Here is a 245,087-nt window from a genome sequence, read left to right as displayed (position 1 = left end):
TGTGTCACAAGCATCATCTCATTTAATCCTTAGAAAAACAGTGAGGTGGATACTGTTTTATATCTGCCCATCCAAGTTCATAAGCTACTAAGTGACAAAATCTGGAACTCAAAGACAAGTCTATTTGGTTACAAAGCCAACTTAAATGCAGGTCATTCCTCGCTCAAGAAGGGAGAGAACAATTGCCGGTACTGCTAAGAAGATAAGTGGACTCACCTCACCAACCCTTGTGCTTTCAGGGACAACCAACAGCTCAGATTCATCTGGAAGGCACCCATCTAGCAATTCTATCCTTCCCCCAACACATACAAGTTTTGACTGGTCAACCCAGCTCAACCACAATGGAGGATGGATAAAAGGAGCTTCCTTGGACTCTGTAGAAGATCCCTATAACTGATTCAACGTCTTCAAAGAAGAATGTACACACAAAATGGAGTTTCTCCGCGTCGAGCTCTCTGCTCCGCGGGAAGCCTGCTTCTCCCTCTCCCACTCCCCCTGCTTGTGTTCCCTCTCTCGGTGTCTCTCTGTCAAATAAATAAAATCTTTAAAAAAATAAAATAAAATAAATGAATTGGAATGTGGACTCTAGATAAAAGTACTGTATCAATGTTAAATCTCCTGAATTTGATAACTCTACTGTGGTTATGTAAGAGAATATCCTTTCTCTTAGAAAATATACATTGAAGTATCAAGGGTTTATAATAAGACCTATTCATTAAGGAAAATTATGAAATTTCAGAAATAGAGAAGTAAAACAGCATTATTTAACTATCTTTAACAGTTTAGAATCATCATGAACATCCTAGAACAGTGTGATAATGAGTATAGGTTTGAACTAGTTTACAAGGTATTTAAAACAAAACTTTGGTTTAATTCTTCAGTCAAGTTTGGTTTTCACTCAAGATTTGGGTTTGACTCAGCGGTCATCATTTAGAAGTTAGTTCTGCCACAGCGTTTACAGCTCAGGAGAAATCCTTATCCAGTCAGCCAGTGGGGCCGAGGGACTGTGCTTGGGAGTTGGGCCCAGATTGGAAAGAAGAGAGCAGAGGCAGGGCCAAGAGAGGAGCTGCTATCACATGCCTCAGAGATAAAATGACTGTGGGGTTGGGGGGACCTGACTGGCTCAGTCAGTAGAGCATGCAACTCTTGATCTCTGGGTTAAGTTCAAGCCCCACATTAGGTGTAATCTCTACAGATTACTTAAAAAAAAAAAAATCTTCTTTAAAAAATCGCTTTGGGGTTGGTCTGGTGCTGGATGGATGAGATGAGGCCATGTTAAGTACAGGGCTTCTTGGGGCGCCCTTGACCCCTAGCTTAGTGAGCAACCCTAGGGATGATGGAAAGGAGGCAGAGCTGTACCTGGGAGCCTAGAGCCCATTCTCACTCTAGTCTTTTGTCTACAGTCACACCCTTATACAGCTCTTCTGTTGCCCCATACTTTCACTTCTTAAGGAATCAGAATTAGTATTTGAAGGGGACCTTGTTACTCCAATCCCCTCATTAAAAAGAGAAGAAAGCTGAAGCCCAGAGACAACATAATGACCTGTCATGCTTGTGCGGCAAATTAGCAAAGCCAACATGAACACCTGAAGTTACAGCTCCAAATTCTTTGCTTTTCACACATGGATCGTCTTGTTATTCTTCATCAAAACTCCATTCTCCCCCTTGTTAGGGATGAGAAAAGGGAGGATCAGAGAGTGAGTGGCTTGACACAAAGACAGAGCTGGGAGGGGAAACGTGGCCAACATCCAGGTGGGGTTATGAAAGCTGTTTTGAAGTCACTTCCCTGTGAGTCAGGGTTGGCTTGAGTGGGTAGATTAACTTGCTTCTCCAGCCCCCAGGGTTCCAAATTAGCCCAATCTAGGTTTCCCTGTCAGACTTCCAGCTCTTCCACTCTGCTGAGATACCCTGGGCTCAGTCCCTTCTGCTCAGTTCTCCATCCCCAAACAAAGGAAACGTAGAGGGCACGCCCATTTCCCAGTGAAGCCTGGAGACCAGGAAAGGAGGGTGGAAATTTCAGAGAGAGGCTCTCCGAGGAATGGCAAGGATCTTCTAAGGTAAAGGCAAAGATTCAGGGATATTCTGCTACATGGGGGAAGGTAGATGGGAGATGGGAGCTGGGTTTAAGAAGGGGAAATAACCAGGGTGTGATGTGGGGACACCTGCCGCATGTTACATGGCCGTCCAGAGCCATGTACATTCTCAGCTCAGGCTCCCCAAGAGGTGGGATGGACCAACCACCTCATGACACAACCCCCACTGAAAGGCCTTCAGAAGAGGACTCTATCGGTAATAGGGCAGGATGTCATCTAGTCACCTAGGGAAGAGGAGGTGAAGTTCCTTTAGATAAAGTTGCATTTCTGTGCTCAAGGCTAGAGGCCCTCCCTTGTAACCCTGTCAAACTCTGATTCTGAAGATAGGTAGAACAGAAGGAAGGGGCTTTGCTCCTCCCTGGGCAGCTGAGTAGAAGCCCTCAGAAACCCAGTCTCCTCAGCTGTTTCCAGACACAGTCCACTGCCACCCCTATTCCTTAAATTAGATGTGGGTTCACCCCGGTCTTATTCTTTCATTTAAGCATTTACAGACACTTCTTGTGTGCTGGGCCTGTGCAAGATGTTGGGATACAGTGGTGAACAACGCAGGCACTATCCCTGCCCTCCAGGAGCAGAGGCAGTTAGCAAGGAATGAGAGTGAAGAGTGTTAGAGGAGAAGCGATGGGCAGGGTGGATCCTACTTCATCTGGGAGTGCCTGACCTGCCTGGTAAGCAGGGGGTTAGCCTGGAGAGATGAGAAGTTTGGAGAGGCAGAGGGGTTGGTCCTGTCTTGATCCAAAGACCAGGATGCCACTTAGATTTCGGAACACTGATTTTTTTCACCCTGCTATCGTTTTTATTGTTGTTTACTTACAGCTTTATTGAGGTAAAATTTACAAACTATAAAGTTCACCCACTGTAAGTATAGTTTAATGATTCTTTGGAATAAATTTGTACAGTTGTGCAAATACAATCCAGCATCCATCGCCCCAAAAGGCTTTTGTGCCCTTCTGCAATCAATCCTGCTTCCACTCCCAGCCCTAGCCAACCACTTATCTGCTGTCTCCCTAGTTTGCCTTTCCTAGAAACTCTGTATTTCTAGACTAGTACAATATGTAGTCTTTTACATGGTCACACTTTGATTTAGCTCCTTTCATTTTAAATGAACTTTTTAGATACGTCCGTATTGTTGCATGTTTGCTTCTTTTTATTGTTGAGGAGTCTGATACATTAAGAAATACATATTTGGTCTCTGTCCCCAGCTCCTGGCACACAGCTCCTAAAACCCCTGGAATCTCCACAGTGATAAGAGTGCATTTCATATACTAATAAGATGACTGGTGTGGCTGGGTACCCCTACATAGCTTCAGAATGGCACCAGGTTGCCAGAAAGGCCTAATCAGGTCTTGGAACGTTCAGCCCCACTTGGAGGAGAGAAGGTCTGGAGGTTAAGTTAATCACCAATGGCCAATGATTTAATCAATGGTGTCTGCATAATTGCATAATTATGCATAAACTGCATAATTTTAATGATCCCATTAAAAGCCCTACATTATGGGGTTCAGAGAACTTCCAGGTTGGTGAACACACTGAAGCACTGGGAGAGCTCCTTGTAATTCCATATGAATTTGAGGATTAGCTTTTTCATTTCTGCAAAAAAGACCACTGGAATTTTGATACAGATTGCACTGAATCTGTAGATTGTAGTATTGCCATATTAACGATATTAAGTCGTCCAATCCACAAATATGTATGTCTTTCCGTTTATTTAGGTCTTTAGTTTCAACTGTGTACAAAACTTTCACTTCCTTGGTTAAGTTTATTCCTAGGTATTTTATTCTTTTGAGTGCTACTATAAATAGAATTGCTTTCTTAATTTCCTTTTTGGATTGTTCATTGCTGGTGTCATTCTGGTTTTCATTTGCATTTCCCTGATGACTAATAATGTTGAGCATCTTTTCATGTGCTTAGTAGCCATTCGTATAGCTCTTTTGGCAGAATGTAATCTTTCATTCTTTTTTTTTCCCTCTAGACCTGTTTATTCTATTCTAATGTTTTGTTATAACTGAAATACAGTTGACACACAATGTTACATTAGCTTCCGATGTACAACATAGTGATTCGACAACTCTATAATTATACTATGCTTACTACAAGCATAGCTACCATCCTAATCTTTCACTCTTTTTTCTTTTTTAAGAGAGAAGAAGGGGAGGGAGTGGAGAGAGAGAGGGAGGAAGAGAAAGAATATATATATTTTTTTAAGATTTTATTATTTATTTATTTGACAGAGAGAGATACAGCGAGAAAGGGAACACAAGCACAGGGAGTGGGAGAGGGAGAAGCAGACTTCCCGTGGAGCAGGGAGCCAGATGCGGGACTCGATCCCAGGACCCTGGGATCATGACCTGAGCTGAAGGCAGACACTTAACGACTGAGCCACCCAGGCGCCCAGGAGAGAAAGAATCTTAAGCAGGCTCCATACCCAGCACAGAGCCTGATGTAGGGCTCCATCTCACGACCCTGAGATTATGACCTGAGCTGAAATCAAGAGTTGAATGCTTGGTATGTGCTGTGGTGAGTGCTGTGTATTGTGTAAGACCGATGAATCACACAGACCTGTATCCCTGAAACAAATAATACATTGTATGTTAATTTAAAAAAATTAATTTTAAAATTAAAAACAAAGAGTTGAATGCTTAACCGACTGAGCCACCCAAGCGGCCCTAATCTTGCATTCTTAATCTCCAACTCTGCATCTCCATGAGTGGAGACGGGGAGTCCCTTTGTCTCTCAGATACCCTTCTTCTTCACTTCTTCCCATTCGCTTTATTTTCAAAAAGTGGAGGCAGCACAGGTCATGGAGTTAAGAACACAGGGACTGGAACCAGATGACTGTGTCCCACTCTGCCACTCACTAACTACATGACCTTGGACATAATTTAACTCAACCTTAACTTCTCTTTCACCTCCTTCAAGTTTAACATAGGATGTTTTGTTAAATAAAGTGTTTGTTCTATTTGTAACATAAAATAAGTGCCTACCCCCAGCCAAGCATTGTCCTAGACCCTACATTACAGTCAGGAACAAAAGACACAAAACTGCCATCCCAGCGGGCTTCCAGGCTAGTGGATCACTCCAAGGAATGTGAAATTCCTATTACAATTAATACTTGAGAGAGGACCACATATGACAATCTGTTGCACAGAAGTCTGACCTGGCCAGAGAGCCCAGAGAAAGCTTTTCTAAAAACAATGATGCTTGAACTGAGCAAAGAGGTGTTAACTAGGCAAAGAATAGGAGCATCCCAACACCTGGGAGGTGGGGGAGAGTACAGTTGAGGAGGTAGGTGAAAAGCAGTTTGGAAGAAGCTCAGAGAATGAAGGAGGAGTGCAACCGAAGATGAAACTAGAAGAGAGGCCAGCAAGCACAGAACAGGCTAAGCTTCAAGGCCTTGCTGAGAACTTGAAATTTTATTCTGAAGATTATGAAAAGCCACTCAGGTGTTTCAGGCAGGAGGATGACAATTCAGATTTTTGAAATTTGTTTCATATTTGAGAAGAGCGTGTGGGGCTGAGTCTTGAAGCACTGGAACACTTAACTTCCAAGTAGAACACTGTTTATCAAGCCATGAAAAAGAGGGCTTCTAGAAGAGATGATCCCATACAAGTCAAATGCTGCTGAAAATTACTGAAGTTAGATGAGGACTAAAAAATCTACTGGATTCAGAAATAAGAGGTTCCTGGTAACATATGAGGAGCCCCCAAACACCACTGCTCAGCCTCCAGAGCCTGTCTGCCATCTCCAGCGCCCATGGCCGCTGCCTCAGGACTGCCCCTCTGGCAGATCAGAGCAGGTCTTTCTCATTAAGTTTCTCAGGAGGATTCCCTGGCAGCTCTCCTGGCTGGCTGCACTAGCTGTGTCATGGGGTGAGGCCAGTTCAACCATGTCTGCCCACCTCATCTAACCATCTCACCCATCTTGCTGTTTGGGAGCCAGATGTACCTACTGGGTGCCAGCATAAGGGCAGCCTTTTGCCATGGCTAAGCACTACTCTGAAGTCAGACACCAATTCCTATCACTGCTCTACCACATATCAAGATCTTGGTAAAAGATACTTACATGGCTGGAGCTGTTTTCCAACCTGTAAAACACTGAGATTAAATGTGAGACTGAAGCATGTGCCAAGTACTCCACAAACAGTATTGGCTATCATAGGTTCATATTCATTCATTCATTCATATTCATTCAATAATTGCTTATGATGCCAGGCAATGGGGGCTATCGTTGTCAACAAGAGAGACAGCATCCATGTCAACAAGGAGTGCCTAATTTAGTGAGGAACCCAGTCAAGTAAAACTTTGATGCTTTGATTAGAAAGGCACAGGGCACTGGGAGGACTGGGTGGTGGGGGGACTAAAAATCATACCCAATCCAGTCTTGGTAAGGGAGGGTTTGGTTTTCTTTTTGGCAAGATCACCTGTTACAGCATGAAGAGGGAGTTGGTGCCACTGACAAGAGAAGGTTTAGGGCGCCTGGGTGGCTCAGTTGGTTAAGCAACTGCCTTCGGCTCAGGTCATGATCCTGGAGTCCTGGGATCGAGTCCCGCATCGGGCTCCCCCTGCTCGGCAGGGAGTCTGCTTCTCCCTCTGACCCTCCCCCCTCTCATGTACTCTCTCTCATTCTCGCTCTCTCAAATAAATAAATAAATCTTTAAAAAAAAAAAAAAAAGAGAAGGTTTAGTTCTTGTGCTTAAAGATAATATAACTTGGTTGAGAAAGCAAGCAGAGGAAAACAACGAGAACAAAAATGCACAGAAATACCAGGCAACCATCATACTGCAAAAAGTTTCTGCTTATCAATTCCCAGGTTCCAAATATTCCCACCTTAGAGAGGGCCAAAAGCCAGGCCCTAGGGCCACCGTAGTAATCTACCTCTCTCAAAGCAGTGAGCAGCCCAGGATCCCTACTGCTTCATAGAGCTTTCTGAGGCTGAAAGCCCTTTCACCCAGAATAGAACACAAGGCCTGCCCAGCAGAGGCCTGGGGTTCCTGCAAATTCTGTAGCTAGAGAGAAGGCTGCTGGAGCTCCCTGGCTTCTCTCAGGCCTTCCCCCTCTGCTAGGTTCAGCTATAAATAGCTTGCTGGTTTACAGCAGGGGATCTCCCAGCCCTGCAAGAAGCAAGCTCCGCCTTCTCACCCTGTGCTGCCCTCAGCCTGGAGCAGAAGTGGGTGGTGGCTGGCAGGGGGAAGGAGAGGAAGAGAGGGCAGGAACCAGCACCACAGAGAAGCTGGCCTCTGGACTACATTACCCACAATCCTAGACAGTGGTTGGGAAGAGGAGGCTGCTGGGGGCCTGCAGCCTTACATGGGAAAACAAGGCCAGAGGCATCTAAGGCCCTGGGTATGCAGCTCAGGCCCTGAAACCCAGTTTGTTCTTGTTTTTTGGGTTTTTTCCCCCAAAATCTAAGCCCTAAACCCTCGTCCTGGACCTTAGAGATCCTCTCCTCTCCATGCATCCAGTTCACAGGCACTCAGCCTACCTGGAGTCAGGGAGACCAACAAAGCTCACTATCCTTTAGCCTTATTCAGTGTGTGTGTGTGTGTGTGTGTGTGTGTGTTCAAGCATGAGCGAGCATAAGCGTGTGTGTGTGTGTGTGAGAGAGAGAGAGTGAGCGAGCACACACGCACTCATATACACATGGGAACAACCAAGAAACTGGAAGCCTGTGACGGATCAAGCCCAAAGGCTGCTTGGCGCTAGAAGTCCCTTCTGGGGCATATTCCCTGACTCAGTCTCAAGCTCTGAAATTTTCTTTCCCTGCCTCACCTGAGGCAGAACAATCATGGGCTCACCGGTCCGTCCAGAAGAAAGCCTGTATGCTGATGACATGTTGCACTTCTGGAAGAGCTGGGGGATGGGAGTTCAGGAGCTGCTGCTGGTTTGGTCTGCTGAGGTCTGGTCCCTCTCTCTGACCTTTGCTCATCACCAGGCAGACAGATCAGGGTAACCACGTGGCTGGGCCAGGTTTAAGTCCCTGGAGGTGCTGCAGGGAAGGCCTGTAAGGACTTGCTGGTTCCTGCAGTGGATAAACCAGAGTTGTCAGGCTGAACAACGGGGGCCATCCAGGGTGGTGGGGGCACTGCTCCAGACCTCAGCCCCACTGCAGGTGTACACCTGCCCCAGCTCTGGCTCCCCCCACACCATCCCTCCAAACTTCCCTGCAGAGTCAAACTATTTATGTAGAATTCTGGGGCTCAAGAAACTCCACACCACACGGAGCACAGCGTGTTCGGAGCCAGACCTAAACTCAGGGACCCTTACCCATGGTGAAACGGCACTGGGGTCTAAAACGGAGTCCTTTCCCTCTTTCTCCTCACCCAGATAGAACTCTCACTGCGCTAGGCACCAGGAATGCAAAGATGAGTGAGATCAAATAGCAGCCTCAATAAATAAACGGTGGACAATACTGTGTTACTACACATAACCTGCCTCGGAGTTGGGGGTGGGAAGGATTTCCAGATGGCCAACATGTCTCCACCAAATAAAGGATGCGTAGCAGTTCCACCAGAATGGTGTGGGAAGGGCATTCCAGGCAGAGCGACAGCTCGAGCAAAGGCAGGAAGATACGCAAGAAATAGCAAGGAGGGAGGAAAGGACAAACACCCAACAGCCGCTTGCAAGAGCAAGCGGAGCAGCGAGGGAGGAGCCGCGGGCCCTCACGCCAGGGTGAGGAGTTTGAGCTTCAGGCCCTGGGCTGGGAGCCGCGGAGGTTCTCCAGCAAGGTGTGCTGCGTTCAGAAGTGGGGGAGAACAGAGGAGCAAAACAATGAAGCCGGTGGGGCTGGTGGGAACCTCAGCCCTCCTGGGGACGGGGGACGGCACGCTGCCTACAGGCAGGCTCCCAAGTCCGCCCGTCCGCGTTTACCTCAGCCAGGCCCGGCAGCGAGGAGGCCAGGCCGCGCGTTCCCAGCGCCGCCGGCCGCCCCCTCCTTGGCAGCGGGTCCCCTGGCCGCCGGCTCCCGCCCACAGCCGCCCGCGGGCCGTCTGCCAGACGCGCCGGGAAGGAAGCGCCTTGTTTGGGCCTCGCGCAGGGAGGAAGCGCCTTGTAGGGCGCGGGGAGGAAGCGCCAAACATGGCGAGGGGCGGCCGGGGGGCGGGCTGGGGGCGGGCCGTGCGCCCGGAATGGAGGCGCTTCCGGCGCCGCGCCGCGCCGCCCCCACCGCGCGCCGGGCCTGCCGGCGCCTCCCCGGCCGCGGCCCGAGCCCCCAGCGGTGCCCTCCTCCTCCACCCCCTCCGCGGGCGCGGGCCACGGGAATGGGGGAGCCGCGGGGGACTCTCGGGGGCCGGCGCGGCGGGGGAATCCAGCCCGGCTTAGACGCTCGGCCGAGATGAGTTGGACTCTCAGTTGCGCCGAGCACTCGCTCTGTGACCTTGGGTAAAGCGGCTTCGTCTCTGACCCTCAGTTTCCTCTACCAAAATGCGAGGACTCCCGTTAAGCACCTCCTCGAGCGAGCACGGCCCTCACTGGCAGTTCTGTCCCCCTAACAGTTGAAGGGGTGGGGGAGGGGGGCCGGTTTTTCCAGTCACCTGCTGCCTGTGTCCCTTAAGCCTCTCCCCAGCCAGCTCCTGGGGACCTGGATGAAGGGTTGTATGGGAGGTGCCGGCATTGGAAGAGATCTTTCCAGAAGAAAATAGGGCAACTTTAAGGTCTAGTTTTCCCTTTGAGTCTGTGAGGTTCACACAGGGTTCCAATCCCAGCTTCTCCCCTTACCAACCGGTTGATGCTGGGAAGGTACTTACCTTCCCTGAATCTTAATTTCCTCATGGGTAAAATTGAGATAATCATTCCTGATTTGTGATAATCAAATGCAGCGGAGTCTGTGTGTGTGTGTAAAGTGCCTGACATGGAGTAGATGCTTAATTGATGTCACTTTCTCTGTGCACTTTCCCAACAGGGAGGTGGGAGAAGAAAAGAAGAAGGGCGTGGCTGCCTGGGTGGCTCAGTTGGTTAAGCGACTGCTGTCCGCTCAGGTCATGATCCTGGAGTCTCAGGATCAAGTCCCGCATCGGGCTCCCTGCTCAGCAAGGAGTCTGCTTCTCCCTCTGACCCTACCCCTTCTCATGCGTGCTCTCTCTCTCATTCTCTGTCTCTCAAATAAATAAATCTCAAAAGAAAGAAAGAAAGAAAGAAAGAAAATAGGAAGGGCTTGAGTAGTTGGCCATTCTTTTGTCCCTCCTTTGGCATCTCTGGGGCCTTATTGCCAAGATTTGATACCTTTACCAGCGGGATGTGTATGTGTGTATGTGTGGCCCTAATGCTCCGTTTTCTCAGTTCAGCCACCATCCAGATGACCTGTCCTCCCCACTGCTGCTCTGCTCTACCTACCCCGGAACATAGGTGACCTGGACTGTCCGGCAAGGGCAAAAAGAACTTATAGGAAGTTGAAGTTCCCATCACAGCCAGAATCTGGTATCTAGGACGCCATCCCCTCCTATGCCTACTGTCAGTACCACACCCACACATTTCAATGAGAGATGGGTATCAATCTCATAAATATATTTCCCAATCCTCCCTTATTGCCCCTGCCCTGCCCTCGTCAGTTCTGCCTTTCCTGCAGTCCCACTTAAATCTAACCTGAATCTTCCTGCCTCTCAGTCCAAGTCCCATCCTGCTGAGCTGCAGTTAGCAGCCCCTAAGAGGTTCCAGGCAAGTTTGTGGACACACACAATAGATGTGTGTCACCCACGGCCTTGTTTCCTTTCATCCTTGTTGGGCAAGGAGGCTGTCGTTGGCATGGTAACCTTTCCTATAAAAGTTGCAGCCCTCAAGGATGTTTTCAGTTCCAGCAGGGACATAGCTCCTTCCCTGCACTGTAGATCATTGGGTGATATGCAGCTGTGTCATTCTGGCTTCCCCCAGAATGGGGACATGGTGCTGGTGGCACAAAAGAAGGTCTGGTTCATGGAGGGCAGCAAAGGGCTTAAGGGAGATGCTGACTGGATCTCTGAGGAACAGGTTCCTTCTGCCCTACGTGTTGATCCTCCACTGCCCAGAGAAACCAGTTCTGAGGCCCAGAATATTTAGGGAGCCTCTCCAGATCTCATGGTGAATGATAAACACATATCTTCACGAAAACCAGGCACCCAAAAAATGGCATGACGCCCAGTGCTTAATTCTGTAGAATAAGCTGATAAACCATAAAGCCTCCAGAATCCAGTGATTTCCTTTCTCCTCAGTCCCTCTGTGGAACACATGAATATTTATTAACCATATCCTGTGTTGTAATTTCCCATACATTATTTCAACTGATTCTTCCCAAGTCCCTATGAGAGAGGTATTAGGACACTCACTTCACAAATGGGAAAATTAAAATTTGGGCAAAGATCTTATGCAACTTGACCAAAAATCACACGGTCATGGAGTGGTGGCATCAGGACTTGAACCCAGGGTCTTCAGACTCCCAATCTCACACTCTTTATACTAGGTCGTGTGTTCCTTTTATTTGCTACCTTGCTACTGAGAAAGAAATCCTCCCCCGCCCCCCCGCCCCGGGTCCCAAGCCACTGTCCTTCTAGGAGGTGCTCAGGAACAAAATGGGCATTGGCCTCAGTCTCCACGGTCGCGGGGTCCCGTATGGGCCTGTGTGGCAATGCAGCAGCCGCGTCCTCAAACTGGAGGCTTCCCTCTGCCAGATGCCTTGTCTCCGTCATGGAGTTTCCCCGGCAGAGGGCAAGCTGAGGGAAAGTGGTTCCCAGCTGCCAGCTTCGTCTAGGCAAAATTGCATTAGAGCCAGCCCCGGCTTCCCTCAGTCCCTCCAGAGTGAGCACATTCAGCTCCCCCGCAAAAAGGAGGGGGAGAGAGACACCGAGAAAAAAAGGAAACTTCCATTTGTTTCCCTGGCTGGGAAGCACTGGGCTTCAAGCTGTCACTCATCCTGTAGGTGGGGAAGATTAATACTGATCCTCTTGAGATTATAGAAGTCTCTAAAATGAACCCTTGGGCAAGAGCTTTGCCAGAGAGACATTAGTGGGAAAGCCCTGGATTTGACTGTGGTGGGAGGGGAGGAGAGGCAGGTCTCAGGCCGGAGAGAGACTCCTGGATCATTTTTCTTTCTGCATGTCTTCTGTCCAAAAAGATGGGAAGAGTCCTGGTAACCGGAACAGGGTGAGGAAGAAAGCAGTAGGAGAAGGGCACTATCAGGTAGTGACCTCAAGCAAAACAAAGGAAGTATTAATAGTATTAATGGTTAATATTTATACATAAATATGGTGTCAGCCAGGCTTCGTTTATTATCTTATTGAATCGTTTCCCTCAGGTAGATCCTGCTGTTATCCCTGTTTTAGAGATAAGGAAACTGAAGTTGGTGGGCTCCTCCATAACAAGAGCTCCCAGTTAATGGGGGTGGGCCAGGCACTCTGTAGACATTATCTCATATAATCTTCACCACCAACCAATGAGATGGAACCATTATGCCCATTTTCTACAGGTGAAAACTGAGGCTCACAAAGTAGGGTACTCGTCTGTGATCACTAAGTACTGGGAGTGGCAGAGTGAAGGATTAGAATTTGACTCTGTGGCTCCAGAGTACATGGGCTTAACTACTTGGCCTTGCCTCCACCACGGCTTCTCCACGTCCTCAGGGGCTCCTGCTCACATAGGCTGAGACCACGAATATCTGCCCACACCTACATTTCTGTAGTGCTCACCACACAGGTGAGAACCTGGCCAGGGGTGTTCCTTCGATTTAGTTCAGACTTGCCACCAGACTATTTCTAGGGTCTCGACAGATGGGCCTGGGTCACGTGGGCCCAGTGTCTTGGGGCTCTGGTCGTCTCCAATCCAGATTCCCAAGGCAAGAGAAAACCTTGAGAAGGTTTCACTACCCGCCCCCCACCACATGCCTTGACATTTCCCTAAGAGACGCAAAAATGTATAAACCCAACCGCCCTCGGGAGGTCTCCTTAACGCCCAAGGGAGGTGCTTTTTGGAGAAGAGGCTAGAGAACCCAGCAATCAATCAGGGAGACCACAGAGTGGCAGCCTCCCCCGCTGGGCGGGCTCCCAGTGGCCTCTCCCAGAGGCTCCTCTGCCTTGTTACACGAACAGACTCCACCGCTCCCACCCCTGCTGCAGGGCTGTGGGGGTGGGAAACACTTGGAACCCTGAGTCAGAGGAAAGGTTCCATTTCACTTTCCCTGGAATAGCAAGTCAAGGATGTAGCAGTCAGCCTATGTAGAGAGAAAGGGGAACCAGAAAGTGAAAGAGGATAGTGCTCCTTTCTTTCTTTCCCTACCATCTCTTTGATGTTTAAAAACATTTTATTTATGTATTTTCTATTCCATTCATGTATTTTTTATGCATGTTCATTGCAGAAAGTACATGTGATGATAATAAGATTTATTAGTGTGAATGTTCCTCCATTTTTTCTCTCATTTTACCTATCCATCAAAAGTTTTCCAGCTTAGGGCGCCTGGGTGGCTCAGATGGTTAAGCGTCTGCCTTCGGCTCAGGTCATGATCCCAGGGTCCTGGGATCGAGTCCCACATCGGGCTCCCTGCTCCTTGGGAGCCTGCTTCTCCCTCTGCCTCTCTCTCTCTCTCTCTGTCTCTCATGAATAAATAAATAAAATCTTAAAAAAAAAAAAAAAAGTTTTCCAGCTTAGAATCCAATCCCACTTTCCAGTTTAAAGAGTTTGGTCTTGGAGCGCCTGGGTGGCTCAGTCTGTTAAGCCACTCAGTCTTGCCTTCGGCTTGGGTCATGATCCCCGGGTCCTGGGATCAAGTCCCACATCGGGCTCCCTGCTCAGTGGGGAGCCTGCTTCTCCCTCTGCCCTTTCCACTGTTCCTGTGCTCGCTCGCTCTCAAGTGAATAAATAAAATCTAAAAAAAAAAAAAAAAAAAAAAGAGTTTGGTCTTTGCCAGCCCTGTTCCTGGATCTTTTTTAATGTAGAATCAGAAATGCTGGGGAAGGGGGAGGGGGGTGCAGCTGGTTAGAGAGAGAGAATGAAATGTAGAGCCCTAGAGGCTGGGAGAGGGAAAAATTGGGGCAGAGAGGCTAAATTGATCTATATAATAAAGAACAAGGAAAGGGAAGGAGAAGGGAAAGAGATGGGCTGGAAAAGGAGAAGTAGGAGGAATTTTGTGAAGTATCACTATGGGGCATTAAATGGATCCCCTATAATTCCTCAAGTAGAGATTGGAATAAAATTTTTATTTTCTGGCTCCAGGATTATAATTCTCTATTTGTGACTCCACCTAGAGCCTTGACCATGTAGGGACCCAAAATTTATTAGGGTTCCATATAGGAAAGTACAAAATATCATTATTTGATAAAAGAAAGAAAACAGGCAAGTATTTATCCTGCCCTTTTTTTTTTAACAAGTATGATTTTTTTTTTAATTAAGTAAACTCTACTCCTAACGTGGGGCTCGAACTCATATAACCCCAAGATCAAGAGTCACATGCTCTACTGACTGAGCCAGCCAGGCACCCCTTAACAAATGTCATTTAGTCTAAATTCTTTATTGTTAGATTCTGGCTAATAAATGAAATGGAATGACAGAATTATAAAATCACCATTTTGTAACCTCTATGAGATAATGGATTTGGACAAGGATCTCAATCATTAGGGATTCTATTGGGTGAAAGACCAAAGGAACTTTCTAATCCCATTAATACTTGAAAGCACCAATTAATTTTAACATCACAAAAAGAGACCACCCAAGAGAAGTGAAAACATGTCCACATAGAAATCTATACATATGTTCATAGCAGCAGCATTATTTGTAATAGCTAAAAGTGGAACAATCCAAATGTCCATCAACTGATGAATGGGTAAACAAAAAGGTGGTATATCCATACAATGGAATATTATTCAGCCTCAAAATGGAATGAAGTCCTGATGCATACTGGAACACGGATGAACCTTATAAACATTATGCTAAGTGAATAGAGCCAGATAGAAAAGGCTACATATTATATGATTCCATTTATATGAAATGTCCAGAACAGGCAAATCCACAGAAAGAGAAAAGCGGTTACCTGGTTTGTGGGACATGTGGGTGGCTCAGTCGGGAGAGCATGCACCTCTTGATCTTGGGGTCGTGAGTTCGAGCCCTACAGTGGGTGTAGAGATTACTTAAAAAAATAAAATCCCGGGGCGTCTGGGTGGCTCAATCGGTTAAGTGTCTGCCTTTGGCTCAGGTCATGATCCCAGGGTCCTGGGATTGAGTCCTACATCGGGCTCCCTGCTCAGCATGGAGTCTGCTTCTCCCTCTCACTCTTCCTCTTTCCCCAGCTCTCTCTCTTACAAATAAATAAAATCTTTAAAAATAAATAAATAAATAAAATCTCAAAAGATATATATGAGGCTTTGATTACCCATTAAATTGGAGCATATTTACAAGTTCTAACTGATTTGAAGGAAAATGGGCTGAAATCGAATAGTTGGGCTTGAGATGACTCATACTTTATTAAAAGCTGAAATTAAAGAGCATGTGTAGAATCTCAAGTGACGAGCTCAAATTATTGTTATTATTACTGTTATTATTGCAATAACTAAATTGCAAGTGGAACAAGGGCAACCAGGACCCTCCCAGGGAGGCAGGAAGTAGTATGGCCTTTGAAACACCCCAGAAACACTGTCATACTAAGTTGTTGGTCTTCCCCCTAAAAACACTTGAGTCCTTGTTGCCTCTAGGAAAAGTACAGGCTTCCAAATCTGGTCCCAACCTGCCTTTCCAGCCATGTTCCCTGCCCTTCCTCTCCTTGCGTCCTGGCCACACTACCATTAATTCATTGGTTTCTGAACACACTGACCTCCTTGCCTTTAAATCCTTGCCTGCAAATCCTTCTGTGAACTCCCAGTCTTTCTTCCATACCCTTTTCCTACATCTTCTCCTTGACAGAATTAGTCATTCCCTGTTCCATACGCACCCCTAATATTTCACACTGTAAGGTACTTATTTATGTCAAAATCTTTCTCACACCCAATTCTGTGCTGCCCCAGACTCTATCTCGTTTATCTCTGCATGCTCAAGGTCTAACATAAAGCAGATATTTTAAAAATGCTTTTTAGAGAGTGCCTGGGTGGCTCAGTTGGTTAAACAACTGCCTTTTGCTCAGGAGATGATCCCAGAGTCCCAGGATCGAGTCCCGCATCAGGCTCCCCTGAGTCTGCTTCTCCCTCGGACCATTTTCCCTCTCGTGCTCTCTCTCTCAAATAAATAAAATCTTTAAAAAAAATGTTTTTTGGATAAGAGACTGGGGCTGAAGGAACAGCATACACTTTGGATGGCCCAGTGCTGAGTGTGGCCCCATGAAAGTTACCCAGACTTGTGCTCTTCCTTTTATGTGCCTAATAAGTGGGGACCCCACAAAGTAAACAGTCTATCCAAGAATAACCAACAAGACCCCCTGGTTAATATCAACTCAGCAATAAGCAGAAGAAAGAAATTATTTTTTTAAGATTTTATTTATTTATTTGACAGAGAGAGAGAGAGTGAGAGAGGGAACACAAGCAGGGGGAGCGGGAGAGGGAGAAACAGGCTCCCCGCCGAGCAGGGAGCCCAATGCGGGGCTCGATCCCAGGACCCTGGGACCATGACCCGAGCCGAAGGCAGACGCTCAACGACTGAGCCACCCAGGCACCCCCAGAAGAAAGAAATTTAAGAGAAAGGCTTGGAGCCTAGTGGCATGTTTGAATTGTATATTGGAAATGGGGATAGAGATAATTCAATGATGGGTCAAGATCTTAAGAGTTCTCTAAGACATAGTTGAGGAAGCTCAGCAAGTTAACAAAATTACAATCCTTCCTGATTTTTAGAAAAACCTACAGCCCTCAAATTTAGAAGCCAGCAGCAGTTCTCCGGTGCTTCTATCCTGCTAGCCCCAGCGGCAAAGAACCTAGAACCCCGAGTCTCTAGAAAATCTTTCTTTATTCTTAAGCACTCTTCTGTAAAACCTTACAACTGAAGGGGCAGATCCCTGCAGGGAGAGAGAATACTCTATCAGGGGGCCTTCATGAATACCCCCACATCACACCAGATTCTAGAAATTATTTGCTTAGTCTTGTTTTTTTCTTATACTTTCATAAATAGAATGGTTTTCTTTTTCTTTACTTTTTTAAAAAGATTTTATTTTTAAGTGATCTCTACACCCAAAGTAGGGCTCAAAGTCACAACCCTGAGATCAAAAGTCACATGCCTTACTGACTGAACCAGCCAAGCACCCTCTTAATTACCCCCCTTTTTAAAAGACACAGTATATGGGCTCCCTGCTCAGCAGGAGAGGTTAATACTCCCAAGGTACTGCTGGCCTTATCACTGATTTGAGAAGGTTTACAAGTCAAGTGGACCTGAGAGTACTAAATAGGTGGTTCTGAGAACACAGTTGGAGATGTTGGCGTTGAGATGAGTGAAAATTGGTTGTGATAAGGCAGCCAGAGGAGATTCACTGTCTCTGAGAAGCCAGTTTGGGAAAACTCATAGTTGACTCTAAAGAGATTCAGAGTTGGGGCACCTGCATGACTCAGTCAGTTAAGCGTGTGACTCTTGATTTCAGCTCAGGTCATGATCTCAGGGTCGTGAGATAGAGCCCTGCATGGAGCCGCACATAGAGCCTGCTTGTCCCTCTCCCTCTGCTCCTCCCCTCACCCACTCACTCGCTCTACGATAAATAAATAAATACAATCTTTAAAAAAATAGATTCAAAGGTGAGTGGCAGACTGGGATGGATTTTTCTCTCTTTCTCCCAGACCCCCTCCAAATCCCCTGGATCAACTCACCCACAGTAGATGCTCCACTCATTTGTTGAATAAAGGAGAACAGTTTAGTTCTCAGGAGTCTGGTTATTGGATCTGAAAATGTTCTGGTGTGAGAAGTTGGTTCTGAGGAGAAATGAGTTTGGGAAAGTGCTGAAATCATTTTCTCTGAGGAAGACACCCATTACTGGTTGTGTGGAAACTTGACTTCTGGATTTGTTTGGAAAGTGAGGAGGCACTCTAACCCAGGTGGGCAGACTGATTTACGTGGGTCACAGGGATAGGAGAAGACACTTCAGGATAGACTCATTTCCACCCATTTTCCTCCCCAGATTTTTAAAGTCCCTTCCTTCAAAATGAATCCCTAAGCAAGAGTCAGGAGGACCTCCACCCCTCCTACCCTAGGGCCAGCTCTTCAGCCTCCAGCTTGCAAATCAGCACCACAATCTTAGAGGGCTATGTCCTCTGAGCAGAGGGTCTGGTTAGAGCACAGGCCAGGGCAGCTAGCAGGAGAGAGAACCCAAGAGGTTCACCCTCAAGGATGAAGGACATAGGGGCACCTCGGTGGCTCAGTCGTTAAGTGTCTGCCTTCAGCTCAGGTCATGGTCCCAGGGTCCTGGGATCTTGCCCCACATCAGGCTCCCTGCAGGAAGCCTGCTTCTCCCTCTGCCACTCCCCCTGCTTGTGTTCCCTCTCTCGCTGTGTCTCTCTCTGTCAAATAAATAAATAAAGTCTTAAAAAAAAAAAAAGAAAAGGGGCGCCTGGGTGGCTCAGTTGGTTAAGCGACTGCCTTCAGCTCGGGTCATGATCCTGAAGTCCCAGGATCGAGTCCCATGTCGGGCTCCCTGCTCGGTGGGGAGTCTGCTTCTCCCTCTGACCCTTTCCCCTCTCATGTTCTCTCTCACTCTCTCTCTCTCCAATAAATAAATAAAATCTTTAAGGAAAAAAAAAAAAGAAAGAAAAGGATGGAGGACATATCTGTAGGGTAGAATTAACATTGCGTAGCCCACCTAGAGAATGGGCACTCAAAGACCAGGGAAGGAAAAGATTTTTAAAATCTAGATTTATTGGGGCGCCTGGGTGGCTCAGTTGGTTGAGCGACTGCCTTCGGCTCAGGTCATGATCCTGGCTGGAGTCCCGGGATCGAGTCCCACATCGGGCTCCCCGCTCGGCGGGGAGTCTGCTTCTCCCTCTGACCCTCCTCCCTCTCGTGCTCTCTGTATCTCATTCTCTCTGTCTCAAATAAATAAATAAAATCTTTAAAAAATAAATAAATAAATAAAATAAAATAAAATAAAATCTAGATTTATTGAAGTACAGGAATTTAAAAATAGCTTTATTGAGGTATAATTTATATACCATGAAATTCATCCATTTGTACAACTCAGTGACTTTTAGTAAATTTACAGTTGTTCGAACACCGAATCCAGTTTTAGGACACTCCCACCATCCTCAAAATAGCAAGCTGATTTGCAGTCAATACCTACACTTACCCCAGTCTCTACTAATCTGCTGTCTCTATAGATTTGTTTTTTCTGGACACTTCATAAAAATGCAGGCATACAGTGTGCACAAAACTTCTTAATCATAATGTTTCTGAGGTTTATCTATGTTGGAGCACACATTGTATTCTGTTCCTTGTTGCAGAATAGTTTTTCATTGTTTGAATACATAGTATTTCATTGTTTGAATACATAGTATTTCATTGTTTGAATACATAGTATTTCATTGTTTGAATACACCACATCTTGTTTATCCATTCACTGGCTGAATAGACATCTGGATCGTTTCCACTTTGGGCTATTCTGAATAATGCTGCCATGAACATTTATATTCATATCTTTGTACAAACGTGTTTTCATTTCTCCTGGGTACATACCCAGGAATGGAATTGCTGGATCATATGGTGATGTGTGTTTAACTCTCTAAGAAACAGCTAAACTATTTCCCAAAGTGGTACATTTTTACATGTCCACCAGCAAGGTAGGAGGGTTCCAATTCTTCCATATCCTCACCAACACTTGTTATTGTCTGTCTGGAAAGGAGTAAAGTCATCTCTCCTCACCCCAACCCGACCTACACCCAGGCAGGCAAGTGCCGGGTTATCACAGTTGAGAACACAGAGCCTCAGCTGCCCTTTCCACTCGCAGGCTGCCCTGCAGTTCCAGGCTCCCTGCACCAAAGAACAGAGAGAGAAGTTGTAGTTACAACATTACCTCAGAACTGGGGTGTCTGGGTGGCTCAGCTGGTTAAGCATCTGCCTTTGGCTCAGGTCATGATCCCAGGGTCCTGCAATAGAGTCCCGCATCGGGCTCCCTGCTAGGCGGGGAGCCTGCATCTCTCTCTCCCTCTGCCTCTCCCCCTGCTCGTGCTTTCTCTCTCCCTCTCTCTCAAATAAATAAGTAAAATCTTTTAAAAAACATTACCTCAGAACTGAGAGTTGGGAATTCGGTAGGATAAGGTTTTTGACAACTAGTGAGTGAGTGGGGCCTGTGTTCCAGAAAACCTATCCAGGGAAGAGCCCACAGGTGATAGTAATAAGGTGGACAGATAACCTCTCAAGACCTGTATCCCAAGGCAGCCTCCCACACCATTTGAGCTTAGCCCCTTCCTCTGTTTGAGGTTGAAGTGCCTCATCAGTATATAGCCCACCCACGGCCAGGTGCCTTAGAAAAGTATCACCAAGGACTCACGTACATTTGCCAAGCTGAATAAATAACAATAGCATACCTTGCTTAACCTTAGATGTCTCATTACCAGGAAGGTATAAACAAGTGGGAAGGCGTTTGAAATAGGGCAATAAAAATGATGAAGGGGCTGGCTCTGTTTACATGAGGAAAAATTAAATGAAGCAGATCTTTTAGGAGGCTGGTCCCTAACTATGTGAGTTTGGGGGAAGATGGGTGATTATTGTTTCCAGCAAGAGGGAGGTGAGTAAATGGGGACATGGTGGGAAAAAGGAGCCAGAATGGGGAGCTTTGGAGTAAATGGGAACACATCCACACAAAGACTTACACTCAGATGTTCACAACAGCTTTATTTATAATAGCCCCAAAGGGAACCAGCCCCAATGTCCATCCACAGGTAAAAGGGTGAGGAAATTGTGCTATAGTCATAGAGTGAAATACTCCTTAGAAATAAAAAGGAGTGAACTATGTATACAAGCAACAACATGGATGCATCTCAAGATAATGATGCTAAGTTAAAAACCAGACCAAAAGGTGTACATACTGAATTATTAAATTTATATGAAACTCCAGAAAGTGCAGACCGATCTATATAGCGAGAGGAAGCAGATCAGTGGTTGCCCCAGGGACAGGGATGGAAGAAGGGAAGATTTCCAAGGGGCACAAGGAAACTTTTGGCAGTGATGGATATGTTCATTATCTTAATCGTGGTTACAGTTTCACCTGTGAACACATATATCGAGATTCATCAAATTGTACAGTTTATTCTACACTAGTTGTACCTCACTAAAGCTATAATAATAATAATAAACAACCTAAGCACTGAGGAGAATGGGCTTGTTGGAGAGAGCTCCCGAAAAGAGAGATGAAATAGATTTTCTTGCAAATGAGCCAAGCTGCCAATTTGACCTAAGATAACTTCTTCTTTTTTTTTTTTTTAAGGTTTTATTTATTTATTTGACAGAGAGAGAGACAGCCAAAGAAGAAACACAAGCAGGGAGAGTGGGAGAGGGAGAAGCAGCCTTCCTGCCCAGCAAGGAGCCTGATGCGGGGCTCGATCCCAGGACCCTGGGATCATGACCCGAGCCGAAGGCAGACGCTTAATAACTGAGCCACCCAGGGGCCCCAACCTAAGAGAACTTCTCCAGTAAGCTTTGCCTCAAAAGGCTTTCCTAAGTTCTAGTAATGGGAAAAGGGATCTGGGAAGAAAAATCACTACAGTGGAGGTCTAGATTTGCTATTTGGGCACAAAAGTCTTATTAGCACCTGGAGGCTTACGGGTAAAATGTTGAAACCTTATTTGCTCAACGCCTGATTCTTTTAGTCTTGGCCTCATTTCCCTTAGGACCACTGAGATCTCACTCTGCTCAGTCTTCCCCTCTCAAACTACACCAAGTGTGGCTGAACCAGGAAAACAGCGGGGATGGGGAGAGCAGAGGATATTGCAGGAACTACCTCTGACCCTATAATACCCATTCCTTTTTTTTTTTTTTAAGATTTTATTTATTTATTTATTTGTCAGAATGAGAGAGAGAGAGAGCACAAGCAGGGGGAGCGGCAGGCAGAGGGAGAAGCAGGCTCCTTGCTCAGCAGGGCAAGAAGCCTGATATGGGACTCGATCTCAGGGCCCTGGGATCATGACCTGAGCCGAAGGCAGATGCTTAACTGACTGAGCCACCCAAGCACCCCTATAGTACCCCTTCCTGACTCCATTTCTTCCTGGGGTTGGAGGTTCCAAGAAGAGGGAGCTAGAAGGAAGCACACCTAAAACCCAGCCTGACAACCAGGCTAAGCTATGTCTTTCTGAGTGCTTAGAATCTTTCCAAAAAGATGAGGCTCAACATTCCTGAGATTCAAAAGAGTATCTCTCAGGTACTAGGAAGAAGGGTCGAGGGTCCTTAAAACCTGGTTCTTTTTTTTTCTTCAGAATCTAAACCTAGCCTTGGCTGGCCAAGTTTCCCTGCCCCCTCTCTTCTTCCACCCCACTCCTCTCCGTCCTCCACATCCCTGAAGCCCTAGACAATGTCGCCAGGAACAGTCAATTGTTCAACACTATCTGGGTCCTTTCCTAAACCTCAGCCTTGATGATGATAGAGCTTTTATCAGCACTGCCCTATGCCCTTGGTTTCAGATTTCCCTCACAGGAGCAGGAGTTAAAATGAATACTTTCCTTTTTTTTTTTTTAATACTATAGGACTGTAAAATGGGGCAATTTTTGAGTCTTGCTCTATTTCAGCTATGCAGAGAAACTTGAGTTTCTAGTGGCAAAATCCAAAGGAACCCTGGCGACAGGACTAATAAAAATTAGCTAGCAATCTTTGCAGAATTTCTCAACAAGCCTTCTGCATCAGAATTGCCTGGTGTGGTCGTTATCAAGACCAGATTCCAGGCCCCCATCCCAGACCTCAAGAATAAGATGCCCTAGGAAGGGGACCTGGGAATCTGATTCTGATGCATTGTAATAATAACATAGGAGATTTTCTGCTTTAAAGGAACAGAGTCTTTTTGCTCCTTCTTTCCTATTTTATTCTTGCCATGTTCTCCCTCCCCTTGGGCTGCTCCCCCCCTCCCCACCGCCTTGGTAGTCTGTGGTGAGAAATTATTAAGACTGTGTAACAGGCATGGACTTGTGTTCCTGGGCCCAGAGTGAGATGGGGAGGGGTAGGTGGGGCTGGGAAAAGGTGTGTCAATACAAATATTGTCTCATCAGGACCTGGCAATTTTGCCAGGAGGCTCACGGAGATGTGCCCTTAGCTAGAAAAGGTGGCTTGGTTCCCCGTGCTCCGGGCTGAGGAGTCTGGTATCATGGGAAAGGCCAGAGATCAACAGTGTTGGTGGTTGAGGGCTAGAATGGAAAAGAAAGAATTGGGCTAATGCCAGGAGATGGCTGGAATTGCACACGTTCCAGGAGCAGTGTTGATGGGTAACCTGGGAGACCCTCAGAGGGAGAAGGAGTGGAGCAGGTTAGACCTCAACCCCACTCAAGGCCTGATAGCCATACTGGGTATAGAAGATACTTCCCTGTCCTTGACGGGAGGATCAGAAGTTGAGAGGGAAGCCAAGGCTTGGGAAGTCCAGGACATCAAATCTATTGTACCCAAATACCCAATGGACAGTAGTGTCTGACCAGTTCATAAAAGGCTCAAGTCAGGGCTGAAGGTAGTGCTTGCATTCAATAGTCTATCCATTCACTCTCCCAGGCAAAGAGTCACCAACACCCTCCCTGGCTCATATACAAAGCAAGTCAATTGAGCTGACTCCTACTTACCCTTCCCAACTCAGTTTTTCCACTTTTCCTAAGCTCCTGGGTGGGTTGGGTATCCTTCCCCGTGCTCTCATACAGTCCCATGCTTGTCCACATTATATAACATAACACCATGTTACAATTTTTGGCTTACATCTCTGTCTCCTCAACCGACAATCTGCATTGCTGTGACCAGCTCAAGGCCTCTCACAGAGTAGACAGATGCTAATAGGCCCCTAAGAATTGCTCCAGCCGTGAGTGTGCACCATTAGAGAGCTGGGGCCAGGGAACCTAGCACTTCAGGCCTCCTACACAATGGGACAGACTTGGTCTGGAAGGGAAACTTAAATACCAGGCCAGCCTCCTGCCCACTCTGCCCTGTATTCCTGGAAGCTGCCAAGGATCCCAGCTCCAGCTGGCAAGTAATGAGATTTCTTCCTGGAAGGATTCTTGGCTTGAGAACTGGCCCTCACCTCTTCTAGGCTTCTTAGATGCCCTCAGGTTTCTGGGGACATGGAGGATGGGCAGGAGAGGCTGAGTCAGCTCCAGCCTTGTTACTACTTCCCAAAGCCCTGTGGCCACCCTTTATCTCCCCCAAGTGTATATAGCAGGGATTCCCAAGAACATAGCTTTCCCCAACCCTGGGTAGAGAATGCGGGGCAGGGCCAGCCAAACATTTGGGGCCATGAGAATAGCACTGCCTCCGGGCACTCATGTTCCACTTCTACCTGTGGCCTTCTTTAGCTTTAATTAACCAAGAGAAGGCTGCAGTCCGCCAGATTGAGGCCCAGTATCAAGAAGAGACCCACACACAGTTCTCAAAAGAATTCACTCCAGTGACACACAGCAGACACGACTCCGAGTGGAATTTCCCTGTCTTGGGGGTGCCTGGATGGCTCAGTCAGTAGAGCATGTGACTCTTGGATCTCCCGGTTGTGAGTTTGAGCCCCATGTTGGGTGCAGAGATTACTTAAAAATAAAATCTTAAAAAAAAAAGAATTTCGCTGTCTCTGTAAAAGCCCCTCAAAGCCCTCAATAAAGATGGCAAAAGGTGGGGGTGCTGGGTGGCACAGTGGTTAAGCGTCTGACTCCTTGGTTTCAGCTTAGGTCCTGATCTCCCATGGTGAGATGGAGCCCCAACTCAAACCCTGCCTCCAACCACATGTGGAGTCTGCTGAAGACCCTCTTTCCCTGCCCCTCCCCCCATGCTCTCTCTCTCCCTCTCTCAATAAATAAATCTTAAAAAAAAAGAAAAAAAGAGGGGCGCCTGGGTGGCTCAGTTGTTAAGAGTCTGCCTTCGGCTCAGGTCATGATCCCAGGGTCCTGGAATCGAGCCCCGCATCGAGCCCCGCATCGAGCCCCGCATCGGGCTCCCTGCTCTGCAGGAAGCCTGCTTCTCCCTCTCCCACTCCCCCTGCTTGTGTTCCTGCTCTCGCTGTCTCTCTGTCAAATAAATAAATAAAATCTTTAAAAAAAAAAAAAAAGAAAAGAAAAAAAGAGATGGCAAAAGGGCCCCCACCTCCAGCCCAGGAAACACGCACCCAACTGCAGCTATTTTATTTTCCTTTTAATTTTTCTGAAGGATATACACCACATATCCCATGGGCAATAAAGCGCATTCAATGTGTTTATAAGCCAAACAGTCACTTTGTTTAAGCAAACACAAATACAAAGTAAAATAAAACCACAAAATAATGAACTGCATGTTCATAACATACAAAAATCGCCGCCTACTCAGTAGGTAACTACAACATTCCAACTCCTGAATATATTTATAAATTTACATTTTCAGTTAAAAAAATAGACTTTTGAGAGTTCAGATTTTGTTTTAGATTTTGTTTTCTTACATTCTGGAGAACCGAGGCTTAGCTCAGCCCTCTTCCTTATTTTGCTCCCAAAGCCTCCCCCGAGTCATCACTCCCTGCCCCCCTTAAGGCTAGAGGTGAGCACATCCCTCACAATTGCACATGTCAAGCTGTCAGCAAGGCGCATCACACAAAAGGCACCGAGACGTGAAACTTTTTAAACCAAAAGGACAAAAAAAAAAACACTTTCAAAAAAAAAAAGAAGAAAAACCAAACCATATTTTGTCACATGTGAGAGTACAGTCGGGCAATATTTACAAAAAGGTTAACGGAACATCACTCTGACACATGCTCTGATCAATACCAAGGACTGCAGTTTCAAAAAAAGCTTCAAACGTAATCGTCACAGCATCATCACAAAATAAAGGATCACCGTTGGTTCGCTTGGCTTTTCTTTTTTTTTTTTCCCCCCCAAAGTGAGGACCTAATTCCAAATAATACAATAGAATATGCAAATTATCTTCACATCAAGAGTACCCCAAGAAAAACAAAATCCATGGCACAGACACTGTACAAGGGTGCAGGGCTGGGCTCTGAGGGGCCCCAACCCCATTTTTGCCAACTTGATTTTCTAGCATTGAAGGGAGCAGGGGGTCAGGCATACGATGGAGATGATACTGAAATGATATATCCAAAATCCATGCAAATCAAGTTCTTTGGATAGAGGTGAAGAACTTGGACATGGCTGTTTCAGGCAGCTGAAGTCAAAGGGAGTAGGAACTGGGGAGGAAGGGCAAGTGGGCAGAAAGGATTGCAGGCCAACAGACCTCCCCCTCCGACGCTGGGTGGAGTAGAGGGGGAGGATTTGGCTCTGAGAACCTCCATCTCACCTAAGAGGAACCCCTTCTGTGGCCATCTCCTCCTCCTGTCCCTTAAGTCTCTTGTGTTTCTTTCTCCCTTTTCCCTTGTTTCCCCTTTCCCTTTAGCAAATTTCAATTGTCCTGGGAGAAAAGGTTGTTGTCATGTCCGAAAGCCCTGTGGAGGCGCTGAAGGAGTTGGTGACAGCTGAGGAAGGGAAGCTGCTGACTTGGGCCGGGAAAGCAGGGGGAACGGAGGAGTATGTGGTGGCCACTGAGGGTGAGGGGAAGCCACTGTGCACAGGGGATGGGTAGGTTGAGGACCCGGGAGAGGAGTAGGAGGTGGGCACAGGTGATGGATATGAGGTGGTGGCTGGGGAGGGATAAGAGGTAGTAACTGGGGACGTGTAGGAGGTAGCCACCTGGGACGGGTAGGAAGAGAGGGAGGTGGCGGCAGAAGAGGCCACAACACCTTTGTCTGCTTTTTTGTCCTTCTGCCTTAAGTGGATCTTGGTATGCCTCTTGCGCTCATCGCTCCTGGCAAACTTTCTCCCACAGATGTCGCAGGCGAAGGGCTTCTCGCCTGTGTGGGTGCGGATGTGGGTGGTGAGATGGTCACTGCGGCTGAAGTTGCGCATGCAGATGCGACACTGGAAGGGCTTCTGGCCGGTATGGATGCGAATGTGGCGGGTGAGCTCATCTGAGCGGGAGAAGCGGCGGTCACAGGACTCCACCGGGCATGCGTAGGGGCGTTCGTGAGGGGGCGTCTTGCTGGGCCGGTTGGGGTACTTGCGCATGCGGCTGGGTTTGATGAGCTGGGACTGGTAGGTGGAGTTGAGGGCCTTCAAGTCCTGGGAGCCCGACTGCGTGGCAAAGGCCTTGATGGTGGACAGTGGAGTGAGGGAAGGCTGCTGGGTTCGGCTCTCCAGGCCTTGGAAGGGCTTCTGGTCTGGGGTGCCCAGGCCCAGGTCCCCCTGCTGTTGCGGAAACAGATAGTCAGGGATCATGGGGACCTGGAAGCCACCCTTAGCAGCAGGGTAGGCGGGAGGAGGGTACTGGAGCGCGGCGCCCGCGGAGCCTGGAAAGGCCTGGCTTTGTGGCTCGGGGAAGATGTCCGCGTTAGGTGTGGGGAACGTCGGTGCCGCTGAGTAAATGGGGCTGCTGTCATTGGACTGGACCGCGCAGCTCAGGGGTGGGCTCTGAGAGGCGGAGGAGGAGGAGGAGGCTGCCGGAGATGGTGCTGAAGATGAGGTGGCCGGTGGGTTGGTCATGCTCACGAGGCCGCTGACCAGGCTGAAGAGGGGCTCAGGCCACAAGGTGTTGCCACTGTTGGGTGCTGGCTCCAGAGAGAAGCGGCCAGTGTAGGTGATGGGGGGCAGCCGGGTGGTTTGGCTGGGGTAACTTGTCTCCACCAGAACCTTCTCGTTATTCAGAGCGATATCAGGAAAAGACTCTGGCAGGAGAGAGAGAGAAGGGGGAGGCCTGGTTACTGGAGAGCAATCCCTGGGGGGCGAGAAGCGCCCGAGCTGCCAGGCAAGAGGTCGGGCTGGCTACCATTGACTCCTGAGCTGGTTAATAATTGATAGCAGCAGATTGCAATGTTCCTGGACCGGCTCCAGCGGCAGAGCCCATTTCAACAACAGCTGACGCAAACACGGAGAATCCCCCTCCACTGCAGCTCACGGCGCTCCGCAGCGGCGGCTGCGCCACGGAGGGATTCCCGCCAGCACCCCTTCCGCCGCGGCTAGTGCGCGCCCCCTGCCCCCGGCTGCCAGGACATCCCTGGGCACGGATCACGGCCCTTCCTTGGGGACAGGCGGCTGGCAACGCAAGCCTGTCTGGAGAAAGGGGGGCGCAGCCCTGCTCTTCAAAACAAGCCCTCCCCCCTCTCCACCCACCCACGCAGCCCGAGCTCTCCATCCAAAACAGAAGCTAGCTCCTCTGCGCACCGCTAGGGACGAGGAGGGTGAGGGTGAGGGTGGATGTCCCCAGGTATCCCTCTAACACATGACCCTGAGGAAGCGAAGGGAAACCCCACTTGCATCCCTGAGGTCCAGCAACACTGCTGCTGCGGTCAAGGGGGCGCTGCAAGGCGGTGGGGAAGGACGGGTCGCCAGGATGGTGGCGAAGGGGCTAATCCTCGGCGTAGGCCACCGCTTACCTGCGGTCAGGTGCTCGTAGGGCTGCTCGCCCGCCTCCCCCTGAGGGTTGAAGGCGCCGCTGCTGCTACCGCTGCTGCCGCCCCCTCCACCTCCACTGCCCCCGCTGCTGCTGCTGCTGTTACCGCCGCTGCCCTCCGAGGCCCCGGCGGCACCGAGGAACTGGGGAGCCCCGTTGCTCAGCAGCATCATCTCCTCCAGCTTAGGATAGTTGTCCATGGTGGGCGAGTGAGGAAAGGAGCCGAACGGGTCGGAGATCTGCAGCGGGGACATCAGCTGCATCTCGGCCTTGGTTGCGGCCATCCCGGACGGGCGGGCTGGAGAGCTGGCGCTGGGGCGGGTGGGCGCAGCCCGGAGCCGTGGCTGCGGGGGACACACTCTCGGGGGGCTGGCCGGTCACATGCGGGACGCGGGGGACACTGTGGCGACAGCTGGTGGGGCCTCCAGGCTCGCCCTCGCCGCCGGCCGGTGTGGACGCGGCGCTGCTACCGAGGCTGGGGCAGGGGCCGGTCCTGCGGCGGCGGAAGCTGGCGGCGACGGTAGCTGGCGGCGGCGGCGGCGGCTCCCCAAGTTCTGCGCGCTGGGATCTCTCGCGACTCCCCGGATCCGCCTCTATTTGAAGGGTCTGGAACGCCACGGGCCCGCCTCCGTCGTGACGTACATGGCCATATATGGGAAGCAGGAAGCCCTAATATGGCAAGACCGGCCAGGAGGACCCGGAATGACGTGAAGCCCCCTATCCGAGAGCGGTGGGCACCGCGGCCCCTCACCTCGGCCCCCGCGCCGACTCCTGTAACTGGGCGCCCAGGCCTCGAGAAAGCTTAGGACCCAGGCCTCAGCTGAGGACTCCTGGACTCAGGCTGCTCCGGCGTTCCCAGCTTTGCCCCCGCCTCTTCCCTCCGCCTTCTTCCCTCCTCCCGGAGCCGGAAGCGGCCGGGCCATATCGAGCCGTTCCAAATAAGGCGCTGCCCAAATAAGGGTTGTTCCGGCGGGGGATCCTTCCTGCTCCTTATATGGCGTTTCCGGGTCGTTGCTTGCCGCTCCCTGGCTCCCTCCCTCCTCCCTGGTTCCAAGCCGGGAGCCCGAACGTGCGCAAGAGCTGGGGACGCCCAGGTGGAGGTCTCGGGGCGCGTAGAGCTAGGTGCACCGCGGCTCAGGCGGCTCCCCAGCGGGGACTGGACTGGGGAAGCCCGGGCCCGGGGCGGGGGCGAGGGAGAGTCGGGCCGGGGCTCTGCCACCGTCATCCAGGGCCCTCCCGCCCACCTCTGGGACCGTGGGAGCGGGGCGGGAGCTAAGGGGAGGAGTGACTGGGCTGGCCGGGGCAGAGGCCGCCCAGGAGAGGCGGAGCGTTGACCCCCCGGGCCTTGACCAGTGGCACGATGCCTTTCCAGGTGTCATCGGGGAAACTGAGGCTAGGAATTAATCGCCAGATGATCCCCGAAGTCCCTTTGCGTTGTGGTGGGCCACCTGCTTCTCAACCAGGAGCTGGCGGTCCTTGTGGTGGGAGACTTTCCCACCTTTATCCAGAACAAATGGATGTGGGGCGGGCAGTGCGACAATCGGAAAAGGGGGCTTTCCTGTGGGCTGGCCGGGGACCCCTAGGCTGGCACAGAGAGGACCTGCTTAGCGGCCCGGTGCTGCCCCCTGGAGGTCCCCCCTCCAGCTCGGTTCCTCGGGCCCCGGGCCGAGTGGGCTCTTCCGCCGCCTTCCTGCTCCCCCTCCCTGTTCCTGTGCTGGGCGCGGAGCCAGGCCGGGGGAGCCTTAGACGCAGTGAGCACGAACTGAGCAGGCGCCGCAGCCTGGGCTCTCCCTGCAGTACCCGGGGAGCCGCCACCGCCGAGGCGCCCAGACTCCGGGCCGTATAACACTCCCCTCCCGGAGCCAGTCTAAGGGCGGTGGAGACGGGGCGGGGGGAGTAGGCGGGAACGGTTTCTGCAGGTCTCCCGGGAGCCGGACTTGACGGGGAAGCCCTCTCGGTCCCATCACCACTCCCCGCATTCAAGTGCGCACCCCAAAGAAAACAGGGATTCCAAGAGGGGAAGGTTCCTGCTGTAGCTCCGAATCGAGGGGAGGTGCTGTTTTTCTGAATTTAAAAAGAAAGCAGAAAGTAGGTGTGTGAAAGGAGGGTGCTGAGGGGGCGGGGCTGGGGTCGCTGAACCCAAACAGGTAGGAGTCAGGGGGCTTAAACTGGGGGAGGGGGCATAACTTTCCGGGGCTTCATCCGTCTGTATCCCTTACACACACACACACACACACACAGGCACACACACACATTTTCTTATAAAAATCTATTTAAGGAATCCGGCAATGAACCCTGTCTCTTGTACTCTTAAGTCTGAGCTCCCCAACCCAAAAGCTTAGGGCGGGGTGGGGGGCCCACTCCCACCGCCTACCGGTGTTTTTCCTTAGGGGCATGAGTGATGCACCTCTTTGAGGCCTCCTGCCAGTCAGGGTCAGATGGTCTTGTGTCGGAATGCCCATTTTGCCACTCCCTGGTGGGCTATCTTAGCCAGGCTTTTCCTGTCTCTCTTTCTTCAACTGTAAAATAGAGCTAATGTTAATGATAACCCACGTGGAGGGATTGTTGTGACAACACTGAAACTTACAGGGACTGAGTCTCTGAAGTCCCAAAGCATACTGCCTGCCTTGCAATTGCCATTCAATAAACAGTGACTATTGTTATTTTCAGGGGCTTTTGACCCTCAGGATCACCCACAATTCACCCACCCATCTTCAGCCTCCAAGCAAACTCCAGTCACCCTTTTCTGAAAAATTGTTCAGAGAGGGAGAAACACAGGGGGCATTGTCCAGAAGAGCTAATCTGAATCTTTCTTGCTGCAGTAGAACATCATTTCCCAGAGCAGAATTTTTCAACCTTGCTGGTATAACAGAGTCACCTGTAGAACTCTGAAAAAAAAGAAAAAAAAAATTTTTTTTTTTAAGATTTTATTTATTTATTTGTCAGAGAGAGAGAAAGATCACAAGCAGGAGGAGTGGCAGGCAGAGCCTGCCAACTGCTTAACCAACTGAGCCACCCAGGCGTCCCAAAAAGAAAAATATTTTAACCCTAGACCAACTGGAGTCACAATTTTTCTGAGCTTGTGAGTGCCAGAACTGAGTGGGTTCCTTGTCCTAGGATTCTCCTTCTGTCCCTGGGGAGGTGTCACACCCCCAGAGCACATCTCCCAATCCCAGCCAGAGCAAACCAATTCCCCTATGATTCTAATGTGCCAAATGACCTAAGGTATCTTCAGGTCCTTGCTGAAGGTGGACACTGGAAATCCTTATTGTCTGTATCTTTGGTTTGCATATGTAATAGCAATTCCCCTTTCTTTTCATAATAGATCCTAGTTAGTAATTTCCTTTGGGGAACCAATCCAGTCCATGTGGTTGGAGGAAGATAACCCTATCGCAGATCTAGGAGTGGGTATGTCACACACACCTAGCCATCCATCTAGGATGCTCCAGTCTCGAGCATTCCATGTCCCTAGCCACAACGATTGAGTCAGGATGGGCACATGACCCAAACCAGGCCAGTGTGAAGCACTTCTGGGATTTTTTCTGCAACTCTTAAAAAAGTTCTCTCCCTGGTGGTACTAAACCAATGGAATGTAAGCCTGGAGGCTATCTTGCCATGAGGACTGGAAAGCCTATCTGAAAATGAAGCCAACGCAGAGGGAAACAGAGGTATCTACATGCAGAGACTGAGTCTTTGATACAACCTGGGCTTTTTAGTTATGAAGGCCAGTGCATTCCTTTTTGATTTAATAAAATAGGCTCATTTCACTTTCTGTTACTCACAACCCAGCAGTTTCTGATTAATACACCCATTATCCACAACAACAAAGAATTTTTCTGAAGACTGTATGGGCAAGGCCTGGAAAGGTCTACGGTAGAGGCCCCTGCCTCTAAGGGGCTTACAGTTGGGTGGAAGAAAGACTGGATCCCACGTTGCAAGAGAATTAAGAATAGGAAGCAGCCCCGTTAGCCACCAAATGTCAGTTATGCTGAAGAACACAGAAGATAAAAGGAGGGAGAGATTCCAGGGAGGGGGTCAGGGATGACGAAGAGAGTTTGGAGGAGAGAGAACATGAGAAGGACCAAACTCTGTGGTGAGGAAGCGAGGCAGTTGCAGGCCAGGGCTGAGAGTAGGTGGGCCAGGACAGTCCTTGTGTGCTCGGTCTGAAAAAAATGGGCAGGAGCAGAGAGGGTTCCAACTGGGAGATAGTAGGAGGTAAGGTTGAGTAAAACATTCATTTTTTTAAAAAAGGGCTTATTGTCCACTTCTTGTATCAAAGGCAGTGCTAAGTCTTGGGGATTTTGCAATGAAGAAGGCAGATGTAGTTTTGCCCTCTTGGAAATTGCCATTCAGTGGGGATAGACCAAGCTGCTACTCGGTGGGATACTTGTGTCCAAGTAAACAGCTACATAAATTAAAAGGATGATTTCTGATTATGGTAAGTATAACATACTGGAGAGGTGAGGGAAGGCATCTCAGAGGAGGTGACATTTATGCAGAGACATGAAGGATGACAGGAAACCAACTCTGCATAGAGGAGTGTGGTGGGGAGGGCCTTCTAGGCAAAGGGGACAGCTGGGCAAAGGCCTCAGGAGGGAGAAGGCCGTGATCAGTCTAGGCCCTCCGGCTAAGGTGTGGGCTGTGAGATGGGATAAACTGCATCCCTCCACCCTCATCTTCCTCGTTCTGCCTTCTACAGCTCCTACAGAGGAGGAGCTTCTCAGCTCCACTCTGCCTTCATGGTTGTATGGCCCTGGAAGGCAGCTTCCACAGGAACAGTGAGAGGAGCTGGCTCAAAGCCCCTACACACCGCCCAGACTGTAGCCCTCTCTGTGACTGGAAAACCAGCGAGAAGAAGGGCCTGAAAGCCTCCTCCCTGGATAGGATTATGCTCAGGGCCTGCCTTCTCAGCGATAGTGCTGGAAGCAAGTCGGTTATCCCTCTGGTTTGTCTTTTGGCCAAAGGCACATTCCTGTTTGCTGTGACTGGGGGCACTGAAAGGGGAGGAGACAGAAGGAAAAGAACCCTCCCATGGAGCCAAATCTCAGTTGGGGGTTTGAGTACCTAATTTGTGACCAACAACCCTGATGGGACAACCAGCCTGGAGCCTGAAGGAAAGACTTTAAGGAAGGTTGGGGGTAAGGAAGACTCAGAACCACTCCTGCACCCTGACCCGGGTATCTACAGGACTTGAAGGAGCATTAGGGATGAGTCTGGGACTCTCACACCTCGCCCCCTGGGTGCTGGTGCCCAAAGCCCTCGGAAAGATGAGAGGGCTCTCAGAGGGTGTGCCCGTCTGAGCTGCCATCTACACTCTGACTTTCCTTGCAAATAGGAGAGGAGTAGAGGGCAGAGTTGAGAGCAGAACGGAGCTTGTCCATGGCAGCTGAGGCTCCAGGTGAAAGCCAGTGGGAACCATCATGTCTCAGAAACTCGACCCATGGCTGAGCAGGCTGCCCCTCTCAGAGGAAAACAAGCCCCTTTTTCCATTGCCACTTCCTCCTCCCCAGCCCCGGGCTACGTCAGCACCCACATGTGCTGCTCAGATCGTGGTTTGCCACAGTGGTGGCCCAGCCTGGGGCTCAGGAAGTGACTCTCCCTTCAGTTCTATACGGGGTGCCTGTCACTCTTTCCGATAGCTGATGGCCTCTGCCGGAAATATGGAGGGCCTGGCCTTCAATAGGTCTGGGGACAGCTCTGCTCCCACCCTGTGACGGGTCATGAGGGGTGAGGAGAAACCTGAAGAGGCCAGGTCTGGTGGGGGTGGGTGGGAGAAGGAGGCAGAAGGTGCACTGACAGAAGAGGAGGCTTGAAGGCCTGAAGAAGGACCAGGGAAGATGAAAGAGAAAATCACCCCGCAGTTTTGGGGTGTGAAGCCATCTCATGTGCTCCAGTTACAGGTGGGGAAACTGGGTGCCAGAGAAGAACCCTGAGTCCTAGGACAGGTGGAGAAGCGTAATTCTGAGACAGGCCCATGCAGAGTGATGCTGAGGCCTGAGGCAGAGGGGGCCCCCTGGCTCTGAAGAGGGAACCTGGCATGCTCCGATGGGATCCAGGAGCTGCAGGAAGAGATCGTGGAGGATTTGGCCAAGGTTGGGGGACCTGCCCAAGAGAGTCGGTGTCTGGGTTGCTGTCCTCAGAGTCTGCCTAAGGGGTCACGCATCAGACACAGTTAGGTTGGGCCTGAAGTGGCAAACCAACCCTGAGGCATAATAACTTGGGTAGGTGGCACAGAGCATCTATAAAGGGCAGAGGGAGTGGGTAAACCCTCAGGTGGGGTTCTCCGGTTCCTTTCTGCCCCAGAGTTAATGAGCAGATGCTGGAAGAAGCTGCTGTCCTTGGACATCAGCCCCTTTACGCTGTGCTGTGTGGCCCCTGTCCCAGGCCCGGGGCTGCCAGGACCCTAGGCTTAGAGGACAATCTGGCCTGTGGTGGCTTCTTTGCTCCCCCACCCCCAGCTGAGTGTGCAGCAAAGCTGGCTGCAGAAATCTCTGGAAACTCGTCGGGCAGGCAGAGGGAGGGGAGCGTTACATAAGAGCCCACTGATGTGCAGGAAGCCTGGAGCAGCCTTTAGATGAGAGAGGCAGCGTTCCCATCCAGCCTAGAAAAGCGGGAATAGCAACGGCCCGTTATTTCTGGCCCTCACCACCACCCAGCCCAGCTCCGGGGCTGCTCGGCTTCATGGTGGGTGAGCTTGCACTCCGCAGACCTGGTGGGAGGGGGAGGGAAGGAGGGGACAGGCAGCCCCTGGGGTTACCCCGCTGTGGCACTGGCCTTACCCACCCACCCCAAAACACCAGGATGCAGCAGTCAGTGGTGGGTGCTTGTTTCTTCTGATTTTCCTTAATCTCTAAATGCATTCTCTACCCCACCCCACCCCCAAGACACATTTACAACGTGACAGGCTCTGTGCTAAACATCGGACAGGCATTTGTCTTCGCAATGCCTTGTGAGGTAGGTACCATTCTCACCCCCATTTCGTGAATGAGGAAGGGGGCTCAGAGAGGGCGGGTGACTCGATTAAGGTCGGAGAGCTGGGCAGTAGGGGAGCCAGGGGTCCAATCGGAGAGTCTGGCTTCAGAAACTCCGGCTGAAACCTAGCTCATGGCAAGAACCACATGTTCTCTGGGAGCCCAGAATGAACTGGGCAAAGCTTTCACCCTCCAGGGGTTCTGGAGTCAAGTGGAATAGGGCAGAGAGACATGTGAACAGGTCATTTCAACACTTATCAAACATCTGCTCCTCTAGGTCTGGTGGGGGAGACAGACAAATAAACAGGCAATCACAACAGTGTGAAATGTGCTATCGTGGGGAAAGCACAGTGATTGTGGGAGCCACTCATAGAGCTCCCACCCGCTGAAATTCTTCGGGGCAGTCAGAGAGCCAACTGGCCATTTTGCAGGAGGCGGGGTGCGGGGTGCTGGTGCAAGCCAGCCAGGGAACCATGCAGTCAGTTGTCCAGGAGAGAGAGGGAGGTCTGGATGCTTCAGCACAGGGTATATTACACACTCCCTCCAGGGGCCTCCCAGTCAGAGGCAGAGAACAAGAACAAGAACACCAGACACCCAAATTTACTGACGGGCAGCTCAGCCCAAAGGTGCATCCCTGTCCCTTGGTACAGTGGCAGTAGGGCAGTCAGAAAGGCTGGGTGGAAGGGTCTTAGGTCTGTTTTCCTTATCTAACCAGCCCCTTATCTACTCCACCCATATGGGAATTCGGTTTAGGGCAAAGTTAAAATGAGTGACAGAAGAGGAAGCTGGAATACAGAACCAGGAAGAAGAGCTTCCCTCCAGATTATCATACTGATAAGAAGAGATAAGAGGTAGGAAGAGTTAGCTCCGATCCTTAGGAATGGGGGCACCTGGGTGGTTTCAGCTCAGGTTGCGATCTCAGGGTGGTGAGATGGAGCCCCATGTTGAGCTCACTCAGCGGGGAGTCTGCTTGAACATTGTCTCCCTCTGCTCTACCCATCCCCCCCTCCATCTCTCTCTCTCTCTCTCTCTCTCTCAAATAAATAAATAAATAAATCTTTATCCTTAGGAATGTCCCAGAGGGGTGTTCCTTGTACACCAGGCAGAAGCAGCACTTCTGTTCCTGTCAGCAAAGGAAGGGATCTTTGGAACTTCTAGGACTCGATTTCCCTCTGGTCAAGCCTCAGAGAGAGCCATCATGGCAGAATGACTGAGTCTTCAAGCTGATATTGGGCTCAGTGTCTTTTTTTAAAAAAATATTGTGATGAAATATACATACCATAATATTTACCATTTTAACCATTTTTTTAACCTTTTTTTTTTTTTTTTTTTAAAGTACACTCTGTGCTCAACATGGGGCTTGAACTGAGGACCTGGAGATCAAGAGGCGCATGCTCTGCTGATGAGGCAGCTAGGCACCCCACCATTTTAATTATTTTTTTTAAAAGATTTTATTTATTTATTTGACAGAGAGACACAGTGAGAGAGGGAACACAAGCAGGGGGAGTGGGAGAGGGAGGAGCAGGCCCCCCACTGAGCAGGGAGCCTGATGTGGGGCTTGATCCCAGGACCCCGGGATCATGACCTGAGCTGAAGGCAGACGCTTAATGACTGAGCCACCCAGGCGCCCCTATTTTAATCATTTTAACTATACAATTCAGTGGCATTAAGTATATTCACAATGTTGTGCAACCATCACTACCATCCATCAGCAGAACTTTTTCATCATCCCAAACAGATACTCGGTATCCATGAAACAAGGATCCTCCATCCTGACCCCTTGCACCTGCCCCTAGTAACCTCTAGTATAGTTTCTGTCTCGATGAATTTGTCTATTCTAGGTACCTCATCTAGTGGAATCATAATATTTGTCCTTTTTTGACTGCCTTATCACTTACCATAATGTTTTCAAGGTTCATCCATGTTGTAGCATGTGTCAGAATTTCATTTCTTCCTGAGGCTGAATAATATTGCATGGTATGGATACACCACATTCTGTTCATCCTTTCATCTGTTGATGGACACCTGGACTGTTTCCACCTTTTGACTATTGTGACTGATGCTGCTATGAATATCAGTGGGCAAGTATCTGCGGACTCTGTTTTGTTTTTTTTTAAAGACCCCTTTTTTATTTTTATTTTATTTATTTGTCAGAGAGAGTGAGAGAGAGAGCACAAGCAGGGGGAGCAGCAGAGGGAGAAGCAGGGTTTCCGCCAAGGAAGGAGACCGTTGTGGGACTCGATCCCAGGATCCTGCAATCATGACCTGAGCCAAAGGCAGACGCTTAACCGACTGAGCCACCCAGGCGTCCAAGGATTCTTTTTATTCATCATCCATCAGCTATCGCAAGAAGGATTAAAGTTAGATTTAAGAAGGACTTCCCGATTCTGTACTACCAGTGACCAAAGCAGCAGCATCTCCCTCTTTTCACGGTTTTAATAACCACAGTCTCCTCCACCTCCCCTAATCCCAGCCCTAGACTGGGGTAATGCCCCGAATGGCTGCGCTTGTATGGGAAAGAGGCTTAATAGGGGTCACTCTGGGGTCATAGCTATGGATGGTTTATTTTTAGGAGCTGGGTGGTGAGGGTTTCATTGTCTTCCCTTGGGCTCTGGGTATGTTTGCCACCCCCCCCCCCCCCCCCACCCAGCTTTCTCCTTTCCCTGGCAAATCCAGGCTGTCTCCCTTTTTCTCTCCCGGGCTAAATTGGGAGTGTGAAGCTGCTCTTCTTCCCAATTTAGCTTTTGAATTAAAGTGAGAACTGAATGTGGCTGGAATGCTGACTCCCGTCTGTGTGTGTGTGTGAGAAAGGAGAGCAAGTGAGCATGAGCGCATGCGAGGTGCGGGGGTCAGAGCAAGGGCGGCTCCTCGGGGCTGCCGCTGTTCAGGGCAGGCGCCCATCCTCAGGTGCAGGCGAAGAGCTCCGCAGAGAGACACCGAGGCTTGAAAGCTGGTGCTTTCTCGGGAGTGGAAGAATGCTACGGGGACATCCTTCGAACATTCCACAGAAATGTGCCAAGGGCTTATTGTGTGCTAGATGCTGGGGAAATAGTGGTGAACCAGGTAGACGCGTCACCTGTGCTCTGGCTTTCAGTCTGGTGGGGAACTAGGCAATGACCAAATGGGGGAAGGTGTCGGGAGGAAGAGCAGGATGCCCCAGGGACCTGGATGGGATGCGGTGGGGACGTGGCATCTAAGCCGAAACTTGAAGTGCATGCAGGAGCTGACCGAGTGGAGCAGAGCAAGAGGGCCTGGGCAGAAGGCACCGTGCACACAGAGATCTGAGTGTGCCTGGGTTCTGCCGAGGAGGGCGCTGCCACTGCCTGAATTGGGCTCAAAAGGGCTCAAGAGTTTCCACCTTCTCCTCTTCTCTCCTCCCCGTCTTCCAGGGAGAATAAAACCAGATGGCAGTGACTTGGGCCAGAGAAGCCTGGGAGCATGAGTCCCTGCTGCTCATGCTCTAAACAGTCAACCTGGGGGACAGGGAACGTGCAGGTCTCCGTCTGAGTCGCCACTCAGGTCCAAGATGGACGTGGAACAGAGGAAATGGGATCACTTTGTCTTGAGGCAAAAGTATCAAGAAGGGTCTCTGCTTGGTTTAGCTTACCGGATTCTTCTCAGGTTGGAGGTTGCTGGCTGAGTCTCTGGGGGACCTTCCCTCTTCCTACTTGATGGGAATGAGTCATGATTCTGGCTGAGATGGGAACAGGTTGAAACCTTGGCAAAGACAGACCCTCTGTTGGCAGAGACAGGAGAGAGCTCTCTGGGGGGCCATGAATTTCTCTGTCACCTCTCGAGTTCCCCAATGACAGGCACAGCTAAGGGATGCTAGTGTAAAACTTGCCATCAATATTTCAAGCGAACAGCATTATTTATTGATCACTCATCTGGCTGGGACAAAAGGAGAGGGTAATTCATTAGGGATGCAGAGTTGGTGGGGTCATTTTGGGAAAGAGGTCAGGGAAAGGTAGGTCACTAAGGAGCCCCAACCTTGGCTCTTGCAAAAGTACCTTGGGATCGCAGCATTTGGAAATTAGGGTCTTTTTTCTCCTTTTTTAATCCTACAGTGCCCCAGATGAAATTAAGGGAAGGGGCAGGGAACAGGAAAACCTGGGGCAGGCCTGGGACTGCCACTGTGGCCATCAGGGAAATCATATCCAGAGACTCCTGCAGCCAAGTGAGCTTCCCTCCCTCTGGGCCTAGCCTGCCCCTCCCAAGTTCCCTACCCCTTGCTACCTCTTGGGTCCCCCTCCTCACCTGACCTTGAAATTAGCTCCAGCAGCCCCTCTAGATGTCATTTCGGAAACCCATGTTGGGTCCCTGGGGCTGAAGGGCCCTTCTAGAGTCAGCTTGGCAACTCCCTTGATCCCAGGAGGGTGCCTGATCTTCACCCAAGGAGAGTAGCTGCCCTTTGGGTCTGACCATCCCCTGGGGAGTGTGCAGGGGTGGGCACACAGGCTGGGCTTAGGAAGTGATGGCTTGAGAATCCATAGCTGCTTCATGCACCTGCAATGATGTTTTCTTTTCTTTTTTTTAAATATATATATATTTTGAAGATTTTATTTATTTATTTATTTTATTTGTCAGAGAGAAAGAGAGACAGCACAAGCAGGGGGAGCGGCAGGCAGAGGGAGAAGCAGGCTCCCTTCTGAGCAAGGAGCCCGACGCGGGACTTGATCCCAAGACCCTGGGATCATGACCTGAGCCGAAGGCAGATGCTTAACCGACTGAGCCACCCAGGTGTCCCTGCAAGGATGTTTTCTTCATGAACCTCCAACTCCAGGGAGTGGGGGCATGAGGCCCCTTAGGCGGACTGATTGCGTGAAGATTCTCCCCTGCAGGGGTGGGGAATCCCACACTGAGAGTGGGCTGCGCCACCTAGTGGGCTTTTCGCTCCTTGCAGGCATCCCTCCGACCCTTCCCGGCCTCCAGCCTAGATAGGGGACAAGTTCTCAGGCAGAACCCAAATGGCTCTAATACTTGAGGTGCCCTCCTCCACCAGGAAGGCCTGACTCAGCACAGAGAGGAAAAACTAGAGAAATCTGGGAGGGAGATGGCCACGAACTGGCTGAAATTCAAGGCAGTGAGGAAGCCAGCTGTGGCTCTAGCCTGCCTCTCCCTACTACTGTCTCTCCCTATTCTCATGGAAGCCACTGATATGGGGACCATGATCCAGAGCCCTCAGAAACCCTCCCTCCTCTGCTAGCCCTCTTTCCTCCAGGCTGAGCAAGACTGGCCTCAGCTCTGCTGATCAAGGAAGAGCTGGTACAGGCTGGAGCTGCTGGCTTCCCTCTGACGTCACAGCCTGGAAATCCCATTTTAAGCAGGTTCTCAGGGTGTGGGACACACACGAGAAAGGGAGGGGGAGCCAGCTGCAGCAGCTCCAGTCCTGAGAACATTCTATCCAGGGACCTCAAGTGTCCCCAAGACGGCTTGAGCATGGGACACAGGGCTAGACCTCAGCTCCCACTTAAAAGCTAATATCCTTTGATGCCCACTGGGGACCCAGGCAGTGATCAAGCATCCTCCACGTTAGCTCTAGCCTCTGTTCGGACATCTCTTCCCCACTGCCCTGGCCTAGAGGCCTACTGAGGCAGATGGGAGAGGGCAGGTGGTCCCAAGGAATGAGATAGAGCAAGATGTCACCTAGCCCCAATGTGTCCCACCAGCCCCTCCCAGGAGGCTTGCCCTCCATCTCATTGTCACCCTCCACCTCTCCTCTCCTCCCCTGCACCACAGGGGCCTGAGCTGAGTTCTAGGAGACTGACTCAATGTTTCCATGGCAACGGACCAGGGAGCTTGGAAATCTGAGCATGTTCCTGTTGACACAGAGAAACCCAGATGTGCACGGAGAGCCTGGCATGGGGAAACTGGCAGTGACCTCCTTAGCCACCGGTCACTGCGGGGGTGTGTATCTGTGTGCGTGTGCACGCACGTGTGCGTTTGTGGGGATTTAGGTTAGAGAGGGTCTAACCTGGTTTCCTGACCATATGGTAGCTGCTAGCATGAGACTGCAGCATCTTGCTCTCTGGAGATCTTTCTAGAATGAGGGAGTCTCTCCCCTGAATTCTACCCTGACACATCCTCTCCTTTCGGAGAGAGGAAGGGGCCAGTTTGCTCAGAGGCCAGTGGTGAAAGGAATGACCTTCCGAGGTCTGTCGACCGGGGGATTCCAGGGAAGATGAAAAGGACGTTTCTCGCCTCACCTCCACTGTGACCACAGTTCAAGTTCTTGGCCAGTTGGGCGCAAGTGTGGCAGGAGGACATACCTCTGTGATGCCAGGGAAGGGACAGGGAAGTCTGCAGACTTTCTGCAGACCTGGGGCCAGGCCCCCACATACCCTGTGCCCCAGCCCATGCTCTGCCTCCTCCATTTTCCTTCCACAAGGCTGTGCTGTTTCTCTTCTCCCTTCTCCCTTCCTCCTCCTTGCCTCACCGCCCCCCCCCCCCCCCCCCCCCCGCCTTTGCCTTTGTTTTTCTCTTCCCATTCTGCCTCCGCCCCTCTGCCATCCTTTCCCTTCTGCGCACTGCCTTGCAGGTCTCATTCCCAGCGGCTTGTGCCCCTTGGCCCCCAGTGGCCTTGACTCTACCTCCCAAGGACTCAGACCCCATAGGCTGCAACCTCCCTCCCTCTCTCCTCCAACCCAGCCCAACAGCCCAGGGCTCAAGCCTTCCCTCCCGGCGCCACAGGGACTGCCTCTGTGGCCCCAGCCTTTGGTCCTTCCGTCCCAGGGTCAGGCATGCACCATGAGGCTGGTTCCCCATCACCACCTCTTCCCTCAGCCTACCTGTCTCCTCCTTTCAGAGTCTCTGGCTCACAGCTCCCCTCCAACATTCTTTGGCCTTTCTAGACACTGTGGCCATCCAATCTCCCCGCCCTGCCCAGCGGCCCCCAAATCCTATCTTCTCTTCCCTGGGAACCTCTTGGGGGTCTTTGTCCTTAGAGCTTACACTGGCACATTCTATCAGGTATCAGAAGGTCCACTGGGGGAGGAAGTCTCTGGGCAGGATTCTGAGGGACAAGACAACCTTGAGGTTAGGGTCCCTAGCCCTTAAGTCCTGGTCTCTCCTACTCTCCTGGCTGTATCTTTTTTTTTTTTTTTTTTAAGATTTATTTATTTATTTGAGAGAGGGAGAGCACGTGTGCAAGTAGGGGAAGTAGGAGGGGCAGAGGAGAGAGAGAGAGAATCCTGAAGCCGACTCCCCACTGAGCATGGCTTGCTCCCAGGATCCTGAGATTAGGGCCTGAGCTGAAATCAAGAGTCGGCCGCTTCACCAACGGAGCCCCCCGGGCGCCCCTCCCCTGGCTGTGTCTTGAACCTCCAAACCATTTTCCCCGACTGAACCAGCTGAAGCCCATCTCGTATCTTGGAGATCAGAACTCCTGGGGCTCGCAGTCCAACCTCTTCCCCCCTCCCTCCTATAGCTGGGCCCTGCTTTTCACTTGAGCTCCTTCTCACATGTGGCGTGGGGGGCCAAGAACAAAGCACAGAGGCCGAAACACATGAGGCGCCAGAATTTGGTTTATTGGCTCATCTGGTGCCAAAGGTCCAACGGGCACCCTCTTTCCACAGAATTGGAAGCCCTTTGGCTCCTAAATTTCTTTTCTTCTTCACACACTCCTCCTGGCCCTGACTGAAGCCACAGCAGAAGCTGGGGTAGAGTGTGGGGCAAAGCCTGGGCTCATAAGAGCCTGCTCACATGGGGCCCAGTTTGCTTGGCACAGGAAGAGGGCTCTGGGGGAAAGGAAGATGAGCCCCCAGGTGAGGAGGAAAGGAGCTGGCTCAGCAGGGGCCTCTGCAGTGGGCCCTGAGGGGTGGAGGAGCCCAGCACAGGGGCAGGGCAGGAATGGGAGGAGGCGGAAGGGTATCAAGGGCAGAGGAGGAGGTAAGAGGCCCTCAGAATCCCATCCTCTCAGGGCGGGCTGGGGTCCTCTGAGGGTCCGAGAGTAGGAAGGAGGGCTGAAAGCAGTGAAGGGCCAGCCGGGGCTTGCGGTGGGGGGTGGTTGCTGCTGGCAGGAAAGTCCTTTACCCCCAATCCCCCCCGCCCTAGACCCAGAAATACACACACACGCGCGCACACACACACACACCCCTGGAGCCCCACTTCTTTTTAGTGGGGCATGTAGCACACAGCCCTACCCAGTGCCCCCAACTGCAGCTCTGGCCTGGCCATCCTGGTGCTTTAAATGCACATTAAGGCCCTGCCCTCCATTCACAGGTGTGGCCTGGAGCCCTCGGCCAGGTTCTCTGAAGCCTTCCCCACTCCCTCCTGGTCTCCCAGGTGCCTTCGGGCCCATCTCTGGTCATTCTGGACTGTGCCTGCCCCCCACCCCGCACCCCAGACAGAGCAGTGGGGGCATGTTAGGATGGCCATGGTCTTCAGCAAGGCACTGGGTGGGTGGGGGCAGGACTGGAGCAGGGAGAAGAGCAATTTGGGCTCTAAGGAGCCCCCACCTCCTTGGGTGGCTCAGTCCTCAGCAACCCCTCCAGCCTCTACCCTCCACCCCCACAGCAGGGCCTCCTTCCTCTTTTCCAAGACCTTCCAGAGGAGTGGTCACTGGGCAGGCAGCCATCGGAGGGGCCCTGGGGCCTGAGACACTTGGGCTACTGGCACAGTGTGGAGCGGGGGCTCTGCAGCCTGGGGAGGGCGGGTCAGGACCTCAAGCCAAGTCAGCCCCGCCAGAGGTCTTCTTCTTGGGCCGGGTCTTCAGTGTCTTGGAAGCCAGCGGCTGTAGGAAGGAGGGAGGAAGTCAGAGGGATCAGCCGAGGCTCACATCCCCTCCCCCTGTCCCCAAGCTCTGGCCTGGGCTCTCACCTCAGCTTTGGGCACTTTTTTGACCAGTTTGACCCGCTTAGGGGCCTTGTCTCCCATATCATCTTCAGAGGCCTCTGTCCGGGGATCTGCCTGGTTCATGCTAGACCTTAAACTCTGGGCAGGGTCATCTCCTGGCGGGGGAGCAAAGGAGAACAGAGGTCTGGCGCCTCTCCCGCCTGGCCTCCATGTCCTCGTGGTACCCCCCACCCCCGCCCTGCCCGCCCTCCCTGTGCCCAGCCCAGGGCCCTGCCTGTACCCAAGTCCTCAATGGTGTCCAGGAGGCTGCCGGGGCTGGCGCGGAGCCGGCTGTCAGGGCCTTGCAGGGGCAGTGCGTCCTCGTCCCGGATCAGGGTCAGGTCCTGCATGCTGAAGCTCCGGAGCTTCTCTGAGAGCACCCCCTGGCCCTAGGGTCACCACCACGCACCGGGAGAACCGGAGGAAGGGGCGGGGTGGAGATAGAGGTCACCAGGGAGCACGTGCCGCTTTCCCCACATTGTCCTCACCCTGTCCCACAGCAGCATTGACAGGCTGGGGCTGCACCTGCCGTTTGCACAGAGGAGGAAACTGGCCCGGAGAGTGGGAATCACATAGCTGGGGGCTGCACCCCTGGGTTGCACAAGCCCCAAACCATCACAGCCCCAAGGACAGGGTAGACGCCAAGGGGCCTGGCCAGGGGCATGAAACGAGCAAGGTGGGGTCCTGGGAGCCCGGGTCTGCCCCCCATCTCACCTTGGCAGCAGCTGTGACCGCAGCATTGGCGGCCAGGTTCAGGCCCCTCTTGCCCACCCTCATCATGGTCTCATAGCTCTTGTCTCGGGCCTGTGTGATGTACTCGTCGATCTCCTGAGGGGTCGGAGGGGAAGGAGCAGGAGGTGAGGGGTGGGCCCCGCGGGCCAGGCCTTGCCCTGCCCTTGTTCACACCTGGACAAAGGCACGGCCTGCTCCAGGAGGCCAGGGCCCTGCCAGATCTCTTCAGGTTCTGGGCACCCACAGGGAGAGCCAAGAATGCACACGGCTGCAGGCCCTGGGCTGCCTCGGCCTGGGGCAGGCAAGGAAGTCAGCTGAGAGTGGGGGCAAACCTTCTCCTTGTTGGACAGTGTCGGGTGCACGAACTTGCGGTAGAGCACGCTGGAGCCCTTGGTGTAAGGGGACAGAAGCCATATCACAAAGGCGATCTTGAGCTCAAAGTAGAAGGGGAACCTGTTGGTGGGACAGAGGCGAGTGGCAGAGCCTGGGATAGGGAGTCAGGGGGTGAGCTGACCCCCGGCAAGACCCTGGCTGGCCCCCCTACCCCTTAGTGCACTGGGGTCCCCACGTGGCTCGGGCGACTGGGCATTTCTCATCTGCAGGAGAATGGGAGGCTCAGCTGAGACTGCAAGTGGGACGGGTAAGAAATGCCCCCAGCAGGAATCCCCCTCGGCAGTGGCTCTCTGCACACTTCATTCTTCGAGTTCCAGGCCTCTCACTCTGACAGAAGATTCCTACTCCTCTGTCCTGGGTCCACTCCTGGGTCCTCACCCCCTTCTCTCCTGCCCTCCCCCCATGAGGAAGACTCCCATCCCTTGCTGTCATGACATGCCTCTTGCTTTTAAGCGTTGCTCTCCATTCCCCGGCTCCTTCTCCTCAGGCCACAGACTCCTTCACATCTCCTACATCCTCACAAAGCTTTTTCCTTTGTTTGTGTCGAGAAGCATCTATGCTCGCTGTCCTCAATTTCTAACCTATTATTCTTTCCTAATCTGACCCCACTCAACTTCTGCTAAAACTGTTTTTCTCAAAGGCCACTGGCCTTTACAATCTACAAAGGCAATCATCTTTTGTCCTCTACCTCTCCATAAAACTCTCTTCTCTTCGTCTTACAATGTTCTATGCTGTGTTAGTCCTCTCTTCCAAGAGGCGTGTGCTCACCCGATAAACATTTTTTGAGCTCCTGCTGTGAATATACATATAGCAATTAAGACATTCTCTGTCCTCCAAGTGCTTGTAACATAGTCTAGTAGTGCTTCGAAAAACCAGCATCGGAAGTTTATAAGATTGAATCCTATTTTACCAACAGGGAAACTGAGACCTACAAAGCTGTAACCTGCCCAAGGTCACACAGCAAGTCTGACAGAAGCAGGCTGCCTGAATTCTATGGTGGTGCTTTGGTTGCCACCAGAAAGAAAGGTGGGGGCTAGGTCTCTTGTTCTACTGATCAAGTCAGGCCTGTGTGGAGAAGGGTGGACATTCAGGACCCCATGGAACTGTGGGGGGACTCCACCCCGGCTCTCAATCTTTAGTTTGGCTGGTGGGGTATAGTCTAAACCCTGGGCCCTGGGGAGCAGGGTAGGGATGCTGGACCTCACCAGGAAAGCACGATATCCGTGAGTGTCTCAGCTGTAGTGAAGAAAGCAAAGACGATCCAGTACATCATCCATTTCACCTGAAGGCACAGAGGGCAAGTGTTAGCTGGGGCCTCAGGGGAACACCCAGGAGCCTGTGTGCACTTGCCAGCTATGGTGGGGAAGGGACACTCAGGATCTCAACTTTGCCTGTGGATCCCACCAGGGCTGGGGAAAAGGAACACAAAGGAACCTTCTGGAAGCAGGGTCTCATTAGTGCTGAGGCATCGGTACAAAGTCACTCCTGTCTGTAACGCGACCCATGGTCCTCCCCTATCTCTGCCATGTGGGTTGGGTGGGAGATGAAGTATCACAAACTCACATATTCCTTCACGTTTTTTGTCTTCACGGCCTTGTAGGAAGAATAGGCTGGGTACAAGGTGCCAAAGATGAGCCTAGGGAGGCAGGCAGGGTTACTGGTCCCCTCGGCCAAGAGCAGTGGCCTCTCCCTCCCAGCTCTGCATCAGTCAGTCCCTGGGTAGGTAAGGGGAGAAGGACAGAACTCCAGAGTGCCACATCAGCTGGACTGATGAACTCAGATCAGTGGTTATGGTCAAAGTAGTTCAGCCTTGGGGATACACAAGCATGGAGGCCCCCAGATGGTAAAGGTGATGCCTTTTCCCCTTTATCATTCCGGTTTTCTCCAGGCCCTTAGGTGAAGAAAGACCCAGAGGCCAGAGGGTCCAATGTGGTCTCTTTAGCCATGAACATTGGTTATGCATATACATATCATGGGGATTAGGAGGGGTCTGGTCACCACCACAGGTGTCTTCCTTTTATGGATACAGCTCATTCATACCCATCTGCCCTTAACCTCTACTTCCCTGTCTCAGAGCTGGGCTGGGTAGGGCCAGGTCTGTAAGGGAATGTGACACCGCCTAAGAGGGCACTCTATGTGGCAGTCAGAAGCACCGCTGTGGCCCTGGGGACCTGGGGAGCAGAGGGCACAGGGGCAGGAGTCCCTAGAAGAGCAAAAAGGTTTATATCTCAGGTAAGCAGCCTTGGGACCAAGCTCAGTGGCGGGGGGAGGGCGCTGGGCTTGAGGCCCTGGCTGGAGTCCAACCTGGTAGCGATCCCATTAGAGACCACATACAGCACACAGGTGAGGGAATAAGAGGAATTATGCCCCCAGGGAACTCATCCAGGTAAGAGAGAAGCAGCCACCCTGAAGGCCAGAGGGAGGTATGAGGCCCCAGGATTCCCTGGATGGGATGGGGGAGGAAGAAGGGAGACCCTGGTGGGTCTAGAGGGAGCCAGAACACAAGCACATACCAGCACTGAAGGGAAGAAGGCAAGAGGGAGGGAATCCTGGGGTGTCAGTCCCCCCACAGTGGAGGCTGAGGGGCAGGGTCCTGAGCCGAGGCAGGGGTTGGCTGAGGCCCATGCAGAGCCGCTGCCGGGTCCGGCTCCTTGACAATGTGTGGGTATTGCCTGGGCTCACAGGGACCTGCCTCAGAGAGACAGGATACTTCCGAACTGACCTGTGGAGGTGGGGTGGGGAGTGGAATCCTCAAGGACAATGTGTGGGGTGTGGGAGCAGGCTTCCCTCCTGGGGCCCGGGCGGGGGGCATAGCTCCACAATGCGGCTGGCAGCCTGGAATGAAGGCCACCTAACGCTGTCCCCTCTGTGGCTTTCACAAATCCAGGCTGAACACACACGTCCTCACCCGGTTACCTCCCACACTTTGTCCTCCAAGCATCTCTGCTCCCCAGTACCCAGATGTTCTCCCGGGGGGAGGGGGCCTCCAGAGCATGTGCCCTCAACTCCAGTGTCCTGAGAGTGGAAGAGGGAGGCGGCCAAGGCTGCTAGCTATGGCCCTAAGCTACAGAATGACGAGGCCCTGCCTCGCTTTCCACTCTTCCATTAGCCCTATCCTCGAAGGGAGATGAGGGCCCAGGTCTGAGTTGCCCCTCCAGCGGGGATCTGCTACGTGGGGGAGGGGACATGCCACCTCCCCTCATAAATCAGGCCGTGCTGCCCAGCCCTAGGGTGAAGGAGGGCGAAGGAACAGGAAAATCAAAAATAAAAGGTGTGAGAAGCCGGCCGTGCTATGGCTCTTCTAATATTCCCCCCTCCGGTCCTGGGTCCTATACCCCATGTCTTGTCTCCGGAGACCCCAAATAGGGACGATGTGCCTTTAGGTGACTCTGTTGTACGAGGCCCCGGAGCGTCCATCCAGGGCTTCAGCACCCCTCACCCCCATCCCTAGTCCCCATCCCCCTCCCAGCCGGCCGCGCCCCGCCACCGCCGCACTCACACCACCAGGCGAGAGATGATCCAGGACACCATGGCGGGGCCGGGCGGGGCGCGGGGCGGGGAGGACCCGGACCGCGGCCGAGGATGCAGGTGCCGGAGGTCGAGCGCCCGCAGCGGCAGCAGGAGCCGCAGAAGCAGAGCAGCCACAGCAGCAGCCGCCGCGGGGGCCGCGGAGCGCCGAACAGCCGCGGTTAAAGGGGAGGTCCCTGCCGCAGCGGCGGGCCGTGGGCGGCGGCGGCTCTTAAAGGGGAGGCCCCGGCGGCGGCGGCGGCGGCGGCGGCGGCGCGCCCCCCTGCACCTGCTATCACCGGGCATGCGCCTTTGACCCTCAGCGCCCTGCCCTCCTCTAATCGCTTGTTCCTCTTTCTTGCATTCCAAGCCCTGGTCTGAGGTCCTCACAGGCCTTCAGGTTCCATCCTGACATCCTAGCCCTCCTCCTGCCTTGTCCACACCAGGCTGAGGAATACTAGCTAGGACTTACTGAGTGCGTACTAACTGCCAGGCCCTGAGGTTAAGAGCTTTACCCGCATTATTTCACTGAATCCTCACTACCATTCCATAAGGCAGAGGTTATAATTATCCTTATTTTGAAGATAAGGAAATGGGGCCCTTAGGGAAGTTCAATAATTTGCCAAGGTCACAAAACCACTAAGTCATGCTGCTAAGATGTAACCCATAAAGTCTACCTTAATCAGGCCACTTTTCCCAACTGCTGGCCAGCAAACTGTCCTCCCCCATTCCAGGCCCTGTAAAGACACCCACCCAACAGCTCCTGAAGTCAAGTATAGCTGCACCTGTCCACCTTACCCCTTCTTGGTCATCACCAATCACCCCAGTTGGAGGACCCATCCCCTCTCTGATCTGCTTTTTTTTTTAAGGTTGTCATTTGCTCAGCTTTGCAGGGGAATGAGCCCATGCTCTCAAGGGGAATACACCAGGGGCAGACCCTCTTTAAACAGAAGGGTTGGAGGCCTGACGTCTAGGTTGGAGATGGGTCCAGGGGCTCCAGTTCCACCCCCATCAGCAAACACTGGCAGCAGTGTATGCCCTAATTCTGAAGACATTTATATCCAGAATGTAGGCTAGCCCGCCTCCTGATTTTCACCAAAGCAACAAAGCTCCAACCTCTGCAACCCCCTTTTCTCCCCATTGCTTTCCTTTCCTGTCCCATTTCAAAGCTTCTGCATTCTTTAAGTGGAGGTGTAAGTCTTCTGGTGATCACAGCCTCGACCCGTGCCCACCAGGCTGAAAGGACACGCTCCGAGCTCTGTATTTCAGTTATGGTCCTATTCAAACTCAGTATCCTTGAACCACACAATGGTCTATTTCCACCCTGATAATTGTATTTCCAGGCTCAAATACTTTGGAAGATGTTTTCCAACAGGGTCTGGAGAAGCAGCCTCTGATGACCCCTCTTGCTATTCTTTACAACTTCCTCTTCAAAAGGCCTTTTCTAATGGGAATGTAGTCTGTCCTCACTGCTCAAGCCACTTTAATTACTGCTTGATTAAAAAAAAAAAAAATCCCATTTGGCTCTTTCCCCACCAACTCTGAGGTGGATCCAGGGCCACAATGTTTCCTATGTGGGCAGTCAGGCCTTCTGCTTTGAGGAACCCCATCACCGACCGCCCAAAACCTTGCTCATGCCATCCGCCACCCCCCCCCTCCTGACTGCCCCAGGAAGGTCAAGACCTCACCTTTCCCATTCCATTCACACATCATAAACTATGGAAAACCCATTTTTTCTCCCACCTTCTAACTCAAGTGACCTTTTCCCTTCACACCCCCAAGCCCACAAACCACAATGACCTGGCACTTTCCTCTCTCAAAAAGGCACCAATTCAGGAAGCAAAGGGTAATTGGAAGCAGCAATGTAATGAAGATCTGAAAACGAACCATCCTCCACCTTCAACCCGCACTCAACCTGCCTTCGCTTTTCAGAATGGCTGGCACAGGAAGAATTTAGTCCACTCCAAACAGATTTGTTAGATTTTTAATAAGAACATGGAAATCCCAATCAGCCCTTCAACAAAATTAAAATACAGAAAGTGAAATTAAAAGTATTCTACAGTAAATGACTTTTATTAAAAAAAAAAAAAGTAACTGTGAACATATAAACAAGCCTGCAGGGCACTACAACAGCTGGAAAGAAGATAGATACATTTTCCAACGTATCTGTGGGCCAATGAATTCCATCATTTTCAAATAAATTCTGAATAAAACTCCACGGAGTTGGAAAGTTTTGCTGAAAATATTTTTGGACAAAAAACCCAAAAAACCAAAAAGCCTCATGTAGGAAATCAAACTTCCCTTTGCATTTGGAAGTGTAAGAGGAGTCCCAAGGGAACGCTGGTAATAGGTGAAAATGGTTCTTGTGTCACCGGTGTGTATATTCATAAAACACACCACAGCTCAGACATGACAAAGTTCTTTCTCAGTTGGCTGTTCCCTCAAGAAAGGACTGAGATGGGAGGGGAAGAAAACTAAAAGAATCCTAAAAAGCCAATCCTTTTCAATTCTGCTTTGGCTGATTTTGTGCTATAATGGGCAGTTGATTTCTAAAAATCATATTTCTTCAAAGATTTTTATCGAAAGGAAGACTAAATGTAATGTGCCTTTCCTCATAATCCAGGAAAACAACTGTGGTATTTCAAAAATTCTAAAAATATCTACTTTCATGAAATAGTAACTATTTCACTACAAACCTATTTTTCACTAAATACACACATTTCCTAATCCTGGAGCCTCCTGGGAAAAGCAGTGGGTTCTCCCTGGGTCCTGCAAGACTCCAGTGTTCACGGGAGAGATTGTGGGGAATGGCTTCACCCCGTCTCCTGGGATGGGCTGTGTCAGAGGTCACGTGCAGAGACACTGTCAGGCTTCCTCCAGGCATGTTTAAGCAATTACCCCCTACTTGTACCAGTTATGGGATTCCCCCTACCTCCAAACACATTCCCACTTCACTAGGCACGAGAGAAAAAAGAAAAGAAAGGTGTGCCCACATTCCCGGTTTCCACGGATCTCAAGTCACGAGAATGTGCAGGAAAGCCCAGCAACGTTCAGGCAATTCAGAGTCCCAAAAGACCACAGGATGGGGATGTGGCACCCTCGGCTTGGAGTCTGAAACTGTGTGTGTGAACAGTGCAACTTTCCTGTGTCAACCTTCAGTGTTGAGGCAGCGTAGAAAAGAGTGGCTGGAGAGTTTGTAATACTGACCACACCGGCTCCAAGTGAAGGGCCTCTGCTCCAACAGAGAAGCCCGCCGTTCCCTGTATGTGTTGTGAGTGAAAGACCTGCTTCACAGGGGAGTCTGGAGTTCCTCCATGCCTAAGACCTTGCCAGTTTGGATTCATGAGCCTTGAGGGTGCCAACAGCATCTTTCACTGCGTGATAAATGATGTTCTTCACCTGGAGAGAGCAATCAGCAGTCAGTCCATGACAGCCCCATATTATATTCTCAAACAAAAATGTATTTTTTTTTTTTTTTAAAGACTTTATTTATTTGAGAGAGAGAGAGTGAGAGTGCGTGTGCGCAAGCGAGCACACGCAGGGGGAAGAGCAGAGGGAGAAGCAGACTCCCCAGTGAGCAAGGAGCCTGATGCGGGGCTCGATCCCAGGTCCCCAGGATCATAACCTGAGCTGAAGGCAGACGCTTAACCGACTGAGCCACCCAGGAGCCCCACAAAAATGTATGTTTTACACAGCCTATAAAGCCTACTGGTTAATGAGGAAACCTCTCAGCCAGGACTGCATACTTCCCAAATCAATCCCAAAGATGATTTACAAATCACAGAGGATATAAGGTATATAATCAAAAAAGAATGATAAATCCATTTGAAAGGCTATATAATCACACTTTCATCTATGTGCTTAGTAAGAGCTGGGCACTACCGCTAAGCTTTTTACATGGACTTTCATTTCATCCTTTCCACAATCTTAGGAGGTCAATTCTATTATTATCACCATTTTTACACATGAGAAACTGAGGAAACCAAGGTCCAGTAGTTAAGAACCTTGCCTAAGCTCCTGGAACTAACAGGAATGCACTAAAACAACAGTGGGCAGGTCAGATTATTGGAAATTTTTTCCCTTTGTGCTTGTACGTGTTTTCTTATTGTCTAAGAGGAACACATATTATACATCAAGCAGGAAGGAACACTTAGAGTCACTAAAATAACAGGCTAAAAAGAATTTTAAACCCAGATAGTGATAATTTCTGGGGAGGGAAAGTAAGGAGACAGAATGGGGAAGGGTACACGGAAGGTTCAATAATGTAGTTGTTCTGTGTGTCCTGTGTGTTAACGCTGTTTATCTGTATGTATAGGATGCTTTAATTCTTACACTGAGTGATGGGCACACAAGCCCCCTTTTGCTATTCCTTATTAAATTTTTGTACTAATTCAACAAATATTTACTGAGTACCTACTATGTATCAGATATTGTGCTAGGGAAAAGCAGGGAATAAAACAGTAAAATCCCTGCCTTCGTGGAGCTTAAATAGCTTATATTCTATTAGGGATAGAAACAAACAGGTAAAATACATAATATGTTAGTGATAAATACTACAGAAAAAAATAAAGCAGTGACAGAGGACTGAGAGTGTTGGAGGTGACATGTCCCAAGTACAGAGACCTAATGGCGGTGAGGTCTGAAATGGCGGTTGCATTTTATCTACAGTATCAATGTTACCTGTTTATCCCCATGATTGGACTTTGTCTAAGAACTTTTATGGTTGAAATGTTCTACATGTTAAAAAAGGAACAGCAAAAAAGATCAGATCAGGGTTGAAGGTGACTGAATCTACTGGCGGGAGGCAGAGTGACTGCGTATTTGGATTGCTGAAGTTCTGCCTGGGCAATCTTCCTTCCTGATTCTTCTTTTCTTTTTTTAAATGCTACTGCAGCACCCAATAATTCTTAGGGACATGGACTGCAGTCCTCTCAGGACTTTAAGGAACTGATTCTGTACAGAAATGTATCGTGAGAAGCAGCTCTGGGAAAGTGCCCTTCTTGGAAACATGCTTGGAACACACGGCTGCAGAGCTTTCGCCATCTGACTGGGAAAAGTCAGTCTAGTCAGTTATCAGCACTAAACACTGTATCTCCCAGGGGCAGAGAAATAAAAGGTGATGGCAGAAATGATTACGTTAAAAGGTGAATATTCTCTAAAAGTGAGTGTGACGAGGACTGATGCAGAATGTGCGTTCTTTGTATGTAGCCAAGTAGGAGATGGGGAGACAGAGCAGGGGTGAAGGAGTTATTTACCTGCAGTTTATCCTCATGGTTTGTATGAGTGTTAGAGAGATGCCTGAATTCCTGTGTCAGGCGGAAACAGTGCTTTACGTGTTCTGGAGATACAAAGTCTTCTGCTACTTTTATGCAACTGTATAGATTGTGCACCTGGGAGGAGAAAAGTACAGAGGAAGAAGAGCCATTAGAGAGTCAGCAACACCTGGAAAATGTCTATGATATAGTTTTTTGTTTTTTTTAAGATTTTATTTATTTATTTGACAGCGAGAGAGAGACAGAGAGAGCACGAGCAGAGGGGGAGCTGCAGGGAGAAGGAGCAGCAGGCTCCCTGCTCAGCAGGGAACCTGATGCAGGACTCAATCCCAGGACTCTGGATCATGACCTGAGCTGAAGGCAGATGCTTAACCGACTGAGCCACCCAGGCACATCTATGATATAGTTTAAAAAACAAAAACAATCCCAAAACTTGAGAAATACTTCTAATATTCCATTTTCATAAAAACAAATGCAGAAAAAATGCAAGGATAAATTTATACATGAAAATGTTAGTAACTACACAGAAAAAATCTGGAGAAATACATACCAAACTATGAACGGTAGGCTACCTCTGGAGAAGGCAGGATGAGGGGACTGAATAGGGGTATGGCACAGGTAGGTGAGCTGCGACTTTCACTTTTTAAAAAATGGTCTCCCTTATTTAAAAATTTTTAAATGTACAAGGGCGCCTGGGTGGCTCAGTCATTAAGCGTCTGCCTTCGGCTCAGGTCATGATCACAGGGTCCTGGGATCGAGCCCTGCATCGGGCTCCCTGCTCCTCCCTCTGCCACTCCCCCTGCTTGTGTTCCCTTTCTTGCTGTGTCTCTCTCTTCAAATAAATAAATACAATCTTAAAAAAAAATTTTTTTTTAAATGTACATTTAAAATTACACAGAAGAAAAGTAAAAAGCAAAAAATAACTTGCAGTTTAAGAACAGCCAGTCCTTCTGAGGGAAGGGGGTGGGGGGGATATGGTAGCTGGGTGATGGGTATTAAGGAGGGCATGTGTTGTGATGAACACTGGGTGTTATATGCAACTAATGAATCGTTGAACATTACATCAAAAACTAATGATGTACTATATGGTGGCTAACTGAACATAATTAAAAAAAAAAAAAAAACAAAACCCCAAAAAAACCCAGCCCCTTATATCTCTTGCCAGATTAGTAAGAAAATCAGAAATAGGGAAGCCCATGGAACCAAGTGGAACCCACCTGGTGTGGGGCTCCAGCAGGTATGAAGACAGCATCTCCCAGGAACTGAACGATGGCCCAGCCTTGCACACCATACTCTTCATAGAGTCGCTTACGGAGGGTCTGGTCCAGGTACCAACTTTGGTCATGAATTGGGTCATGATCAGGGGGATTCTCTTGGCCTTGCTCTTCTCCAACCTGAAGCCAAACCCAAAGATGGAAAAATCAATACATAAATAACAGCATAAATCCAGCTTGCTGAAACAATGTCCCTAGTGGGCCAAATCTTTTGCTTTGTTCTATTCAACATCCTCCAGGTGTGGATTCAGGCCTTCAGGGCATTTTGACAAAAAGGACAGGTCTTCATTTTTATTTTTATTTAAAGCTTTTATTTATTTATTTGACAGAGATAGACACAGTGAGAGAGGGAACACAAGCAGGGGGAGTGGGAGAGGGAGAAGCAGGCTTCCCGCCGAGCAGGGAGCCCCATGTGGGGCTCGATCCCAGGACCCTGGGACCATGACCTGAGCCAAAGGCAGATGCCTAACGATTAAGCTACCCAGGTGCCCCCAAAAGTACAGGTCTTTAAAGCCAATAGACTCCACTGGAGAAACCCTAAGCAGGCTGTGTCAGCAGCAACCCCAGACCCTTAATCTGGGAGCTGGAAGCCTACCCAGGGGCATACCTTTCGGAGCAATTCCCGGATCTTTTCTGCATCCTTGGCTGCATAGATGTGCCACAAAGCACCAGGCTTCTCCTTTCCGTCGTGAATCCTCTGCTTTGTCACCTCATCAGCATCCCCCTCATCAATTGTCTTGAGTACCTCTGAAAAGAGCAAAGTTACTTTTCAATGTAACCAGCCATTTCAGTACCTCTGAGTAAAGCGAATGTCCAATTCAAACAAGTTTAGTCTCTACTATTCTCCATCTCTCTGGAGTAATACAAACCAGAAACAAAGAATCAAAACTCATATTTGTCTAAGCTTCCTATACACAGGAAGAACAATCCTAAATCTTCCTTACTTAATAGAAACTCAGTACTTTTTGGAGGTAGCGTTTTCTTTTAAAACGTATTTCCTGCTCAGACTGTGTAGCCACATCTTATGTTCAAATTGCAGGTCATTTCCTGCTGTAAGTAGACAGACTCCATACACTTTCTCAAGACCTCTTCAAACTCTAGGGTTCTATGGATTTAAAGTCATGAAACGTAAAGCTTCTCTGGCAAGTTAAGAGGGTAGGCTTCTAATGCTTGTCTATTATAATCCCTTAAAGGACAACATAATCGAAGGATCTGCAGGTGTGTAGCATTAAAAGCAAAATTGTGGCAGCAAATATACCATAATAATGACACTGATAATCCCTGAACCGTGAGACTTTGAGTTATTTTTCTTTAAAATTTTCTATGTTTTCTAAAATGTCCATAATTAACACATATTAATTTTACACTGAGATGGCAGGGAGTGCAAATGCAGCAAAATAGCACTTTGATGCTTCAATTCTGTGCCAGTGAGCTGGCCTTATCATCTGTCACCTCACAGGTGGTCTGGCTGATGGACCAAGTGAGCCAGTTGGCCCTTCCTTCTTCATTCCTCTTTCTGATGCTATACACTCAGTGGAAAAGGGAGCATTCCCATAAAAAGAATGACTCTGGTCAAAGATACACAAGTATCACTCCTCTCTCCTAGAACCTCCTTTCATCTAGCAACATCCACTGGGTGCCTACTACGCATCAGGTCTGGTACAAAGTTAAGAAAAAGCCACTGGCCATAAGTGAGGAGGAAGACACAGAGGCCAAGCAAACCTCACCATCCTGAAGTAGTGGCTTCTAGAAATCATACCTTCATCATGGGCACCCTCCCCGATGGGGATCCCAACATACACCATCACGTTAACTGCATCAGACACATCTAAATGAAGGTTCGTTGTGCCAACTCTTCTATCTTCCGCAGTTATCAAGCCTGAGGGAAAAGGAGGATATGCAGGGTGAAAGGGCAGTACTATGAAAAATCCACAAAGACCCTATAAGTGCAAACATACTCAAAGATGTTCTTAAATGGGTAACAGTGAGAGAGTGAAGTCTGTTTATTAAGAAATCATTCTCCTCATCTCTTTTCTAGTGTTTTAAGATCGATTTCTACCTTGGCTGACACTATCATTAGATTTGGCCATTGAACCGATTCACGCCCCCCAAACAATCTCTCCTTTAAAAGCAAAATGGATACGGGCATTACTGACATTCAATAGAAGCTTGGCTTTCATAGTGATTTATGGCCTTACTATGACTCCACAAAGAGCAAGCTGGGTAGCATGGTACTCAGACTTCTTCACTGTTATTTTATCAAGTCTCTTAAAAACTAAGAATCAGGGGTGCCTGGGTGGCTCAATCGTTAAGCGTATGCCTTCAGCTAAGGTCATGATCCCAGGGTTCTGGGATCAAGCCCCGTATTGGGCTCCCTGCTCAGCAGGAGGCCAGCTTCTCCCTCTCCCACTCCCCCTGCTTGTGTTCCCTCTCTCGCTGTGTGTCTGTCAAATAAATAAATAAAATCTTAAAAAAAACAAAAACAAAAACTAAGAATCATGTCTTCTTGCACAGAATATTTGAGAGGAAGCTTTCGAATTACTGGAGATGCACAAGTTATAGATGTGACACAAATCAATATGACAAAAGCAAGCACATTCAAAACCATCTGGGGTGCCTGGCTGGCTCAATTGGTAGTGCATGCGACTCTTGATCTCAGGGTTTTAAGGTTAGTCCCATGTTGGGTGTAAAGATTACCCAAAAGTAAAAAAAAAATCTTAAAAAAAAAAAAAACAACAACAAATAGGGGCGCCTGGGTGGCTCAGTCGTTAAGCGTCTGCCTTCGGCTCAGGTCATGATCCCAGGGTCCTGGGATCGAGCCCCGCATCGGGCTCCCTGCCCCGCGGGAAGCCTGCTTCCCCCTCTCCCACTCCCCCTGCTTGTGTTCCCTCTCTCGCTGTGTCTCTCTCTGTCAAATAAATAAATCTTAAAATAAAATAAAATAAAATAAAATAAAATAAAATAGGGCGCCTGGGTGGCTCAGTTGGTTAAGCGACTGCCTTCGGCTCAGGTCATGATCCTGGAGTCCCGGGATCGAGTCCCGCATCAGGCTACCTGCTCAGCAGGAGTCTGCTTCTCCCTCTCCCCCCTCTTGTGCTCTTTCTCTCTCTCACTCTCTCTCAAATAAATAAAAATCTTAAAAATAAAAATAAATAAATAAATAAATAAATAAAAATAAATAAAATAAAATAAAATCTACAAAAAAAAAGGAAAGAAAAGAAGAGAAAAGAAAAAGGGGTGCCTGGGTGTCTTAGTCGGTTAAGTGCCTTCGGCTCAGTTCATGATCCCAGGGTCCTGGGATCGAGCCCCACATTGGGCTCCCTGCTCAGTGGGGAGCCTGTTTCTCCCTCTCTTCCCCACTTGTGCTCTCTCTTGCTATCTCTGTCTTTCTCTCTCTCAAATAAATAAAATCTTAAAAATAAATAAATAAATAAATAGAAATAAATAAATAAAGGGGCGCCTGGGTGGGGGCTCAGTTGGTTAAGCATCTGCCTTCGGCTCACATCATGATCCCAGGGTCTTGGGACTGAGTGCCATGTCGGGTTCCCTGCTCAGCAGGGAGTTTGCTTCTCCCTCTCCCTCTGCCTCTGCCTCCTTCCCCCGCCAATCATGCTCTGTTTCTGTCTCTCTCAAATAAATAAAATCTTAAAACAAACAGAGGCACCTAGGTGGTACAGTCAGTTAAGTGTCCAACTCTTGGTTTCAGCTCAGGTCATAATCTCAGGGTTGTGAGATCCAGCCCGGGTTGGGTTCCATGCTCAGCACGGAGTCTAGCTGAGATTCTCTCTCCTTCCCTCTCCCTCTACACCTCCCCCTGCTTATTCTCTCTCTAAAATCAATCTTCTTAAAAATAAACAAATTAATTAATTAAAACACACACAGACACGCACAAAACAAAGGGTCGCCTGGATGGCTTAGTCGCTTAAGCAACAGACTCTTGATTTCGGCTCAGGTCATGATCTCAGGGTCATGAAATCAAGCCCTGCAAAGGACTCCATGCTGGGCGTGGAACCTGCTTAAGATTCTCTCTCCCTCTCCATGTGCCCCTCCCCTTCTAAAACAAAATAAAACAAAACAAACAAAACTCTAAGCCATCATGGACACTGTTAACTTCTCTAGCATCTGTCACTTTGCCCTCCATTATCTCTACAAATGACCCTGACTAAATATCTCCCTCTATAGGTGAAATGGGGAATGGTAGCATCCAAAAAGGGCAATTTGTGCTTCTCCCTCATACCGTAGGCATTATACATCTTGGGGCCCAGATCGGGCCTTACAAAGTAGCTGGGTAGCCTAGAAGCCAGATTGAGCCTGCCATCTCGTTTGGTATATTCTGGCAAGGGAAGGTTCTCCATCAGATCTTCAAACCTATAAAAGATCAGGAAAGATGACTTAGCTTGTTACAGGGGAAAAAAGCAAAGAGGCAAAGTCCCCTTTTCTATAATTACTTTGAGATGCTCCAGCAAGGCAGAAGTGTCTCAAGATGACGCACTGTAGTTCACTAACCTTGTTGGCATCATGTCCCGAAAATCTTCCCCAGGAGGCCAGTCCTTGAGTTTAAGCACCATTGGCTGCCCATCTTCTGATCTTAATCGCTCTGGAAAATAGAAAGCACTCCCATAATCTGCTAGTTTGGCTCCTGCCTGATTTTCCAGTGACCAGAAGATTTAGGAGACTAACTTCTTATTTTCAGACTTGTAACCTGTCATAACAGACGAGGTGCGCTTTGTTTTCCTCACCCACTGCTTTAGTACATGCTATATTTTTCCATCTCACAGGAATTCCAGCCCCCTTCCTCAGTGAAAGTGCTCCACACAACCCATGGGAGCATGTGTATTCTGGGAGCCATGTTATTGCCATGAGAGCTACCTGGTTGGCACCAAGACAGAACATGTGTTCCAACACCCCCCCCGCCCCCACGTGCCAAGAAGATTTAATTTCAGTCCAGGGGCAGTGCTGGGTGTATAGATGCTCAGTCTGCCAGTATCAAAGCTACTTACTGCATATGATCTCGAAGCCATCCCAGAAATCCCGAACTTTCACATCGGAAATTATAGCACAGTTCCTGCAGTTCACCAAGTCCACATCCTGGTCTCCAAATTCCTGGCTAAAGGCTTCTGGCTTCCAGAGTTCAGACTTGAGCTTTTTATGTACCCCTGAAACCAGCACTGGCTGTGGAAACAAAAATATCCTGATCAGAACCATTTAGGAATACTTTTAGCTCAGGGCTGAGGGACAGAAAGGAGGTTTCCTGGGGACAACCTCCTCTTCTTCATGATGATTTACTGTTCTTTCCCAGTTTCAGAAGCTAAAGATTTGAACATGGCAGTCTCAGGAAATGGAAACTACTTCTACTCCATCATTATTCTTGATTCTCACCCTGGGAGGCATGCCACAGAAATCACTTCTGTTGCTCTGGCATCTACCACTATTTTGCGTTGAGAGAACAAAAAGCTGACAAATGCACCTTTGAGAATACTTCCTTGCATCTAGAATGAAAAACTATCCAGACAATTCCATAACCTCCCCCTTTCTCAAGCACCTGCTAAAGCATAAAAATCAGCAAGTGTTATCACACTATCATTCAAACTTGTGTGGCCTTGAAATGTTTACCTAGAACAGTACCACTCACTTCCACCCACCTTCACCTTACCCCCATGTCACACTTAAGGGTTTTCCTCTAAAGGTGTCATTAACGGCAGATCACCACTTCACAGACATTTCAACCGCCCTTTTAAGAACACAGAGCTACACACTATATAGAAATATAAGAATTATATAGAAATAGAAGGAACCACAGTGTATGTTTAGGAATCTTCTGATTTTTTTTAAACCCAAGAAAAATCGAAGTAAGGAAGGCTGTCTAAGATGAACTTACTATGTTTTAATCTCCCTGGCAAAAAGTCTCCCAGACAGAAATGAAACTCTCCTGGCAGCTGTGGTGGATAAGCAGCCAGCCGGCCCAGGTAACTGCTTATTCTTACTTACCTGGCCTTGCTTCCAACACTCCCGGAAGATCTTCCAATTGTTTTTGTTGCTGGGGTCATGAAGACACAGAAGTCTGCCATCACAGAGCCAGGAGTGAGAGGTATGGGGGTCCAGCACATTTAACCCCATCACCATCTCCTTCACTTCCTTTTGGGTATCAGTCAAGTTACAGGCCCGCTTTGCAGCATCTGAGGTTTTCTTATTTTCTACCACTGAGGCAATGATGTGGTCAAGGAAGTTGGGTAGGCTGGCCTTGTTCTTCACTCCCTGCCACACACAATTTCATCAGGTAAGTCTGACTGAGGCACCATGAGAAGAGCATTCACAAAACTGCCTCCCAGCTGTCTTCACAAGAAGGAGTTCTGATTTACCTCATTAAGTTTCATAAAAGTTACTGAAACTGCTTTTGTAACTGAAGGGCGGGGTCTATTAAGTCAAGATCTTAAATTTTCCTGTCCTCCATATTGTGCTTCACGTTCATAAAAGAAAGGTACGGAAAGATCCCCTCTGCCTCAGGAGACTGGAGACCTAAGAAATATCTTTGGCATCCAGCCTGGTATTAAGGATTTGCATGGAGACCACAGGGATCACAGAATACTGTAGCTGAGTGGAAACGATCATTGACTTTGAAGGTTATAATTTTTTTTTCTCACCAGCATGCCCAAGGGATACAATATTTCAATTAAGTAATAAAGAGACTTATCAAGGCAGTGCCTTTTTTAACCAGGGAGTATAGCCCAATAAAGGGGTAAACCAAAGTATCCAACTGGAAAGGTATAATCTGAAAGAAGTCTCCTAATCCCAATTCTTCCCCTGCTTCTCACACAAGTGAGAATCTCTCACATGTTTCAGGTGATGGGAAAGCTCAGGCTCAGAAATCAAAATGACATCTGTAATGTCAGAACTGAGAGTGCTTTTGTAAACATGATTATTCCTATGCCTGAAATATCACTAATCATTATTTGTACAGAGTATATATAATCATGTAACTTCCTGGGAAAACTAAAAAAGAAAAAGGAGAACTGACAGAGCATGTACAAATAAAACAGAGCCAAAAGTAATTTTTTAAGACTCGAATCCAAAAGAGAAACAAATAATCCACATCGTACAGGGCTCAACCACCCACAGATCATCGAATTTCAGCCATTAATCATAAAAAAGAATTTGATAAGCATGTTCACGTACTTGCTTGAAATGATCTCGAAGATAATACAAACTGAAAGCAGAAAAGCAAGGTGTAGAACACGTGTGTAAAAAGAGGGGGAAGAAACTCTATATGTGTGTGTATATATATATATACACACACACCGTAAGCCCCTGAAACGATGACTGACCTCCAGAAAGGAAAACAGGTAGTTGGGAGACGACGATGGGAAGGAGACTTCTCACTCTACCATTTAAATTTTGTATCTTGTGAATTCCTTCATTCAGTAAATGCTTAACAAACACCTACTATGTATCAAACTGTGGCACTAGTGATTCAGAAGTGAATAAAAGTAAAAAAATCCTTTAAGGAGAGGTAAGACAGAAAAGAAATCAAACATGGTGATGAATGCTACGGAAAAAACATGAAGTGCCAGGAAGACAGTTATGGAGGAGAATGGGAGTGTGATGGACTTTAAAAAAGGGTGATTTAAGAAGGCTTACAGGATGTGACATTTCAGGAGGGAGGAGACGAAACTCATGATGAAGCAAGCCTGTGGTTACATGGGAAAGTTCGTTCCAGGTGGAAGAAAAGGACAAGTGCAAAGGCTCTGAGGAGGGAGGCTGCCTGGTCCCATTCAGAGAACAAGAAGGTGGGGGTGGCCAGAGCAGCATGCACAAGGAGAGTGGTAGCTGAAGCCAGGGAAGAGCGGGGAAGACGCACGGATAGGGCTGGAGCCTTCCGGTCCACTGAAAGGACTCTGTTTACACTATGAGAGAAATAGGAAGCCCTCGAAGGACTTTAGGCAGAGCTGCCATAAATCATGGCAATGAGATCACTTATATTTTAAAAGACTCACTCTAGCTGCTGTGCTGACAACAGACTACAGAGTGCAGAAGGGAAGAAATAAAGGGGAACTATAAGGAGTTTACTACAAACACGCAGGAAAAGGGAGGATGTTGGCTCAGACCAGATGGGAAGTGGTGGAGCTGATGAGAAATGGGTGGACTCTGAATCCATTTTAAAGATCAAACTGAGGATGTGCTGGCAGATTAGATATGACATGTGAGAGACGACTCCAAGATTTCTGGCCAAGCAATGGGAAAAATGCAGATGCCCATGACCAAGAGAGGAAACTAAAGGAGAAGCAGGCTTATGGGCAGAAGAGGCAGGAATGTGGTCTTACACGCGTTAGGTTTGAGGTGTCTATTAGATATCCAAGAGAAGGGGGCATGGATGTATCGCCTAGGTTAAAAAAAAAAAAAATTAATGCCCATTATTGTCAAGAAAATAGTGATTTCTGCTGACTGAAAATTACAATGTCTCAATTTCTACTGACTTCTTAACATGGCACAAAAAGCTCACGATTTAAAAGGATCCCAAACATTCCCCAAACTCAATGTAAAGAAAGATCTTGTCAGCTGGACAGACAATGTACAGAATACAAGTTACCCATATACACTCTAACCCACTTATCAGATCTCTGATGGCTCTTCACTGGAAAAGGCTAGAGTTGTAGAAAAGACACTTACTGCTGAGGATGTAGAGAAGACCGGGGGGAAGGGTATGCCTGTGTCCAAGGGGGTCTGAGGAAGCTTTCCGGGCCCGGAGTGAAGGAGGTCTCGAAGGCTAGAGCCTTCGGTTTTGTTGTTGGAGGCAGTGGGACCCAGTAACAGACTGTTAAAAAGCTTTGGAGTCAACGGAGAGACCTTTGCAGTGGAGTTGAACGAGTCCAGCCCAAAGGGTGAATGAGACTCTTTACTGAGCACCGACCTCAGGGACCCTGCTTCTGTAAGGACATAACCGGGAATAGCATTAGGCATGATAAGGAACATCCAGCAGGCAAGTGACTCCTAAATATTAGCCAAGTGGTAAGGAGGAGAGACTTTCCCCTCCCTGCCTCGCAAGCTACATACGGTTTGTCTGGGTCAAGCCTGACCAGGTAGGACTATAGCAGGATCATGGCCAAGGAGAAGCTCTCCTACTTCTTTCCTTTCCCAGATCTGGATTTCAAACTTCCTCTTGTTCCCATCCATCTTTCATCTCCCTCGTTTGCTAAGACAGTGTTTCTGCAATGGGGTCTCCAGAACACTTGTACTGGAATCACCTAGAGTGATCACTAGAAATGGAGATTCTTGATCGTACTCTTAAGAGATTGTCATTTAATAGTTCTGGTGGGGCACAGGAATCTGCATTTTTAACAATTCCCCAGGTGACTCTTTGTGCCTACTGAAAATCAACCCTGGCTGCATAGCAGAACCACCTGGAAGCTTATTAAAAATCTACTGATTCTGACTAAAGAGGTCTGGGGGTAGAGCCCAGGCATGTGCCTTTTAAAAAAAGCTCCACTTCTAGAAAGAAAATGAAAGAGATTCCCTCATTTCATGTGATTAGCAAGAGAAAGCAAGCACCATGTTTCATAAATGTGGATGGTAATGTGTGAGTTTGAAGAATCCCGGAGTACCTTGAGTGTTCCACCCACAGACAGGGCAGAGGCTTATGTTTATCTCACCTTTTGTTTCCTCTTTAGCCTTCTGAGTTGCTAAGTCTGCCAACCAGTGCAGGGCCGAAGAGGGGGGAGCTGTGTCAGGGCAAGGGGGCCTGATGGCTTTTAGCTCACTATTGCTATTTGAAGTTGAACTCTCTGCTTTCAGAGCCTCATCAGATCTGACGTCAGTGCTGTCGGCTCTTGGAACATGGTCGGTCTCTGATGTTACTGCTGCAGGTCCTCCTCCGCCTGAGAAGGTGCTTTCACTTCCAGAAGAGGCACTAGGGTTTATGCTAGGAAGCTAAGCACAAAAGGCCAACGGTTAGAGTGCTATCCTTGCATAGGAAAAAAAAACACATAGTAAGGGCTGCTGATACTGAAAAAGTCTAGGAAAACAACATGAAATTGTCCCATAAACTGCTACTTCATTCATTCATTCATTCATTCATTCACCATATATTTAAGGAGTCCTACAATGTGACAGAAACTATGCTTGGTTCTGTGGAAAGAAGAGTGCACATAACAATAAATAATACAATATATTTTAAAATGTTATTAAACTATATTTATGTAGCATGCCTGAAGCTCAATTTCTGCAATGGCAAACAGGTGATTAGAACGTGACCTCATAAAGCTGTTCTGAGGATTAAATGAGATAGTATATGCCAAGAGCTCGGTATAGTGTTTGGCACACATAAATTCTCCATAAATGTTTATTGTTCTATTACTGAATTTTCCAGATGATTTGCTCTAATATGCTGAGTCTACTGAAAATATATCTTGAGATTCATCAGCCTTAATTCCTGTGCCTCCTACTGACCATATGTTAGTTGTGTTCTTGGAAAGCCCTCCAAATATAAGCAGGTAGGGGTGTGTGTGTGCGTGTGTGCATGTGTGTTTTTATTTTTTTTAAAGATTTTATTTATTTATTTGAGAGAGAATGAGAGAGAGAGAGCACACGAGAGGGGGGAGGATCAGAGGGAGAAGTAGACCCCCTGCTAAGCAAGGAGCCCGATATGGGACTCAATCCCGGGACTCCAGGATCATGACCTGAGCCAAAGGCAGTCGTTTAACCAACTGAGCCACCCAGGCGCCCTGCATGTGTGTTTTTAAAACAGCCTCTTGTTCAAAACAGTTACCATCGAACCGGAATGACCTCCACCTCTGACAGAGCAATGAGCAAACCACTGCCTCTCTGGAGGCCTGGCATTGTTTTCAGGGTAGAATGATCCCAGCTCAGCAGGCCAATCTTCATATTTCTGTCCTCAGTAACTAACATGACAAGGACAGGGACCATGCACACAGATAGGACTGCCTTCCTAGTAACATTTTCTATACTTCTCACCTACACAAGGACCCTGAAGTATAAATCTTGACAAGATGCAAAGAATTTCTTTGTGCTATTTATCAACCCAACCTGAACTGGTTTTAAAGATGAAGAGAAACTCATACCAGGCAGAGGGAATTCAAATCCCTTGAGTAGCTTTTTTGGGGCTCCCTCTAGAAACACTTCTCCATCCCCTAATTCCTCAGGTATCCTACAGTAACCTAGGACAACACAGGTGAAAATGGGGCATTTCCTGGTACTAAGAGGCGAAATTTCTCTCACTTATACCCACACATACCACTTTACCTGTGACATCCCATTGGTGACAGCAGGTCTCAATACAGATTTGTTCTGCCGACTAATACAAGGGCAGTTTGCTTTTATTCCCCACTTGCCCCGGGCAGCATGTACCATGTCTCCAATATTGTAAAGAGCTGGAAGAAAGACAGCAACAACAAAAGCCTCAGAACGTTTCATGTATTGTGCTAAGGATCTCATTTACATTATCTTCCTCAACCCTTACCACATTTCAATGAGGTAGTAGCTTTTACCCTTAAATTTTTTTTGAAAAATATTTTAATTAAAAAAAAAATTTTTTTTTTTACGATTTTATTTATTTGACAGAGAGAGAGAGAGAGCGCACACAAGCAGGGGGAGTGGGAGAAGCAGGCTCCCTGCTGAGCAGAGGCTTGATCCCAGGACCCTGGCATCATGAGCTGAGCCGAAGGTAGACACTTAACCGACTGAGCCACCTGGGCGCTCCTAAATTTATTTTTTAAGTAGGCTCCACACCCAGACCTCAAGACCCTGAGATTAAGAGTCACATGTTTTACTGACTAAACCAGCAAGGCACCCCTAAAGATTGTATTTTTTAAGTAATCACTACACCTAATATAAAGCTCAAACTCACAACCCCAAGATCAAGAGTCGCACACTGCACCGATTGAGCCAGCCAGGCGCCCCATACTCTCAATTTTTGATGATGAAACTGATACTCAGAGAAGTTTACGTCATTTGCTCAAGCACACATAGTTGGTAAATGGGAATACTAATAGTTTAACTGAGGTATACCTAGCTCTGAAGTTCTGTGCACTCTTAACTACTAAGCTACACTCCCTCTTCTAGTAAACATTAACAAGGTGACCTGCTGGAGAAACTCTAGGGTTAGATTCCTCAATGTTCGAGAGCATGTAAACATTTTGAATTGTATACTTGAGATTTATATGCTTTAAGTTATACCTAACTTAAACGTGGGGAAAAAACCAGACCAATGTAAACTTAATGCGAACATTTACAATCAATGCTTAGATCAGTAGGGAGCAGGCATCCTATCAGTGCACTGAGGGAACCCTTCTGCTTGGAAGCCCTGGGGTATAAGGATCCAAAGAGTGCTCCTGCCACAGCAGAGGAGAATACAGATAGTAGACTGACCATCTTCAATGTGTATGTGTTATCGGAAGTGTGGAAGCTGGAAACAGACTTATGGAGGAATCAGTGAAGTAAGCTGGGGCTGTGACATAAACACGACCATTCATTCCTACTGTTAAGCTGCCTTCTTCATGGATTCAAGAGGTCTGAGTAGCGTCAGCTGGATTTTTACAAACCTAAAATCAAGTCTTTCTGGAAACATGTGGGACTTCCTCTATTCTGATCCTGCCAACCACAGGAATGTACAATGTTATGTAGAAAAGCAACCAACTTCTCTAACCAGAAAGATGAGGCAAAGTGTGTGCACTGGCTGCATAAAATCTAACCGATATCTAACGATTCAAACGGTCAGAAAAATCTGGGGAGGCGTAACGAAAATCAGGCCAAGATAAACCATTTCACCAGATTTTATGGTGTGTGAATTATAACTCAAATTAAAAACACTTTTTTCCCCACCAAAATTTTTATTTTTAATATTTTAAAAAATGTTTATTTAAGTAATCTCTACACCCAATGTAGGGCTCAAACTCACAACCCCGAAATCAAGAGCCACCATTCCTCCAACTGAGCCAGCCAGGAGCCCCTGTTTCACCAAATTTAAAAAAGAACTCCCTTAACCTGTGCCAGGGATGATCTGTGTGGGCATGAGATTCTCTGGTTCATGGGACTGTCCCTTTGCACACTTCAACCAGGAGAAAACCTCTTCATCACCCATCTCTTCTGTCTCTGAAACAGAAATGAAATGACTTCATTTATTTTGCGAGGGTCACAAGATGTATCCTCCTTAGTGAGTAAGAGTTTCAGATCCTAAAGGCCAATTTTCTCATGGGCCAGAGAAGATAACGTCTAACTTTTTAAAAATCTGGCTCATTGTTTTATTGTTATCTATTGTATATACATACAAAAAATTTAACAATTTAAAGTGTGCACTTCAATGAATTTTGACAAATGTATACAATTGTATAAACACTACCACCATCATGATATAGAACATTTCCATCTCTCTTCCTGATGTTCCCTCAAGTCCTTTGCTTGTGGTCAAAAGCCTTTTCTTAACCTCTGGCCACCACTGATCAACTTTCTAATACTAATGTTTTGCTTTTTCTAGAATTTCATATAACTGGAAGCATACAGTATATAGTCATTTGTGTTGGGTTTCTTTCAGATAGCATGATTTGAGATTTATACATATTGTTCATGTATCAGTAATTCATTCCTTTTTATGGCTGAGTACTTTTCCATGGTATGGATATACTTTAAAAAAACAACAAAAACCCCTCATTCAACAGCTGGTGAACAGTTGGATTGTTTCCAATTTTGGGCTATTATGAATAAAGTTGCTATAAACATCCAAGGACAATCTTTTATGTGGACACGCTTTCATTTCTCTCATAAATACCTAGAAGGGGGATGCTGGGTCACATGGTACGTTTATGTTTAAATTTGTAAGAAATGGCCATACCAGGTTTTCCAAAGTGACGGTACCAATTTGCATTCCTACCAGCAATTTTAAGAGTTCTAGTTCCTCCACATCCTTGGCAACACTTGGTACTGTCAGTTTCTAAAATTCTAGCCTTCCAAGTGGATATTAGGGATTTTTCATTATGGTTTTAATTTTCCATTCATCTATCTTCTTTGATAAAGTATCTGTTCAAATCTTTTGCTCACTTAAAAATTGGGTTGTCTTCTTATTGAGTTATAAGAGGTCTTTACGGTGGATTCAAGTCCTTTAACAAATATGGAAGGCTTGCCTTTTGACTGTTTTTGAAGAGCAAAAACTTTCAAATTTGATAGCATTTTTTCTTTTGCTTTTTGTGTCCTATCTAAAAAATACTTATCCAACCCAAGGACACAAAGATCTTCTACTTTTTCCTTTTAGAGGTTTTTATAGTTTTAGCTTTTATGTTTAGGCCTATGATTTACTTAAGAGTTAACTTTTAATATATGGAGTGAGTAAAAATTAAGTTGGAGTATGAATACACAATTATTCCAGTACCATTTGTTGAAAGAACTATCTTTTCCCCACTGAATTACTGTGGCACCTTTGTCAACTAATCAATTGATTATATACGTGTGTATTATCTCTGTTCTATTGTATTACCACAGTGCCTTGATTCCTGTAGCTTTATAATAACTCTTAAAATGAAGTAGTTCAAATCCTCCAACTGCCTTTTCAAAATTGTTTTGATTATTCTAGTCCTTTGAATTTCATATAAATTTTAGAACCAGCTTGTCAATTTCTACAAAAAGGTCTACTGGGATTTTGATTTGAATTACATGTAATAGATTAATTTGGAAGAAGTAACATCTTAATACACAATCTTCTTTCCATGAATATGGCACATCTCTGCATTTATTTAGTCTTTTTTCATTTTTCTCAGCAATATGTTGCAGTTCTCAGTGTATGTGTTTTTTGCATTTTGACTAAATTTATCCCTACCCAATTCATGTTTTTTTGATGCTACCAGAAATAATACTGATTTAAAAATTCAAATTACTCGTTGACACCATACAGAAATAGAATTGATTTTTGTTGTGTTGAGTTTGTCCTGCAATCTTGCTAAACTCATATTTTAGTTCTTATAGCTTTTTTGTAGATTTCTTGGTTTTTTTTTTTTTTTTTTTTTTTTTGAAGTTTCCCCCAGCCAAATAATCTCTACATCTGGGGTGCCTGCCTGGCTCAGTCGGTAGAACACATGACTCTTGAAGTTGACTTGGGTTGTGAGTGTAAGCCCCACAGCGGGTGTAGAGATTACCTAAAAATAAAATATTAAAAAAAAAGACTACAAAGGTAAAAAAAAGAACAAATCTCTACACCCAACATGGGGCATGAACCCATGACCCTGAGATCAAGAGTAACACCTTCTTCTGACTGGGCCAGCCAGGCACTCTACTTGGTATTTTCTATATAGATGATCATGTCACCAGGAAATAAAAAAACATTTTACTTTGTTCCAGTCTATATGCCTTTTTGGGGGAGGAGGGGGTATGCTTTTATTTCTTCATGTGGACTAGTAACTTCAACTCAGTGGTGAATAGAAGTTATGAAAAGTAGACACCTTGCTTTGCTCCTGATCTCAGGGAGAAAAATTCAGTCTTTTGCATTATGTAAGATGTTCCTACCTATATCTATCTAGGTTCAGTGTTTTTCAACCTTTATTTCTTTATCACTCCCTCAAAGACCTTTTTAGACATTTTTTTTTTTTTGTAATTATGCTACCCACCCCAAGAAAACTGAATACAAGATACACTGTGTATCTGTTTATTTGTCCCATTTTTTGCTACATTTTCCTCCGTCTTTTGAATTAACTGCTTTTATGATTTGAGTTTGTCTCTACTTCTGGCTTATTTAGCTATATATACCTCTTAGTTATTGTTTGCTCTAGGGTTTGTAGTATCTCTAACTTAGCACAGTCTATCTTCAAATATCATACCACTCTTCACACACAGTGTGAGACCCTTATGAAACTATTCCTCCATTTCCCTTTCTTCTGTGCTGTTACTATGTATTTTAATTTTACATATATAATCAACCCCACATTACATTGCTACTTTTCCTTTAAACAGCTATCTTTTAAAAAGATTAAGAAAGTCTTTTATATGTACTCACATATTTATCACATAGGAAGTTTTTCATTCCTTTGTGTAAATCCGAATTCCCTTACTGTATCAATTGTTTTCCCTGAATAAAACTACCTTTGAGTGTGAATCTGCTGGGGATGATCTCTATCAGCTTTTCTTGGTCTGAAAAACTATTTCACTCTCATTTTTGAAAGATATTTTCAGTAGGTATGAATTTCAGGTTAAAAGGTTTGTTTTTAGGACTTGCAGATGTTCCATTGTCTTCGGGTAAACAGGGTTTCTGACAAGTTGGCTGTCATTCTTATCTTTGTTACTTTGTATATAATATGTTGTATTTTTTTTTCCTTCTTGTGATTTTCAGATTTTCTCTTTATCACTGCTTTTAAGTTAGGTGGGTTATGATGTGCTTTGGGTGGTTTTCTTAATGCTTCTTCTGTTTGAGATTGTTGGATTTGTGGTTTCATAGCTTTTTCATCAAATTTGGAAAATTTATGGCTCTATTTGTTTAGGTATTTTTTGTACCTGCCTTCCCACTGTTTCTCTTTCTGGAACTCCCAACAATTATATGTTTGGTAGACTGCCTGGTATTTCATATACTTCAACAAGGCACTCTTCAATTTATAAAAGTTTAAGTCTTTCTTCTCTCTGTGCTTAGTGTTGGTTTTCTACTGTTATGCCTAACTTCAGCTTCTTCTGCAGTGTCTCATTTGCTATTATCCCACCTAGTGTAATTTTTTTTGAGGTATTTATCATCCCTATATGATTCACTTGGGTCTCTCATGTATTTTGTTTCTCTACTCATCATGTTCATGTCTCCCTTTATGTCTTTCAATATATTTATATCATTTATAATAGCAGCTTTAAGGTCCTTTTACAGTAATTCTATCATCACTGTCATTTCTGGATTTGTTTCTATTGATGGTTTCTTTCCCCCAGATTATTGGTCATATTATCCTGCTTTTTTACATATCTGATTATGCTTTTATTTAAAAATTTTTTATTACTGAAGTATAGTTGACATATAATTGATATACTGAAGCAGTTTCAGGTTTACAACATAGTGATTTGACAATTCTATACATTACTCAATGCTCACCATGATAAATGTAGTTGCCATCTGTCACCATACAGTGTTATTACAACATTAATTACTATATTCCCCGTGCCATACTTTTCATCCCTGTGACTTATTTATTTTATCACTGGAACTCTGTACCTCTTAACCCCTCTCACCTATTTTGCTCACCTCCCACTGCTTCCCCTCAGGCAATCACTAGTCTGTTCTCTGCATTTATTTATGAGTTTACTTATTTGTTCATATTAGTTTTTATTTTTATTTTTTTTTTAATTATTATTTTTTAGAGAGAGCAAGAGCGTGCGACGGGGGTGGGGGAAGGGGGAGAGAATCTTTTTTTTTTTTTAAAGATTTTATTTATTTGGCAAGAGACATGGTGGAACACAAGCAGGGGGAGTGGGACGGGGAGAAGCAGGCTTCCCGCAGAGCAGGGAGCCCGATGTAGGGCTCAACCCCAGACCCTTGGGATCATGGCCTGAGCCTAAGGCAGATGCTTAATGACTGAGCCACCCAGGTGCCCGAGAGGGAGAGAAAATCTTAAGCAGTCTCCAAGCCCAGCGTAGAGCCTGACGTGGGGCACAGTCTCATGATCCTGAGATCATGACCTGAGCTGAAATCAAGAGTCGGACGCTTAACTGACTGAACCACCCAGGCACCCCTTTATTATTTTTTAATTAAAAAAATTTTTTCTTGGGCGCCTGGGTGGCTCAGTTGGTTAAGCGACTGCCTTCAGCTCAGGTCATGATCCTGGAGTCCCGGGATCGAGTCCCGCATCGGGCTCCTTGCTCAGCAGGGAGTCTACTTCTCCCAGTGACCCTCCCCCCTCTCATGCTCTCTCTCTCTCTATCTCATTCTCTCTCAAATAAATAAATAAAATCTTTAAAAAAAAAATTTTTTTTTCTTAGTCTCTACGCCCAATGTGGGGCTTGAACTCAGGTCCCCAAGATCAAGACTTGCACGCTCTACTGATGAGCCAGCCAGGTGCCCCTGTTTTGTTTTTTAGATTCCACACATAAGTGAAAAATACGGTATCTGTCTTTCTCTTATTTCACTTAGTGCAATACCCTGTAAGTCCACCATGTTGTTGCAAGTGGCAAGATGTCCTTTTTAATGACAGAGTAGTATTTCATTGTGGGTATGTAGGTGTATATGTGTATACACTACCTCCCCTTCTTCTTTATCCATTCATCTACTGATGGACACTTGGGTTGCTCCCATATCTTGCCTATTGTAAACAGCAATGCAGTAAACAGTGGGGTGATCTTTTTGAATTAGTGTTTCCATTTTCTTTGGGTAAATACCCAGTAGTGGAATTACTAGATCACATTTACATGTTTAATTTTTTTCAGAGACCTCCATACTGTTTTCCACAGTGACTACAGCAATTTACATTCCCACCAAGTGCATGGAGGGTTCCTTTTTCTCCATCCTCCCCAACACTTGTTATTTCTTGTCTTTTTGATATTAGCCATTCTGACACGTAGGATCTCATTGTGGTTTTGGTCTGCATTTACCTGATGAGAATAACGTGGAACATGTCTTCATGTGTCTGTTGGCCAGCCGTATGCCTTCTTTGAAAAAATGTCTATGCAGGTCCTCTGCCCATTTTTTAACCAGACAGGGTTTTTTTGAGTTAAGTTTTCTATATAGTTTGGATATTAACCCTTTATTGGATATATCACTTGCAAATATCTTCTTCCATTCAGAAGGCTGCCTTTTCGTTTTGTTGATGGAAGTTTCCTTTGCTGTGGAAAAGCTTTTTATTTTGGTATAGTCCCAATAGTTTATTTTTTTGTTTCCCTTGCCTGAAAAGACATATCCTGAAAAATGTTGCTAAGGCCAGTGCCCAAGAGATTACTGCCTGTGTTTTCTTACAGGTGTTTTATGGTTTGGGGTCTCACATTATTAATACATTTTGAGTTTATTTTTCTGTATGGTGTAAGAGAGTGGTCTGGTTTCATTCCTTTGCAAGTAGCTGTCCAGTTTTCCCAGCAGCATTTACCATAGAGACTCATACCTGATTTTTCTTTAAGTCAACTCTATCCCCAGTGTGGGGCTCAAACTCACGACCCTGAGATCAAGAACTGCATGCTCTAGTGACTGAGCCAGCCAGGTGCCCCCTGATTATTCACGACTGAATGCAGAGTTTTTTGACTTTAATGCTTCAGAGTACTGGATTTTGTTGTAATCCTTTAAAGAGTGTTTGGTTTTAGTCTGGTGCATAGCTGAGTAGCCTGCAGATCAGTTTGATCCTTCCAAGGCTTGCTTTACACTATGTTATCTCCAGAGCAGCCTTTATTCTGGGACTATATTAGTCCCACTGTCAAAGTATGACTCTTCTGGACTCTACCCAATATCTTTCCACTCTGGTTGGTAGCAATACAAATGGTAACTTGTGGAAATTATTAAGTCAATTGCTTTCTGAGGTTCCTTTTTGGACCTCACAGAGTTTTACCTCGTATATGTGCAGATCACTATATAGCCAAAAACTGAGGTGACCTCTCTGCAGACCTCTGGTGTTCTCTCTGTGAAGCTCTAATGTCTTCAGCACACTGCCTTACTCTTCTCAGACTCTGATCTCTGTCTCAGCTCAGTGAGATTGCCAGATGGTTTAGTTGCTCTTCCCTCTACTGCAGCCTGGAAATTGCCTGCAGGCAGGAAACTGGTGAAATTGTAGGATTTGCCTTGGTTCTTCCCTGCTCTTAGAGATCACAGGCTCATACTGCCTGCTGTCCAATGTCTAAAACCATGGTTTCATATATTTAGTCTGGTTTTCTTGTTTATGGCAGGAGGGCAATTCCTGTGGAAGTTAATCTTTCATGGGCAGAAGTAGAAGATCTAACAGCTACATAACACACAGTACGTAGTGGATGTCAGGCCCTGTGATAACCACTTTAAATACAATATCTCATTTAATCCTCACAACAATACTATGAGAGAAGTACTCATATTACCTTTGTTTTATAGGTAAGGAAATTGAGACTCTGAGGGATTAAGAAATTAGCCCAAGATACCACAGTTGGTGTAATAAGATGTGAAAGTAGGTTTCAGATCACAGTAGCATAAGCTCTAAACCACTGTGTTCCAATGGTTGCATAGAACCTCCAAATAAGGAGGTTAAGGGGCAAGAAAGTTTTCAGATAAGTAGTAAGATAAAGCAAGGACAAAAGGAAGCAAAGATCTGAATAGTCATTTTTCCAAAAATAAACCAATTAAGAGAGCCAATAAGCACATGAAAAGATGCTCAACACCATTAGTCATCAGGGAAATGCAAATCAAAATCACATAATGAGATAGGGAGTCCTTCCTAGCCACTATGATGGCTGTAACCAAAAAGGCAGACAGTAATAAGTGTTGGCAAAGGGGAAAAACTGGAACCCTTGTTACTTTGGAATACAATTCGACAGTTCCTGAAAGGGTTAAACACAGAACTGCCATATAGCCCATCAATTCCACTCTAAGCATATACTCGAAAGAACTGAAAACCTATGCTCACACAAAAAACCTGTACACAAATGTTCATAGTGGTACTTTTCATAATAGCTCAAAATGGAAACAACCTACTTGTCCATCGACTACTGAATGGATGAACAAAATGTAGTATATCCATACAATGGAGTATTATTTGGCAATACAAAAGAATGAGTTAATGATACATGCTATAACGTGGATGAAGCTTTCAAACAGTATGCTGAAGTGCAAGAGGTCAAAGAAGGCCAAATACTGTATGATTCCATTTACAGGACATGTACAGAACAGGTAAATCTACAGAGATGAGACAGTAAGTAGATTAATGGTTACCAAGGGCTGAGCAGAGGGAGAAACAGAGCTACTGCTAATGCATACATCATTTCTTTTTGGAGCGACCACAGTGAAATCTGATAGTGAAAATGGTTGCACAACCTTGAGAAGATACTAAAAACTTTTGAATTGTACATTTTAAAAGGGTGAATTATATCTCAATAAAAATGTTATTAAAAAAAAAAGAAAAACACAACAAGGGAAGGTGAAGAATAACCCTTCTTGGCTTCTTTTAGCCTACCCAGTCAGGTGGAATATTGGCAACTGTTAAAGCCTCACGATGCAACAAAAATGAGGGAAGCTAAGCAGTTCAAGAGGGGGCACAAACCCATTCTGGCTTCAAGTCCCATACCTCCAATGACAGGTTACCTTTAGAACTGAACAGGACAATATTTGCTCACCACTGCGTGGACGGCTTTTTCTGAGCCTGTAACAGTCAAGGCAGACCCCAAATCCACATTTGCGACAAACCCAGTGGATGTTGAAGAGAGTTGTTTCACATACGTCACACATCTCCCGTACACCACGCACTGCTCGCTTCCATGCCACTTTCTCTGGTGGAAAAGAGGAAGAGGAATATTGTTGACACTGATCATCGTGAGTAACAGCAAAAGACCCCAGATCCACTGACTGCTACGTGCACTGTTTTGTCCAGCAATAAAACTCAAAGATGTAAGAAGTTAGTGTTTCTATAAATGTTAAGAGAAAGAAAATGGATGGAATTGCTAATATTTCTGAACAAGTGTCAATGAAAATAAATGCCCCATGTTGTTACTTAAGATACTGTAAAAATTTCGATTTGGGGGAGTTTGAAGTAAGAGGATTCTTCACCTGAAACGTAGGGAGTAATTTCATAGTAGAATTTTCCTTGGGTACTTTATTCCACAGACATGAAATATCATAAATGTCTGAATAATGGTGGGTTCTAGGTGTGAAACACAGTACCCAGTGGCACTTCATCTATTCACAAACCATATAATATCACTAATACAAATTGGTTCAAAGGAAACTGAAAATATTCAGAGTGACCCAAACCCAGACAGGGATCAAGGAAGCAATAAAGTCTGCTGGATACAGTTAGGGCCTCAGCTACTTAGTTTGCTATAAAGAAAAGTCTTATCAGTCTTAATTCATCCAGAGAAAATGCCATCTGCCACTCTGCTACTCTGCCAACCAAAACATTTCCACCCTATTTGACACAACACATTCCTCCTTTAAGCAACAGAAAATGAAAGTTCTCAAGCAGGAGTGCCTGGAAAACAAGCAAGAGGGTGTCTTACGGTGTGGCTCCACCATCATCATGGCCTCCTTCTCGGACATCACGAGCTGGCAGAACTGGTCCCCAACGTTGGCCAGGATGTATTTTGAGGTTTCTAGGTCTATCCCTTCTGCTAGGGAGGAAGAGGGAATCCACAGGTTCATGGCATCAGGGTCACTTTGCTGGGGACTCAGAAACCCCTCTACACGGAGTACCCCCTTCCGAGTGAAGATCAACCTGAGATGGGAAGGTAGATAGTCAAATACATGGTAAAAGGCAGCAGCCATGCAAACTAATACACATCGAAAACCCTAGGAGCTAGAAACATTAAAGGGACTTAAAAGCAATCAGCGTGCATTAAGAATTTTCACCCTGGAGGGCACCTGGCTGGCTCAGTTGGAAGGGCATCCAACTCTTGATCTTGGGGTTATAAGTCCAATCCCCAAACTGGGTGTAGACATACTTAAAAACAAAAAAACCCCAAAACATTTCCACCCTATTTGACCAACACAGTATGTATTCTCTGCACTAGCAGAAAGACTTGTGAACAGTTAGTATGTCTGCGTTCTTTAAAAAGCTGTCCTCAGGGGATGCCTGGGTGGCTCAGTCAGTTAAGTGTCTGCCTTCAGCTCAAGTCATGATCCCAGGGTTCTGGGATTGAGCCCCACATCAGGCTCCTTGCTCAGTGGGGAGCCTGCTTCTCCCTCTGCCTGCCGCTCCCCCTGCTTGCGCTCTGACAAATAAATAAATAAAATCTATTAAAAAAAAAAAAAAGCTGTCCTCAGAAATGCCTTTCAGTTTGTCCATCCTCCTGTTCCACCTGTGCACCCACACCACTGAACGTGACCAGAGGAAACCAGCCACACTCAGTGGCTCAGCCATACTTGAAATTCGTATCTACCTATCGTCAGGTAAGCCCTTCATGTTGCTTCCCAGTCACAAGTTTCCTGGTGCACAGTCACGCTCCTAGATGCCTGTTTCAGATCCTCACTTCTTTTCTAACCTCTAGTATAATTCTCCCCATGAGGACCTTGCTATGTATTCCACTGAGAAAATACAAAGAGCCAGAACAGATGCCCCACAAGTTCCCTCCACCATACTACCACGCCTTCCTGCAACTGGGCCCATGTTCCATCCGACCTGCTGCTGCTAGGAATGAACTAGTTCCCAGCCAAGACCTCTCTCTCCACCTATGCTCTACATCCTATCCTCTTACACAGGCATCACACCACATATTCTCTTTTCTACATCATCTGTTTTCCTCCCTACTGAATCATTCTTGTAAACTTGCTAGCTCAAAAATCCTCTAAAACATTTCTATCTCAAAAATCCTCTCAATCCCACACCCTCCTGCATTTATTTGTTTTTAAGAGCAGCATTTCTTGAGAGTTGTCTATACTGACTGTCACCACTTCCTCTTCCCTTTAATTTTCTCTTCATCCAATCCTACCAGGCTTTCCCTCACCAACACACCAAAACTGTTTTTGACAAGGTCGTTCCCCCCATTAAACCCAATGGTCACTTTCAGTCCTCATCTGACCTGACCCAATCCCCAGTATTTGCCACAGTTCATTATTCCTTCCTGGAAATGCTTTCTTCACTTGCCTTCCAGGACACCTTACTGGCTTTTTCTTCTCAACCTCCTTTACTAGCTCCTCCTCACCTTTCCAGTCTCTCAATGTTGGAGAACACCAGGATTGATTGGTCCTAGGAATGCTCTCTTCTCTATCTACACCTGGACTCCTTCCATGATCTCAAGTAGACACACAGCTTTATTTTTTTTTTTTTAAGATTTTATTTATTTATTTGACAGAGAGAGAGAGAGAGAACACAAGCAGGAGGAGTGGGAGAGGAAGAAGCAGGCTCCCCACCAACCAGGGAGCCGGACATGGGGCTCAATCCCAGGACCCTGGGATCATGACCTGAGCTGAAGATAGACGCTTAACCGACTGAGCCACCTAGGCGCCCCGACACACAGCTTTAAATACCTGGTGATATTCAAATTTTTAACCTCCTGCCTGGACATCCCCCCTCAACTCCAGAGCCGAGTTTCCAGCTGCCCTTTCAACATCTCCATCTAGAAATCTAATAGGCATCTCAAATTTAACAAGCCCAAATTAAAAGTTCCCATTTTTGTCCCCAAACCTGCTTCTCCCTGAGAAATCTTATCGGTAATAGGTCAAAAGCTGTAGAATCATCTTTGACTCCATTCCTTCTTTCATACTCCTCATTTAACCCACCAGAAAATCATATGAGTACTCCCTTCAAAATATATCTTTTTTTTTCTTTTTTTAAAGATTTTTACTTATTTGACAAAGAGAGAGAGAGAGGGAGAGAGCAAGCACAAGCAGGGGGAGTGGCAGGCAGAGGGAGAGGGAGAATCAGGCTCCCTGATAAGCAGGGAGCCAAACGTGAGGCTTGATCTCATGATCCTGGGATCATAACCTGAGCCGAAGGCAGACACTTAACAGATTGAGCCACCCAGGGACCCACTCAAAATATATCCTTAATCCAACCAGACTCATCACTTCCATCACTAGGCCACCATCATTTCTCACCTGGGTAATTCCAACAGCCTCCTTATTTCTCTGTGTTTCTACCTTTGCCTCAATATAATCTATTCTCAAGAAGGCAATTACAGCGATCCTTTAAAACATTCCTCAGTGTCCCTCATCAGCTCAAAACCTTCAATGACTTCTCTTTCAGCACAAAAGCCAAGGCCCTTAGAGTATTCCTTTAAAATATAGACCCATTGTTAACTCTGTGACCTCAACTCCTCGCCCCCACTCTCTCCTTTAGCCACCCTAGCTCCACAAACACATCAGGAATATTCCAGCCTCGGACAGTTGCTCTTTGTGCCCTCTACCTGGAATGCTTGTCTCCCAGAAAAATGTGTGGACCACTCCTTCACCTCCTTCAGGTCTTTACTCAAATCTCACTTTCTAAAATCATCCTATTTATTTATTTTTTAAGATTTTATTTATTTATTTGACAGAGAGAGACACAGCAAGAGAGGGAACACAAGCAGGGGGAGTGGGAGAGGGAGAAGCAGGCTTCCCGCAGAGCAGGGAGCCCGACGCGGGGCTCGATCCCAGGATCCTGGGATCATGACCTGAGCCGAAGGCAGACGCTTAACGACTGAGCCACCCAGGCGCCGCTAAAATCATCCTATTTAAACTGTAGCCTCTCTTAACCTCCCCTTACTTCAATCCTCTTTCCTGTCTTTATTTTGCTCATAGTTATTATCAGCTAACATGCCATGTATTTAATCTTTTTTCCTTATTTATAGTCTGACTCCTCAGCAAACCTCTAAGGGCTGATCTTTATGGTTTTATACTGTTTAACCCTCAGTGCCCACAACAGTGGCTGGCACACAGTAAGTGCTCAGTAAATATCTGCTGAATGAGTGATCCACACTACATGGATAAACCATTTGGATTTATTTTAAAAATGAAGAATTCCCGAAAGATCATTTAGAAGAAATTCTAAGTTTATCAAGCAGAAGGAAAGTGACTAAATACCAGCTGTTTGGTAAAAGCCGGGGACCTTCCCCGGATTTGTCAGTTATCTCTATTTCAAAGACACTTGCCATTATCTCCTAATCTTCCTTCCCCTTCTCTCAGAGACTCAAGTTACTTTAGCACCGAAAAGTGGTCAGGCAGATCCATACTACAACATGGCATCCTTCTGCTTATATGACTGGTTTCAAATGGAACCCAAGTTAGGAATAACTCAACGAAGCTCAGGGGCCAGCAGCTGACACTGTTCACCTTCAATTCCCTGGGACAAAGCCACAAGTCACTTCACAATCCAAACACCTGAGTGGCCCCTATGGCAGAGCCTCAGCGCAAAGGGGTTAAGGAAAACAAGGAAAAGGTGTGAGGTTCAGAGAAAGAGTGAGAAATGGAAACTGGGAAGGAGACGGAGACGGGTGTGGGTACCTCCGGAAGTGAAAGAAGCGGCAGGCCACAGTAGAATCATCTTGCTCCTGTTCTTTAAACTTCCGATACCGCTCCAGGCGGCACTCCCGACACTTGTGTAGATGAGGGGCTACGTTGATGCAGGACCCATCCTGCAGGAAGGGCTCTCCAGACTGCTTCAGCTTCTTCACCTTGCTCACATCTTTCAGCACTGACTGGCCAACTGTGGCAAGGGAAGGGGGAGAAACGGTTGGTCATGACTGGTATTAATGAGACCCTATAACATGACCCACCTGGGGATGCATTCTTGTCCTGACCTGGCTCATTCCTCCTTGCCATGGCTGGGCTTGTGCCTATCAGGTCCATCCTTGACAGAAAGGGAGGGAGCAAAGAGGCTTCAACTGGAAGCTAAGGACCATGGAGAGAATTTGTGGGAAGTGTCCCATTATGAGCAAACAACTCTGGCATGGGTGAGGAAAACCCAAGAAGGCAGAAGGTAGCCACTTGCCTCAGGCCTCCGGGGATATAACTGTTCTACTAATCAACAACTCCTGTGCCCCCATGGGATACCAGTTACTAAAGACAACAGTTACTTTTACCATTCACCTTTCTCTTAGATACTTGCCCTTACACAATTCTGGACCATAACCTCACAGCATAGGAGTTAATGGCTTTTGGAAGAGGTGTTAAAACTTTATATATGTAACAGAGAGAAGCAAATTTGAGGGGTGATTCTTTTTGCTTAAGTAAGTCTATGAAAGGCTGCTATGTGAGAACAGAGTCCAGTACTCAGTAACTCCTCTAAAGTAAATTAAAGAGGATGGGCCAAAGAGAAGTAGAAAGGGATGAGAAAAACACCAGGAAGAGCTCCTGTGCAAAAGGAGTATCAAGGGTTCTTGTCTGTGGAATTATTACACAGGTAGATATCCCTCTTTAGTAATGCTGCTGGGTTAGATGCAATCCTGCCCTGAACCAAAAGGTCTGATGAGGGGCCTCTACTGGGCCCTTCTGGGCATGTTATTCTACATGATTATAGAACTTTCCATCAAAGAAAGGGCTTCTGCTGCCCAACAGCACAACAGGCAGGCATTCAAGGCTAGTGCCCGAGCCAAGCCAATGGATAACCCCAGCAAGATCACCTTTCAGGGGGGCGGTCCGCGGCCGGCCCTTTGGGGCCTGCTTCCCTTTGCCTTTGCCCAGCAATAGCTCAGCACTTCGCTCCCCATTGGGGCCCAACTTCCCCATTAGGTGCTCTGGAATCCCCTTCAGGCCAGTCTTGGCCTGCAGCTGCTCCTCAGAATCGCTCAAATCTGACAGGTCACTGTTGGTACTGGAGTCCGAGTCCTGTCTGCAAGCCAAGCTTCGCTCATCCAGTGAGAACCTTTTCACAGCTTCAAAAGGAGCTTTGTTCTCCTGTGAAAAATCTGCTGGGGAGGACAGAAAGCTGCCTGAGTGCCTGCCAAAGACGTTACTAAAGGTTTTGAGGAGGGGATTGTCCTGCTGCCCAGGCCCCACAGTTGGCCTCTCCTCTGTGGGGCTGGAGGAGAGAGTAGGCATCTCAATGGGCTGGGTGAGGCTGCTGGTGGGCGAGCTGGAGCGGCCATTCCCCATGGCAGAGAGGCTCGGACCTCCGGTGGTAAGAGCTGAGCCCAGAACACCAGACACCAGTTTAGAGGAGTCAGTTGTGATGAAGAGGGTTTTCTTCTTTGCTAAAGATGCTGAATCTGTAGAGGAGTGAGCCTCGGGCCAGCTGGGTGCGGCCTTCGAGGTGACAGTGGTAGCAGAGGAAGAGCTACCTGATGCCTGAGATGCAAAGCTGCTGAAAGGGCTATGTTCAACTTTCTCCACAAATGCAAGGAAAGGGTTAGAGGGCTCTTCTCGGGACAGTTTAGGGGGCTGTAAAAATAGATTTTCATGACTCTCCGGGGTGCGGGCATTTAGGAGGCTCCGTGGGAAGGCTGGTGTGAGGGTGGGCATGGACTCTGTTGGCACCTTCCGATCCACAGAGCTGCCAGCCTTAGAGCCTGATTTAGTGTCTGCGCCGAGAGTGGATCTGCCTTTACACAGGCTCTCAAGGCTTTGTTTGAATGAGTCTCGACTGGAGGAATCATCAGCCAAACTCTCTGAAACGGTAGTGAAGTAGTTACTGGTGGGTAAAGTTTGGGACATGCATTGAAAAAACAAGTTTTTGGAGAGATCAGAGTCTTTCTGAGACTCTGGTGCAGAGCTACAGCCAAAAGAGAAGCCCAAAGGTTTGTTCTCTGTGGCTAGAACCCCATTGGACTGGCTCCTTCCACTTCCAAAAGTCAAAGGTTGTGATGAACTTGGGAGAGATGCTCCAAATCCAGAAGAGGCCAGAACAGTAGTTCTTGAATTCTGAAAAGAAGACAGCCCGAGTTAATGATGCTGCTTTCTCTTGACAACCTCTTTTCTGGACTTAGGCCAATGCTTCTTGTGGGTCAAATCAACTTTTCTCTCCTACAATTCCATGAAAACTGCCCTTACAGGGTCACCTGGGTGGCTCCGTCGTTAAGTGTCTGCCTTTGGCTTAGGTCATAATCCCAGGTCCTGGGATCAGCCCCACATCAGGCTCCCTGCTCAGTGGGGAGCCTGCTTCTCCCTCTCCCTCTGCCCCTGCTTGTGTTCCTGCTCTCTCTCTCTCTGTGTGAAAATAAATAAATAAAATCTTAAAAAAAAAAAAGAAAAAACCTGCTCTTCTAAGTACAGCTCACATTAAGGAAGCATTAGGCATTAAGGAAGAAACCTGCCACAGACCATACAGAGGGCATCTTTAACACGGTGAGCTAGAGATAGCAGGATGTCATTCATCCTGCCACTCCCTTGGTTATTGGCCACCTGGCTATCATAGCACTAGGAGGCTGTGTAGGCTTCTTAGTTTCTATTTGGAAAAGAAGATTCTACCAGGAATTGGGAGAAAAGGGTTCCTGAACAGACAGACAGCAGCTTTTACTGTGAAATGAATTTAGTGGCCCTGTAATATTAATCTACTTCAATGACCTCAGCTATTTTCAAAGTTTTGATTTAAAAGTTTTGATTTATTTAAACTAACTGCCCATCTTAGAAAAGTGACTTCAGTCCCATGACAAGCCCACTGTACATTAAGGAAAAATATTCTCTGTATTAGTCTGAAACTCCCCCAGATGGATGATTTTAGAATTTGGCCATTTATTTATGAGCCCAAGTCAACCTAAAAGTTGAACATCTGTTCCAATTAAAGTTAGCCCTGGGGCGCCTGGGTGGCTCAGTTGTTAAGCATCTGCCTTCAGCTCAGGTCATGATCCCAGGGTCCTGGGATCGAGCCCCGCATCGGGCTCCCTATTCCGCAGAAAGCCTGCTTCTCCCTCCCCCACTCCCCCTGCTTGTGTTACCTCTGTCGTTGTGTCTCTCTCTGTCAAATAAATAAATAAAATCTTTAAAAAAAATAAATAAATAAAATAAAGTTAGCCCTAAAGACGTTAAATTATAGAAAGCACACTCATGGGGCGCCTGGGTGGCGCAGTCAGTTAGGTGTCCAAATCTTGATCTTGGCTCAGATTTTATTTATTTATTTGACAGAGAGAGACAGCGAGAGAGGGAACACAAGCAGGGGGAGTGGGAGACGGAGAAGCAGGCTTCCTGCCGAGCAGGGAGCCCGATGTGGGGCTCGATCCCAGGACCCTGGGATCATGACCTGAGCCTAAGGCAAACACTTACCGCGACTGAGCCACCCAAGTGCCGCTTGGCTCAGGGCTTGATCTCAGCGTCATGAGTTCAAGCCCCGCACTGGGCTCCACGCTGGGCATGGAGCCTACATTAAAAAAAAAAAAAAAAAAAGGGAGGTGGCAGGGGGAAAGAAAGCACATTCATCACTGAACCCTTTTGTTATCATTAGGATCTAACAAGCCTCCAAAGAGGAAAAGTGTAGATACTCATACACCCACCAAACTTAAGTATTCAGTCTAACAAATTGGACAGTGAAAAAACACTTTCTGGGGCTCCAGGGTGGCTCAATCATCAAGCATCTGCCTTCGGCTCAGGTCATGGTCCCAGAGTTCTGGGATCGAGCCCCACATGGGGCTACCTGCTCGGCGGGAAGCGCTTCCCCCACCCCCCACCACTCCCCCTGCTTGTGTTCCCTCTCTCGCTGTGTCTCTCTGTCAAATAAATGAATAAAATCTTAAAAAACAAAAACCTTTCATTTTTTTCACCTTGAAAATGTTAACTTCTGCATGTGAATAAAGGGTGTGTGTGTAAAGAGGGGCAGAATCCCTTTCATATATATTACACATCTGTATATATGCGAAGAGAAACCTCCATAGGCAGGTCTGAACACTTAAAATCAACTTTCAGGTAGTAGAGTATGCTATTTCTAAACATTCATTTTTAAAACATTGGTAACAAAAATTATTCCAGGACTGCTTAATGGGTATCAATGGCTTGCTTCTGGGGTGATGAAAATTTTTGTAACTAGGAAGTGCTGATGGTTGCACAACACTGTGGATGTACTAAATACCACAGTATTATATAACACTTTAAATAGTTAAAATAGTAAATTGAATGGTTACTTTCCACAATTAAAAAAATTAGTCCAGATAAAGGAAATGGCTATTGTCCAAAGGGGGGGGGGTTGTTTACTTAAGGTATTCTTTATATATGCAAGAGGAGCCTACATTAGGACTTCCTTGGGGTGGCACAGAGGCACGAGAACCAGGCAGGCCACCTATGGCTTGCCTCCAGTTGACATCTGCTACAGAGGTTGCTTCATGGCATTTTAGAGTTAAAAACCTGAAGTTCACTTGTTTGTTGTTTATTTATTTATTTATTTTGAAAGATTTTATTTATTTATTTGACAGAGACAGAGATAGCGAGAGCAGGAACACAAGCAGCAGGAGTGGGAGAGGGAGAGCAGGCTTCCCGCCGAGCAGGGAGCCCGATGTGGGACTCGATCCCAGGACTCTGGGATCCATGACCTGAGCCGAAGGCAGACGCTTAATGACTGAGCCACCCAGGCGCCCTTGTTTGTTGTTTATTTAAAGGTAAACTCGACACCTAACGTGGGGCTCAGAGATCAAGACTCACTTGCTCTACTGACTGAGCCAGCCAGGCCCCCCATTATTCTTTTTCTTTTCCTTCCCACTAATCAACAACTACTGACTTAAACCCCGTCCCAACAAAAAAGAAGAGAATAGAAAGACACAGCCCTAAGGGTTGGCTGTTGTTTCTCTCTCTCTCTTTTTTTTTTTACTTTATTTATGTACTTCAGAGAGAGAAAGTGAGAAAGACAGAGAGAGAGCACAAGTGGGGGAAGGGGCAGAGGGAGAGGGAGAAGCAGACTCCAGGCTGAGCATGGAGCCGGACATGGGCCCTGATCCCAGGACCCCAGAATCATGACCTGTGCCAAAGGCAGACACTTAACCAACTGAGCCACCCAGGCGCCCCTGGCTGTTGTTTCATTAGCAGACTTTGGCCAGGAGCCTTGACACCTGCAGGACTCCCAACAATCCAGCATGGGTAGCTCAGGTTTCACTAGTAAAGTTACCCTTTAAAAATAAATATACACATGAATGAAAAATAATTTGGATGGCCTTTCATTTTCCTTCAAATGATTAAATTTTAAATCCTTTTTTTATAAGAAACTGATGACAAACTGGTTTCAACTTAATTTTTAGGGCAAGACGTTTCCTGGGGGCTGTGTCCCTATTTTAAGATTTGACATCATAGTGGCAACATCCATTTTTGTACTTTTAAATCAGATCCCAGGACAATACTTAGGCTGACACATTACCAAAATCACTGATACAGTCACAGAAACTTCTCCAACCTGTTTCGAAAATGCCCTCTGAATCCACATTTCCTCTATTCAGCTTTGCTACCCCAAGAATAACAGCATTCAGTGTGTCTCCTCCTGCAGCATATAAAATGTGGTGTACTTTGTAATCCCCCTTTACATCTACACTGCCTTTGACATGAACTGGATTTTAGTTAATTTGAGCAATATGATGACTTATACACAGTGGAAATCCACATAAGATCTTCACCTAATTATCTTGGGAATGCTGGTCAACTAACAGAGGACAAACCATGAACAGTGTGAAATTTGCACTTATAGGCCTTTTCCTCTTCTGCCTGGACCTTTCACCTCCTTCCCCACTAAGGATTCACAAACTGCATCTCCTAGGAGGGGAAGAACTCAGATGAAATGTATATGCCATGTTTTACCTGGCACTGTTATACCTAAAATGATTCCATCTTAAGCACTGAGCTCCTTCAAATAGGGATTTCAATTCTTTGTTTATAATATACAGTACTTAGCACACAGTAGTTTCCTATATATAATTAAAAAAATCATTTATATTTTTTCTTTGTATTTCATATTCCAACTTGAGGAAACAGCCAGTCTGAAGAAAAAAGTGACTAGCATCATAAATCATTCTTTGGTGACCAAAATAAGAGTCAAAAGACTGGGCGCCTGGGTGGCTCAGTTGGTTAAGCGACTGCCTCCAGCTCAGGTCATGATCCCAGGGTCCTGGGATCAAGTCCTGCATCGGGCTCCCTGCTCTGCGGGGAGACTGCTTCTCCCTCTCCCACTCCCCCTGCTTGTGTTCCCTCTCTCGCTGTGTCTCTCTCTGTCAAATAAATAAATAAAATCTTAAAAAAAAAAAAAAAAGAGTCAAAAGACTGTAAGAAATGATTTTGATATTGCTTCAAATTCGACTGGGGAGCCAACTTGGTGTTAACTCATATTTAACAGAAGTTCCATTTCAGCAATGAACATGTGTATCGGATAAAGAACATAGTTAAGTTGGATACTACTGTGATTAATTACATCAAACTTTCCAGTTAAGGCTTAAAAAGAGTAAGTTAGAAAAAAAAAAAAACTTTTATAGCCATATCAAATCATGGAAAGAAGCCTAGCCTCAAAGGAAAATATCATAGAAGATGATGAACTAAAAACAGGGGATGGTAATAGTCGCTTTCACATAGCCTTAATTATAGCGTTCACTGTTACAACACTGTAATTCATTAACCTTGCCTCTCATAGGCCTGGTAGAGGCTCAACCACTATGTGAACTAAACAGATAATTGAATTAAAAAGATTCCCCATCAGATCTCTTTGAGTATCTCATTAAATTGGGTTTTATAATCAGTTTTTGATTAGTGCAATTGTTCAGGTGACTTTTAAGAGCTAATAAAGTTATCAAAATATACACATTTGCCCAACGAGCAGTAAAGGACTATTCAGAGTATAATTTAAGCACATCTCAGAAATACTCCTTCCCTGTGGCATTTTAGATGCTGTTTAATGTGTTAACATTAGAGTAGGGTAAAAGAATGAGCCCAAATCTTGCAAATCTGCCCCTGAAACAACTCACCTCTCCTGGGGCCTGTAACCGGCTGCCTTTCTGTTTGTCCGGCCCAGTCCCTGCTGCAAGGCCAGTGTCTGAGATCCTCACCGTGGTTGGGGTGGAGCTGGCGGCACTGACCACAGCTGCTGAAGCCACCAGGCCCTGGCCAACTTGTTCCAGTGTTTTTCCTGCCTCTTTGTTTTCGGCTCCACCCACCTCTGGGGCCAAAGGTGTTTGACCTGTGGCTGTAGAATATGGAGTGAAAGGTACAGGTGTGTCCCCACCTACAGGCTCATCCTGCACCACCAGAGTCCTGCCGTTTTCTTTGGTGTAAGTGGCAAAGCGAATGTTGCGGTTAATCTGGGGGACAAATGTAGTCGGTGGCTGCTTGGCTCTCTGATCCAGCCCTGGCTCTCCACTGGCATTCCCTCCTTTCCAGGGCCCTCGGCTCGCCTCACCTCCATCGCTCCCATTACTGTCTACTTCACCCCTGTCTCCTTTTAATTTCTTTGATGCAGGGTCACACCCAGAGTCCGAAGCACTTTTCCTCCTCCGGCCATCTTTCCCCTCTATGCTCTCTCTCTTCTTCTTTCCTTTGGAAGATTTTACTGCTTTTAACGTACCCCCCTACAAAACAAAATTCAAAAAAGATTTATTATAAGGAACCTTCCATCCTGTGAAAACCATAAACCGTTAGCTCTTTCCCATCTCTAGAAGCAGATAATCAAAGCAGGCAGATTGCTACATTCCAACGCCAGCTCTAAGACATCCCCTTAGTCAGAAAGCTCCAATCTTCCTGTGACTCAATTTACACATGTATTCAAGATAATGGTTACGAGAGATTAACTCACTTGGCAAAACTTCCCTTAAATAAAAGGCTTCCTCAAATGGACTTTTTTGAGGGTTTGAAAAATCTGTGGAATTTCATTCACAAAGAAGACTGCTAGTGCTAGAATGGGAGCTCATTTGCCCCTCAATGAAAAAAAATCTGCTTTATTTCATAATTTTCTCTTTATTTGACTGAAACTGGCATTTCAAGTATTGAAATATAAAATCTCCTCTATCCAGAAGTCACTAAAAAACTGGTGACAACTTAACAATAGGAAGACTAACATTTGTGAGTCTGTGACCAAAGGGAAAGTGAGTCCAACACAGGCAGGTTTGGATTGCTCTTGTGGACACTTTTATAAATAGACAAACAATCTCCAGAACTTATTTCAAAGTATTAGACAAAGGAAAGCAAAAAAGCAGGCTACCATAGACCAAACAGCCAACTCCCTTAGCTCTTCCAATAATTTCAGCCTATCTCATGAAATCTGACTTGTGCCTTAATTGAGAGGCCAAGCAACCTTAAAAGATTAGAAGACACAATTCCTATCTCTAAATAAACTCCTCCTTGTGGGGAAGGGGGCTTGGAACTCAGCTACCATTCTCTCAAGCAATCTTTGTGCTGAAAGAACTTTTATCTAGAACATTATTAGAATGGTATCCCACTATGAAGCAATGTCTTTTATTTTTTTTAAGCTTTATTCAGATACCTTTCAGATAGTTTTACTCAGATAACATGTGTCGGGGTGGCAATAAGCTAGTGACACACAGTTATGCAGCCATTAATATTTACCAACTTCATTAAACTAATCTTACTGCCCTTGAATATTTATAGCTTCTTTGTATAGATCTGTATTTTGTTGTAACATTATAGCTATTGTAACTGCAACTTTTTCAAATTTTATATTTCTTCTTGCCAGTTCTAGTTTCTCTATTCTCTCTCTCTCTTTTTTTTTTGCTGCTTTCATTTCCATCTTTCTCCCCTTAATTTTCTTCTATAGCTCTTAACAAAGCTCAAGATTTACTTCTGTTTCCTCCATACTTTTGGTAATCTGCTTCTGAAAACCACAGATTTCACCTCTTATGCATCCAGCTTGGCTCATTGCAACCTCCCTGAGCAATAACTTAAATGTATGTCCTACTTTCAGTGAGCTACTCACATGTGAGTAGACAGCATAAGACATGGAGACCAGTACTCTCCAGTTATATCTGACCAGTGGAATAGTGCGTGGCATTTAAGAGGTACTTAATGAATGAATGAAGTAAGGAAGGGAATAAAAAGGGGCCCAACACACCATCAAAGTAAAAGGTATTTTCAGTCATGCAAATAGTCAAGAGACTTATCTTACTTGTGGCAATATAATTTATAGTAAAGAGCTATTAAATTTAACCCTGATTCTTCTTTTCCTAACTTGATTTTGTTTTATCAAGGCAAGAATGACTGGATAAAGATGAGAAGAACCATATCCTTAGCAGAAGTAGCCAAGACAGCAATATTACAGAGATGCTAAGAGACTATGAAGAACATGTGGCTAGATGGCTGTCTTGTCAATGTCTTAGTGAAAAAAAATTCACATGGCATTCCTTGATTGGTTCAGGCACTGGTTTACTATGTATCCTTTTTTGGGTTATGATAATTCTGAATGAACCAAGAGCTGGCCTGATTCACGGTAATTATGGAGTAATCCACTGTGTGCTGAGCACTGAACTAGGTACCTGTTTATTTCTTCTTGGAATACAAAATTTCAGACTTCTTGGAGCTCACTACCACTTAATGGAAAGAAAAAGGATGCAGCTTCTCCATTTCTTATTACTAGGTAGGTTATAAATATTACTACTGCTTATTATAGCTTTAACTGTCTACTGTATCTTTCAAATATACCAAATATACCTGTCCTGAAAGGATGTAAGAAGAAATAGTTAGGCCATAGAGTTCTAAAATGGTTGGGTAACAAAGCCATGATTAAAAGGGTTTGTTCCAACTATACTTCCTTCTTGAGACTATATTCCCTTAACTAGACAAGACTTGGAGAGAGCAAGAAATGTACAGTGGCCAGAGTGGAAACCTGAAGGGCATCCATGGATAACACAAGCATGAGGAATCTGCTTAACAAGATAAAGAAAGATCATGAGTCTGCTCAGAGACTCAGTTGACTACTGTACCTCGCTCTGAGTAGTCGAATTATCCATCAGCATCACATGGATCAGTCTGGGATCTACGGACTTGATCTCACCACTCTAGAGTAGAAGAAGGATAGCAGAAAATATGAAAAAGGGGAGAAAAAAAGACTTAAGCCTTGTCCAAAGACATAATTATGTATTCTTCTAATTCATGTAATTATCTCTTTGTTCCTACTCCCCTAATGGAATGAAAGCTCCACAAAAGCAGGGTTCTCTACTATCTCATTCACTGCCAGAATAACAACATCCAAAAAAGGTCAGGAATACTATAAGCACTCAAATATTTGTTAAATTGATGAATGAAAGAATTGAGTTCAATGCCCAAGTGTCTCTTTTAGAGACATTAATTTCAAATTCTGCATCTCTAAAATCTTCCTATTTTGTACATATCAGAAAGTAAAAACCTACAGAACCAAAAAATCATTAAAAGAACCACTCTATCAATAAACAATAAAAACACTGGGGAGCAGATGATTTGACACCCTGTCATTTAATGTGCATATCCTTTGATCTAGCAATTATATACCTAGAAATTTATTCCAATATGTGAAGTAGTGTATAATAATCTATGTTCAAGGATATTCACTGCAGCATTATTTGTATTACTGAAAATACTGGCAATGACTCAAATGTCCATCAATTTTAGATTAAATTAATTATAATATACCCATTCAGTGGAACAGCATGCATCTATTTTAAAAGGATGAGGCAAATATTTATGTATATCTACACAGAAAGATGTTGATAATCTACAGCTAAGTAAAAAAGGTAAATTATAGGGCGCCTGGGTGGCTCAGTTGGTTAAGCGACTGTCTTCGGCTCAGGTCATGATCCTGGAGTCCCTGGATCGAGTCCTGCATCGGGCTCCCTGCTTGGCAGGGAGCCTGCTTCTCCCTCTGACCCTCCCCCCTCTCATGTGCTCTCTCTCCCTCATTCTCTCTGTCTCAAATAAATAAATAAAATCTTTAAAAAAAAAAAAGGTAAATTACATAACTATATGTATCACATAATCGCATTTATTAATAAAGTATGGCTCATATACTTATCACATAAATTTATAACATGCAAATATTACAACACACACACACACAAGATATTTCAAAGAATATGGAATACATACCAAACTATTAATGGTGGTTACCAATGAGGGGAGTGATATCTGCCTAGGAGAAGGGGTGGCCTCCAATATCTACTTTATTTATATGTATTTCTGACATTTTAAAATGAAGATTAATTAGTAATATTTTTGAAAACTCAAAAAGGAATTAAGTAAAATCATTTATGCTTACATTACATGTGACTGCTAAGGGCAAATCTGAAACCAATTCAAAGACAGCACAAATACATTTCTGTTTGTCTCAAAACACTCATCTGTTGTTTTTCCTAGACAATTCTCCAGGTAGCTCTAGATGCAGTGCTTTATTTATATTTACTTCATTAGAAAGGACACATTTTTTTTTAGCATCTATAGGGGAGTGGTTTAAGTATTACGGAAGCAAATGCTCATTGACTAGATTTTAAACTACTAACCTTTATTGATATGATAAAATAAGGACAATACCACTTCATATTTTTATGTTAATGTTTTACAGATTTCAAAGTACTTTCCAATATATTATCTCAGTTCCCAAAACAGTGCTGAGGTGGGGCTGGCGGAGTACCGAAATATCTCTTAATTTACAGATGAGAACAATGAGGTTAAGGAAGTTGAATGGCCTTTCTCAAGGTCATACAGTCATTACGTGAAAGAGCCAGAGCTAGACCCCAAGTCTTCTAATACATAGACAAGTGCTCCCTTTCTCTACACAACCCTCTGTAAGGGGATGGATGAATCTTAGAGGAAATAAGCCAAAACCTCACCTCAGTTACAGAGACCTCCATAAGACGGGTGATGGAGTCTTGATGGCTTACAACACCATAGAGCCAACTTTCTTCCCCCTCTGGCTGGTATACTTTGACCCTGTGACCTTGGACACTGTAGGGACCTAAAGAAGAGATTAGTCAGTACTGAATATGTTTGGCTGAGCTATAGTTCATGACTGTTTCTGAAAGTATAAGGAAAACTATATGGTGTAAATATTTAGCCTTTCCAACTTGTAAGGAGATGAATAAATGAGCAATTTCAGATTTACCATACTCAGCAATTCAAAAACAAAAGACAGTTTTTCCTAGTGATCTTTGTAAATTCTGTTTATTTGGAGATTCCTTAGCATTTCCCAGATCTGATTTCATCTTATCTCAATCTTCCAGTTGCAGAAGTAATACAGGAAAGAGAAAGAAAACTTACAAATAAAAACTACAGGTAGTAAAAAAATCTATCAGACATATCTGATCTGACATACATATAAAAACCAGAAGGCCAGTAAGTTGAGTATACTATTATGTTAAGTGACCATAGGAATGATAGATAATCATTTACACTCCGCTGACTTTCAGTAACAGTAGGTGGAGAGTTCAATTTATGAGGTTTCTAGCCTCTGCACTAATAATAGTCTGAACAAATATAGCACCTGTCTTCCTAGGAACACAGAGTTTTAAAGATATTACTTTATCAGCAGGTAATGTTACCCTGCAATTTCAACTGTCCCTCCAAGAAGAACAGTTTCTCTTGAAGGACAGTTTCTCTCTTCTCCATATCTCGTATATTTGAGACTATATAGTTAAATCATTACTGATTTTAAATTATTATCTTTCACAACAATAATTGTTTCCTCAATTTTTCTATACATACTCCCATATATCTCCACCTCTCATTCTGTCCACTCAATTTTCCTCTCTCTGCTATCAATTTTACCTCACATCCCTTCTGCCTCCATTTCTCCTTGATTATTAAACATCACTTTATCCTGATACTCTCCTTCTCCCAATAAACCAGTTTACTTACCTTTACCCATTCAGATACAGTTTGACAAAAGAGAATCAAAGACTCTATTTCACTGAAAATCACAATTTTCAAGAGGTTCAGAATGGAAGAAGAACAGATGTACAATATGAAGGGAAGGATAAATAGTCTATTCTTTAATAATGTGGAATCTTGGGCAAATCTGTATCTGAACTGGAAAAAGCTAATAATTCTTTTCTTATCATTCTTAAAAAAATAACATGTTGTTAATGTGAAGGAGTCTGTGGACACCTTCTTTTATGAACGTACTTGCACTCTAAGATGTTATTTATGTTAATAGTCTTTACTCCTCGAGAACCTCACAGACACTGAGCCCAATAAGGGCAGAGATTTTCTAGCTCTACTACCTTAACACTGTGTCTAGTACAAGGTCTGTCCTTTTTTTCTTTCCAAGTGGAGCCCAGTACAGGGCCTGAACTCATGACCCTGAGATCAAGAGTCAGATGCTTAACCGACTGAGCCACCCAGGCGCCCCCAAGGTTCGTCCTTAATATTTAAGAAATGGGAAAAAAACCCAACAGAACAAAACTCACAACAAAATTGGATATTATGAAATGTAATTAAAGAGGAAAACAGTGGTCTGAGATCCTATTTTTCCAAACTATTCTAGAGATCTAGCCAACTGCACACTCTTGACTCTCCCCACAAAAAGCAGGACAAATGTTTAGAGTTGCATGGTGTCTTCCCCATTCAATCACTTTCAACACTGATCACATACCTGATTCAGGATTCAAGGACAGAAGACTACCTGTTCTTACCTCGGCTGAATATCTCTTGTAGCTTCTGGTCACTGATCAAAGCATTAACTGTATCTCTCAGTGCAGCATGTTCCAAAAGAATCTGGTTTTGGCTATCTGTTCCCATCTGGTAAAGATAAAAGAAGAAAACAACCAAATATTAAAATGAAAGCAATAGTATCTAACCAGATTAGAAAAATCATACCCTCGAGGAGCTCTACGCCAGCATGGCCCAAGAATGTTCTGTAAAACTCTAGTCTCATGAGATGTTCTGCAAAAAATAATGATGCTAGGATCAGTTAGATTTAGGAAATATTATCTACTCTATCTTTCTATACACAGTAGTATATTAAAGGCTCTGAGAAAACATGGAAGAAAAAAATTTGTTTTGGTCAGTGTTTCTCATACATATCTGATCACAAAATATCTTATTCCATGTAACTCTTTTGGCATATTTTGGTATTTATCCATTTACTGAGTGCGTACTCACAGAAGCACTAGTATGGCAAAGATGAATAAAGCAAGGGTGGTGAGAGGAAGTGAAGTCTAAAGAGGAAGGAAGACATATCAACAAAGAAATCATCATTAATATTTCACACAACACAGTTAAGGAAATACTGTCCTTGGCTGATTCAATAAGACAGCAAAACTCTTAGAAGTCTCCTAATTTCTGGGGCGCCTGGGTGGCTCAGTTGGTTCAGCGACTGCCTTCGGCTCAGGTCATGATCCTGGAGTCCCTGGATCGAGTCCCGCATTGGGCTCCCTGCTCAGCAGGGAGTCTGCTTCTTCCTCTGACCCTCCCCCCTCTCATGCTCTCTATCTCATTCTCTCTCTCTAATAAATAAATAAAATCTTAAAAAAAAAAAAAAAAAAGAAGTCTCCTAATTTTTAACCTTCAGACAGTAAACCTTACAAGTGAGAAATAAATATTACCACCCATAAATTCTGAAACTCTAACTCGGATGCTAGTTTGTTTAAACTACTAACTTATCCCTTTTCTTTTTAAGTAGAGATAAACTTAAGCTCTTCAATATCTTTTTTTTAAAAGATTTTATTTATTTACTTGAGAGAGAAGGAGAAAGAGAGAGCACGAGAGAGGGTAGGGTCAGAGGGAGAAGCAGACTCCCCGATGAGCAGGGAGCCCGATGTGGGACTCGACCCCAGGACTCCAGGCAGTCGCTTAACCAACTGAGCCACCCAGGCGCCCTAAGCTCTCCAATAGTTAATGCTGCTTGGAATCAGCCCAAACTTCCAGCTTCTCTGCCACTGACCTAAGTATATAGGCACCCTTTAGTTATACAAGGAGCCACCTCTGGGAAGCCACCTTCTGAGAAGACCCTTAGAATTGTGATCTTAAGTCTTTTTTTTTTAAAGATTTTATTTATTTATTTAACAGGGGTGCCTGGGTAGCTTAGTCGTTAGGCGTCTGCCTTAGACTCAGGTCATGATCCCAGAGTCCTGGGATTGAGCCCCACATCCAGCTCCCTACTCTGTGGGAAGCCTGCTTCTCCCTCTCCCACTCCCTCTGCTTGTGTTCCCTCTCTCGCTGTGTCTCTGTCAAATAAATAAATAAAATCTTTTTAAAAAAATGCCTTTTTATTTATTTGATAGAGAGAGAGCACAAGCAGGGGGAGTAGCAGAGGGAGAGGGGGAAGCAGGCTCTCCACCAAGCAGGGAGCCTCACATGGGGCTCGATCCCAGGGCCCCGAGATCATGACAGGAGCTGAAGGCAGGCGCCCCTGTGCTCCTAGGTCTTAAGTGGTTTCAGGGTAGGGTGGGGTGTGCAGGAGAGGAAACAAGCCTCAGCTAGTGAATAAACTTCCAAGGTAGCAGAGAAACTTTAAAAGGCACAGGGAGGGATGCCTGGGCGGCTCAGTCGGTTAAGCGTCTGCCTTTGGCTTAGGTCATGATCTCAGGGTTCTGGGATTAAGCCCCACATCATGCTCCCTGCTCAGCGGGGAGTCTGCTTCTCCCTCTGGCTGATGCTCCCCCTGCCTGTGCTCTCTCCCTCAATATATGAATAAATAACATCTTTTTAAAAAATTATAATAAAAGGCACAGGGAATTATTGGGAGGAAGTACTTCTTTCAATGCTAAAAGGGGGAACATATTTATATTCAACAAAAAACTAGCAAGGAGAAAAATAAGTTTAGAACTAGAACAAGTTTTGGGGCGCCTGGGTGGCTCAGTTGTTAAGCGTCTGCCTTCGGCTCAGGTCATGATCCCAGGGTCCTGGGATTGAACCCCACATCGGGCTCCCTGCTCGGCGGGAAGCCTGCTTCTCCCTCTCCCACTTCCTGCTTGTGTTCCCTCTCTCCCTGTGTCTCTCTGTCAGATGAATAAACAGAATCTTTAAAAAATAAATAAATTTAATTTAATTTAAAAAAAGAAGTAGAACAAGTGTTAAGTACCTGAAACAGATGTAATCCATTAGCATCTGACAGGAAACGCAGCTCTCGATCCAGAAGATATTCAACTGGAACCACAGAACCCAAACCAAGTTTATCTACCAGGGGAGTGAAAGTCTGTGAAAGAGAAAGGACAAATTGATTAGAACTTGGAAAAGAAAATAGATAACAATTCAACCACATCTCTAACTTTAGAGAAAATATCCATTATTAATATATTTCACTCCAGTAAATACAGATAAGCTAAAGTGTAAGTTCTTAAAAACATTCCCAACCCAGCATCTACCCCACAAATAATACTAGGAAGCAAACTAGACCAGAAAGTCAGCTCAATAGTCTTATTTACAGCTAAAAAGGACACAAAGAATGAGAAATTCCTCAATCCCTCTAGGGATCTGACAAATCTTGTCAGGCTTCAAGAGGGCTAAATTACAGTAAATTCCCAGAAAAAAGACTTATACCATTATTGTCTCTAGAACTCCTGAAATCTTTGTTAGATTTGTAAAATAATCACTGGTATAAATGTTCATCGGTAAATTCATATTGCTGCTTGATAAACAGCCTACAAAAGTCACCCAGAGGCCCATGTCCATTTGAGCTTCTTCTAAAAGTTCAATTGGAAGTGGCCTTAAGAACAAACAAAAAGGGGCGCCTGGATGGCTCAGTCTTTAAGCGTCTGCCTTCAGCTCAGGTCATGATCCCAGCGTCCTGGGATTGAGCCCTGCATTGCCCGCACATCGGGCTCCCTGCTCAGAGCCTGCTTCTCCTCTCTCTCTGTGTGCTTGTGTTCCCTCTCTTGTTCTCTCTGTCAAATAAATAAATAAAAATTTAAAAAACAAACAAAAAGACAGTCCAGTAAATGATGCTGTGTATAATCAATAGGTAAAAAATATTTGGTTTGAGTATTATTTATTTACTCTGGTTAGCCACAGGAGAATTAGATTTTTTTTAAAAAAGTGGACATTTATGCATTACTTTGCTAACAGGATATAAACAATGGATACTCTCAGAATTAAACCTACACCACTATTCTGTCAGACTTCAGAAAACAAAACTTACTAAAAAAAAACTAAGCACAAACAACAAAAGCAAAAATAAACAAACTAAATAGCTTACGCATAGCAAAAGAAATGACCAAGAAAATTAAAAGGCAATATAAGGAATGGGAGAAATCATATATTAGGTAAAGGGTTAATATCTAAAATATATAAGGACCTCATACAATTCAAAAGCAAAAACAATCTAATTTAAAAACTGGGCAAATCACCCAAACAGACATTTATCCAAAGAAAATACACAAATGGCCCATAGGTACATAAAAAGGGGCTGAACAGGGGCGCCTGAGTGGCTCAGTCAGTTAAGTGTCTGACTCTTGATTTTGGCTCAAGTCATGATCTCAGGGTTGTTGAGATCAAGCACTGCACTGGGCTCTGTGCTGAGCCGGGAGTGTTGTGTGCTTGAGATTCTCTCTCCCTCTGCCCCCTCTGCACTTCCATGTGCACTCTCTCTCTAAAAAAGTGGGGAGGGGGACTGAACATCACTAATCATTAGGGAAATGCAAATAAATACCACAAGGAGACATCACTTCACACCTGTTACAAGAGCTATCATCAAAGACAAAAAATAAAAAGGGCTGGCAAGGAGGCAGAGAAAAGGGAACCCTTGTGCACAGTTGAGGGTAAACTGGTGCAGTCACTATGGAAAACAGCATGGAGGATCCTCAAAAAATTAAAAATAGAACTACCATATGATGCTGCAATACCAATTCTGGGAATATATCTGAAGAAAATGAAATCACCATCTCAAAAGAAAATCTGCACCCCATTCACTGCATCATTATTCACAACAGCCAAGATATGGAAATGACCTAAGCATCCAGTGACAGATGACGGATAAGGAAAATGATGTGGTATGTGCACACACAGGAATACCATTCAGCCATAAAAAAGGAGGAAAGCCCACCACTTACAACAACACAGATGAAACTTGAGAGCATTTTACCAAGTGAAATCAGTCAGACAGAGAACAACAAATAAGATATAATCTCGGGGCGCCTGGGTGGCTCAGCTGGTTAAGTGTCTGCTTTCGGCTCAGGTCATGATCCCAGGGTCCTGGGATCGAGCCCCGCATCGGGCTCCCTGCTCAGTGGGGAGTCTGCTTCTCCCTCTGCCTCTGCCTGCTGCTACCCCTGCTTGTGCTGGCTCGCTCTCTGACAAAAAAAAAAAAAAAAAAAAGACAGAATCTCATTTACATATGGAAGCTACAAAAAAAAAAAAAAAAAAAGAACTGAGAGATACAGTGGAGACTGGTGATTCCCATGGGTCAGAGGGAATGTGAAATGGGTAAAGGTGGTCAAAGGGTACAAACTTCAGTTATAAGTTGTGAGGGGCCTAATGTAAAGCATAGTGACTGAAGTTAACAATAATGTATATTTGAAAGTTGCTAAGAAAGTAAATTTTAAAAGTTCTGATCACACATACACCAAATATTAACTATGTGAACCAGTGGATATATTGCCTAACCTTACTGTGTGGCAATCATTTCACAGTATATACGTATATCAAATTACCATGTTGTTCACAAACTTGCACAAGGTTGTATGTCAATTTTATCTAGCTGGGGGGGGAAATAATGAGTTCTTCCGGAAAGAAAAGACTTTAAGGATTACATTGTTTCATAACCTTACTATGAGAAGACACTAAAGGTGAAAAATTCTTTAGAAACAAAAGTATCAAATATTACCTAATATAAAAAGTTTCAGTACTGGCACAAAATTAGACACAAAGATCAACTGAACTGAATAAAGAGTCCAGAAATAAACCCATGCTTATAGCTTATATGGTCAATTAATCTATGACAAAGGACACAAGAATATACAATGAGGAAAAGATAGTTTCTTCAACAAATATTGTTGGGACAGCTACATGCAAAAGAATAAAACTAGATCATTCTCTTACACCCATATAAAAATAAACTCAAAATGGATTAAACACCTAGGGTGCCTGGGTGGCTCAGTTGGTTGAGCGACTGCCTTCGGCTCAGGTCATGATCCTGGAGTCCCTGGATCGAGTCCCGCATCGGGCTCCCTGCTGGGCAGGGAGTCAGCTTTGCCCTCTGACCCTCCCCCATCTCATATGCTCTCTCAAATAAATAAATAAAATCTTAAAAAAAAATGGATTAAACACCTAAATGTTAAAACCTGAAACCATAAAATAAAACATATTTTATTTTAAAACATATTTAAGGCAGTAATTTCGTTGACTGGCCATAAAAACATTTTTCTTGATATGTCTCCTCAGGCAAGGAAAAACAAAAGCAAAAATAAACTATCAGGACTATGCCAAAATAAAAAGCCTTTGCATAGCAAAGGAAAATATCAGCAAAATGACACGGCAACGTACTCCATGGGAAAAGGTATTTGGAGAATGATACATCCCATAAGAGGTTAATATAAAAAACACATAACACCATAAAAATGCCCAAATAATCCAATTAAAAATGGGTAGAGGACCTGAACAGACCTTCTTCCAAAGAAGACATAGAGATGGCCAACAGACACATGAGAAGATGCTCAACAGCACTCCTCATCAGGGAAATGCACAAAACCACAATCAGATACCACCTCACACCTGTCAGAATGGATAGTATCAGTAAGACTAGAAATAACAAGTGTTGGTGAGGATGTGGAGAAAAAGGAATCCTCCTGCCCTGTTGGTGGGAATGTAAATTGGTACAGCTACTGTGGGAAATGGAAACGTCCTCAAAAAATTAAAAATACAATTACCAGATGATTCATTAATTCTACTACTAGGTACTTACCCAGAAAACATAAACACTAATTTGAAAAGATACATGCACTCCTGTTTCTTGCAGGGTCATGTACAATAGGCAAGATATAGAAGCAATAAGTGTCCATTCACAGATAAATGGATAAAGAAAACACACACACACACACACAAAATGGAGTATTATTCATCCATAAAAAAGAATGAGATCTTGCCATTTTCAACCACATGAATGGACTCAGTGGGTATAATGCTAAGTGAAATAAGTCAAACAAAGGAAAACAAATACCATATGATTTCACACATATGTGGAATTTAAGAAACAAAATGAACAAAGCAAAAAGAGACAAAAAAACCCTTTATAAATTTTTTTTTTAAAGATTTTATTTATTTATTTATTTGACAGAGAGAAACACAGCGAGAGAGGGTACACAGCAGGAGGAGTGGGAGAGGGAGAGGCAGGCTTCCCGCGGAGCAGGGAGCCTGATGCGGGGCTCGATCCCAGGACCCAGGGATCATGACCTGAACCAAAGGCAGATGCTTAATGACTGAGCCACCCAGGCACCCCCAAAAAACCCTTTAATACAGAGAACAAACTGGTGGTCGCCAGAGGGGAGGTAGGTGGGGGCAGGGATGAAATAAAGATGATTGAGAGTATACTTATCACGATGGGCACTGAGTAATATATAGGATTGTTGAATCATTATATTGTACAGCTAAAACTAACATAAACACTGTATGTTAATTATACTTCAATAAAACAAAGTTAAGTTTCAGAAGACACAGGAGAAAAGATCTCCCAATTTTTGCTTTAGTAACTTCAGAACAAAGGTATATTAGGGATAAGCGCGGAGTTTTGGGAGTTCTAAAGAGTTCAGCTAATGGATAAATACCATAGTTACAGTTATAATATAGGAGTAAAGCCCAAATATGTTCCTAGCCAATAAATCACTCACCAGGGCTGGCCACTGTGTGATTGAGACTCGAGTGCCCTGGACAAGGACTGGGTCCTTCCGGGGTGCCCATACCAGAGACCCTTCCAGCAGAAGCACAATAACTTCTTCAGCATGAACTTTAACCCAGGAGTGTTGCTTCCAGTTACAGCCATCAAATTCTACAAAGATCTGCAAAAAGAGATGAAAAGGAGTTTGGAGGTCACATCTGGAAAAATGCACACTGTAATAATTGAACAAACATAATCCGAGACTAGGAAAAATTCTACTTTTCTTTTAAGTTCTTTTAATGAATTTCAATAAAAATCAATCTTACTTCAGAGCAAGGAAGCTGTGCTCAGCTTCACTCTGAAAAGGGTAGCAGAGTTAAGGGGGCACATCCACAGTCAAGAATTTTTGGCTGTGATCTTATTGAAATTTGTAACTCTTGGTTTCCAATTTACATCTATGCACACCAGCTGGGGACTTACTATGTATAAAGAACTGGACTAGGTTCAGAAATAACAGAGAAATCTAGCACATTTCCTGGTCTCAAAGAGCTCATAGTCTATTAGGCTGGAGAGAAATTTTTTACAATTCTACTGAAAAGGACTATGAACTTCTTTGATAAATTTTTTTGAATAGGTGATATACGCACATGGCACAAAATTCAAAAGGATAAACACTGAAAAAAGAAGTTGCCCTCCCAGTCCTGCGTGTGGATTTTATTTAATTTAAAAATTTATTTAATTAAAAAAAAAATTACCCCTACCAGGAGTGATCTCAAATCTGTTAGGAGAGGCATGCTATCATCATCAACAAAGCTTTGCTTCCTCCCACAAGAGACATTCTACTTTTTGAGACATGGTTTAGTAGACAGTGTAAGAAGTTTTTGAAAGTGATTCATATTAAATGAAACTACATTTTTCTAATAGTATGCTTAGGTTTGGCTTTTCCATATAAATTCTGACTTCTGAGCATGTTTCACATGCAGCATAAAGAGTAAGACATATGCAAATAGGTATCAGTACTTAGAATAGATAGACCCAGGACCTAAAATAAAGCTGGTCATAGAAGGGCTAGAGTGTTTATTCATTTTCACAGAATTTTAGTTTGCTTTTGGGAAACACATGCAATAAAATGATAAAATATAAATGAAAAAAAATCAAGACCAAGCAAACTATAACACTAAGTCACTATCGAAGTATAAGATGGAAAACTTAAGCTGGCCCTAAGGATCTATACAGCTATATGACTGACTGATGTTTTTGGCTCTAAGCTTCTTAAAGGCCAATTTGAAAATGGGAAGTCAGCTGCATAGGTCCCACCATCTACATCTTTTTTTTTTTTTTTTAATTAAACTCTACCCCCAACGTGGGGCTCAAACCCATGACCTGGAGATCAAGAGTCACATGTTCTACCCATGAAACCAGCCAGGTGCCCCTCCCACTGTCTAAAAGGAAAACAAAGCCATTACGCAGGGAAGCAATGCTTTTCCAACCCCTTGGCAGTGTAGGAAATTTCTCACAAGAAACTTCCTAAGGCAACAATGAGTAATATAGGGCAAAGCCAGAATCCCTGAGTGACTCCCAACTAGGAACCATGGAGTTACCAAGATTTTTAAGTACTAGGGGCACCACGCATTTCCTATAGAGTACTACACGTGTTGTATATGTATGTACTATTATTTTTAAAATATATGTTGATGAGGGCAACTGGGTGGCTCAGTCGGTTAAGTGTCTGCCTTCAGCTCAGGTCATGATCTCAGGGTCCTGGGATCAAATCCCACACCAGGCTCTCACTCTTCCTCTGTGCTCTCCCTATCTATCTCAAATAATGAATAAATAAATAAATAAATAAATAAATAAATAAATAAATAAATAAATAATAAATAAAATCTTTAAAATATATATGTTGATGATATAATGAATAAAATTTAAATCCATTAAAATTGTTACTGATTTCGCATCAGCTTTTGTTGGTATACATGTTCTCATCCAGTCAACATACAAAATTATAGGTACAATTGTATGAAATTTCAGGACACTTATACTTGAAAAGTGTGAAATCACTTCTCAGTAGTCTAGCATTAGGCTTAATCTCTTCACAGACAATATACACTTGTGGATGTGGAGTGCATTGCTGAAAAGTTATCCCAGAAATTAAATTCATTATATAAAGCTCCAGTTTTATTATAACAAGTAAGCTTCACTTCTACTTAAACACACACAAACAAAGGGGAAACGAGGCTCAGAAAGCAGAAGCATGATTTTTTATAGAGAAAGAGAACACTGAACTGCAATATATTTAATATATGAATGGGCTCACTCATATACATATATGTTCCAAGGGAATAAAACACAACTTCAAATATCTTGCAGACAACTGGGAAGAGATAATCAAACTTACACTTACATGCAGACTCAGGCACCAAGGAAGGTAGTAACAGCATAAATAAACAAAGGTTGGAGTTTATGTTCTAGGAGGCTTGGATTTGAGCATTAGCTCCACTCTATGAACTGCAACACTGGACAAGTCACTCTTCCCTCCTCAAGCATTGGCTTCCTCCCTTGTGATACGACACACCGGTCTTACTTCCCTCATACAGAGGTTGTAAAATTTAAATAAAGTAATGGATTCAAAAGCACTTTGGTCAATTGCAAAGCACTACTTAGGCAATAATATGCCACAAAACAAAGAGAAATAAAGTAAAATAAAGAGGCAGGAGAGATCACCTCAGGGGTCCAGAGGGACTTACATGGGCTGAGGCCAAAAAAAAAAAAAAAAAAGTCCCAATCAAGTTCTAGGATGGCCAGGAGCTATATAAGCAGCCTGTGGAGAAAAGAGTAGGAGATGAGGCTAAAAAAACTAAGAGTCAAGATGGAAGACCTTGCATATTGGGATAAAAATTGGGGCTTCATCCAGCTGCCAATGGGAGGGGTGACGTGCTTGTGTGTGCATGCATTCACACAAGTGCCATTAAAAGGTTTCTAACTGAGGTCAAGCTATGAACAGAGCAGTTGGCTTTAAGGATATTCGCCTACCTACCAGTGGATATAGATGGACTGGAGTTGGGGAAGGTAACAGGGGGTGTTCTTCGATGACTTAGAGTGGGAGCAGTGAGACCAGGAAAAAAAATAACTTGTGTTTAGGAGAATCCATGAGTTCTATCACCAAGCTTGATGACTGGCTGGATAAAAGGGCAAAGGAAAATGCAACAATGGCTTGGATTTTGAACCAGAGTGGTACCATTACATAACTGATGTCAGGAGGAGGTGGCGGCTAAAAGACACCCAAGACCTTGCATGGCATGTAAAGAAGCATGAAGTATTTAATGCCCTGGCTGAGTCTGACCCTGAGTGACAGTCTGTACTGGGCATCACTCAGAAAACCAGAGGTTGAGGCTCCATGGCAAATGACAGCCAGGTGCCATGCTGCAGTTCTAATCTGCCAACCACATTAAAAATCAACCCATGAGTCACAAAATTATGAGTTATAGTAACACACAAATACAAGAACAACACTAAAAGAAATAATTGTACTACAGCTGTAACAATTTTTACTCTTTGTACAAAAGAACTTCAACATTCAAAAAGTTAATATTCAGGAATCCTATTATCACGTATCTGAAAACATCAAGGAAAAGTTCAATTATTGGAAAGCCAGATCTTACTTAATTTAAGGGAAATTATCTCTCAACCCACCTGGGCAAAGGACATATATGGAATAAAGTGTTTACTTTGACAACAACAGTGCTGTATGTTCTGGGATCAAGCTATATACCTCAAGGCTAACAATATGAATTTGTTTTAAGAGCAATATGGAGGGGCGCCTGGGTGGTGCAGTCGGTTAAGCGTCCAACTCTTGGTTTCACCTCAGATCCTGATCTCAGAGTCCTGAGATTGAGTCCCCGGTGGTGAGATAGGGCTCTGTGGTCAGTGTGGAGTCTGTTTGGGATTCCCTCTCCCTCTGCCCCTCCCCACCACTCACTCGCTCACTTGCTTTCTCTCCAAAATAAGTAAGTCTTTATGGAATGTGGATATATGTAAACATATTCTCTGAACAGTGAGGCTTATTTCTGGCCCTAGCACTGTGCTTTACTTCCTAGCTAGAGTAATGGAAAAAGGTAGAACATATAAAGAATCATTTCAGACTAAAGTACCTAGAACATGAACTCTTAAAATGGTAGTGGCTAGGTCACAGAACAGGAGGAAGGGATACAAACTAAAAAAATCAATGATTGTGGTTGGACTGAGTCAGAGATGACCAAGGCAGGTTGAATATCTGAACAGAACAAGACTAAAACAGTTTTGAGTTGATTATTTAAAATCTTTTTAAAATTTCTATTATTAGAATAGAAGCAGCAAGTAGAACTACACATGCTACAGCTAAAATCCAAGGACTGGATGTAAAATATTTCGTTAGTTAAGTTAGTGGCAATACTCTTGCTTTTATTTCAAAATTCCTTTTACAGTATCTAAGTGATTTACATTTATTTTAGTGACATTAAAATCAAAGAAATTCTTTAATAAAATCAATTTCTCTTAAGTTTGATAACATCAGTAGTAATCTGAGTAATATAAGCTTTCATGTTTATTTTTATTTATTTATTTTTTTAAAGATTTTATTTATTTATTCATGAGAGACAGAGAGGCAGAGGGAGAAGCAGGCTCCCAAGGAGGGAGCCTGACGCGGGACTCGATCCCAGGACCCTGGGATCATGACCTGAGCTGAAGGCAGACGCTTAACCATCTGAGCCACCCAGGCGCCCTCATGTTTATTGTTTAATCATCAGTTTGGATTCTGGTTCTCCCTAAGGCCATTCTTCCTACAATTAATAAAATTATTCATTTATTCACTCTCAACAAAAACAGAACACCTCTTATGTTAATGTATAGCATTTACTGGGGTCAAGAATATCAAGGTGAATAAAGCTAGCAATTGACAGCAGGGACTCACACCCCAGATAAGTCAACAGAGGTATAGGAATGATTACAGAGCTATGTAATAAGGGCAGTAACAAAGATGTGAACATGCTATATTAGGCCAGAAAAGGCATCTGCCTTGAGAAACTAGAACAGTTTCACAGAAGAGACAGTAGTACCCATGCTGGGTCTTAAAAGACAAGCATTCTGGTAGGGAAAGGAGAGAAGACTTTCCAGCAGGTACAAAGGAAGAGAAACATAAAAGCAGACTGAGTGTTCCAGGCAGCAGCCAGAGCTACCAGTCAGTAAGTAAGCTGTAAGGGCTCTGATTGGCATGTTAATGCATGATGAATTGAAATCTGGTGGCAAAGGTGTCTTGTTTGGCCAGCAGAATGTTTTGTTGTTGGTGGTGGTGGTTTGTTTTTAATGTGCATCGAACATCTTTAGGCAGTGTCTGCAGTCTCCAGGTGCCAATCTCCACTATACCCTCTGGTCTTTCACCTAGCTATTTTCATAAGCCTGGTACCCTGGACCCATGTGGGTTTATGTTCCCTGATACCGGCACTGGGGGAGCCACTGATAGTTTTAAAGGGGGAGGGGGAAGACATCGTAAAATGTTTTATAAAGATAGTGCCATCTGGGGAAAAACTTCTCAATGCTCAGTTTAAAATAGAAAATCAAAATAGAAATTACAAAGTATTTTATAATTAGATGAATGTCTAAACACACTTTACTCATACCATGAAGTAGTATTGAGAAGTTTTTAAAAAATGAGATACATCTAGGGGCACCTGGGTGGCTCAGTTGGTTAAGCGGCTGCCTTCGGCTCAGGTCATGGTTCCGGGATCCTGGGATCGAGCCCCACATGGGGCTCCCTGCTTGGCAGGAAGCCTGCTTCTCCCTCTCCCACTCTTCCTGCTTGTGTTCCCTTTCTTGCTGTCTCTCTCTGTCAAATAAATAAATAAAATCTTCAAAAAAAAGAGATACATCTAAAACACTTAACAAGGAAAAATCTCCAAGGTGTATTATATGCAAAAAAGCCGGCTTCAGGGGCGTCTGGGTGTCTCAGTTGGTTGAGTGTCTGACTTCAGCGTGGGTAGTGGCCTTGGGGTCCTAGGATCAAGCCCTGCGTCAGGCTCCCAGCTCAGCAGGAGTCTGCTTGTCCCTCTGCCCCTCCCCCTGACTGTTTCCTCTCTCAAATAAATAATATCTTTAAAAAAAAAAAAAAAGCTGGTTGCAGATTTTGGGGGGCAGTGAGGGAATAGAAGGATTGAGACAAAAGAGGTAATAGTATTTTAGCCTTAATCAGTAAATGTTCCTTCTTCTTTAAAAAAAATATGTATTCATAAAAATGCTTAAATAATTAATACTTTTTAAAAACGAAAGCATTAACTTTGGGAACAGGGTGGAAGATTAATTACAGAGAGAAGAAACTGAACGCAGGGAGACCTATTACAAAGCCGTAATTCAGGAAAGAGATGAAAAAGGCCTAACCCCAAAGGCTGTATGAAGGGAAAAGTTTGAGAAACTACAGAGGTAATAGTAACAGGATATGGTGATGACTGAGAGTAAGGGAAATGGAAGACTAACTCAACTCCCAAGGTCCCTAAATTTTCTTTTCCAATTTTCCTACCTACATTCTGTTCAAAAAGGACAACAGGTCCAAGATGGAGTCACTTGTGCTAAGCCCAAGTCATCAAATCACAAATCTCCCAGGAATGGAATCTTAAACCAGTAAATCTGGAATTACCTGGTCACTACTAGTGATGTAATCAGCCTGATAGACCCCTACTGTCCCCCAAGGAAAGTGGCCCTGTCTGAAACAATCAGCTCTTTGCTAGAATAATCTCCTTGTCCGACGTCCTTTTGCCTATAAATGTCTTTCATTTTGCACAGCTCTCTGGAGTTCCTTTCTATCAGCCACAAGGGTTTGGTGCCTGATTCAGGTATTGTTGAAAAAAGCCAATAAGATCTATAAAATCTACCAGCTGAATTTTGTTTTTTTAATGATTCTAAACAAAATGCAAAGTCTATTTCAAATGATTTTACAAAACTGTGGGATATCTCGATAGCCAAGATGGGGAATGATGCATTTCCAGAAGACAGCAGTTTTAAAACAAAAAACAAATTTCTCTATGTGGTTCCTCTGCTCAAGAGATAGCTTTCTAACAATTAACCTTATTCACCACCTCACCGCCCCCCTTATAACATCCACAATAAGTTAAATGTTAAGTACTTGAGTACTATAGGGATAACCTGAATAAAAACTCAAGCATATACATATATAGCGCTTTTAGGGGCTGTGGAATCACAAAGATCTGGATTTGCATCCCAACTTCCTCATTTCTTAGCAGTGTAGCCCAGGGCAAGTCACTTTAGCCTCTTTGCGACTCACTTCCTTTGCCTATAAATAGGGACAGTAAGTATCTCAAAGGATTGTCTGAGGATTAAATGAAATAAAAGCATAAAAGGCCTAGCAGACTTTAGGCTCCTGATAAACTTGCATTCCTTAAGAAACTCACACTACTGGTCTGATTATAAATTGGTATGATATTAAAAAAAGAAAAAAAAATGTTATCTATCAAGAATCTTAAATATGTGCACACTCTGTCTCCATAATAACACTCCTGGCAATAATCCAGGATAGGCTTTATTCACAAAAATGCTCATCACGGCGTAATTGATAAAGCCTAAAATCTGAAACAATTTCAATATTCAATGAAAGAGGAACAGTTAAATAAATTATCCAGCCAATAAAAATTGTAAGATTTTTCTTAGAGAGCATTTTATTGTCTTCCTTTCAGTTATGAGAACAATACATGTTACCTGTGGAAAATAAAGAAAAGCACCAAGAAAATTAAAATAGCCCATACACAAGTTTTCAGTAACACAGGAAAATTGCTACATTAAGTAAAAAAGCAAAACACAAAATTGAAAATACAGTATGAATTCGACTTTTAACAATTCTAAAAAAGAGGTCAGATGAATATGTATCAAAACATAAACAGCAGTTTCTAATCGGTTGTGACACACAGGGGCTACTTTTAAAATTATCATCAAAATAATTTCTTCATTCTGTATCACAGGCATGCATTACCTGAGAATCACAAAAATAAAACATCTAATGCTTCTAATCTAATAAGCCAGATGTAAGTCACAAAAACCAGTGGACAGTGGACTTCGGACTGGAGTCCCAAGTAAGATTCCATTAATCTCAAGACCAAAAAATTAGTACTGAGTCCGTGTCAACAGAAATATGTAACAAAAAAATTCAAGATCAATTATAAACACCTTATAACAGGAGGCCAGAGAGTAGAAATTCCATAATAAATCAGATGTGAAAGTTAACAATCTAATACCGGCTCTAAATATTCTTTTTAAGATATGGTAGTCAGAGAAGGCCTCTTAAAATAACAACAGAAAAAGGCATGTTCTGTTCTTGAGGGAACTTACAATTTAGTAGGGGAGATAAGCTATACATCTTGTTATATATCTATAAGAAGAAAAACTGTGATTAATATTCCAAAAGAGGCATATAACAAAGTACTAAAGTAGCAAAGAAAAAAAAATAACATGCTGGGGATTCAAAAAGGCTTTACAGAGGTGGTAGAACCTGGAATGCACAGGCTTTCTCTTCTCTTTATAGGATTTCAATGGTTAACATTAAAAGCAAAGGGGTTAAGGGGAAACAAAGCAGAAGCCAGAAAGTATTAAGAAAGTGCAAGATCACTGAATCAGGGATACTTGCTATAAATATCCTTTTGGCAACACCCACTTTCCCTCATTCGATTCTTTGCACACCAAGGGTCCGTCTTATCTGTAATTTGGTCTTGAGTAGACCAGGAGGGGGCTCTGTGCAGATCTCTGGATAGGTATTATCTCCCACTGTAAATTAATAACCTTATATGACGATTTACAAATCAGTCTCCAGAGAGTTTGGTTAGTGAGAATCAGTTCCCTAGAGCCTGATTACTCCTGAACACACACACACAAATGGAGTTTTTGCTCTTGCAAAACTGAGAGAGGTCATACTAGATGAGTCACTACTTAACAATCAGTCAGGTTTTACCCATCTGTAGAACAAGGGTAAAAGACACGCTGGCAGTTAGGGGAGACGGGTAGGGAGGGCTTAAAAACCACCAACCTGTCAAAGGCAGTGGAAAATTGAGAAGCAGCAACAGGTGTTGTGTCCCCCAGGCCTGTGGAAGCAAAGCCTACAGGAATCAACTCCAGCTGTTGAGAAAATCACTAACAGAAAAGGCCATGATACTTACCCACCATTTAGGGGAAGGGAAGTGGGGAACTGAATCAACCATAACAAGTTGGAAATGAGAACTCGGCAAGTGAGCACTGAAGGAGGGAATGAGCCCTTGGCAGGTGGGGAATTAGTGAAGGAACTCTTAGAAACAAATGGGTAATTAAGAGGAAAGATCTGATTGTGTAGTAAAGTAGGAGAGGATGCTGGATGGACAAAATGACCAGTGTATGTGATCACTGGTGGATATACTACACAGCTCTAAAATAAACAATGCAAACACAAAGAGGCAACTATTAACAATTATACACATACATACAAGACAAACTTAAAAAAAAAAAGAATATGAAGCACCTGAGTGCCTGAAAAACTCAAGGATGGCTCACTGTCTCAAAAACAGACCTCCTGCTCTAAGAGAATTAAAATGAAAAGTGCGGTTAGAGGGGCTCACACTTAAACATTACATATTTGTACAATCTCACTTTTATTTAAAGTTCTCTAAACCTTACATCGATCCACAAAACCATATTCTATTTACTTTAATAAACCGCATATCATGTATCATGCAGATTTTTATTGAACTTCTGGAATTATAAGAAAAGGACACTTAAGGATAGTCATTAAAATCCATAAACTCCCATTTCGATTAGGACTGAAGTTCTAGGTTTGTGTGAACACAGGTTGAGATTGTGGACTGGAAATATGGTACTGTCCTGGACCTGATTATAATCATTACATTACCTACAAACAAAGTAGGGAGGTATTTTAAAGTCCACCTAACCTGAGACAAGGAGGAAAGGTGGGAGGAGGACGTAAAAAAAATAAGGCAGATACAGATATGCTTTCATTCCTCTTGGAAGACTCCCAGATAGAAGAAACATGGTACTAGCCTGGACACTGCTACAATTATTACATTATCTGGAATCAAAGGAAAGGAGCACTTTAGAGTCCACCTTTCCGCCAGATAAAGATGAAAGATCAAGGGATAAAAAAAATAAGGCAGATATGCTTTCACTCCTCTTCCAAGTTCTGGATAGCTGTGATAGCTACGATACACATTCAAAACAAATCAATGCTACTAAAGGCATCATTTAATTATAAGAAACAGCAAGAAAAGGGCAGTTTACTTAATAAAATTGGTGCTGCCACCATTGATCACTCAGTAGGAAGCAAGTTAGATCCCCCACCTCACATGCCGTTTGCAAAAATATTCCAGGTGGATCAAAGATCTCAAGGTAAAAATAAAGAAAAACTGAACAACATTTATATAGGCTCAAGACAGGGGAGCTATCCCCAAGCAACCCAGAAGCCATGAGGAAAAGTCCAAGAGATCTGATGATATAAACATTTTTGTTTTTCTATATGGCAAAACAACTCATCAAGTCAAAAGACAAGAGAAAATAGCTGCAACACACTTGTGAAGTAAAAGGGTTTATATCCTGAAAATGCACAGAACTTGTACAGAGCGATAAGACAACTCCTTTTTTCAAATGGGCAAAAGATAGGCATAAAACTCATTAAAAAAATACAAAGAGCCAATAAACATAGAAAAAAAGCCAGCAGTCATGAAAATGCTATATTATTTTTCACCCACTGGATTGCCAAAAATGACAAAGACCAATGACACCATGATGGCAAAGGTAAAAAGGGAAAGCACCGCATGCACTCAATGCTGGTGGGAGTATGAAATGCTATCACCTCACTGGAAAACAACCTGGCATTACCTAATAAAATAAAAGATGCATATACTCCTGTAGCTCCTAACCCACTCCTGAATGTCTAAACTACAGAAATAAAACCATGATTACACAAGATATATGCCCAGGTTTATTAACCACAGCATTATTTGTAGTACCAAAATTTTTTTTCAATAACTTTAACAGCATAAGGAGGAATGATTGAACAAATGATGGTACATCCATTCTATGAAATACAATGTAGTTACCTAAAAGGATGAGTAAGATCTATAGGTATCGATGCCCATGGTATAATGCTGAATGGAAATAAAGAGAGGGGCAGCTGGCTGGCTCAGTGGGTAGAGCCTGCAACTCTTGATCTCGGGGTTCTAAGTTTGAGCCCCAGGTTGGGTATAGAGATTACTTAAAAATAAAATCTTAAAAAAACAGAGTCCTTACTTAATAAGGGGGGGGAGCAGGCTGCAGATATTGTGCAGTGTGATACATGTGATTAAGAAAAAGGCAACCCTTTGTATATAGATGAATGTTTTTACATTTTTTGTACTAGTATTAAGAAAGATGAGCAAAGCCTTCTTTTGCAAGTGGAGGCCTGTGAAAGATTGTTGGCTTTTCCTGTGTACTTTTGGTTATTTGACATTTCACAAAACAGAAGTCTTGCTTTTTAGCAATAAAAAAAAAAAAAAAAAAAGGAAGGAAAACCCATGTTTTTTTTGGTCTGTGTGTCTTACCTACTGTCCCTACATATATGAAGGTCCCAAGGTCTCTGCAACTCATATGAACCAATAATGATTTAGAACACAAAGAGGACAGACTTAAGAGTCAGAAAGAAATGCATAAAAATCCATTAAAGTAATCTTTCAACAAGACTTTTTTTTTTAAACAAGCCTATTAGAAATACAAATAAAGCTACTATTCCATGGGGGACGGGGAGGTTTTTTCCCTATTACATCTAAAAATCTCAGTAGTTATTTGTTAGCATAGCTTTGATGAAGATGCCCACTATCAAACCCTTATCAACAAAACTCCCAATCAACAGGATCCTGACTTTTCTTTTTTCATATTTCATTTTAAGGTAGTACATGGCTTTGGTATTGTTTTCCAGAAAAGGGTTCATTAAATGGAGCAGGGCTACATTTTGAAACATTCAGGATTAAAAAGTATTTAGAAAGAGGGTATTAATGGAGCCTAAAACTGAGAAGTGTTTTCAATCACTTCAAAAACTCATTCATCCAACCCTCAATTACTCATCCTTAACAGGGGGCGCCCTGCTATGCATTACTCAAAACCAAGCATGCCTGAAAACATCTTAAACCAACTGAATGAAAATCTGCCCAATCACAGGCCAGCTGCTTGAAAACTCCACCCTTGAATACAGGAAGAACACTTTTGATTGGAAGACGGTTGTGTTTACTACGGTGTGTGGTGCAAATTGGTAAGGCCCACATGTCTAGGGTCCAAAGGAAATCTCTTTAATGAAAAAGAAAAACAAACGGCCAGTTCTCATCCTAGATTAGTCATTGTCATTAATAGAACCTCAACATAGCAACTGCAATTCTTGAGCAATTTTGCAAGCTGGTGAAAAATTCTAAAGGCTCTGAGTTTTGTTGTGGTTGTTTCTCATCTATGTCCCTTGATAAACATACAGGACAAGCTTGTTTATTCTCAAAACCCTAATCCGCCTTTGCTTTTTATGTATACAGCTCCATGCAAGACCTCAACACAGTTCTAATGTACGCTTGGCTTTAATTTCCAAGAATCACTGCAACTTTTTACTTGGTCTGAGAAACCAATTCAATGAGCCCAGTGGTAAAATTATTCAGTATTTAGCTTAGTAGGTGTCCAGCATTTCAGTGAGCTTCAAAAACCTCTGCCCTTAGGGAACCCAGCAAACAACAAAGTGAATGGGTAGCCATTTCAGGTGCAGAGCTCATTAGCAATTCATCTGATGGAGGAAACAACTAGAATATAAAATTCCGACTGAAAAGCTAGGGCAGGCTAGGCCTTAGGTCAAAGTAGGCATATAATGATGGATCTTCATTATGTTTTGCATTTCGGGGGTAAATTATGGGCTCTGAGAGAGACACCTCCCCCCCACCCCAACCTAGAAAGCAGTCTTTTGAAGAAAGCACAGAAGAATTTAAATCCAAATCCTCTCCTTAATCATCATCCTCGTCCCCTTGTATTCCTGGTATCTTTTTACAAATTCGCCCCACTGAAGCCTCATAAATGCCCAAGCAGCCTTTTCTTATTTAGCATAGAGAAAGATCAAAGAATGTGAACTCAAATAGCAGAAGCAAAGGCTAAGCCAACCGCAAGCCAAACAACCCATAAAGCTTGATAAGGGGGAGGGGGGGAAAGCTTACACCACCAATCAATAGATAGAAAAATGAGTATCAGAAACCTACAATATCAAATCTGAAAAAATCATTCCAATTTATAGCAAATAAAATATCTGCAGGAGCAAGTTCATCACGAAGATTTGCCTTCTGCCTGCTGATGTATTACATTCCAAAAGAATCTCCCTATTTTCATAGTATCTTAACAGAGAAGCTAGGGCCGCTATCAGAATGAGGAACTAAAGAGGCTTGCAAAGCTCAAAGACAGTATTTTGCCGCCACATTAACAAAAATAACACAACATGATCCCAAATAGTAGTTAAGTTCTATTTTACCGAACAACTTTAATCACAAAATATACCAAGGCAAGTATTCCAAAAGCGCCCAAGCTCCAACACAAAGTTTCAAAACAAAACCTCTCCCAGGGTTGAGGGAGTAGCCGAGCTGGGAGCAAAAAAGCACCACCTAGCAGCAGCCCCATTAGCCCGCTAAGACACATCTCAAACTTAGCAAAAACAGCCACAACTGCAGCTCCTGTCACCCAGAAGCTCAAAGAGAAAGGAGCCCGAAGAGAGTCCCGAGAGCTGGCCTTTCTGGAGACCGCCAGGCCGAGCCAGGCTCAGACAAGGAGGAAGTAACTGCCAGATAAAAAAGCCCCGAGCAGCTCCAACTGCAGCCTCTGTGCCTCCCACAATTGCCCACATTCCCGCCCCACTCGGGGCTCCGGGAGGAAGGGAGCAGGGCGCAGGTTTCCAGGGAGGCTGGGAACTACAGGTCCGCGTCTTTCAGGAGGCAGCGACAGCACCAGCCGAACTCCGAGGGGCCGAGGAACCCAGGGTTCAGGAGCCTGCTCCCAAGGCGTGTTGGGGGGGGGACGCTGAGAAAGGGGTCTCTCAGGAGGCGGGGCCTCCCGGGTGGAAGCGGCAGCTCCTGGCGCCCTGGCTGCCCCCCGGGGGAAACCGGGGCGCGCACCCCGACGCGGAAGCCATGCCGGCCAGAGCTCGGGGTGCTGAGGAGCCAGTGGGGGGCGCTAAGGAGATCTGGGGGCGCGGAACGGGGTCACCCCCACCCCACCGCCCCCTCACAAAGGCCCCCGGGGAGGCCGCCCGCAGGCCCCGCAGCCCCGGCCTCAAGTGCCCGCCTCGGCCGCCACTCACCGCTAGGTCCTGGGGCACCGCCCCGCTCATGGCCCGCACCGTGCCGGCCCGCCAGGCCCGAGTGCGCAGCGCAGGCCCCGGATCTCCGCCCGCCGCCGCCGCCGCCGCCGCCGCGGGGACCGAGGCCGAGGAGGAGGCCGCGGTATCCGCGAACAGAAGCAGCAGCCGCTTGCCCACCGGGGAGGCCGCCGCGTCCGCCATCGCCAGGGCCGGCCAGACCCGCGCTCCCGCCGGCCGCCTCCCACCACCTCTGCCGCTGAGCGCCCGATCCGCCCGCAAGGCCTCCCTCCGCACCACCCGCGGCCGCGCTCCCCCCCACCCCCCCCAACAGCCACCACCAACCACCGGCGCCGCGCAGCGCCCCCCGTGGCCGGGAGCGGAGCCGCAGCCCGGGCCCCGCACAGCGCCCCCCGCGCTCTGGAGCGGGGCGGCAGCTCCGGGCCCCTTGCAGCGCTCCGCCCCAACCTCCCCGGGGCCTGCAGTGCCCCCTGCGGCAGGGAGGGGAATTGCAGTTTCGGCTGGGGTGGGGAAGTGGGCGGGTCCTTCAGTCTTCATGGCACCATCCTGGTCCCAACCTTCCTTCTGGGGGGGTCCCATATGTGAGAAGGCTTTGGCTTACCTGCCTCAGACACCAAAGACTTTTACTGGGGTGGGCGGGGCTTGAGGGGCAAGGTACCTAGAGTTGGTGTTTTGAGCTAAGCAGTTAGCGCCCCAATATCTATTGATTTCCTGTCCTGAAAACATGCCCTTACCATTCCTGTCACTATCTTTTAGGAAACTCTCCCCATTGGCCCATGGGACACAATATCTTTCTTCTCACTGGCCCATAACATAGTACCATCCTATTCTATACTACCAGTACGTCATAGGTTCCTTTCCAATTGACCATTGTGCTACATCCAGTGGATGTTACAATACCATTCTTTCCACTGGGTGAAGGCCCATGTGCTTCCAAAATCCTGGTATTTTGACTTAAACCCATGGAACTTCTTCCCTTTCCAAGTCTGCCAATGTTTTAAGTACAGGTGTTTCTCAGTTAAACTTTGAGGGGAATTGGGATGAGACCAGCAATAAAGAGATTCTCTTCTCTGGTTCAATAGCACCTCATCTTACCATGGAAGTAGTGGGAGTGGGGGCAAAGAAAACCCCACCACTCTTATCTCAATTCATTTAATATAGGTGTGAGAGATTGATAACTCCTGATGGAAAAGGGACCGTAGAGAAGGGGAGATACTGAAATTTTGGCCTAGATGGTCTTGCACACCAGGCACTGGGAAACCTCAATCATTAACATCGATAGTATCAGATTAGCACAGGTTGCATGGTCTTACGGATGCAGAATGAGTATATATGGAAGTAGACACAAACCACATAGACAAAGGGTCTAGAAATAATCCGATTGTTATCCTAAAAGTGACCATTTCTTTCAATGATCTGCCCTATAGACAGAGCAGTAGCCGGTTCTTTCTCTAAGACTTATGTGTATACCCAGTTAACTCCTGTCCATACCTTTTCTTTACCCTTGACATACTTTTCTTGCAGCAAACGTCTAAGGCTCCAAGGGGGAGCAGGCAGCAACTACTGACTTTAGACTAAGTATGAAACCTTTGGGAAGTCATTCTAGAACTAACCTTGTGGAGCACCAAGGAAACATTTCCTTGAACTTTTTCTCTCTTTATTCCTTGGAACTTCCATCTCACATAAGCCAACCTGAGGCCTGAATCAGAATGCTTTTCTGGGCCAAGAGACATCTCTTAAAGCACACGGCCCACAAACTGTCAGTTATTAAGAGGAGAACAAGGGTGAATTCCTAAAACCTGGCTGGCTGCCTTGCAGGTTTTCTACCAAAATTCACTGTTGGGATTTTCTCCTGAATGGAGCTCTAATTATTGCCCTAGTGTTCCAAAGCTGGCTTCTCAGCACCAGAGACAGAAATGTGCCTAAATTCAGGGATGGGAAGGCAAAAATGAGAAATTCATTCAACAAATATGGCAGGCCCTTTCCATGTGCCAGTAACTTTTCAACATGCTGGGGATGCAACACTGAACAAAACCCCTGTCCTCATGGAGTTTACATTCTTTCCTGTACTAGCACACTTCATGAACGGAAAATGAAATCTCACTTAGCCTCACAGAAAATAAACAGTATAAAAAGCTAATAGCAACAACAGAATGAACATAAAGGAAAAAAAGGAAAGTCAATTTGGATGTTCAAACTTTACCCTTGCTCAAACAGTAGGTGAAATGAAACAGCAGCAGTTTTAAAGAAAGAAAAAACTTCTGATACTGAGCCTTCTTTAACCACATGCCAAAGCCCCCCCCCCTCCTCAAAGCCCCTCCTTTGTTTGTGGGGCAGGTGACAACCCCCACTCTTTTTGGAGTGTATTTTCATCCCCTCAAAGGTTCCTGCTCCAGGTTATCAAACCAATCCTGTCCTCCTGCACACTTCATTGGTATTCAAAGATGAGTGCCACAAATTTGAAGCAGGAAACTGGGACGGAGGCTAAGCAACTTGACTCTTCTTGCGCCTGGCAAGTCAGCACCACAACTGGTAAAGAAAGGCTATGCCTTAGGGACAGAGGCTCCTTCCTGCCTGGATCTCTAAGCAACTACATTTCACCCACACAAACTGGAAGAATGCTAACATAGGGAAAAGGGTGGAATAGCAATGTCTAAAGAGAGTGAACCACAAAGCTTCCCTGAACACACGAACATCCCAAATTGAAGCATTATGGAAAACACCAACTTCTAGGGCAAAAGAGAAGCTCTGCTGTTAGGATAATTTTCCAAAAGCGGTATTTTTAGAATGGAGAAATTGCCTAGGTCTTTGGAATCTGAATTCTGATGACTAAATCTCCATCTCTCCAGGGTATAAAATGTGAAAACTCTTAAAAAAGGAAAAGATTCCCAGTCAAATCTCTCGGCCTGCTTTCTCCCCACTTCCTAAAGCCCACAAACCAATCTAGACAAGTTCCTGACTGGGTCATCAAACATTTCTCAGGGAGCTAGAATGTATAAATACTTGACTTCAACTTGCTGGAAGAGTGACCGTAGGAAGAGGACATAGGTACCAGGGCAACAAAGACCAAATCAGACTGCCAGAAATAACCAAGGCCTTAACGCAAGCCTGGGCCACAGGATATGACTGCCATGGCTGTGAAGGGCCTAGGGACCAGATACCGCCCTCAAAGGGTGAAGGCCCAGCCATGCCCTAGAGGAAGGGGCTATTGGAGTTAGGTGGCCTTCTCCCTGCTTCCTCCTTGCCTTTCTTTGTGGAGAAGGGAAGAAGACACTAGAGTACACAAGATTGCTTGGGAAAAGGAATTATTCTAATAAAACTTTATTTTTTCAAACACAGCCACAGAGGCAGGACCTCATGTTTAACACACACAGACTTATGGATTTCTTTAATATAAAACAAAGTTTACGAAAAATTTTTTTCCACTTTTTGTATTTGTAATCCCATTAGCACAGGGACTTTGGCAGCAGGTGGGAGTGAAGGGCAGCTGGAGCTGCCACTGGGCAGTCACCGGGCACAGGAGGAGAGCACCAGCCTGGGAGTGGCTTCACTCACACACGCAGGAATACTCACCTACTGGTCAGCCACACCACACACACAACACAGATGCAGATGTCTACCCAGCGTCAACCACAGCCCTGTAAAGGTGTGCTCCACTCTGGGTAAGCCCAATATGTGAAAATCCGAATAGTCAAAACAGCTAAAGTAGAGGGAGGTTGCTTGCTTTACAAAAGAAGCAATCACACAGGCTGCTTTTAAATGGTCAGCAGTCCAAATGCATCGCAAAATAGCATTTGGCTTACACAGAACTGTTGGAACAGATCTACTGTGTAAAGCAAAATGAACCACTTCTTGAAAAGGCTTGTCCCAGGGTCATGGGTGCTTAGATTGGGAAGCAAGATGACAGTTTCAACTAGTTTAACTTTCCAGATCTTAAAGTAATAGAATTCAAATATGGTATCGGTAGACCCTCTCCCCTAAGGCTCGCACCCCCAGGGGCTTTGGGGAAGCCACGGCAGAGGCAGAATTACTGCCCTCACTTCTTCAGCTTAGGGCTTGCAGAGACCCCACTGGCCTTGCCAGTGGCCTACTGGAAGCTGGCACAGCCAATATGCAGCAGAGAGCCCAGGGATAAGGATGCCCCAGGAGAAAAAAAAGCTGGCACCAGGGAAATTATGGCCTAAAGAAAGATTAGAGCCAAGGGAGGGATGAAACCAAGGATGGGCAACTGCTGGGCTCACAGTTTCCCTGGATTCTCCAGAGAGCCTCTTTCAGACCCCTACAGACCTGGTAGCGCACTGATAATACCTGGTAACTAGCAGGAGAAGGGGAAGAGCCTCGGAAGGGTAGAACCTTTAGAGCCAGAGGCTCAAGTATAAATGGCCACCTCCTCAGGAGTGGAGGGGAGGAGACTGCAGCCTCGGTGACACTCCTATCCAACATGTGGGAAGCCAAGAAAATAACAGGTTCAATTCCATGAGGAAGAAAACGTGTGGGCTTTGGTCTTCTTCCCTAACATGAGGAATTGGATCCTAAGACACCCTGGAAATTGAAGAGAATGCCCTTCCTCCAATAAACCAGAATGGCAGGTCCAATTCAGTTGTGCAGGGTCAACCAAAGCTGGATAAAGCCTCACAAGCTATTTGGCAGCTGCTTCAGTATGTATCTCCACTGGTGCCAGGCCTAAGGGTCCGGCAGCCATTAAACCCACCACTGCAGCCACTGGGACCTGCTGCCCTGGCTCAAGTTATGGGTGAGAAACAAAAAAAAAAAAAAAAAAAGGGAAATTCAATCCAACAACAACAAACTCCCAGCTGCTTCTCATAGCCTTTGCTTTACACATCCTCAGCCAACCCCTCAGTGAGCCCCAACCTCCCTGAGGTCTCTCAGGTCCAATTAGAGGCAAATAAACATTTCCTGGCAGGAATGGAAGACAAGCAAACTGGTAAATGCTGACATCCCTTTCCACTTTCTCAAGCAGGTCAGAAAAGAGGTTAGGACTGGATCTTTTAACAACAGGTTTCCCTATAGTCTGCTTCCAAAGGGCAGTGCTGGGATGAGCTTACCCATGCTTACTGGGCACCGAATGCCACTTCTGCAGCAGGTGGGCCTCAGATAATGGGGACCAATACACGGCCTTCCCTCCATGTTCTTGACCCTTGAAGCTCAGAGAGTGTGTGTGTGGGGGGAAGTCCCATTGGTAGAGAGGGAAAGAGGAAGATGGACCCCCTCCAACTCTGCCTCAGTTGCCCACATGCGCTTATATCTACTTAGAGACAAAGGCAAGTTGTATACAGCCTAGGCAATCTAATGAGGAAAAAAGGCCAGCTCAGAATCAATGTAAAGAGCCCTCTCCAGTCCCAATATTAGATCTACCTAGGGGAGGGGATGGGCCTAAGAAAAAGATCATTAGCTGGGGTCACAGCACTTAAAAGACCCTGCCATACCCCAAAGAGAATCCTCTGGAGAACCAGAGGGGCTTATGGATTATAAGCCTGGTTCCAGAGCTACTTAGAAAAAAGAAAAACTTGATGCCCACCTCTTGACTCTTTGAATAAGCCTGCGATCCCATGAAAATTCAAGATCCTGGGGGTATCATGATGCTCTGCTGTTAAGGAGCAACTGCCTTCCTTCCCTAAGGCTACACAAACACACCTTTCCCCAAGTACACTCCCACACACGCACACACTCTCACACAATTTCTCCGAGGAGGCTGAATGAACCCCCCACCCTGGCCAAATTCTAAGACACAAGTGCCCTTTGAAGCAAAGGGGCTAGTGAAATTCCCCGAGCTGGGGTCAGCAGACCCCTTCCTTCCCTGCCCATTGCTTTCTCGGTGGCAGGGATACTCACACTCAGGGCCGCCATGGGAAGGGTCTGCTCTGGGGCTGTCCCTCCCGCCACCAGCTCCGTTTATCTTGTCCCGGCCAGTCTCTTGGCATGGTCGAGCTTCCTGGAGCGAGAAGATTTCCGGCTGCCCTGAGTCGGAGCCCTCCACTCACCCCCATTCCCAGGCTGGGCCCCCGGCCTTGGGGCCTCGACACTTGTTAGTAGCCATAGAGAGTCAGTCTGTGTGGCCCCAGGAAGTAGCCTCTCAGTTTTAGTTCTCCTCAATTAGATTCAAGTCCAGGTCCCCAAAGTCCTGCTGGCACAGTGTCCGCTTGCTCAGTGCCTGCCGCCCCCACCGCACGGCCCCTTCCTCCTCCTCTTCGCTTTCACTCAGCACCTGGGAGGAACCCCCAATGGGGCTGCAGGAAGCAGAGAGGGGTGGGGGGCTACAGGCCATGAACCACGGTGGAGAGATGCTGCTGCCTTCCCGGGCTGCTTCTTGGAGACAGAGACCTCCTGAGTATGGTTTCTGTCAAACAAACAACAAAGTTAAGACTGCAAAAAAAGATACCAACTTCCACAAAACCCTGAGCCCAAGTGTCCCTCTTGGTTACTCTTGCAGGCAGGCATCCTAGGCTTTAGGGTAAGGTATGTGAACTCCCTAACATTTGGAAAATTTATAATTTCTCCAAATTCTCTAACAAAAGAGTCCATAGTTTCTATCAGATTCAAGATTAGGAGCTCATTTATAAGCTTCATGTGGGCAGGAATATTGTCTGTATGTTTCACAATATTTCAAGTGCCTAGTCACAGCCTGGTACAGAGCAGGTATTCAGTAACATTTGCTGACTCGTTGCAGGAATGACTATGAATAAGCACGTAGATTCTCAAAGAGGTTTGTGACCCAGTGGACTAGAAGGAAGAGTATGAAAAAAGTGGGCAAGGGCATACAACAGCTGTACTCACACGGGCAAGTCAAACCACATTTGCTGAACGTGAATGATGCAGCAACCCGTTTTTGCTTAAGCCCTCACAGACCCAGGGGAAGCAATGAAGGACAAGTGGCAAAACGAGCCCTGAGGTCAAGAAGGGGCAGGACACTGCTGATGGGACTTTTATGGCTTATGCATCCTCAGAGTGGAGAGAAAGTGCCTTTAGCAGAACAATCAGGAATCCCTGTTGGGAGATTTAATATGGGTCTCACCTCAGTTTCTCTAGAACCTCCCCCAGGCCCAAGGAGTGACACAGGACATGAACTTTGAGTGCTAAAATGGGTACAGTCCTGGGCAACCAGGATAGTAAATCATCCTAGCGAAAGCTCAGACAGAAAAGAATGTGCCAGGGGCACCTGGGTGGCTAAGTCGGTTAAGTGTCCGACTCTTGATCTCGCCTCAGGTCTTGATCTCAGGGTCCTGAGTTCAAGCCCCGTGTTGGGCTCCATGCTGGGTGTGGAGCCTACTTAAAAATTAAAAAAAAAAAATTTTTTTTTTTAAAGATTTATTTATTTATTTATTCATGAGAGACAGAGAGAGAGAGAGAGAGGCAGAGGGAGAAGCAGGCTCCCAAGGAGCAGGGAGCCCGATGAGGGACTCGATCCCAGGACCCTGGGATCATGACCTGAGCCGAAGGCAGACGCTTAACCATCTGAGCCACCCAGGCGCCCCCCCAAAAATTTTTTTTAAATAAAAAAGAAAGGCACCTGCCAGGAGTGCATGGAACTAGAGGACAGCTCTCAGGGAAAATGGAAGTCTCCCCCCTCCCAACCAAGCTTCCCTAGTCCTACTGGTCCCACCTGATTCATCTTGTCAAAGTCCAAAGAAGGCCGCAGCCGCCGGGGGTCCTCCTCGTGGCGCCGCTTGACTCCAGCTTTGCGGGCATCCAGATCACAGGGTTGTGAGCGGCTTCGGGGAAGATTGCGGAGGCCTCGAGGTCGCCAGGGCAGCTCTGGGGAGGATGCAGGGGAGCTCCGGGCAGAGGGCAAGAAGCGGCTTGCCTGCGGGCCCAGGCTGGGTGACAGGGAGAAGCGGCGCTGGGGTGGGCAAGGTGACAGGGACTCAGCATCACTCTCCCAGGAGCCACTTTGTGGGGAGGTGGCACAGGGTCGAGAGGAATCTTGGGCTAGGGCCAGGCTGAAGAAAGGGGGACTGTAGGGTCTGTGGGCCGGGGCACATTGAGAAGAGGCACTGGGAGCTTGGAGGAACCTGAGGCTGGAGACCCGCTTTGGGGGGCTCTGGTGAGGCACCTGCGGCCCACCCCCTCCACCACTGCCCCGGTGCTTGATGGGAGTCCACAGCTTGGAGGGGGCGGGCCGCCACACCGGCTGCCAGCGAGACAGGTCCACGGGCACTGAGAGTGAGCGGCAGTGCCTCTTGGATGGAGGGGCAGGGGGCACAGGAAGCTTCTCTGGGTCTGGGGGCTCAGGGCTTAGGACTTGGGAGAGGGGCTGCTCCTGTGGGGAACTTCCCGGGCTGGGTGGTCTGAGGTGCAGGCTCAAGCCTGAGGGGTGGTAGCTGAGGTTGAGGCTGTCCTGGAACTCAGCACAGGAACAGTGGGGCAGGCCCCTCCAGGAAGCACCTTCTGGAAAGCATTCATAATAAAAATAGTATTAATAACGGCTAATGTATTTTTAAGGGCTCACTATTTACCACACAATGTAATGAGCACTTTAGGTGAGGTTTCCCCAAAACCTCATTATCCCCATTTCACTCAAAGATGACAGAAGTCCAATAACTTGTCCAAAGTCATGTAGGAATGAAAGACCAAAGGAGGAGTCAAACCCAGGTCTGTCTGATGCTAAGGCTAGGTCTCAACCACTATATGATACTGCCTCCATTATGAGGAAGCACGGGAAACTGAAAATAGTCTCATATACTGCCTGCCACTCCCTCTCAAAGGCAGACCAATTCAAGAGAAGTAAATGCACGCGTGCCCTGCTCATCCCTCACTCCACCTAATACTACTCTGCTCCCTTACCCACCAGCCCCAAGTTGTGAAAAGCAGGTCCATGCTCTTCTTCCTTAGTTCTTCCCCTTCCTATGTGTCACCAGCACCAAGACAGGAGTTAGGGCTGCCAAGGAATAAGAGGTAATCAAGCAGGATCATTTTTATTACTAGAGAGTGCAAACAGGGTAGGGAAGGCCTTTGACGGTGGAACCTGTGCTTCGGAAACCCTAAGACTATTCATGTTCCTTTGTGTCTGGCCATCCACAAAGAAATACTCAAATTAACACACCGATATGGAAAGATCTTCTAGCTATATTATAATTAAGTTTAAAAAAAAGTGCAAATAATATATATAGTATGCAACCTTTTGCAAGAATAAAAAATACATACTTACAGATAAACTCTAGATGGATAGACAGAGTAATAACCAGAGCTGCTTTTAGGGAGGTGGTGGGAGATGGAGAAAGGAGATTTTCCTCACTGTAAACTTTTTACTATTTTAAAATTTTTTAACTACATGAACATACTACCTATTTAAAAAAAATCACATTGGGGGGCAAAAAAATAAAAACAAACAAACAAAACCAGATTATCAAAGTCCCATCAAGGTTCGAGGGAGAGCCAACTAAACAAGTAACTTCCACACTGGGGCAGTAAAATGGAGACGAGCGTCAATCTCAACAGGTGACCCTGGCAAGAAAGTTGTGGAGGTAGACTAGCTAGCCGGGGTCACTGGAAACCAGTGCAAGAAAGGTGTGGATGGAAGCATGGGCAGACACACAGACCCACACACAATGCCTTACCAGACACAAGCTGGAAAGGGTTCCCACAGTCGGAGATGTCTGCATGATCAGGCAGAGGCTAAAAGAGAGAGAATATCCATCATGATTCAGGTTCAGGACACGGATTTCCAGGAAGCCCTCTTCAGCTCACCCCTGGAATTCATGGGCTATAGGGATGTGAGGGACTCCTAAATGTTCTCTTGTCTTCCCAAAGTTAGTGAGTAAAATAATCCACATCTTCCAACATCTACAAACCCTTCTCCACCCAAGTTTTGGTGTCCCTTCTCTATCAATGGAAAAATACCTGCCCCCTTCCTTTTGGGCTGGGTTTTGAGCCTTTGAGCTCTTCCAGTACAAGTACCATGACTCATACGGCACAGGACATGGGTAAAGTAGTAGCAACAAACAGCCTCAGAAAAAAGGGGGAGGGGGTCGTAGAGAAGCAGGAAGACTGGTCTTTTACCAGACTGATGCTGAAGCGTGTGCATTTCAGCTCATCCAGAGTCTGCTTCTGTAGCTGCTCAGTGATCAGGGTTATCATGATTCTCCCCAGGATCTGACTTGCACACTTTGGAGCAAATGATGGATGTCTTCCCTGTCGTTCTTCCAGACCTCACTCGTGAGCCGTCTTCTGCCACTGCAGCACCATTCTAGCACCATTGGGACTTCCCTCTCCAGTCATGCCTGCTGAGTCTGCCAATTACAGAGGGACCAGCCCCAAGTGATATTAGAAATGTACCTGGCCCAAAGGTGGAAAATGCATGGCACACATACCACAGCATCCCTATGCCAGGCCTCTGGCAGACATCATTAATTGATCGCAGCTCTTTCCTGCTAAGCCTAAACACAGCCTCAGAAACATCCTGAACTTCGCACTCCAGTTAACCAGTAAAATGAACTGGAGTTAGCAAGCATGTTGAAACCTATTTGCCACTCCTAACCTGGTTCATGCTGTGCTTTGTCTACCCAGTGTACCAGCACCAATTAAAAAACAGCTCAAGTGAGAGAGGGATGCCCAAATGGTTACTTCCATCCTGATTACCCCAATATTTTATCTTCCAAACAGAAACAGAGAGGTACCCTTTTCCTAAACTACAGAAATAGTAACAGGGAACAGGGAGGAGCACTGGTTGTAGGAATCCTTTTTGCTTCAGACCAATCAAAGTAAACAAAGTTTATGTTCTCTCCTAGCTTGAATGTTTGATATATTATTGTTTTCCAACAGATACTGTATATATTCTCTTATAAGATGGTGAGAAGATAGAGAAGTGGTACCAGGATTTTTCCAATTACATTTTAACTCTATACATGTTAAAAACAACAACTGTATGACTTCATTCAACTAAGTTTTTAGCCTGATCTTACTCAAAGACCATGGATTCAATTAATCAAGACTCCTTCTCATGGTCAATTTCAGCATAAGCAAACTAATTCTATCAGAGAACAGGCTTCAAGCCCACACAATTGCCTGAGGGGCCTTACTCAATGGAGTAGGGGAGGATAACCTAGTGTTTCCATATGGTTCTGCCTATTCCCAGAAATGACCAGCAAGCAGACAGCTCATCAGAGGGTATATGTAGCATTCTCTAATAGATACAGCAAGCATTCAAGAAACCTAAGTCTTGCTCCAATTTGCTATGACAGTTCTGGGAAATAACTTGACCTTTCTTGGCCTTAGTTAACGTACATGTAAAATGGGCAGAATAAATCTCTTATTAATCTGTCATGGGGACACTGTAACACGAAATATCAAAATACAAAAAGCATACCATCCAGCCTGTACAAATCAGGAGTCCACATAGACTGCTGTTTCTCAAACCCTCCTGTTTGTTGCTCTACACAGCCTAAGAATGCCACAAGTGATAATATCATTAAGATAAATAAGGCAATTGGGTGTATCTATTTGGCTGGATGCCAACCTCCCTCACCTGAACACCTAGGGAAGCCCAAAACGGCTCTCCTGTGACCTCGGAGGCAGATCACTTTCTACTTTTGCAGAAAGAATCATCTCTACCCCGTTCCCACCTCAGAGAGAGGTAGGTAAGGAAGAGCAAAGAACTACATGTAGACGTATCTGCAGTTTTTTGGACGCTGTAGGAGAAGTCCATCATCATTACAGTTAACTATTATTTTCATGCATAATTATTATTACCACCCTGAACAAAGTTCCAGCTTCCTGAGAGCTCCCTTCAGCAGCTTCCCCTATGTTCTTGTGGGAAAAGCTAAAGCTTATATCACTTCTGCTCTTGGTTTCTTAACTCTGCCCCAAAAGATCAACTAGAGACAGAACCTAACTGCAGGCTTTTCACCCCAGAGATCCCAGGCCTCAGGCTGACCAGCCATGAAGAGCAGGGAGTGAAGCAAACTCTTTCAAGCTTTTCATGAGGCATGTGGCCAAACAGCAAACTCCCAGCCCTCTCTGGGATCAAGTGAAGAGAGTGATTTTGTGTTTTTCTGCATTTTAATTGTTGGGATGTGGCCACACACGGCGGTAATTGGAACAATGCAACTACCACCACGCAACTGATACTCTCAGCCTGAGTTTCCTAAAACAGGCCAGGCTGAGAGGGGGAACAGAACGGAAGCCATAAGGAATCAAACCAGGACACAAAAGAAGGCAAACCAGCTCCGCGAGGGGCCTCCTCTTTCTCAGGCAGGCATAGAAAAAAGTGTAAGCAACCCTCTCTTGCCGCCTTCCTTCCCCTTCCATTTTGTATATCTGAGGGGCAGAGACAGCCCTGAACGTTCACTAAACAAGTTAAAACTTCTCAGCTTAACAACTGGCACAGGACTCAGCCCTTCACAGAGCAGCAGGCCGTTAGGCCCTCCCCACGGCCCCACCAGGCCCAATTCTCTATCCAGGCTTTCCCTCCACCATCAGCCCCCTAAAATAAAGACTGGACCCCCACCCCATCTCCTATTGGATGGCAGGAGCCCCTGACATTCGGGTTTCAGGGATGCTGAGGTTGTGCTGAAACCTGGAGAACCTAGGATCAAGTCAGACCAAGGGGGAGGAGAGTCACAAATCCCCTGGGGACCTTCCCCCCACGTCCCAGCCCCACACCTCTGGGGGACACTAAAGAAAAACATGTGGGAGGCAGGGAGGTGCATGAACAGGTAAGTGGGGACCTGACTGCTCTTCCTCCATATGGCTCTGGCGGGGACAGGGGTGACAAGTGGGGAGCACCCCTCCCCCCACCCCGATGAAGAAGCGAAAGGTTAGGCCCCCCTCCAGTCTTCAACCTCTCCCTCGGTTGCCCTGCCTGTCCCTGCGGGGTGGGGCATGGGGCGTCCGCTAGCCCCTAGGGGGGCACCAGGGCTCGCTCAAGGGGGCTGTCTTTCGCCTCTTCCCAATCAGCTTCCATCATCTGGCCGCGGGAAGCGAACTCAGGACGCAGGGGATGGAGAGGGTCTGGGACTTAGCACTCCGCCAACCCCTCCCCCACCGGGTCCCGTGCTCTCCCTGCGGAGGCGTCCAGAGAGGCCGTGCCGCGCGCGCGGCCGGGCTGGGGGAAGGGAAAGAGGGAAGGAGGGAGGGACGGTCGAGGTGCCCGCCCCGAGGCCCCAGCGCCACCTGCCCTCGCCACCTACCGCGGCTCCTCCAGCTCCCAGGGCCGCGGCCGGAGCAGCTCTGAGCGCTCCGTTCGCCCCACGGTGCCCTTAAAAGGCGCCGGCGCGAACCAACGGGCCCCTAAGGAGAGTGGGGGCATCGCTCTGGTTCGCAGAATCGCCCTGAACCGCCCGCGGAGGCTCGAACCCCGCGTCGTTTCTCTCTCAAAGTCTTTTTTGAAAAGTGCTGTCGGGAAGGAGCCAGGCTGTTTGATTTAGGGGTGAACGTGGTTTCTTCACTATCGAGTCACCCCCTCCAAAATATTGCAGAAGGTGGACGGGCCCAGTTGGCGGCACATCTCCAAACCCGCGGGGGAGACCGTGTCGGACGAAGGTAAACAAAGCCATTCCCCTCGCCCTCGGTTCCAACATCGGCCCAAGTACGGCCCCCCACTCGATTCGGGCCGCGTAACAGAAATAGCCAAAGTTCCTCTTACCTGCTCTCCTGTCCCGCCCTCTACGGCCGCCTCTCAGAAGGAATCCCCCTTCCGCCAGCAGAGGACCCGTCCAAGGCGTGAAGGCTTCTGGGAAATGTAGTCCAAGAGCAGATTAGGGCCTGCTCTGAGTCTCAGGAGCCCCTCTTCTAGCTGCCGGATCGCCTCGAACCTTATAAACCCAGGACTTGTAACGGTTGCGGGGCCGTTCCAATTGGTTCTGTAATTAGCCCTCACTCAAAACACTTTGTAAAGCTGAGGAGGGCCCAGGACTGTTCACGCCTCCTCCTTCCTCTACGCACCCCCACCCCCCAGCAGGATGAGGTAATGGGGTTGTGATTATGACATCATAGGCGGTTCAGTTGCTTGCGGGGGTGGGGGGGGGGAGGGGGGAGTATGGTGGTTACAGCTGGACCACTTTCCTTAAGACAGAAAGGGAGGGAGGAAGGAAACAGTCAGCTAGGTAAGAGATGTTGATAAGCTATGTATTTCCTCTTCAGGAAGAGGATGCCACCGTTTATTAAATTTCCACCACTACTACCACCTCCCACCTCAGCCAAAGTTTAGGTCTTTTTTGAAAAGACTGAACGTAGACGTTAGTAGGGAAGAGGTTGGGGAACAGCTAAATGGTTACTGGCTCTTACGTAAATTTGAGTCTCAGCTATCAAAGAAGGTTTAGGAAAGCAGGCAAAAATGGGGAAAAGTTTTAAACAATGCCTTCGTGTTGTGATCTCTTTAAAGGGCAGTTTTAGATTTATTATTTTTTTTTAATCGATTGGGAAGTAGCAGTAATGCAAGTAATCTTCACCGTTACACTTAGCAACACGTCCCTTGAAAGACGTCTGTTTTCTCTAAATATTTTGTGCCCCACTCAAATCTGGGACAGATATATAACTGTAATCAGCTAGAAAGTAGAACCAGTGGTGGGGATCTTCCTCACAGAGCCAGGGAAGGGAGTAGGCAGGAGCCCCAAGTCTGCAAACTGAAAAAGAAGAGTAGAGGCAAAGTGAGCTGTTTATCAAGAAAATGGTAGTGGAGGGAAGACGCACTGCACATTTCCTTGCACATTTCAAATCCCTTGGCAAAAGAGGCGGCAGGGGCCATTGAAGTATAGGAGACATGGTTTCCAATAATTGCTGTTGTGGAGCACTTATTATGTGCCAGGCACTGTGCTACATACTTTAAATATGTATTCTCATTTTTTGCTTAGAATCATCAAATGAGACAAATCTCCCTATTTGACAGATGAAATGGTCAGAGAGATTAAGTGACTGCCCATGTGGTGGGCCAAGGTAATATTACAAAGCAGTCCTTGAGGCTCTAAAGCCCGTGATCTTCACCACTTGGTGATACTCATTTTATTATTAACCATAGTTAATAAAGTTCAGTGATTGAGAATAAGTTAGCATTGGCTCATTTGCAAAACATTGAAATAAATAGACTTAAAAAAAAACCCCAAAACCCTTCATGTTAGGTTTCGAGGCCTCATTTCCAAGGAAGATTATACCCCTTTCATCAAGTATAAAATAACCTCCAATGCAGCCCAACTTTCCCACCATTACCAACTACAATTAAATCTCCTTATGCCACCTTCAGTTCTCAGATTTTTTTATTCATGTCCTATTTTTTCCTGCTGCCCCATTTTTCTTCTTTTTTTCTTCAACTGCTACCTTGAACCCCATCCTAATTTTTTCCTCATGGGTCAGACCCCATCTCTAACCCTGCTCCAGTGGGTTTTAGAAGAAGATACTACCTGGGCTCCCTTCTGGTCTCCATCCAGATTCACTGAGGGTTCCAGGACCTGGAACCAGTCATCCAGGAGGTCATCCAAATGGGTGGAACCCATTGGCTCTAAGAGAAGCTCCATTCCCTGCCTAGGAAGGCAGCAGAGTCAGAGGAACATGCATCTCATTCAGACTCTCCCTTTTCAGCCAGTAAAAGCTAAATCTCTACAAAGTGAGGAGAGGTGGGGCTCAGTCCACCATTCAAACAAGGAACCAAAAATAATGCACATACCCCTCAGAACCCTGCCCTGCAGGGGCTGGCTGGGGGGGGTCCCAAGAATGTAGGGCTCTTCTCCACTGCCTGATCTGGGCATCCCAGGAGCGACGGCTGTACCTCCTCTTCTTGTTTGGTGTTTGAGGGTGAAGTCCTGGCTGTCGCTTTGCCCTGGCAATGACAAATATGTGTAAGACTCAGGTCAAGATAAATGGGCACAGCTCATTGTTTATCACAGTGAATTCGGAGGCTCAGGGATTTCCTGAGAGTCAGGTAGGACCAATGCCCTCAATTCAATAAGAAAAAATAAATCTTCAGGGGCGCCTGGGTAGCTCAGTCATTAAGCGTCTGCCTTCAGCTCAGGTCATGATCCCAGGGTCCTGGGATCGAGCCCCACATCGGGCTCCCTGCTCTGCGGGAAGCCTGCTTCTCCCTCTCCCACTCCTCCTGCTTGTGTTCCCTCTCTTGCTGTGTCTCTCTCTGTCAAATAAATAAAATCTTTTTTTTAAATTTTTTTTAATTTTTTTAAAAGATTTTATTTATTTATTCATGAGAGACAGAGAGAGAGAGGCAGAGGGAGAAGCAGGCTCCCAAGGAGCAGAGAGCCCGATGCGGGACTCGATCCCAGGACCCTGGGATCATGACCTGAGCCGAAGGCAGACGCTTAACCATCTGAGCCACCCAGGCGCCCAAATAAATAAAATCTTAAAAAAAAAGAAAAAGAAATCTTCCGATGGGATTAGCACTAAACTTCCTAAATTCCTAATATTCTTCTGGGAAAGGTAATTTAGATATTCCAACTCTCTTAGAAGTCAAGATAGATATAAAGACAGTATCTGACATCCCTTTAAGATACATACTACCTTTTTATACATTTAGGTTGCATGTATGCATGGAAACATGTAATTAGGCAAGTATGTTCTAATTAGCGAAGTCAGCTGGACGTATGAGGTAAAAATGGTTAGAAAGAAAAAACTTCAAAGCAAACTGAATAGAACTTTAAAAACTCTCATGGGCCAAGTATGATTTGTTCCATTTGAAAAAAAAATCTTGAAAATTTATTTTTGGGGCTACATTGCAGGAGAATTAGTTGTAGTAATGATGCAAATTTGTGAGAGCACTCAGATTCTAGTATCTTTCCATCACCCTACATTAAACCAAAGCCACTTGGATGACACTGTTGTTGTGACCACCCACAGCTGCACTCACTTGGGGACCTGCTGCAGAAAACACTGGTAACCAGGTGTGCGCTTGCCATAATCTATCTGTTTTTGCCGCCGCTGTAGAACAATTTCATCTGTCTCTACCTCCCACCTGCAGGGGAAGTAAACAGTGGCCCCATGAAGTGTGATTATGGTTATCAAAGCAGAAACCAACTCATCCCACACACATTCCCTTAACCCCCAGTCTGGTTTTCAAACTCACCTGGCATGGCAGGGCTCTGTGCTGACTCCCACACTCACTGTCTCAATCCCAGAGTACAAAGGTTCTTCACACACTTCCTTTCTGGGGAAGCAGATTCTACAGATGAAAGGGGTGTTAGGATAAAACCTAGCTGACTACACTGTACCACCACCAAGATGTGGACACCAGATAAAGATTGTATTTCTGACTTAACTGTTTCTCAAAGATAAAGGTTGCATTTCTGATTTGTTTCCCAGAGTGGTCTGCAAGACATCAGCATGAGTAGCCCTGGGAGCCTTGATAATTCCTAGGTCCCACTCTCAACTTAATGAATCATCATTTTGAGGGCCTGCATTTTAAAGAGCTTCCAGGTTATTTTGAAGTTTTTTTTATTATTATGGAAAAATACAGAGAATAACACAGCATAATGTTTTGCTACTCAAAGTATGGTCCTGGGACCAGCCACATCAGCATCAGTTGCAAGCTTGTTAGAAGTGCAGAATCTTGGGCCCCAACCCAGACTTACTGAATCAGAACCTGCATTTTAACAAGATCTCCAGATGATTAGAATGCATGTTAAACTTTGAGAGCAGTGATATCATGGATCCCCAGTTACCCATCAGCTAATACTCATGGCAAATCTTGTTTCATCTATGCCCACTACTACCTCCACATGACTATTAAAATCTTCAACATTAAAATAAAAGAATAAATTCTTGGGGCTCCTGACTGGCTAAGTCAGAAGACCATGGGACTCTTGATCTTGGGATCCTGAGTTTGAACCCCACATTGGGTGTAGAGATTACAAAAATAAATAAATAAACTTTAGGGGGAAAAAATAATTTTAAATATCACTTCATCAGTGTCCAAATTTCCATAAACGACCGAAGATTGTAATCCTTTGGACTGTGATAAGGATTATGCCAAGAGATGATTCAATTCCCCCGCTTTCCCTCAAAAGAAATTTCCTTTATCCTACATAACCTAGCGTCTAAGAGATGCTGCGCTGTAAAAGGAACACCGAACAAGGAACGCTCTTAGAAGGGGCCAGAGCTGCTCAGCATAAGTACACACACCTGTCTCGTCTCAACATCTGCCATACCAGTGGAGAAGGCTCCATTTCCAACTGAAGTCAAGTAAAACGAAGAGGAAAAGACCCACGTAACGACACAAGAAAGAAGCAAGGAAAGAGAAACGTTTAAAACACCCTGCATCCAAACAAATCTCCCCAGATATTATCCTAAAGAGTGATAATCGCTCACGAATTGCAGTTTAAATCTCCCGGGGTTGGAGGGGCTGAGGGAAGGGAGAGCCCGGGAAGGCTGTGGCGATTGGTCAGAGGAAGAGCCAATGGTGTGCCAAGCACCCAGGAGGGCGGGGCTTACCTCGGGGCTCGCTGAACGCTGATGGGCCAATGGGCATCCTGCTCTGTCTGAGGGGCGGGGCAAATTGTGTTCCTGCCAAAGCAAGCTCACGCCTGGTGATGTAGAGCCAAACGATTGGCTATGGGGTGGGGGGGGCTCTGGGCGGGCGCGCGCAGATTGGCTGGCGCAGCTTTGAGGGGAATGGGATAGGTTTACTGGGAAGGCGGAAGGTTTGAATTGCCAGGACCTGTGACTGTTGATATTCTTGCACCGAGGCTATAACTTCGACCCTCTCCTGAGAGAAGCGCAAACCTCGACCCGAACCTATCCTGTCTAGAAGCAGAATTGTAGTCTGGTTAATTGACTCCTTTCCTCAGATTTCTTTTAATTTTGATTAAGTCTTTGCTTGTGACTGATTTCCCACTTCCGTTTCTCCTGAGGTAAGCGCAGGGCCTTCTCCACCGGAATCTGAGACCCCAGCGTCCCCTCATAGTCCGGTCGGGGTCTCACAAACAGAACTTCAGGGGACCTAAATAGTTATTGTCGCGAGTTAAGAGACCTGAATTCCTTCCTTGCCATGAGTCACGAGCTGTGTAGCCCCCGAACAAGTGAAAGCCTCTTTTCATTCCTTTTTTAAAGTCTTGGGTTTGGGGCGCCTGGCTGGCTCAGTCGATGGAACGTGGGACTGTTGATTTGGGGGCCGTGAGTTCGAGCCCCACGTTGGGTTGTAGACCTGACCTGGGGGAAAAAAAAGTCTTACGTTTACCTCTAGTTAAGTCCAGGCTCCGAGGAAAAGGCCAAGCCGCTTGGGGCACGTGCGATTTCATCTTCAGGCCGACCTGGGATTCATCGGTTGGAATTGGGATGCCCCTCCTCCAATATGAGCCGCTGGGCCACTGCTGGGAAGGGTGGAGGAGCTTATGAAAACTGGGCAGCCTGTGAGGTGCTTATGTAGATGATGTTCACCTCTTAGCTAGGTTTTTTTTTCTTTCTTCCTTCCCTTTCCTTTCCTTTTCTTTTCTTTCTTTTCTTTCCTTCCTTCCTTAGGTTTTGGAGGCCATGTCTGCAGAATCCATTTCATCCGCAGGAGAGGAGGGACGCCTCAGCTCAGGACCCAGTTTTAGATCCAGTCGGAGGAAGATATTAAACCTGCTTCTGGAGAGAGACACTTCCTTTACCACCTGTCCAGATCTCCCTAGAACTCCAGTGAACAAACTCTTTGGTGATTCTGCAAACCTAAGCGTTTTGTCTGGGTAAATTCACTTTTCACACCTTATCTCCTTTGCTTTTATGAATAGCCTTTGGGTTTTTTTTTTTTTTTTTTAAGATTTTATTTATTTGACAGAGCACAAGCAGGGGGAGCAGCAGGGAGATGGAGAAGCAGGCTCCCCGCTGAGCAGGGAGGCTGAGGCGGGCTCATCCCAGGACCCTGGGATCATGACCTGAGCCGAAGGCAGACGCTTAACCAACTGAACCACACAGGCGCCCCAGTCTTTTTTTTTTTTTAAGTCTTTGGGTTTTTTTTGAAAATTATCCTGACTCAAAGATCAGGGGTGAAATTTTAAACCCTGCCCTGCATTAACCATATGACCCTTGAGTCTCAGGTTTCTTTTTTGTGACAAAGAAGTAATAATCTCTTCCTATCTTACTACGATCTTGTGGGAATCAAATAATGTGATGTCTGGGAGAAGTCTTCGAAAACTCTATTGGGTTATATGAGTTGGTTGTTTTATTAGTATTAATATTAGTGTTACTGTTATTCTTTAAATTCTGGTCATGCCATGCTCTGATGCCTCAGCTAGCAAACAAAGTTGGAGAGTTATAGACCTCAGAAGTACTAGAGACTCCAAGGAGAAATCAAATCTGTGTGCTCACAGTGCAGGGGAGAAGATGTGGGGTCAAGACTGATTTCAGCCAATAATCCTTGTTCCTCAATTTAAAAAAAATTACTTGTCTTACTATGTTGGTGAGGAGGAAATGACATGCAAATTATTGGAGTAGAGAAAAGTGGGAGATTTTTCTCAGCCTACTCTGAAATATTGCCAAAAAGCAACTAGATTTATTTGGACACTGTTTAGATTGTGTGAATGACTGTTGAGGGGTGTTTCAGATGAAGAGGATAATGTGATCTTTGCCTTTTAAGGATATTACAACCTAATAGGAATCTTGATGTACTATTATGTCTCAATAGAGGAACCCCAAAATGTTGCCTTGATCTTTCGAATCTTAGCGGTGGTGGAGAGATGTCTGCCAATCAACTTACCACTTCTGCAGACACTGATGACATTGGTAAGGAGAAGGGAGGTAAAGGCCTCAAAGGAAAGAACAGCTTTCAAGGGAGAAGACAGGGTAGTTGGATAGATATGGAAGGTGGTAAAAGTAGGTAGAGATCCTTGAAGTTGGAATTCTGTGAGTACCTAGTGGATTTTTGAGAATGATAAGCCAAGAAGAGAAATGTAATATCATTAATAGGGGTCACTTTGCATTTGAAAAGTTTAGACAGGAAGGAATATTTTGTTGACTAACTGATGGTAGGAATGAAAGCCATAGTTAAAATGAGACGTTTTATGCCCTACTCTAATCTCAATAAAGGCAAAGAAACAAACATAAATATTTGCTAACTAATTCTTGTGTTTTTGTAGGGTCTGAGTCCAAAAGGAGTAACTAGTCAACCATTTTAGTATTTGTTCTACTTTCGGATTTCCTGAATGATAAACATTATTTTCTACTCATGAAAAAAAATCTCTGTTGTTTAGGCTAGGGCACTGTTTCCCAGCATTTTTTTCTTTGTAAATTCTTAAGTTTTCATGAACTTGTACCTCGTACCATAAACTTAGTACCTATCAAGAGCCTTTGTGTTCAAAACATCAGCTTTTGAAATTAAGAAATGAAGAAAACCAGAAGGAAAGACAGGATGCATGAATAAGAATAACTCTTCATATCTGATTACAGGTCATTTGGATTCTAAAGGACCTCAGGAAATACATTTAACTGGGATGTAAGTTCTTTTGCTAAATGAACCCCACGTTAAAGCCTTTTCAGCACTGGCACAGAGATTTTTATCCTATGCAGACTCTGTAGAATATTGAACCTTTTGCTTTGGGTTAAGTGAACTTGAAAGCCTAGATCCTTCCTTTGAAAGGTTTTTTTAAGTTTCCCAGATCTAAATAGTTCATTTTAACCATTACATACAATCCATATTATATTTTAAAAATGAAAGAAAATGGCATATTACATTTAGGCATCGGCTGTTACCTGCATGTGAGTAGGGCTATGTTAGAGTATCTAGATTCCATCGGCTTACTGTTTGCCCAGCTGTGACTCTGAAGAAGTTTCGTAACTTCAGTGGACCTCAGTTGCTTCATTTGTAATAAATAACAATGGAAATAATACTAATACTTCTCATAACTGCTCTCGTAAGGATGAAATTTAGCACATGCCAAGCATTTTATAATGTTTAGTATTATTATACATGGGGATTCTTTGTTGGAGATCTAAAATGTTCAACTGGGGAATCCTCAAGGAATGAAAAGTAATTTGTGTGTGTGTGTGAGCGAAGCAAAAGAAGTTTATTAAGTGAAGATACAAAAAAGCTCTCAAGAGTGAGAGGGGTCCCAACAGGGTTGCCCTGAAAAGTAATTTTAATTCAACTTCTTAACTTCTTAGGCTTATTGTAAGGTTTCCATTTGACTGTTTTAATCTTCTTAGAACTTTGTTCTTCGATATTTAGGTGAATTAGGTGCCACTACGGTGCACTAGTGAAAGCATTCCGTGACTTTTTAAATTTTTATTTAATTATTTTTTTTAAAAGATTTTATATTTATTTTTTTAAAGATTTTATTTATTTGACAGAGAGAGATAGTGAGAGCAGGAACACAAGCAGGGGGAGTGGGAGAGGGAGAAGCAGGCTTCCCGCCAAGCAGGGAGCTGATGCGGGGCTCTATCCCAGGACCCTGGGATCATGACCTGAGCCGAAGGCAGACGCTTAACGACTGAGCCACCCAGGTGCCCCAAGATTTTATTTTTAAGTCATCTCTACACCCAACCTGGGGCTTGAACTCACAACCTGGAGATCAAGAGTCACATGCTCCAGTGACTGAACCAGCCAGGTGCCCCTCCATGATTGTTTTTAATAATACATGTGAAAATTTCACTTTGGATTGCTTTAGTTTCTTTGACTTGCTTAAAATGTCCTAACCCATGTAGACTGGATAAAATCCTGGCAGGAAGGATAGTAATTCATAAAAAATAAATATAAGCTCCTAATAGCCAAAGCTGGAAAATTAGTCAATTGTGTCTACATAAGATGTAGGACAAACTCATCATCTTTGATGTATATCTGTATATATGGTTATGCACAAGAAATGAGGGCCTTATCTCCAGGATGTCACTCAACATCTTCATATTTACCAGAGAGCACCCTACATATTGTTACTGAAAGAGACACATCAACTAGGTATAGAGTTCCTTGCATGGAAGAAAGGAAAAGTTGGGATGCCCCAAGCCACTGACAAATAACCAAACAGTATTTGGGTTAACTGACTGGCAGTTTTTTTGGTCTGCAGGAATCATCAACAGCACCTTACAAAATGCAGCCCAGTGAGTAGCATCTCTTTCTTGGGTTTGGGTTTGTTTCTCAGGTGGGAGACAGAGGCTTTCCAGCTCACCTGTGGCTCAAGGATGCTGGATTTTCTCAGAAAACGTTCTCTTGTAGGCACAGCTGCGTTGTAGCACTCCAAATGCTTTGGACCATGGCAACAGGAAGAAAGATGCAATATGTAGCTCATCCACAAATAAAGAAAATGTGAGTGGTAAACAGAAACCTAGATTCATTAGCACTTTTCTTCCTGTGAGGGCAACTCATCAGTATCATTATGAGACCTAGAACCCTTATGCCTCAGTGTGCAGACAAGCAAACTGCATCACTATAGGCAAAAATTCTTTTTTTTAAGATTTTATTTATTTATTTGAGAGAGAGAGAGAGAATGAACAGGGGGGAAGGACAGAGGGGGAGGGAGAAGCAGACTCCCCACTGAGCAGGGAGCCCTATGACCTGAGCTGAAGGCAGAGGCTTAACCAACTGAGACACACAGGCGCCCCTAGGCAAAAAATTCTTTATGGTTTGTTTTTTTTTCTTTAAGGTTTGACCCTAGAACAGAAACCTAGCTCCAAGTCTTCCACTGCAGGTCGTCATTATTACCCATGTTCAGTTGATTCGTTTAAGGACAAAAAATTTGTTACTGTAGTTTGGGAATTTAGAACTTTTTTTTTTTTTTAAACAAATAAAGGTAATGTACATAAGTTGTTAATATACTCTTTGCATGGCTTCATGTATGGGTCTACTTTATTTCTTATTTCTCCCTTAGTCCAGCTTCTTAGAATTCTGAGAAAGCCATGGGCCTTTTTCTCTGAGCCTCAGGCCCTCCATCAGTTTTTTGTTTTTTGTTTTTTTTTTAAAGTATTTTAGAGAGAGAAAGAGAAAGGGTGGGGAAGGGGCAGAGGGAAAGGGAGAGAATCCCCAAGCAGACTCCCTGCTGAGTGCAGAGCCTGAGGCAGGGCTCAGTCCCACGACCTTGAGATCCTCCTGACCTGAGCCGAAACCAAGAGTCATATGCTTATGGACTGAGCCACCCAGGCGCCCCCCTCCATCAGTTCTAAGTTGAACTGGGCTCCTTAGAGCCACCTAATCACTAAGATAATTATCTAAATAATCCCTTCAACTAATTCTCTTTTCTAGCCATCTTTTTCTATTTCCTGCCTCCCTTCCTTTCCCCCAGGTCAGTGTTTATAAAAGATAGCTTCTGTTCTTTTCTCACACTAAGTTATACCCATGTTTTTGGCTGTTCTAATCAGCTTTCTTGATTTGATACTGTCCTTCTGATAACTTTTTTTTTTCCTTCTGATAACTTTTTAAAAATCTCACCATCCCCTCCCCACTCAGGCTCCCCTCTTCCTCCCTTCCTTTACTTGTGATTGTAAAATTAGTATCCTCCAAAGCAAATCTACATATCATACGTCAAATTCAAACCATAATTTGTATCAGGATATAGGATCAACCTTGATTACACTTAATGTGTTTTGTGAGGGTTATTCATGGCTTCATCTGATGAAATGTGTTTGGCAGGGCTTGCTGATGCTTGTCTTCCTCCAGCCAATGTAGTTTCTCTTATGCAGGAGAACAACACTTTGAAGTCCTTGGAGTGGTGGGTACCCAGGACCCTGAAGTTTCGAAAGAGACCACGGGGGCCTTACATGTCTCCCCTTTCTCTACTGGTGAGTCACCAAACATCCTCATCAAGGGTCTGCTGAGGCGTTGTGGATTATAGGGTGGCAGATCTGCATTTACAACCCTTTGAATTTTTCTAAGCAGGCTTGGGTGAGAAAAGGGGTTGGAGAAGTAACTCCAGAAAAGGGAGGAGACATGTCCCCTGATCTTTTTATTTGTTTAAATTTAAGGAGGAAAAAAAAATCTTAGGCATTTAAAATTTTTCTGTTTTAATCTTTATTCCTTCTGTGTCTCCTCCCAGTTTTTTTTTTTTTTTAAGATTTTTTATTTATTTATTTGAGAGAGAGAGAATGAGAGACAGAGAGCACGAGAGGGAAGAGGGTCAGAGGGAGAAGCAGACACCCCGCTGAGCAGGGAGCCCGATGCGGGACTGGATCCCGGGACTCCAGGATCTTGACCTGAGCCGAAGGCAGTCGCTTAACCAACTGAGCCACCCAGGCGCCCTCCTCCCAGTTTTTAAAAGTACTATGTGCCCATTGTGAAAATGGTTTTAAAATATAGGAATATAGGAATATAAAAAAGGAGATAGCTACCTCATAGAGGGAAAACTGCTATTAACATTTTACCTCAATTCTTTACAATCTATTTCCCTATTTTTGGACACTTAGTGGCACCCAGATTTTGCTTTTACAAATAATGCTATTATGTAATTCTTGAGCATCAATCTTTACCTATATTTCAAAATATTTTCTTTAGGATTAGTACCAAGAATTATAATTACGAGGTTAAAGTGTATATTTTTAAGATTTTTGTTACATATAGTGAGATTCCTTTCCAAAAATGTTGTAGGAATTTACATATTCATGATCAATCTATAGGTCTTTGGATAAATGTTACTATTTTTTTAACTGCTAATTAGATTGGTAAATGTTTTATGTTAAAAACAATTAGTAGCGGGCGCCTGGGTGGCTCAGTTGGTTAAGCGACTGCCTTCAGCTCAGGTCATGATCCTGGAGTCCCAGGATCGAGTCCCACATCGGGCTCCCTGCTCGGCAGGGAGTCTGCTTCTCCCTCTCCCACTCCCCGTTTGTGTTCCCTCTCTCGCTGTGTCTTTCTCTGTCAAATAAATAAATAAAATCTTAAAAAAAAAAAAAAAACAATTAGTAGTGATTTCATGTGAATATTAGCCATATATATTTTACCTAGTAAATGACTGTGTCTTTTGTCCATTTAGCTACTGGAGTCTTAAGTTACCCAGGCACTCACTTGCTTTTAATAGACAGTGGATTCAAGATAACTCCAGGGATTTAGGGTCTAATCTCAATCCTAGGGAAAAGTCATTTCTATCTCAATCCTAGGGAAAAGTCATTTTAACATAGCTCATCATAAGTAGATTAGGTTGACCATGTTTCAGATTTTTGATTTCTTGGAGAAAAGGAAGACTTGGAGCATGGTAAATTACTGAATAGTTTCCTGTGTGTATGTGTGTGTGTGTGTGTGTGTCTTTTAATGTGGTAAGGTATACATAACATAAAATTTGCCATTTTAACCATTTTTAAGTGTACAACCCAGAGGCATTAAATACATTCACAATGTTGTGCAACCATCACCACTATTCATTTCCATTTTTTTTTCATCATTTAGAACAGAAGCTCTCTACCCATTAAAAAATAACTCCCCCATTCCTCCCTCCCTCCAGCTCCTGGTAACATCTAGTCTTTTTTCTGTCTCTCTGAATTTGACTTTTGGACACTTAGTGGTATAACGTTCTGTTTATCCATTAACTTGTTGATGGACATTTGGATTGTTTCCACCTCTTCCCATTGCAAATAATGTTACCATGAATATTGGTATACAAATATCTGTTCGAATCCTTGCTTTCAATTCTTTGGAGTATATACCCAGAAATGGAATTGGTGGATTATAAGATAATGCTATATTTAATTTGAGGGGGAACCACTATACTGTTATCCATATCAGCTGCACCATTTTTTTTTTTTAAGATTATTTATTTACTTATTTGTCAGAAACAGAGAGAGAGAGCACAAGTAGGGGTGGCGTCAGGCAGAGGGAGAAGCAAGCTCCCTGCTGAGCAAGGAGCCCAATGCAGGACTTGATCCCAGGACCCTGGGATCATGACCTGAGCTGAAGGCAGACGCTTAACTGACTGAGCCACCCAGACTTCCCTCTGCTGCACCATTTTTAAATCTTTCGTTTTTTTGGTGTTACACTGTATGAGTGTTTTATGTATTCTGGGTATTAATCCCTCATCAGGTATATGACTTGTCAATATTTTCTCCCATTTTGTACATTGTCTTTTTACTTTCTTGGTGGTATTTTTTGGTGCACAGTTTTTAATTTGGTAAGTCCAATTTGTCCATTTTTTTCTTCTGTTGTCCATGCTTTTGTGTATTATTAATGATCATTGCCAAATCCAATATTATGAACTTTTTCCACTGTTCTCTTCTAAGAGTTTTACAGGTTTAGCTTTTATGTTTAGGTCTTTGATTCATTTTGAATTAATTTTTGTATATGGAAGGTAAGGGGTCCTGAATAGTTATTAATATTGTCCATATAATTGACAGGACAATGGAAACTTTTTGGAAAGTGAAATGAAGTATCTGGGCAGCCCCATTACTACACTTCCAAAATTGGATAAAAATCCAGAACTAGAAGATCAAGCAGAGGAGATTTCCAATGAATTGATGGAGTTTTCGCTGGACGATCAGGAAGAGCCCAAGGTAAGGTACTGTCTGATATCTTTGCATTTCCCATATTCCTTCATTCTTGAATAAACAATATTGTGCATCTCCTGGGTTTTAGCCACTGGGCTAAGTGGTAGGTCTACAGAGATCAAGAAGACATGGTCTCTATACTATCCAAGGGCTACCTGACTGATAGGGTATCTGGTAACCATGGGATTCTTACTACTGCTGGGTGAGAAGGTTCCAGTTAGTAGTTTGAGGACATCACTATCAATGTAATTCAGTATAAGTTATGCCCCCAGAGTAATAGTAATGGATGGAACATACCTAGCGTGATTTTTCAGCTATTTTACATTATATCCTCTCTGTGTCCCTGGGAGGCATACCTGAAGCCTGTGGCTTATTAGCCATGTACTGATATGCCAAAGAGAGATTCTGAGGTTTTTGGCATTTCCGAATCAACTTCATTTCTTTGAAACAAATATGTGTAGGAGTGTGTTTTTTAAATTTGTTGATTAAACAGGCAAATGTGATATAGTTGAGTCCTTGGATTCTAGTCCTTATTCTCTTATTTAGTGTTATGAGCATGAGAAAGACACTTAACCAGTATAAAACTCATTTCTCATTTATAAAACAGAGCATAATAATGAGAAATACTTCCTCAGTAGGATTTTTGTGAATATGATTAAGTATTAAATGCAATTTATAGTATTCCGCATACTTTATTATTGTTAATAAAAACAAATGTAAGCTGTAACAACATTTGGTAAATATTTGTTGAGACTGATATGTGCCAGGTGCTATACCAGAACTGAGGACAGAGTTGTGATTAAGATGGACAAGATTCCTAACTTTCATGGAGCTCGTATTTATATTTTTTCTAGTCTAGAAGATAGAGCATGTAAGTAAGCAAACCAATACCCAAGATAATGACAGATTGTCAAAAGTGCTATGGATGACAGAGTGGTATGAAAAACGACCTAGAAGTTTAGTAGGGTGCTGCTTTTAACTTTAACTTGAGTAACTGGAGCAGTGCTGACATTACAATGAATTTCAAAAGGAGTAATTCAAAGGGAATAAGTTTTCTTTTGGATATTTGAGTTAGAGGCGTTAACAGGAAATTTAAGTGGAAATCCTGAATGAGGAGTGGAGCCATCAGGACTGGAAATGTACATTTTGGGACCATCTGCATAGAAGAGAAAATGAAGGCTCCAAGTTTAAAGGCAGAGAGTAAGAGCTTGTAGAGAAGGAGTGATAGCCTGTGAGGAGACTGATAATGAAGTAGATAGACTCGGAATGACATCATTCAGGAATCAGAAAGGAGAGAGCTAGGACATGAACAGAGGGGTCAGTTTTATATATTTATTAATTTTATAAGTTTAATATATTTATTAATTTTATAAATTTATTAATTTATAAAGAAATTTATTAATTTATAAATTTTATATATTTATTAATTTATATAATAAATTTATTAATTAATTTATTTTATAATTATAATATGTTTTTTATATTTATTGATTTTATATATAAATTAATTTATTCTTTTTAAAAAATTTTTATTTATTTATTTGACAGAGAGAGAGATAGCGAGAGCAGGAACACAAGCAGGGGGAGTGGGAGAGGGAGAAGCAGGCTTCCCGCCGAGCAGGGAGCCCGATGTGGGACTCGATCCCAGGACCCTGGGATCATGACCTGAGCCGAAGGCAGACGCTTAATGACTGAGCCACCCAGGCGCCCAATTTATTTATTCTTTATTGTGGTAAAATACAATATACATAAAATTTACCATTTTAACCATTTTTAAAAGTGTATGGTTCAGTGGCATCAAATCAAGATCATGTTGTTATGATTGTGCTTATCCATCTCTAGAACTTTTTCGTCACCACAAACAAACTCTTTGAAGAGTTTTATAGTTTTAGCTCTTAAATTTGAGTTTTGAGTTAACTTTGAGTTAATTTTTCTGTGTGGTTTTAGGTAAGGGTCCAGTTTCATTCTTTTGCATGTGAATATTCATTTATCCCAGCACCATTTGTTCAAAAGACTGTCTTTTCCTCATTGACTGGTCTTGGCATCCTTATCAAAAATCATTCGACCACCTGGGTAGTTCAGTTGGTTAAGTGTTGGACTCTTGATCGCAGCTCAGGTCTTGATCTTAGGGTCGTGAGTTCAAGCCCCATGTTGGACTCTGTGCAGGGCGTGGAGCCTACTTAAAAAAAAAAAAAATCACTTGACCATGTACCTGAGAATTTATTTCTGGGCTCTATTCTATTCCATGGGTCTGTATGTCTGTCTTTATATCAGTACTATAGTTTTGATTACTATACCTTTGTAGTAAGTCATTTTATACATTTTTTTTTCACAAATCATACTTGAATATATTTTCCTTGAAAAAATATTAAATCGTAACAGCTAAGGCTAACCCTGTCTGATCACCATTCCTAGCCCCTATTGAAGGGTGACTTTGAGATTATGTGGGATTACATGGAAAAGTCAAGAGCATGGGAGTCCATGGAACATATTGGTCTAGAAAGCAACAGATGGATCCAGACTTCTGTAACTTGGCTCTTTAACAATATGGGTAAAGTCCTATGATTTCCCTATGCTTCACTTTCTTTCTTTCTTTTTATTTTTTTTAAGATTTTATTTATTTATTTGTCAGAGAGAGTGAGAGAGCGCACAAGCAGGGGGAGTGGCAGGCAGAGGGAGAAGCAGGCTCCCTGCTGAGCAAGGAGCCCTGTGCCTTACTCAATCCCAGGACCCTGGGATCATGACCTGAGAGGAAGGCAGATGCTTAACTGACTGAGCCACCCAGGCGTCCCACATGCTTCACTTTGTTAATCTACAAAAAATAAAAGGTTTTGATAACTATTTCATAAGGTTGGTGTGAGCATTAAATGAGTTAATTGTACATAAGCATTTAGAACAATACTTGCCAATTACTAATGCTTTATTATTATAATGTAGTGTAGTATAAGTTCTTAATTACTGTAGTATAAGGACCAAAATGTGTGGTGTTACAAAGACTGGTAGAGAAGGGATGCTTGATGGCCTTGATGTCCTTAGCAAAGTGGAAGTTGCAGTAATCTGATGACTCAGAGGAGAGTGTTAGGTGACAGTCTTGAAGAGTTTGGAGAAGGTTATAATCAACTTTTGGAAACCACAGAGGAAATTATTAAAAGGCTAATAAAATGACATTCGTAAGGTTTTATGTGATAGATCTGCATGGCATAGTGTGCTGTTGTCTCGAAGCAAGATTGGAAACTTTGGAACTCCAGGGATGATTAGGTGAGGATTGGAGGTGCCACTGGCAGATGAAAAAGTCGTATGGGGTTGAGTTAGCATAGGTGATGGTGAGAGTAGCAGAGAGTGGGACGCCTGGGTGGCTCAGTCGGTTAAGCGGCTGCCTTCGGCTCAGGACGTGATCCCAGGGTCCTGGGATCGAGCCCCACATCGGGCTCCCTGCTCAGCGGAGAGCCTGCTTCTCCCTCTCCCTCTGCTGCTCCCCCTGCTTGTGCTCTCTCGCTCTGACAAATAAATAAACAAAATCTTAAAAAAAAAGAAAGTAGCCGAAAAGTAGATGATGATGAATCAAAGCCTGGATAAGGAGCCCAATGTCTCACTGGGTAGACTCGGTAAAGTGAGAACGGCAATATGGTTGAAAGTTGCCGAGGAGGAAGTATCTGGTTTAGAAATTTTGGAGAGCTAGGGGTAATTGTAGTTTGAGGATATGCCAAGTTTGAATTCTTGGTGGTAGAGTAATAGAGGAGGATTGCAGATTTTTTTTTTTTTTTTTTTAGATTTTATTTATTTGACAGAGAGACACAGTGAGAGAGGGAACACAAGCAGGGGGAGTGGGAGAGGGAAAGCAGGCTTCCCGCGGAGCAGGGAGCCCGATGCGGGGCTCGATCCCAGGACCCTGGGATCATGACGTGAGCCGAAGGCAGACGCTTAACGACTGAGCCACCCAGGCGCCCAGATTTTTTATTTTTTCTTTCTTTCTTTTGTCCCTGCTTATTGAGAGGCTAATGTGGAGTGCAGGAGAAGCTTAGTGCAAGTATTTGAGAAGTTATGAAGTCCCTCTCTGAAGGGTTTTCAGTTTTCAGAACATGGTATGAGTGTGGGGAAAGAAGTAGTCTGGGTTTTAGTGTTTTGAGTAGTGTCTTGGGAGACAAGAGTAGAAAAGAAAAATGAGAGGCAGGTAATAATCGGTTCCGCTTATTGACTACTTGTACTGGGCACTGTGTGCTGAGCTATTTATATCCATCATCGCATTTAATTTTTATGTCAATCTTGAAATAGGAGTATGTTGCCCTTTTATTTTCTTTCTTCTCTCCCCTTTTTTTCTTTAGTATTATCCCCTTTTAGGAGGAGAACATCAGACCATGGGTTAAAGGCTCTTACTCAAGGTCACAAAGTTAGCCATTGGCAGAGTCAGGATTTAAGCTGAGATCTGCCTGACTCCTGAGCTGGTGTTTTTAGCAGTATCATGGTGTCTTTTTTTTTTTTTTTAAGATTTTATTTATTTATTTGACAGAGAGACAGCGAGAGAGGGAACACAAGTAGGGGGAGTGGGAGAGGGAGAAGCAGGCTTCTGAGCAAGGAGCCTGATGCGGGGCTTGATCCCAGGACTCTGGGATCATGACCTGAGCCGAAGGCAGCGGCTTAGCCAACTGAACCATCCAGGCGCCCCATTATCATGGTGTCTTTTGCTGAATATGCTTGGGAGGTAAAAATTGTCCCAGGAACATGTAATAATGACATTTGCTTTTTCTTTTTTTTAATATTTTATTTATTTGTTAGAGAGAGAGAAAGAGGGAGCAAGCAGGGGGAGGGGCAGAGGGAGAGGGAGAGAGAATCCCAAGCAGACTCTGCACCAAGCTTAGAGCCTGACAAGGGCTCAATCCCAGAACCCCAAGATCATGACCTGAGCCAAAATCAAGAATTGGATACTGAACTGACTGAGCCACCCAGGCGTCCCAACATTTGCTTTTTGTGTAGGTTTGGTAAGGTTGAATACCCAGAGTTTGAATGGATTGAAGTGTTAGGAAGGATGGTAAATATGTGATCTAGAACACGGCTATTATGTAAAACTTTCTGAGATAGTGGAAATGCTTTATATCTGTCCAATACAGTAACCACTACATGGCTTTTGAGCGCTTAACATGTGGCTAGTGCCACTGAGAAGCTGAGGTTTTAATTTTTTTGAGTTTTAACTAATGCAGATAACCATGTGTCATTGGTTTTACTATAATGGGTAGTCAGATCTAGAACCCTCTATAAAGTATGGTCCCTGGATCAGCACCATCATTATCAGGTAGGAATTTCTCAGCAGTGCAAATTTCTGGGCCGCATCCCAGACCTTCTGAATCAGAACTGTGAGGGCGGGACCCACCAGTCTGTTTTAACAACCCCTCCAAGTGATTTTGATGCACCCTGCTATATAATGCAATATTAAATCCTATTTTAATGTCATTGGTTTGTGGGAAAAAAGAGAACCAAGATATAATCTGAAAGAGACAAGGGAGAATTGACAGTGACCTTCCTGAGACAAACATTTTTGAGGACTCGCTGATAATGGAGGGTAGATCTGTGGAAAAACAGCAAGTTTAGGGATAGTTAGCATGGGGAAAGGTTGCTAGGCCTTCTGTAGGAAAAAAAAAAAGCAATGTAAAGTGAACATTCAGCGGGGCTCTTAAAAATATATGTTAGTGGGGCGCCTGGGTGGCTCAGTTGGTTAAGCGACTGCCTTCGGCTCAGGTCATGATCCTGGAGTCCCTGGATCGAGTCCCGCATCGGGCTCCCTGCTTGGCAGGGAGTCTGCTTTGCCCTCTGACCCTATCCCCTCTCATGTGTTCTCTCTCTCTCATTCTCTCCTCTCAAATAAATAAATAAAATCTTTAAAAAAAGAAAAAAAAATATATGTTAGTGTTCATATTTCTAAAATGTAGCTGATACAGTTAAGTCTCAACTAGTATTAACTAGTAATTAAATTTAATGTTGATTAAAAAGAAAGATATTTGTTTTCAATTTTATTGTTGAGAATTTATCTAATGTGTTTAATATCTTTTATGAAACAATAAGTACAGTACAGAGGACCTGATTGAATCTTTCCTTAGTGAAGGTCTTTCATCATCTTAGAAACATCATTCTGAGTTGCATGATATAGACAGTATAGAAGAGTAGGTTTAAAATAGACTGACCCCAGGAAATAATCTGGAAATTTTGTTTGTTCTGGCTGTGAGGTTTTTTTTTGAGGTATTTTTTTGGTGTTTAAAAAATATTAAGTCCCCTTATGTGCTCATTTTAATGCATTGTGACTCTTATAGCATTATTTTCAGTTGAGGGCACACTGTATAAGACTATGCAGAGCAGTAGATTTTAGAATAGAAAAGGAGGGGCGCCTGGGTGGCTCAGTCGGTTAAGCGGCTGCCTTCGGCTCAGGTCATGATCCCAGGGTCCTGGGATCAAGCCCCACGTCAGGCTCCCTGCTCAGTGGAGAGCTTGCTTCTTCCTCTCCCTCTCCCTGCTGTTCTGCCTACTTGTGCTCTCTCTCTCTCTGTCAAATAAATAAAATCTTTAAAAAAAAAAAAAAAGAATAGAAAAGGAGTAGGGATTTTTGTTATTGGGTTTATCTCTTTGATGCTAAATGGAAATAGATACCTGATAAAGCAAGGAGATTTGTATAACCTTAGTGATTTCTGATGCATTCATTTAAAAAATATTTATTGAGTACCTGTTAAATGTCAGGCCCTGTGTTAGGCAGTGGTAATACAATGGTGAACAATACAGACTAGGTTTATGACCTCTCGGAGTTCATATTCTGGAGACATCGACAACAACAACAAACTCAGGTTTGTCAGGTTAATAGATGTTCTAGTTAGAGTTCTTGGTTGCAAATAAAAGAAACCAATTTCTAGTTACCTCAGGCAGTAAAGGGATTTTTCTGGAGGGTACTGAGGAATTCAGAATTACCAGGAAGCCTGGAAAACAAGGTAAGGCCTGGCCAAATGCTGCTGTGGGGTCATTGTGCTTGGGATGTCACCACCTACTGGCTGGATTCTCAGTGTCACCATTACTGGCCCCCTACCCCAGAAGGTAATCCAACCTGCTGCTGGACTGTATTGCTCAGGACCATTTGCTACCACTTATTATATTCTCTACTGTGATGCTGCAACCATAAAAAAGACTCAGCCAACCCTGTGCTTTGTGTTATTCTTCGATTTTCAAAGTCCAGTCAGGAATATCTGGTTGATTATAAGAAAATGGAAAAGGGAATATCTGTCCCCCTTTGGCCTCCTTATTAGGAGGCAGGGCTGCCTCCCACTGAATTTGAGATTTTACTAAATCTCCAATTTTAGCCAAATTGCAAATGACTGCCATAAGAGACAAGATAATTTAATTATTGCAAATTGTCTAAGTGTAATGAAGGAAACAAAAAGGGGACTGAGATAAATACTAATAGAAGGGGACCTTTAAATGGGAATAAATAGGGACGCCTGGGTGGCTCCGTCAGTTAAGTGTCTGCCTTCGGCCTAGGTCATGATCCCAGGGTCCTGGGATTGAATAATGCATCGGGCTCCCTGCTCAGTGGGGAGCCTGCTTCTCCTTCTGCCTGCTCTGCCTGCCACTCCCCCTGCTTGTGCTCTCTCTCTTTCTCTCTGACAAATAAATAAAATCCTTAAAAATAAATAAATAAATGGGAATAAATAGGAAAGGCCTCCTTGAGCAAGAGATATTTAGTTGAGAACAGGTTGATAAACTGTCCCAGTTTGCCTGCCATTGAGGAGGCACCTATAACCTGGAACTTTCAGTGCTAAAACTGGGAAAGTCCCAGACAAACTTGGATGAGTTCGTCATACATGACATGACTAGAGACAAGAGCATTCCATGAGGAGGGAATATTGTAGGTGCAAAGGTCCCAAGGTTGAGTAGATCCTGGTGTGTACAAGGAACTGAGAAGCCATTGTGAGGGAGGGGGAGAGTTGCCTGAGGTGGGACGGAAGAGGCAAGCAGGAGACAGATCATGCAGGGCCTTAGGGCTATGGTGAGTGTGTGGATTTTATTCTAAGTGCGTTGGGAAGCCGTTAGAAGATATTCAGCAGGGGAATAATAGGACCTCGTTTGTTTTATGAAGACCATGCTTGTTGCTGGATAAAGAAAGGATTAGAGAGGATTAAGAGTTCGAATGTGGGGGTTTGTTGGAAGCAGGTTGGAGTAGGATAGGAAGCTCTTGTGTAGTCTCAGGGAGGGTTGGTCATAGCCTGGACTAAGGTGGCTACAGAGACAGAAATGGATGAATTCAGAAGGTATTTTGGATACAGAAGAGACAGGTTGTAAAGGAAGGATAGGATCAAGGATGACTTTAGACATGTTGAATTTGAAGTGTTTTTATTTCAAAGGGAAAACAGAAGCAGTCAGAAGAAAACTACCTTCTTCTCTCACCAAATAGAGCATCATATCTGCTCTCATACCCTTATAACTGCCATTTCTCTTGTTATACTGCATAAGTGTCCCTCCTCCTATCTGAAGCTCCCTCTCCCTCTGCACTTCCTCCTGTTCATTCATTCCTTCATTCAGGAATGCTGGAGATACAGTACTGAACACAACAACGCAGTAAAGTCCGTTCTCTTGTAGAGCTTACATTCTAGTCAGGAGGAAACAGATAAAGAAACAAATACATTTATAATATGACAGTTGGTAAAATACTATGGTAAAAAAAGCAGGGTAAAGAGAATAGGGAATACCTGGATTGGGCTGGTGTAGAGTGGGAATTGATATTTTGGATAGGTTGTATAGATTAGAGAACACCTTGCAGCTGTTTGAACAGACATCTGAAGCAGTGAGGGAACCAAACAGTTATCAGAAGGGATGAATTTTTCTAGGCAGAAGAAAGATCAAATGCAGTGCTTCTGAAGTGGGGTGTGCATGGCATGTTCATGGAACAGCAAAAAGGCCAGTGTGGCTGGAGCAGAGTGAGCAGGTGCACAGTGGTAGATGAGGCCAGAGAGTAGGTAACAGAAGGACAGGTCATGTAGGGCCTTGTAGGTCATTGTAAAGGTTTTGCAAAACCCCTGAGTCACATGGAAGCATCTCCTCTTGTCTGCTCCTGGGGTAATCTGCTTTCTTTTTCTCCTTCTTCTGCTCTCAGTTTTCCCCTTTCTCCTAGATTAATACTTCTCCAATTCTTTGGTATCAGGACTCCTTTGCGATCTTAACAATTATTGAGAACAGTTTGCCTTGTACCTGATCTTTTGGGAAAAGCATCCAGTTTTTCTCCATTGAGTATGATGTTAGTTATGAGTTTTGTTTTTTGTTTTTTTTTAAGATTTTATTTATTTAGGGCGCCTGGGTGGCTCAGTTGGTTGAGCGACTGCCTTCGGCTCAGGTCATGATCCTGGAGTCCCTGGATCGAGTCCCGCATCGGGCTCCCTGCTCAGCAGGGAGTCTGCTTCTCCCTCTGACCTTCCCCCCTCTCATGTACTCACTCTCTCTCATTCTCTCTCTCTCAAATAAATAAATAAAATCTTAAAAAAAAAAAAAAGATTTTATTTATTTATTTGAGAGAGAGAAAGAAAGTGAAAGAGTGCAAGTAGGGGGAGGAGCAGAGAAGGGAGAGAGAAAGAATCTCAAGGAGATAGGATGCCTGGGTGGCTTAGTCGGTTAGGTGTCTGTCTTTAGTTCAGGTCATGATCCCAGGATTCTGGGACTGAGTCCCACATCGGGCTCCTTGCTCAGCAGGAGAGCCTGCTTCTCCCTCTGCCTGCCACTTCCCCTGCTTGTGCTCTCTTTCTCTGACAAATAAATAAAAATCATTAAAAAAAAGAAGAAGAAGAAGAATCTCAAGCAGACTCCATGCTAAGCAGGGAGCCCCACACAATCCTGAGATCATGACCCAAGCTGAAACCAAGAGTCAGATGCTCAACCAACTGAGCCACCCAGGTGCCCCCTCTTTTTTTTTTTTTCCTCTCCAAAGTAGGCTCCACACCCAGCATGGAGCCCAACGCGGGGCTCAAACTCATAACCCTGAGATCAAAACCTGAGCTGAGATCAAGTCAGCTGCTTAACCAACTGAGCCACCCAGGCACCTCTAGTGATGGCTTCCTTGAGATGCTCTTTGTCAGGCTGAAGAAGTTCCCTTCTAGTCTCAGTTTGTTAAGAGATTTTAGCAGGAACAGATAATAGATTTTGTCAAGTGCTTTTTCTGCATCTATTGAGATTATCATGTGAGTTTTCTTTTTTTTAACCTATTAATATGGTCAATTACATTGATCTTACAATGTTAAAACACCCTTGCATTCCTATGATAACATTAGTTGGTTATGATGTATTTTCCTTTTTATATGTTGTTGAATTTGATTTACTGAAATTTTATTGAGGATTTTTGTATTTCTTTTCATGAGAGATATTGATCTTTAGTGTTTTGTTTTCCTTGTAATGTCTTTCATCATTTGGAAAGAATTCTCTCTTTTTAAATTTTCTGGAAGAATTTGTATGGAATTGGTGTGGTTTTTTTTGTTTTTTGTTTTTGTTCCTTTAATGTTAGCCCAAATTCACCAGTAAAGCCATCAGGACCTGGGCTTTTCTTTGTGGGAAGTTTTTAAATTACTAATTCAGTCTCTACTTTTTGTAGGTCTGGTCAGATTTTCTGTTCCCTCTTTTTTTTTTTTTTAAAGATTTTTTATTTATTTATTTGAGAGAGAGAGAATGAGAGAGAGCACATGAGAGGGGGGAGAGTCAGAGGGAGAAGCAGACTCCCTGCCGAGCAGGGAACCCGATGCGGGACTCGATCCAGGGACTCCAGGATCATGACCTGAGCCGAAGGCAGTTGCTTAACCAACTGAGCCACCCAGGCGCCCGAGATTTTCTGTTCCCTCTTGAGTCAGTTTCAGTGGTTTTTGTCTTCTCAGGAATCTGCCCATTTAATCTGAGTTTTCTTATTCATTGGTATATAGTTGTTCATAGTATCCCCCATGATCCTTTTTATTTCTGAAAAATTGCTAGTAATGTTCCCTCTTTTATTCCTAATTTTAGTAATTTGAGTCTTCTCTCTTTTTTTCTTGGTTAGTCTAGCTAAAAGTTTATCAATTTTGTTGATCTTTTCAAAGAATCAGGTTTCGTTCTGTTGTTTTCTCTTTTGTTTTTCTGTTCTTTACTTCATTGAGTTTTTGCTGTAATCTTTATTTCCTTGGTTCTGCTTGCTTTGGATTTAGTCTTTTTTGATGGAATGTTAGGTCATTGTCTTGAGATCGTTCTTTTTTCTGTTATGGCCCTTTACAGCTGTAAATTTTTTTTTCTTTTCTTTTTTCAAGATTTTATTTATTTGACAGAGAGAGACACAGTGAAAGAGGGAACACAAGCAGGGGGAGTGGGAGAGGGAGAAGCAGGGGGAGTGGGAGAGGGAGAAGCAGGCTTCCTGTCGAGCAGGGAGCCCGATGTGGGGCTCCATCCCAGGACCCTGGGACCACGACCTGAGTCAAAAGCAGACGCTTAATGACTGAGCCACCCAGGCGCCCCTATAGCTGTAAATTTTCACTTAAACACTACTCTAGCTTTATCCTTACATGAATTTTGCTGTGCCGTGTCTTCATTTGTATTCATCCAAAAGTATTTTCCAATTTCCCTTAAGATCTTTGTTGACCCAATGGTTATTTTGGATTGTGTTGCTTAATTTCCACCTAACCGAGTTTTCCAGATTTTTTTTCTGTTATTAACTTCTGATGAATCCATTGTGGTCAGAGAACATACTTTGTATGATTTCAGTCCTTTAAAATTTACTGAGGCTTGTTTTATGACCTAGTGTGTATGATCTATCCTGGAGAATATTTCATGTGTATTTGAGAAGAATGTACATTCTATTGTTGGGTACAGTGTTCTTTTGATGTCTGTTAGGTCTAGTTGGTTTGTGGTATTGCTTCAGTTAGTTTTTGAGCTTTCTAAAAATGGTACCATATCAAATGTGGCCGTTACTGGCCTTGCTATTCTCACCAGGGCCTTTGCATTTGTTGTTCCTTCAGCCTGGAACATTCTTCCCCTAGGCAAAACAGGATTTTTTCCCTCAATTTAGTCTCATTTCTCCACATATGTCATCTTATCAGAACGGCCTTTCCTGACAAGCTTTCCACCCAAATATGTCTCCTATCTTTTCATTCTCCTCTATTTTTTACCTATAGAACATGCCACTACATAAAAGCTCATAGTACATATATTTGTTTCTTCCACTCCCTTATTCACTGCTCTGTCACCTAGTAGGTACTCAGAAATTGTCAGTCAAGTATGTGGATATGGAAATCTGGAAATAAGAGCAGAAGTTTTGGTTGGAAATAAATATTTGAGAGTCATCTGTATAGAGGGAAAATCTGAATTCACAGGTAGAAAAAATCATGTAAGACAAAAGTGAGGGGATAAAAAAGGGCCAGGACCTAACCCGGATGAATCCAACATCTATTAGAGGTTTGGTAGGTGAGGAGGCCCAACAAAGAAGACTGAGAAGGAGCAACAGAGAGGTAGAATCATCATGGTTCTTTTAGTTAAGGGGTTGCCTGCACTAGCACTAAACTAAACTAGGAGGTGCCATTGAAGCCAAGTAAGAAGGCAGTAGCCAAGTCAGTGGAAGCCACTATGAAGTTCAGAAAAATAGATGTCTAAAGAAGCAACTCAGATACGGTGACATGAAGATTGTTGAGAACCTTGACAAGAGCGGTAGAGTGGTACAAACAGATGCAAGTCTACGTGTGTTGAAGAGTGTGTAGGCCATGAGGAAATGGTGATGTCTCTTCAGTTTACAAAACAATGATTATTCATTTAAACCTTTTTATAAAATCTGCAGGTAGAACTGAGCTTAGCAAGTTTCCTTTTCTTCTTCCTGGCCTTTTCAATGCTTAAAACTCCCAGATATTGAAAATGTTGATTGATTCCTTAAAGAAGGAAAGTCTCTAATGGGTAGATGTTGAATGCAATCTAAGCCAGCTGGTCCTGGGTTCCCCCCACCTCAGCTTCTGAGAACTGTGAAACTTGTGACTAGACAAAGCTACAGTATCCTCACTATCATCATCCCTTCATGACCAAACACGTATGCTCTTTGCAGTAAGTTGCCATTTGTTTTTATATAAATGTTTTAGAAAGAATCTGTCAGGACAGTAGTGGCTGTTTCTGTTTGTTAAAGTAGTTTTCTCCTATCATTTATTTCTGGATTCTTGCCTTTAGACCATATGAAACCCATAAAGATGTTTATCGGCTTCATTATCACCATGATAATAGCTACCAGAAACCTAAAGCATTGATGCAAGAGAACAGAGATTTGAGAAATAGACTCATTCGTATATGGTCAGTTGATAATTAGACCAAGATACAAAGCAATCAAATGGAGAAAACAGTCTTTTCAACAAATTGTGCCAGAGCAATTGAAAATCTATATGAAAAACAAAAACCTCAATCCATACCTTATACCTTATATAGAAATTAGTACAAAATGGATATAATAGACCTGAATATGAATTTTAAAACTATAAAACATCTGAAGAACAAAACATAGGAGAAAATTTCTGTGACCGTGGGTTAGGTAAAGATTTCTTAGATATAATACTAAAAAATGGAAATGTTTTCCTTAGTAGCTAATTCATTCCAGACTCTTTACAATGAGCCCTTAGAGGTGCCTGGATGGCTCAGTCAGTTGAGTGTCTGACTCTTGATTTTGGCTCAGGTCGTGATCTCGGGGTCATGAGGTCCAGCCCGGGATTGAACCCTGCATCCGGCTCCTCACTCAGCAGGGAGTCTGCTTGTGATTCTCTCTCTCCCTTTCCCTCTGACCCTCCCCCCAGCTAAAATAATAAATAAATCTTCTAAAAAATAATAAAATAAAATAGAATGAGCCCTTAGCTTAGTAATTTGGTGTGTTCTAGAGCAGCTCTTTTGGTTAAGAGAAACAAAGTTTGCACTAAGGCCATCAAATTTGAAATTCTGATCTGGCTTCTTCCTGCCTTCTTCTTAGGGCAAAATTGAAGTTATATGAAGGGAAGTCTGTCAAGAAGTCTGGCTAGCCTGTTCCTCAATCTTTCACCACATCTCTTCTGCCACTATAACTTTGGTTCATCCATGCATTCATCACTGGTGTCATGGCCTTGACCGTATCTTTTAGCTTTTCCTTTTAAGTTTTGGCTTCTGTTGCTGCCTAATTATTTTGTCATTTTCTAAGTTAGATTCCCAGGAGAGAGAACTTAATTGGCCCAGATTATTTTTAAATGTTCTAGTCTACTAAATGGATATGTCAAAACAGCACTCTGGGCCAGTCAGTGGCTCTAGGGTTGTGAGGACATAGGGAGTTGACTGGCAGGGATCCAAGGGGACAGGTAGGTGTAAAATATTGGTATGTAAAATGTGAACTGTACCAGGGCGCCTGGGTGGCTCAGTTGTTAAGCATCTGCCTTCGGCTCAGGTCATGATCCCAGGGTCCTGGGATCGAGCCCTACATCGGGCTCCCTGCTTGGCGGGAAGCCTGCTTCTCCCTCTTCCACTCGCCCTGCTTGTGGTCTCTCTCTCTGTCAAATAAATAAATAAAATCTTAAAAAAAAAAAATGTGAACTGTACCTTCGGCTGGTACCAGGAACAGTGGAGTTTCCCTTAGATGGGACCACAGATGTGACAAACACTGTAATAAATATAGTTATTATAAAGTAAAATATTGATGTTTTTATTTTATTCTCCCAGAAACCATTGACCATCTACTTGTTTTCTAGTTAGGCTCTCTTATTATCTAGCCCCCCTATCAATCCATAGTAGTTAGCGAGGTGAGTGTATAAAGTAGGAACTTCTGCCTTTCGTGTAGGGCAGAGGTAGAAGGTATCTGGGAATAGAGGATAAGAATCTTGGATTAGGTGAAGGGTCTCTGACTGGCTCAGTCAATAGAGCATGGGACTCTTGATCTTGGGGTCATGAGTTCAAGCTCCACGTTGGATATAGAGATAACTAAAATTAAAATTAAAAAAAGAATCTTAGATTAGTTGAAAGTTGTTATCAGAGGTCGTTTACTCTATCTCCCTGCTTCTGTTTATAACACTCAAATCATGGCTTTCAGGGAGACAGTAGTCCATCTTCTTGCACTTTAGTCTGAGTTACTAACTTCCAAGGCCAGTTCTTCGTGGTATTTAATCCATTTTTTCCTGATGCGCTTCATAATATCAATCCTATAATGGTCATCCTGATACTAGATTCTGGTGTTCCCTTTTCCCTTGCATGATGCTTATTTTGCTATTTTTCTTTCCCATTAACAACCCACTTTATAAGAAAGCTGAGTTGCTTTTTTTCTTTCTTCCTCAAAGAAACTACTACCCCAAAAAAGTGACACATACTCTTGCTGCTTAGTATTTTTTTACGTAGGCTGACCTTTTTGGTTTGTCATCTTCAATTTTGCTGGGGTCCTTAAATCTTGATTGTCAGAGTCTTAGGATCCCATAGAGAAACTGTGGGATTAGGTTTGTTTGGTTTTCACTTGACTGGAGGAACTGAGCTTGCATTTGCTTTCTCCTACAAGAATTGGTACATATAAGATGGTCAGGCGGTGAATTTGGTTTGGCTAGATTTAATACATCTTGGGGAGATGGAACAGCATGCACTCTGAGGAGAAAGATGTTAATGAGGAGGGGAAGAGTGGTTGCTTACCTAGGGTTTTGCCTTTCAAACTTGATTGTTGCTAGAAATCACTGGTGCAGCTTGCTAAAATGCAGATTTTAAATCAATAGGTCTGGGGTGAGGCTCAACATCTAGGATTCTTCATTTCCAACAAGTTTGCAGGAGATGTTCGTGCTGCTGGCCTGCAGACACACTTAGAGGAATAAGAACATATGGGGTTCATATTCCCATACAGGCATCTCTGAATAGAAGCTCCTTGTATCGCTCTCCTTCATTGCCAGAGAATTTGAACAGGCCAAGACTGAAGCAGGTGGTAAAATTCAAGGACAACCCAGTACCAGATAAAGAAAAAAAGTATTGTTCTAGCCACAAAGAGCTCAGGAAGGTAAGAATTTTTTGAGAGTCTTTTTAATCCTCTATCTCATTGTGTTCTCTGCTTTTTTGGTATGAGGATTGCTTTAGGATATCTTGTCTTCTTTCTCATTACTTTTACTTTTATCTCCTTGTTCTTTATGTCTTTCTTGTCTTTTTTACATCTGTACCCATATATAAAATATTTAACAATAAATATCTGTTATATTACACTTTTGGAAATGATGTTGGCATACTTGTCTTCCCAACCTTCTTTTATAAGATTTGAGAGGACACAAGGAAACTGGGAATGGTAAGGATATTTACAGCTGTTTTACCTGCATTCTGACAGAAACAGCATCATGGAGCACACTGGTTTGGTGGGAGGCAACTTTTGAAAAATTTAGCTGTCATTCCCTACCCCTCCTTTAAAAAAAAATCTGAATACTCTTTTATAAAATCAGCATATGATAGTATAGAATTTATACATAAACAAAAGAAGCTATTGTGAAATGCCCATAATCCCATAGGCCAGAGATAATTATTGTCAACACTTGGTATATGTTTTTCTAGACTCTTTGATGCAGGCTTTTTTCTTTTATTAAAGTGATATTACAAAGTATGAGTTTTCTCACTTTCTTAAGGATATCATGAACTTATTTTCATGTCAATGAAATTAATCTACAACCTAACTTTTTATTGCATAATAGTAATCTATAATGTGAAATATGATTTGTTTAACCAAGACTGTTATTTATTAGTAATCTTTCTCTACTATAAACTTGCTGGGATATTCATTTTTACAGCCAAATCTTTGTGCATTTTTTTTCCCCAAAGGGTGTGTGTATTTTTAATAAGTCTCCACTCCTTCCTCTCCTGGTTTTTAAACCTTTAACGTGAAAATTGGCGGTGGGGGGCATCTTGTCATCCTTAGGGCTTAGGTCTAAAGAAGACAGTCTCTCTCTGTGACATTAATATCACTCAGATGCTGGAGGAAGATTCTAACCAGGGCTCTCTGATTGGTGATTTCTCCAAGGTGAGTTTGGTTATATTCATCCTATATTCCATTGAGTCATTTTGGATCTGAGTCTTTTTTTCTTTGCTTGAAGAGGACACTAGGTATAATTATGCATCCTCACCAAGGACTATTTGATAAACTGAAGATGCTATGGTGGTGGATTTAGACCCTAAGCCTTTCCAGTGAGAAAGTATTTCTTATTCATTCTGGGAAAATGCAGAGCACTGGGGAAGGTATGAGGCTTTTTACTTTTTTCTTTTTAAATTAAAATTATGTAAATAATACTTGGTCATTACAGAAAAAGTACAAAATGAAATATACCTCAAGTCTTTTAAAAATATTATTGCTTTTAACATCTTGGTACATATTCCTCCAGACTTTTTTCTATGTATTTTCACAAACACACATGCACATACCCAAATACATTTTTTTGTTCTTTCACAAAAAATGGTTTATACTGTTTTGTGATCCACTGTTTTTTTCCCCCCATCATTTAATGTATCAGGAACATCTTGTTTTTTATTTTTGTTTTTGAAGATTTTATTTATTTATTTACTTGAGAGAGGGAGAGAGAAACAGCATGAGAGCGGAGAGGGTCAGAGGGAGAAGCAGGCTCCCTGCTGAGCCGGGAGCCCGATGTGGGACTCGATCCCAGGACTCTGGGATCATGACCTGAGCCGAAGGCAGTCGCTTAACCAACTGAGCCACCCAGGCGCCCTGTATCAGGAACATCTTTTCATGTCAATAAACAGTTCTGCTTCACCATTTCATAATTTTTAATAGTACAGTATTTCATTTTTTGGGCTGCCCATAATTTTTTAAAAAAATTTTTTACATTTTTTAAATAATCTCCACACCCATTCTGGGGCTTGAACTCAACCCCACAATCAGGAGTTGCATGCTATACTGACTGAGCCAGCCAGGCACCCCTGCTCATAATTTCTTGTAGGATATTTACGTTTACAATTTTTCCTTATGAACAATACCAAGATGGGCATATATGCAGCTAAATCTAAAACTTTGTGTAAGTCCTTAATTCATTCCTTAGAAGCACTTCTTAGAAATGGAATTGCTGCATATGTGCATTATAGAGACCATTGATTCTTTTGAAGGCATCTGGGGTTTTATTTTTTATTTTTAATTTATTATTTTTTTGAGAGAGAGAGAGCAGGGGGCGGGGTGGTGGCAGAGGGAGAGGGAGAGAGAGAATCTTAAGCAGGCTCCACGCCCAGTGCGGAGCCCATCACGAGGCTCAATCTCACAACCCTGAGATCATGACCTGAGCTGAAATCAAGAGTCAAAAACTCAACCCAGGCACGCCCCACATGGGGTTTTAAAGGTCATTTGGAAAGAAGGACAACATATAGGTCTTTGATCTCAAATTGGGGTGTAGAAAACTTGCTGTTATTTCAGTTCTTGGGTATTTCTAGGTATGTGTGCTGCCAACCGTGTCAGGGAGACACCAGGATCTGAAGTACGTCAACCCAGAAACAGTAAGCAGATTTCTGGAGATGGTACCTGGTTACATAAGCTACCATCTGTTCTGTTCTGTCCCTAAAATCCCTACTTCCATTGTATTTCACTGTGTCCACTCACATAGGCTCCTCATTCAACTGAAGCTGTGTTAAAGAACTCCCATTTATCCCATTCTTTTGCCTTTGTTTTTAATTAAACAAAGGATAGATAATTGTTATGGAAGAAAGAAAGCAAGGAAAGAAGGGAGGGAAGGAAAAAAGTCAAAATCACTCAGTTTGGGCGATCTCACATCCTGATTTAGGTGTTACAATCCCATTGACACCTTTCAGCGCATGGTAATTATTAATAGTATTCTCTTTCACTCTCAAAAGTGTCCTAGTTTGTGCAATAATTATTTGGTCCCCTACCCATAATCTCACCACCAGAGATAACCACTAGTAATATTTTCCTTATGGCCTTCCAGATTTTATTCTGGAATATATTTGATAAAAATAGGATTGTAATGACCATGTAGTGTTGAAATTAGCAAGACATTGTAAACATCTTTCTACCTCAGTGAAACAAATCTATATTATCCTTCTAATGACTATATAATATTCTATTATATTGGCATGTATAATTTAACCAAACCCCTATTTTTGAAAAAAGATTTTTTTTTAAAGACTTTATTTATTTGACAGAGAGAGAGATAGCGAGAGCAGGAACACAAGCGGGGGGAGTGGGAGAGGGAGAAGCAGACTTCCCGCGGAGCAAGGAGCCCGATGTGGGACTCGATCCCAGGACCCCGGGATCATGACCTGAGCCGAAGGCAGACGCTTAACGACTGAGCCACCCAGGCGTCCCTTCATCATCACTTTTTTTTTTTTTTAAAGATTTTATTTATTTATTTATTTGACAGAGAGAGACACAGTGAGAGAGGGAACACAAGCAGGGGGAGTGGGAGAGGGAGAAGCAGGCTTCCCGCGGAGCAGGGAGCCTGATGTGGGACTCGATCCCAGGACCCTGGGATCATGACCTGAGCCCAAGGCAGACACTTAACGACTGAGCCACCCAGGCGCCCCTTTATTTTTGAACATTTAAGTTATTTGTAACTTTTTAAATTATTGGATAACTTAAGCTAACTAATATTTAAGTTATTTGATAACCTAAAATAATGGCTAAGATGAATATTATTGTGCCACATCTTTGCATACTTTTCTGTTCACTAAAGATGTTGGGAAAGAAATTGCTGAGTCAAAGTATAATTACATTTACATTACAAAGTTCGCCCCAGAAAGGTTGAATCAATGTATACTCCTACAAGTAGCTTAAGGATATCAACCCTGTCCTTCCATATCCTTTCCTGACAGACTTGCTTTCTTCCTTTATGATGGGACCATTTCCCATTTCTTCTTGCAAAGTCGGAATCACTTGCTGCTACCTGTACTACTACAGAAGTCCTTGGGTGTCTCCTGAGGGGCTGATTGCAGCCATGCCTGCCTCCAGATGAGTGCCTTGAATATGCTTTTCCCTGGTGTCTTGGCAATGCCAGCTATTTTGGTGCTCCAGAAAGACCATTTCATATTTTATCCTCTTGAATGAGCGGTAGGGATGAATCATTGCCCCATTTCAAATATAGGGGACCTCTGGAGACTGGGCATACAGTGGAATCCTGGGTGACTAAAGGGAGTGCAAATCAGGAATTGTGTGATTGACTCTTGTCTCCCAGAGTGATAGGGAACATTTCTGTGTAGGTGGCTGCCTTACTGTCAGGGAAGTTCCAGAGTCTGATTGAGAAGTTTTATATCATCGATTGCCGCTATCCATATGAGTACCTGGGAGGACACATCCAGGTGAGGTTACATTGGGGACATTAGTGGGGAGGGGCTGGAGGTAGCTCTTTAATGAGAAGAGTATGTGGACAAAAGTCCTATGAACTCCAGAACCAAGGCAGAGGTTCTACTTTTGGAGCGCATCAAGGCTGCAAGTCCTCATTCCTGTTCTAATTCTGTATACCTTGGGCAATTTACTTTCCCTTTCCCTCCTAGACCAATCTCCCTTTATTCTGTTGGAGCCAAGGGCTCCTACTTGGAAATAAAATATTAATCCAAAGACTGAGAAGCACTTTGCAGACACTCATAGACATTCTTCACAATGATTCCTGCAGATTTAGGGGGGGTCAGATCTACAAACATTTATTGAGTACCTACTACATGCCAAGCTCATGGTAGACCTTGGGGATAGACACAGAGATATAATTAGATCTTATGCCCTGAAAGTGCTTACAGTCTAGACTTCCTGGCCCAAATATCCCAAGATGGTATCCCAGTTATTTCTAAGTGTTGGAACTATCCACAGCCCCTTAAGAAAATACTGAAATTTTTCTACAGGGAGCCTTAAACTTGTACAGTCAGGAAGAACTGTATGACTTCTTTCTGAAGAAGCCCATTGTCCCTCTGGACACCCAGAAAAGAATAATCATCGTGTTCCACTGTGAATTCTCCTCAGAGAGGGGTCCCCGAATGTGAGTGTCTACATGGGTTTGGGTGGGTGTTAGAAATGGCCCTTGAATTGGGACTTAAAACCAGAGAACCTTCCCAGACCAGTTCAGACAGAGACTGGAATGAATGAATGCATTCTTTCCATTGTAGTTTAAAGGTTAGGGAGGTAGAAAGAAAGGTTTCTACAATTTAAAAGTTTGGAGCAGTGAAGGAAAAAGGATTGGGAATGAGGAGGAGAAAGAGTGACTGCTTGAATCTTGTTTTGCAAAGACAGATCTGGAGGTCCTTTTGGGTTACCCATAGTCTTTTTTCTTCCTTCCCCTCCCCAGTGAATGGCACATGGAATCCTGACTTTGCTTCTTTCCACCCACCCACCTCTGGGTTTTCTCTAAAGGTGCCGCTCTCTGAGAGAAGAGGACAGGGCTCTGAACCAGTATCCTGCATTGTACTATCCAGAACTATATATCCTCAAAGGGGGCTACAAAGACTTCTTTCCAGAATATACGGTAAAGGATGGGGCATATGGGGCAACAGGAGAGCTCAGGTTTGGGGGGAGCCAACTTGAGCATGCAACTTCCATGGCCTGCAAAGCCCTCTGAGAGGAAACTACTGCTCCTTCTTAGCTACCACCAGCAGCATCTCTATTATACCTCGTAGGAAGTTCTGGAGACTACAGTATCCCTTACTTTGTCCCCTACCTTTCAGGAGCTGTGCGAACCACAGAGCTACTGCCCTATGCATCATCAAGACCATAAGGCTGAGCTGCTGAGGTGTCGAAGCCAGAGCAAAGCATGGGAAGGAGAGCGGCAGCTGCAGGAGCAGATTGCCTTACTGGTGAAGGATGTGAGCCCATGATAGTGGGTCAGTGGTTGGCTGTCTAGGGGTCACCAAAAGACACTGTAGAAATGCTGAGCAGAAAGAGGCCATGTTGTATGTGGCTAAACCCAAGATTGTTAAAAGATGTCTGCAAACCAACAAGATGCCAAGCTAATGAAATTCCAGGCCTGGGTGTTGGTTTTAGCAGAGCTGCTGGCTGGTGACTGAGTCCTGGAGCTGGCTCTAGAAGGCTGTAGCCTTGAGTTATATGGGGATTTGTTGCTTTGGGAAGTGTTTGCATTCTCTTCCCATTTAGACTTGGCTTCTCACAAGCCAGCCAGCGCTTTCCCTGGTCTTCTGCCTGTGCAAAGAGTTGCCCATCTTCTTTCTCTATACTTGCCTTCTTTGTTTCCTTCTCTCTCTTTTTCTTAAATGGGAAAATAAACACTACAGAATGAGAGATTTGATTGTGAGCCCAGTCTACTCCTAGAAGATCTTTATGAGAAAGAGATCACCAAATTAGTCTCCTTCAGACAAAGGTGTAACAATCTTGATTTATAGCTGAGGCCAAGGTGCTTTTCTCTAGACCAGTGGTTCTCAGATTTGGGCCCTAGACCATAGGGATCATCTGAACTTGTTTGAAATGTAAATTTTCAGGCCTCACAGCAGACCCACTAAATCAAAACCTCTGAGGGCTCAGAATTTGGGGTTTTAAAATTTTTCCCTTTCAGGTGATTCTGATGCATGCTGAGGCTTGAAAACCACTGCTCTGGAATTAAGGAAAAGCTTTTTTTTCTTCTTTTTTTTAGCAACGGGTGGGGTAGTGGGGAGAGGGAGAGAGAGAAAGAATCTCCCTGCCCAGCTCAGAGCCCGAGGCAGGGCTCACTTAACCAATTGAGCCACCCAGGCGCCCCTTAAGGAAAACCTTTCAAGTTGTATTCTTTAGCGGTATCTCAGCTTTCCTTTCCTGGACCATTCCAAGTATGGGATACCTTAAAAGTGTGCCCCACACTCAGCACTCTGTGATAACTAGGCACAGAAAACCAAGGTGATTGGCATCTCTAAATCAGGTTATAGGTGAGTTGGGCTTTAAAAGATTCCTTATCTACAACCTCAATGGAATTTTGACTTTTCCCATTTCCCAACTCTTTCCTTGACTTCATTTTACATCTCACAGAGATGACTTGGGATAGTTGGAAGTAGAGATATGTTCTGTCTGAAGGTAGGAATAAAAGGATAGAAAAGTAGCAAACGAGCTGTTAGACTTAAGGAAGACCTTTTATTTACTTGTTTTTTTTAGGAAGACCTTTTAAAGTGCATTCTTCGGCACTATCCCAGGCTTTCCGTTCTTAGAGCTCTTTAGGCAAGTAGGTTTTTGTCTTCGTAGTGAGATACAGCCCTATGGCCTGGGGTGGCAGTGGAATTGACTAAACATTGTCACTCTCCCACATTAACCTAGTGGGAGTGCTAGCCCAGGACTAGAAAAGGACAAAGATCTCTGACACCTGGATGAGACAGAATAGAAATAAAAGTGACCTCTTCCCGAGTTCTGGAGCAGGGACACCTTTTTTCAGTGAGTGGGAGGGAAGAAGGGCTGTTGCTGGACTGATGTTTGCAAGGTTGGCCAGGGCTCTTCTCCTGGAGTGCCGCGCGTGTGCCTCCCAGCAGAGGGCACTGCTGCATTCTTTAACACAGCTTCTGGGACCCGCAGCCTCCACTGTCTGCTCTTGCCTCTGTCCAGAGGGAAGCTACCTGGCCTTTCCCCGAGCCCTTGAGCTCAGAGTGAAAGGAGCGAAAAGCTGTTTCCACAGTAGGTGCAGATGGCTGAGGGGGAGATGCTGCTCCTCTGTCCCACCCCCACATACTTACCTGCCAAACAGGTACTCCTGGTGGCCTGAGGAGGAAAATGTTTGATGCACCTCCACCTCCAAGTATGAGGAGGGGGGTCCCAGGACTCACTGCCTAACCTAGTGGGTCATTTCCTGATCATTTTCCCCAGAAAAGTAGAACCAACCCTCCCTACCCCCAAGGAAGAGACTGGTACACATGTTCACATTTCAGTAATCTTAATTAAGTAGAAATTCTGAGTTGCAAAACAAAAATTAGGGCTTAATTAGTTTATCTACTTTGTGAAAAAAATTGTATTTGCCTAAAAGGCACCATTTGCCTATATCATTTCTTATAATATCCTCCCATTGCATAGGTGCCATGCGATTTGATTCATGTTATTTTTTTTTTTTTGAAGATTTTATTTATTTGAGAGAGAATGAGAGAGAGAGCAGGAGAGGGGGGAAGGTCAGAGGGAGAAGCAGACCCCCCGCTGAGCAGGGAGCCCGATGCGGGACTCAATCCCGGGACTCCAGGATCATGACCTGAGCCCAAGGCAGTTGCTTAACCAACTGAGCCACCCAGGCGCCCTGATTCATGTTATTTTTAGGAGTAATAATAGTAGCTAACATTTTTCAGGTGCTTACTATATGCACGTCTTTTTATGAACTCATTTTATATGTATAAACTAATTTAATTTTCACAACAATTCTGTGAGGCAGGTACTTATTATTTTGCACATTTTACAGATAAAGGTATTGAGACACAGAGGGATTAAGTAGCTTGTTTAAGATCACACAGCTAATGAACGGTGGAGTTGGGGTTTGAACCTAGACAGTATGGCTCCAGTGTCTATACCCTGAATGGATTTGCTGTTACCAAATCCTCATCAAAGAACAGTGTGCCTTTCTAGAGTTGACACTGTATTAGACTTTAAATATGTAAGATCCTCAATTATAGATTCTTTTTTTTTTTTAAGATTTTATTTATTTATTTGAGAGAGAGAGAATGAGAGACAGAGAGCACGAGAGAGAGGGAAGAGGGCAGAGGGAGAAGCAGACCCCCCGCCAAGCAGGGAGCCCGATGCGGGACTCGATCCCGGGACTCCAGGATCATGACCTGAGCCGAAGGCAGTCGCTTAACCAACTGAGCCACCCAGGCGCCCTCAATTATAGATTCTTAAGAAGTCAGGGCTATAAGGTTGTTGCTTGGGGTTGGCAGGTGAGGCTAAGTGTTAAGACCCCAGGCTGGAGACCTTGGCATGAAGCATATAGCGGGTTAGCTCTACACTAACACTGACTGTATTTGTTTATCATAAAGTCAAGAAATGAAGATTGGAAACCGTTCTTTCTAAAAACATGGTTTTCAGTCCTAGTCCAGGACCTGGCTGACCTCTGCCATAGAGAAGGGAGGAGCATTTTCCTTTCCTCATCAGGAGTATAAAGTGGGGGGAGGTATGGAAGATTCCCTTTCCCCATTCAGTTCAGGCAAATGTTGAGGAAACACCAATTCCTTTAAACATATATCTGGGGTTCTCAATTCTAAGTACCACAGGTATTCAGTTATGAAACTGTCCCTTCCCTCAAAAGACTGGCAAGGTAGAGAATGATTCCCTTTTTTCCCATCCCTATACGCAGTCTGGCCCACTGGCAAAGAAAAGAAGTACTGTAGCCTCCAGCTCCAAAGCAGCAAGTCTGGTGGTGGCAGCAGGCCAAGTTCGCAGAAAAATTAACTCCTGCACGCTACCTGGAATGATAGCATTTATTCAGTGCATGCTCTGTGCCAGGCACTATGCTAAACTCTGTACTCAATATACTTAAATAATCCTCACAACTGTTATATGAAGTAGATATTGTTATTAATTTTACTCATGAAGAAACTGAAGCACAGAAAAATTAAGTGCTGTGCCCAAGGTCATCCAGGCTTTGTTGGAAATGGCAGTTGAATCCAGGCAGTCTATAAAGCTTGTGTTCTTTTTTTTTTTTTTTAAGATTTTATTTATTTGACAGCGACACAGTGAGAGAGGGAACACAAGCAGGGGGGAGTGAGAGAGGGAGAAGCAAGCCTCCCGCAGAGCAGGGAGCCCAACGTGGGGCTCGATCCCAGCACCCTGGGATCATGACCCGAGCTGAAGGCAGACGCTTAATGACTGAGCCACCCAGGCGCCCCAAAGCTTGTGTTCTTTTTTTTTTTTTTTTAAGATTTTATTTATTTATTTGACAGAGAGAGACACAGCGAGTGAGGGAACACAAGCAGGGGGAGTGGGAGAGGGAGAAGCAGGCTCTCTGCTGAGCAAGGAGCCCGATGCAGGACTCGATACCAGGACCCTGGGATCATGACCTGAGCCAAAGGCAGACGCAAAGCTTGTGTTCTTGACTATTCAGCACACTGCTAATATCCTAAGTGAGGGTAGCAGGAGGAATTAAAGCTTTCAGTGAGAGAAGGCTTGATAGAAGGCAGAAAAACATGATTACAAATGAAAGTGGAGTAAGATACAAGGTTTTTAGACTGTTGAGCCCAATCAGTGGATTGCAAAGTCTCCCAGGGCAGGGTTTGTCTCTTAATCATTTTTGCACCTGGTTCAAAGTTGAACCCATAATCAGTCTCAAAAGACCTTATTGAATGATGGCTGAATAGCATCATCTTTGTAGAAAGGACAGGCTCATTTGTCATTATCCACAAGGTTCCCAAAGACAAGACTGCTTATCTAGCAGGTGTTGGCAGTCACAGGGGACATGGTTGGTGGGGAGAGGGTGTGCTGGAAGAGCTGGCAATATAAGTGTTGGAGTCATAATTATTTACAGAGGCTTCCTCATCCCTCCCCTACCTTTGGTTTCCAATCGTCATCCAAGGCTCGGGGATGTCAGGCTTTCTACTCCAGTGCCCAGATAGAAAGACACTCCAGCATCTCATTCTCACAAAAAGGTGAGAATTCTGCCTGTTACAGGTGGAATTGAGCATTGCTCTTAGCCTAGCAGTCTGACTTTGTTCCTGCCTTCCTGGTCCATTCCATGGGGATGGCACGGAATAGACACTTAGAGTATGCATCCTGAACACATGCCTTTTCCCAGCCTATCCTCCCACCCAAACTTGATTGGGCTTGGTTGCTGAAAGAGGGGGAGAGCAAAGGTGATACCTCTTAACTACCTCCACCCCAACCTCTGTTGATTCATAGGTCTCTCAGCTGTTTCCTAGCATCCCAACCATCTGAAATGGTTGCCATTTGGGGCGCCTTGGTGGCACAGTTGGTTAGGTGTCTGACTCTTGGTTTTGGTTCAGGGCTGATCTCAGTGCTGTGAGATCAAGTCCAAGTCGGGCTCCGTGCTCACTGAGTCTGCTTGAGTTTCTCTCTCCCCCTGCCATGTGTTCTCTCTCTCTCTCTCTCTCTCTCTCTCAAATAAATAAATAAAATTTTGAAATTGTTTCCCTTTGCTTTTTTTTTTTTTTTTTTAAAGATTTTATTCATTTATGTGTGTGAGAGAGAGCAGAAGTAGGGGGAGCGGCAGAGGGAGAGGGAAAAGCAGACTCCACGCTGAGCAGAGAGCCCAACATGGGGCTCAATTCCAGGACTTTGGGATTGTGACCTGAGCTGAAGGCAGACGCTTAACCGACTGAGCCACCCAGGCTCCCCAAGTTATCCTTTGCTTTTAAATCCCATTTTGAAATCGTTGCCAGAGTGGAGTGGACAGTGGGGGCTTTCTGTGCCCAGCTACAGCTTTCTGACCTTACTGGAGGAGAAGGCATAGGGAGGTAGTGCGGAGCTGGGGAAAACAGGCCCTGTACAAAAGCTGAGGAGCCAGATGTTCACTTTCACAGCTCTCCTGGAAGACTGGCAGGGCAGATAGAGATTAAAACGAAGAACAAACTCCATTTAAAGTGCATTACAGTTCAGGAACTAGCTCCCCTTGGGCAGGAGAAGGGAGGAAAGGGCACAAGAGGCCACATTTCTCCTTCCTTATCTAGGGCCACATGTCTCTCTCCCAGCTTTGTGAAGGGTGATTTACACCCCTGGCTGGAATGACTCTCTTTCTGGGCTGATTACATCGGCAAATGCCCCCCAGAGGCCATAGTAGGATGGCCATATTCAGAAGCAGCAGCCAATAAATCTCAGAGGTTTATACTGCACTTCTCAATACCCTCCTCCTGGCCCTCTGCCAGGCCTCTGTACAAGTGAGGAAAGGGCTTGGGCTGCAGGGATAGGGGGTGAAACCCTCCACTTTTTTCATCATCCTATCTCTTTCTAAGCACTTAGTTGTTCTTCCAAGTCATTGTGTCTCTGTTTTTACCCTGGGAGCACGTGGGAATCAACCCTATGCCCAACAAATACCCTTACCTTGTGGGTAGAAATCCTGGGCTTTGGGCACAGCTGTGTTTCTACCTCGCTGTTTAATCTTAGTAGAGTAGGTTGTTTTCTGAAACATCACCTAAAAAGATGAGGAGAGGGGCGCCTGGGTGGCTCAGTCGTTAAGCGTCTGCCTTCATCTCAGGTCATGATCCCAGGGTTCTGGGATCAAGCCCCGCATCAGGCTCCCTGCTCAGCCGGAAGCCTGCTTCTCCCTCTCCCACTCCCCCTGCTTGTGTTCCCTCTCTCGCTGTGTCTCTCTCTGTCAAATAAATAAATAAAATCTTTAAAATAAATAAATAAATAAAAATAAAAAGATGAGGAGACTCCTAAGTGGCCTTTCTAGCCATCTTCCTCAGCGATCCTGTGTTCCTCCAGGTAATTCCCTAATCCGAGGAGAGTTTAATCCTTCCACGCTCCCTCGTGACACTGACTTTTGGAGGAAGCTAGTCTGGCATAAGTCCTGGGATCTGGCCCCAGGATTGCCCTCAGCACAGCCATTTCACCTGTCCCGGACCTATCTTTGCAGAATCATGGAGTTAATGATAACAGCCCTAGCTTACCCTTGAAGTTACTTCAAGGGGAAATGGAGGCATGGATGTGCAAATTCTAAGAGGAAAAATAAATACCAAACCGAAACTGCCCTCGTGCTGGTTTATTCAACTTTTGCTACAAGATTTCACTTGTGGTTCCTGGAGGGGGTGGGGGCCCAGCAAGTGAGAAATGGCGCTTTTTTTGATAATTCCTTGGACCCCCCAGATGGCGGCTCTCCAGCGGCAGCTGCCACAATTGTCTTGGGCAGAACTCTCCCAAAGGGAAGTGGGCAGCGGACCGCAGGTGGGCAGGCTCGGGTAGAGCACCCTCTTGCACGCGCAAGCCGCGGCGCCTGACCTCGCTCGCCCCCACCCCCGCCGCCTTCTCCAGAGAGTAGAAGCAGCGGTGTGGTGCGTCCGTGCGCTTCGGAGTTGGAGGGCGGCGCCCAGGACCCTGGTGGGCGAGTGTCGGCTCAGCTCGAGGAGGGGCGGGAGGCGGCGGGCGGCGGCGGCGGTCCAGAGCCCCGCGCGCAGAGCCTCGGCGCGAGGAGCGAGGGGGAGCGCGGCGCCCGGCGCTGGCACAGCGTCTCGGAGGGGGCCGGCCGGCGTGCGGACCGAGCCATGGCGCGTCCTCCGCACCCGCGAACACTGCCGCCCGTGCTCCTGCTCCTGCTGCTGGTACCGCTGCCGCTCGGAGCCGGTGAGTGTCGTCTGTGCGTAAGCGGGCCGGTTTGGCCAGGGCGTTCGGGGGAGGGGAGAGGAGCGTAGGCGGGGCCGGTCACAGGTGTCCATCTGACCGAGGAAGGAAGCCCAGGGTGCCGGGAAGGGGATGCCTTCCATGCCTAATACAGTTTTTGAACTATTATAGATGGAGTGCTAGCCATGGCCAGGACACCCAAGCATCTCCTCTTCCCCCCCACCCCCCACCCCCCGCGCCCGGTCCAGACGCACCTCTTTTGAGGGGATCTGCACAGACAGAACAGTTGCAAAAAGCCAGGCTACTTCCACGAGAGCATCTCTAGAAGGCGGGAAGAATCAGAAGCAGGACTGCCATTTGCTCCACATGGGCTTTCAAGCCTTCCACTCCCTGTAAGGACTGGGGAAGTGGACTCTAGGTACGGATGAAGAAAGAGAAATTTTTGTTGAAACCGACTTGTCACAAATTAGGGTTGTAAACTGTTGCTAAAATTTGCTAACATCATTATTTGGGAATATTTCTCGTCACCAACCTACTCCCACCCCCTACCCTTTCAGGACATATTTTTATTGTTTTAATTGGAGCAGAAGACTTGCTTTAGGGGAAGATGGCTCAGCACAGTGCCTTGCCCTATTATAGATACACAATAGGTATTTTGTGGAATATATAGTTCAAGGTCTGCCATTGCCATTCCGCCGGGATGAGTAGCCTGGGAGCCATGATCCCAGGGAATATGCCCATGACCTTTGGGAGTGGGATGGGTGCATGGAATCTTATTGTAGGACTCCTGCACAGAGCCTGAGTGGAGGAAATCCTGAGGCAGAGATCACACATGGACCCATCACCTCGGTCCACAAAGTAGTACTGCAGAAATACAATCTTGACTGTAAAACAGATATGGAAGGGAAACGCTGGTCTGTCCAGATTAACTCCATCAGTAAATCAGGGCAGCAAGGTATCGCCAGTCTGATTTGACTGCCCAGAAAATTTCATTAGCCCTAACAGTATAGCTGCACATCAAGATCAGGGGTAAACATTAAACACCTTCCTCATTAACCACTTAAGTGTAGCAGGTTCCCCCCTGTTATGATGAAATTTAACATTGCCCCTACTTTTCTTTTGTTTAGCTGCAATTGCTCCTAAATCCACCACTGTTCAGATTCAGTGAACTATCAGCTATGAAATAAGAGAGGTTTACTTTTGAAAATTGTTGGGACTCAATATTTAGTCCAGTTTAAGCAATGAGACTTATACTTGTTACATTTCTTTCATTAGGCACTTACTGGGTACCTACCAGAAGTAACCTCTTAAACATTTAGTATTTCTCAAACTGCTGAAATCCCTGTTTCCCTTTTGGTAAAGATAAATATCTCATGCCTTCCCTAAATCTGTTTTTGAAATTTAAAAGCTTTTTTCATCTTCCACATATATAATGATCAAATATGTTTTTTTGAACCACCCATTACCTTTGGAAATTCTGATACACCCCTTAAAGGAGCCTAACCTGTCTCTTCCCTAGCCCTCCTTTGAGAAACACTGGTTTAATCCAATCCCTCACCTTACATTTGGGTAACTAAGGTCCAGAAAGTGAAGGCAGGACTGGGACTAAGGTGAATGAATGAAGGGGTTGCAAAGAAACAGTAGTCAAGATAAAGAATATTTTAATGCAGTATTTTTTAAAAGAGTTTTTAGTTGTTTTTTTTTTTTTTTAAGTAATCTCTGCATCCAACATGGGGCTCCACCATCTGAGCCAGCCAGGTGCCCCTCAATGCAGTATTTTTAAAAAATCAAAATCAGTGCTCGCTTCAGCAGCACATATACTAAAAATCAAAATCAGTGCTCCCCCCCAAAATCCATGGTGAGCGAAATATCAAAATTTAAATAAAAAGAGTGACAATGCCATGCTGAAGCTTACTGGAGCCTGAAGCAAAAGGTGTAATCAATACTACTGATCCTGCCTTTGTTTGTGCATTGGATGTGACCAGTTCTCAGGGTGCATCATATTTTCCAGTGAACTTGCTAAAACTCAGATTCCCAGGCATTATCACCAGAGACTGATTCAGTAGTTCTGGGATGGGGTCAGAAATCTGCATTTTAATAAGCAATCTACTTGATTATCATTTGATTGGAAGAGAAGGTTGGACTGACTAAACTCAGATTCCTCCTAATTTTGGCACTTCGATTTTTTTTTTTTTTAGGATTTTATTTATTCATTTGAGAGAAAGGGAGAGCACAGGCAGTGGGGAGGGGCACAAGGAGAGGGAGAAGCAGGCTCTGCCTCCCCCCAGCAGGGAGCCCAATGTGAGGCTCAATCCCAAGACCCTGGGATCCTGACCTGAGCCAAAGGCAGACACTTAACTGACTGAGCCACCTGCGCACCCGGGCACTTTGATTTTAAGTAGAGGGAAGGGGCTCAGGGAAATTACAGAGGTGGCAGAATTTCTCTGTTATTTGGTTATTTCTTAAACAGGAGGAGCTCATAAAAAACAAGCACTGTTCTAGGCACTGGCAATAGAGTAGTGATAAGATAGATGTGGAAGTCTAGACGGAGAGATAATAAAAAATCAAGTAATGAAAAGTGCTATGCAGGGGCGCTTGGGTGGCTCAGTCGTTAAGCGTCTGCCTTCGGCTCAGGTCATGATCCCAGGGTCCTGGGATCGAGCCCCGCATCGGGCTCCCTGCTCCGCGGGAAGCCTGCTTCTCCCTCTCCCACTCCCCCTGCTTGTGTTCCCTCTCTCGCTGTGTCTCTCTCTGTCAAATAAATAAATAAAATCTTAAAAAAAAAAAAAAAGTGCTATGCAGAGTTTTGGAGTAATGATGTGGTAGAGTAGCTAGGGGGTTATTTTCAATTGGTTTGTTGGGGATGGTCTTTCTGCAGTGACATTTAGGCTCAAAAGTGAATTATTAGAAGGGGCCAGCCACGTGAAGATCAGGGGGAAGAGCATTCCAAACAGAAAGGCTAGGGCAAAAATGCTAAGGTTGACACAGGCTTGTCTGGTTCAGTGGAAACAGAAAAAAGGCTGGTGTGGGTGGAAGGAAGTGGGAGAGGAAGAGAGGGCTAGGAGGTAAGGTTAGATAAGTGAGCAGGGAACAGGGTGCATAAACTAGATCCGAATCTAAGTGCATTGGAACCTGTTGGAAAAATTTAAGCAGAGAAATGAGATAATCTCATTTACAATATTTAAGAGATGATCCCATGTAATGTAGAATTATGTTATATTCACATAATGGAATGATACACAGCAAGAAAAATAGAAATAAGGTAGTTACAACCATACTTAATAGTGTGGGTGGGGATGCCTGGGTGGCTCAGTCATTAAGCGTCTGCCTTCCGCTCAGGTCATGATCCCAGGGTGTCTGGGATTGAGTCCCACATCGGGCCCCTTGCTCAGCGGGGAGCCTGCTTCTCCCTCTGCCTGCCACTCCCCCTGCTTGTGCACGCACATGCTTTCTCTCTCTCCCTCAAATAAATAAATAAATAAATAAATAAATAAATAAATAAAATCTTTTAAAAAAATAGTGTGGGTGAACTTCATAAACATAATATTGAGCAAAAGAAACCCAGACACCAAAAGCACATATTGTATGACTGAAAAACAAACAAAACTAATCTCTAATGTTAGAAAATCAAGACATTGATTTCCTTTGGAGCGGTTGGTGACTGGCAGAGGGCATCTGGGGAGCTGGTAATGTTCTGGTCCTTTATCTGAGGTCTGGTTACACAGTCTACTCAATTTGAAATTCATTGTACTGTACATTTTGATTAATGCATGTTTATGTATGTTGTGCTTCAATGAAAAATTATTATTATTATTTTTTAAAAGATTTTATTTATTTATTTGAGACAGAGAGAATGAGAGACAGACAGCATGAGAGGGAGGAGGGTCAGAGGGAGAAGCAGACTCCCTGCCGAGCAGGGAGCCCGATGCGGGACTCGATCCCGGGACTCCAGGATCATGACCTGAGCCGAAGGCAGTCACTTAACCAACTGAGCCACCCAGGCGCCCTTCAATGAAAAATTATTACCAAACATGATATACAAATGATAAACAAGCACATGAAAATATGCTCAACATCATAAGTTTAAGGGAAATGCTAATGGAAACCGCAATGATATGCCAGCTCACACCTGTAAGGATGGCTGGTTAAAAAAAAAACAAAACACACAAATCAGAAAATAACAAGAGTTGGCAAGTTTGTGGAGAAATTGGAACCTTTGTACAATGCTAATGGGAATGACAAATGGTGTAGCCACTGTGGAAAACAATTTGGTGGTTCCTCAAAAAGTTAAACATAGAATTACCATATGACCCAGCAACTCCACACGTAAATATATATCTAAAAGAATTTTATACAGAATTCAAGCAAATACTTGTACATGAATGCTCACAGAAGCCCTATTCACATTAACTAAAACATGGAAACATCCCAAATGTTCATCAACTGGTGTATAGATAAACAAAACATGGTATATCCATACAATGAAATATTACTCATCCGTAAAAAAGTGAAGTACTGATATATGCTACCATGTGGATGAACCATAAAAAGCAGTATGTTAGGTGAAAGAAGCCAGATACAAAAGATGATGTATTTTATGATTCCACTTGTATAAAATATCTAGAATGGGTAAATCTGTAGAGACAGAAGGTAGATTAGTGGTTGCCGGAGACTAGGGGGGAGGGAAATGGAGAGTGACCGTTTAATGGCTGTGGGCTTTCCTTTTGGGGTAATGAGAATATATTGGAGTTAGGTAGATGTGATGGTTGAACAACATGTGAGTATACTGAATGCCACTTAGTTATGCCCTTTAAGCTGGTTAATTTTATGTTGCATGAATTTCACCTCAATGAAAATGATTTCCAGCCTAAAAATTTTTCATTAAAAAAGGTGGCTGCAGGGCGCCTGGGTGGCTCAGTCGGTTAAGCGACTGCCTTCGGCTCGAGTCATGATCCTGGAGTCCCAGGATCGAGTCCCGCATCGGGCTCCCTGCTCGGCGGGGAGTCTGCTTCTCCTTCTGACCCTTCCCCCTCTCATGTGCTCTTTCTCATTCTCTCTCTCAAATAAATAAATAAAATCTTTAAAAAAAAAAAAAAAGGTGGCTGCAAACAACAAAATGGTAGTTACGTGAGGTGAAGGATGTATTAACTAATCTTATTGGGTCAATCACCTCACAGTACATACAGGAATCAAATCATCACATTGCATACCTAAAACTTACACAATGTTGTATGTCAATTTTATCTCAATAAAGCTGGAAGACAAAACAAAACAGAAAGATGGCTGAATGGTATGGGAGAATGAATTTGGAAGATGGAATCAGGGAGACCAATAAAAAGTCTTGGAAGTAGTTCTGACAGGAGTTGATGGTGGTTTGAGCTAAGGAGGCGGTGATAGGTGAGAGAAGTGGACAGATTCCTGATATATTGTGGAGTTGACAGGACTTGTTGGATTAAACAGGAAAGAGAAGAATTAAAAATGATTCCCAGAAGTTTTGCCTTGCAAAACTGATGACATGATGGCATTCTGGTACCCTTTGATAGGGATGCTAAGTTCTAGGTTGTAGGGTCTTCCACAAGGGCTGACTTATAACCAACCTTAGTATTCTTGAGTGACAGAATCAGCAAAAGCTCCCCAACTCCAACACTGACCCTTTCCCCCCGGAAGGTATTTTTAAGTGACTTTTAATGGAAGCTTCAGAGTTGTTGTTAAGTGTCATTTAGCACTACCATGCACACGGTCAACTCTCTGGTTATACTAGCCCTGCCCATGCATTGCTCTGCCAAGGGCCCTCTTCTCTGTGCCTGGCAGGGTCATGAGGCTCAGCTTCAAACAACAGTCTCCCTTCTCCCAGGGGGCTGAGAAGCCTCTCTTCAAACCTGCCTCTTCTTGGACCTGATCTGTTCTGTCCAAATTGTGACAGCTACAGATTCTTTACTCCTGCGGGGCTTTTCTCCCCACTTATTCCTAAAGGCCTTTGTGCCACCCCAAGACTTTCCTGCCCAAGGTTTGGTCTTGAATCCCCCCTACTCTACCTTACAACTTGTTACTCCCAGGCAGCTACTCTGACCTCATGTGAGCCTCACCTGGTCTCTCTTCCTCCACAACAGACCCCCTCCCCACCGAGGGCCGGCTGGTGAACAGCTGTATCCAGGCCAGGAGGAAGTGCCAGGTCGATCCTATTTGCAATGCTGCCTACCACCACCTGAATTCCTGCACCTCTAGTGTAAGCACCCCATCACCTTCACAGGAGCTTTTGGTCCCTGAGGAGTGCAGGGAGGCAGCACAGCACCTCAGGAATAGCTCTCTGATGAGCTGTACATGCCACCGCCGCATGAAGAACCAAGTTGCCTGCCTGGACATCTATTGGACCGTTCACCTTGCCCGCAGCCTTGGTGAGGCCCCCATTATAGAGTGGACTCAGCTAAGGAAGATGGCTCTTGTGGGTTGTTGTTTAATCCTGCAGAATATAGGCCAGATGGGTAGATTCTGACTAGGGTGGTAATGAAGCTCTGCATTTGACATCAGTAAGAAGTAGAGGGAAGACTTGGCAATATCTTTCTGGGCACCCACAACACTGCCCTCTCTTCTCCCTACTTCCCCCTTTCTTACCTGGTCACATGTAACTGCCTCTTGGCAGAAATCTGACCCAGGCTGAGGCCCAACCTGGGCAGCTCCTGGAACAGAAGAAGCGTATGGACAGGATGTGGAGGGAAATGATCTTAACCCATTCACAGATTCCAAATACAATGTAATCCATAAGGTCAGAGAGACTGGGAGGCAGCGTCCTGGTCCTGCCTTTAACAGAAAGGATACTCATTAACCAGACAGAAGGTAGTAAGAGAAGACACTGGAATAGCCAAAGAGAGAAGAGCTTCCTCTTACTCTTTCCAGAAAGGTGTCTACCTTTCTGTATTAGCCAGTTTTTACTGGACTATGCTGCAATAACAAAACAGTGACTTGTAAAACAAAAGTTTAGTTCTTGCTCATATTCTGTGTTAGCTGTGTCATGTGTCCTCTTCATTTTTGAATCCAGGCTGAAGGTACCGCCTCCATCTGGGAAGTTCTTTTCTCATGGCAGAGGGAAATAAGCAATGACAGAAGTATGTGATGCCTTTAAAAGCTTCTACACAGATGTTACATGAAATACTTATGCTCACATTCCATGAACAAAGCAGATCCCATGACCAAGCCTGACATCCCTGGTGAGGGGGAAGTATACTCCTCCCACAAGAGACCCTGAAAATCACATGGCAATAAGTGAGGATATATAATCTTACAGGGAGGGCAAAAATAGTCGGAGATAATATACAAGCTACCATAGTCCACTATTTGGTTAAAATACTCATTTCTCTCTCTTCCACAAGCAAAATATATCAACCCCCTTCCTTCTTTTCTTTTCTTTCTTTCAGATTTTTTATTTTTAAGTAATCTCTACACCCAATGTGGGGCTCAAACTCACAACCCCAAGATCAAGAGAGTTGCATGCTCTTCTACCTGAGCCAGTCAGGTGCCTATCAACCCACTTTCTAAGGAAGATACCCTAAGTGTTCTATCCAAGCAGTACATCAGGTTCCCAGTCTAGGATCTTGTGATAATTTCTGTCAGGTCTGGATATGACTCTTCTTGATCTATCTACCTATGGACAAAAAGGACAGGTCATCTGCCTCCAATATATATTCTGTATACAACAGTGGAACAGGGACAGGAGAACACAACACTCTCAGGAAGGGGAGGAATGGGAGGCACACAGCAGACATTGCTCATAGTTGTTCTGATGTCCTACTACATAAACATTGTAAGGGCCATCTTCCCTTGGTAGTGGGCACTGCTCTTTAAGGTTTTGTTTATTTATTTGTCAGAGAGAGAGAGACAGCGAGCGCACAAGCTAGGGAAGCTGCAGGCAGAGGGAGAAGCAGGCTCCCCGCTGAGCAAGGAGCCTGATGGGGGACTCGATCCCAGGACCCTGGGATAATGACCTGAGCTGAAGGCAGACGCTTAACCGACTGAGCCACCCAGGCGTCCCGGCACTGCTCTTTAATAAGGCTCTGCTTTTGCTCCTTAGGAGAGTTGCTTTATCTGTTGTTTACCAGGGCTCTTGGCCCAGCCCCCCTACCCCTGGCAGGTCCTTCCTTTCCCATTATTTTCTTTGGCCGTGTCTAAGGATATTGGAGACTCCCACTTCCTTGAGGAGTGAACAGCATTCTCAGCTTGCTTGCTACCTGAGGAATGTTGGGAACATTTTCAGACTCCAGTAGAGTCTATTTGAATCCAGGCTGGTGGCTCTTAGCAGTACAACTCTCTCAAAACTTAATTGCTTTTTATATCTTTGGTTCCTGTCACCCCATGTGCCAGTAGCCTTCCCAATAATTCTTTTCAAGATATGTGTCTCTATCTAGACCTAATTAGAAGTATCTTGCTCGGGGCACCTGGGTGGCTCAGTCGTTAAGCGTCTGCCTTCAGCTCAGGTCATGATCCCAGGGTCCTGGGATCGAGCCCTCCGCATCAGGCTCCCTGCTCAGCGGGAAGCCTGCTTCTACCTCTCCCACTCCCCCTGCTTGTGTTCCCTCTCTCACTGTCTCTCTCTCTCTCTGTCAAATAAATAAAATCTTTAAAAAAAAAAAAAAAAGAAGAAGTATCTTGCTCTTACCAGGCTTCTGTGGGAGAGTCACTACCCTAGTCTTTTGTCTCTGAGCATATTTGTCTAACTGGCAGGATTTATTGATACCATCTTAATCAATGAGAGATCTCCGCAAAGGGCATGATAGCCATATCATTGAATTGGTCTTTGCCCTAAGGCTGAGTTGTAATCGACCTTATTACACAAAGCATCTTCCAATTTTATCTTTTACTATTTGAATATGAAAAACAGTTGCATATCTTAATCCTACAAATCCTCAAATTTCTGGATTGTTTCTTTTCTTTTTCCTCCCTATTTGCAAACTGGCCATTTCTCTGAGCTTTTGTCTTTCTTGTAGTACCTTGCAAAATGCAGCCAATAGCGATCAAGACATACTAGAACCTTCTGCTTCTCAGCTTCTTTCCCTTAAAGCACAATGTCATTCAGTACATCTTTCTTCCAAGTTATTGCAGGGCAACAATTTTACCAAATGCGTTGCCACTGCATATTGAGGACTGCTATTTTTCATATCCCAGGAACAGCTTATTCACCATCCACTCACTGCCCAGTTCCAAAGCCAAAACCACACATTTTAGATTCTTTGCTGTTATTGCTGCAATCATTTCTAGATACCAGTTACATTTTTAATAAGAATTTGCTAGGTTATGCTGCAGTAAAAACCAACCAACCCCCACATATCTGGCCTTCCACAACAAAATTTTCATTTTTGCTCATTACACATCTGCTGTGGGGTTCCTTGAGTTAGCTTTGTCTTTGCTCTACCTGTCTTCCTCTTTCTAGGACCCAGGCTGGTAGAGGGAAAAGAACAGCAGCAGGATAATGTAATGGTTCGTAAAGCTTCTGCTCAGATGTGATTTATGTCAGTTTAGCTTACAGTCCACAGGCCAGAGCAAGTCACATGGGTAATCCTTACAGTAGGGTGTAGAAGTATACTCCTTTCATAGGGGGCCTGAAAGTCACATGGCAAGGGGGGATGGGGGCGGTGGTGTATAATTCTCCCACAGGGTGGGTAGCTAGCATGTAACTGGAAACAGTAATACAATTTACCACACTTTTTGTTCCTTGTTTTCCACTCCTCGTCCTTTTTTTTTTTTTTTAAAGATTTTATTTATTTATTTGAGAGAGAGAGAATGAGAGACAGCACGAGAGGGAAGAGGGCAGAGGGGGAAGCAGACCCCCTGCTGAGCAGGGAGCCCGATGTGGGACTCGATCCCGGGACTCCAGGATCATGACCTGAGCCGAAGGCAGTCGCTTAACCAACTGAGCCACCCAGGCGCCCTCCACTCCTCGTCCTAATCAGTTCTCTTTGAGAGCTTCCCCAGAGACTTCTCCCTGGATCCTCTTGCCTTCCCAACTTTTCCCTTGAGAAAAGTCTTTCAGGTCTTCCCAAATATCCAGACCATCCTTTCTTATCTGCTTGACATCATCCATATTTCTTCCCTCCTGAAGATGCATTCTCAAAGGCATATTGGGTGACACCTTGCATCCTCTCACCTCTCTCTTCCAACAAGATTTATTACCCAACATTTATTGAGTACCTACCATGTCTATGAGCTATGCAGTGACTTTATAAGACCTATTATGTCTCCTTAAGGAGCCCACAGCACCCTGCGAGTGACTGGGAAAAGTATGTTACCTTTGAGATCATTGTCTCTTCCAGAGTTCTCTGCTTTTCTCAGTCTGGTTCAGTTTGGGACCGGGACTCAAAGCCACGTCCTCAGCATGCGATGCGTCTCCATAGCTAGGTGGTCAGGTCTAGAACAGAGTCTACTACTGCCCCTTCCTCAACAGTAAGAGACAACAAGACAGAGTCCCCTTGCCTGCTTCTGTACCCACAGGCCATATGTCTAGTGGTTAGGAGTGGAAACTCTGGAATCAGATAGTCCAGGTTTCAAGTCCCAGCTCCACTTTTTAGCCTCTGTGAGCCTGAGCAAGTGACTTAACCTCTCTCAGCCTGTTTCTTCTTACCTACCCAAAGGCTTCTAGGAGGACTGAGATTGAATTTTTTCTTCTTTTTTACTGATGCCGTGGTGCCCAGTGCACAGTGTACTCAACAAATATTAGCTTTATTATTCTTATCATTAAACTCGTGGTATTCATTGAGCCCAGCCCATACCTTTATGGCCTTGCTTTTTTTTCTCACCTCTAACTGCTTGCAGCTAGTTCGGTAGAGACTGTGCCTTTTCCTTTTTTCCACAGGGCTTTGAGGGCTGACCCAGCAGCCTCAGCCCCTCCTGCTCCCACCCCCCAGCCCGGTCCTCAGGATTCTTGTCACCTTGTCTCTAGGTGACTTTGAACTGGATGTCTCCCCCTATGACGATACAGTGACCAGAAAACCCTGGAAAATGAATCTCAGCAAACTGAACATGCTCAAACCAGGTATGGAGGGCAAGCTGAGGCTGGGGCATGAGGGGTGGGCCTGGACCCTGAAGGAAGAGTGGCTGGTGGGGAACACAAACCAGAGGGCATGTTGGGGGAGAGTTCTAGTCTGCCAGGTAACTAAAGAAGCATTGTGTCAGGGTGGGAGTCTGAGCTGTGGGCATGGTGTGGTCTTATGAGTCAACAAAGAGCACTAGGTATTAGGGAGGCATTTGAAGAGAGCCCATTAGGGTTCCAAAAGATGGGTCTCTACAAAGGGTCTGATGGAGTGGCAGTAGTCCCAGAAAAAAATATGCTGAAATGAAGTATTTACCCTTATTCGAGGCAGCCAGGAAAGTAGCTTTTTGTCCCTGAAGACTAGGAAATTGCTTGTTTTCAAACCATTCTAATGGGATGGGCGAGGTGTTGGACTGGGAATATGGTGAGAGAGAATGTGACTCCTCAGGGGTGACTCAGGGTGGGAGCCATCTGTCTGGCAAGGATTAAAATGCATGTTTTGGCAGCTCTTTCTGTCCATGGGTCCTGTCCCCATGCTTTAATAAAATCACCATTTTGCGCACACACACACACACACACAAATAAATAAATAAATAAATAAATAAAATGCATGTTTTTCAGGACATTGGGGCTGTTGTGTTAATTGGGAAGGAGCACACACACATGCACTTGCTTTTTGAGAAAGATGTGAGCTTTGTTGTACAATCAGTCCTATACATTGGAAATAGAATTTTCAGAGAAAAGCATAGAGATTTATACATAAACTCTTAGTTACAAGGAATCTGGGAATAACCTGTTCCAGTCACTCCATTGTTCTGACTGCTAGAATATTCTGTTAATAGTAATAGCACCATAATTTCCCAAGACTCAGAGTATGGGGAGCTTTTATGCATACATCAGTCATTAAAAACAGGTGTTATTAAAACTGGGCAGAATAGATGCAAAACAAAACAGATATTCTAGGTAGAATTCGGTTGCATCTGTTTCTGATGGTTCAGAAAGTGCTTTAGAATGTTAGGGGGCCTCTAGCTAATGATTTCTACCATGAAATTTCACTCACTGCATACAACTGAGGAAGAAGGCGTTTCAGTTGAGCTTTCTGGCCGCTTCAATTCTAGGTAAATGAGCGCAATAGACAGATGATAGATAGCTTCTATTTCTTTTATTTATTATTATTTTGTTGTTTTTGTTGTTTTGTTTTGTTTTACACCTAGGCAAGCTGAGGAGTAGGATGAGGGAAGCTCACAAATAACAGATACAATTTATGGGTAGTGGGAAAGCCACGGATTAGCAGTGGCGGTATTCAGGGTAGTCGTCACTTTCCTCCTATCCCCACCACCGTCCATGTTAAATCGGAGGGCTGCAGGGGTTCCTAGCAACACTGGGCTGCCCGTTTGCAGAGACGACTGGTGACTTGGTGCCCTTCTCCCCCCCAGACTCAGACCTCTGCCTCAAGTTCGCCATGCTGTGCACTCTTAATGACAAGTGTGACCGGCTGCGCAAGGCCTATGTGGAGGCGTGCTCGGGGTCCCGCTGCCAACGCCCCACCTGCCTCCGGCAGCTCCGTGCCTTCTTTGAGAAGGCGTCGGAGCCCCACGCTCAGGGCCTGCTCTTGTGCCCGTGCGCACCCGCCGACCAGGGCTGCGGGCAACGCAGGCACAACACCATCGCCCCCAGCTGCGCGCTGCCGTCCGAGGCCCCCAACTGCCTGGAGCTGCGGCGCGTCTGCGTCTCCGACCCGCTGTGCAGGTGCAGGTGCAGGTGCCGGGTGTGGGCGGGCAGGGTGGGCGAGGGCGCCGTGCACAACGCTCCTTCTCCGATGGCCGCCTTCCCATGCGGGGCCGGGTTTGCCGCCCAGGGACCGTGGAATGACTTCACCCCGTAGCTCCCTTCAGTATTTTCTGAAACCCTTTTCTCAAAAAGCTTTGTGTAAAGACTTTGTGTAAAAACTTCAGAAAATATCAAAACATATAAAATAGCACTCAGAATCCCTCACCTGAAGATAATCCACATCCTTTGGGGAGGGTTTCCTTCCAGTCTTTTCTGTATACAGATAAACCAAACGATATTCTAGAAATATATTTGTACCTTGCTTCCCCCCGCCCCGCCCCCACTTATGTGCATATCTCATGGGCGTTTTTCTCTGGAGGCAGTATGGGATAGTGGTGACCACCGGCTCCGAAGTCAGGCAGATGTGAATTTAAAGCCTGGGGCTGTGTGACTTTGAGCCCATCACTTTAGCCTAAAACTGCATCGCTTAACCTAACGTTCCTCTTAGTCCTCTGTAAAAACTGGGATAATAATACAGATCTCATGGGATTCTGGTGAGCGTTAAATTGCATAATTTATGTAGATGCTTAGCTTACTGGTGCAGAGTAAGTGCTCAATAAATGGTGGTGCTTATCTTGTCTTTTACTGTCCTTCCACAACTTGATTTTTAAATGCCTACATTGTATTCCGTTTTATGGATGCCCCATACTTTATTTAATCCTTCCTCTATTGTTGGATATTTAGGTTGCTTTCTTTATTGCTATAAATAATGCTACAATAAATATCACTCGTTCATTTTTTTTTAAGATTTTATTTATTTATTTGTCAGAGAGACAGAGAGAGAGCACAAGCAGTGGTAGTGGCAGGCAGAAGGAGAAGCAGGCTCCCCGCCGAGCAAGGTGCCTGATGCGGGACTCGATCCCAGGATCCTCGGATCATGGCCCCATCCAAAGGCAGACGCTTAACTGACAGAGCCACCCAGGCATCCCTCACTCTTGTTCATTTTTGCGCACAAATCTAATTATTACTTAGGACGTGTTGCTACAAATGCCAATACCAAATCAAAGTATGTGATGATCTGTAAGATGTTTGATACATATTCTCCAGAAATTCCGATCTGGCTTTCCTCTGCCTCCTCAGGACAAAACACTCACCAAATTGAAGTTATCACCCATTCAAGTAGCATTTGCTGACAATGAGAGTCACCCCACCTTGTTTTGTAGCCTGGTTCTAGCCCTTATTTCTATGTAACCTTGAGCAAGTTACCTAACCTCTCTGAGCCCCACTTCCTTCTTCTCTAACGTGTTACACAAAAGCTCTCAATCATCGGTACACCAACACTTACTGAGTACTTACTATGGACTAGTAGGTACTGTTTTAGATACTATGTATTAACTCATGTAAACCTTACAAGAACCCTGTAAGATAGCTGGTATTGTCGTTTTTTATCATCTTCACTTTACAAAGAAGAAACCACAGCAGAGAAAGTTTAAATAGCTTGTTGAGGTTCATCCAGGTAATAAGTCGGGTTGCTTAATGAGGTTTGGAATGAAGTCTGGCCTAACCGCTTGGCTACACTGCCTCTTACGTTCATAGCTGCTACTGTTACGTAGCAAGTGCCCGGATAGATGGCTAAGACACTGTCCTTCCCTTTGAGGAATTTGCATTTGGGGGGCGGGTGACAGAGAAGTAAACCACCCATCTAACAAAAGGCAAAATGTAAGGAAAACTGCAGAAGTATGTACAGAAAAACATACTTGTAATTCTATCACCTGAAGATAACCAGCTTTACCTATTATAGGATCAGTGTGAATAATAACAATATCTGACATATAACGAACACTTCGCATGTACCAACCACTATGCTAAATGCTGTATATGCAATCTCTTATTTCATCCTCACAAAAACCCACTTGGCACTACGGTTTTCATTTCTTCCTTTCTTTTTTTTTTTTTTTTTAAGGATTTTACTTAGTTATTTGAGACACACACAGAGAGAGAAAGAACAGGGGGAGGAGCAGAGGGAGAGGGAAGAGGAGACTCTGTGCTGAGCCCAACGCAGGGCTCGATCCCATGACCCTGAGATCATGACCTGAGCCGAAATCAAGAGTCAGACGCTCAATCAACTGAGCCACGCAGGCTCCCAGTACTGTTTTCATTTCTATTCACAGTTGAGAAAACTAAGGTTAAAGAAGCTGCCTGAAATCTCATAGCTAGGTATTATGGAGCCCAAATTCAAAGTGGTCTGCTTTGAGGGATGGGGCGACAGTGCATTTAATCGTGACAGGAACAGGCTTCACTGAGGGGGAAGCCCTGGGCCAGGCCTGAAACCAGAGGAGGATTTGGCATGAAGATGGGTATGTCCGCTAAAGGGGTATCAAGGGGGAAGCCTGCAGGCCAGACCCTCAATGAGGACTCTTAAAATTTCCCTTCTTCCAGATCTCGCCTGGTCGATTTTCAGACCCACTGCCATCCTCTGGACATCCTAGGGACCTGTGCAACAGAACATTCCAGATGTCTGCGAGCATACGTGGGGCTGATTGGTGAGGCTGAGGGCCATGGAGAATGCTCTGGAGATGGAGCACTCCTGAGACAGGTGTCAGAGAGTGGGGACTGAAGTTTGGGTTGGCCGAGGCCCTGACAATCCTCTCTTCACCCCACAGGGACTGCCATGACTCCCAATTTTGTCAGCAGTGTCAACACCAGTATTGCCTTAAGCTGCACCTGCCGAGGCAGCGGCAACCTGCAGGATGAGTGTGAGCAGCTGGAAGAGTCCTTCTCCCACAATCCCTGCCTCAGTGAGTACGTTCCACCTGCTCCCAGCCCCCATGGTTCTGTCAGCTGGATCCCAGGAGAGGAAAAGGGTCAGCTCTGGGTCCATCCTGGTTCCATCCATCTCCTGCAGACATCTCCTGCCCCCTCCTCAGCATAGGTTTACATCCCCCGAAGTCTTGGCCTTTCTTCCTTCTCCCACTCCCTGAATTACCCCCCCAGGCTGCCTGTTCTACCTGTCTTGGCCCCAGGGACACTCTCCAACTCAAGGAACAAGCAAGCAGAATGAGACAATAGCCCACTCCCACCTGCCCTGCTATATGTCAGGGTCCCTGAGACATTCCCTTACCTTCCGTGGGAGCCTGAGAAATCTCTGTCATCTGCCTGCTTCCATTCTACCTTCTCTCCTCTTCTCAGTGGAGGCCATTGCAGCTAAGATGCGTTTTCACAGCCAACTCTTCTCCCAGGACTGGGCGGACTCTACCTTTTCCGTGATGGAACACCAGGTAGGGCCTCCTCTATTACACACCTCTTAACCTTTACTGGACTAGCTGGGAGAAACCCAGAGAAGGGGACAGAGGGGGTGACCTCATGAATACTATAGACCTCTAATGGATACCTCAGGGGAGGGAGACAAGGCCTTGACTGAGGCCAAGGTGGTGAAGGGGGTGGAGCTGACTCCATTCCATTTCTTCTACAGAACAAAAACCCTGCTCTGAGGCCACAGCCGTGGGTGCCGTCTCTTTTCTCCTGTACGCTTTCCTTGATTCTGCTCCCGAGCCTCTGGTAGCTGGACTTCCCTTGGGCCCCTTTCCCCTCAACCACACCCAGTTGACCTGCAGCCTGCAAGGGCTAAGGAAAGAGCAGCATCCAGAAGGAGTCCTGTGCGGTAAACAACATGGCGACCCTGACTGCACCCCACATATCCAGCTGACTCCAGATGGGGCCATAGTAGAAACTGACTAGCTAAGTTCTCATTCCCTCTGCTTCTGACTCAGGCTGCCCTTTCTTAGGACTTGGTGACTGTGGTTTAGTCATCTTCTGGTGGAGACCACCTCTACTAAGCTCTCTTCTAATCCCTTCTTCCTGCCCACGAGAATCACCCAGGCTCTAACAAATCAGCCATTCTCTATTGCATTCTCCAGGTAGGCAGGGCTGGATGTTCTGAGGCAGCCTAGAAAGACATTCCCCATTGTGAGGAAGGCTGGGGCAAGACTCCTACCCCCTTGTCTCCTCCTCTAAATAGGGCAGATGGGAACCTGCTGCCTGCCCTACCCGGGGATCCTGCAGAGCATTTGAGCATCAGGAGCCAGAGCATTTGGGTCTTGCTTTCTTCCTGCTCCTGTCCTGAAGTATCCCCATCCCCTTGGATCATGATTAAACATTTGACTTAAAAACTTTGCTCCTTTCCCATTTTCTTACATTGTGAATTTATACAGAATTAGGAGTGTTACAGATACAAGAGTAGAGGCCAGGTGAGACAGCAACCCTGCCACCAATTGCTGTGTGACTTCCAGGCAAGTTTCTCAACCTCTCTGTGTACTTGACATGGAGCTGGAAGAACAAATCACTTATGGGAGGCTGTGGACCTTGTATCTGTCCCGGATCCAGCCATTTCTAGGATACTGTCTGGATCTGCCACAGCAGCTGAGAGGGGAGTGTCCTTAGTCAACCAAAGCATTTATTGAGCACCTGCTTGTGTTTGGTTTGCTCCAGACCATAATGGGGGCCAGAGGAAAGGAGAGACTGGTCCTTGATCTCATTTGTAATCCTGTTGGGATAAGGAAACAAAGTAGTTGGGAAAATATATTTATAGAGCTGTGGACATTTATCTATTAATTCACTCACTCACTCTTTCCAAAGCATCTCCTGAGTGCTGGCTGTGCAAGACACTATGCTGGATGTAGAAGATTCTGAAGTCATAATTCAGATCCTGTTTTCAAGTCTTTCACACACCAGAGCAGGGGAGTAGACAAGAAGAATGAGGTAGTGTGATGAGTGCTGTACAATAATTATAATAATAACCCTCATTTATCTAGCCCCTACTATATGCATTAATTCATTGGATCCTCCAACAACATTTGACTTTGTCGGTTACTAGCTATATGACCTCGGGCTCAACTTTTCTAGACCTCATTATCTACATCTGTAACGTGAAAAAGCATAGAACCCACTTCAGGAGGAATGAGATAACCCATGTAAAAGCATTGGGACTGACACATAGTAAGAACTGAAAAAAGGTAGCAATTATAGTAAGTGGTTTTTGTAGAAGATTTGGGCGATACAGACAATTATAAAGAAGAAAGTAAAATCTTTAAATTCCTACTTGCAAACTGCCAAATGCTCTCTGCATCTCTGTGCACATGAGAATCAGTGGGTATGTATAATTTTATGTAAATGAGGTATCCTTGTGTAAGTCACAGATATCTTTCAGCATGCATGAGTACATCATCCTTTTTATCAGCAGCAGAACATGACTTGAATGGATGCTTATTCCTTCATACATAGTTTATTTAACCAGTTCTACATCAATGGGTATTTGATTGTCTTCTCATTTTTCTCCCAACGAAGTTTTAAGGTAGTGAGGAGGTGACTGGGGATAGGATGAGCAGAGTTGCTGCCAGAGTGTGGGTGGGATAGGGAAGCCTCTCCTTATACATTTTGTATCCCCACAGCCCACCCTGCCCCCAGGAAATGCTCAGCCAGCGTGTCTCCCTGCAAACTTCAGTGGGGCACTGGGTGGGACCTTCCCCTTCCTCCCTTCCCAGGAAGATCTCTGAGCTGGCAAAGCCTCTCCATTTGCTTTGGCTCCATTAGCCTGGGGCTGGGGGTGTGAATGGTGCAGTCATTCCTTGCTAAGTGCTTGAATTAGACTAATAGGTCATCTGTGCTTTTCTCTGAAGAAGGTCCAAATTTCTGGTAAACAACCAGACCACTCCCCGAGCCCAGGGCCCAGAGCCAAGACCTGGGGTGGGGGCACAGTGGCTGGACTGCAGCTTTTAATTGTATCCTGACTGAGCAGAATGGTGACTGCCATTAGACTAGCTCCTGGGTAACAAGGAAGGAAGGGCCACTGGCTGCAGTGGTAAATAGTGAGTGCTGAATTGCAGGCTTCTCCGTGGTCGGGGGTAGAGCAGACTGTCTTTTAAATAACTATCTTCATACTCACCTATTCATTCATTCATTCATTCATTCATTCAACAAACCTTTAGCAAGCACTTGCTCTGTGCCAGGTTATGAGTATTTTTTCAAGACCTTTCCCTGACCATTCATGAGCTACCATTTTGGTGAAGGGCAGCCCAGGACTCTTAACAGCTAGACCTCAATTGTTTATATCAATTTTAATGGTTTTGGTTGGCAAGTTTTTGGCTTCCTATTTCTAGAAAAGCTTGTAAACATGAGGAATTTATGCTTGTTTTGCTCTCCATGTATATATAACTTAGATAATAGTAAAAGTACTTAAAACCAATTAAAAAAACAATCAGTGTTCTTTTGAGGACTGGAAATGATACTTGGTACAGCATCTGATACAGGATGAATACTCAATAGATAGTAACTATTACTGTTATCTCCTCCAGGAGGGGATCTGTGGGTACCAGGTGTTCTGGAGCAGGTGAGTGATGGTGCTGGCTCTCCTTCCAATTGTGGGCTGAATTCTGGATGGGGCTGCTCCTGGGAGACTCACTATTCAAGCTCTGAACTCCAAGATGGAAGCCAGAGCTCTGGGTCTGTATCTCTGGTCTGAGGGACCTTGGATAAGAAGACATGGAGTCAAAGAAAGTCAGTGTCTTAGTCAAGGATCTTTTGGCTAACAGAAACATTGGAATTGCTTAGTAAAAGGGAAATGTCATGTACTCCAATCCCAGGAAATTCAGCCAGGCCTTGCAGTACTGAGATTGGTGAGTCAGGAACCAGTCTTGACTGCTCTCAGTTGAAGGCCTAGACATCTTGAACCATCTACTTTATTCTCTCTGCAGGCCACCTTCTTGTGCATGACCTTACAGGTCTAGCGACTTCACCTTAAATGATCTCCCATCCTATTACCAAATTCACAGGAAATCTGATTGTCCATGCACAGGTTCTAGATTGGCTTTTCTGGGTTGAGGCACAATCCCAGGCCTACCAGCTGGGTAAAGGAAACAGAGCTACACACTACTAAAGTAATTACAGGGTCCCAGGTCTATTAGTGGAGGACATTTCTCAGAGAACACAGTGTGGCTCAGCAGGACCCCCAAAGGCATAGACTCTTGTCAGGGAATTGGGGTTTAATCACCCAAGGCCCAGCTTTCCTTCTTTTGTGGCTTCCTTCCTGGCCTTGGAGTGTCTTCTCTGAGCTTCCTTTTTGGATGCCCTGAAGGGATGGGAATGTAGGAACACAGACTGGGTGCTGTGGCTCCTTGGGTGTGAGAAGCACCCTTGGAGCTAGATCTGAGTGGAGGTTCTTTATGGCTGCAGAAGGAGGCTTTGCTAGATTTTTGTTTCTGGCAGTTGAGTAAGGCAAAGTGAAGGGGATCAGAGTATGCCATTCCAAAATATGCCACTTTGGCATGAGCATGATTTTGAGCTGAAGGCAATAGAGAAGCAATAGATGCAGGAAGAGTTCTGTGCCTTCCCCTTAACAGCCTGAAAGCAGGGCATAATTAAAGATGGGGAGTCAACACCAAGATGAGTTTGCATAAACAGACCTTCCTAAAATAGCCCTTCTCTTCCTAAAATAGTTCCCCCATATATTTCCTAGTCACTTCCCCACAATGTATTGCCCTTTGGCCCTAAGCCCTCTTTACTTTGTTAGAAGGGCACATAAGACCCCTAATCTAATCCTGGGTCTTATCTGAGTTTCACTTCTTTTCTGTAAACTCCAATGCAGGTAAATATTAATAAAATTTTTGCCTTTTCTCCTGTTAATCTGTCTTTTGTTAGTTTAATTCACAGGCTTCCAGATACTGAACATAAGAGGGTAAAGAAAAGATTTCTCCCCCTGACGAAAGCACTGCCATTTCATTGGGTGATAACCCTCCATCTTCACCTCTACATCCCATCTGACCAACAGTCATGGTCTCTCATCCTTTTCCTTTCTTGGGATCTCTGGTTGTCAGAAATTCCAGTCTCTTTTCAGCATCTCCACTTCTCTCAGGAGGAAGCCTCTTCACATCTGGAACTTGCAAGACTTGGTCCAATAATATTCCCCTTTCACATATCGAGCTGGTCAAGGCCTTGACTGGCATACTGCAGGGTGGGTCTAAAGGTAGAGGAGATCCAGAGACAGTAATAACAACTAACATATATTAAGAGCTGCATGTGTGCAAAGCATGATGCTGATGGCTTAATGAGCATTAGCTCATTTACTTTTCAGAACTGTCCTATTCCCCCCCACCACCACCCCATTTTACAAGGAGGCTTAAGAAAGCCAAGCAACTTGTCCAAGATTATAGGGCTGACAGTTGACTGATGCAGGAATCAAACCTCAATCTCCCTGACTCTCAGGCATGATCTTTGATCCATGTCACCTTTGTGCAGTGTTGGGGTGAGACCCTGTGTCCTAAATTACAACAGAGGCTATGATGAGGAGTGTGGGGTAAGGGGGAGGAGCTCTTTTAGGATGTAGGTTTCCTGAAAGAGATGTAGGTATTTGGGCTGGACCTTGAAGAATGAGTAGGGTTTAATTAGGCAGAAATGGGGAAGGGCACCCCCAAAACCAGAGTGAGCAAACACAGAGTCTGGAAAGGGCAGGAAGTGTTGAGGGAATGACAAGCAGTCTGCTGTGACTGGAGTTCTGTGAGGGGAGGTGCCCCCAGGTCTTACTCTCACTCATCTCCCCACCCAGCTGTCCTGGGGGAGGAGTCTCCACTGCAAACACACCCACTGCAGAGCTGCTCTTGTGAAAGGCAAGAATCCTGGGGAACTGGGGTGAAGAGTTCTGGCTTGGCATGCTTGGCATCCCTGGCCATTGGGAGCTCCATGGCCCATTCACCCCTCGGTGACATCCCAGGGCACAGAGGTCAGTGTGTGGGGGTGAGAGGATGAAGTGAGCCTGTGTCTGGACTGGGAACAGTGACAGGCAGAAAGGAAGAGCCCATCCCCCACAGTGGGACACAGCAAAGAGCCCCTCCCTCTGCTGACCCGCTACAGTTCCTGTGATCAACTTAAGTATCAGGGCATTGGTTCTGGGAGTACGGTCTTCCCAGACTTTGGTTGGCTTTGGGGTTCCCATGGAGGCTTCTTCCTGCTGAGCACCTGCTGTGGGCCATGTAGGGCAGTCCGTAGGTTGGCACAGAGATGAAGACAAGTTTTGTGGTAGAGACAGACAGACAAATTACAAAGACATCATTGTTTGAGTACTTGGTATGTGTCAAACACTGCACTAAGAGCTTTACAGGTACATCTTTTTTAAAGCTGAGCTGCCTCAGGGGCTTGTCTCCACATGGTATCAATCTGGCATCCACAATATCTGAAGCAAATTTAAATAATTGTTGCACAGTCTTTTGGAAAAAATACACAGCAAATCTTTTTTTTTTTAATTTTTTTTTTTTTAAGATTTTATTTATTTATTTGCGAGAGAGAGAATGAGAGACAGAGAGCATGAGAGGGAGGAGGGTCAGAGGAAGAAGCAGACTCCCTGCCGAGCAGGGAGCCCGATGTGGGACTCGATCCCGGGACTCCAGGATCATGACCTGAGCCGAAGGCAGTTGCTTAACCAACTGAGCCACCCAGGCGCCCCACACAGCAAATCTTAAAATCTTCTTTCTCCATCTGTCTCTGCATTGTTTATACAAAGCAGCCATCTCTACACAATCTTTTCTCTTTCTCCATGCTCCTCGGTAGAGGTTTATGCCATGAATATAGTTAATATTTTATCTCATGTGTATAATCCAACTGAAACGTCCTCACAGCCCTCCAAAGACAGGCACTATTATCCCCATTTTACAGATGGGGAAACAGGGGCCTAGAAGTTAATGCTTGCCCAGGGTCACACAGCTAATCACTGGCAAGTGCATTTGATCCAGGGCCTGTGAGACTCCTTAGGAAGGGACAGTCCATTCATGGGGGGCTTCATTCAGAGGAGGCAGCATTTGAGTAGAACCTCAAAGGATAAGAGAAACTCAACAGACAGAGATGGGCAATAGAAATGTTTTAGGAAGGGAGGGACACTCAAGAGATGAGCACATCACACACTGGGATGTCCAGAGAGAGGCAATCTTGTTCCTCTCCCTCTCAAGCCTCCCTCTCAACAGTGGTGGGCCTGGCATTTAGGACACTTGCCTCATTTCTCAACTTTTGCCTCAGGCAGATTCTGCCTGTGCCCTTTAACAGCCTCCATCACAAAGCTGCCTTGTGGCTTCTGAAAGAGACCATCTGATTGAGGCTGGCTCCCTACCACCCTCCCTGACCCCCTATAGGGGAAGAGAATTCCCTCCTAGGCCAAATCAGATCACTTAATTCTTCAGGAATTACATGTCAAGATTGTGTTAGGCAACACGGCTCTCTAGTTGTTCAAGGGAAACATGTTATAGTGAAAAGAGTACAATGAAAGTGGATCCAGCCTGATCTGGGTTTGAATCTCAGCAAAACTATCGGGGGGGGGGGGGGGAGTTCAAGCGAATTGCTTAATCTTGTGAAGCTTCAGTCTTTTGATCTAGAAAATGACTATTGCTAAAAAGTGGTGCCCGATAGGTTTGTCAGAGAGGAAGAGGAAATGGCTGGCCGGAAATATATGGATCTAATATTTACTTCGCTGTTGGGTGTCAGGGACTTGTCAAATCCAGGTTTCTCCTGCAGGAAGTGGACAGTAGGAGATGTCAGGCACGTGGGAGGAAAGTGACTCTCAGTAAGTGGAAGAAAAGAGAGGAGATGGTGGCTGAAGCATGGACAGAGACTTCCCAGTCCTGAAGTCTTGTCCTGCTGGAACAATTCCATGAGCCTCTCCCAGCCTCAGCTTCTTTACTTGGAAATGTCGATTCAACTTACTGAATATTGGCCAAATGCTTGAACTGCTATTTCATCCATTTTATTTTTAAATGTATTTTTTCATATTTTGCCTTGTCCCAGAAGAGGTTTGAGGTGACTTTTAAAAATACACAATACAGGGGCGCCTGGGTGGTTCAGGTAGTTAAGCCTCTTGCTTAAGACTCTTGTTAAGACTCTTGCTTCCAACTCGGTCATTATCTCATGGGTTGTGGGATTGAACCTCCAGCCCCCCATAGGGCTCCGAGCGTGGCAGGGAGTCTGCTTGAGAGTCTTTCCCTCTGTCCCCCTCCAAATAAATAAATAAATATATTTTTTAAAATACACAACAAAATGAAAATAAAGGCCCAGGAACCAGGTTGCAGAAAGAATCAGAGTAAAACAGTGACAGCCAGATCATTTCAGTAATCTGTAAAACTTGTGAAAAGGTCCTGCCTAGATTAATCCCATTATCACAAACCCCGTAGTATATCATGCTTGCATGTAGTAGACGGTAGAAGATGTATCTTAAACAGAACTAAAGGTAATATTTCTGTTTGGTTCCAGCATATAACGTGCATATGCGCATGTGAAGGGGAGGGAGGAAAAATCCTTTGTAAATTATACTGAAGTACAGTTTGGCACCCCTGTGTTTGGTAAGAGATCACAGGCAGCTGCCTCTGCTTTCTCTGTGGCCCAAAGGATTATAAACCTGACCATTTGGTTGAAAGGGGCATTCAGAGAGAGGAAGCAAAGGAGAACAAACCCCAATCAGTATTTCAGTAAGTTACACTAAAATAAGTATTGAGTGCTTATTATCTGCCAGCTAGTCTGCTAAGCACTTCACATTTTGTATATTTCACATTTAAATTTAGTTTAAATTAAATTTCACATTTAAATCCAGTTTAAATTATATGTTGGAGCGTAGAAAGCTTAGGAGTTAAGGCGACAAGCTTGGGTAGGGAGGGGTGGGAGTCCCACCTAACTCACTAGCTTGCTGAACGTCCTTGATTATTGCTATGTTCCTCCACTTTGTGAGCCCCAATTTCCTCCATCCCCCTCTTGGCTCGTTGTAATGAATCCGCAAGCTAAAGCATGTTAAGTGTTCTGCCCAGTGTTGGCACAAAGTAGATAACAACAACATAAACAACGGCAAACGATTATTGACCGATCAGGATGGCAGGGGCATCCAAACCCTGACACACTATCCCGCCCCTCGGATCCCCCCGGCAGGGCCCTGGGCTTAGTTAGGGCGGTTCTGGCAGCGCCCCACTCCCACCCTGGCGCGGGCTTGTCGGCGCGGGCGGAACCGCGCTGGGGAAGCCGCGGGCAGCGTGCGGGGAGGCGCGCCGCCTAATGCAGTTGTCAGTTAATTAGGGGAGAAGGTTCTGTCATTAACGGCGGGATCGATGCAAAGGGAATTAAGAGGCTCTGGCAGCGCCGCCGCCGCGCTCTCTGCGCGGGGCCCGGGCCGAATTCAACAAAAATTCGATACGCATTAGCAGAGGATCAGCGGCCTCCCGGGTCGCGGGGCCGCCGAGCGCGGGAGCTGCGCCTGGGTCGGGCGCCCAGGGCCGGGCGCGTTGCTTTGCTGGGAAGGGCTCGTGCCGGGGTGGGCACCCCCGCCCGTGCCACCCCGCCGGGAGTCTCTGCGAGACGCGGGGTGCGAGGCGTGGGAGGCCGGAGGTCACTGCAAGGCAGCGCCGCGGCCTGAGCCTGGGGAGGCAGCGAGCACGATGCCGGGTGAACGTTTAAGCATTGCGGGGAGCTCCTCCTGCAGTTTCCCAACTCACTCTACCCCTGCTCCTCACCGCGGCCCACTGCCACTCATCCCTGAGGCCCAGTGACCTTAGTCACAGGGAAGCCACCCCGACCTCCCCAGACTAGGCCAGGCCATCCTGTAGCCCACCCTCCCAGCACTTACTTCTCCTTCCTAGCCTTTACCACAGTGTCATTATATGTGTGCGATCTGTACAACTTTCTGGTCAGGGTCTTTCTCCTGGTCAAGGTCACTCTCCAGGAGAGTTAGGCAGTGTGGGTCTGCTTTGTTTACCCGCACCCACAGAGCCTGGAACACGACAGGTGCTCAGTAAATATTTGCAGGAAGAAGGAATCCCCTGAGCAACAGTGAGTTAATTGGTAGGATGAGGAAATGAAGGCTTAAGGAAATGAAGTGACTGCCCAAGATCACAGCCATCTCCCAGTTCCCACGCTCTGTCCTTGAACAAATCACCTAATCTGTCTGAATCCTAGTTTTTCCATCAAGGGAAGAATTGGTTACAGTTGCCTCCATGCTATGTGCCAGGAACCGTGCTAACATTTATTTGGATTTGCTCCTTTAATTCTTACAACAACCCTGTGAGATTGAAATCATTTATTGTAGGGACAGCTGAGTGGCTCAGTTGGTGAAGCGGTTAAGCATCTGCCTTTGGCTCAGGTCAAGATCCCAGGGTCCTGGGATCAGTCCTGCATGGGTTCCCTGCTCAGTGGGGAGCCTGCTTCTCTCTCTCTCTCCCCCTCCCCACTGCTCATTCTCTCTCTCAAATAAACAAAAAAAATCTTAAAAAATAAGAAATTCTACTTTCCATAGCTAAAATATTGTTTATGCCTATAAATGAAGATATTAACAGCGTCTACCTACTAGAGTTGTGAACATTAAATGAGCTAATGGATGATAAACACCTGGCATGTGGTATATGTTACGTGCGACAGTTCCTTCCCCCACTCCTTTAAAACCTGAAAGAATTTTTAGTACCTACAGTTTGTTCGTCTTGGTAATCATGGAGTGTGGAGGACAGCAGCTCTGTTGTTCATTCCCTAGCATTGTCCTTCTCACACTGTAGATTCACCTTGCCCATTGGACCAGTGAGTGAGAAGTAGTAATCCGAGGGCTGGCCCAGCAGCAGATGTGTGCTGTGATTGTTGTTAGTTCTGAGTGAATGCTCCTAAATCATTTGGACCGCCCCAGAGACTTGGTTGGCAATGAATGAGAGTGTTGAGGTGCTTTTGACACACACATTCAGGTTCTGCTTTGAGCGAAGACTTCTGCTCAGCGGTCCCAAGGGCAGTTTTCTCCTGATTTATTTGCAACTTTGATTCTTAATGGAAAAGAAGCCAAGTTTAAAGGAGGTAGTTTTTTCCCTGAACCAGAAATCCTTGTTGTGCTTCTCTTTCTGAACTTGGGGAGGGGGGTGAGGCATCTCCTATTACCTGCAAAAGGGCTACAGAGGCCAAAGTTTGCCAGGGAAGGGTATTTAAGGTGGGTTGATAGTTGGGGAGAGGCACTTCTTAACCTGCACAATCCCAGTGACGTGGGAGAACCAGGAGACCAGAAACTGCCCCTGATGACAGAGCAACTGCAATTAGCGATCGGGTCTTCAGCAACCACAGCCTGGAGCCTGTGCGGCTGTGGAGTCCCCCCTCTACCCTTGAACTTCACTGGAGCCTGCCCTCACTATTGCACAAGTGGCTGGGGACTCATTTGGAGTCACTGATGTAAATGCCATTTGAGGAAGTTTGTAGACCTTACGAATATATTTGAGGTGGCGATTTTAAGCTACTCAGCAGCTAAAATTTGCTTTTTACGAGGCGCCTGGGTGACTCAGTCACGAAAGCGACCAAGTCTTGATTTCGGCTCAGATCATGGTCCCAGGGTCCTGGGATCGAGCCCCACATTAGGCTCCCTGCTCAGCAGGGAGCCTGCTTCTCCCCCTCCCTTTGCTTCTCCCCATGCTCATGCTCTCTCTCTCTCTGTGTATCTCTGTGTCTCGAATGAATAAAAATAAATAAATAAAAATAAAACAGGAATGATAATGCCTGCCCGGGTCGGTTGCTGTGAAGATTAAATTAGATGCTAGGGTGAGAGCTTAAGAAATGATAGCCATGATTAAATTGTTCACAAATTTATCTACCAAGGAGCACCTGGGTGGTTCAGTCAGTTAAGTTTCTGCCTTCAGCTCAGGTCGTGATCCTAGGGTCCTGGGATGGAGCCCCAAGTTGGGCTCCCTGCTCAGCAGAGAGCCTGCTTCTCCCTCTCCTCCCCGCTCATGCTCTCTTGCTATCTCTGTCTCTCCCTCTCAAATAAATAAATAAAATCTTTTTTTAAAAAAATTCTTTTTTTTTTAAAGATTTTATTTACTTATTTGACAGAGAGAGACACAGTGAGAGAGGGAACAAAGCAGGGGGAGTGGGAGAGGGAGAAGCAGGCTCTCTGCTGAGCAAGGAACCTGATGCGGGGCTCGATCCCAGGACCCTGGGATCATGACCTGAGCCGAAGGCAGATGCTTAACCGACTGAGCCACCCAGGTGCCCCTAAATAAATAAAATCTTAAAAAAAAAAATTTATCCATCAGCTAGTATTTTGGAATAAAATAGGTAGTCTGGTCAACTAGGTCATTATAGTCTTCAGAACTCTACAAATCAAATGCTTTGATTTGTCAGCCCATGGTTCACTTCAGGAATTGTTCCCACTCATAGTCCCTGCCAAAAAATTAGACCTGAGGGCTGCCTTTATCTCAGGGTTGTGTGTTGAGCGCCTTTATCTCAGGGTTGTGTGTTGGGAGCAGAGTGTTCTTAAAAAGAAGAAAAAGCTAGACCTGGGCAGCCATGTTTGTATCCTCTCCCCTTGGCCACTGTTGATTGGATGAAGGGTGAACACTTAACTTAAGGACAAATCAGATTCCTCTCCGGGGAGCTGAAAAAGTCAATTGTGGGGAGTCATGTAGATTCCAGAATGAGTACCATCATTTTGGTTTTTTTGTGTTTTTTTTTAAATATGGAAATGGCGGGGGCGCCTGGGTGGCTCAGTTGGTTAAGCGACTGCTTTCGGCTCAGGTCATGATCCTGGAGTCCCTGGATCGAGTCCCTGGATCGAGTCCCGCATTGGGCTCCCTGCTCGGCCGGGAGCCTGCTTCTCCCTCTGACCCTCCCCCCTCTCATGTGCTCTCTCTCTCTCATTCTCTCTGTCTCAAATAAATAAATTTTTAAAAAATCTTTAAAAAAAAATAAAATTATGTATTAAAAAAAGTAAATGCTCTGGTATCCACTCAACTTAGTAGTTTTGTGAAGGTAGGGACTGGATCTTGGTTGTTATGTTTTCTCAGAAATTAGAGCCTATTCAACAAGTAATTTTTTGAATAAACGTTGAGACCTTGGTATGGTCATCAAAGGACTGAAAAGGAGTTTGAAAGCTTTAGAAAGTAAAATGGTGATTCTTAAGAGGATTCTAATTCTAGGGTAGAAGTATTGAAAAGTAGGTAGATGAGAAGGGTGGAGAGGAGGGGTCCATAGACTTACAACTTCAAAATAGCCACAGGAAGAAACACCAGCAAATTCTGAAAGTTTCAAAAGTTTGAGGTCATGAGCTTCCTTGAGAAGTGCTAACATGTTATGGGTTGAATTGCACTTCTCCAAAATTCATATATTGAAACCCTAACCCTCAGTCTCTCAGAAGTCCCTTATTAGGAGATAGGGCCATTGCAGGGGCACCTGGGTGGCTCAGTCTGTTAAGCATCCAGTTCTTGATTTCCGCTCAAGTCATCATCTCAGGGACCTGCGATGGAGCCCTGTACTGAGGCCCGCACTGGGCTCCACACACAGTGGGGAATCTGCTTGAGATTCTCTCCCTTTCTCTCTGCCCCTCCCCCTGCTCCTGCCTTCTCTCTCTCTCAAATAAATAAATAAATCTTTAAAAAAAGAGAAAGTTTATTTATTAAAAAAAAAAAAGGAGATAGGGCCATTAGAGATGCAGTTAGTTGAGGTCCTACTGAAGTAGAGTGGGCTTCTATTCCGATACATCTGGTATCCTTATAAAAAGGGGGAAATTAGACAATCACAGAGGGAGGATGTCATGTGAAAATGAAGGCAGAGATCAAACTGGTGCTTCTACAAGCCAAGGAATAACACGATTGCCAGCAAACCACCAGCTGGGGCAGAGGCCTTGAACAGATTCTCTCTCACAGCCTCCAGTAGGAACCGAAGCTTCGGACACCTTGATTTTGGACTTCTAGCCTCCAGAACTGTGAGACAATACATTTCCGTTGTTTAAGTCCCCCAGTGTGTGGTACTTTTTATGGCAACACTAGCAAACTAATATACGGAGCACACAAATCCAAAACTGCCTCCCTTCTGTCTCTCCAGCGGTAATTCCTACCCAAGCCCAGATATTTAGATCTATATGTGCTCTCCTCGAACCATTTCTGTTGTAACAGCTCCTGTCAGGCCTGCTTCCAAGCCGCGGGCAGAATGATTGCAAAAGCCCCTGACCTGTTAGTCCTAAGACCTATCATTTTAAGTCCAATCACCTACAACGATGCAATTAAACAAGAACACAAAGAAATTCCTGCTTAGGTCTGAAGACCTTTAAAAAAGTTTGGGGGCGCCTGGGTGGTGCAGTAGGTTAAACATCTGACTCTTGTACTCTTGGTTTCAGCTTGGGTCACCATCTCAGGGTAGTGAGATCAAGCCCTGAGTTGGGCTCAACACTCAGGGAGGAGTCAGCTTGGGATTCTCTCTCTCCATCTCCCACTCTCCCTCTCCCACTCTCCCTCCCCCTCCCCCCCAAGATAAATAAATAAATCTTTTTTTCAAAAAGTTTGGGAATTATTTAGCTATTTTACTCTACTATTATTTGAACAAGTAATGATAATTGCTTTATGCTCATTTGATTATTATGTGTTGGGGAATTTGCTAAGCACCTTATACATATCATTTCTTTGATCCTCTCAACAACTTTAGGAGATAAGAATTATTATTATTTACATGTTATAGATGGAGAAACTGAGACTCAGAGAATTAGCTTGTCTATAAACACACAGCTAGGCAGTAATGGAACTGACCTCTGACCCAAATTGGCCTGAGCCCAGAGTCCAAGTTCTTTGTTACCATGCTCCTCTGTCTCCCAGCCTAGGACATAGCAAGAGCTCGTGGAATATTAGTTCTCTTCCCTTGTCTGATTTCGTCTTGTTGTAATTGCAATAAAAGCTACTGCTTGTTCGGCCCGCTTCAAGCTCAGAATGAAAGTAAAGTGACTGGCACATAGTAAGTGCTCAGTAAGTATTAGCTATTATTACTATTAATATTGCATTGTACATGTTCCTGTCTAGCGAGGATGGTGAATCCCTAGTCTATTGCTAATAGTGGGTACTTAGAAGTGTTCTGGAATGAACAAGGCCAGTGGGATAGGGACCTGGAAAGTAAAGTTGATCTAGGAGAAAATGAGAGGTGAGGGTGGGGTGGTTGGGGCTGGGGAAGGGAGCGAGGGACACAGAAAGCAGTTGGCAGAAGGCCAGACTCCACTTTGCCTTTGCTGAGCCTGCCCCTGGGGGTTGGGAGGTGGGGAGTGTGTAGCCCCTCTGCTCCTTATTGGTCAGTTTACCTTGCTTTATCCTTTACTTCCTCCCTTTTGGGGTGATGGGGAGGCTGCAGCTTGTGGTTACATAAAGCTTCCTGGCATTCTTCCAGGAAGAGGATAAGCTCGTGAGGCGCTAGCAGATTCTGGGAGCGTAGGAGTGTGTGAACAAGAGTGATTGTGTCTGGGCAGTCAGTACCAGGGTGAGGCAGGAGGGCAGGGAATCAGGCAGATTTCGGTATAAATCCCAGCTCTCCCATTGCAGCAACTGTGTGATCTAGGGCAGGTAATTTACCTGCCTGAGTCTGATTTCCTCTTCTGTAATAAGGGTGGAATAGTATCTACTCTACCAGCATTTAAATGCTTAGTACAATGCCTAATAAATAATTACTGTTATTATTATTACTTCAAGTGTTAGGATTTGATGTCCTCTCTGCCTGAATATATGGATTCACCACCAGTATCCTCCTCTCCCTCCTGTTCCCTCAGGCCCGAAAATTTGAGCCAAGTATTTCCAAGTGCCCCTTGATACCCCTACTTTCCCCTGGGCCTTCCAGTGGGGCCAGGCCTTTGGATACCCTTGGGCAGCCCCAGGATAGTAGAAAGCATGCCTTCATGCCTCTCGGATGGTCCTTTTTCCCCCCACAGCCCAGGAATGATTGATAAAAGCCTTATCTGAGTCACATTCCATTATGGGATTAAATCAGGCTTGCTCTGGGGCCTTCTGGCTGCTACCCCAGGCTGGATGCCGGCAGCTCCTGGTTATTGCCTTTGGCCCAATCTGAGGTCATCACACTGCTATGGACCCAAGGGACCTTCAGAGGCAGGAGCTGAAGAGAGACTCTGGCAGCCAATTGGGATTAGTTGCAATTAGCAAGCACTGACTAAGCATGGAGGCCACAACCAGGCACCCACTAGGCACCACGGGGGAGCAAATCAGAGACTGGACACTTACCCAGCTAGCTCCAATCTGAGGCAACAGATGACAGGCTCCTTCAGAGCAGCCTACAGGGATGTGGGAGATCAGCAACGTGAGTAATGAGGCGAAGCAATAACTCTGTGGTTGCAGGCAAGTTGCTAAATTTCTCTGAGTCTTCAACTTGGAACACTAGCATTTACTACAAAGGTTAACCTAAATGGAAGTGTACTAGTTAAAAGGACAAGATTTTAGAGATAAGTCTGAGTTTGGATCCTGGCTTGGTCACCCACTGGCCTTGTGCCATTGCTGTTAACTTCTTAGAGTCCCAGTTTCCTCTCTAGACAGAAAGGAGGAAATAACATGCTTCCCTCCCAAAGTTATGCTAACTGGGCATAGCAGTTAGCTTTGACTTGGACAAGTGGGCCTGCACACCTGTCCCTCCTCACCCCACTGCCAGTGCTGCTCAGTCAACAGGCCCTCATGATTTTTCTTCTCAGGGCAGTGTGGAGGGGAGTGGGTTCAGCCTTCTTGTCTACCTTCCCAAATTAGAAAGACAGGAGAGAAGTTGCATTTCTCTTGCTAAGGCCTTTTGTGCATGTCTCTGTGTGTGCCCTTGCAAAAGCCTGGATTGAACCAGATGCCACATCTACATGAGGTCACCTGTGTGGAGATGTGTTTACTGAACTTGGGTCATCTTAGGACCAGCCTCAGCTTCAGGGGCAGAGCAAGGAGAAAGGGAGAAAGAAGGATTTCCTTAGCCTTCAGCAATCAGGTGGGTCTTGGAGTAGGCAGGTGCAAGCTGTGAGCTATCTGGAAGGCCATCCAAAGACAAGCAAAGCCTAAATGCTCAGAGCCAGGCTGTAGCAAAGGCTCAATCTGGAACCTGGGGTGCCAACTCAGGACTCCCAGCTTGTACTTCATCCTCTCTGCCCGGGTCTTTCGCCTTCCTGATTCCCTTTTTCTCCCTTTTGTTTTTTTTTTTTTTTGGCAACACTTCTCAATTTATTGTGGTTGATTGTTTCCCATCCTGGACCCACTTGGTAGTCTGGCATGTGTGAACGGACGCCAGACCCTGTGCCCATTGGAAACGCAACAGTCTTTGTGTACCTACCGTATGCCTGACATGATCTCATCTCATTCTCAAAACAAACCTACAAGCAAGCTTCTCTTAATATCCTCCTATTCAAGATGAGGAAACTCTCATTCCAAGAGATAAAACAAATTGCTCAAGGTCACTTGGCTAGGAAGTGGCTGAAGCAGGACTTGTCCAAAGACCACATGACTCCAAAGCCTGTGACATTTCCACTCCAACTCCTGATAAAAACATTCCCAGTTCTGAGCTGTACCTTCTACCCTCATGGACACTGGGGAAGTGTGAGAGCTACACTGTTTTCTCAGGGAGGGCTAAAAGCCCACCAGAGTGGCCCCTGCCTGTGGCCTTCAGAACCAATGGGCCAGTAGAGGGTCCTTTGATGTCTACTTCAGGGGACAGAAATTGGGCCCTGAGCTTGCAGGAGGAGGGATGCCAAGAGTGGAGATTTTTCCATCCAGCTTTTAAAGGGAACCTAGAGGTTCCTGGAGAATATAAGCAAAATAGAACAAAAATGGGGGAGGCAGAGGTTAGTTTGATGTGGTGCCGTAGGTGGGTCCTGCTATGACAGTGGTTAGGCCCATGGGCCTTGGAGTCTGCCAGACCTGGGTTCAAGTGCCACACTGGCACCTGCTTCTGTGGGTGACCTTAGGCAAAGTATTTAAATTCTCTAAGCCTCAGTTTCTTCATCTGTACAATGGAGATGATGACAGTCCTTTGTTGGGAGGATCAAATGATATCATACACATAAAGCACTTAGCCTAATACCTGGACCTCAGTCAATGTTGAAAAAATGGTATTGTTAGTAATAAAACTGGCTTAAGAGTAGACACCTTTCAGAAAGGTTCTATATCTTGATTTGGGTGGTGGTTATATGAGTGGGTACGTATGTCAAAAAAAAATCATTGAACTGGAACGTCAACCTAAAATCAAGAAACTGGTTCAAAAGGCAAAGCCTTAGCATCAAAGAATTGCAATTCAGAGCACACAGATTTGCATAGAAACCCAAAGGATGGGGCGCCTGGGTGGCTCAGTTGGTTAAGCGACTGCCTTTGGCTCGGGTCATGATCCTGGAGTCCCAGGATCGAGTCCCATATCGGGCTCCTAGCTCAGCAGGGGGTCTGCTTCTCCCTCTGACCCTCCCCCCTCTCATGTGCTCTCTCTCTCTCATTCTCTCTCTCAAATAAATAAATAAAATCTTTAAAAAAAAAAAAGAAACCCAAAGGATGTCTCTCTCCATTATAGGAGGTAGACTCGGGTTTTTAAGGGGGATTAAAAGAAAGATGAGGTTAAGTTGTTTTTAAGAAGAGTTCATTGGTGCTGACAAGGAGGACTGGGTTTGCACTCCATTGACTGGTCAGGCGAAGTAGTCACTAGGCAAAGTCCACTTTTATCAGTCTTTTCAAACAGGATTTTCTCGTTCTTGCTGACTTCTGGGAATGTTGGCGGTTTGGTCCCGTTCAAAGGTTTAGGAAACAGGACGTGCAAGACAGCTCCTCGAAATGGCTGCTCTGGCTGTATTTTAAAAATGGCTCTACCTGCATCATTGTTCACAGTGCTGCACTTTTCTAGTGTGAAAATATGTACTTTTGTATGTATCATATACCTCAACAACAATAACAACAACAAAACAAGAACAAGAAAAACAAAAGGAAGCTCTTGTGAGCCAGGGTTAATGAAGTGAAAGGATTCAAAAAATTTTTTAAGTGACACCTGGGTGACTCAGTCGGTTAAGTGTCTGCCTTCTGCTCGGCCATGATCCCAGGGTCCTGGGATCAAGCCCCACATCGGCTCCTCGCTCAGCAGGGAGTCTGCTTCTCCCTCTGCCTGCCGCTTCCCCTGCTTGTGCTCTCATCTGGCAAATAAATAAATAAAATCTTGGAAAAAAAAAATTTTTTTAGGGGCGTCTGGGTGGCTCAGTCGTTAAGTGTCTGCCTTCGGCTCAGGTCATGGTCCCAGGGTCCTGGGATCGAGCCCCACATCGGGCTCCCTGCTCTGCGGGAAGCCTGCTTCTCCCTCTCCCACTCCCCCTGCTTGTGTTCCCTCTCTCGCTGTGTCTCTCTGTCAAATAAATAAATAAAATTAAAAAAAATTTTTTTAAAACTCTGCAGCCTAAAATGTAGGGAAAAATGTATTATGGAGGTATGTCAGGCAGTTAATTAATAAACGCATATGGTTTTTCCTCCCTGGATTTTGTCATGCTTTTGGGATTTGTCAGTTTTCTTAAGTGTATAATTTTTTTATGACTTCTTGTGTTATACTGAGTGAATATTCACGCTTATAGTTCAAATAATGTAAACCCCACCCTTTTTGGTAGGGCCTAGCAGTGGGACCCTCTTCCCAAAAGGAGAAAAGGCAGGAGTTCCCAGGTTGGATAAAGATGGAGCCACACCCAAAACGCCCTCCTCTGTCCGCCAGCTGGAACCAATGGGTGGCCTGGATGTGGGGTCTTATAGTTGTCCTTGGGAAAGCCTGCCTAATGGGAAGTCTGCTGCCATCAGGCTCAGCCTAGTGACCCTGCTGAGGGAGCTCCTGCTGGATCATCTTCCCCAGGAGAATGAGCAACACAGTGATGTCAGCCCCATCAATTCTCCCTCTTCCCTACGGTTCTCAGCAGTGACCTTGGAGGTGAGGCATCCTTAGGGGGACTTTCCTGAGTCAGGGATAAAGGACACTGACAAGGGGGTTACCCAGGGAGCCCCTGATGAGCAGGGCTGGTAGTGAGGCATCCCATTATGCTCTGGGGCTATTACCTTGGGGAAATGGAATTAGACAAGCCTGCCTTTCCATTATGCAAAGAAAGGGCTTTTCAAGTAAATTTCCACTTAAGAATGAGCTTAGATCCGTGAAGGTGCGGCCATAATAGCTTAGATGGTCATCACAGCTATTAAAAATACATTTTTTTCCCCTGTGCTCAGGCTGCCTTGTCATCTTCATATTGTTCATCCCCAGAAGACTGTGACTCAACTTTTCCCCAGCTTCTGGGAGCCAGGTTAATGTCCATCTATATTTTCAACTTTTTAATTCTTCAACATACAGGGTATATGAAATTTACATGCTTGAAACAGCCCGTGGGCATATCCAGAATGTTATAAAAATTATATCTGGGGTTGGAGATGGGCAGTGTGTAGTCAGTAAAGCACTCCACTCGTTGGTCATTGCTTACAGTGTTGGGCCCACCTCTCCACACCATCTTATGCTGCCCATTCCTTGCTTAGGTCCTCACACATCCACAGTTCATTTTTAGCCCAAGGCCTTCAAACTGGTGTCTATGCTGCTTGGATACTCTTCTCCCACTCTCTCCCAGGCTGACGCCCACTTATTCTCCAGGTCTTAGCTTGAATATGATGTTTTCAAGGAAGCCACCCCCAACCGACTCCCCACCCCTGAACCAGGGTAGGGCTTTGAATTGTTTTTTTCTGTCTGGGTAACAAACCACCCTCAACCATGTGTATGCTCATGCTTCTGTGATTTTTCCTGGGCTCTGTCTTCCCTGGGGTGACCTTGGCAGGTGCCATCAGTTGTTGAGTTGACTGGGTGCTAGCTCTTCCTGGATAGCCTCACTCATACGTTAGGGGCCTCAGTCAGAATGATGGGAACAGCTGGGACAGCTGGAATGTCTGGGACAGCAAGGAGGCTAACCTGGGGCTTCCCTATATGGTGGTTTACAGGCAATAAGAGGGTGGCAGTAGAAGCTACAAGGCCCCTTGAGGCCAACGCTCAGAAGTCACGTAACAGTGTCACTTCACTGCATTCTATTGGTTAAGGAAAGTCACAAGGCCAGCACAAATTTAAAGGCAGGGAAATAGTGTAACCTCTTGATGCAAAGTCATATTGAGGGACGCCTGGGTGGCTCAGTTGGTTAAGTGTCTGCCTTTGGCTTGGGTCATGATCCCAGGGTCCTGGGATCAAGTCCCGCACTGGGCTCCTTGCTCAGTATCCGGCTCCTTGCTCAGTGGGGAGCCTGCTGCTCCCCTTGCTTGTGTGCTCTCTCTCTGACAAATAAATAAATAAAATCTTAAAAAACAAAACAAAAGTCATATTGCAAAAGGGCACATATCCAGGGATAGCTAGCACAGACATAGCTCCGTAGGCTTTTCTTTCACTGCTCTTACCATAACTTGTATAATTCTTTGTATGATTGTTTATCGTTTTTATCCCCCCGCTAGACAACTTCCATGAATGTGGGGATTGACTGTCTCATTCATCACTCTATTCCCAGAGCTTGGCACACAGTGAGAGCTAATTAAATTGTTGTAAATGAACACATGGATGGATGAATGAATGAAAAAAATGAACAAATGAAAGATAAGGTTCTTGGAGTTCCAAAGTTGCAGCATTAAGGCTTAGGAGATAAGCCTGTGTTTGAATCCCAGTTCTATCCCTTCCTAGCTGTTTGACCTTGGGCAAGTTGCTTAATCTCTCTGAGCCTCAGATTTTTTTTCTTTTTAAATTTTTTTTCTTTTTAAATCTTTAAAGTGGGGATAAAAATAAACCCCACTGTCACAGTCCAATCCTAACTAAGAGGGTTTCAACTCCACATTCATTCTCCCCTCCCCCCTTTTCTTTGAGACCCTTTAACTTTTCTCACTCATTAGGTGAGCGCTGCTAGTTACCTTATTTTAAAGGCCTTCCCCCAACTCCAAAGCATTGGAAACTGGGTTTTCAGGGCAGAGTACATTCCCTAAAGGTCACCAGGACTCCATTCTATATAGACCACTGTCCCACCACCACCATTGGGTGTGAATCAGTGGTTCTCAACTACGGGTGATTTGGGCTCCCTTCCCCCAGGCCATTTGGCAATGTTTGAGACAGTTTTGGTTGTCACAGCTGGGGGTAGGGGCATGGTATCAGCATCTAGTGGATGGAAGACAGAGACACTAAACATCTTACAATGCACAGGACAGCCCTCCCCTAGCCCCAGCAAAGTATTATCTGGCCCATAATGTTGATACGGCCAAAGCTCTGCTGGAACTGACTGTTCTTTCAGTCCTCACCAGATTTAGATGTAATAAATTCTTCTTGGCAGTAGTCAGCCCTCGCCCTTCTTTAGTCTCTGGTGTCCGGTGATGGCCACAGTCCTCCTATCCCTGAACCACACAGCTTTGAACAACTCTTTTTCCGCAAAAGCAGTTTGAAGAGAGGGTAGGGAAGAAATGGCTCCATCTGTTGGCCAGAGCCCACATCACAGCAGGGAAGCCCGTGATTTTGCCCGGAGAGGTCTCAGGTGTGTCATCATCCTTCACTGTACTGCACACCCCAAGGGCAGCCGGAAAGCGGTAAGTGGGACAGCACATGACTGGATGAAGTTGTTACTGAACCTGTCTTATGTGACAAGCGTGGGATTAGGGCCTAGGCTATTGTATTTAGGGTTTCATTGTATTTAGCAACTTCTTACTCTTCTTGGAATACTTGCTCTCTTAATTGCGAAACATTTATTTATTTATTTATTTATTTATTTATTTATTTATTTATTTATTTATTTTTAAAGATTTTATTTATTTATTTGAGAGAGAGAGAATGAGAGACAGAGAGCATGAGAGTGGGGAGGGTCAGAGGGAGAAGCAGACTCCCCGCCGAGCAGGGAGCCCGATGCGGGACTCGATCCCGGGACTCCAGGATCATGACCCGAGCCGAAGGCAGTCGCTTAACCAACTGAGCCACCCAGGCGCCCTAGATCACATGTAATACCTAAGTGTGCTTATACACAGCATACAGTATGTAAGTACAGTTTAAAGAATGATATATTTTTTAAGATTTTATTTATTCATTTGAGAGGGAGAGAGAACACAAGCAGGGGGAGAGGCAGAGGGAGAAGCAGGCTCCCCGCTGAGCAGGGAACTTGAAGCAGGGCTCGAGTCCAGGACCTAGAGATCGTGACCTCAGCCGAAGGCAGACACCTAACCATCTGAGGCACTCAGGCGCCCCCAGTTTAAAGAATAATATTAAAAGAAACACCCATGACCCACTACTCAGATTAAGACAAAACATTACCTACCAGTTCTGTAGAAGCCCCTCAGGGACACAGTTACACTGTCAATCATCTCTCTTTCCTTCCCCCCTTCCATCCTTTCCCTTTGCTTTTTCTCCTTTACTTTCCTTCTTTTGCACATTCTTTTCTTCCATTCTGTTCCTTTTAAAGAATATTTTTTCGGGACACCTGGGTGGCTCAGTCAGTCGAGCGTCTGCCTTGGGTTCAGGTCATGATCCCAGGGTCCTGGGACCGAGTCCCACATCTGGCTCCTTGCTCAGTGGGGAGTCTGCTTCTCCCTCTGCCTCTGCCTGCAGCTCCCCCTGCTTGTGTGCATTCTCTCTCTCTCTCTGACAAATAAATAAGTAAAATCTTTAAAAGAAAAAAAAGAAGAAAGAATTTTTTTCTTTTTGCCCTCTGACATTTTATCACTATGAAACCTAGAATAAGATACTTAATTCTGGGGCGCCTGGGTGGCTCAGTTGGTTAAGCGACTGCCTTCGGCTCAGGTCATGATCCTGGAGTCCCGGGATTGAGTCCTGCATCGGGCTCCCTGCTCGGCAGGGAGTCTGCTTCTCCCTCTGACCCTCCTCCCTCTCATGCTCTCTGTCTCTCATTCTCTCTGTCTCAAATAAATAAATAAAATCTATAAAAAAAAATACTTAATTCTGTGGACTTCAGCATGTCTATCTATAAAATGGAAATAATAAGAACAATACCTACTTTACTGGCTTGCTGTGAGATTTAATGAGGTAATGTTTGTGTAGGCATCAAACGAGATAATCTATGTAAAACCTTAACAGACTTCGGCATAGTTGAAAGTCCATAAACAGAAGCTATTTATATTTTTATTATTATTTTAAAATAATTTCTTCTCTGAGAGAAGAACTCTGTGGTATAATGGAAATGCACATGAACTTGAGAATCAGAGAGACGTGGGTTCCTTTTTCGTTTGTTTTTTTTGTTTTTGTAGAGATGTGGGTTCAAATGGTGGTTCCATTATATACCAGCAGTAGTCAGTAAACCTCTCCAGTTATCAGATGGAGGGCAATGATACTGATGGTCAGTAATCCATCACACAGAGCTGCTGTGAGAATCAGAAGAAAACACATGTAAACTCTCCAATAATCAGTTAAGAGACATGTTAAAATCTTTCTCTCCCTCTCTCCTTTTCTTCTTCACTGATAGGGTAATTTTCTTCCCAGCAGGGGTATTAAAAGCAGCTGTGGGGTGCCTGGGTGGCTCAGTTGGTTAAGCGTCCAACTCTTGGTTTCTGCTCAGGGCATGATCTCAGGGTCGTGAGATCGAGCTCCATGTCAGGCTCTCAGTGAGGAGTCTGCTTCAGATTCTCTTCCCCTCTACTCTGTCTAAAATAAATAAATAAATAAAATCCTAAAAAAAAAAAAAGTGGGGGGGACTTGGCTCAGTTTGTTGAGCATTTGACTCTTGGTTTTGGCTCAGGTCATGACCTCAGGGTCATGGGATCAGCCCCAAGACCGGCTCTGTGCTCAGTGCAGAGTCTGCTTGTCCTTTTCCCTGTGCCCCTGCCCCTGCTCGCACTCTTTCTCTGATGCTCTCTCACTCTCTCTCAAATAAGTAAGTAAATAAATAAATAAAATCTTTTTTTTTTTTTAAAGATTTTATTTATTCATTTGAGACACAGAGACGCAGAAAGAGAGAGAGCATGAGCAGGGAGAGGGGCAGAGGAAGAGGGAGAAATAGGCCTCCCGCTGAGTCAGGAGCCCGATGTGGGGCTCGATCCCAGGACCCTGGGATCATGACCTGAGCCCAAGGCAGACGCTTAACCATCTGAGCCACCCAGGCGCCCCAAAATAAATAAAATCTTTAAAAGAAAAAAGGAACAGTTTTGAGTCTTGGCTAAATGAAAGGAGTGTGAGGTGGTTCCTGGTGGTCAGATGAACATGAAACAGTTTCTTAGTTGAATACTGGAAGCCTCTGAGGTGGTTTTGACTATTGTAGTGTTTTATTCTGAGTCATATGTACATTAAAAATGTACCCACAATGAATAATAGTTAAAGACTGCAAAGCATATGCCACCTTGATGTTGAAATACTAGTTGATGAGCTTACAAATGATAGCTCTGCAAATTTGCCCTTAAGGTACTCTTCAACATATCTGTGAATTGCATTCATCTAATAAAAAATCTTATCTAGCCCATCAAGCAATCTCTGGGTCTTCAGAAAGCTACATTACAAAGAGAAAATACAGTGAGAGTCTGGGGGGGTAAGGATAATGGGAGGTGACTCCTAATGCGTATGGGGTTTCCTGTTGGGGTGATGAAAATGTTCTGGAATTAGAAAGTGGTGATAGTTGCACAACTATGAAAATATACTAAAAATCAATGAACTGTACACATTAAATAGGTAAATCATGTGGTATATGGATTTTAACTCAATAAAGCTATTATTTGTAAGTCATTTGAATTTTGCATTCTAACCAAGAATATGTTTACTTTCTTTTTTTTTTTTTTTAAAGATTTTATTTATTTATTTGAGAGAGAGAGACTGAGAGAGAGAGAGCATGAGACGGGGGAGGGTCGGGAGGGTCAGAGGGAGAAGCAGACTCCCCGCCGAGCAGGGAGCCCAATGCGGGACTCGATCCAGGGACTCCAGGATCATGACCTGAGCCGAAGGCAGTCGCTTAACCAACTGAGCCACCCAGGTGCCCGAATATGTTTACTTTCATATCTAAGTACTTTTTCCTATATCACTGAATAAAATTGACACTTAAAAATGAAAAAAAAAAAAAACAAAAACAAAAACCCAAAACCAATCACCATTATTTCAAGGAATCTACCCTGTGGAAATAACTCTAAATATTAAAGAAAAAAACTCTGTGCACAATGATGTTTAGTGTATCATAGTTTAAAACAATAAGAAATCAGTAATTATATAAATATGTGACAATGAGAAAAATTAAAAGATGCGATTTCTATTCAATTGAGTATTATATAGCTTTAAAAATTATGGGTATAGGGCGCCTGGGTGGCTCAGATGGTTAGGCGTCTGCCTTCGGCTCAGGTCATGATCCCAGGGTCCTGGGATCGAGTCCCACATCGGGCTCCCGGCTCAGCGGGGAGCCTGCTTCTCCCTCTGACCCTCTCCCCTCTCATGCTGTTTCTCTCTCGCTCACTCTCTAAAAAATAAATTAAAAAAAAAATTATGGGTATAAAATTATGATTATAAGATACAGGTCCAACACAGAGACTGGTTATGTATGTTTATGGATTACCATGCAACTTTTAAGGATATGATGGGGAAGAATTTTTTTTTTTAAGATTTTATTTATTTGCAAGAGAGACAATGAGAGACAGAGAGCATGAGAGGGAGGAGGGTCAGAGGGAGAAGCAGACTCCCCGCCGAGCAGGGAGCCCGATGCGGGACTCGATCCCAGGACTCCAGGATCAAGACCCGAGCCGAAGGCAGTCGCTTAACCAACTGAGCCACCCAGGCGCCCTGGGGAAGAATTTTTTTAAAGGTTTTATTTTTATTTAAAAAAATTTTTTAAAGATTTTATTGATTTATTTGAGACAGAGAGAGCGACAGAGCGCTTGTGCACAAGCAGGGGAAGAGCAAAGGGAGAGGGAGAAGCAGACTTCTCACTGAGCAGGGAGCCCGACTCAAGGCCTGATCCCAGGACTCTGAAACCATGACTCAAGCCGAAGGCAGATGCTCAACCAACTGAGCACCCAGATGCCCAAAGGTTTTATTTTTAAATAATCTCTACACCCAATGTGGGGCTTGATATTACAACCCTGAGATCAAGAGTTGCATGCTCTACTGACTAAGCCAGTCAGGCGCCCTGGGAAGAATATTTATTAAGGTGGGAAAATGTTAACAGTGAACTAGGTGACAAATGTGGGCAATAAGACATTATGAAGCGATGTACACAGATGGATGACAAAATGCAGAAACCAGTGATTTCTTTTGTGTGGGAGTTATATGGTAATGTTCTATTTATTCATTTATTTAATAGACTTCATGTTTTTAGCACAGTTTTAGCTTTACAGCAAAACTGAATAGAAGTTACAGAGATTTCCTATGTACTCCCTGCCTCACACATGCACAGCTTCCCTATTATCAATATTCCCTACCAGAGTGGTGCACAATTGGTGAATCTACAACGATACATTATTATCACCCGAAGTGTATAGTTTACATTAAGATTCACTCTTGGGGGGCGCCTGGGTGGCTCAGTCGTTAAGCGTCTGCCTTCGGCTCAGGTCATGATCTCAGGGTCCTGGAATCGAGCCCCACATCGGGCTCCCTGCTCTGTGGGAAGCCTGCTTCTTCCTCTCCCACTCCCCCTGCTTGTGTCTCTCTCTGTCAAATAAATAAATAAATAAATCATTAAAAAAAAAAAAGATTCACTCTTGGTGTTGTACATGGGTTTAGACAAGTATATAATGACAGGTATTCAGCATTACAGTATCATACAGAGTGTTTCACTGTCCTAAAAATCCTCTGTGTTATGCCTATTCATCCCACTCTACCCCCATCCCTTAGAAAGCACTAACCTTTTTACTGTCTCCATAGTTTTGCCTTTTTCAGAATGTCATATAGTTGGAATCGTGCAATATGTAGCCTTTTCAGAGTGGCTTCTTTCACTTAGTAAGTAAAATGCATTGAAGTTTCTTCTGTGTCTTTTCATGGCTTGATTTTTAGTGCTGAAAAATATTCTATTATCTGGATGTACCAGTTTATTCATCTGTTCACCTACCAAAGGACATCTTGATTGTTTTCAAGTTTGGGTAATTATGAATAAAGCTGCTATAAACAAGTTTTTGTGTGGATATGTTTTCCACTCCCTTGATTGCATGATTGCTGGACTGTATAGTAAGTGTATATTAAGTTTTGTAAGATACTGACAAATTATCTTCCAAAGTGGTTTTACATTTTGCATTTCGGCAGCAATGAATGAGAGTTCTTATTGCTCTGCATCCTTGCCAGCATTTGGTGTTGTCAGTGTTCTGGATTTTGGCCATTCTAATATAGGTGTGTAATGCTATATTTATTATTCTTTATGGTTACTGTATTCAAGTTTTCCACATTGACCATACATTATTTTTTTTTTAAAGATTTTATTTATTTATTTGAGAGAGAGACTGAGATAGAGAGAGCACGAGAGGGGGGAGGGTCAGAGGGAGGAGCAGACTCCCTGCTGAGCAGGGAGCCCGATGTGGGACTCCATCCCAGGACTCCAGGATCATGACCTGAGCCGAAGGCAGTCGCCCAACCAACTGAGCCACCCAGGCGCCCCGACCATACATTATTTTTGTAACAGAAAAAATGTGTTATAAAATAGAAAGCTACGGGGCTGCCTGGGTGGCTCAGTCAGTTAAGCGTCTTCCCTTGGCTCAGATCATGATCCCAGGGTCCTAGGATGGAGCCACACGGGGAGTCTGCTTCTCCCTCTCTCTCTGTGCCCCACCCCCCCACTTGTCCTCTCTCACACTCTCTCTCAAATAAATAAATAAAATCTTTAAAAAAATAGAAAGCTACAAAATCCATGTAATAGGAGGGACTGGGGGAGGAGGGATGGTATAGAAATAAGTATTATCTTTTTTTTCTTTTTTTTTAAGATTTTATTTATTCGCGAGAGAGACAATGAGAGACAGAGAGCATGAGAGGGAGGAGGGTCAGAGGGAGAAGCAGACTCCCTGCTGAGCAGGGAGCCCGATGCGGGACTCGATCCCGGGACTCCAGGATCATGACCTGAGCTGAAGGCAGTCGCTTAACCAACTGAACCACCCAGGCGCCCCTAGGAATAAGTATTATATAACATTACATTAAAAAACATAATACAAAACAATGATACTACTAGAATGACTATAGTTATTTTTTATTTTTTATTTTTATTTTTAAAAGATTTTATTTATTTATTTGACAAAGAGAGACACAGCGAGGGAGGGAACACAAGCAGGGGGAGTGGGAGAGGGAGAAGCAGGCTTCCCGCGGAGCAGGGAGCCTGATGCGGGGCTCGATCCCAGGACCCTGGGATCCTGACCTGAGCCGAAAGCAGACGCTTAACGACTGAGCCACCCAGGCACCCCAGTTTTTTTTTGTTTTTTGTTTTTAGAACTATAGTTTTAAATATTGTTTAAAAAATGTATGACAATTCTATCCAATTTAGGTTTTCATTCATTGGGACAAAAGACTGGTTGCACCCAAAATGTGTTGTTTGTAGATAAGTACTTGCCAAAAGCATTGAAATCTTCTCTCTTTTATTATTTAAAAAGACATAAAAAATTATAAAATCATATACAATTGTAAAAACTGTGATATTTTATTTTATTTTATTTTTAAGATTTTATTTTATTTTATTTTTAAGATTTTATTTTTATTTATTTGACAGAGACAGAGCGAGAGAGCACAAGTAGGGGGAGCAGCAGAGGGAGAGGGAGAAGCAGACTCCCCTCCGAGCAGGGAGCCCAATGAGGGGCCAATCCCAGGACCCTGAGATCATGACCTGAGCCGAAGGCAGTCGACCAACCGACTGAGCCACCCAGACACCCCCAAAAATGTGGTATTTTAAAGGGAAACATAAGAATTCTAAACAAGTCATGAAGCATTATTTGACTACCTATAAAGCCACGAACAATTACATTTCATCCTACATGTCAGTATATATCCAGTTTATACTGAGTATACAAACACATGGGTGGGACTCCTGGGTGGCTCAGTCGGTTAAGGTCCGCCTTCGGCTCAAGTCATGATTCCAGATGGGACAGTGATTCCAGGGTCCTGTGATGGAGTCCCATAGCCGGCTCTTGCTCAGCGGGGAGTCTGCTTCTCCCTGGGCCTGCTGCTCCCCCCGCTTCTGCATGCGCACGCTCTCTCTCTGATAAAAAAAAAGAAAAGAAAAAAGATATACACATGGGTATGATAAAATGCAATTTTTGTACTTGCTAACAAATCACGCTTTTTTTCTTAAATTATAAATCTAAAACAAGTGTAAAGTGTACATTATTTGTGTAACAAGAAAAAAGTAGAATTCTGCCTTCACATACTATATATTACGGTGCAATACGGTTGACTTTATTATACAATCTTTAATATTACATATAGATGTATTTTAATAATATATACTAATCTAAAACAACAGGCTTTAACCTAAAGCACTTCTATATAACACCCAAGGAATGACAAATGATTTGAAAAATTCTCAAGAGAGCTGGTAAAGTCATATATTACTATGAAAGGTTTAAAAACAACAACAACAAAAAGGTTGAAAATGTTCACGTAATGTTTAAGAACACTAGGGGTAGATCTGGCTTATAATCTAGACTCTCTCCTTGGAAAAGTGATAGAAACTCCCTGAGGTTCCATTTTATCTGTAAAATTGGGATGATACGAATATCATAGAGCTGTTTTAAAGGTTGAACCAGACCACACTTGTAAAAAGTACAGAACCTGTTCTGTTATAGGGTAAACCCTCAATAAATGTTAACTATCCTTATCCTCTCTGGGGTGGATAAAGAGGAAGGATTCTCCATCTGTGGCCATACAGCCTCCTACTCAAGGAAAAATCCAGAGGACAGCGGGCAACCTTGCTAGACACGTACATCATTTCGCCGTCCAGGAGCACAGAATCTGCCCACAGACAACACTCTCTCGTCCAACCACATCACCGCTAAAGTGCAGGGCATTTTCCCGTCTGCACCCTTTCTTGCCCCTACTCCCAGCCCCAGTTTCCCAATCCACCTATTCTAGTTGCTCGTCCTTCTTTGCCCCGCCCAGAGACGATGCCTTTTTTTTTTTTTTTCCCCTACACCCTCTCTAGTTCTAACTTTCCCGCCCCAGTAGCTCTTGACCAATCGGAGATGGGATTGTCTCTTCTTTCCCGGCCTCATGGTGACGTTGCGAGAAGTAGCACCTCTGATTGGATATCCTGGAGCAGAAACCTACCAATAACTGGCTGACTTTTTTGGTGCGGACGGACCGCTAGCATTATCGCTGGTGATTGGTTGGAGTGGCGAGACAGGAAAATGGCTGCGAGTCCCTCTGTAGTCCCGGTGGCTGTGACTGCTGCGGTGGTGCCGGTCCTGTCAGCGACCAGCGATTTCTCAAATTTGCGAGAAATTAAGAAGCAGCTGCTACTCATCGCAGGCCTTACTCGGGAGCGGGGCCTACTGCACAGTAGCAAATGGTGAGAGTCGGGGTCGGAAGGGACTAGACTTGGATCCTTGGCCTTTGGGGCTTTGGAGCTAATTCAGTTTGGCTGTTCCAGGTCCGCGGAGTTGGCCTTCTCCCTCCCCGCCTTGCCTCTGGCCGAGCTGCAGCCGCCGCCGCCTATTACAGAGGTAAGGACTTCCATCACTGCCAGCGCTCCTCATCAACCCGAAGAGTTACCGAGTACCCTGTCGCTGGATGGGAGCCTCCTGCTTATCAGGAATGTTTGTGGAGGGAATTCAAGCATTTAAAGAGCTGAATGTTTTAAGCGATTTTATCGGTGCGGTTTTGTTGATCTTTGTAAAGATTTGGTGGTGCTTTACTTAAGCTGGAGAGAATTAGTAAACAGTCCTTGCTTAAGATTTCAACCTTTTAAGGTTTTGTAGCCCAGACAATGTCCTTAACGATGAGAAGAATCAAAGTTTTTTTTTTTTTTTAAGATTTTATTTATTTGACAGACAGCGAGAGAGGGAACACAAGCAGGGGGAGTGGGAGAGGGAGAAGCAGGCTTCCCGCTGAGCAGGGAGCCGGATGTGGGGCTCGATCCGAGGACGCTGGGATCATGACCTGAGCCGAAGGCAGACGCTTAATGACTGAGCCACCCAGGCGCCCCACAAATACTTATTTTTAATTTTACTCATCTGTATAATCCCTGAAACCGTCCTGAGTACCATACACATCTGCCACCCTTTGGGAAACATTGAATTAGAGCATCACTTTGGTTCCCAAATGTCCTCACCCCTATTGTGAAATTCTAATAATCCCCCAAAGGAAAAGCAATTTCAGAAAGAACAAATATATATATCATTCCTGAGCCAAGAACCAGCATGACCCTTGGAACAAAATGGTTGTGGTTTTTTTTTTTTAGATTTTTTTTTTATTTATGTGACAGAGAGAGACACAGTGAGAGAGGGGAACACAAGCAGGGGGAGTGGGAGAGGGAGAAGCAGGCTTCCCGCCGAGCAGGGAGCCGGATGTGGGGCTCGATCCGAGGACGCTGGGATTAGGACCTGAGCCGAAGGCAGACGCTTAACGACTGAGCCCCCCAGACGCCCCCCCTTTTTTATAGATTTTATTTATTTATTTGTCAGAGAGAGAGAGCACAGGCAGGGGTAGCGGCAGAGAGAGGGAGAAGCAGACTCCCCGCTGAGCAAGGAGCCCGATGCGATGCGGGACTCCATCCCAGGACCCTGGGATCATGACCTGAGCTGAAAGCAGAGGCTCAACCGCCTGAGCCACCCAGGAGTCCCGAGAAGAATCAAAGATTTTAACAACAGTGCGAAACTGGCTTTGGATTCAGATAGTTCTGCGTTCAAATCTCAGCTACACTAGTGACTTTTGGCAACTTACATAATATCCTGAGCCATAGTTTTTTCATTTGTGAAATGCAGATATTAATAGTATCTACTTTAAGGGGATATTGAGAAAATTAGATATGAATATATTTTATGTATGATCTATATAGCAGGTATTTTTACATAGTCTGTGTAGTCTGAATGGTTTTCATCATAATCCATTTTGTTTTTCCTGAAGATGCCATTTCTTGACCCTCCTCCGTCCGCCCCCCCCCCCACGCGCGCACACACACTTAAAAACAGTGAATATTTCCTACTCCAAAAGGTATAATGGAGATGAGAAGGGGTGGGGAAGGAAATAAGAAAATGGTGAGTGGATGTGAAAAAGGCCGGTAGACTCCTAAGCTGAATGGACACATTTAGGACTTGTTCCAATGAAGAAAACACTGAATATGTTTTGATTCCAATTTTGTTCTGGTAATATTTGCAGCGAGAAGGATAAGGAGAATAAATTTATTAAAGTTTTAATCATGGGGCACCTGGGTGGGTCAGTCGTTGGGCGTCTACCTTCAGCTCGGATCATGGTCCCGGGGTCCTGGGATTGAGCCCTTCCTTGGACTCCCTGCTAGGTGGGAGGTCTGCTTCTCACTCTCCTATTCCCCCTGCTTGTGCTCCCTCTCTGACTGTGTCTCTCTCTGTCAAATAAATAAAATCTTTAAAAAAAAAAAAATTCTTAAAAAATAAAGTTTTAATCAACCTACCCCTAGAATTTGGGGGGATTATATTCTTTTTTAACTTAAATATGCATCATCTCTTTTATTTATATCCAGAATTATGTCTGTGTTCTATGCCTTTTGCAATACTAACACGTCAGAACTTTTTGAAGTATAAAAAATATAAGTAATTGCACAATATATTGCATTTTTAAAAGATTTTATTCATTTATTTGTCAGAGAGAGCATGAGCGGGGGGGCAGGCAGAGTGAGAAGCAGACTCCCCGCTGAGCAAGGAGCCTGATGGGGGACTCTATCCCAGGACCCTGAGATCATGACCTGAGCTGAAGGCAGATGCTTAAACCAACTGAGCCACCCAAGCATCCCAGTATATTGCATTTTTGTACATATTTGAAAGCCTAGAAGAAGCAAATGGCAGATATTAATGCTAGACATTTTCCATTACTTTTCCACTTTTTCCTCCTCAAATCTGTACTACTTGCTCCATTTTACTGATGAAGAAGGGAATTCTCAGAGAAACTAAGTAACTTCCCTATTAATGTCATGAAACCAGGAAATCAAGGAATCAGAATTTGAATCCAGGTCCCTAACACTAAAGCCTATACAACTTCCCACAGCATTTAAAGAAACAGTACACGTTTCTAAGTGTCTTGGTTTAGTTTTTTAAATTTTTATTTATTTTATTTATTTTATTTTATTTTATATTTTTTAAAGATTTTATTTATTTATTTGAGAGAGAGAGAATGAGAGAGAGAGAACACCTGAGAGGGGATAGGGTCTGAGGACGAAGCAGACTCCCTGCCGAGCAGGAAGCCCGATGCGGGACTCGATCCAGGGACTCCAGGATCATGACCTGAGCCGAAGACAGTCGCCTAACCAACTGAGCCACCCAGGCGCCCTAAATTTTTGTTTTTTTTCCCAACTTTTTATTTTGAAAAAAATTTCCATAACCTTGGGGGGCACTTGGGTGGCTCAGTCGGTTAAGCATCTGCCTTCGGCTTAGGTCATGATCTCAGGGTCCTGGGACTGAGCCCCACATCAGGCTCTCTGCTCAGCGGGGAGCCTGCTTCTCACTCTCCCTCTGCCCCTCCCCTTGCTCTCTCTCTCTCTTTCTCTCTCTCCTTCTCTCTCTGTCTCTATCAAATAAATAAAATCTTTAAAAAAATTTTCATAACTGGGCACCTGGGTGGCTCAGTTGGTTAAGCGACTGCCTTCGGCTCAGGTCATGATCCTGGAGTCCCTGGATCGAGTCCCACATCGGGCTCCCTGCTTGGCAGGGAGTCTGCTTCTCCCTCTGACCCTCCCCCCTCTCATGTGTTCTCTCTCATTCTCTCTCTCTCAAATAAATAAATAAAATCTTAAAAAATTTTTTTTTCATAACCTTAGTTTATAATAAAATAATATACAAAAGTAATTTACATATATATGTATATGTAAATATATATGCTAGGTTTTGGGGAGGAAGAAAATACTTTTTCTTACATCTTGAAGTTAATGAATATCTTCTTTTTTTTTTTTTTTTAATGAATATGCTTCTTGAATTTGAATTTTTATTGTCTGATTCTCTAACACTTAACATATTTGTCTCTCTTCTAGGAGGATGCCCAGGATATGGATGCTTACACCCTGGCCAAAGCCTACTTTGATGTTAAAGAGTATGATCGAGCAGCACATTTCCTGCATGGCTGCAATAGCAAGAAAGCCTATTTCCTATACATGTATTCCAGATATCTGGTGAGGGCCATTTTAAGATGTCATTCTGCCTTCAGTGAAGCATCCATATTTAATACCAAGGGGGAAAATTTTAATCTTTTGTTTATTTATTTTTTAAAAAGATTTTATTTATTTGATAGAGATACACAGCGAGAGAGGGAATTCAAGCAGGGGGAGTGGGAGAGGGAGAAGCAGGCTCCCCACTGAGCAGGGAGCCCAATGCGGGCTCGATCCCAGGACTCTGGGATCATGACCTGAGCTGAAGGCAGACACTTAACGACTGAGCCACCCAGGCACCCCAAATTTTAATCTTTTAAATAGTTTAGCAGTAGTCTACTTGTTAACTGTACTTTATAAATACTTAACAGTAATAAAGAAGCTATCATAAATAAAGTTAAAAAGTGACAGTATAAAAGAAAATATTAAAACTATTGATAAGGGCGCCTGGCTGGCTCAGTCCGTGGAGTATGGGACTTTTTGATCTCTTGGGGTCATGAGTTTGAGCCCCACACTGGGTGTAGAGATTACTTAAAAAAAATAAAATCTTTAAAAAAAATTGACAATATATTTTTTTAAGTTTTATTTATAACTCACGAGTCCAAGATCACAAGTCGCGTGCTCTTCTGACTGAGCCAGCCATGTGCCCTGATAATAATCATTATTGACAAAGGTGTGAGGCAGTAGACTCCCTATTTTAGTAGTAAAAGTTGGTAAAGACGTTTTAGAAGTCAATTTTGGCAGATTATGTCCATTTGAAATACTGTGACCAGATAATTCTACTTTAAAAAACTTAACTTGTCCAGTAGAAATACTTCAATATATGCACAAGGATATATGAATAGGGATGTTAAAGTATTTTTTGTGATAGCCATAAAATGTCAATAACCTAAATAGTCATTGTTCATTCTTGCCTGAAGTATTCTTTACTATGATGTTGCAAAATGATGATTTTCCATGCCAGTGTTTTCTCCACATTTACTACTTGCCACTTGGCATTCTACTATATGTGAGCTTTCCCTCCCCTTCTCCATTTATTTGTTTAATATCAAAGATTCCTATATTTTTTTAATCATTTATAATTTAGTACTGTACTTAATTAGTTTGGTGCTCAGATTATTCCAGATTTGACCATTGGGAGCCCTTGAATTGTTGTTTAAAAGTAGTGACTGTGGGGCACTAGTGTGATGCAGTTGGTTGAGCCTTTGACTCTTGGTTTCCGCTCTGGTTTGATCTCATGGTTGTAGGATCCAGCCCCATGTTGGGCTCCCCACTCAGCTCAGAGTCTGCTTAGGACTCTCCCTCTGCTCCTCCCCCCTGCTCTCTCTCTGTCTCTCCTTCTGTCTCTGTCTCTCTCTAAAATAAATAAATAAATCTTTAATAAATAAAAAATAAGAGTAGTGACTAGTAGTATTTGCCATTTGGTTGGACTTGGGCCCTTTAGCTGGAATCAGGTTGCTAGTTTTAGAATGAGTTTCAAAATAAACTGAGGTAAGACCTTTTTGTTGATTTTCTCTTACAGTCTGGAGAAAAGAAGAAGGACGATGAAACAGTTGATAGCCTAGGTATGAATTTCTTTCCCTTATCTTTTGGACTAAAGCAGGGGTTGCACACTCAAATGCCTATATGAGCCAGGCAGGTAATATAAATGTGTGAAGTGGACCTAGGAGGACTGTTAAAAATGAGAGAGCACAATTTCCTGCTTGTTACATACCTCTGGCTGAGGGCTGCCTTGAGGAAATGTGGGCCTAGGGTTGTCAAGGCTTTCTTCCCTTGGCCCTACCCCATTCTTTGGAACCTGAAGCTGGAAATTCAGGTTTTTAGTTGAGGCTTGTGATTTTTAAACATTGATAACTATTTCAAATTTTTAAAAACCTCCGCGGGCCTGGGGCGCCCGGGTGGCTCAGTTCATTGGGTGTTTGACTCTTGATTTCGTCTCAGATCATGATCTCAGGGTCCTGAGGTTGAGCCCCACGCTCAGCTGGGAATCTGCTTGAGATTCTCTCTCTTTCTCTCTCTCCTTCCCCGCCCCCCCACTTACACTCTATCTCTCTCTGTCTAAAATAAATAAATAAATCTTCAAACAAACAAACGGGCACCTGGGTGGCTCAGTCGTTAAGCGTCTGCCTTCAGCTCAGGTCATGATCCCAGGCTCCTGGGATCGAGCCCCGCATCAGGCTCCCTGCTCTGTGGGGAGCCTGCTTCTCCCTCTCCCACTCCCTCTGCTTGTGTTCCCTCTCTCGCTGTGCCTCTCTCTGTCAAATAAATAAATAAAATCTTTAAAAAACAAACAAATAAACAAACAAAAAACCTCTTTGAGCCTAACAAAATATGACTGCAGACCAGTTATCAGTTGTAATTTCTGGAAAAAGTAAATGGATTGTGTAAGATGTTGTCCACTTCTCAGCATTTGCTCTAAGTTCCAGTTGTAACTTTGGTTGATGCTCAAAAGGAACGTCTAGGTCTACGAAATGACCATTAGCAGTCTTTCCTTAGAGCTGAGATTTTGTTTCCTAGGTCCCCTGGAGAAAGGACAAGTGAAAAATGAGGCACTTAGAGAATTGAGAGTGGAACTCAGCAAAAAACACCAGGCTCGGGAACTTGATGGATTTGGCCTTTATCTGTAAGTGTTAGAGTAATTTGGATTTTTCTATAACATTTTCTTCTGAGTAGAAGGGAGGTGTTATGAAACATTAATTTCTCCTGTAATTGTTTCTTACCTTCCTAGATACGGTGTGGTGCTTCGAAAACTGGACCTGGTGAAAGAGGCCATTGATGTGTTTGTGGAGGCTACTCATGTTTTGCCTTTGCATTGGGGAGCCTGGCTAGAACTCTGTAACTTGATTACAGACAAAGAGATGGTAAATTGAGAAATTTATGTGAAAGACCCTCTGCTCCAAGTCTTATGTAATTCTGTAATGGGATCGGAGGAGAGAGGTTTGCTAAACCTTTGCTTGTAGCTAGGTCTTTGCTCCTTCTCTAATCTCTTTCACTATTGGAATTTCAGTCTTCATTTGAAAGTCTAATGTCTGGCTTTTGGCTGGTAGTTGCTGTTGGATTTGGGTGTAGTTATATTAGAGTATCTTCTCTTTATTTCATGTTTTCACATTCAAGTTTTACTGTAACTTGTTGTATACACTAAATGTTAGTGTACTTTGTTTCCTTATTCCAAAGATGCCATAGGACAGGTTTCTCTGATATCAAGGATTGTATTAAAAACATTTTTAAGGTCTCTTCTGAGCTTTCCTAGGACTCTAAAGATTTATAGATTTGTTAATTAATGAAATAATGTAAACTGCCATCATTTTATTAGTCATTGTTAGAGGACATTGTCTATAGAGTTTATTTTGCCATTCTTCAGTAGTTAATGGAATTGATTATATACTTCATTTTGTTGGCTTTAAAGAGCCAAAGGCTGGTTGATGTCCCCCAATAATGATATGTGCTGCTAAATCTGTGTCTGAAATCTTACTTTGGTTTATTCCTATTCATTATCTCTAACTGCCTACTAGACTTTCATTGAAAATTTATCTCTGAACTCAATATATGCAAAACCAAGTTTCTGATCTTGCCTGACAAATTCTCTTTCTTCCTCCCAGCTTGAGAGACTCTCTTGACAGCATCACTGTTTCTCAAGACACCCAGTCTTAATGCTGCACAGTCACATTTGTTCTTCCTCTTAATCTCCTTTCTTCTAGTCAGTTGCCAGACCTTCCCCTGGTTTCCTTCTTGTATGCATCTCTTTCTCTTGGTTTTCTTTGCCATCTTGGTTTTCAACTTAGATTTGGATTACTTATAATTAATAGCTGCTTTTCTATCTAGCTTTTCCATTTATACACTCCCCTTCCCAAGCCATTGTGTATACTGTTTTCAAACTTACTCTTAAAACACCCATGTCATTGTGTCATTCTCTTGCCAAAAATTGTAGTGGTTTCCTATTGTATCCCACTTCCTATTGCACCATAGGACCTGCCCTACCAGTTCAGTCTTATTTTTTCACTACTTTTGAGCACATAGCCTCCCCTTAAACTAAGCTAGCTTCCTCATCCAATTCACGCACACTCATCAGGATTGTTTTGCCTGTCTTTATGTTGTTGCCCTGCCTAGAACGTTCTTTTTTACTCTTCCTCTCTCTTTTTTCTTTCCAAGTTCTACCCATCCTCTAAGACTCACCTGAAATCCTATCTTTTCTTTGAAGTCTTCCTCAACTAGGTCATTCCTCCCTACTATGTTTGTGAGTCCTCTTCACTTAATTGAATTGCCCTGTGTTCATTGTTAGGCGCTCTCATAAAGTTTTGGTGATAAATTTCTTTAGACAATAAAGATAGTTCCTTGATGTTCATTTGGAAGAGAGGTCAAAGTATATTAAGTGTGTCCCTCTCTCTCCTGCTGCCAGCTGAAGTTCCTGTCTTTGCCAGACACCTGGATGAAAGAGTTTTTTCTGGCTCATATATACACAGAGTTGCAGTTGATAGAGGAGGCCCTGCAAAAGTATCAGAATCTCATTGATGTGGGCTTCTCTAAGAGCTCATATATTGTTTCCCAAATTGCAGTTGCCTATCACAATATCAGAGGTGAGTGAATAAGGATAATGAAATACCATCAAATCCTGAAGGTAGCACTGTGTTGTTTTTTAAACTTTCTTATCTTCTTTCTACAGATATTGACAAAGCCCTTTCTATTTTTAATGAGCTAAGGAAACAAGATCCTTACAGGATTGAAAATATGGACACATTCTCCAACCTTCTTTATGTGAGGGTGAGCTGCTTCTTTTTTCTTAGACTTGGTCAGGCTCTTTTGTGCTTTAATCTCCTGGGTTGGATTGTCACTGAGTTGCGTTAGCTATAAGAAAAATAGGTCGGGATATTCCTCATTCATGCTTAGATTGTCTTTCTCTTTTCTTCCAGAGCATGAAGTCTGAGTTGAGTTATCTGGCTCACAACCTCTGTGAGATAGATAAATATCGTGTAGAAACATGCTGTGTAATTGGTAAGAGTCACTACTTTCTTCTTCTTCTTTTTTTTTTTTTTAAAGATTTTATTTATTTATTTAACAGAGAGAGATACAGCAAGAGAGGGAACACAAGCAGGGGGAGTGGGAGAGGGAGAAGCAGGCTCCCCGCAGAGCAGGGAGCCCAATGCGGGGCTCGATCCCAGGACCCTGAGATCATGACCTGAGCTGAAGGCAGACGCTTAACCGACTGAGCCACCCAGGCGCCCACTTTTTTTTTCTTTTAAGATTTATTTTTATTGTAAGTAATGCACATGTAAAAATAATAGTATAAAAGCATCAAGGATAACAAAATCATATACTATAGAATGTAAAAACTGGGTATAATCCCACTCCCAAGATTGTTCAGTGAGCATGACTCCAGAATATTTTTCTGTGTGAATACTAAAAATGTGTGTGTGGGTGCATGTGTGTGTATAATTTGCTTGCAAAAACAAATCATTACACACAATGATTTGTAATTTCTTCTTTTTTTTTTTTTAACTTAACAGTGTATCTTTTCTTTTTATTTAGTACATCCAGATTTGTATTATTTTGATGGCTATTTAGTATTTTATTACATAGATGTGCCATCATTTTTATGTAATAATTTTCTATTTAAGTTGTGGCCACTGTTTGTTAATATAAAAACAGTTTCAGGAACCATTTTGTGTGTGTGTGTGTGCGTGCGCATGCAAAATGATGGTTTTATTAAAGAACCCGTACAGGACCCGTGGGCAGAAAGAGCTGCTGCACTGGGGTCTTGAGGAGTGGTGATTATACACTTGGAGTTGGGGGAAGGAAAAGGGAGGTTTCAAAAGGACTTTCATATGCTAAAGAGGACGGACCTACAAGATACTGGAGGCCTTGTCATTGTCAAGTTAAGGTTGTTTTCCCCTCTAGCAAGGTATTAACGTTAAGATAGTTGGGAGATTCCTGGAAGAAAGTCACACAAGTCCCACCTGGGAGTGAGGGGGTAGGGGGAGGTTGTAGGCTGTCAGCTTATGCTTTGTCTTCAGCTTGCCTTCTGCTCCCTCATCATTTTGCCCCTGAACAATTTTGACCCTTAAATCTTTAAGGTTGTTGAAGGTGGAAGGGCTCATCTTCTGTAACTTCTTCCTGCCGAGTAGGGGTGTAGGGATGCCCCTACCTAGGTCAACATTGGTCAGTTGGGGAACATATAGGGGAGTTATTAAAGGGGAGGCAGCTGAATCCAACACGGTCAACATATATGAATCTCTTTGAGTAGGAGGGATCATCTGTCGATGTGAAGTCATTGTAGGGACAGAGTCTCAGCACCAAGCAGAGAGATACTGAAAAAGATAATGCATTAAGATTAGTATGGCTATAAGAATGAGAAGTCCAATAAAGAGATCCTTAATAGTTGACCATAATTTTCTTCCAGTCCAGGAGTTTAAAGCAGTCACTAAAGGAAAGAGATCATTTAAAACGCCAATTTGAGTATTCGTGTCAGTTAAAAACCCAGAAATATTTTTGTGATAATCTGGAATGTATGCACAGCATTCCGTTTTTATGATAGAGCAAGTTCTGCCTTGTGCAACAGTTAAAGCACCTAATGTCATTCTGTTTTGTAAAGCTGCTTTACACATTTGTATTACTTTAGTATTTAATAGAGAAATGTTACTTTGATTGTAATATAAGGATTTGACCATGTACTTATTAAGAGCTTCTTTGTGTCAAACAACATCCTCCAATCTTTTTTTTTTTTTTAAAGATTTTATTTATTTATTTGACAGAGAGATAGCGAGAGCAGGAACACAAGCAGGGGGAATGGGAGAGGGAGAAGCAGGCTTCCTGACGAGCAGGGAGCCCGATGTGGAGCTCGGTCCCAGGACCCTGAGATCATGACCTGAGCCGCAGGCAGACGCTTAACGACTGAGCCACCCAGGCGCCCCATCCTCCAATCTTAAAGAGGGAACAAAGATGGATGCCAGGTGGTCATACCAATGAGACACAAAACATGTCCACCATTATTTTAAATTTGGAAGGTTAGCTGGGTTTAATAATGGTAATGGTTTTAACAATGTGTCCGTGCATCCAGGCAAAACCCGGAGTACAGCGGCCTATCCAGCTTGGGGGAGCCATGGACACAAGTTAGAGTCACTTAGCCATTGGGTCTCAGCCATCAAATACTGGGCCTTCTTGCACTGCAGTCAGGATATTAAGGGCTATTCAGTTTTGGAGGGTCATCCTTTGAATTTGTGTGAATTTCAGGCCCATTTGATTGGGGAGTTATGGCTTGATAATAATCCCCTTTTCTTTAAATTGCTCCATGGGCATATCGGACGAGGAAGGCATATTTGGAGTCAGTATAAATATTTTTAAGACTTTTGCCAATTGCAAAGCACAGGTGGGCGCTATTAATTCTGCTTTGGGGGCAGACGTGTTTGCTGGCAAGGCTTTGTCCTCAACAGTCTGAGTTAGACTGACTAAAGCACACCCAGCTTTTCTTACCCCTTTTTCATGAAACAGCTGCCATTGGTAAACTAGTTGTCTTCTGCGTTTTTGATAGGGGAATCTTTTAAATCTGGTTGACTCCAATAAGCAAGATCATGACCTCTGAACAGTTACGCTCTATAGAAGTTACGATGGTCAGGTCCAGGCATAAGGGTAGCTGGGTTTAAAGTTTGACACATTTTAAGTATTATTTCAGGCATATCTGTAAGCATTGCCTGGTGTTTAATAAGTCAGTTTCCCTTGGGACGCGTGGGTGGCTCAGTCGGTTAAGCATCTGCCTTTGGCCCAGGTCATGATCCCAGGGTCCTGGGATCGAGTCCCACTTCGGGCTCCTTGCTCAGTGGGGAGCCTGCTTCTCCCTTTGCCTGCTCTGCCTGCAGCTCTCCCTGCTTGTGCGTTCTCTCTCTCTGATAAATAAATAAAATCTTTTAAAAACAAGTCAGTTTCCCATCATCCATTGGTGGCTTTTGGTCTCTAAGACATTCTGGACCCGATGTGAAGTCCTTACAGCCAGGGAATGTCCCACAGTGAGCTTTGAGGCTCCTTTACCAGGAGGTATGCTTGGCTAAAGCCTTTGTTTGCGATTATACCTCAATAGAGGTGGCTTCTAGGATAAATACGACTATGAGGATGAAACCATCAAGAAGCAACCCCCTTTTTTAAGATTTAAAAAAATTTATTTTATTTTTAAGATTATTTATTTATTTATTTGACAGAGAGAGAGAGAGAGAGAGAGACAGCGAGAAAGGGAACACAAGCAGGGTGAGTGGAGAGGGAGAAGCAGGCTCCTGGCTGAGCAGGGAGCCCAATGCAGGGCTCCATTCCAGGACCCTGGGATCATGACCTGAGCCGAAGGCAGATGCTTAATGACTGAGCCACCTAGGCGCCCCTTTTTAAAGATTTTTATTTATTTATTTATTTGAGAGAGAGGAGGGGAGAGAGAGAGCATGAGCAGGGGGAGGGGCAGAGGGAGAGGGAGAAGCAGACACCTGCTGAGCAGGGAGCCTGACATGGGGCTCGACCCCAGGACCTTGGGAGCATGACCTGAGCCGAAGGCAGATGCTTAACCGACTGAGCCACTGAAGCACCCCAAAGAAGCCCTTTTTTTTGGTTTGAGATCTAGCCTTAACAATATTCTAATTACAAGGAATCACTGGGAAGTGGGAGAAGACTTGTCAAGAAATAAGGACATCCGGATGCCTGGGTGGCTCAGTTATTAAGTGTCTGCCTTCGGCTCAGATCATGATCCCAGGGTCATGGGATCGAGCCCCACATCCTGCTTGGCAGGAAGCCTGCTTCTCCCTCTCCCACTCCCCCTGCTTGTGTTCCTGCTCTCGCTATCTCTCTGTCAAATAAATAAATAAATAAAATCTTTAAAAAACAAAAAAACAAAACAAAACAAAAAAAAGAAATAAGGATATCCCCAGGTGCATCATCCAATCAGGAGCCATTTTTGTATGTGTACATTTATTTTTGCATATTTATGCAACTGTTTCTGTGTAATATCTTCTTTTTTTTTTTTTTAAAGATTTTATTTATTTATTTGACAGAGAGAGAGAAAGAGAGAGAGAGAGAAGAGCGGGGGGAGAGGGAGAAACAGGCTCTCCACAGAGCAGAGAGCCCGATGCGGGACTCGATCCCAGGACCCTGAGATCATGACCTGAGCCGAAGGCAGACGCTTAACCAACTGAGCCACCCAGGCGCCCCTGTGTAATATCTTCTTAACAGTGAAGGGTGGTTCAAAAGTGTGTATAGTTTAACCTTAATATTATTAAAAAATTTATAAGGATTTTCAAACCTCTGAAAAGAGATGAGGGTCACTGTTTCTCTGTATAATGGTATTTCAGTCTTTGCACGATTGACATTTTGGGCTGATAATTTTTTTGTAGGAGGCTGTCCTGTGCATTGTAGGGTGTTAGCGGTATCCCCCTCTTCTACTCACTAGATGCCAGCAACCTTTCCCCAGTTGTGACAACCAAAAATGTATGCAGATACTGCCAACCCTTGGGGTTAGAATCATCCGTGGTTGAGAACCATGGCCTTAATGGCTTCTGCTTCTCCTTTTGCCTGCTCTGCCTGCAGCTCTCCCTGATCATCACACTAGTGTGACCTGATCATCAGTTGACATCAACACATCAGTGGCCACTTTTGGATAAAAGTAAGCTTGGGGGGCGCCTGGGGGGCTCTGTCATTAAGTGTCTGCCTTTGGCTCAGGTTATGATCCCTGGGTCCTGGGATCGAGCCCCGCATCGGGCTCCCTGCTCTGCGGGAAGCCTGCTTCTCCCTCTCCCACTTCCTCTGCTTGTGTTCCCTCTCTCGCTGTGTCTCTCTCTGTCAAATAAATAAATAAAATCTAAAAAAAAAAAAAAGTAAGCTTGGTTGTTTGTGACTGAACGCCTAGGTTCCCTGGAAACGAAAGGGAGATGTCTATTGCTGGGTGTTTGATGATACAGCGTTGAGATCATATATTCGTATCTTTCTAGGTCAGGAAGTTCTTATTAAGAATCAATAGAATTGAACTGATAGAATTTCAGTCCATCGGGCGCCTGGGTGGCTCAGTTGGTTAAGCGACTGCCTTCAGCTCAGGTCATGATCCTGGAGTCCCTGGATCGAGTTCCGCATCGGGCTCCCTGCTCGGCGGGGAGTCTGCTTCTCCCTCTGACCCTCCCCACTCTCATGTGCTCTCTCTCATTCTCTCTCTCTCAAATAAATAAATAAAATCTTAAAAAAAAAAAAAAAAGAATTTCAGTCCATCAATTCACTATTTCTAGCCCTTAAGGAAGTTGTTTTGTTCAGTATGGGGAAAAAAAGCATTAAAAAAATTGTAATAGGAAAATGTAATATTGGAACATAGGTGAGAGTGGTAATAAATGATCTATTCATTGTCAGCATTATGAAAAAAAGATAAAGTCTATTATGGGCAGAACTCTCTTTTATTCAGAAAACATCTTTTGAGCATCTTCTGAGTGCCAGGCACTGTGCTTTGTATTGTAGTACCTACCCTAATTGCCTATTGAGGAAGACTAATAAGAAAATAACTATAATGCAATGGGTTGAGTGTTAGGATTGAGGTAAACCAAAGATGCTGAGAAGGTACATAGGAAAGATATCTAATCTAGCCTGTGATTAGGGAAGTCTTGAGAAGGTGGTCCTTGAAGGCTAGGCAGATGTGAAAGAGTTCAGTAAGGGAGGAAAAGGATTGACTTGGGAAGGGCATTGCACTGCAGAGGCACTGAAGTATGAAACAGGCGTTGTGCCTGAAGTAGCTCCGGTGTGGGAGGTGGGAATGTTCAAAAGGGGCTAGATCTTTTTTTTTTTTTTTAAGATTTTAAAAAAATTTTTATTTATTTGACAGAGAGAGAGCGAGAGCAGGAACACAGGCTGGGGGAGTGGGAGAGGGAGAAGCAAGCTTTCCACGGAGCAAGGAGCCTGATGTGGGGCTCGATCCCCGGACCCTGGGATCATGACCCGAGCCGAAGGCAGACGCTTAACGACTGAGCCACCCAGGCGCCCCTAAAAAAATTTTTTTTCAACATTTTTTTTTTTTAAAGATTTTATTTATTTATTTGAGACAGAGAGAATGAGAGATAGAGAGCATGAGAGGGAGGAGGGTCAGAGGGAGAAGCAGACTCCCTGCCGAGCAGGGAGCCGGATGCGGGACTCGATCCCGGGACTCTAGGATCATGACCTGAGCCGAAGGCAGTCGCTTAACCAACTGAGCCACCCAGGCGCCCTTTTTTCAACATTTTATTTATTTATTTGCCAGAGAGACCACAAGCAGGGGAAGCGGCAGGCAGAGAGAGAAGCAGACTCCCCGCCGAGCCGGGAGCCCGATGTGGGGCTCGATCCCAGGACCCTGGGATCATGACCTGAGCCGAAGGCAGACGCTTAACGACTGAGCCACCCAGCCGCCCAGATTTTCATTTTCTTTTTTTTTTTTTAAAGATTTTATTTATTTATTTGACAGAGAGACACAGCGAGAGAGGGAACACAAGCAGGGGGAGTGGGAGAGGGAGAAGCAGGCTCCCCGCAGAGCAGGGAGTCCGATGCGGGACTTGATCCCAGGACCCTGGGATCATGACCTGAGCTGAAGGCAGTTGCTTAACCAACTGAGCCACCCAGGCGCCCCCAGATTTTCATTTTCAAATGATGACTGGAGACAGGGTGCTGGGAGGATTAGAAAAAGGGCAAGACTAGAAGCAGGGAGACCAGCTAGGAGACTTGGAATAATCCCGTCTAGGGATGATGATGAGAGCCTACACTGAGGTACTAGCAGGAGGGATGGAGAGAGGCTGCTGGACTTAGAAGATATTTAGGAAATAGAACAAACAGGAATTAACGACTGGGTAACTGGATGGGTAACAGTGCCCTGTACACGAAGAAAGGAAACAGAGGTCGGGGAGATAAGGAGCAATCCTTTTTTTCACCTCTTGACTTAGAGCCAATTAAAATCAAAGGAGACATATATATGAAGAGTAATGATTTAGGAGGTGTTTGTTTTTTTAATAATCATTTGAGATGAACTTTTTCTTTTTAGATTTTATTTATTTGAGAGAGAGAGATAGCAAGAGAAAGCATAACTGGGGGGGTTGGGGGGAGGGAGGGAGAAGTAGACTCCCTGCTGAGCAGGGAGCCTGACGGGGGTGGCAGGGGGAAGGGGGCTTGATCCCAGGCCCCAGGGATCATGACCTGAGGTGAGGGCAGATGCTTAACCAACTGAGCCACCCAGGCGCCCCTTGAGGTGAACTCCTCAATGAACTGTTTTTTTTCTCGGCATATCTGTAAATGCCCAGCACAGCGCCTGACATATGGTCAATAAATGTTTGTTGAATTTAGCCCACCTACTTTAAAAATAAAAAATAAGGAATATTAGTTTATGATAAAAAATATACTTCAGCTTTCACATTGTAGCCAGTTCAGAAGAATTAAAAAGGAGAAAGAAGAATGGAGAGAAGAAAAGAAACTGAGGACCTCAGAGAATGAACGCTCTTATGAATAGAGTGGTGTCAGGGATCTCCTGTTTGTTTAGTCCTTGCTTCTGCTCTTATATCATGATATGAATTGATTGTTTCCTTCTGTGTCTTTTCTGGAATTCCAATCTCTGAGTGGCAGCATGTATGTGTATGTATATATATATGTATACATATATATATATATATATATATATGTATATGTATATGTAACAGCATATATACTATAGTATGGCATAGTTAAGTCTGGAATCTGGAACCAGACTACTCAAGTTTAAATCTTGGTTGTACTACCAAGTAGCTGTGTGACCTTGGACTTAGCCTGTCTATGCTAGTTTTCTCATTAATAAAGGGATAGTAGATCCTTCTCTCAGGTAATTGTCATGAGGATTAGATAAATTGATGCCTAGAAACCATTTATACCAATGTAGCTTGCCCAGCATGTTGTAACCATTCATTATATTTTAGCTCTTCCAAATGAGATTAAAAAAAAAATCTCATCTACTTGATCTTTGCTCAAAACTTGGCTTGTTTCGGCTTCTTTAATATCTCCATCATCCTCACTCCTTTAGCACCTAGGGCTTATATAGGGCTATATCCCTTTTTCTGGGTGGGGAATCAATATTTTGGCCTAGAAATGTACCATGTTCATACATACAGCTTTCATTCCTTCCCTTTCCGTACTCCCCAGCTAATGACTATTTAGGTTATTTTTTCATTTTTACTATTAGAAACATTCTGCTTCATAGCTACATTAGAAACAGGATTTGTGGGGTTTTTAAATTATTATTAAGTTTAATTAATTAATTTATTTATTTATTAAAAGATTTTATTTGGGCGCCTGGGTGGCTCAGTTGGTTAAGCGACTGCCTTCGGCTCAGGTCATGATCCTGGAGTCCCGGGATCGAGTCCCGCATCGGGCTCCCTGCTCGGCGGGGAGTCTGCTTCTCCCTCTCCCACTCCCTGTTTGTGTTCCCTCTCTCGCTGTGTCTTTCTCTGTCAAATAAATAAATAAATCTTAAAAAAAAAAAAAAGATTTTATTTATTTATTTGCCAGAGAGAGAGAGCGAGAGCGCACAGAGCAGGGGGAGCAGCAGAGGCAGAGGGAGAAGCAGGCTCCTTGCTGAGCAGGGAGCCTGATGTGGGGCTCGATCCCAGGACCCTGGGACCATGACCTGGGCCAAAGGCAGACGCTTAACCAACTGAGCCACCCAGGCATCCCAGTTATTAAGTTTAATGTTATATTAGTTTCAGGTGTACAACACAGAGATTTGACAGTTCTCTATATTACTGAACACTCACCATGATAAGCGTAGTCACCATACAATTGCAGTATTATTGACTGTATTCCCTATGCTGTACTTTGCTTTCTGTGACTTATTTACTTTATAACTGGAAATTTGTATCTTTTAATCCCCTTTATTCAGTTGTTCTTTTTTTAAAAAAATAGTTTATTCTTTTTCTAAAAATAGCTTTATTGAAAAAAACAGCTTATTGAGGTATAATTTACATACCATAAAATTTACCAACTTTAAGTTTACAGTTCAATGAGTTTTTATAAATTTATAGAGTTGTGTAACCATAGCCATAAATCCAGTTTAGAATATTCTGGCACCCTTGGAAGTTCCCTTGAATGTGTTTGCAGTCAGTCCCCCTTGCATCCCCTAGCAGCCACAGATTTGCCTTCTCACTCTATATTTTGCCTTTTCTTGAAATTTTCATGTAAATGGAATCTTGGAATATTTAGTCTTATTGTCTGGCTTCTTTCACTTAGCTGTTTCTGAAGTTACCCATGTCGTAGCATGTATCAGTAGTTCTTTCCTTTTTAATGTTGACTAGTATTCCATTGTTTAGATATATACATTTTGTTTATCCGTTTACCAGTTGACATAAGTCAAATGGCTTCTATACCCTTTCTGCAAATAAAATCTTCTACAGAATCCCAAAAACTTTCACTTGTTCTTTTCAAGACCGATGCTAGTAGACCTGCTTTGATTCTTGTGGGAGAGAGGAGCTCAGAGCTCTGCCTTTTTATCCCTTGAGGTACGTACCTCTTTAGAAACCTAGGAATAGGGGCGCCTGGATGGCTCAGTCATTAAGCGTCTGCCTTCGGCTCAGGTCATGATCCCAGAGTCCTAGGATTGAGCCCTGCATTGGGCTCCCTGCTCTGCGGGAAGCCTGCTTCTCCCTCTCCCACTCCCCCTGCTTGTGTTTCTGCTCTTGCTGTCTCTCTGTCAAATAAATAAATAAAATCTTAAAAAAAAAAAAAAGAAACCTAGGAATATAGTTGGAAAACTACCAATCTAAAGCATACTATAGAAATTTCCTACCTTTTTTTTGTTGTTTGGTTTTTTTAAAGATTTTATTTATTTGTCAGAGAGAGCACACAAGCAGTGGAGGGGAGCGGCAAGCAGAGGGAGAAGCAGGCTCCCCACTGAGCAAGGAGCCCAATGTGGGACTTGATCCCAGGACCCCAAGATCATGACCTGAGCCAAAGGCAGACGTTTAACTGACTGAGCCACCCAGGCGTCCCTTCCTACCCTTTGTTAAGAAAATGTGGATAATTAAGGGGGGCACGTGATGTGATGAGCACTGGGTGTTATACACAACTAAAGAATCAATGAACATTACATCAAAACTAATAATGTATTATATGTTGGCTAATTGAATTTAAATTTTAAAAATGGAGAAAAAAAAAGAAAATGTGGGTAAATGCTATATCCAGATGAAATAAACTGAAGAAAAACTTTAAGTGTTAGGGAACACCTTTTTTTTTTTTTTTTTAAACCAGAATGTGTGATAGATGCACTATATTTCCCAAGGGAATGATGATGTTCCCTTTATGTACAATTTGGCTTTTCTTCAAACACCTTGGGGGAATGGGTTATAGTTTCATGCCTGTTTTGTGGAATGCTATTTTAGTGGGCTTACATTTTTACCTGTCCAGTTATTCATATATATATTTTTTATTTTTCAATCAGGCAATTATTATAGTTTGCGTTCTCAGCATGAGAAAGCAGCCTTATATTTCCAGAGAGCCCTGAAATTGAATCCTCGGTATCTTGGGGCCTGGACACTGATGGGACATGAATACATGGAAATGAAGAACACATCTGCTGCTATTCAGGCTTATAGGTGAGGTTCTAGTTGAGGGGTGAGGTGGAGGGGATTACTATGATGTTAGGAGCCTCTCTTGAGCCTACAAATCGCTAACCTTGATTCTGCCCTCTTACCAGTCTCTCTTCCATTTCTTAGACATGCCATCGAGGTCAATAAACGGGACTACAGAGCCTGGTATGGGCTTGGACAGACCTATGAAATCCTTAAGATGCCATTTTATTGCCTTTATTATTATAGACGGGCCCATCAGCTTCGGTAAGTCTGACCGGTTAATGATGTGTTATGAGACGAGCTCATACTTTTCTTTACCTTTTTAAAAATTTTTTTATTTTTAAAGATTTTATTTATTTATTTGACAGAGAGAGACACAGCGAGAGAGGGAACACAAGCAGGGGGAGAGGGAGAGGGAGAAGCAGGCTTCCCATGGAGCAGGGAGCCCGATGCGGGGCTTGATCCCAGGACCCTGGGATCATGACCTGAGCCGAAGGCAGACGCTTAACGACTGAGCCACCCAGGCACCCCTTTTCTTTACCTTTTGATAGCTACTGAAGAATCACCTTCAGTGATTGAATGGTTTTGATTCTTAGAGACCTGGGTTTAAACGTGCCATATGCTTTTTGGTCGTTTTTATGTAGTGTATTCTTTTGGGTTAATAGTATAATTGTGAACACAAAATAATATAATTATATGAAGTATTGGATTAAAGATCAATCACTGTATAGATTTGAAATAGTGGTCGGTGATGGTGTTTCCTCAAGGGAGGACTTTAGTTTTTTTTAAAGTCTTTGCTCAGATGCCTGTTCCTCTTTTTTCTTAGGCCCAATGATTCTCGTATGCTGGTTGCTTTAGGAGAATGTTATGAGAAACTGAATCAATTAGTGGAAGCCAAAAAGGTACCTGCATTTGGGTCCTGGAGAATTTGAGTGGAAATCAGCAGTTTGGATGAAGGGTTGGGCTCTCTGTGCTCTAATTGTCCTTCATTCTGATCTATCTACGTACAAAAGTCTTAAGTATTTATAGGCTCATAGGCTAAAAAGCAAAGCGGGGCTGACATCATCAGTGGGAATATCAGTCTAGTAAAAATGCTTTATATTCTGCAAGTCCACACTTCTGGGCGGCTTGTAGGACTTTAGCCTTTATGTGGTAGGTCATGGTACATGGGACGATGGTCAAAGTGACCAGTTTATTTTTTTGACAGTGTTACTGGAGAGCTTATGCCGTGGGAGATGTGGAGAAAATGGCTCTGGTGAAACTGGCAAAGTAAGTGAAAGGAGTGAAATGCTGTTATTTCTGTTGGCTTCTCTGGTATTGTGCATCTTGTGCTTTTATTTTTTATCATTAGCTTTCTTTGAGATCCGATTGTACTTACAGACCAATTTATTTTGTAGGCTTCATGAACAATTGACTGAGTCAGAACAAGCTGCCCAGTGTTACATCAAATATATCCAAGATATCTATTCCTGTGGGGTATGTGTCATGAGCATGAGAATTGGGTTGCTGATCTCATCCTGACCACCTCAGTCACTCCTGCTTTCCTTCTCTAGGAAATAGTGGAGCACCTAGAAGAGAGCACTGCTTTCCGCTATTTGGCCCAGTACTATTTTAAGTGCAAGCTGTGGGATGAAGCTTCAACTTGTGCCCAAAAGTGTTGTGCATTCAACGATGTGAGTAGCAGTTCTTTATTAAAGGGTTTGGATTTTAGGCTCAAACTTATGATCTTTACTGTGATCTGAGGGTGGAAGATGGGTGAGAAGCTAAGTGGAAAGGCTGCCTTGATACGTGAAACTTTCACATCAGCATTTTAGAACTTTTTTTTGAGAATAGCCTTGGACATATTTTGAAACAGTTGCCTGACTTTGTTTCAGACCCGGGAAGAAGGGAAGGCCTTGCTCCGGCAAATCCTACAACTTCGGAACCAAGGCGAGACTCCCTCTACTGAGATGCCTGCTCCCTTTTTCCTCCCTGCCTCACTATCTGCTAACAATACTCCCACACGCAGAGTTTCTCCACTCAACCTGTCTTCAGTCACACCATAGTTGGCTACTTTTAAGCCATTACTAGACCCATGTTAAGCCTTACCTCTGTGTAAGGAATGGCACGTCTGTTCTTCCAAGGACCTTGGTTTTTTGTTTGTATAGATGGAACAGCTCCTTGGGGACAGTTTATAGTCAACTTGGTGTAGACTGACGGAAGAATCCTGGCAGCAACAGAAATTGTCTTTTGCCGGTTAGAAGCATTTCTATTTCCCTTCTGTTCAGAGTGGCTATGGATCTTGGCCTTCTTCCCAGATCTTTTCCCCGCCTCTAAAAAACATCCCTTTAACAGCACTTTAGCAAAGGCAAGGCTTACAGGAACAAAGTTTTAATGCTGCTGGGAGTGAGATTTCTTAGAGAAGCATGGAAGGGAGAAAAGTGTGCTGTTCTACCCTCTGCAGGCAGTAGGGGCACTGTGTACCCTAGGAAGGTCAGGGCACTGGGTAGGCATGACATCATCATTCTTGGATTTACTGAGCATGACTGTGCTGTCAGAGGGAATATTTGAAAAGTGAAGCTGTTCTTCCTTTGTGGGGATGGTCTTCTAAAACATCATTTTAAGGACTCTTCCAAAAGCTTTCAAATAGAAAGGAACTTACTAGAGTTGAATCAAAGAAGGGACAAAAAGAATCTTACTTTGCAGTGAACCATTGATGGCAAAAGAGCCTGTGGAGTTAGCTATACCCTTACTAAAGCAAAGCAAGGAGGCAGGAGTAACAGATAATTTCACGGACATTCAGGAGTGTTATTTTGTGGCTATATGGACAAGAATAAACTCACCTCAAGCTGGTCGGTTGTAATCAATATTTTTGACATAGTTAATTTTCTCTCCCCTCTATTATCTCCAACAAACTGTTCTTTTCACCCTTCACTTGTTTAGACAAAGTAGAGAATCATTCTTGTTGTGTTCTTGGAGGGTTTCAGGCCTGTGCATGTGTATTCAGTAAGAGGTAATATGCTATGACTATAATGTCTGCTGTAATAAATTTGAACTGTAGATGCCATGGATTATTCTGAGCTCAGGGCCCAGCCTTCCTTTATTGTTTCCAGAACAGGTTTGTTACCCAGACACCTCTTAAGGAATGACACTTCATTTTATATTAAGGAAGGCTTAGAGTATCTAATGTCCCTTGAATTCATTTCTTACAAAGCTTTTCTTAGCTTAGCTGTACACTCGTTACCCATCTCCACTGCCATTCCTGTGCAAGGTTCTAAGGGCCCCAAATGATATTTAATTTTCAATTTTTTCCCTGTTTTTTAAGTCCTGTTTTGATGAATTTGCTAAATTTGGAATTCAAACAAAAAATGTGAAAAAAAAACCCACAAAAAATGTGAACAATATGTTTATTTAATATAACTTTTTGTGTGCATAGAAGCCATATAAGTAAAAAGGCATGAGATTACATAGGTGATTATATTACAAAAGGGAGGAAAATAACTAGTGTCTATATTGCATTCTGGATACAGTTCCAGGTATTGGTAAAGCTTTTTAAAAGAGACCTATTTCTCAAGCAGTGACCTGCCTCAGGGCAATGACTGCTCTCTCCTTCCCCACAGCCTTAGTATTTTTTGCCAAAAGGCCCAGATTTGAGTAAAGGGGAGCGCCGTGAGCGCAGGATCCGGGCATAAGGGCTGCAGTCTGTTGAGCTTTGGCAGGTGGGTGTTCTGGGAAGTAAATTTCGAAGAAACGGTTTCTTCCCTGGGGGCTGTTGGTTTGGTTGCTGGTTTTCCTGGTTGGCACCAAGGCGCTTTTTGGTAGAAGCCTGGCCTTGGAGTTTTAGTACAGTATGATACTGCTCTGCGATGCATGCTGCCTTCTTCCGAAGGTCCAGTTTTACTAGCATCATGTTATTCTGCAGCTCAGCCAGGGTCTGATCCTAAGGAGGATGAATAAAGTTAAAGAAAGCCTTTTGGTTTGGTGTATTAGAGAAACTAAAGGGCAAGGTAATACATGCCATCCACTACCTAGTTACTAACAACTGTTTTTACAAAAGATTAATTCTTTAAAGTCAGAGCTTATCATTGAATAGGGGATATTTTCTTTAAGACCCAAACAAATAGCACTGAACAGAAGGACGTTTTCTAATACATGACATGAGCTTACTTAACCTCCAAGAACCCTAATGCCTATGTATTAAGAGCTGTGTTTAGGGGCACCTGGCTGGCTCAGTCAGTAGAGCATGCGACTCTTGGTTTCAGGTCATGAGTTTGGGCCCCAGGCTGGGTGCAGAGATTACCAAAAATAAATAAACTTAAAAAAAAAAAAAAAAAAAAAAAGCCTCATTTAGTCTAAGATTTTTTTTTTCCCCACTCTGCAATCAGGGTGCCTTTTACTGATGGCAATTGTCATAGCTTGTTAGTGTTTTGTCTTAGTGGTATAAAATAACAGTTTCTTAAAATCTATGTTTTTGTTTTTTTTTTTTAAGCTTTTATTTATTTATTTGACAGAGAAAGACACAGCGAGAGAGGGAACACAAACGGGGAGTGGGAGAGGGAGAAGCAGACTCCCTGCCGAGCAGGGAGCCCAACGCGGGACTCGATCCCGGGACTCCAGGATCATGACCTGAGCCGAAGGCAGTCGCTTAACCAACTGAGCCACCCAGGCGCCCAAAATCTATGCATTTTGACTTTGTTTTTTAAAAATAGAGTTATTTATTTATAAAGATTTTATTTATTTGACAGAGAGAGATAGTGAGAGAGGGAACACAAGCACAGAGAGCTAGAGTGGGAGAAGCAGGCTCCCCGCTGAGCAGGGAGCCCAATGCGGGGCTCAATCCCAGGACCCTGGGATCATGGTCTGAGCCGAAGGCAGAGGCCTAACTGACTGAGTCACCCAGGCGCCCCTATTTATTTATTTTTTAAGACTTTTTTTATTGATTTTTGTGAGAGAGTGAGAGTGCACGAGGTGGGGGGAGGGGCAGAGGGAGAAGCAGAGTCCCTGCTGAGTACGGAGCCTGATGCAGGGCTTGATCCCAGGACCCCGGGATCATGAACTGAGCTGAAGGCAGACTCTTAACCGACTGAGCCACCCAGGTGCCCAAGTTTTATTTTTTTAAGTAGGCTCCACACCCAATGTGGGGCTTAAACTCATGACCCCGAGATAAGAGTCACATACTTTACTGACTGAGCCAGCCAGGTGCCCCTTAATATCTACACATTTTGGATGAAATATAATATCTACTTCCATAGGGTTGTTATAACAGAAAATGCCTA

General features: G+C 44.7%; 9 protein-coding genes across 14 annotated transcripts in view; 3 read left to right on the top strand and 6 right to left on the bottom strand.

Annotated features, from left to right (window-relative positions):
- Positions 1 to 25,276: 25,276 nt before the first annotated feature.
- Positions 25,277 to 29,409, bottom strand: EGR1 (early growth response 1). The gene is made up of 2 exons (XM_035014236.1): positions 28,548 to 29,409; positions 25,277 to 27,839 (listed from the first exon to the last, which is right to left on the bottom strand). Exons 1-2 carry the CDS (start codon positions 28,846 to 28,848, stop codon positions 26,512 to 26,514), a joined length of 1,629 nt encoding a protein of 542 aa, XP_034870127.1. The 5' UTR covers positions 28,849 to 29,409; the 3' UTR covers positions 25,277 to 26,511.
- A 13,631-nt stretch (positions 29,410 to 43,040) lies between these two features.
- On the bottom strand, positions 43,041 to 49,184 carry REEP2 (receptor accessory protein 2). 2 transcript variants are annotated; one of them, XM_035014234.1, is made up of 8 exons: positions 48,992 to 49,184; positions 47,056 to 47,128; positions 46,698 to 46,774; positions 45,432 to 45,552; positions 45,082 to 45,195; positions 44,609 to 44,750; positions 44,353 to 44,483; positions 43,041 to 44,266 (listed from the first exon to the last, which is right to left on the bottom strand). In XM_035014234.1, exons 1-8 carry the CDS (start codon positions 49,021 to 49,023, stop codon positions 44,198 to 44,200), a joined length of 759 nt encoding a protein of 252 aa, XP_034870125.1. In that variant the 5' UTR covers positions 49,024 to 49,184; the 3' UTR covers positions 43,041 to 44,197. The 2 variants fall into 2 exon arrangements, with proteins under 2 accessions (XP_034870125.1, XP_034870124.1); XM_035014233.1 differs by having other exon boundaries at positions 44,609 to 44,756; positions 48,992 to 49,183.
- Positions 49,185 to 50,969: 1,785 nt separating this feature from the next.
- On the bottom strand, positions 50,970 to 117,333 carry KDM3B (lysine demethylase 3B). 4 transcript variants are annotated; one of them, XM_035014229.1, is made up of 24 exons: positions 117,047 to 117,333; positions 102,701 to 102,868; positions 97,963 to 98,076; positions 95,573 to 95,678; positions 93,773 to 93,897; positions 91,895 to 91,969; positions 88,931 to 89,530; positions 82,697 to 83,933; positions 81,579 to 81,780; positions 77,660 to 77,874; positions 76,781 to 76,933; positions 68,540 to 68,647; positions 66,800 to 66,927; positions 65,191 to 65,467; positions 64,211 to 64,467; positions 61,535 to 61,801; positions 60,547 to 60,718; positions 60,053 to 60,143; positions 59,784 to 59,914; positions 57,306 to 57,425; positions 56,154 to 56,293; positions 55,490 to 55,666; positions 54,255 to 54,389; positions 50,970 to 52,398 (listed from the first exon to the last, which is right to left on the bottom strand). In XM_035014229.1, exons 1-24 carry the CDS (start codon positions 117,245 to 117,247, stop codon positions 52,318 to 52,320), a joined length of 5,280 nt encoding a protein of 1,759 aa, XP_034870120.1. In that variant the 5' UTR covers positions 117,248 to 117,333; the 3' UTR covers positions 50,970 to 52,317. The 4 variants fall into 4 exon arrangements, with proteins under 4 accessions (XP_034870120.1, XP_034870121.1, XP_034870123.1 ...); XM_035014230.1 differs by lacking the exon at positions 68,540 to 68,647; XM_035014232.1 differs by lacking the exon at positions 88,931 to 89,530 and having other exon boundaries at positions 117,047 to 117,332.
- Positions 117,334 to 120,369: 3,036 nt separating this feature from the next.
- Positions 120,370 to 130,310, bottom strand: FAM53C (family with sequence similarity 53 member C). Its single transcript, XM_035014227.1, has 5 exons — positions 130,210 to 130,310; positions 127,082 to 127,311; positions 126,640 to 126,697; positions 124,686 to 125,470; positions 120,370 to 123,422 (listed from the first exon to the last, which is right to left on the bottom strand). Exons 2-5 carry the CDS (start codon positions 127,157 to 127,159, stop codon positions 123,165 to 123,167), a joined length of 1,179 nt encoding a protein of 392 aa, XP_034870118.1. The 5' UTR covers positions 127,160 to 127,311; positions 130,210 to 130,310; the 3' UTR covers positions 120,370 to 123,164.
- Positions 130,311 to 131,565: 1,255 nt separating this feature from the next.
- LOC118016683 (oocyte-specific histone RNA stem-loop-binding protein 2-like) lies at positions 131,566 to 135,356 on the bottom strand. Its single transcript, XM_035014228.1, has 6 exons — positions 135,140 to 135,356; positions 134,085 to 134,180; positions 133,869 to 133,973; positions 132,678 to 132,830; positions 132,415 to 132,535; positions 131,566 to 131,643 (listed from the first exon to the last, which is right to left on the bottom strand). The coding sequence occupies exons 1-6, from the start codon at positions 135,181 to 135,183 to the stop codon at positions 131,566 to 131,568; spliced, it is 597 nt and encodes a 198-aa protein (XP_034870119.1). The 5' UTR covers positions 135,184 to 135,356.
- A 306-nt stretch (positions 135,357 to 135,662) lies between these two features.
- CDC25C (cell division cycle 25C) lies at positions 135,663 to 169,951 on the top strand. 2 transcript variants are annotated; one of them, XM_035014225.1, is made up of 15 exons: positions 135,663 to 135,867; positions 136,475 to 136,680; positions 137,619 to 137,716; positions 138,380 to 138,425; positions 139,993 to 140,026; positions 140,142 to 140,231; positions 141,602 to 141,700; positions 144,239 to 144,394; positions 160,221 to 160,370; positions 161,271 to 161,372; positions 162,785 to 162,847; positions 164,564 to 164,662; positions 165,200 to 165,333; positions 165,705 to 165,816; positions 166,016 to 169,951. In XM_035014225.1, exons 2-15 carry the CDS (start codon positions 136,487 to 136,489, stop codon positions 166,163 to 166,165), a joined length of 1,527 nt encoding a protein of 508 aa, XP_034870116.1. In that variant the 5' UTR covers positions 135,663 to 135,867; positions 136,475 to 136,486; the 3' UTR covers positions 166,166 to 169,951. The 2 variants fall into 2 exon arrangements, with proteins under 2 accessions (XP_034870116.1, XP_034870115.1); XM_035014224.1 differs by lacking the exon at positions 135,663 to 135,867 and having other exon boundaries at positions 136,114 to 136,680.
- Positions 169,952 to 173,435: 3,484 nt separating this feature from the next.
- Positions 173,436 to 190,433, top strand: GFRA3 (GDNF family receptor alpha 3). Its single transcript, XM_035015096.1, has 8 exons — positions 173,436 to 173,534; positions 179,636 to 179,920; positions 184,453 to 184,545; positions 185,979 to 186,291; positions 188,752 to 188,855; positions 188,976 to 189,110; positions 189,502 to 189,590; positions 189,785 to 190,433. The coding sequence occupies exons 1-8, from the start codon at positions 173,450 to 173,452 to the stop codon at positions 189,872 to 189,874; spliced, it is 1,194 nt and encodes a 397-aa protein (XP_034870987.1). The 5' UTR covers positions 173,436 to 173,449; the 3' UTR covers positions 189,875 to 190,433.
- Positions 190,434 to 220,340: 29,907 nt separating this feature from the next.
- Positions 220,341 to 242,664, top strand: CDC23 (cell division cycle 23). Its single transcript, XM_035014220.1, has 16 exons — positions 220,341 to 220,522; positions 220,604 to 220,676; positions 224,171 to 224,308; positions 225,807 to 225,849; positions 226,802 to 226,907; positions 227,013 to 227,145; positions 228,681 to 228,858; positions 228,945 to 229,042; positions 229,192 to 229,273; positions 239,703 to 239,856; positions 239,977 to 240,096; positions 240,659 to 240,734; positions 241,040 to 241,101; positions 241,230 to 241,308; positions 241,386 to 241,505; positions 241,707 to 242,664. The coding sequence occupies exons 1-16, from the start codon at positions 220,362 to 220,364 to the stop codon at positions 241,875 to 241,877; spliced, it is 1,794 nt and encodes a 597-aa protein (XP_034870111.1). The 5' UTR covers positions 220,341 to 220,361; the 3' UTR covers positions 241,878 to 242,664.
- Positions 242,665 to 243,148: 484 nt separating this feature from the next.
- Positions 243,149 to 245,087, bottom strand: part of KIF20A (kinesin family member 20A) — a 10,185-nt gene continuing 8,246 nt past the window's right edge. The window contains exon 19 of the mRNA XM_035014219.1: positions 243,149 to 243,751. Within this exon, the coding sequence (XP_034870110.1) occupies positions 243,434 to 243,751 (318 nt within the window). The 3' untranslated portion in view covers positions 243,149 to 243,433. The remainder of the gene's footprint in view (positions 243,752 to 245,087) is intronic.

This window comes from Mirounga leonina, unplaced genomic scaffold (assembly GCF_011800145.1).
Source record: "Mirounga leonina isolate KUSES-001 unplaced genomic scaffold, KU_Mleo_1.0 Mir_168, whole genome shotgun sequence".
Lineage (NCBI taxonomy): Eukaryota > Metazoa > Chordata > Mammalia > Carnivora > Phocidae > Mirounga > Mirounga leonina.
Note: the sequence above shows the minus strand (reverse complement) of the source record. Positions and strands in the feature narration are given on the sequence as shown.

Coding starts and splice junctions, on each gene's coding strand:
- EGR1 (XM_035014236.1), bottom strand. CDS start 28,848: ATGGCCGCAACCAAGGCCGAGATGCAGCTGATGTCCCCGCTGCAGATC. Junction 27,840..28,547: donor CTACGAGCACCTGACCGCAG/GTAAGCGGTGGC, acceptor CTCTCCTGCCAG/AGTCTTTTCCTGATATCGCT.
- REEP2 (XM_035014233.1), bottom strand. CDS start 49,023: ATGGTGTCCTGGATCATCTCTCGCCTGGTGGT. Junction 47,129..48,991: donor ATCATCTCTCGCCTGGTGGT/GTGAGTGCGGCG, acceptor CTGCCTCCCTAG/GCTCATCTTTGGCACCTTGT. Junction 45,196..45,431: donor CACTGTCCAACAAGGAGAAG/GTTTGCCCCCAC, acceptor CCGACCCCTCAG/GAGATCGACGAGTACATCAC.
- KDM3B (XM_035014229.1), bottom strand. CDS start 117,247: ATGGCGGACGCGGCGGCCTCCCCGGTGGGCAAGCGGCTGCTGCTTCTG. Junction 89,531..91,894: donor ATTCGACTACTCAGAGCGAG/GTACAGTAGTCA, acceptor TTTGTTTTGTAG/GGGGGTACGTTAAAAGCAGT. Junction 66,928..68,539: donor ACAGATCATCCCTGGCACAG/GTTAAGGGAGTT, acceptor TCTTTCTTCCAG/CTCTTTACAATATTGGAGAC.
- FAM53C (XM_035014227.1), bottom strand. CDS start 127,159: ATGATAACCCTGATCACTGAGCAGCTACAGAAGCAGACTCTGGATGAG. Junction 126,698..127,081: donor CACGCTTCAGCATCAGTCTG/GTAAAAGACCAG, acceptor TCTCTCTTTTAG/CCTCTGCCTGATCATGCAGA. Junction 125,471..126,639: donor CCCTTTCCAGCTTGTGTCTG/GTAAGGCATTGT, acceptor AATGCTTTCCAG/AAGGTGCTTCCTGGAGGGGC.
- LOC118016683 (XM_035014228.1), bottom strand. CDS start 135,183: ATGGAGCCTTCTCCACTGGTATGGCAGATGTTGAGACGAGACAG. Junction 134,181..135,139: donor CAGATGTTGAGACGAGACAG/GTGTGTGTACTT, acceptor TTTCATCTGTAG/AATCTGCTTCCCCAGAAAGG. Junction 133,974..134,084: donor ACAGAGCCCTGCCATGCCAG/GTGAGTTTGAAA, acceptor CTTCCCCTGCAG/GTGGGAGGTAGAGACAGATG.
- CDC25C (XM_035014225.1), top strand. CDS start 136,487: ATGTCTGCAGAATCCATTTCATCCGCAGGAGAGGAGGGACGCCTCAGC. Junction 137,717..138,379: donor TGCAGACACTGATGACATTG/GTAAGGAGAAGG, acceptor ATCTGATTACAG/GTCATTTGGATTCTAAAGGA. Junction 165,817..166,015: donor ACTTCTTTCCAGAATATACG/GTAAAGGATGGG, acceptor CCTACCTTTCAG/GAGCTGTGCGAACCACAGAG.
- GFRA3 (XM_035015096.1), top strand. CDS start 173,450: ATGGCGCGTCCTCCGCACCCGCGAACACTGCCGCCCGTGCTCCTGCTC. Junction 186,292..188,751: donor GTCTCCGACCCGCTGTGCAG/GTGCAGGTGCAG, acceptor CCCTTCTTCCAG/ATCTCGCCTGGTCGATTTTC. Junction 189,591..189,784: donor TTTCCGTGATGGAACACCAG/GTAGGGCCTCCT, acceptor TTTCTTCTACAG/AACAAAAACCCTGCTCTGAG.
- CDC23 (XM_035014220.1), top strand. CDS start 220,362: ATGGCTGCGAGTCCCTCTGTAGTCCCGGTGGCTGTGACTGCTGCGGTG. Junction 225,850..226,801: donor TGAAACAGTTGATAGCCTAG/GTATGAATTTCT, acceptor TTTGTTTCCTAG/GTCCCCTGGAGAAAGGACAA. Junction 240,097..240,658: donor AGACGGGCCCATCAGCTTCG/GTAAGTCTGACC, acceptor CTTTTTTCTTAG/GCCCAATGATTCTCGTATGC.